General features: G+C 43.6%; 2 protein-coding genes and 1 long non-coding RNA gene across 5 annotated transcripts; 2 read left to right on the top strand and 1 right to left on the bottom strand.

Annotated features, from left to right (window-relative positions):
* Nucleotides 1-104,471: 104,471 nt before the first annotated feature.
* Nucleotides 104,472-203,663, top strand: spred1 (sprouty related EVH1 domain containing 1). 2 transcript variants are annotated; one of them, XM_033026948.1, is made up of 6 exons: nt 104,472-104,808; nt 153,285-153,459; nt 179,437-179,605; nt 181,900-181,949; nt 198,643-198,804; nt 199,266-203,663. In XM_033026948.1, the coding sequence occupies exons 1-6, from the start codon at nt 104,783-104,785 to the stop codon at nt 199,923-199,925; spliced, it is 1,242 nt and encodes a 413-aa protein (XP_032882839.1). In that variant the 5' UTR covers nt 104,472-104,782; the 3' UTR covers nt 199,926-203,663. The 2 variants fall into 2 exon arrangements, with proteins under 2 accessions (XP_032882839.1, XP_032882838.1); XM_033026947.1 differs by having other exon boundaries at nt 104,502-104,808; nt 181,897-181,949.
* A 9,511-nt stretch (nt 203,664-213,174) lies between these two features.
* Nucleotides 213,175-221,667, bottom strand: LOC116976902. 2 transcript variants are annotated; one of them, XR_004413068.1, is made up of 3 exons: nt 221,481-221,667; nt 218,268-218,269; nt 213,175-213,223 (listed from the first exon to the last, which is right to left on the bottom strand). It is a non-coding gene; the product is annotated as an uncharacterized LOC116976902 (long non-coding RNA). The 2 variants fall into 2 exon arrangements; XR_004413069.1 differs by lacking the exon at nt 218,268-218,269 and adding an exon at nt 218,950-218,951 and having other exon boundaries at nt 213,203-213,223.
* Nucleotides 216,152-236,570, top strand: fam98b (family with sequence similarity 98 member B). Its single transcript, XM_033026946.1, has 8 exons — nt 216,152-216,341; nt 222,419-222,567; nt 225,665-225,799; nt 227,649-227,830; nt 227,915-227,995; nt 229,781-229,897; nt 234,644-234,811; nt 235,795-236,570. The coding sequence occupies exons 1-8, from the start codon at nt 216,304-216,306 to the stop codon at nt 236,143-236,145; spliced, it is 1,221 nt and encodes a 406-aa protein (XP_032882837.1). The 5' UTR covers nt 216,152-216,303; the 3' UTR covers nt 236,146-236,570.
* Nucleotides 236,571-240,870: the final 4,300 nt, after the last annotated feature.

Here is a 240,870-nt window from a genome sequence, read left to right as displayed (position 1 = left end):
CCACTTTGTTCTTGAGAGAACGTATGTTTGCCAGGAATATGCTCGGGAGTGGTGTGCGTGATCCTCGTCGCCAGAGTCGGGCGAGTGTTCCAGAGCGCTTCCCATGGGTCCTCCTCCATCTCAAAGCCTTGAACGCAGCCACAGCCCCGCCGACGAGTGTGTCCAAATAATCCAGCGAGTGAGAGAAATCCGGAACGATGTTTGGAGGTACTGTAGGTCCGATGTTAATAAGTACCACTCTCGTGAAAATAATCTTTGTAGGGTTTTCACAGACGACACAAACGAACAAACACATACAAAACAGCAAGGAGCAGTACACCGTGGCCACCATCGTCGGCGCCAGCAGCAGCAAGCAGCAGCAGCAGCTACACTGCAGCAAGTAGCTACACTAAGGGTGTAGGATCGTGCTAGTGTACGGTGTGATCGCTGGTCGGCGCGGTCTTGGGTGGCTAAAGGTCCTGTTTCCATGCTGCATCTCAAAAATCATCATGGAGTACAACCTGTAAGGGAAGAAAAATTGGGATCTTACCCCATTAGAAGTCTTCCATGCGATTACTCACTCCTCTGAATGGATCCATCCAAAATATTACGTTAAAACCATAGCGATTACCCTCTTTAGTACCTTCTAATGTGCACAATAAAGTGAAACAATCTCTGTTCATGACAACCGCCTTTCATGTCAATAAAGAATATGTAGAATGAATAAGGTAAGAGCTCTTTTGCATTAAGTGAGTGTTGCCCTATGGTTATGGTACGATGAGGAATCCAGTGAGAATCCAAATTCAATCCCTAACAGCAAATGATGGAGATAAATGCAAATAATCTGATAAGTGTTCGGCACGAACTAGAAGGGCCGAGATGGCCTGTTTCCGTGCTGTAATTGTTATATGGTTATATGGTTATTATATGGTTATAATATTTGGAATAATCTCAGACGTTATTTGATTGGTGTAAAAATCTGACCAGCTCACAAATAACAGGGAAAGGAACATAGTCAGGCCATTACACAGTTCTAGTGCCACATCATGTTGAAGGATATTATCTGACTGACAAGTGACTTACTAAATCAGTAGGTTATTAAATAATAATAATAATATATTTTATTGTCATTGCACATAGGTGCAACGAGATTTGGTATGCAGCTTCCATCCGATGTCATAACTTAAACAACTAAAATTTAGATACCCAGAGAAACATAATTTATAAAAAAAAGAACAGTAAAACAGTATAAAATGCAAATGGATCTGTGCCGGGTCGATGTGCGACGTGACCATCCGAGGGAAACAGTTCATGGGGTGGGGGCACTCATCAGGGCCGGTTCAGAGCAGCTATAGCTCTAGGGATGAATCTGTTCCTGAGTCTGGAGGTGCGGGCGTAGAAGGCCTTGTAACGTCTGCCGGATGGTAGAAGTTCGAACAGACTATTACAAGGGTGTGAGGAGTCTTTGTGAATGCTGACGGCCTTCCTGAGGCATCATGTGTAGTAGATGCCCTCCAAGGCTGGTAGTTGTGTCCCAATTATCTTCTGCGCTCTGTGGACGACGCGCTGAAGAGCTCTCCTCTCCGCCTCCGTGCAGCTGAAATACCACACAGAGATGCCATATGTTAGTATGCTCTCTGTGTTGCAGCGGTAGGTGGAAATCCAGTCATTGTTGTTCACAAAACAAAAAACAAAAGTAAAAATATACTTGATGAGCAAGGTGCTTTAAGTGTTTGCTATGATATTCGACGATAGGATCAGCTATCTTTCACTGAACACATCAGAACACACTGAAGATGCAACAGAAAATGAACATCTTGGCACCACTATCAACTCAAGGCATAGACATACATATTTCCACTAGTCAGCTGCCAACTGGAAATCTGATTCCTCTTTCAATTCAAATGTAGTCCATTTTCTCCTCCTAAAATAATGCCAACATTAATAATTGAAAACATTTTTCAATAGTTCAATGGTGTTTTATTTTTCCCATGTGTAACTGAAATTCTTTTTCCATATTTCCAAAATCAGCATTTGGCGCCGTTTCCAAAGTTGCCCGTCGCTCGATTTACTGGAGTGGCTCCCAGTAATCTGATGTTGCAACACAAAGCTCCCACTGATGCCAATACTTTGGAGATGGCAATAAGCATTGGAAGAACAATGACAAGAGGTATCAACGTACGATCTACTGCTCAATTGAGATGCCAGTGATTAAATGTTCATAGGCCGGTCCGCCAAAGACTGCAGAAGCAATATTTAATGTAATGAAGACAAGTAATGCTATTTCCAAATTACCAGTTATTCAAATCCCAGTAATGTTGAATTACTTACTGAGACTTTCCTGTTGCTGGCTTCCCCTCTTTCTGTTACTGAATATTATTTAATGTGTTAAGCTGCAGTTATCTGATATCAAATAGAGGGAGAGGCACATTTGATCATATTTTACAGTAATAATCATAGGAATATAACAATAGAGGCCCCACGCCTGCTCTACCATTCATTAAAGCCACAGCTGTCCACCCTCCTGCACCAATGCTATATCCTTTTATATTCAAAAACACGTTGATTACTGTCTTGAATGTTCTTGGTGACTGAGCCTCACAGCCCTCTTGTGTAAAACTTCCAAAGACTCACAACCTTTTGAGTGCAAAAATGGCTTCTTATTTCAGTCCTGAATGGCCAAACCTTAATTTTCAAATCCGATCCCTAGTTCTAGTTAAGGGAAGCAATTATCCCTGCATCCACCCTGTGAAGCCCTGTAATATACGTATATGTAGCTGTGTGATCACCTCTAATTTTTTTAAACTCTAGAGACTATAGGTCCACCTATTTATTCTCTTCTCAAAAGACTGTTCCCTCAATCCAGGGACAAATCAAGTGAACCTTGATAGCATGCATGTTCTTCCTTCAGTGATAAGACCAAACCTGCACTCAGTGCTGCAAGAGTAATTTCAACAAAATCCTATTTAGGTTTACACTCAAATCTTCTTGTGATGAAGGCTGATTTATCATTTGTCTTCCTAATTGCTAGCTGCTAACTTTCAGCCATGTGTGCATAAGGACACCCAAGTGACCTTGAACATCAACATAATCTGCTCACACTATAACAAAATACGAGCTTTTCAGGTTATTGTCTAAACAGGTCAAGTACATTCATAACTTTCCACATTGTGGGTACACTGGTGGTGCTGGGGTTGGTTTGTTCAACGAGTAATCCAGGGGCTTGAACTAACAACTCTGAAGTTCAAGTTGAAATCCCTGCATGGCAACTGCAGAATTTCAATTTGTTAATAATCTAGGATTTAAAAAAAAATCAAAACTGGTCATTAATAATAATGACCACAAAACTACTGGACTTGTATGAACCTATCAGGTTCATTCATGTCCTTGAGGAGAGGAAATCAGCCATTCTGGTCAAGTCCAGAAGAATGAGAGGTCGTCTCAATGTAAATTGCGTAATTCATACTGGGCTTTACGGTGTGTATGCAAAGTGAATGTCTGTACTGCCCGAGAAGCTGGGTACCATATTCTCAGTCTCAGAATAAAGATTAGATTGTTGAGGACAAAAAATGAGGTGAAATATTTCAACTCAGAAGATGATGAGGATGCAGAGGCTCATATACTCCTTGGACAGGGTTGCCTGCCTCTTATTGGAAGGAGATTTGTTTTTGGGGGGCATTTTTCCAGCATTTACACAAATTTCAACTTCCTTTTTGCCTCCTTTCCACTTTGTCCCAGGATAGAATGTGTTTAGTACATGGACACCTCAGTTGCATCACAAAGCACTCTTTATCATCAGTTGATGAGACCCCAATCTGAATTAGATTCAAGCTTCTTGATATCTTGAGAAAATCAGGCCAGCCTAATTAATGTTCAATGTTTCTTTATTATCACATGTACGGAGATACAGTGAAATGCTTGTTCTGTGTGCTATCCAGTCAAATCATACCGTTCATGAGTACAATAAATCCTCTGCTGGAACAGCAAGCTGAGAGTTGCCATGTTCCGGCGCCATCTTGCAACATCCAAGCCTCTGAAAAATCCGATCACGGCCTAAGGAAACAAACAATTCTTGTACTTTTCACTTGAAGGCCTGGTGCTCTAGCAGCGCTGATGAATTAGGGGTCGGCTAGACAACGTGATGCAGTCGGCTCCTTCCACTGATGCCGCAGGCTGCGATTATTCCGCTCACTCACCTAACTCTTTTGACATTACAGTAAAATCAGCCTTAATTGTTTCCTTGCTAATTAAGGTTCTTTTGAACAATTAACCCAGGCCTATTTGGTTTCTTTATATCTATTTTAATATCTATTTTAAATATTACAATTTAGACATTTTTTTTAATTAAATGGAATACCAGAAACTGTATTTAACGGACAAATCCGCTCACAGCCTAATAGCAAATGACTGGAGGATAGAAATATATTCCAGAAACTGTGAATTCACCCAATGACATGTCTGTGCAAGGATCGTGTTCATTGATAGCATTGCCAATAACTGGCTTAAATTCATTAATCTAATTGTAACTATCTCCAGTTAAATGGTTTAAATGACAGGCCATTTATGCCCCTGTCCCACTTAGGAAACCTGAACGGAAACCTCTGGAGACTTTGCGCCCCACCCAAGGTTTCTGTGCGGTTCCCGGAGGTTTTTGTCAGTCTCCCTACCTGCTTCCACTACCTGCAACCTCCGGCAACCACCTGCAACCTCCGGGAACCAGGAGATACCATCATGTCATACTGTATATAGAAACTAGACTTGATGCAAAGCCTGTTAAAACAGCCAAGGTGTCCCTTTGGTCACGACAGATTAAGGCATACTTTAACTTTGAATGTTAGGGAACATTTGGAAATATTAGGGAAATTTATGGATGCAGATACTATAGTATGGATAGAGGTAGGAGATAACAGACTAAGGGGGAGTTATGTTTTACATTTGGGAGACAATTACAGCAATTCTTAGAGAGGAATTTGTCCAGTGAAGCTATGTGAGTGGAACAGGTAAATCGGATTAATCTAGTGTGAACGGGTGATCGATGGTTATTGTTGACTCAGTGGGCTGAACTGCATGTTTCCACAATGTATCTTTAAAACTAAAACCCTAAACTAAAACAATTACAGGCTGGATCTTCTTTCCATGGAGCATAGGAGGCTGAGGAGTGACCTTATAAAGGTTAATAAAATCATGAGGGGCATAGATAAGGTGAATAGCCATAGTCTCCTCCATAGGGTAGGGAAGTCAAAAACTAAAGGCCATAGGTTTAAGCTGAGGTGGGAAAGATTTAAAGGGACTTGATGGGAAACATTTTCACCTAGAGGATGATGCTTATATGGAATGAATCGCCAGAAAAAGTGCTAGAAGTGGGTACAATACGATTTTTAAAACACACTTGGACAGTAACAGAAAGGTTTAGAGGGATATGGGGCATGTGCAGGCCAGGTGCGATGAGTTAGGTTATGAAACTTGGTCAGCATGGACAAATTCGGCTGTAGGGCCTGCATCTGTGCTGTAATCTGTGCTGCATCTATTGCAGATCTAAGACTCTGCAAAATATCACATAGCAAAATTGGAACAAATAGTGGCAAATTTCAAATGCATGAGAGTTAGTGTAAAAATTCTTTAAGCTCAAAATTTTATTTGAATTCTCTGGTGAGCCCTTGAATAATTGCCATTAATGCCACTTGCTACTTTTTGTTGGTCTGACATCGATTTGGGAAGTGGAGCCATGGTTTTCAGAGTGATGTTAGCAAATACTTTTACGTACATAAATTATCCACAAATGCTAAATTGACTGCCTTTCCAAGCCTTTCAATCCAAGATTGCTAGATTTTTATTAATCAAAGCTCTTCAGGGGACCAAGTTGTAGATTAGTTACTACCTCATGAATTTGTGGAATTCACTCAAGGCAATGAATGACCTAATTGTTTCTACGTACCAATATGTCCTACTGACTTTGTATTTAATTATTTCTGATAACCCTCGTCATTGGATGCTTAATTCCAAAAAATGCCCACAAATCCTCTGAACCATATTATTTTGAGGAATAACTTAAACTAATTAGTAAGAACACCCAGTGGCTAATCATTGGGCAGTCCTTGGCGACAGGGAAGAAAGTATACACTGTATGGCTACTCTTTTTCTTCAGGCTAATCTTAAGAATATAGTAATGTACCTTCTTTGTTTCAGTTTTCTCTTTTGCGACATAATTCAATGTAGTGTCTACCACGTTAGAAATTTCATCTGTAGCCCCTCTAGGTCATGGGCAGGGTTGGATGAGATTGTGTCAGAGATGAGACATGTCAGTCAGTCACATAAATCAAAGGTAGGATCTGATGGGAGTATTTAATATAGACTAGTTTTAACATGAAAAGTCAGAGGGAAATTCTTTCTGTTGCTCTGCTGTTGACAACGGAGGAATAGGTTTAAGCTTTTCCTCAAAAGAACAAAAGCGGCAGTTAAGATTTCATGTAATGAACTGTTGAGACATGGAAATAGGGTGAATTTTAATTTTTGAAAGTTACATTTAGCAAAATAACAGACGTAAATTGTTCCTGGTTGCAAAAGGTTGTAAGTTTCTATGCTTTTATGAACACCATATCTGGTTTAGTTTAATTTAGATATACAGCATGGAAACAGGCCCTGCGGCTCACCGAGTCCATGCTGGCCAGCGATCAGCCATACAGTAATTCTATTCGACACATTAGGAACAATTTACAGAGCCAATTCTTCTATAAACCTGTACGCTTTTGGAATGTGGGCAGAAATTTCCTCCTAAATCCAGGTCACAGGGAGAATGTACAAACTCCGTACAGACAGCACCTGTAGTCAGGATCGAACCCGGGTCTCTGGTGCTTCTTCTTGTTGCGTTTGAGGCAGCAGAAGTCTGCAGCAGGGTGATGCCATCCGGTTCGACATCCGTAGGTGCCCGCCCTAGAAAGGGCGCATGCTCCAGGTTGGCGCTAAGCTGCAGCGACTGAGGTTGCATTTCTGCTGCTGTCTCTGTTTGTTGACATTCGCCTGACTGAGGTCAGTTGACAGGGCTCACCACGGAGACATCGACAACATGAGTCCCCTCTGGTGCTGTAAGACAGCAACTCTACTGCTGCACCACCATGTTACGCCTTGTGCATTACATAATACAAAGTTTAGTTTAGTTTAGAGATACAGGGAGGAATCAGGCCCTTCGGCCCACCAGGTCCATGCCAACCAGCGATTACACTGTACACTAGCACTATCCTACACACTATGGTGAATTTACGGAAGACAATTAACCTACCAACCTATACATCTTTGGAGTATAAGAGGAAACCAGAGCACCTGGAGAAAACTCATGCAGTCACAGGAAGAACGTACACATTCAGAAAGACAGCAACCATAGTCAGGATCAAACCATGGGTCTCCGGCGATGTAAGGTACTAACTCCACCACTGCGCCACTGTGCTGCCAAAAATGTCTTCAGAGTTGAATCGCCTGACTTCCCAACCGGGGCTCTTGAATATTCAGGTACTTTGATTACTGTCGGAATGGGCATGGTCTCAGGGTATGACTGACTGGCATCGAGGTAAAATCTGCTTTATTCATTGGCATGGTGAAAAAGTCCACGTGTAGTCAATGATTTGTTTTTTTATATTAATAGTTTTTTATTCGAGGGGAAAATTAAAAAAATTTTAAAATCACAGTACATCTGACGTATGGCATTACATTTTCCTCCATTTTGTTTTTTATAAATAATAATAATAATAATAATATAAACAAAATAACCCTAAACACCCCTAGGCAGCTTATTTTTTCACAATCCAAATATATCACAAAATCAAATGCACTTTTTAACAATAATAAAGTAACAAAACAGAATAAAGGCGGATCCCCACTTACTGTCAAGTGCCCTCAGTCAATAGGTAGTTCCTTTAGACCCTCAAAGTATGATAAAAAGGGTTCCTATTTCAAATAAAACTTTTTCACAGACCCCCTCAATGTGAATTTAATCTTTTCTAGCCTTAAAATGATTTGTTGAATGCTGATTGACGGCATTGCAATAACCCTATAGGTTTCATCCACCAGCACGAGAATGCATTACCACCTATTAAAGCACATTATTTCACACAAAGTTCTCGCTCACATTTAGCAATCAGGTTTCCATCAAAAATCCATTGCATGGAACATAAAAACATGTCATCTTGTAGAATTTCTAGACTGATATTTTAGCAATAATTTCTTGTAAATTCCAAAATTGCAGGTGTCCTTTGGATTCTAAATAGAATCTTGACAAGCCCTGCAGCAAATCTTATGGTGTAAAATGAGAATTGCAACATATCGCATGAGAATACAATTAAATAAAATTGTTCTGTTGCAAAAGCTGGGTCCAATTCTTTTTCTGAATTTCTCCGTGTCTTAAAATGAAAGACATCTCAAGTCATTTAGCATAGTTCTTTCAATATTTCCACTGAATTAGTTGGATGTAATGTGCAAGAAATGCATTAAATATTACAGTTAACAAATTATCTAGATTTATTCCTGCCATAATGGCGGTGAATCTGTGCTACTTGCTTGTCTTCGATGATCAAAGTACTCTGTTATTGGTTAATTGACTGTTTAAAGCTCCAAAGGAGATCAAAAGGCCTCTTTATAGAATGATTATCCTTTCAGTGCTGTTAAGATGATACTTTCATGCGGTTGATAATCCTTCAGGTGTCTGGATGAGAATTATAAATATATAAGATATTTTATATCAAAAAGATTGTATGAATGATGTTAAAGATTAGTGAATAAAGGCTGTGTCGGTTATTGAGAGAGATCATGTTACATTCACTCAAAGGGAAAAGCCTAGGTTTTTGGAACAATCACACACACCTTGCTGTCTTCAGGGTCATTACAGAAGCATTGCGATTAAAATAAGAATATGATCTTGTGGTGCCTATTGAGATCATGAACAATGTTCCCAGTTACATGCTGGAGCGTTTGCCGCTTCTAATACATTAGTTAGTCAAGGGTTGGAATTGACTCCACTCTATTAAACACTCGAGAAAAAGTAGAATAATAGATATTAAAATAGTAAATTATAAGCATAAAGGTTCTTGAGAACATTATGTTTGGTGTGTGTGTGTGTGTCATTGTCAACCAGAGATCAATGGCAGCACTCTCAATACTTACAGAAGGTTTAAAGTGCTTCACTGCCTGACTGAACTAATCACCCTACCCTGATGGGATGTAGGCTTGGTTGCTGTGGTACTGCTTGGGTGGAATTAGCAGCAGCACTGATCACAATCTTTCAACCATCCTTGAATATTGGACTGGGGCTAAATAATTGGATGTTTACAAATATTACTTCACTCTTCAAAAGATAGATACAAAATGGTGGACTAACTCAGCGGGTCAGGCAGCATCTCTGGAGAAAATAGATAAGTGACATTTTTGGTCAGGCCCGTTCTTCAGTGACTACGAGTGATTAAGTAGCTGGATTGATGAAACCTAGTAGAATCGATGTTAGACTTTCAAAAGGTATTTGATAAAGTATCTTATAACAAACATATTCTGAAAATTGAAAGTCATAAATCTGCGGATGCTGAAAATCTGAAATAAAAGCAGAAATGGCTGGAAACAGCAGGTCAGCAGCATACTTGAAAAGAGAAAAGAGTTCATGTTTCAGGTCATAAACCCTGCATCACAATTGAGAAAGAGAGCAAACAACTTCATTTTAGTTGCAGAATGAATGTTAGAGAGGACTATCTCTGAAAGTATGAGGTCAGTGTTGTCATGGGAAAAAAGATAAATTTATGGTGTTAAAGTAGCAATGGTAACTTGGGACCAAAACTCGCCAGATGACAGACGTAGTGACTGGATGCTTACTCCCTGACTGGAGAAAGTAATGCTTTAGAGCTCCCCAGGGATTCCCCAGAAGAATCATTACTTCTCGTGATATAAAGCAAACTGGACTTGGGTATACCACAATTTTGAAGTTTACGAGTGATATAAAACTTGGCAACACAATCTATTGAGCATGATAGCGACAAATATAACGGGGAGACGGATTGATGAACTAAGAGATACTGGGCATATAGCTTTGAAAGGGTGCACTTTGGGATGGAAAAAGATTGTGTGATGGCTTAAATATTGCAGCACCAGCGTGTTTTATTTCACATTTATCGATGAACTGAATGAAATTACAGAAGCAAAGCACAATATACCACAGATGCAAGATAGCACAAGGATAGCACAAGGGGAGGCACAGTGTCGCAACTCCAGAGTTTGATCCTGATTTCAATGCCTGAACTCTTGTGTTTGAACTTCCTTACCCACAAGGTTAGAAACAAACCCAGATACCAAACTGGCAACACGTTCATAAGTCATTTCAGAAGTCTAAGGTGCAGAATTAAGCTTTTTGGCCCATTGAGTCTACTCTGCCATTCATTCAATTCAAAAGTCTGATCTACCTTTCCCTCTCAACCCCATTCTCCTGCCTTCTCCCCGTAACCTCTGTCACCCTTACTGATCAAGTAGCTGTCAATTTCCGCATTAAAAATACCCAAAGACTTGGCCTCCACAGCCGTCTGTGGCAATGAATTCCACAGATTCACCACCCTCTGGCGAAAATGTTGGAGGATTATTTGTTGTATGTGACGGCTGGTAGGGTGGAAGGTGAGGACAAGGGGGACTCTGCCCTTGTTACGAGTGGGGGCATGGGGAGTGAGAGCAGAGTCACGGGGTGTAGAAGAGACCCTGGTGAGAGCCTCATCTATAGTAGAAGAGGGGAACCCCCGTTCCCTGAAGAATGAGGACATCTCCGATGCTCTGGTGTGGAACACCTCATCCTGGGTACAGATGCGGCGTAGACGGAGGAATTAGGAGTAGGGAATGGAGTCCTTACAGGAAGCAGGGTGGGAAGAAGTATAGTCCAGAGAGCCAGAAATTTCTTCATTGGTCCTGGATCATAATAGCAGCAGACATTTGACCTTCTGTCCTAGAAGAGAGGGAAGAGAATGAAGAGACCTATCATATCACAGAATGTACTCCTGTGACTGCCGAGGCACTGAATGTATCAGGCTTGCTCAAACCTACTGTAAATGCAAGTGTCTTTCCTCGTCCAGTTTCCTTGAATATCTTCAGTTACTTTAACTATTGCCTTCCTTCAATCGTAAGGTCACAAGTAAGGATGTTTGCTAATGATTGCACTTCCATTTGTGACTCCTCAGGTCATGAAGCAGTCAGCAACCAAATGCAGCAAGACCTGAACAATATCCAGGCCTGGGCTGATAGGTGGCAAGTAATACAAGTGCCAGGCATGGGCAATATCCAATAAGAGAAAATGACCCACTGTCATTCAATGACATTCCCATCACTGAATCCCCCACTATTTATGTCTTGGGTATTACTATTAGCCAGAAACTGAGCCTGAGTTGTCGTATACTAAGTGGGGCTACCAGAGCAGAGGCTTGGAACCTTGTTGCGAGTAACTCACCTCCTAACTTCCCGATGTCCAGCAAGATTTGGTCTTTTTATTTTCCTTTTTTATCACTTGCCATGAAGGGTGAGAACCCAATGGTGCCTCCACTGATTCTATTAATACTAAAGGGCCTGTCCCACTCAGGCAATTTTTTCGGCGACTGCTGGCGAATGTCACACTCGTAGCAGGTCGCCGAAAAAGCGGCGACTAGACCCCCCCCACCACCCCCCACGACAATGTCTACGACAATCTACCACCTAGTCGACGTCAAATTACGGCAAGCTACCGACAACCGGCGACCCATTAGGATGTTCTCCTACAACCACACCTATGACAACCTACGACCACACAGGTGACAACCTACGACAACCAAAGTCAACCGATGTCCACCCACGACAAGCTACAACAAGCAACGACACTGTCGGCGACAACTGAAGACAATTCAGTCGCCGGTACCTGTCGCTGGTTGACGTAGGTTGACATAGGTAGTCGCCAATGGAATTCACCGAAGTCAGCACCCGGCGACAACCAACGTCACCTGGCGACAAACTGCGTCATCCTGGAGACAACCAACGACAGCACATACGACAGGAGAAGACAAGCCACAGTCGGCGAAACGTTTTGAACATTTCAAAATCCAGCGGCAACCAGAAAAACGTTACGACTCTTTAGGCGACTTGAGGGGACTACTCACGACCATACAGGCATCACCCCGCGACCATGTGGCAACAGCCTAGTCGCCTGTAGTCGGCGAAAAAAATTGCCTAACTGGGACAGGGGCTTAAGTCTTATCCATCTTTCTGAAGTGATATTGGAGGGCTGTAGCAGGAGACTTGCTTCCCTTTTAAGTTTCTTTCCAGGACCAGGGTAAAAGTTTTCTCCAACATGTTGAATGCCATTTGTAACATCAATTCATGTTTGATGTATGACCATGTTTAGAATTAGAGAGTTGAAAGGGTGTTTTTTGGAATACAATTTTTAGCATATTGAGTTCCTGGTGCAGATAAACTCAGAATACAAATGTTGAAATTAGCTTTGTCAAAGAATTGCAGTGTGAACTGTGATTGAATCACAAGTGACACATCTGTTGTCCAGAGCAGTTCTGCTGTGCAATTGTAAGACGTACTCTAATGGAAAATCAGTAAACTGCAATCGTACTGAGTGCAGGTTGAGCAGTGTTTAACAGGCTAATCTCACTTTCCAATCTTTGCAATCCTTGCATGCTTGAATGAGTCCTTTTGGTCACTTAAGTTGAAATGACATGCCTGAATGACAATGTGCAGACTGGTGGAAATGTTATTATTTTCCTTGCTTTCTGACCAGGTCAATGACCTAATGCCAGAGAATGTAGTTAAAAGAGAGTTGGACTTATTGCAATGAGAATAATTTAAAATGCTTAAATTCCAGAGCAGATCAATAAAGCTATTAAAAGACATTAGGATCTTGTTATTATATATAAAAAGAACACAAGAAATTGATGAATTCATACTAAACTTTGTTACACCACAGTAACAGTACTGTCTGCAATTTTGAGTGCCTTATTACAGAAAGGTTGTGAAAGTCTTTGAGAGCATTCATTAGAAATAAACCAGAGATTTAAAAATCTACAGCTAAATTGAGATTATTTTCACACAAAAGGCTACGAGGAAATGTAATAGCTTTTTGATGTTCTAACAGGTTTTGACGAAGAAACTAGGGAACGATTATTTCCATTGATTCAAGAGTCAGCGATCATCTATTTCTCAGTCCTTCAAGGGATCTTGACTTTGCAGGTGAAGCCCGCTTTTAATTGCCCATCTCTAGTTGCACTAGTGAAGGTGGAAGTGAGCTGCTTTTCCGAATCGCTGCAGTCTCTGAGTTGTGGGTATACCCACAATACTGTTTGGGGGGGGGGGGGGGTTCAAGGATTTTGAACCTGGGGTGACTAGCAAGCAAGCTACTATGTCCTGTATGGTGTGGAGCTTCTTGAGTGTTGGTGAAGTTGAACTTATACGGGTGAGTGAAGAGTGTTGCATCACGCTCCTGGCTTAAGACATAGATGATGCACAGGGTTTGGGGTGGGGGGGGGTGGGGGGTGAATTATTCACAATGTTCCCAGCAACTGACTTGCACTTGTAGCCACATTGTGTCTACTCCAGTTCAGTTTCTGATCAATAGTATACCCAGGGTATTGATAGTGGGGGATTCAGTACCCTGTATCATGGTGATCCCATTAAATGTCAGGAATGATAGCTAGGTTTTCTCTTGTTAGACCTCATTGGCATCTATCAGCCCCAGCCTAGATATTGCCCACATCTTGCTGCATTTGGTTGTTGACTGCTTCATTATCTGATCAGTTACGAATAGAGCTGAATATTGTGCAATCATCAAAAAAGATCTCTACTTCTGACATTACTGTTAAAGGAACCTCATCGATGAAGCAACTGCAGATGTTTGGGCTTTGGACACTATTTTTTAGACTTTAGAGATGCAGCATGGAACCCGGCCCTTTGACACACCGAGTCTGTGCTGACCAGCAATCACCCCGTACATTAAGATAGAAACATAGAAAATATGTGCAGGAGTAGGCCATTCAGCCCTTCGAGCCAGCACCACCATTCAATATGATCATGGTTGATAATCCAAAATCAATACCCCATTATCCCTTAATTCCATTCCATTAATATCCCTTGATTCGATTCGCCCATAGAGCTATATCTTACTCTCTCTTGAATACATCCCTATCCTACACACAAGGGACAATTTACAATTTCACCAAAGCTAATTAACCTACACCACTGTATGCCTTGGAGTGTGGGAGGAACTTGTAGCACCTGGAGAAATCCCACACGGTCACAGGGAGAACGTACAAACTCGGTACAGACAGCAGCTTTAGTCAGGATTGAACCCAGGTAGCAAATCTACCACCGCGCCACTGTGCCACTGTGCCACCGCGCCACTGTGCCACTGTGCCACTGCGCCACTGCGCCACTGCGCCACTGCGCCACTGCGCCACTGCGCCACTGCGCCACTGCGCCACTGCGCCACTGTGCCGCCCCATCCTGGGGACTCACCTACAGATGTCCCGTGGCTGAGATGATTGACACCAACCGCCATCTTCCTTCATTCGACGAGGGGAGGGTCATCCCCTGATTTCCAATGTCTCCAGTGTAGCCACGGCTCCTTAAATTAAATTTCTTTATTTATATAGCACATTTTTAGTCAACTTGCATTGACCCCAAAGTGCTTCACATAATTACATCCACACACACAGGCAAAGGTGGGTGAAGTGTCTTGCCCAAGGACACAACGACAGTATACACTCCAAGCGGGATTCGAACCAGCTACCTTCCGGTTGCCAGCCGAACACTTAGCCCATTGTGCCATCTGTTGTCTCCTTGATGCCATACTCAATCAAATGCTATCTTGATGTCAAGGGCAGTTACTCTCACTTCTCCTTTGGACTTCAGCTCTTTTGTCAAAGCTTTGGACCAAGGCTGTAATGAAGTCAGGAGCTTAGTGATTTTGGCAGAACTCAAACTGAGTTTAAAATTATTCCGCAGACTGAGGAGATTGGGAGTAATTTCATTTATGCATCCATTGTAGCACAGCTCCCATCAACCAAAGAAAGTAATTGAGGTGAAGACCTTTTTTTTATTACTGGGGTAAATACAGCCTTTTGAAAAGAACATGATGCAGGTTTCTAGGCAGGAAGTAGAGCAGTGGAATTAATTTTGATTTAATACAATGGTTGAAGAATTCAGTCACATAGTACTGTTTATTACGGTACAGTTCAATTGAAAAGCGATAACAACCATTTCTTTGTGTTACCACCAATATTTGGCTGGTCATTTCTCAGTGTAAGTTATGCTATCTGTTTTCGCGTATTGTGGAAAAAGTTAATCACTGAGGTAAGTACCATTGCTTTCCTTCTCTCCTTCAGTCTCCCACCTATCCTTCCCTGCCACTTTAATAACTCCCCTACTGCTGGCTCCCACCCCTTGGCCATCTTTGGTCTGATGTCCCCAACTTCCAGCCTTTCTTTCCACCTTCCTAAACACTGGCCATTTTGAACTCCCACACATCCCCATCTCTCCAAATTTCAACTAACTGACCTTCCAATTGTCTGACTGCTCAAGCCGTTAAACCTCCCAGTCAGCATCCTGATCCCAACCTTTGCTCCCCACTAACCTCAGGCCAGCTGAACAATCTGCTCTACCCCAGGGCCGTTGATGCCCAAGTTGCACAAGGCTCCAGCATTTGACTGGTTCTATCTTTCCAGTATTCCTCCCCACCCTATCCCTTCTCCTCCACCACAGTCTAGAATAGGCAGCACATTAGTGCAGCGATAGAGTTGGTGCCTTACAGCGCCAAAGACCCAAGTTTGATACTGACCATGGGTGCCATCTGTACAGAGTTTGTGCGTTCTCCCTGTGACCTCATGGATTTTCTCTGGCTGCTCCAGTTCCCTCCCACGTTCCAAAGGCAAAGGTTTACAAGTTAATTGGCTTTTGTAAATTGTCCCTAGTGTGTAGGCTAGTGCTAGTGTACAGTTGATCACTGGTCAGTGTGGACTTGGTGGGCTGAAGGGCTTACTTCCATGTTCCACATTGCCCATAGAGCAACACATATCAATTTTTCAAGAAGCCAAAGGTTATCTTCCCTTCTGCAAGCAACAGTGGTTTTACCTCAAGCAAGACTAGTTGCTATTGTAACTTGTATATCTTCATTTTGATAGAGTATTAAGGTAGGAATCCTATTGTACGCATATCAAAAAAATTATAAATATGTAGTTGCAACCATTTTTTTGAGCTATTACTTGTTTTCATGGCGAGCTGCAATTAGCTAAGCTTTCACAAAACAATTGTCTCTTTTTTCCTTAGAATCAAAGGAACTGCAGATGCTGGTTTATAGTAAAGGCAGACACAAAGTGCTGGGAGTTACATCTGGTCAGGCAGCATCTCTGGAGAAAAGTGATGGGTGACATTTTGGATCGGGACCCTTCCTCGGACTAAATGTAGGGGGAGGAGAGGGTGGAAGTGAAGAGCTGGAGGCTAGAAAAGACCAGGGCCAGCCACAAATGACAGGGCAGCCTGGTGGATCCATTGTCGACTAAAGAAGTTGTGATCTCAAGTGAAACAATGTGGAGAACTGCGGAACTGGTAAAATAACTAGGGTGGAGGAAGAGGGCAAGGAGGGAGGGGGGAGGGGTGTTTAAGATTAAATTACTTAAAATTAGAGAATTTATTGTTCATGCCGCTAGGTTGTAAGCTACCCAAGCAAAATATGAGGTATAGTTCCTTCAATTTACACTTGGCCTCTCTCTGTCAAAGGAGGAGGCCCAGGACAGAAAGTCAATATGGGAATGGGAAGGAGAATTGAAATGGTTGACAAGTGGAAAATCCCGTAGGCCTAGGCAGACGGGTTCATGGTGTCAAGTGAAATGGTTGCCTTTTTTCTCAGGTTTATGAGGCCTGTTCTGCAACCCCCAAAAAGATGACAGTCCAATGTCAGAACTGTTCCTCTTCTATCAGCGATTTGATTCACACTTTCTCTTCAAAGTGGTTGGGAATGCTTAAGGGTCTTCAAATTTTCACCCTTTGTGTGACATGTTTGTGAGACAGAGGAGTGGATTTCATCTCTCAGCCCAACTCCCAAATGCAGTGGCATGGTTTTGGGCATACCTTGCCCTTTTCTCCAAAACTGACCCATATCCACCATTCCCATGATGCAGAGACCACCTTGGTGTGACTATAGAAGTGAAACCATGCACCATAAAAGGTATCACTTCACTTACACAAAATGAAGCCCGCAGACACTGTGTCACTCATAACAAAGCAGCTCTTCACTGAGGATTTGAGAGCTACTTTGACCTGAGCTAAAGGGGCCTAAGTTTATCCCCTCTGCAGCAAAGTGTGGTGGGTTTAGAGTAAGACACCTTTTATTAGTTTTCTTAGTGATCACTCTTACCACACTTGCCACCAATGATTATAGACAATAGACAATAGGTGCAGGAGTAGGTCATTCGGCTCTTCGAGCCAGCACTGTCATTCAATGTGATCATGGCTGATCATCCCCAATCAGTACCCCGTTCCTGCCTTTTCCCCATATCCCCTGACCACTATCTTTAAGAGCCCTATCTAGCTCTCTCTTGAAAGCTTCCAGAGAACCTGCCTCCACCGCCCTCTGAGGCAGAGAATTGCACACACTCACAACTCTCTGTGAGAAAAAATGTTTCCTCGTCTCCGTTCTAAATGGCTTACCCCTTATTCTTAAACTGTGGCCACTGGTTCTGGACTCCCCCAACATCGGGAATATGTTTCCTGCCTCCAGCATGTCCAAACCCTTAACAATCTTATATGTTTCAATAAGATTCCCTCTCATCCTTCTAAACTCCAGAGTGTACAAACCCAGCTGCTTCATTCTATCAGCATATGACAGTCCCGCCATCCTGGGAATTAACCTTGTAAACCTACGCTGCACTCCCTCAATAGCAAAAATGTCCTTCCTCAAATTAGGGGACCAAAACTGCTCTTGTTATAAAGACCAACATGCCATTCACTTTCTTCACTGCCTGCTGTACCTGCATGCTTACTTTCATAGACTGATGAACAAGGACCCCCAGATCCCGCTGTACTTCCCTTTTTCCCAACTTAACGCCATTTAGATAGTAATCTGCCTTCCTGTTTTTGCTACTAAAGTAGATAACCTCACATTTCTCCACATTAAACGTCATCTGCCATGCATCCGCCCACTCCCCCAACCTGTCCAAGTCACCCTGCATTCTCAAAGCATCCTCCTCACAGTTCACACTGCTACCCAGCTTTGTGTCATCTGCAAATTTGCTAATGGTACTTTGAATCCCTTCATCCAAATCATCGATGTATATTGTAAATAGCTGCGGTCCCAGCACCGAGCCTTACGGTACCCCACTAGTCACTGCCTGCCACTGAAAGGGACCCATTAATCCCCACTCTCTGTTTCCTGTCTGCCAACCAATTTTCTATCCATGTCAGCACTCCACCCCCAATACCATGTGCCCTAATTTTGCCCATGTGGGACCTTATCTCCTATGTGGGACCTTATCAAATGCTTTCTGAAAGTCCAGGTGCACTACATCCACTGGCTCTCCCTTGTCCATTTTCCTAGTTACATCTTCAAAAAATTCCAGGAGATTGGTCAAGCATGATTTCCCCTTCATAAATCCATGCTGACTCAGACCGATCCTGTTACTGCTATCCAAATGTTCGGCTATTTCATCTTTTATAATTGACTCCAGCATCTTCCCCACCACCGATGTCAGGCTAACTGGTCTATAATTTCCTGTTTTCTCTCTCCCGCCTTTCTTAAAAAGTGGGATAACATACCCTTCAATCCACAGGAACTGATCCTGAGTCTATAGAACATTGGAAAATTATCACGAATGCATCCACGATTTCTAGAGCCACTTCCTTAAGCACCCTGGGATGCAGACCATCAGACTCTGGGGATTTATCAGCCTTCAGTCCCATCAGTCTACCCAACACCATTTCCTGCCTAATATGGATTTCCTTCAGTTCCTCCGTCACCCCAGATCCTCTGGCCACTACTATATCAGGAAGATTGTTTGTGTCCTCCTTTGTGAAGATGGATTCAAAGTACCTGTTCAACTCATCTGCCATTTCCTTGTTCCCCATAATAAATTCACCTTTTTTGGTCTTCAAGAGTTCAACTTTGGTCTTAACTAATTTTTTTCTGAAAGCATTTTCTGAAAGCATATCCGATCAACTCCCCAACACTCTTGTTTACCAGCCTTCCTTAAAGCCTTGTTCTCTCTGCCCTCATCCTCATATCCCACCCTGCCTGAAGTCCTCATGTACAATAGAACCTCTTTGTTTCAGGCCTTTGGACCAAACTGGCACAGACCCACAGTGCAGCACCACTTTCATACAACTTTTTGAGCCTTGTTGTGTTTGGAGCCCAAGCTTTAGTTCTGCTGAATACAGAATTTCAAATCCAAGAGAAAGAAAAGTGTCGTAAATATAAATTAGTGATTTTTGTTTCTGCAAAATGTTGATCAAATCATGAAACAAATTAATTGTACATATTTTGTACTGCACACTTGTGAAAACTTGGTTAATTACATCTCACAAGTAAACACTCTAGAAATATAATGTTGCAATTGTGGAGTTATATTTTGGTTTTTGACTTACCCACAATAAAGATTCCTACCTGTTAATGTTTCCATCAGATTGAAGATATACAAGTACAACAGAAACATGGAGAGAATTGTAACCTCCCCAAGAGTAGAACAGATGAGGATATCAATTAATCATGGTACATTTATATTCTTGGTGGTCAATAGTCTCCTGTCTTCTCATAATTCAGTCACATTTAAGTCAGTGGTCTCGCAAAGATATTTTAAAAATTATCTCCGGGCATTTGCAAGTTCTCAGTCTTTTATCTCTAGACAATAGACAATATACAATAGACAATGGGTGCAGGAATAGGCCATTCGGCCCTTTGAGCCAGCACCGCCATTCACTGTGATCATGGCTGATCATCCACAATCAGTGCCCCGTTCCTGCCTTCTCCCCATATCCCCTGACTCCGCTATCTTTAAGAGCTCTATCTAACTCTCTCTTGAAAGCATCCAGAGAATTGGCCTCCACTGCCTTCTGAGGCAGAGAATTCCACAGATTCACAACCCTCTGTGTGAAAAAGAGATCCCAGTGGTCTATAAATCTAAATTCTTGCTCCCTGCCCCAGCCCCCCAGCCACACATTCAGATCCCCCATCTCCCTGTTCCTGCCCTCACTAGCACGAGGTACTTGAAACAATCCAGAGATAACCACCCTAGAAGTCCTGTATTTGAGTCTTCTTCCTAACTCTCTAAACTCGCGTTGCAGAACCTCCTTCCTCTTCTTCCCAACGTCGTTTGTGCCCACGTGCACAGCTACTTCCGGCTGCTCACCTTCCCTCTCGAGGATGTTCTGAAGTCGGTTCGCGATATCTTGAACCCTGGCACCAGGGAGGCAACAGATCATCCTCGAGTCTTGCCTGCCACCACAGAATCTCCAGTCTGCACCTCGGACAATGGAGTCACCCACCACTATAGCTCTGCCCGACGTCAGTCTCACCAGTCGAGTCTCATCGCTAGGATTGGAGCCACTGACCTGTCCGCTGCTTGGACAGGAAGTGTTGTCTGCCCCGACACTCCCAGTCCCCTTTCTCCCAGTCACCCACCTTCGCTCTTCCTGTGTCCTTGGCATGACAATCTCACTGTAGGTCCTGTCCACGAAACTCTCGTTTTCCCGGATGTGGCAGGCTCCCTCTTGGTATTGATATTGGTTTATTGTTATCTCATGTACCAAGTTGTAGTAAAATGCTTTGGTTTGCATACAGTCCAATCTAATCAGATTATACTGTACATAAGTACAATCAAGCTATACACAAGTCAACAGGTATTGCAAAGAGAAAAATACCAGATTATTTGAACTCCAAACCAGAGTTTACAGCATTGTCGCATTACATTTCTAGAGGAAAAAGTCCAATGTCCATTGAGGTAGGTTGGAAGATGGGGAAGACACCGTAACTTTGGAAAGACTGTTCTGTAGTTTGATAATAAAATGGAAGAAACTGTTCCTTGGTCTGGTAGTAGAAACTTCCAAGCGTTTGTCTCTGCTGCCCAACGGGAGAGGGGAGAAGAGGGATTGATTGGGGTGAAAAAGGTCTTTGATTATGTTTGCTGCTTTTCAGAATGAATGTGTAGATGGAGCGTGTAAGAAAGAACTGCAGATGCTGGTTTAAATCGCAGATATCGCAGTTGTATTTCCGGTGGCGCTGGTGCTAGCTGCCTCCACCTTCAGTCCAGTATCTTTTATGTTTTTTTTGTTATGTTGAAAAGCGTTTTCTGTGTTTTTTTTAATGTCTTTATGTGGGGGAAGAGGGTACGGTAAGGGGGATACCGTCCTTCAGTCGCTTCCTGGAGATGATACGACTATTATTCGAGTCGCATCCTCACCACCCCCCCCCCCCCCCCCAGCGGCCTACCTACTGGATTGGCGCGGCCTTTCATGCCGGGACTGACCAGAGCTCCAGCAGCAGCGGCGCAGCGTTGGATACATCGCGGAGCGGACAATGCCTTACTGGGGATCACCGTTTCGAGCCCCGGAGTGCTGGGCCTGCTGCACGGACATTGCGGAGCTGTGGTTCGCGGAGCTCCTAACGCGGGCGGTGCTGACCAACATCGCGGAGTCCTGCGACTCTGTCCCGGCTCGGCCTGTGGACTTCGGGAGCCGCGGACTCCGGTGGGAGGTGGCTGATCTGGAGGTCCAGGCCGCTGAGGATGTTCTCCGTCGGGGTTCGGCGTCGGTGTTCCATCATCCCGGTGTGAGGGCCTGAGCATCGGGTCGCCCGTGGCGGCGACTGCGGGTGCTCGGGAGGCCCCGACCACGGGTGAACATCTGGGAAGATCGGCGGAGAGGCTGGCTGGACTATGGTACCTTCCTCAACTTTGGTGCCACTGTGTTGTGTTGTGGTTATGTTGTGTCGTGGACTTCTGTGTTTGTGCTTTTTTTAAATTTTAATATGTTTTATTTATTTATTATTTATTTTTATGTTACTTGACTGTAAGCAAAATTCATTTCGTTGTCTCTAATATGAGATAATGACAATAAATTGAATACAATACAAGATAGACACAAAATGCTGGAGTAACTCAGCAGGACAGGCAGCATCTCTGGAGAGAAGGAATGGATGACGCTTCGGGTCGAGACCCTTCTTCAGATGTAGATGGAGTCACTGGTCGGGAGTCTGTCAGTGATGGACTGAGCTACATCCACAACTCTCAGCAAATCCTTGCAGTCCTGGGCAGAACTGTTTCCCAAACTATGTTGTGATGCATAGTATTCTTTCTGCAGTGTATCGGTCGAGGTTGTGTAGCTTAGTGGCTCATGTTATGAGTCATGCTTTTGTAGTTACGCCCACTAGCTTATTAGCGTCGCGGTCTACTGCACTCCGCAGTCTGAAGTGAACTCTCAAATGAGAGCTTGTAGTTGTTTATTCTAAATAAACATTGTAGAACCTGACATGGTGTGAGTTCTTTATTATTACAAGGACTCCAAACCAACATGGTGTCAGAAGTGGGATGCGAACCCACGCCTCCAGTTGGAGAGTTATGAATAGGTTTATTGAAAATGCTGATAAGAGGTTGGTGGTCAGTTTCAACCGTAACTGTGCGAACAAGGATGAAATTGTTGAACTTTTTGCCGGCGAAAACAACCGCTAATAATTCCTTTTCGATTTGGGCGGATCGTTGTTCTGTGTCAGACATGGTGCATGAGGCATAGGCGACAGGCTTATTGCCATGGCCATCATTCTGAAGGCATGCAGCGCCCAGGAAAAGCATGGTTTACTGGCCTGGCATGGCCGAATACATCAACGACAATGTGGCAGCTTACAACAGAGGCCCTGCATGCGGAATTTTGTTGGAACATTCTCCATATCCAAAGAAAAACACCAACAAACGCATGTAGGGCAGAATTAGGCAGATACCCACTGATAATAAATATCCAGAAACGAGCACTAAATTTTTGGAATCACCTTAAATCTAGCCCCCCAGATACCTCCAGTTTAAAGCCCTTCAAACCTAAGAGGGGAACCCAGAAAAGAGTTCCCTGTGTCAGTTGGTACTGAGACAAACTACCCCTATTCAGTTAAACCCTATCCAGTTAAACCCTGACCAGCCTCAGATCAATACTGATCCCCAATCACCCGTTAGAGTGATCCAAATTATCAAACAATGGAAATAAACTTATTTGGAACATTGGGATAAAGAAACCAAAAGCCAAAGCAGATTAGAATGTTACCATGCCCTAAAAAGAGTTTATAAATTGGCAGACTATCTCTCAACTGTTAGAGACATAAAGCAGAGACAGACCCTCACCAAATACAGGTTAAGTGACCACCATTTGGCAGTTGAAAAAGGAAGACAGAAGAGATTTTGGCAACCAAGAGAAAATAGAATATGTGGCTACTGTTTGACAGATGAAGTTGAAACAGAGGTGCATTTCCTCCTAAAATGCAAAAAAAAAGACAAAACAAGGAAAACATACTTTGACAAACTTAGTCTGGCAACCCCAGATTTTAAAGCACTAGATGATATATCAAAACTAAGAATAATCCTTGGTGAAGGAAATACGGCACATCTTGGTGCACAATACGTAACAGCATGCCATAACCTGAGAGACGGTGAATGACCAACATGCGCACACACACACTAATTGACATTAACCGATACTAAGAAATTTAATGCCTACTATTTTCTGTGTGCTTAAACAAAGCAAGAATTTCATTGTCCTATACAGGGACACATGACAATAAACTAACTTGAACTTGAACTTGAACTTGAACTTGAAATTAATATTGAATTGCTAAACTTGCTATTCTGTTGTACTGCTTACAGCTGCAAGAACGTGTAGCAACCAATAAAGGTGTATTGCGAGTATATATATATATATGTACAGGGGCATATCTATCCATGCACTGTATACTTGTATTTATATTTATGCATTTAAAATATGTATGTTATGTTTTATACTTTGGCAATATAACGATGTATTTTATCATGTCAATAAAGTTTTTTTAATTGAAAATTGAAATTGAATTAGATAGATAGATAGATAGATAGATAGATAGATAGATAGATAGATAGATAGATAGATAGATAGATAGATAGATAGATAGATAGATAGATAGATAGATGTTCCATGTCCTGGTCTTGTCACTAAGACACATTTTATTTGCTGTAAATTGTATTAATAGAATTTGAAAATGTAACAAAGATCTTTATTATCACGTTAAATTTATGAAAATAATCTTGAGCTTTTAATAGGATTAAATTGCTGTACAAGATTTATTATTTGAATTTTCAACCCTGGCCACATGATGGTGCCAGAGACTCACTTTAGAATAGTGTACCTGGGTCAGCTTCCATGTCTCTCCTTGAATATCGAAACTGCAAGTAGAGAGAGAAAAACAATAAAAAGAGGCATTTTAATAAATGTTTTCATTTCAGTTTCTTTAAATGTTTCATTTACTCGTTTTAGAACTCGTGTAGAAAAGAAAGAAGACTGTGTAAATGTAATGTGGTGGGACATGAACAAGCAGAAACAATGGGTCTGCCAGGACCCATAACATCTCTGTTAGAGTTTAACTATTTTCCAGTTAGAGTAGAGGGCTTGAACAAGGTACGGATGTGAGGGTGGACATTCACTGCACAAGGTCAAATATTGAACATTCCTACATTATGTTCAACCAGACTTGCAGGCCTTCATTTTTGTCGAAGCTAAGTGTGCAACATGGTAACAACTTCTGAATGTCTGAAGAAGGCTCCCGACCCAAAATGCCACCGATCCATGTTCTCCAGAGATGCTGCCTGACCCGTGGAGTTACTCCAGCATTTTGTGTCTTTCTTTTGCAAACCAGCATCTGCAGCTCCTTGGTAACAACTTCCTTCTGTTTACAAAACCACATTTTGGAGATGGAGTTCAACATGACTATTTGGCACATATGACTGAGGATGTATTTCTATCCTGTGTCAGGGATCCAAGAAATGATCTGACGTGCAGCTTTCTAAGCCTGGTTGCACTGACTCGCTCTATAATGCTTGGGCTTCTCTTTTCACTCCGGCCCAAATACTATGTGACCCACTGAACTTAATGGGAAATTTCCAAACTTTCGAAATAGCTACGCTCACATTTCTGAACCATTCAAATTGGCCCAGCTATATGCAATGTTTAAGCATCTATACACATGCTTCTTTGTTCTTAGGTGACCTGTGGATGGATCAGCACTCACTGAAACACAGCCCAGTGTGTTTATAATCCACAGGAACATCTTGCTCCCAGTCATTTAACAGCAGTTTAAGTCTGAGTCCAAGAATTATTTGTTGGCTGAGTTTACTCGTCTGCAGCTTTCTTCATGTTCTATTAAATTATTTTTGCTCTGATTCCTATTAATTCATCAAACCCATTTTTGAACCATTCTTTCAAGTTGCCGGACATTGGCATAAGGACAAATATTCTTTGTTATACAAGATTTGTTTGCATTTTCTGTTACCATAAGAACACATTGGTCTTCTCCTCAGACAACATAGAGTCTTGGTAAAGCAATTTTAAAATTGCACATAGAATCAATTCCCACCAAACATCGCTATTCCCTTTCCACTCCCACCACTAATCCCCAAAAGCTACAAATACCACCTTTGTAAAATTGGTGAGAGGGGTGGGTTGGGGTGAATTGAAACTAGTTTATTTTGCAATATTTTGTGCATCATTTATGGATGATGAGCAATGTCTGCGCTTTGACATTACTATTCCTGGTGGCATAATGATTAGGTTTCTGGGTTGGTGTCATAGGCCTGGGCTACTGTCATGATTTCAGATCCCACCATGGCAACTCTGAAATTAAATAATGTGCAAATAAGTGAATGTGGAATTATTAAACTAGTATTAGTAAGAGTGACCCTGAAACTATTAGGTTGTCTTTTTAAAAGCTCTATTTGGACCACTAATTTCCTTTACAGATATAAATCTACCATCCTTGCCCAGTGTAGCCTTTGTATGAATGCAGACCAATGTGGTTACTTTCAACTTCTCCCTGATGACACTTAGTAACAGTTGAAGGGTTAATTTGGGATGGATAGCAAATGTGAGCCATGCCAAAAAATCCATGATGGAATTTAAAAAAATCAAATTGACATGTTGTGATTCACTACAAAGCATTTTATTGATTGTGAAAAACAGTCTAGAAAGGCACATTTTTTCGCAAACAGAAAATATCTTAGAATTCTGAAATAAGTTCAGGAAATGCTTGAAATACTCAGTAGGTAAGTAGCATCTGTGGAGAGTGAAATGGAGATGAAGTTTCTTTCTGAGTTTCTCTTGACATTTTAAACATTTTGAACAAATTCTGTCTTTATTGAATGTTCCCTGTAACTCAGAACTTATAAAAAGTTAATGTTGGAGGGGGTGAAGCTGAAACCTCAAATGGAGGTGAGAAAGAATATAAGAAATAGGCCCCTCAAGCCTGATCTGTCAGTAGGATCATGGCTTATCAATGATGGTCTCAACACCATTTTGTGCTCTCCCCATACCTCAATTCAAATATCTGTCAATCTCCAACTTGAATCTATCCAAATCACTCCCTCAACATAACTCTCTGGCGTAGAGGATGCCAAAGAATCACAAGCCCCTGAGAGACAAAATTCCTGCTAATCTCTATCATAACTGTGCAAATCTTAACCTGAAACTATGACCAATTGTTTTGGAAATGTCCCAATATGGGAGACGGGCTCTCAGAAACATAATTTGTTTCAATAAGATCACCAAAACTCCAATGAGGCTCAACCGTTAGACTTTAGGTATTAGAGATACTTAGATATACAGCAGGGAAATACCCCCTTTGGCCCACCGAGTTCGTGCTGACCAGCGATTACCCCAAACACTAATACCAGCCGACACACTAGGGTCAATTTACTATTTTATCAAAACCTACTAATCTGTAAGTCTTGGAGTGTGGGAGGAAACCGGAGCACCCGGAGAAAACCCACGTGGTCACAGGGAGAACGTACAAACTCCGTACAAACAACACCCATAGTCAGGATCATACCCGGGTCACTGACACTGTGAGGCAGCAACTCTACCGCTGCACCACTGTGCCACACTGGTTCACAAACCTGTTCAATGTTTCTCCATGTGTTAGCCCCTTCATCACAGAATCACTCAATGAACCTTTTGCACTGTCTTCTATTAGAGTAAAGCCTGCCTTAAATTTAGAGAACAAAACTCTATCCAGTATTCCATGTGCTAACTCACCCATGCCATAGAAATTGGGTATCAAAACATCCCTACTATTACACTCCACACAACCGGCAAAGGCCAACATCATTAGCTGCACTGGTATGCTAACCACGTGTAGTTCATGTACTAAGATCAGCAGATCCCACTACATTGCAACATTTTGCACTCTCACTCCATTCAAATAAGCATTTGCTTTTTCATTCTTCCTCCCAAGGAGGACAACCATATTTCTCACATCTGCCAGCTTCATGCTAACAATTATGAAACCAAATCACAACCAGCAAATCTTTATATATCTTTAAGCATACTATGTTGTCCTCTCTGTAACATTTGCAAGCACCTTGTGTTCTTGCAATTGGAGTCATTAATATAAATGAACATTGAAAAGTACAGCACAAGAACAGGCCTTTTGTCTCTGCCAAACATGATGTCAAGACCAATTCTTATCCACCTGCACATGTCCCTCCATTCCCTGCATATGCCTATCCAAAAGTCCCTTCAATGCCACTATCATATATGCCTCAACCATGACATCCAGCAGAGTGTTCCAGGTTCGCATCACCCTCTATGTAAACAAAAAGCGCCTTCTCCTTTAAACTTTGTCCCTCTCACCTTAAAGCTATGTTGTCTAGTACTTGTTATTCTCATCTTGGGAGAAAGGTTCTAACTGGCTACCTTATTTATGCCTCTCATAATTTTATAGTAATTGTAAATAGTTAAGTCTCCGCACTGATCCCAGTGGCACCCCACCATAGTATTTGTTTGGAACAAATTGATGACATCCAGCACATTGACGAAATCATAAAGGAAGGCCATCAAAGCCTCTACTTCCTTAGAAGATCAAGGAGTGTTGGTATGTCAACAAATACTCTCTTGGATTTCTTCTGATGTATGGTGGAGAGCATATTGGCTGGTTGCAATTCAAACTCCCAGGAACAAAGGAGTTTATAAAAAGTAATGAACACTTCTTAGTCTTTCACAGGTGCTGACCTTCCCATTATCAAAGGAATCTATAAAAGGCGCTGTCTCAAAAAGACAGCCAATATCATTAAGGAACCACATCAGCCTTCTTTTTTTATTTGTTTATTATATTATCTATTGAGTACCTGTGTTTCAAACATGTCGTGTTGCTGCTGCAAGTAAAAATTTAATTTCCATTTCGGGACAATAAAACACTTTTAAATCTTGAAATTCTTCTTCATCCAACACTGCATGTTTGGACCAGCAGACAGAGGACTTCAAGGCACAGTGTAGGAAGGAACTACAGATGCTGGTTTAAACCAAAGATAGACACAAGATGCTGGAGTAACAGTGGGATGAGCATCAGAGAAGAACTGGAGAAAGAGGCTATTGAGGCAGTGACTGGGACAGAGGGGAGGCTGATCAGAAGGTGAATGGGCTGGGAAACAGAGAGAGACAATGGATAAGAGAGAATTGATCGGAAAGTGCGAGATAACGATGGGTAGGTGACAACTAATGTGCTGGCATTGGTGTGGGCATGGGAGGGACATATTTGTAATATCTTTGTAAGAAAGATTTTTTAAGGACTGTTGGTTGGGCAGCTTGTGGAGCAGAAATGTGGAATTTTGATTGCACTACACCAGTCGACCCTATGGTTATGTTAGCAGTGGCATCTGGTTAAATATGGATGTAAGGGTAAGTATTTAAAAATTCAGAGGGCTATATTTACTGCCTGCTTTTCAGACTTGTTAATTAAGCTGTTTGTCTCAAGTCAACATTAGCAGGATATAGTTTTAAAGAAGGTGAAACCCAATGTCTGCCCTGCCTATTTTAATGTGCATCATTAAAGCAAATATTTTTAGGAAGCTTAGACTTTTTTTCGTTAATTGAAGGTAACTGTACAATTTCGCACTGAAACTTTACCACAATTGGCAAAGAAAGATGTAAAAGTTGACTGAAGAAAAACCACTAGTGTAGAGTGGTGCAGAAGAAATGGACAGAATGACTAAACTCACATTTGTCTGATGTGATCACAGATATTTTACTCACTTTATAAATAATTTTGTTATTATCTCCTTCACCACTCCGGAGGGTAGGAGACGGAGCAAGCGCCGGGAGCGAAAGCAGAAACGTGGAAGGCGAGCGGGGGTGCAGGACAGGCTACGGAGGGCTCCACAAAGACCATCGCTCCTAAGCGTCTTTCTCGCGAATGTCCGATCACTCACCAACAAGCTGGATGAGGTAAGGCTCTGGATCAACACCCAGCGATCCCTGAAAGACTGCTGTGTGCTGATATTCACAGAGACCTGGCTCAGCGCGCAGGTTCCCGATGGGGCTGTGGACCTAACCAACTGCATCGTGCTGATAGAACAAAGGACTCCGGTAAGAGCAAAGGTGGCGGGCTCTGCATCTACATCAACAATGACTGGTGCACCAACCACACTGCAGTAGAGAGCTACTGTTCCCCAGACCTGGAATACCTACTGCTTAAATGTAGACCGTTTTACCTGCCTCGGGAGTTTACTGTGGTTATCATCATGGCCATATACATCCCACCACAGGCTAATGCTAACCTAGCGCTAGCACAGCTGCACTCGGCCATCAGTAAGCAGCAGGATGCTCACCCCGACGGTGCCTTCATTGTTGCAGGGGACTTTAATCAGGTCGATCTACGAGCCGCACTCCGCAAATTCCACCAGCATGTGCAGTGCCCTACCAGGGGCTCAAACACGCTGGATAAAGTGTACACCAACATCAAGGACGCTTACAGAGCTCTCCCCTGCCCATCCCTGGGACAATCCGATCACCTCTCACTGTTTCTACTGCCTGCATACAAACCCCTCATCCGCAAGACCAAACCTGCAATAAGGACGGTCAAAATATGGCCCGAGGACGCCACCCTACAACTCCAGGACTGCTTTGATCGCACCGACTGGGACCTGTTTGCACAACAGGCAACCAGTGGTACAGAGGTAGACTTGGAGGAGTACACATCCACTGTGCTCTCCTACATCAACTGCTGTGTGGAGACTGTCACAGTGGACAAGCAAATAAAGATGTTCCCAAACCGGAAACCCTGGATGAACAAGGAGGTTCAGGATCTGCTAAGGGCACGCAACAATGCCTTTAAATCCAGGGACACTTCTGCCTACAGTGCGGCCAGGTCGAACCAGAACAAAGGCATAAAAAAGGCCAAAGACATCCACAGGCAAAGGGTGGAAGACCACTTCAATACCGCGGATACCAGAAGCATGTGGCAGGGTGTCAGGGACATCACTGACTACAAGAGCAGCCCCGCCTGCCCCCACGGTGATATCACACTGGCCAACGAACTAAACACCTTCTTTGCCCGCTTCGAAACTGGCAACACCACCAGGAGTGGAATAACCCCGGCCATGGTGGAGGGACAGGCCTTAACACTGAGCACTCAGGTGGTACAGTGCGCTCTGCGTAGGATCAATCCACGCAAGGCTGCAGGCCCAGATGGAGTTCAGGGAAGGGTACTAAAGGACTGTGCTGTACAGCTGGCGGAGGTATTCACGAGAATCTTTAATCTGTCTCTATCTCTGGCAACGGTCCCCAAGTGCCTGAAAACAGCCACCATAGTGCCGGTGCCGAAAAAGTCTAAAGTCACCAACCTGAATGACTACCGCCCGGTTGCCCTAACTCCAATCCCAATGAAGTGCTTCGAAAGGCTGGTCCTCTCCCACATCAAATCCAGCATCCCTGCCTCACTGGACTCTCATCAATTTGCATACAGGGCAAATAGATCAACAGAGGATGTCATCTCTCTGGCTCTTCACACTGTCCTGACTCACCTGGGCAGACAGGGCACGTACGCGAGGATGCTCTTCATTGACTATAGCTCTGCATTCAATGCGGTCATCCCCACCAAGCTCACCACCAAACTCCACCAGCTAGGCCTCAGCTCGCCGATATGCGATTGGATCCTGAACTTTCTGACGGAGCGACCGCAGGCAGTGAGACTGGGCCCGCACCTGTCCTCCACTATCACCCTGAGCACCGGCACACCACAGGGCTGTGTACTAAGCCCTATGCTCTACTCCCTCTTCATTCACGACTGTGTTCCTGCATTCGACACCAACACCATCGTGAAGTTTGCAGACGACACAACAGTGATTGGGCTGATCACCAACGGTGATGAAACAAAATACAGAGTGGAGGTGCAGAACCTGGCGGACTGGTGCGCACGTAACAACTTGTCACTAAACACCTCCAAGACCAAGGAGCTGATTATTGACTTCAGGAGGTCCCATAATGGAGAATACGCCCCAATCTCCATTTATGGGGAAAGTGTGGAGAGAGTGTCCAGCTTTAAGTTTCTGAGCACTCACATTTCAGAGGACCTCACATGGTCCACCAACACCGCTGCGCTGGTCAAGAAGACACAGCAACGACTGTTCTTCCTGAGGACATTAAAAAAGACTGGTCTGCCCCAACAGCTGCTGACAACGTTCTACCGCTGCACCACAGAGAGCATATTAACGTATGGCATCTCTGTGTAGTATCTCAGCTGCACGGAGGCGGAGAGGAGAGCTCTTCAGCGCGTCGTCCACAGAGCGCAGAGGATTATTGGGACACAGCTACCATCCTTGGAGGGCATCTACCACACACGGTGCCTCAGCAAGACCATCAGCATCCATAAAGACTCCTCACACCCTTGTAACGGACTGCTCGAACTACTTCCCTCCGGCAGACGTTACAAGGCCTTCTACGCCCGAACCTCCAGACTCAGAAACAGCTTTATTCCCAGAGCTATAGCGGCTCTGAACCGGCCCTGCTGAGTGCCCCCCATCTCCCCTGGACTGTCTCCCTCGGATGGTCACGTCACACAGCTTATTTATTTATTTTACTTTTCTTTTACATCGGTTGGAAGCTGCATACTAAATCTCGTTGCACTGATGTGCAATGACAATAAAAGATATTATTATTATTATTATTATTATTATTGTACTTCACAGGACATAGGAGCAGAATTAGGCCATTTGTCCCATTGTCTGCTCTGCCTATGCAGAGGTAGATAGATCATAGCAGATCTATTTTACCCTCACAACCCCATTCTCCTGACTTCTCCCTGTAACCTTTGACGTCCATACTAATCAAGAACCTATCATTCTCCACTTTTAAAATATCCAAATATCTCCCACAGCTGTCTGTGGCAATACATTCCATGTATCTCCTCCTCATCTCCTTTCACTTGTTAACATTAAAAAGTAGATAATTTGAACAAATAGTTTAAGAGAGAGGCTTGCACAAATAATGTCAATAAACATCAGCTTTTTTATCGCAAGAAGTTATTTTCATGAAGTGTTTGTTCAATCCTTTTCAGGCAAGCCAACAGATGAATGGTTAATGGAGATGGAAATACATGCTGGGACTTCAAAAGTTCTTTTACCAAAAAGTTATTAAAAAAAAGGTGAGTTGTGGAGGCAGCCTTTATGGATAACCAAGCAGAGCCCACAGATCATGCTGTGCTTGACCCTGCCCATTACAAGATATATTTATAAATGCTTGGCAGTAAAAGAGTTTAGGAAAGGTTTGTGTTTATTTAATTCTTCTCCAACCTTAGGACATCACACGGTACTCTACATTCAAAGAAGTGATCAACATTTAGCTGGGAACAGGGAACTAATTTTCACACTGCTCAAATTCCCCAATAGTTAACAAGTGATCTGGGATCGGTGTACTGTATTTGTGTTTATTATAATATAAAAGTATATATACTTTTATATATAATGAAGTATATAAGTGTATGTAATAAGTATATAATATATACTTATATATCATCATATCTATATTACTAAAAGTCTGATCTTGACCACGTCCTGTTGTTCTGTATATTGATTTTAGAAAATACGCTGCCACTTACAGCTGTGATTCAGACATCTTATTCAGAGTCCCCCTCCGCTGCGCAGGATAAGAGGATTTTTCCCATCAATGAAAAATAAAAGAGTTATTAGTGTTTAAAAAATGTTGAGATTCTCTCTCCTGAAGGCCACGCCCCTTCCGGAGGGACTATAAAACCCAGAAGTGTTGAGTGCCTCAGTCAGTCTCTGCAAGATGGGGGAGCGAGAGGGTCGCGTCTCTCAATCTGAGCTGTGAATAACACTGAACACATGTCTACTAAACTGTGTGGTTTTACTGACCTGTCAGTGCCCTTAATGTGGTTTAAAAATATAGTTTGGAAATGCTAAAGCTGTGTTGCCTTTGGTTTGGAAATGCTAAAGCTGTGTTGCCTTTGGTTTGGAAATGCTAAAGCTGTGTTGCCTTTGGTTTGGAAATGCTAAAGCTGTGTTGCCTTTGGTTTGGAAATGCTAAAGCTGTGTTGCCTAATTAAAATTGCCTTGCCTAATTAAAGTTGCCTTGCCAAATTAAAGTTCCCTTGCCTAATTAAAGTTCCCTTGCCTAAATTAAAGTTGCTTTGCCCAATTAAAGTTGCCTTGCCTAATTAAAGTTACCTTGCCTAATTAAAGTTGCCTTGCCTAATTAAAGTTGCTTTGCCTTCTATATAATTAAAAGTCTAATCTTGACCACTTCCTATTTGTGCTTTATATTGATTTTAGAAAAAATGCTACCACGCTGTGGTTTTTGGTCATCTTACTGAGAGTCCACCTCCGCTCATCAGGTGCCGAGGATTTTTCCCATCGATGAAAAATGAAATGTTGAGATTCGTTCTCCAGTCAATTACGCCATGAAGGCCACACCCCTTCTGGTGGGAGGGGGGGTGGGACTATAAAACCCAGAAGTGTGGGCGTGGCTCAGTCTCTGCAAGATGGAGGGGGGAGAGGTCATGACTCGCTGTCTTTAGTGGCCTTGCACCCTGCTTGAAATGGTATGAAACTGCACTTGAATTTGGTGGCCTTGTGCCCTGCTTGAAATGGAATTTCAAGGAATAGCCGTGAGTCAACTACCAGCCCACCAGCTGTGAGTGAGTGAGCTGCCAGCACAACAGACTTGAGTGACTGAGCCGCCAGCCCAAGAATCCTTTTGGACCACAATGTCCATACTAGCCCTCTGGAAACCAGTCTCTTCAGCCCACACCACCCATACTAGCGCTCCAGAAAGCCTCCCCCCCCACCCCCCACTGGCCACCAATATTGGAATTGGTGGAGAGGTGGAATATTGCGTTGGGGGATCTGCCTCCCATGTGATGCTGGGACCTAACGGGTCCCACTTAGTCTAGTATCTATTAGAAGTCTGATCTTGTGCGTGTGTATATGTGTGTGTGTGTGTATATATATGTGTCTACATCTTCACAAAAAAATACGCGGTAGCGATAGCATGCTTACATATTTTTCATTTTTCATTTTTTGAAAACACGGTTAACATTTTTCCCGTCAAGGCCGGGATCACCTTACCTGAACATTTCATCCTTTATTTGTCGACTTATTACAGATTAAAGTTGAAAATCGTCAAAAGACTTTGAATCTAAAACGATCGGCTTTCGCTGATGATGTCACAAGGGTCTGCTTGGTGCCGTCTCACACACAGACTGTTCCATGCGCTTCGAGTGACGTCAACCCCCGGGTTATTCAAAAGACGCCGCAAATCGGAAACCCCAGCTCCAAAAGGCAGCAAGCTCCCCTCTCCCTGCCTCTGCCCTCTCCCTGTCCTCTCCCTGTCTCTGCCCTCTCCCTGACTCTTCCCGCTCCTGTCTCTGCCCTCTCTCTGTCTCTTCCCTCTCTCTGTCTCTGCCCTCTCTCTGTCTCTGCACTCTCTCTCTCTCTCACTCTGTCCTCTGTCTCTGTCATTTCTCTCTCTTCCCTCTCTCTCTCTTCCCTCTCTCTCTCTTCCCTCTCTCTCTCTGCCCTCTCTCTCTTTGCCCTCTCTCTCTCTCTGCCCTCTCTCTCTCCGCCCTCTCTCTCTCTCTCTCTCTGCCCTCTCCCTCTCTCTCTGCCCTCTCCCTCTCTCTGTCTCTGCCCTCACTCTGTCTCTGCCCTCGCTCTGTCTCTGCCCTTGCTTTATCTGCCCTCGCTCTGTCTCTGTCTGTCTCTGTCCCTCTCTGCCCTCTCTCTGCCCTCTCTCTGCCCTCTCTCTGCCCTCTCTGCCCTCTCTCTGCCCTCTCTCTGACCTCTCTCTGCCCTCTTTGCCTCTCGCTATGCCCTCTCTGCCGTCCTCTCTACCCTCTCTGCCCTCTCTCTCTGCCCTCTCTCTCTGCCCTCTCTCTCTCTGCCCTCTCTCTCTACCTCCCTCCCTCCCTCTCTAGCCGTGCCTGCGCAGTTGGGGGCTATGCGTGAGTGGATAAGGTGGTAAAAGGAGCGAATTAATAATATTAATATAATATACGGGGGGGGGGGGGTTAGTGTGTGTGTGGGGAGGGGTTAGTGTGTTTGTGCGGGGGGTGGTTAGTGTGTGTGTGACGCCGCAGGCCACCCCACCCCCGCAACTGCACGTTGAGGGGACGGGACCCGACGGGTCCCACTTGCTCTAGTATAATATAAAAGTGTATATGGCCAATTAACCTACAAACACGTAGGTCTTTGGAGTGCGGGAGGAAGCTAGAGCACCCGGAGAAAATACATACAGTCACAGGGAGAACATACAAACTCCATACATACAGCACCCATAGTCAGGATCGAATCTGGTTCTCTGGCGCTCTAAGGCAGTGACTCTACCACTGTGCCACCCTGTTCCATGTAGTGAACAGAATAACAGAAGGAGGTAAGAGTATTCTCACTGAGATCCTGGTTATGGAATAATGGGTCAATGTTATCAGTACAACTATTGACTGGGAGCACAATGGCCATATACACTTTTACACCCTTCCTGACGAGCTAAACCATTTCTATGCTCGCTTTGACCGAGATAACAAAACCCCAGCCATCAAAGTTGCTCCACCCCCAAATGAACAACCCCTCAGTCTCTCCACCTCTGCTGTACAAGATGCACTGAGCAAGGTGAATGAGCGCAAAGCTGCCGGCCCCGATGGCATCCCTGGCCGGGTGCTTAGGGCATGTGCTGGACAACTATCCCAAGTCTTTACCGACATTTTCAATCACTCACTGGCCCAGGGTGTTGTCCCCACTTGCCTCAAGACATCAACCATCGTGCCAGTGCCCAATCAGTCAGCCACAGGGAGCCTCAACGATTTCCGCCCAGTGGCACTCACCCCTGTCATTGCCAAGTGCTTTGAGCGGCTGATCTTGGCTCACCTCAAAGCCAGCCTCCCCCCCACACTGGACCCCCATCAGTTTGCCTACCGGGCCAACAGGTCTACAGAGGACGCCATATCGGCGGCCCTACACTCTGCCCTGACCCACCTGGACAACAACAACTCCTACATCAGGTTGCTGTTCATTGATTTCAGCTCCGCTTTCAACACTGTCATCCCCGCCAGCTTGATCACCAAACTCAGCGGGCTTGGCATCTCCACCTCCCTCTGCAACTGGACACTGGATTTCCTCACCAACAGACCACAGTCTGTTAGGGTCAACAACCTCACCTCCACCACTATAACACTGAACACCGGCGTGCCACAGGGCTGTGTGCTCAGCCCTCTCCTCTACTCCCTCTTCACCCACGACTGCATCCCTAAGTACGGATCCAACGCCATCATTAAGTTTGCTGACGACACCACGGTGGTAGGACTGATCAGTGACAACGATGAGTCAGCCTACCGAGAGGAGGTCCAGCACCTGACAACCTGGTGTGCCAATAATAACCTCGTCCTCAACTCCAAGAAGACGAAGGAACTTATTGTCGACTTCAGGAAGGTCAGAGGGGGCAGACATACCCCCATCCACATAAACGGGACTGAGGTGGAGCGCGTCTCCAGCTACAAATTCCTCGGGGTACACATCTCGGAGGATTTGTCCTGGTCCCTCAACACCTCCAAGCTGATCAAAAAGGCACAGCAGCGCCTTTACTTCTTGAGGAGGCTCAAGAAAGCCCACCTGTCCCCCCAGATCCTGACCAACTTCTACAGGTGTACCATCGAGAGCATCCTGACCGCCTGCTTCACGGTATGGTACAGCAGCTGCACTGTTGCGGACAGGAAGGCACTACAACGGGTGGTGAAAACCGCGCAGCACATCATCGGTGCCCCGCTCCCTGCCATGGATGCCCTCCACCGAAAACGGTGTCTGAAACGAGCTGGGAAGATCATTAAAGACCCCTCCCACCCCAACCATGGACTGTTTGCCCTCCTCCCATCAGGGAGGCGGTACAGGAGCCTCAGGTCTCGTACCAGTAGGATGAGGAACAGCTTCTACAATCATACCGTCGCATTGCTGAACTCGGAGTCCCGCCGATAGATTCCTCCGGTCCCTCCGTCCCCATTGTTTAATTATTCTGTATTTTTTATTATTCTGTATCCCCTTTTTTTTATTTTTTTTTTATTTCTATATTGCACTACTACGGACTGACGCAACACTGCATTTCGTTGTACCCATACTCAGTATTTGTGCAATGACATTAAAGTTGAATTGAATTGAATGCTTATTACCCACATATAAATGACATGTTTGAATTTTGGACCTATTATAAAGTGCCGTGACTTTATTAGCCTCCCGAAACTTTAAAAAAGGTTCCTTCATATCATATACACAAAAGTAAGGAAACAATTTTTTTTCTTCATTTCAGAAGATAAAGGATATATATTTTTAATTTTTATTTTATATTTAAAAAAATAATTTTATTCGTAACTACAGAACAAAAACCATACGAAAACTCTTCATACATTTTTCGTGTCTATACATTCAATAGAATCATACTCAGTAATGTTAGCATAATCTTTCAATATGTTTGAGATGCAGGTCCAAATAATGACTTTATTTTAGTGCAATTCTTTGATGAACTAACCACAGCATTTATCCTGAGGGTGATTGTTAGAAGCACAGTTTCCACACCCTGACCTGACATGTCTGCCTAAGGCCTAACCCTGGCATTAAATAAGCTTAGAAGGAACGTGAGAAATACATGACATACTGTCTCCTTGGTTTGCAAGAACTACAGATATGAGTCAGTAATCACTTTAAATGTAAAAGAGGAAGCTTGCTGCTTTTTAATTGATTTACATAAACAGGCTAAAAGCAGAGTTAAAAGAACAGGGCAGTACAGTGACGCAGCAGTAGAGTTCCTGCCTTACATTGTTGGGGACCCAGATTCGATCCTGACCACAGGTGTTGTCTGTACAGTGTTTGTATGTTCACCCTGCGACCTCATGGGTTTTCTACGGATGCTCCGGTTTCCTCCCACATTCCAAAGACACGCAGATTTATAGGTTAATTGGCTTCTGTAAATTGTCCCTAATGTGTAGGATAGAACTAGTGTACTCTCCCACTAGTGGAAACATCCTCACATCCACTCTATTCAGGCCTTTCACTATTCAGTAAATTTCAATGAGGTCCCCTTCATCCTAAACTTCAGCAAGTACAGGCCCAGTGCCATCAAACGTTCATCATATGTTAACCCAATCATTCCTGGATTCATTCTCGTAAACCTCCTCTGGACCCTCTCCAATGCCAGCACATCCATCCTCAGATAATCTCGCCTTCTCTAAACTGGGGTTGGGGTGGACAAATAGCTGGGGAATTCCTCTGGTTCATTAGAAGTTCAGAGAATATCTAGTCAGGATGGGATGAGGCTGGCTCTTAACTCCATTGCTAACGTTTGGTGTCTCACCAGAGGCTTTCTTTGCTCACTGAATCATATCCAAGGAAGCAATGGAGTTGCCAGTAAAAGGAGGGTTATTTAATAGGACCTTGAGGAGCAACTTTTGCACACAGAGGGTGGTGGGTATATGGAAAAAGCTGCCAGAGGAGGTAGTGAAGACAGGTACTATGGCAACATCTAAAATACATTTGGACAGGTACATAGATAGGAAAGGTTTAGAGGGATATGGACCAAATGCAGCCAGGTGGGACTAGTGCAGATGATGCCTCTTGGTCAGCGTGGGCATGTTGGGTCGAAGATCCTGTTTCCGTGCTGTGCGACTCCTTGAGTATCAGTATCTCAATTTGTCTGCCCGATGTTCTGCTTCCAAAACAGCAGCTTGTGACTGAAATCTCATCCACCACAGCCAGACGAGTCATGCTTTGGACAATATCTCTACATCTAAAATGAGACAGAAGGCCAACAATTGAAGTTATCTGTATATCCCTTGTATTCCTAAGACTTAAATGGTGAAATTAGAAATGCCATTAATGTTTTAATCAGGAAGACAGAACCAATACTTAAGAGCAATTATGTTTAAAAATATGCTTTCTTCATTATTAAGGTCTGGAATTTATAGTTTGTTGCTTAGAACCTTTGAAAGTAATCATCTACTGAAGTTTTAAAATTGTACAATCACAAGGGACAGATTCTGTTTTCATGTCACTGTAAATAAGAAACAGTAATTAGAAGTCAGACACAGTCCCATTCTGAATTTATCTGTTTTATTTTCTTCTTATGACTCAAATTCATGAATTGTGCCTTTATATGAGCATTGAGATTAAAAAAAACAGAATCAGTTAACAGAAAGCAACCGAGGAAATGGTTTTCGAAATATGCAAACACATATACAATTTATTTTATTTTCTGGTCTGTTTTTAAGACCATAAGACATGGGATTCAGCCCATCGAGTCTGCTCCGCCATTCAATCGTAGCTGATCTATTTTTCCCTCTCTACCCCATTCTCTAGACTTCTCCCCGTAACCTTATTCTGGGATGTTGAAGAGTGCTGCTACTTTAGGCAACAGTAACAACAATTGTGAAGTAGACATGTTTATACCAACATAAACAAATCTTCATATTGACCACTGTTTCAAATGCTGCCACATATTGATAGTGAATACTTATGTGAGTTGATAAGTTTGTACTATTCTGGAAGTGTATTTTGGGGAAGAGGAGGCAGGTGACTTTCACTTTCTCAACAAGTTGTTAATCATTCCTATACTGTTGTGAACATGTTTTGTAACATCAAACAGGAAGAAACTAGAGGAGAAAGGAACCAGATTTATTTACAGGCCAGGTTTCCTCGCCATTCCCATTACTATGAGATAGGAAAATGTTTGACGAAGCTTAAGAAGGCAATGACACAATATAGTGACACCGCCGCTATATGGCCAACATCATATTCGCTGTGGTTAACACTCAGAAGGTCAGGCAAATCTACAGACTAACAAAGTTTACATTTTAGGCTGATGACCAAGCACCTAATCTGGGAAGTGTTAGATATGCAATAGATTGCAAAACAGTAGAATGTGAAGAAAAAGGAGGGAATAAAAAAGACAGGAGAGATTAAATAACAACGATACAAAGCAACACTGGGTGTTAAACGAAGAAAAGAGAGAAACAATTTCTCCAGAAATGACATTTATTATATGTATGGCTAAGAATACTCTCAAACAAGACTTACCATATTTCCAAATCAAGTTATCATATCATACTTGATCAAGTTGAAATCTATCCTTTAGTATTTCTCTGTTTTTCTCATATCATTTGAAATGTTCCCAATTAGGCAAATATTTAGTTAAGAAATGCAGAATAAGAAATAGAGCAGGAAGTGGCCATTTAGCCCTTACCGCCAGCTCTATTTTCAATAAGATTATGCTTTTATTTCAGCGCCACTTTCCAGCACAATTTCCACCCCCATTCATTATCCATATGGAAGAAAACCTATCATTTTTAGTCTTGAATATACGTAGCAACTGAGCATTCAGGTAGAGAATTCCAACAATTTACTGGCCTCTAGATGAAGTAATTTCTTCTCAATCCTGAAGGACCGATCCCTTATTTTCAACCTTCAGCCAATTGTTCTGGATACTCCTGCTGAGGGAAATATCAACTCAGCATCTATCCCAACAAATCTCTGACAACTTTTACATATTTTAGTGGGATCAAAGAGATCACCTCACATTCTTTTAAATTTGAGGCGACAGGCCCAATCTTCCATAATGTCAAACTAAGGCAAAGTTCTTCTCAATTGAAAGAAACAAAAGAATCTGGTGGAATCTGGTAGAATCTGGTGCAGAAACAAACTACTAGAGGAACTCAGCAGGTCAGACAGCATCTATGGAGGGTAAAGACTTCAACCTGAAACGTTAACTATCCATTTCCCCCCATAGATGTTACCTGCCCCACTGAGTTAAATTTATACCAATTTTAAAAATTAATTCCAACTCAACAATTAACTTCAGCAAGTCAGTCGCAAACTATTTTCTCATTTGTATTACACTGTACCTGTGTAGAAATAGACAACTTCCAGTCAACTTATTATTGGTGTACATTCCCAGTAAGGAATACTACTCCTGCACTGTAAGACACATTCCTGACAAATGTCCTCTGTCCATATCTGTGCCATCAGATTTTCTTCAAAAACAGTTAAGATGAAAAGATGAGAATAATTGGAAAGTGGAAGTCTAGAGTAAGGGCAAGTCAAAATGTTTAAATGAAGCCAGACACAGAATAGTAATTCAAGTGGGTAGAAATCATCACCTGTACATTCAAACAGGAGTTGCAATCATCAATAGAACAAGATATAATGCTGGTCTGTTGTTGTAAGGCTGCGGATGTTGCAATGGCCACAGCTATAGGGATTGGTTGAGCAGGCTAGGACTTTGTTCCTTGGAGCGCTGGAGGATGAGGGGTGATCTTACAGAGGGGTGTGAGATCATGAGAGAAATAGATAGAGTAAATGCATGGTAGATAAAAATGCTGGAGAAACTCAGCGGGTGAGGCAGCATCTATGGAGAGAAGGATTAGGCGATGTTTCGGCTTGAGACCCTTCTTCAGGCTGATCTCGGGGGTTGGGGGGGCGGGGAAAGAAAGGAAGAGGTGGAGACAGTAGGCTTGTGGGAGAGCTGGGAAGGGGAGGGGAAGGAGGGAGAAAGCAAGGACTACCTGAAATTGGAGAAGTCAAATGTTCATACTGCTGGGGTGTAAACTACCCAAGTGAAATATGAGGTGCTGTTCCTCCAAATTGGACAGAAAGGTCGGATTCGGAATGGGAGGGGGAGTTGAAGTGCTGAGCCACCAGGAGATCAGGCTGGTTATTGCGAACTGAGCAAAGGTATTGGGCGAAGCAATCGCCAAGCCTGCGCTTGGCGTCACCGATGTAGAGAAGTTGACACCTGACGCAGCAGATGCAGTAGATGAGGTTGGAGGAAGTGCAGGTGAACCTCTGCCTCACCTGGAAAGACTGCTTAGGTCCTTGGATGGAGTAGATGGGGGAGGTAAAGTGACAAGTGTAGCATTTCATGCGGTTGCAGAGGAAAGTACCGGGGAGGGGGTGGCTTGGGTGGGAAGGGACAAATTGACCAGGGAGTTACGGAGGGAACGGTCTCTGCGGAATGCACAAAGGGGAGGAGATGGGAAGATGTGGCCAGTGATGGGATCCCGTTGGAGGTGGCAAAAATGTTAGAGGATTATATGTTGTGTGCGACGGCTGGTAGGGTGGAAGGTGAGTACAAAGGGAACTCTGTTCTTGTTACGAGTAGGGGGATAGAGAGTGAGAGCGGAGCTGCGGGATGTAGAGGAGTCCCTGGTGAGAGTCTCATCTATAATAGAAGAGTTCCCTAAAGAATGAGGACATTTCTGATGCCCTGGCCTGGAACACCTCATCCTGGGTGCAGATGCGGCATAGACGGAGGAATTGGGAGTAGGGGATATAGTCCTTACAGGAAGCAGGGTGGGAAGAGAGTAGGTGAATCAAGAACCAGATGACATAGGTTTAAGATAAGGGGGGGGAGATTTAATAGGAACCTGAGGGGCAACTTTTTTACGCAAAGGATGTTAGATATACGGAACAAGTTGCCAGAGGAGGTAATTGAGGCAGGTACTACCACAATGTTTAAAAAACATTTGGACAGGTACATGGATAAGATAGATTTAGAGGGATATGGGTCAAAATACAGCCGGATAGGACTAGTGTAGATGGGGCATGTTGGGCGGCGTGGGCAAGTTGGGCTAAAGGGCATATTTCCATGCTGCATGACTCTATGATTCTATCCAAGGAATACAGTAAGGCAGCCTCAATGACTTCTACTGAAGGTGGACCTGAATCTGCCATGTGGTCCATGGTGGACTGTCATGAAATGGAGTGATCAACCACTATTCAAGGTGTGTATGTGATGACCACTCTAGCTGGTAAGCCATCTCTTACACATAGTTTGGCATAATATTTCAATTCTGAAAACCACCTGCAGAATGCCCCAACTAACAGTTTTTGCCACCAAGAGGAATAAGAGCATCAGGAGTATCAAAATGTCACTTGTTGTGCAATTCTTTCCAAATCTTGTAACTCCCTCACATTAAAAATAATTGAAATCTCTTCTGTAGCGCGGGGTTAACATTTTGGAAATCCTTGACCGGTAGCCTTGTAAGAATACCTTCACGACACTGGCTGTAGAATTCCAAGAAGATGGCACAACATCAGACCTTTAGTAGAAACTGGGGATGGTGAATAAATGCACCTTGGGAGCGGATGCCCACATACATTGTTTGCTTCAGTTATGCAATACAATGAGACTTGAGATCGTGATTGAATTCATACGGTTGGATCATTTATTACCTGAACCAGAAAGCCAGTATTACTAGGGGAGCTCAAATACAGGCCTGGCATGTTGCTGCTTAGTAATATGCTCCTAGATTGGGACAAACAGAATGACCCATGCCCCCGAGCCAGAGAATTAATAATTGCAGTTTTAAAAACTCTTCTTCTAAAATTAGTTTCTTTAAGATTTCATTTATTAAAATGTACAGTCAGTAGGCACAGTATCTTGATCCTTAGTCCAGTAACATCATCCTCCTCCTGTGGCAGCACAACTGTTAATGATTTGGACATCATCCATTTTATTTCATTTTGGATCTTCCTGTACGTACATCCAAATTGGATGAGCTCGTCTCCGGCTTTGAGCTTGGAAAGGAAAGAGTGAGTATAAAATGTAAGCAGGACTCATTGTGTGGACCTGAATTATTCTTAAGGATGAGAAGATACTGAGGTGTGAGAATGGTTTGCAAAGGCATGAACGTGTAATTTTCAGTAGCAGGATTACGTCAATGTTTAATTGTGTCATTTGATGATACATACTGCTGTGATTCGGAGGAGAAAAATGATGTTATGAATATAAGCAGCAGAAGCATTTTAGACCATTTGCCTCCTCAGGCTTACCGCATGACTCATTAAGACCATGGATTCTGGGCTTTGAGTAAAAAAACGAAGTACTTTGGCTTGCATTGATTTACCTAGAATAACTGATAATTTTATATATATACTAGACCAAGGGGCACCCGTTGGGTTCCGTCCCCTCCACGCGGGGTTGGTGGAGGGGTGGGGGGGGGGGGGGGCGGCCTTTGGCGTCACACACACACTAACCACCCAGCACCTACACAGGTCATAGAGCAGAAGCCTCCCCACCAGGCGCTGGGCCCGAGCTCGGCTGTGGCCGGCGTGGACCAGAGCGAGGCCTGGAGCGATCTGAGGACGGTCAAAATCAGCGGAGGGCCGGCCGATCGTAGCTTCCACGAGGGGAAGCCCACCCACCAGCGTGACAGATGATCGGGTGGGGAGACGGAGAGGTGGTCATTCCCTGTGACGGCCACCATGGCCACTTTTCCACCGTGCTTGTCCACACCCGCACTGTGATACTGACCGTCGCCGCCATGTTGCAGAACTTCAAGGAGCCCAGCGGAGCGTGCGGCACGACTTGAGCATGCGTTTAGCAGCTTCAATCCAGAGCCATGGTGGGGGGGGGGGGCATGTAACTCGCAACTCATGGAAAACAGTGCCCAGCAGGCTGCGCATTGAAACCTCTGCGCAGCTTGCCGCGAGGAGCAGAGCCATTGTGACGTCATCCAGCTCGCTTCAGCTCGATAGATTTAAAAAAGATCTCAGATTGATGAACAATTTTAATTAAAAATTCGGGAAATAATGAATCAAATTTTCAGATGGCGATTTTCGAGATCATTAGGTAAATCTCTACCGGAATATGTAAATATTTCACCATTAGCACGACGGGTTTTCGAGGAGATGTAAATCACAGACAAACACATAAATCCACACACAAATAAATACATCCACATACAAGATCAGAGTTTTATATTGTAACTAGACCAAGTGCAGTCCCGTTGGGCCTGTTCCCCCAATGTGTGGTTGCGAGTGAGGGGGGGGGGGCTGGGGGGGGCTGCATGTGGCGTTACACACACTAACCCCCCCCCCCGCACACACGCTAACTACCCCCCGATATTATATTAATATTATTAATTTGCTCCTTTTACCCCATAACCTCCCTATCCACTGACGCATAGCCCCCAACTTGTAGGCTCGTCTAGAGAGGGGGAGGGTAGAGAATGAGGGCAGAGAGAGAATGGGGAGGGACAGAAGGGCAAGAGACAGAGGGAGAGGGGGTGTAGGGGAGGAGGTGAGGGAGGGTTGGTGAGGGGCGGAGGGTGGGGGAGGAGGGGTGAGAGAGATGGGAGGAGAGAGAGAGGGGAGGAGAGAGAGGGGGAAGAGAGAGGGAGAGAGGGGGGAAGGGGGGGGATGGGGGAGAGGGGGGGAAGGGAGGAGGAGAGGTTGGGGGGTAGGGAGGGTGGGGAGGGGGTGGGGTGGAGGGAAGGTGTAGTGGAGGGGAGGGAGGAAGGGGGTTTAGGGGAGGGAGGGTGGGGGAGGGCAGGGGGTGGGGGAGAGGAAGTGGGGAGAGAGAGAGGGAGGGGGGAGAGAGATAGGGGGGAGGGAGAGAGAGAGAGAGGGGGGGAGGGAGGGGGGGGGAGAGACAGAGAGAGAGGGAGAGACAGAGAGAGCAAAATGCAACCGTGCAACCCCCCCCACACACACACACACACACACACACACACACACACACACACACACACACACACACACACACACACACACACACACACACACACACACACACACACACACACACACACACAGTGGGTCCGATCTAAGCTGTCAATGAAGAAAGCAAATTGATTTTTTTAAACTGTCTTTGAAATAAAAAGTTAATGGTAAGAATTAGTGATGTTAAGAGAAATAATTTAATTACATTCAATGAAAAACAATGGAATCAACAATAGTTAGTGAAGTTAAATGAGAAACAATAAAATTCAATGCAATGAAAAAAGAAATAAACAATGCTTTAATCCACAGTGGGGGGGGCAGCAGGAAGACTGGGGGGGGGGCAGGGCCAGGAGGCTGGTGGGCCAGGTGCAAAGGCATTGTGAGGTCAGCAACCGGGCAACCGTTATATATTTTTTAAATGTCAGTTTGGTGATAAATTTTACTAAATATTTCGGGAAATAATTGACCACATTCATAGAGGATTGGATTTTTTAAATCTTAAGGAAAATTTCTACCAGAAGATGTAAAAAAATCACTGTTATTGTAATGTCAGCTGCTGGGCAGTGGTCAGATTTTAAAAACAGGTCTGATTGGTCAACAATTTTAATTAAAAAGTCAGGAATAAATGTACGAAATGTACAGAGGAGTGGATTTCTAAAATCACAAGGAAAATCTCTACTGAAATATGTAAAAATTTCCCCGTTTCGGCATCTGGATTTCGAGGAGATACGTTTCAAAGGCAAAATGACACACACACACACACACACAGTTTTAATATATACTAGACCAAGTGCAGACCGGTTGGGTCTGTTTCCCCAACGGCGTTTGCGGGGGGAGGGGGTGAGAAGAGGGGAGGGAGGGGAGAGGAGGAGGAGGAAACGGGATAGATTTGGGAGGGAAAGGAGAGCGGGGTAGGGGGTGAGAGATGGGGAGAGAGATGTGGGGGAGGGGTGATGGGGAAGATGGGGAGGAGGGAGGGAGAGGGAGAGAGGGGAAAGAGTGGGGAGGGAGAGTGGAGGGGAAGGGGGAGAGAAGTGGAAGAGTGGGGAGGGAGGGAGGGGTAGGGGGAGTGATGTACCTGCCTTTTCTCCATACCCCCTGATCCCTTTAGCCAACGCAGCCGTTCCCTACCCGTAGCCCCCACTGGGGGGGGGGGGCGGCATCACACACACTAACCACCCCCACACACAGAGTTGGAAAAGTGTATAAACACCGTTCCCTACCTGTAGCTCCCAGCGGAGACGTGGTCGTCGAAGTTGGGTCCTGGCCATCTTAAAATAGCGTATCTTGAAGTCGTCGAAGTCGGGTCCGTCTCGGCAACGCGGGGGGGGGGCGGTGGCGGGGCGGCATCATACACACGAAGCATCCCCACACACAGAGCCTTAAAAGTGTAATGCCCCAACGCAGCCGTTGCCTACCCGTAGCCCCCACGGGAGACGTGGTCATCGAAGTAGAGCCGTTCCCGAAAGGCCGTTTTTAAATGGCATCGCTTGAGGTTGTGCTGCGGGCGCCAGCAGCCATTATGGTCGCTGGCCAGCAAGAGGCGACAAAATGAGTGAGTGGGGGGGAGAAGGTTGTAATGAAAAAAATGGACATAAACATAACGAAATGTAATGAGGAGTGGATAGCTGGAAGGGAAAGTGAAATGTCTACCGAAATGGCTGCTTGTATGGGTGAGAAGGCAGTTTTTTTTTGAAAAACTGGGGGGGGGGGGGGGAGAGAAGGAATTGATTAAAAACGTGTAGTTAAACACGACGAAATGTATTGAGGAGCGGATACTTTGAAAGAAAAGTGAAATCTCTACCGAAATGGAAAAGATGTCGGCGATTCTGCTTTCCCCCTTATCCTTAAACTTTGACCCCTTGTTCTGGACTTCCCCAACATCCGGAACAATCTTTCTGCATCTAGCCTGTCCAAGCCCTTAAGAATTTTATACGTTTCTATAAGATACCCCCTTAATCTTCTAAAATCTAGCGCGTACAAGGTGAGTCTATCCAGTTTTTCTTCATATGAAAGTTCTGACATCCCAGGAATCAGTCTGGTGAACCTTCTCTGTACTCCCTCTCTATGGCAACGATGTCTTTGAGCATTGGGCATTGTGACATCACACGATGGAACGTTCACCATTGGCTGGGGCTCCTGCATAGGCATATGTAAATGAATCCATTCCGATTTGACATATGTGAACATTGGGCATTGTGACATCACACGATGGAACGTTCAGCAGGGGCTGGGGCTGGTGAAGCTTCTGTGGGTGTGAAGCCAGTTTAGTTTTGAAATATTGGGGGGGGGGGGAGGGGAAGGATTTGATTAAAAACGTGTACTTAAACACGACGGAATGTAATGAGGTGCGGATACTTAGAAAGAAAAGTGAAATCTCTACCGAAATGGAAAAGACGTCGGCGATTCTGCGTCCGGTTTCGGAGTTGCAGGGAATCAATGGAAGAAATGCGGCCGGAAGCCGTACATGTAAATGGATCCATTCCGATTGGACGTCTGCGAGCGTCGGGCATCGCGATTGGACGTCTGCGAGCATCGGGCATTGTGACATCGCACGGCGGGAACGAATCGAAAGGCAGAAAGGCAGCCGGACGGATGTCGGACGGATGGGGCGAGAGTTTTATAGAATAACTAGACCAAGTGCAGACCCGTTGGGTCTGTTTCCCCAACTGCGTTTTTGGGGGGGGGGGGGCTGCAGCATCAAACTCACATTAACCACCCCCCAAACACACAGGTGGGGGGAGGGGGGATGTGAAGAGGGGAGGGAGGGGAGAGGAGGTGGAGGAAACGGGACAGATTTGGGAGGGAAAGGAGAGCGGGTTAGGGGGTGAGAGAGGGGGATGGGGAGAGAGATGTGGGGGAGGAGGAGGATGGGGAGGTAGGGAGGAGGGAGGGAGGGGGAGAGGGGTGGGGGAGAGAGGGGAAAGAGTGGGGAGGGAGAGTGGAGGGGGAAGGGGGAGAGGTGGAAGAGTGGGGAGGGAGGTGGAGAGGGGTAGGGGGAGTGATGGAAGAGGGACAGAGGGGTAGGAGGAAGGGGGCGGGTGGAGAGAGGGAAGGGGGTGGCGTAGAGAGGGAAGGGTGGTGGGGGAGAGAGGGATGGGTGGGAGAGGGAGAGGGGTGAGGAGAGGGGTGAGGAGAGGGAAACATAGAACCATTGAAATTAAGAGCAGGAGTAGGCCATTCGGCCCTTCGAGCCCGCACCACCATTCAATATGATCGTGGCTGATCATCCAACTCAGTATCCTGTACCTGCCTTCTCTCCATACCCCCTGATCCCTTTAGCCACAAGGGCCACATCTAACTCCCTCTTAAATACAGCCAATGAACAGGCCTCAACTACCTTCTGTGCCAGTGAATTCCAGAGATTCACCACTCTCTGTGTGAAAAATGTTTTTCTCATCTCGGTCCTAAAAGATTTACCCCTTATCCTTAAACTGTGACCCCTTGTTCTGGACTTCCCCAACATCTGGAACAATCTTCCTGCATCTAGCCTGTCCAACCCCTTAAGAATTTTGTACGTTTCTATAAGATACCCCCTCAATCTTCTAAATTCTAGCATGTACAAGCCGAGTCTATCCAGTCTTTCGTCATATGAAAGTCCTGACATCCCAGGAATCAGTCTGGTGAACCTTCTCTGTACTCCCTCTATGGCAACAATGTATTTGAACATTGGGCATTGTGACATCACACAATGGAACGTTCACCAAGTGCTTGTGCTCCTGCAAAGGCATATGTAAATGATCCATTCCGATTGGACATCTGTGAGCATTGGGCATTGTGACATCACACGATGGAACGTTCACCAGGGGCTGGGGCTGGTGCTGCTTCTATGGGTGAGAAGCCAGTTTATTTTTGAAATATTGGGGGGGGGGGGGGGGAGAGAGAAGGATTTGATTAAAAACGTGCACTTAAACACGACGACCAATGGCAGATCCGTTGGGTCTGCTCCCCCAACGCAGCCGTACCCTACCCGTAGCCCCCACTGGGGGGGGGGGCGGGGGCATCACACACACTAACCACCCCCACACACAGAGTTGGAAAAGTGTATAAAGACCGTTCCCTACCTGTAGCCCCCAGGGGAGACGTGGTCGTCGAAGTCGGGTACCGGCCGTCTTAAAATAGCGTATCTTGAAGTCGTCGAAGTCGGGACCGTCTCGGCAACGCGGGGGGGGGGGGGGTGGCGGGGCGGCATCACACACACGAAGCATCCCCACACACAGAGCCTTAAAAGTGTAATGCCCCAACGCAGCCGTTGCCTACCCGTAGCCCCCACGGGAGACGTGGTCCTCGAAGTAGAGCCGTTCCCGAAAGGCCGTTTTTAAATGGCGTCGCTTGAGGTTGTGCTGCGGGCGCCAGCAGTTGTTATGGTCGCTGGCCAGCAGGAGGCGACAAAATGAGTGAGTGGGGGGGGGCGGGGGGGGAGAAGGTTTTAATGAAAAAAATGGACATAAACATAACGAAATATAATGAGGAGTGGATAGCTGGAAGGGAAAGTGAAATGTCTACCGAAATGGCTGCTTGTATGGGTGAGAAGCCAGTTTTTTTTTGAAAAACTGGGGGGTGGGGGGGAGAAGGAATTGATTAAAAACGTGTACTTAAACACGACGAAATGTAATGAGGAGCGGATACTTTGAAAGAAAAGTGAAATCTCTACCGAAATGGAAAAGATGTCGGCGATTCTGCTTTCCCCCTTATCCTTAAACTTTGACCCCTTGTTCTGGTCTTCCCCAACATCCGGAACAATCTTTCTGCATCTAGCCTGTCCAACCCCTTAAGAATTTTATACGTTTCTATAAGATACCCCCTTAATCTTCTAAAATCTAGCGAGTACAAGGCGAGTCTATCCAGTTTTTCTTCATATGAAAGTTCTGACATCCCAGGAATCAGTTTGGTGAACCTTCTCTGTACTCCCTCTCTATGGCAACGATGTCTTTGAGCATTGGGCATTGTGACATCACACGATGGAACGTTCACCATTGGCTGGGGCTCCTGCATAGGCATATGTAAATGAATCCATTCCGATTGGACATATGTGAACATTGGGCATTGTGACATCACACGATGGAACGTTCAGCAGGGGCTGGGGCTGGTGAAGCTTCTGTGGGTGTGAAGCCAGTTTAGTTTTGAAATATTGGGGGGTGGGGGGGGGGGGAAGGATTTGTTTAAAAACGTGAACTTAAACACGACGAAATGTAATGAGGAGCGGATACTTAGAAAGAAAAGTGAAATCTCTACCGAAATGGAAAAGACGTCGGCGATTCTGCGTCTGGTTTCGGAGTTGCAGGGAATCAATGGAAGAAATGCGGCCGGAAGCCGTACATGTAAATGGATCCATTCCGATTGGACGTCTGTGAGCGTGGGGCATCGCGATTGGACGTCTGAGAGCATCGGGCATTGTGACATCGCACGGCGGGAACGAATCGAAAGGCAGGAAGGGATCCGGACACCAGCCGGACGGATGGGGCGAGAGTTTTATATAATAGATAGATAGATATGATATGATATATGATATGATAGATGTTGTCATTTTTGCATTTAACTTGCCTGTAAAGCTGCAGCAAGTAAGAATTTCATTGTTCTCATCCCGGTTTAGATGACAATTAAACACTCTTGATTCTTGACAGTATGATACCATGTGACAACTGTTTTTGAACATAGCACCTCCATTGCTAAGTGTGAAGCATGGCACTGTGCTCGCACTCTTGCTCTGAGTCAGAAGGTGTGAAATCAAACCTCATCCTGAGCACATACTCAGCTGACACCTCAAAGCTTTACATCAAGAGGCTGCACCCCATTGTGCTGAGATGCTAAACCAGGTGCAGTTTGTTTGGCAGGGTGTTCTGAAAAATACCACTTTACCAGAGAAGATCTTTCTTCCATAAAAATGTATTATCCCCCAACATTATATATTTTGACTTGATTTCATAGTGTCAGGAAGGACACAAAACGTGGTGACTCTTGACTCATGCTGACTCAGCATGGTCTACCATCTTACACACTTGTACTTTGAATGATTGTGTGTAATGTTTAGTAGGGTTGTCACTGAACAGGATGCAAAAAAAAAAGAATTTCACTGTACTTAGGTATATGTGACAATAAAGTACCATTCATTCATTGAAAGACGGGATTTATGCTGCATCCTTCCCAACCTCAGGATATCTCAAAACCCACTACATTGACCCTTATTTGTTTAATTACTACATCAATTGATCTGGGTCCTATCACATTATTGTTTATAATAATGTAAAATGGTTGCTGAGCTTCCACATTGCAAAAACTGGCTGTACTTCAAAAGTACTTCCTTCACTAAAATGTGTTTTGGGATATCCTGGGTTTGGGGAAATGGCAGCATAAGTCTTTCCTTCCTAACACAATGAAATCTAAGCAAAATAAGAAAACATGCATGAAGGAAGTGGTAGACTAAGATATCTGTACAGGATAAAGTTAAACAAGCTAACTCATGACAAAATGTTATTTCTTAATGTGACTCATTCCTCTATACCCCATCTTAAAGTGAGATTCCAATCTTACTTTTCAGGTGACCTCTGTAGCTGGTCGAAACAAGTTGATTTTTGATTAGAGTCATACAGCGTGAAACCAGGCCCTTCGGCCCAACTTGTCTACACCGACCAAAATGTCCCATCTACACTAATCCCACATATCTGCTTTTGGCACATACCCCTCTAAATCTATCCTATCCACATAACCTGTCTAAATGTATCTTAAACTATGTAACAGTATCTTCCTCAACCACCTCCTCCGGCAGCTCTTTCCAGACACTCACCACCCATTATGTAAAGAAGTTACCCTCAAGGTTCCTATTAAATCTTTCCTCAGTTTAAACATAATTAGTTGTAATTTACTGTTCTTTTTTTTTTACAAACATGTAATTTATTCCCGGCCATATTTCGCTGAAGTGATTCATTTCACCTTTAACACTACTGAAGAACACATGCAAGATACAGAATCATTTATTTATTTGAGTCCTCCTGGTTGTCTGATATCGATAATAGCTACAGGAACCCTTGGATAATTGGAAGCAGCCTCCTGCTTTTCCATATGTTAAGAGAGTACATGGCAATGAGAGAAATTGCTCTCAAAGTCATGTAGGACTGGTGAGAACGTTTTTTCCAAACTAAAAGAATGCTGCAAGAAGGGAAGTTTAAAAACTGTGTGCTTTAAAAAAAAAATAATAAGGAAAATAAAAATGTCCAAGTAATAGACTGATTGTAGCTTTTGTCTCTCAAACCCAAATGTGAAAGAAATATTGCAAGAAACTGATGCATTTCTTTGCTGAAAATGACATAAATGATGAAAATAAACAGGAACTCTTTATAGTTGAATGAGAAATCTGCTGAGCCTGGAGAAACCCAGCTATAACAAAATTAAGGAATTACTTTAACCCAAACCCAAGCAAGATCATGCAAAGATTTTAAGTTTGATTCACGCTTCAGAATACTTGACTGTGGCCGAGTACGTCGCCAACATGAGGAAGTAATTGCAAGACTCAATATGCAACACCCTTGTTTAAATGCTTATGGACAGTTAATATCTGGCATATTTGAGTTTAGAATTTAGTTTAGAGGAACAGCATGGAAACAGACCCTTCAGCCCACTGAGTCCATGCCAACCATCGATCACCTGTACACTAATTCTATGTTATTCCATTTTTGCATCCTACACACTATGGTCATTTACAAAAGTCTACAAACCTGCACGTCTTTGGAATGTGGAAGGAAAACGGAGCACCCGGAGAAAACCCATGCGTACAAACTCCACACACTCAGCATCCATAGTCAGGATCAAACCTGGGTCTCTGACACTGTGAGGCAGCAGTTCTACCATTGCGCCACTGTACCGTCTAATTGATAACTGAATTCAGCGACTTTTTATCGGTGAATCTGATCCTTAAGAATTGACTGAAAATTACCCAGGCAATGGAATTGCCACGTAAATACGTGCAGATCTCACAAGGGAGATCAGCTCATTCATGTAACAGCAAGCATGATGGACGTGGCAAAAGTGACAAGTCTGAAGAAGGGTCTTGATCTGATACATCACCCATTCCTTCTCTCCAGAGATGCTGCCTGTTCTGTTGTTACTCCAGCATTTTGTGTCTATCTTTGGCAAAATATGCAGATCTGAACAAACCAAACATCATTTTAGAAAACAAAGACTGTTCCTATCATGGAGGGAAACATATATCATCTAAATGCTGCTTCATGTAAGAAAAGTGTCAGATGTGTGATTTAAAAGGCTACAAAATCAGACTTGTAGGAAAAGTATAAAGTTGAGCAAACAAAATGCAAGTAAGATATTAAAGAAAAGCACTCAATTTTCTGACGTTTCCACTATTTCCCATAAAGAATCAAGTGAAACCAGTAACATGGTAGGTTTCAGAATATTTCATGAGAAAGGGGTTGACTTAACATGAGCAAGACTACTGAAACCTGAACCGAAAATGATGGAAACATTCAGTAACTCAGGCAACATTTGTAGAAAGAGAAGCAGAGTTAATATCCAGTCCCATTCATGGCATTTTAAACAGCCACCACCATTTTGGGAGCTTCCTATTCCCTGGACCCAACCAGTTCATCTTAACCGTAAATGTACAATCTGACCGAGCGATGTTCTACAACCCTGCTATTAACAATACACTATACAGAGAAAGAAGTGGAATTGTGTTGGTCTTGCTCCTGCATTGATTTATTTGATTTCATCCAATCAGAAATATTCCTTATTCCTACTGAAAGCTAACTTGCTTTCTCTCTTTACCACTTTTGACCAAAGACCTCAGATCCAAAACATTAATTGTATCTCTATTCACAGAGGTGGCTCAACCTGCTGAATGTTTCCAGCATTTTCTGTTTTCAGAGATGAGCTGGGCATGTGGAAGAGCACCCAAGCCAAAACTGACATTGATTCCAACATTCCAGCACAGTTTCTCAAGCCTGAGTCCATGCCTTGTGCCATGGAACCAGAACGGGAGACTTTAGTTCAGTTTAGAGATACAGCAAGGAAACAGGTCATTCAGCCCACTGTGTCTGCGCAGACAAATGATCACCCATACACTAGTTCTATTTAACATGCTAGAGACAATTTACAGAAGCCAATTATCCTACAAATTTGCATGTCTGGAATGTGGGAGAAAAACAGAGAAAACCTATGTGGTCACAGGGAGAATGTACAAACTCTGTACATTCTCTGTACATACTCTGGCGCTGTAAGGCAGCAACTCTACCATTGAGCCACTGTGCTGTCTCAGATAAAAGTTTAACCTTGTAAGCAGTCTAAATGGACACCACCCATTGCGCCAATGTTGAAGTGTAATGGATCCATCAAGAATTGTGGAGATCACATGATGGCTGTCACCTGATAATCGTGAAAATGCTGGAATCTGTAAATCTATATTGAAGGATGGAATAACAGAACACAAAAAGAATATTCAGATTGACCATGTTTGACGATCATCATTTTATACTCATGTTATACCATTCGGTCCATTGACAGGCTGTGCCGATTGAAGCATTAGATAGAAGGGTTACTTGACCCCAACTGTTACACTCAATCAACAATTTGGCTGAGGAGACCAAATGACACACTTCTAAGTTTGCTGACGATGCTGATAATATTAAACTGCATGTGAATGTGAGGATGGAAGATAATATGAAGAGGCTTCAAAGGGATGTGAGCAAGTTAGGTGAGCGGGGATACAAGAGACTGCAAATGTTGGAATCCGGAACAAAGAACAAACTACTTGAGGAACTTGAGCAGGTCAGGCAGCATCTGTAAAAATGGACAGATGAAAAGATAATGTTTTGGGCTGGGACAGGTTAGATGAGTGGTTGAGGACATAGTAGATGGAATATAATACAGAAAAAATTAGAGGTTATTCTTATTTAAAAAATGATTTTTCTGCTGCTGTCAGATAACTAAATGCTTACAAGCTTGCGCCAAAAATGTATACATTTTTAATTGTGTTCAAACCACAATCAGTAACTAGGAGTATTTTTATTTTGTTAGCAGAAACCCAAAGTCCATCGCAAAGAGGGGTACACTATCATATTTCTGTTGCCTAGTGATGGATCTGAAGTATGAAGAAAGACAGTGGTTTGGGAGTTGGCACGAATGTTGTAAGTTATGGAAACTTTAACATATTCAACCTGGAATTTCTATTAAACCTGGAATAAACTGTAGGTAAAAGATAAGGAAAGATGGCTTTGATGAAAGCGAGGTATATTGGTACATCATTGCAATAGTGGAAAAGTGCAAGAGTCTTCTGGATGCTTAAAATAAGGCAAGTTAAATGGCCTAACTCGTTTGTAAATATGCTGGGAACCAGTGGCGGACTGGGTCTAAAAATATTGGTTGCCAGGAGACAAAGGGGGCCCACTTCATCAGGGGCCCAGTTGCCATCGGGCAAGCTGACACCCTGACCAGTCCGCCACTGTTGGGAATATAGAACACAATTACTTAAACTCACTGTGTGTAGGAAGGAACAACAGATGCTGGTTTACCCTGAAGATAGACACAAAAAGCTGGAGTAACTCGGCGGTCAGGCAGCATCTCTGGAGAAAAGGAATAGGTGATGTTTCGGGTCAAGACCCTTCTTCAGACTGAAGAACGGTCACGACCCGGAACATTACCTATCTTCTCCAGAGATGCTGCCTGTCCTGCTGGGTTCCTCCAGCATTTTGGGTCTTACTTACTAATAGCCATCAGGCTATTAAACCTGGCTCGGACAAAACTCTGATTATTAATAACCACTTTCTGCTATTTGCACTTTATCAGTTTATTTATTCATGTGTGTATATATTTATATCATGGTATATGGACACATTTATCTGTTTTGTAGTAAATGCCTACTATTTTCTGTGTGCTTAAGCAAAGCAAGAATTTCATTGTCCTATACAGGGACACATGACAATAAACTCACTTGAACTTGAACTTGTACTTGAAGTTACTGGCTCTCTTTCTATCACTCTGCATTTCCATTATAGTGATGTTGTAATTTGGAGTTGGTTCTGCCATCTCAACACATGATGAGAAAAACAATTTAATGTTGAGTGAAGAAGGATCTCAACCTGAAACATCACCTATTCCTTTTCTCCAGAGATGCTGCCTGACCCACTGAGTTACTCCAGCCTTTTGTGTCTATCTTCAGTCGAAACCAACATCCGCAGTTCCTCCATAAATAATTTAATATGATCCAGGACAGCATTTTATAATACATTAATATAAGTGGGGTTTGAATTCTAGTAACCATTTTATATTTTTATATCAACATTGAAACAGATAACGAAAGCCTGTCAGGTTTATTTTCCCATGTCTTGCTTTAATTGACTTGCACTACACCTGAATATTGAATGTAATGAAGATTATAATTTCTACAGCCATGTTTGGAAGGTGCTTCATAGTAATAAATGGTCTGATTGAAATAGCTGCACACTAATCTTGCAATAATCTTCTTATTTTTGGCTCTTTGGCTTACTGTGAAACGGTGCACAAGACTTTTCATACCCTCGGCACTGAAAATGTTCTAATACTTCTGGTCAGCTCCTTTCAAATGTAATAATTAAAGCTCAGTTGTTCCAGTCTTTCCTTGCATCTCAGGCCTTTGGTCATAGTCATACAGCATAAAAGCAGCCTCTTCAGCCCAACGACCATGCCGACCAAGATGCCCCACCCACACCTGCTTGTGTTTGGCCCTTATACTTTTAAACCTTTCCTATCCATGTACCTGCCCAAATATCTCTTAAATGTTGTGTTCATACTTGCCTCAACTACCTCCTCTGGCAGCTCATTCTATATACTCACCACCCTTGTGTAAAAAAGTTGCCCTTCAGGTTCCTATTCCTATCCCCTCTCACAAACCTATGTCGTCTTGTTCTTGATTATTCTACTCTGGGTAAAAGACTCTGTGCATTTACCCTAAATATTCCCCTCATAACTTTATAAACTTCGATAAGATCTCCCCTCATCCTCCTGCGTACCAAGGAATAAAGTTCTAGTCTGCCTAACCTCTCCCTATAGCTTGAGTCCCTTGAGTCCTGGCAACATCCAGGATGGGGAGAAATCTGCCTACAGACTGAAAGTGACACAGATGCCGTCCTGGTGCCATTGCAACAACCTGGAGCTCAATGCTCTTAATATGGTGGAATTGATTGTAGACTTTGTGAGAGCTCCCCCCCCCCCTCCCCTCCCCCCCCCCCCCCCCCCCCCCCCCCCTCACCATCAACAACACCACAGTCACATCATCGACTCCACAGTCAAAAAGGTCCAACAGAGGATGTACCTCCTGCAGCAGCTGAGAAAACAGAATCTGCCACAGGCAATGATGGTGCAGTTTTATACTGCCATCATAGAGTCTGTCCTCATCCTTTTCCATCATGGTCTGGTTTGGCTCAGTCACCAAGCATGACACCTGGAGGCTGCAGCGCATCATTTGATCAGCCAAGAAGGTTGTTGGCTGCAACCTTCCCCCCATCATCGAACTGTACACTGCAAGGGCCAAGAAGTGAGCAGGTAAGATCATCTCTGACCCCTCTCACCCTGGCCACAAACTCTTGAAAAGCACTTCGCTCTGGAAGGTGACTCCAGACTGTCAAAGCAGCCACAGCCAGACATAAAAACTGTTTTTTTTCCACGAGCATTGGAAAAACAGCCAAAAGTCTGTAGCCTCCTTGCGCTCTGATATTTTATTTAATTCTTCACGTTTAAATTATAATGTTTTATTTTTAATTGTCTACTGTATATCGTGTTGTCACTTGCGAGCAAAGCACCACGGCAAATTCCTTGTATGTATACATATTTGGCTAATAAAATTAATTCAATTAAATCTTCAATCTTCTTCTTCTTTTGCGTATGGCGTGCACAGCCTAAAATTGTTGGACAACTTGTTCTATTTGATCTTATTTGATTGGGCACATCTGGTTGATTGCATTAGTCAAAACATGGCAGACCATGTGAAGGTTGCAATCTCCCATCTGAAATCTTCAATGAACCATCTCCATGCCTTAAGTAAATCAGTTAAAGGTTCCAGTGCAGGACTCTTCAAAGCAAATGGCTTTAAATAAGAAGTGGTTTTCTGCACATGACTTTCTGAATTCTACCGATAATTTGATTTTAGTTTTAGATTTGCCGTCACAGGAGATCTTTATGGATTTTCTATGTATGGAATGTTTGCCTTATTTTTATTGTCAAAAATCAATGCAATACTCTAGTTTGGCATGAGCTCTGCCCTGATCTAATATTGCAACTTGTTTTTTGTTAATTTAATCAGCTACCTTGTTCAGATTTCTATTCTCTTTTTGTCATTTGCTTCTTCATTGTGACTTGTTGAATATATTATCATCACATATCCTTTTAGGGTTCACCTCCACCTGGTGCACATCATCCATGGTGTTTGTGTAAAACCTAGTGTTTCTTTCTGATGTGCATTTGTCTGCAGCAAATGTTGTCACCACTGATTTTGGTTATTTGTAGATTTTAACTGCGATTAGATGAGTTTATTGTCATATACGCCAGGGTGCAATGAAATTCTTTGTTCACATAAAGCTAGCTCACAGAGTAAACAGTATACATATAATAATGGTAAATATATACAATGATGAGTGCAAAACAGCACAATTGTGCAATGATTGTAGGGCAAAATCTGAGTAGTGCAAAAGTTTATTAAAGTACAATAGCAGAATAACTGAAAGATGGAATTAGGCAGCACCTCTGCAAAGTAAATGTGAAAGAGGTGCTTGGTTCAGGAGTCGATCAGCAGTGGGGAAGAAGCTACTTTCATTAACTTTTTCTGCCCTAACCCCCTTCCCTCTCTACTAACCCACGCCCTCTCGCCCCCTCCACCCCTTTCCCCTTTCCTCTTTAGCACAATCTGTCAACTTGTTTGGCTTAACTGGAATTTGCCAATCTCATTTGTTAAATTAAGTTAGGACCAGTAAGCACCACTTTATTCGTCCCTGAGTCACTGCACTTGGTTCTACTTCCAGAATGATTCGCCACTACCGTCTCTCAGCCAAATAGTTTCCTGCATTCCACTTTAACTGAGAATCCCCTCTGTGTTCAATCTCTATAGCAGCCTTTGAATGAGAGTATTTTTGAACTCCAAGAATGCATGTTATATAATTTTCCACTCACTCAACACTACTGTATACTTCCACTTAATGCTTTCCTGCTCTGCTCTGTGTGTGAGTGTGTGTTGGGAGGTTATAAGGGGGTGGGGTTGGGGGGGACGGCTGAACAATTTAAATTATAATTCACTCTCGCATTAAAATAAAACACAAAATCATTAATGAAAGACTTCTTCAATCAGTTTGCAAAAATGTAAGACAAGATATAACAACTTCATTGCACATGGAAGATTTCTTTAACAAAGCTTTTAATTCTAGATTAAGTAGCCAATCATTGGAATTTTGAAAGAAATGTCAGGGAAATAGAACATATCTGTAGTCCTGTTGCATATGTAACTGCATCTTTTCAACCCCTGATTAATGAAGACAGTTTTACAGCTATATATACGTAATAAAGTCATTTTCAGGCTGCCAATATTGTTCCACGTGTCTCCTAAAACATGCTACAAAGCAGCAGTATTCAGACTAAAGATTCATTTTGATTCTGTTCTCATATGCCCATGTTGTATTTGTGAGGCCAGCAAAATGTAATTGCTGCAGCAGAAGGAACAAAGACACCATTCAGTATAGAGAACAGCTTCCCCTCCGCACCACTTCGACCACAGTAGTCTGGTGCTAAATGTTATCTGATCCATATAGATTCACTGTCACAAAGAATCTGGCTTCGTCATTACCTCCAGTCTCTCCTGCTTAAAAGTATTGGGAGAATAAAGAATTCAAAAAGGTCTTTTGACTCTTAGGTATAATGTGTAAAGGAATGACCCTGATATCTGGAAGATTACATTTAGTACACTGCTGTTAAGCACCCTCCCCCAATTTTCTATTAATGGTACATGCCAGAGTTGCAGAAGCTGTATGAACACATTGTCTCTGATCTGGCTGGTTTAAAAATCCCATCGCAAGAGTCATTTCCTGACTTTTGTACAGTGCCTATAAGATTCCTGTAACTTTGAGTGACTTTGCACAGGACACAGCAGCACTTTTATATCTTCCGAACTCAATACAGCCATTATTGAAAATTTGACAGTAGATCTAAGTGCACAAACATAATCTTCATTTCCTTTTCATAAGCATTTTAGGATGTATTGAAACTAGTCTAAGACTTGTAATTTCAGGATTATAACTCAACTTTTGTCGTTTGAACTGTGAAGTTTTGTAAAGCATTTAAAATCTGTTTTGGATCTTTGAAATAGTAAATGCAGAAACATAACACAAAATTTTAAGAATGTGAGAAATAGAAGCAAAGGCAAGCGGTATGGCCCTCTACCATTTAATACGAGCAGGATGAGCAGAACAGGGAATTGAAAACCAGCGGACATAGGTTTAAGGTGAGGGGGAAAAGATTTAACAGGAACCTGAGGGGTAGCTTTTTCACACAAAGGGTGGACGGTGTATAGAACGAGCAGCCAGAGGAGGTAGTTGAAGCGGGTACTATTGCAATGTTTAAGAAACATTTAGACAGCTACTTGGATTGGATAGGTTGAGAGGGATATGGGCCAAACACAGGCAGGTGGGAGTAGTGTAGATGGGACATGTTAGTCGTTGTGGGCAAGTTTGGCTGAATGGCCTGTTTTCACGCTCTATGACTGACTATAACTGATTCGGTACCTTCAGCCTAATTTTCCACCTAATATCCATATTTCCAGATCCTCTTAAAGTCAAGGTGTCTGTACATGTCAGTACACATGGTGCCTCAGCACTTATTGCCCCCTAAGGTAGCAAATTCTGTAGGTTTGCATCCTACTGCATAAATAGATTTCTCCTCGACTTGGTCCTAAATGGACAATTTTTTATTGTAAGACTGCCCTGACCTTGATTCTCCCAAGGGCTGTCCTTCAGAAGCTTGTGTCTAAAATCAGTTGGATACTAGAAATATACTTGTATTATCTAGCTCATGAATTAATAGTATACTTGCCATAATTTGCCTTTAAAATATACCGGAGTGTTTTAATTGATCCAAGATAAACTTATGTTGGGAGAGTAAAGGAGACTTTTAGTGCGGCTGATTAATTATTTATACGGAAAAGATCAAAATTACAATGGGTTTGCTGCATGAAAAAATAAAGCAATGAAAGATTCGTTTTCATACCAGATATAAACTGGTAAAAAGTTTTTTAAATGCTTTTTATTTCTGACTGGTATGCATCTTTGTTTTTCTTTGTATAGGGATGCAGAAATTATGTTCAATCTATTTATTCTATATTCATCTCAAATTTAAAACTAAATTTATGGAAAATGTAATGATATTTTTCATTGTCATATGCTTAACAGTGACTGCGCACTGTTGAAGTTAGAAACTCACACATTATATAACATTGCAACCGACTGTAGAATTGGACAGACAATGGAATAGTTTGTTGTTATTTTGAATTGTGTCAATATTCACAGATGGACCATACAAATTTTAAATTAGTTATGATAAAACATAACATTTGGCCCTTCGAGCCTGCACCGCCATTCAATATGATCATGGCTGATCATCCAACTCAGTATCCCGTACCTGCCTTCTCTCCATACCCTCTGATCCCCTTAGCCACAAGGGCCACATCTAACTCCCTCTTAAATATAGCCAATGAACTGGCCTCGACTACCCTCTGTGGCAGGGAGTTCCAGAGATTCACCACTCTCTGTGTGAAAAAAGTTCTTCTCATCTCGGTTATAAAGGATTTCCCCCTTATCCTTAAGCTGTGACCCCTTGTCCTGGACTTCCCCAACATCGGGAGCAATCTTCCTGCATCTAGCCTGTCCAACCCCTTAAGAATTTTGTAAGTTTCTATAAGATCCCCTCTCAATCTCCTAAATTCTAGAGAGTATAAACTAAGTCTATCCAGTCTTTCTTCATAAGACAGTCCTGACATCCCAGGAATCAGTCTGGTGAACCTTCTCTGCACTCCCTCTATGGCAATAATGTCCTTCCTCAGATTTGGAGACCAAAACTGTACGCAATACTCCAGGTGTGGTCTCACCAAGACCCTGTACAACTGCAGTAGAACCTCCCTGCTCCTATACTCAAATCCTTTTGCTATGAAAGCTAACATACCATTCGCTTTCTTCACTGCCTGCTGCACCTGCATGCCCACTTTCAATGACTGGTGTACCATGACACCCAGGTCTCGCTGCATCTCCCCTTTTCCTAGTCGGCCACCATTTAGATAATAGTCTGCTTTCCTGTTTTTGCCACCAAAATGGATAACCTCACATTTATCCACATTATACTGCATCTGCCAAACATTTGCCCACTCGCCCAGCCTATCCAAGTCACCTTGCAGTCTCCTAGCATCCTCCTCACAGCTAACACTGCCCCCCAGCTTAGTGTCATCCGCAAACTTGGAGATATTGCCTTCAATTCCCTCATCCAGATCATTAATATATATTGTAAATAGCTGGGGTCCCAGCACTGAGCCTTGCGGTACCCCACTAGTCACTGCCTGCCATTGTGAAAAGGACCCGTTTACTCCTACTCTTTGCTTCCTGTTTGCCAGCCAGTTCTCTATCCACATCAATACTTAACCCCCAATGCCATGTGCTTTAAGTTTGTAAACTAATCTCTTATGTGGGACCTTGTCGAAAGCCTTCTGGAAGTCCAGATACACCACATCCACTGGTTCTCCCCTATCCACGCTACTAGTTACATCCTCGAAAAATTCTATAAGATTCGTCAGACATGATTTACCTTTTGTAAATCCATGCTGACTTTGTCCAATGATTTCACCACTTTCCAAATGTGCTACTATCCCATCTCAAACATGGTGACCAAAACTGAACACAATACTCTAAATCTGGTCTAACCAACATCTTACTGTATAAAGTGTTCAAGAAGGAACTGCAGATGCTGGAAGATCGAAGGTACACAAAATTGCTGGAGAAACTCAGCGGGTGCAGCAACATCTATGGAGCGAAGGAAATAGGCGACGTTTCGGGCCGAAACCCTTCTTCAGACTGTATATAACTGTAATGTGACCTCCCAACCTCTGTACTCAAATGGAAATCACAGTCTTCCTCTGCAGAAGAATCAATATGTCTGAAGTGGTCAAACCCTTGTTTAGCCATCATGTCTCCATACTCATTAAAGAACAGGAGTTTAGTTGGGGTTATGATCTTTTGTCATTGCTTTCATTGCATTCACTTTCACAGCTGCTTCAATGGAAACAAATCTACTTTCTTATTGAATGTGCAATATTTTGGTTCAGAACCAATTTAAAAAGGAGAATGTACAACACAAAATTCAGTCTGACTTTTCGGCCACTTACCAGTCCTTCGTGACTGTTAATAAGGGAAGCATCACATTGTAACACCACACAGGAAAAAGGTGGGATTAACTTTAGACAAATGCTTCCCTTTTTTCAGTTCCATTTTGTTTCATTTTAAGTTTTTAAACAGTAGTTTTCATGCTGCAAAAGTACTTAGTAACCAGTCTATTCTTTCAATAATAGTTTTAGGAAGTATCAATTTATCATATTTTTGATTTTTTTTTCTTTTCTCACACAATGAAAACTGAACTATGAAAACTAATGAGCAGAAGGAATGGAAATGTTAAGGGCTGTAAAGAGTAAATAAATATTAACATCAGGTGCAATGCTTGTCTCTGTCAGAGTTATACCCACAGGCTCTGATTTCTGTTCCAGATAATCAGTTGTGAGAATGAATCAGGCAAGATTTTGTGTACAGTTGTACAGTTGTCCAATCCTATGCTTGCATACTGACCGGTAGAACTCAATTCATAATTTTTATACAGGCTCCTGGCAGCATTGCTGAAAACCTAGGGATGCTTCCCACTGCAGAACTTAAAAATATGACTCAAATAGGATTCAAATGGTAGTAAAGTTCTCTGGTCAATCCCAAGGAAAGGATAATGTTGCTCTCTCTACTAAAGCTGTATAGAATAGTAAGATTAAACGAGAACTTACCAGTTTGAAGTTTGATCTGTATTTTATGAGGAGGAACGTTGAGGGAATACGTGAAGAACCCCGCTTACGACGCATGCGTGTCATTCTTCAAAGCAGCGGTGTGAGGTCACAGATATCCTATAATGACCTAACATAGTAAGATTATGAAAGAGATACCAGTTTATGATATGATCATAGGAGGGTGGGAGCGGAGGGCACGTATTCCCTCAACGTTCCTCCTCATAAAATACAGATCAAACTTCAAACTGGTAAGTTCTCGTTTAATCTTACTATTTTACTTCGGAGTCACGTGAGTGACTACGTGAAGATTTTAAAGCTCTGTGACCTCATGCCGTGGAACGAGCCCATGCTTCACGTCTGCCTTGATTATTGGGAGAAGTATTGTTAACAATTTTTAAAACACCTCCATACAAAACTGTATGATGTTACGAAAAAATAAATTTATTAAATTGAAATCATAGCCCATTGGTTTTTTGGGCAAATTATATTATTGAACGTAAGAGTCTTTCTGAAAACGATGATAGATCCAAAACTGGTTTGTTATAAAACCTCTGAAATGTCTTCTCAGATGACCATCCTGCCATCCTGAGGATTTGGTCTGTTGGCACCTCCAGATTTTTTGCTGCGGATGTTGCTGCAGCCCTGGTGGAGTGAGATTTAAAACATTAGTGTCTATCCCCGCCATCTTTAAGACATTTTTCAGCCACCTTGAGATAGTCTGGGTCGTCACCCTTTTGTGTGGTTTCTTGTATGAAATCAGCAGAGCCATTTCCTGCCCTCGAATAATTTTTGTGTATTCCATGTATAGTAGGATATGTGTGACTATACACAGGCGTTCGTCATTCGGGTACGCCATAAATTCTATTACTTGCCCTGATGACCCCGGTCTATTTTGTTTTATGAGATCATTAATGACAAACACCAGTTTTTCAGGGCAGATCATCCAGCAGTCCAGCCTCAGTTTGTGTAATGACTGGACTCGTTGTGCAGTAACCAACGCCATCAGCATAACCATCTTCATAGTGAGTTTTTCAAGTGATAATGCTGTAGTAGGCGACCAGCTTCTCAGCATGGTCAAAACGACACCCACATCCCAGATTCAGGAGTACCTGGTTTTAGGGGGTTTCGCATTAAATATGCCCCTCATGAGTTTAGTTACCAGGGGGTGCATTCCCACTGAGTGCCGCTCCGTTCCTAGCGATAAATAATTGGAAAGAGCACTTCTGGCACTATTGATGGTACTGTAGCCTAATCCTTCATCACAATGCAGGCTTGTCAAAAATTCCAATACAGCCGGAATGTCCTTGGCTCTTTGATCAAGGTTGTTATCAAAGCAGTACTTCCCCCATTTTTTGATGTGTCCTAAGTACTGCTTTTTTGTAGACCGTCTGAGCTGATATGATCATATTCATAGTTCTGTCTGACAGTCCCATGCTAAGTAGTGGGTCTTTCAGACTCTACAAATCAACAAATTCATACTATTATGGCATGGGTGACTACCCTGTGTTACTGGATGAATTAGTAAATTAGGGCTATGCCTCATAATGGTACATGGTTCTAATACCATTCCCTGTATAACCAAGAACCATGGTTGAGTAGGCCAATCGGGTACTATGAGAATCCCAGATGCCGAATCTTAATGAATTTTCCTTAGTACCCGATTGATGAGGCAGAAAAGGAGGAAATGCATAAAGCCCCATTTCCCCCAATGCAGAGAGAATGCATCTGTTGCTTCTGCCCCATGGTCTGGTTCCCATGACACATACCTTGGTAGTTGGTGATTCAACCTGGACGCAAAAAGATCAATATCTGGTGTACCATATTTTGCTGTAATTTCAGCAAATACCTTTTTATTCAACATCCATTCCGTGTTTTCCTTAAATTTACGTGACCTGGTGTCTGCCACTGAATTTAGTTTCCCTGGTAGGTATGTAGCCGATATCCAAATATATCTTTGGATACACCATAGCCAAATTGAATTTGCCAATTCATCACAAGATGTCGATATATTTCCACCCATATAATTTATATATGCCACCACAGTGGTATTATCAATTTGTAACCGAACATGCTGGTGCTCAATGCCTGAGCAATATGACTTAAGGCCATAAAAAGCCCCTAACATCTCTAGGTAATTTATACCACGTGTGTTAAGTAAAACTGCCTCCTGTGTCTTCCATCTCCCTCCACAGCTAGAAACGGAATTAGTGGCTCCCCAACCAATCCGTAAGTTTTGCCAACAATGAAAATGTCGACTAGATATGCCATATCCTATGGTTATGTTGACCCCATGCAGTTAAATTTCAAATACCGTCTGTGTTCACCTCTAATGGGTATTGTATAGTAAGCATCTTTTAAGTGAATGCTTGCCATATAGCACCCTGTTGACACTAATTCTTAGCAGTGATAAAGGTATCCATCTTAAATGAACATGTTGAACAAATGTGTTTAGGGTTGACAGATCAATGATTATCCGGCAACCCCCATCTTTTTTATTTTTAATAAATATGTTAGGTACAAATTCTAATGGCTCATGTATTGTAGGCTCAACTACGCCTATTGTATGCAATCTTTGCAGCTCGATGTGAGCTATAGATTGTTCGGCTTCCGTGAGTACGAAGTGCCTTCTGGTGTATGTTGCACTGGAAGGTTATTTTAATGAATAAATTCTATCAGATAACCCTGAATACTGTTTAGAATATATGAGTCTCTTGTGATCTTATTCCATTCTTTCGTATAATATTGCAGCCTCCCTCCAACTCTCGTGCTCCCCTTTATTATAAGATAACCAGACCCACCTACCTCCATGGTTACTGGTGGTTTTTGAATTATTTCCTTGGTTTCTTTGTAAAGGGGGGCTCTGTTTTTAGAGGTTGTGTTGGAGGTTGAGGCTCCCGCATCTTCCAGGGTGGTCGTCCCTGGCCATACGCTAAAAAAGGCTGCTGCGGGTTGTATCTGGGTTTAGCACTGCCACCGCTAAACACCCCTCTTCTAGGTGGTCCATATGGTTGGTATCTTTGCCCAAAGTAAGACTTTGCACTAGTCTTAATGAGCCCCAATGTCTTTGATTCCTCATCAAGCTCTTTAACCTGTTTAAATAAATCTTTACCAAACAATAGGGTTGGAGGTTTGAGGGCTCTCTGTTTGCAAATCACCGCGAACTTCGGGTCTAATGCTGGCTGAATAGCACTCTTCCTCATGCTATTCAGCTCAAATTGGACATTACAGAACAAAGCTAAAGCGTCCTGGTGATCCTTTGTTAATTCTGTTTTCTCCAGGGTGCGGGCAAAGACTGTGATCCCTGCTGTAAGCCCTTTTAAGGCTTTCTGGATTTTCAAGTCGTGTGTTCGGGTGGCCTTCCCCATATGCTTCCATATACATTGGTTCACGCTGGGTACTTGTAGAGAATTACAATTCCCTGGGGGCAGATGTCTAGCCAGAGTCTCTGTAAAGGTTTGTGTTTGTAACTGATGGTCAGACATATAATTTATACTGGCTGCCATCCTAGAATCCAAATCTGCCCCAGTTTGATTTGGTTGAAAAAACTCGGCCACCATATCAAGCAGTTTTCCTTTCTCCCCTCCTTCAGGGTTATGTAAACCTGTGCCTTGGTCAGGGTCTGACCAAATTTGGTCCTGCCCACTCTCCTCCGAGGAGTAAGAGATATCTTGCGGCCCCACACGGGGTACCGCTGTGGGACTTACCTCTTGCCCACTGTGGCTAGCCTCCATATTTCTGGGACTGCCACCATGGAGGAGCTCCTCCAGCAACTGCACCAAACGGTCTTTGTGCTCACTGGCAATAGACGTTCTCGGCTGCACCCATTCCTGCAGCCGGTCCGCAGTCTGCTGCTCTCTCCCATATGCCCGCTCTTCCCGTCCCCGGTACTCACAGGCACTGGTTTGCGGACTGTCCTCGTCCCGCAGCCGGCTGCACCGGCCCTTATGCGAACGTTTCCTGGCCGCTTCCGGCTGCTCCATGTAGGTCCACCGCTGTTCCCCCGGTAATCTCGGCACTGGCCGCTAGCGACTGCTCCAAGCCAGACTCGCTTGAGACTGGCATATGGGACGTCTTTTGCTTCGCTTCCCGCCCGGCCGAGAAGTGAATTTTGCCGGTGCGGGAGCGAAGTCGGGCACAGCTGTTTCCTCTCCGGAAGTTTCGCGTGCCGCTGCTGCTGCTGCCGGCTGCCCGCACTCCGCGGTTCTCCCCCGCCAGTTTTCCGCAGCCTTCATGGATCCGGTCCATGTCTTACACCTAAAAGGTAAGTGGAAGGAACGCAGAGTCTCTTACCTGCTGCTCCCGACTTTCAAATTCTCCACTAGGGGAACGTTGTTCCCCCTGCTGTGACTCGTTGCAATGCGTGTAGCGATATGACACGCATGCGTCGTAAGCGGGGTTCTTCACGTAGTCACTCACGTGACTCCGAAGTAAAATCATATATTGACAGCCTTGTTACTGCCATGAAGTCCTGATTAAGCTCTGGTTTTCCACACAGAATGTACTACTAATTTTGTATAATTGTTCTTTCCATTTTATGACATTATAATTTGTCTTAGACAATAGGATTGAAGGTCTTGATATAGATGTTATTATGAAGAAATGTTAAATATAACATGTATTGGTGCCTGAGCTTTTCCTTTTTTAGTTTTTCTAGTTTAACTAGTGCTGGCTGACTTCGGAGGCTGTGGTGCCGCTGCGGCTGCGACCCGACTTCGGAGGCTTCGGTTTTGCTGCACCATTTCACAAAACGGGGGGGGGGGGGGATTGCCCCCCGCCTCTCAATACTTGGGGGGGGGGACAGGTCCCCCCCGTCCCCCCCAGGATTTCCCCCCATGCGCTTTGTGCAAGCGGTGGCGGCTGCAGTCCGGAATGTCAATGGATGACCACTGTAAACTAGAAACTGCTGTTCGGCAAGCGATTAGACGGTTGCAGAGGTCAGTATCCAGCGGAACTTTTGTCTGATCAAACCCTCCCTATATTATCACCCAGATACACAAACCCTCCCTCACCCAGATACACATCACTCCGGTCGGCACAAAATGCTGGAGTAACTCAGCGGGACAAGCAGCATCACTGGAGAGAAGCCAGCTGGTGATGTTTCAGGTCGGGACCCTTCCTGTTGGGTGAGTTATTCCAGCATTTTGTGTCTACCTTCAATTTAAACCATAATTTGCAGTTCTTTCCTACACATATCAGTCCAGCCCGCTTTGGTCTTTAGACTACAGTCTTTTAGACTTTAGATGCAGCGCGGCAACAGGCCCTTCGGCCCACCGAGTCTGCGCCGACCAGCGACCACCCCTTACAGTAGCCAAAAAAAGTACGCAGCCCATGTATAGGTTGTCACAGCAACCCAGAAAGCCAAGACTTCTAGAATGGATGAGGCACATGGAAGATGTAGAAGTGGCTCTGTAGAATACAGACCCAATATCCTCTCTCAGGATGACCACATCCCCTCTGGCATACTTGCCAAACCAACAACCTGGAATCCTGCTGCTACTTAAGGAGAAGCGGTCACATTAGGCCCAAGGCTGCTCAGCATAATCCTCCAGTCTCCCTTAGTCAACCCCACAGTTTCCATCATTAATCTACATTGCATAAGAGCACCAAGACAAGTAAAGATGGGGAGAAGCGAGCATTATGCACAATGTGATTGGATGGCAGTCTTAAGGAACATAACATGGGAATTTATTTAGGAAAGACACAAATTCTGGAGTAACTCAGTGGGTAAAGCAGCATCTCCAGAGAACACGGATAGGTGACTTTTTGGGTTGGGACCCTTCTCCAGTCTGAAGAAGGGTCACAACCCGAAATGTCAACTATCCATGTTCTCTCGGGATGCCGCCTGCCCTGCTAGGTTACTCCAGCATTTTGTCCCTTTTCTTAGTAAACCAGCATCAGCAGTTCGTTGTTTCTTCATGATTTTATTTAGTTTGATATAATTTGGTTTATTGTGATGGTCAGTGGAATGAGGAATGTAAACTGTGAGGCAAGTCGTAAAAGGGTGTAAAAGTTGTAATAATGGTAATCGCATCAGATGAGTGATTAAGTCCCCTGGTGTATATGGCAATGACAATAAATTGACCTGAATTTGAATCACATAAGGTCATAAAGAATAGGAGTAGAATTAGGCCATTCGGCCCAGCACGTCTACTCCACCATTCAATCATGGCTGATCTATCTCTCTCTTCTAACCCCATTCTCCTGCCTTCTCCCCATAACCTTTGATGCCTGTACTCATCAAGAATCTATCTATCTCTGCGTTAAAAATATCCACTGACTTGGCCTACACAGCTGTCTGTGGCAAAGAATTCCACTGATTCACCACCCTCTGAAGAAATAAAATTTTCCTCATCTCCTTCCTAAAAGAACGTCCTTTAATTCTGAGGCTATGACCTCTATTCCTACACTCTCACATTAGTAGAAACATCCTCTCCACATCCACTCTATCCAAGCCTTTCAATATTGTGTATGTTTCAATGACGTCCCTCCTCATTCTTCTAAACTCTAGCGAGTACAGGCTCAGTGCCGACAAACGCTCATCATAGGTTAACCTACTCATTCCTGGGATCATTCTTGTAAACCTCCTCTGGACCCTCTTCAGAGCCAGCACATCCTTCCTCAGATATGGTGCCCCAAATTGCTCACAATATTCCAAATGCTGCCTTACCAGCACCTTATAGAACATTACATCCCTGTTTTTGTATACAAGCCCTCTTGGAATAAATGCTAGCATAGAGTTTTCTTTCTTTCCTACTGATTCGACTTGCAGATTAACTTTTTGGGAATCCTACACCAGCACCCCCAAGTCCCTTTACACCTCTGATTTCTGGATTCTCACCCTATTTAGAAAATAGTCTACGCCTTTATTCCTATCTTACATCTCCAGCACAAAGGGACTGTTGACTTGTCTCCTTCCTCTTCCTGTTTCACTTTCCACCAATGTCCTCCTTGGAGCACCAATAAAAGCAGAGCTTTGTCATTTGCTCCTGGCAAGTGTTGACCCTCATGATGGTGAAGTAATGCACGATGTAGCAGAACTCTTGAATTGTTGATGGGTCACGCCATCAGTATTGTTGTGCCCCTCGAGGATTGTTCACATAGCAGAAGTATTATTTCTATGCACGACTACATGTTGTTCCAGCAACTCAAATTAAAAATAAATTTAAAATGAAATCAATTTGAAACAAAAACAGAAGTGGTTGTAAACATGCTGTAGGCCAGTGGAAAAGAGACAGATCGCCAAAAGGTATTCTACTCTTTGCATTGATGCTGCCTGCCCTGCTGAGAGTCTCCACTAATTTCTGTTATATTCTAATTTAAATGACTCCATGTTATCTTTACCTTAATTTATTTGCCTTCACTTGTCGAACTCAGGAATGCACCGTTTTTAGGGAAATGACTGATTCTTGTAGAAGCTTTGAAGATTGCAAAATCCCTCAAAACGGTTCCAGTCTGAAGAAGGGTCTCGACCCGAAACGTCACCCATTCCTTCTCTCCAGAGATGCTTCCTGTCCCACTGAGTTACTCCAGCATTTGTGTCTATCTTCGGTTTAAACCAGCATCTGCAGTTTTCAAGCAAGAGCAAAACAAAATAAACCAGTAAATAACCCCAGGAAGTAGGAACCTTTAAATAGCAAAGGGGAGATTGCACTTCCTGCTGCTGAAAGCTTGTAAAATTAAATGAAAGGCAGGAGCATCTAATAAAATGGTAATGCTTATGTTAAATCAACGCCACATGCTATAGACATTATGATCAGACGAGTCCAAAGACCTCTGATGGAAATTCAATGCACAGGGGCCATTGCCCTCACCAAAACGGTATTCAATGCGATTTGCAGCTTGTCTGAACTACTAACACCACCCTGGGCAGTTATAACATCCAAATTGGGTGCACTGAGTCTGGCGAATCTGTGGAATTCATTGTCACGGATGGCTGTGGAGGCGAAGTCATTGGGTATTTTTAAAGCAGAGATTGACAGATTCTTGATTAGTGAGGGTGTCAATGGTTATGGGGAGAAGGCATGGGAATGGGGTTGAGCGGGAAAGATAGAACAGCCATGGCTGAATGGCCTTGATGGGCTGAATGGCCTAATTCTGCTCCTATGACGTGGACTGATGACCCCAAAATCTTACCCCGTCAAAAGTATGATTTCAAGCAGCAATTGGGGAGGACCAACAAAAGAAGTAGGCTGCGGGCTCCAATCTCTACTCAACACAGGTTTACTCTTCTCATCGATGTGGCACTGTGAAGTTTTAATTCATGTGCTGGGTTGAATGAGTACGAAAAAATGAAACTTCTGCAAAACCTCAAGTGACTACTGCAGACATCATCAGAACCCAGCAAAATGTAAAGTACAAATTACTACTGCTATAAATGTCTGAGGGAGCTATTTAAGGGGAGCCATGGCACTTCCCATATTCTCTGAAATTTTGTAGCAGAAACTTTATCTTTAAAGATCACAACTTGATATGTAATCAGGGATTACAGATTTATACCACCCAGCGTTGCTTTTAATAAATAATAGCTTTAAACTATCTTTGCACTGATATATATTTGTGAGCTCACACATGAAAGCCCAGATAAGAGATTTAAAACAAGTTATTTGTTTGAAATATATTCTGAAAACTTTACAGTTAGTTTAAGATTTGGAATTCAATTGTGAAATGTAACTATAAACTTACTAACCTGGTCGATGCCTTTAAAAATATTGCTTGAACAATTCCAGAAGGAATCGACTCAAATGAACAAATAGGGCACGAATAGATGGTGTCATGTGGGTGCAGCTATTTGTAAATTCCTCTAGTCACTAAAAACTATATAATCATTTGTAAATTTCAGTTTCCGGGCAAGGAATATTTAGGTTTTCTTTTAACATAAAACTGATGCAGCTTAAATAAAATGTACTTATTATAGAATCATAATAGCACAGAAGGCTTCATTTAGCCCTTTGCGTCTTTGCAGGCTCCCTGTAGTACAATTCCATTCCCCTTCCTTGTAGCTCTGCCAATTATTTCCCCTCAATATCTATCCAATATCCTATTGAGGGAAGGACACAACGTGCTGGAGTAACTCAGCGGGTCGGGCAGTTCCCTATTTCAGTGTAAGATCATGATAGTGTGGATAGGCTAAGTTCAAGAGAAAGTTTTTTTAATGCAAGGAGCGGTTATGATGACCTCAGCTGATCATGCAGCATCACTGGAGAAAAAGGATGGGTGTCATTTTGGGTCAGGACCCTCTTTCAGACTGAAGGTAGGAGGTGAGAAAAGACCAGGACCAATCAGGGTCAGCCACAAACTACCTCAGGCAGAGGTCATTTATGCAAAGAGTGGTTATGGTGGAGTAACTCAGCGGGTCAGGCAACATCTCTGGAGAACATGGATAGGTGGCGTTTCTGGTCGAGATCCTTCTTCAGACTGCCTGGAGAACAGATAGATGATGATTTGGATTGAGCCCCGACCCAAAACGTCATCTATTCATATTCTACAAGGATGCTGTCTGACCCGCTGAGTTACTCCAGCACTTTGTGTCCTTCTTTGTAAACCAACGTCTGCAGTTCCTTGTTTCTATCCTATTGAGAGACATCGTTTATTCATGTTTTCACCAACTGTACAGATAATTATTTCCAGACCATAACTAGTCTTTACATAAACAAACCTTCCCTTGAACTTAGCTTATCCAAACCATCATGATCGTATATAGAAACAAGGAACTGCAGATGCTGGTTTATACCAAAGATAGACACAAAGTGCTGGAGTAACTCAGCTGGTCAGGCGGCATCTCTGGAGCAACAGGATGGTTGACGTTTTGGGTTGGGATCCTCCTTCAGACTGAAAATAGGGAATGGGGCTTGGGGGGGGGGGGGGGGGGGGGGGGTGGCTTGAAGAGCTGGAGGTGAGAAAAGTAGGACTAATCAGGGCCAGCCACAAATAACCTCAGGCAGAGCGGTGCCTGGTAAGCCCATTGTTGGTTAGGGAAGGTGTGATCTCAAGAGAGAAACAATGTGGATAATTGGTAATATAACTAGGGTGGAGGAGGGGTGCAAGGGGGGAGGGGAGATGAGTGTCAGTAGAAGTTACTTCAAATTAGAGAGTTTAATGTTAATACCGCTGGGTTGTAAGCTACCCAAGCAAAATATGAGGTGCTGTTTTTCCAATTTGCGTGTGGCCTCACTGTGGCAATGGAGGGGGCCCAGAATAGGAAGGTCAGTGTGGGAATGGGAAGGGGAGTTGAAATGGTTGGCAACTAGGAAATCCCGTAGGCCTGGGCAGACCATACATAAGTGTACAGTGAAATAGTCGCCGTTTTCTATGGGTGTTTGGTTTCCTCCCACACTCCAAAAACCTACAGATTTGTAGGTTAATTGGCTTTATTAAAACTCTAAATTGTCCCTAGGGTGTAGGATAGTGTTGGTGTATACGGGGTGATTGCTGGTCGGACTCGAAGGGCTTGTTTCTGTGCTGTATCTCTTAAGTCTAAAATGTTACATTAATATTACGGTATAAAAGACTTTCTTTTAAAAGTACTAATTCTGTGGGATTGATGAAACCCTAGCCCATCTGCATGTGCTGCCATCAATGGTCCTACATTTTCATGCAATATGTAACATAGAATCAAATTTAGGATTAATATATAAAGGGCTTACTTTTTTGTGTGTCTATAGAGGTGCATTAATCCGTCATGGAGCTGCCGCCAACAGCCAAGACTCAGCCCTTTGCCTCTGTGTTTTCTTTCAGATCCAATGCATGTCATGCGATTCACTAAAATTCCAGTTTGGACATGGTCCTGCATTCCTCTCAACTTTGTGGTCCTGCTGAATTTGTAACCTGGTTTATTAGATTTCTTTGCTTTAACCTCTGAGACATCTGTGACTGGCCGTGCCCCCACTAAGAAGAACTGGTGTAATTTCAAGAAAGGATTGCTGTGTCTCTATGTAGTTGAGTAATGTATCTTGTTTTATTGCACTATATATGTTGTTGGTTTATGTGTTCAGACCTAGGGACCATCTGTGTTTGATCAGTGTGCTTTCCACATGTTTCAGAGGGAAGACCCAAAGCTTGTTTTAAATCTATCAATTTATATACAAAGTACAATTGAAAATGAAAATCTTGTAAGATTGTGGGGGGAGGGAAGGGTTAGCACCAACTGGAGGCTCATTCAAATGGCTTGCAGAGGCATGGAGGGCCAAATGGCCACTTGCTGTTCTCAGTCACGACTTCAGACTTCATCTTGTTTACTACAATAATTATCTGCCCATTCCCATTCTGAACCCCTTTTCCATTATGTGTAGGAAAGAACTGCAGATGCTGGTTTTAATCGAAGGTAGACACAAAATGCTGGAGTAACTCAGTCTGAAGAAGGGTCTCGACCCAAAACGTCACCCATTCCTTCTCTCCAGAGATGCTGCCTGACCCGTTGAGTTACTCCAGCATTTTGTATCTACCCCCTTTTCCATTACTTCCAGGCTGTCCCAATAAAGTCTAATGTACACTTTGGGAACAGCATATCATCTTTCTCCTAAGCACTCTCTGGGGGTAGTTCTGGCAACACTAGTATTTTTTCCTTTGAGGAAGAAATAGTTGACTTGTTTTTATAGCAACCTTTGTCTTGGATCCATACTACGACCCTCAGGTTGACCATTGGATGATCCTGAACAGTTGCAATATGATAGTTGATCGTAAAAATCCCTTCAGAGCTGTAGAAAATAGCACAATCTTAAAAGTATATCAGGCACTATGTATGCTCCAATGTAAGCTATACAGACTACCATTTGATATTAGTTTAAATTCCAATTATTTCAATCATGGTTTCCATGCATGTACAGCACAAATTCTTTTTCAAGATTCAATGAAAACAACTATTTCCATATAAAAAACTCACATTCTCTATGTTTCTGCCTTCCAGGTAAACATCTTTACTTAAAATCTGCCTCCAAATGTTCAAATGACATTATCTGGGCAGGTATAGTAAAATCAAATCTAAAGTTTCCATGCACTCGTTTCCAAGTGAGTCCTAATCCAAACACAGTATCCCTACTTATATATATTAATGTCAAAATTAATTTTAGGCAGTTAGAGGATAGGTTGTATAGCTGCGACAAACAAAAAACATTAATTCTTTCCCCACAAAGCTGAAAAAAAGGTTCAAAGAATTTGTCTTCTGCATCCTCTATATTCCTGTGATGATCATTGCCAGAAAATAGTTCCTTCTAATAAGAAGCTGAAAGAAATCTGATCTTTTAAGTGGGCAATTAAGCATTACTTCTTTAACGCTTAATTATCTGATACATTTCTATTTTGTGAAGTGAATTGATTTTAATCTTGCATGAAGTTATACATTACTTTTAGTGATAAGTGTTAAACTCAGTCTCATTTTAGTTTTGAAAGATAGTTAGCTGATGGCGAGATTTGCATACTACAGGTACTATCAATACTTTCATGGAAAAGGGAAAAACCTCTCTTATGGGCCTGTCCCACTTACGCGACTTTTTTGCCGACTACCGGCACCCGTCATAGGTCGTTGCAGGTCGGCGAAAGTTTTCACCATGTTGAAAATTCAGCGGCCACCAGAAAGACTCTACGACTCTTTGGGCGACCAAGGAGACTATCCACTACCATACAGACAACAACCTGGTGACATGTTGCGGGGCGAAGCCTGTATGGTCGTGAATAGTTGCCCAAAAAGTCGTACCTTGTTCTGGTCGCCGCTGGATTTTCAACATGTTGAAAATTTTCGGCAACCTGTAACGACCTATGATGGGTGCCGTCAGTCGCTGAAAAAGTTGCGTAAGTGGGACAGGCCCATAAGTTATAGTGTGTCATATAATGCAACACCCCGGGAATATGAGCCCAGCCCATTGGTACTATTCTGCAGTTCACTTGGTAAATGCACACAGAAATCATCGCATAATGCTGCCAAGGATAAATTGATCATTTAGGTCAACTGGTCAATAGTTAACCGCTTCAATCAATATGGTACGTGACTAAATTCTATAATTTGTTGAAATTGTTTATAATCCTTCAATGATGTTGCCTGATGCATTTATTGAGAGTGAACGTAAGAGTTTGATGTTGTTGATTTTGCTCTTCCTGGAATTCTTCATTTTCATTTTCTGAAACCTCATTAGCTGATTCATTCACCCCTCCTCTCCCTCAGGGCAATCCTACTTCGGTGGTCCGCATTCCAGTAAACCCACACACATCCCACATTTGTCACAGATGGGTTCGCAGCTGCCAAGAGGTTGTTACTTGGCCTATCTATTAGTAAGGGTGTCCTCGGCAAAGACATGGGAATCCCTCCACGCCGGCAAAAGTTTCATTTTTAAATAATTTCACCTGTACAGCATGAGGATTTATATTAGTATCAACAAGTTGGTAGTAGGCAGTGGGGACAACAGTCATTTCAGCTCTGAAGAGATTAGTTATAGAGTCACAAAATCATACAGTGTGGAAACAGGCCCTTCAGCTCAACTTGCCCATGCTGACCAACATGCCCCATCCACACTGGTCCTATCTGCCTGTGTTTGGCCCATATCCCTCAAAACATAGCCTGTCCAAATGTTTTTTTAAACGTTGTGATAGCACTTGTCTCAACTACCTCCTCCGGCAGTTCGTTACATATACTTAAAATCCTTTGCGCAAGAAAAGTTGCCCCACGAGTTCCTATTAAATCTTTCTCCCCTCACCTTAAACCTATGTCCTCTGGTTCTTGATTACCTTACTCTAGGTAAAATACTCTGTGCATTTACCATATCTATTCCTCTCATACTCTTTGCACCTCTATCCCTCATCCTGCGCATCCCTCATCCTGCGCTCCAAGGAATCAAGTCCTAGCCTGCTCAACATCCCTATAGCTCAGTCCCTCAAGTCCTAGCAACATCCCTGTAAATAATCTCTGTACCATTTCCAGCTTAGCAACATCTTTCCTATAACAAGGTAACAACACAATACTCTAAATGTGGCCTCACCAATGCTTTGCACAACTATAACATGACCTCCCAACTTCTATACTCAATGCTCTGACTGTTCAAGGCCGATGTGCCAAAAGCTTTCTTGACCTGATGGTATTTTTGACCACCCTATCTACCTGACATGTGACATGTGACACCACATTTAAGAAACTATGTACTTGCACTCCTAGCGCTGCTCTACAACACTCCCCCGAACCCTGTTATTCACTGTGTTCAAGAAGGAACTGCAGATGCTGGAAAATCGAAGGTACACAAAAACTCAGCGGGTGCAGCAGCATCTATGGAGCGAAGGAAATAGGCAACGTTTCAGGCCGAAACCCTTCTTCAGACTGGATCCCAAGGAGGAGTATAGTGCATTGTCATAGGGTTTTGTAGAATTGTGATAGGAAAGAGGACAACATTTGGCCCATTGTGTATGCTGGCTGTCTATATGTGTGTGTGTCCATAGAAATTAATATAATTTGCTCAACGGGGAACTTTAAATGTTGAGGCCAGATGTGAGTTCATGGCTTCCTGAATGGGTGAGGTAGGGTGATGGTTGGAATAAAAGTAATTAGGTGGTGCATGCTTGCTCCATCTGCTGATAAATTCATGTAGATAATGGAATAGGGATGTTAGATATAAATGCATCATCATCTTCAATGAGCTATACATCATCTCTAGCTAAGGATCTGTGATGGCATCTCCAGCAATGACCAGCATTTCTGCTGCATATAACTCAAAGTTTCTGGTGCTGGTGTTGTTGGAAAATGGGATTCGTTGAGGTGTTCACTGCCTTGGACTGCATGTGAGTAGTCGTTAAATTTATTTCCTCATTGCACCAATGCCCATGCTATTTCATCTCTGTCATTGATCTACTTTGCCAACCTAAACCATTAGTGCTTCAGAAAGGTACCGGATGACCTTTTGGATATCCAGGCTTTGAGGATTTCTCTTATCATACCCATTCCTCTTCTCCTATCCACCTTGCAAACAAAGGTATTTGAGAGGTACGTCAATAAAATAGGATACCAAAATAACATTAGTGTTCTGCTGGGACTTGTACCAAAATCATTGGAGTGATAGACACAAATTTCTGGAGTAACTCAGCGGGACAGGCAGCATCTCTGGCGAGAAAGAATGGGTGATGTTTCGGGTCGAGTCCCTTCTTCCTACTCATTGGAGTGATGTTCGGCATTGATTAGAGGCACTAAACAACTATTCTTTTGCTTCAAGCCACGATCTGCAAAAGAAGAGTTGTTTAGTGCCTAAAATTCCAATAAGAAGAATGATTGGCATTGACTGGGTGCTACATTCAAATAATAACATGTTTACATTTCAAGTAAGAGCTCCACTGCATCATACTGGTGTGGCTTACTCGTGCATTGCAATTTATACATTTATGTTCAAATTTTTATCCCCATAAGCTCTGGGACAATCCAAGGAGAAGGGGTAGCAACCCAAAATTAAAAAAAGGATATAATTTTGTGAAAATAAAACAAATCTAGTTCAAAGAGAAATGCACATAGAAAAACTCAACAGGTCAGGCAGCATCCCTGGAGAACATGGATAGGTGATGCTTCGGGCCGGGAAGTGTCTTAAGAAGGGTCCCATCCCATCACCTATCAATGTTCTCCAGAGAATCTACCTGACCCTCTGAGTTACTCCAGCACTTTGTGTCTTTTTATTGTAAACCATCGTCTGCAGTTCCTTGTTTCTGCTAGATCAAAGTGAAGAGCCGGAACCAATACAAGCAAAACATGTGTGTTCAGAAGGGGAAATGCAGAGACAGTTCTCTGCACAAATGAGATACAGCTGGAAAAATGTTGAAACAATTTAATGAATGAAAATTAATCGCAGTTTAGACCTAATAATTTGCTTTTTAAAATAATGAGCAGTGTCTAGTTGTGACCCCCTTTGGACAACAAATCCCTTTCATCATTGGAGCTTGCATTACCTATAAGCTTTGTAAAGCTTTGGCTTGCCCAGAGTAGGTGAATTGAGGACCAGAGGGCACAGGTTTAAGGTGAAGGGGAAAAGATTTAATAGGAATCTGAGGGGTAACTTTTTCACACAAAGGGTGGTGGATGTATGGAACAAGCTGCCAGGGGAGATAGTTGAGGCAGGGACTATCGCAGGGAAACACTGTATCACTCTATGATTCTATTATTACCTCCAGTCTTTGTCACTATCTCCACCCATCAGCCAATCACCCTCTCATTTGCATCCACCTGTCACTTGCCAAGCTTTGCGCCACCACGTCTCTAAACTAAACTAAAACTAAACTAAACCTTTCTTTTCCTGCTTTCTCCCCCCCCCCCGCCCCCACTATTCCACCAGTCTAAATATCACCCTGCTCCAAAATGCCATCTGATCATCCACAGATGCTGTCTGATCCGCTGAGCTCCACCAGCACTTTATTTTTGTGCTCATGATTTTAGCATCTGCAGTCGCTTGTGTTAACTTCTAATTCCCCAATGCACTTCAGCCTATTCCCAGAAACCACAAACCCAGTCTCATCCTCATCCTGTTTACAATACCGGTGTGTGTAGAGTCTGAAAATAGGAACACATAAGGGAAAACCGGCAGTAGTTGGAACTGTTTATTTTGGAGAAGCTCGAGCTCAAAGAGGATATGAATGAGGTTTTTACCTAAATGAAGGGATTAGATTCAGCCCTATTAGATAGGTTATTTTATTAGATAGGGGTGACAGAAATTACTCTTACTGAAGAAGTCTGTGGTAAAGAGTAAGATTAGGTGCCAAAGACATATTTCCTTCTGCAAAAAGCCAGTAGCCTCTGGAAAGAAGCTCTGAGACATGTGGGCACCAATATTTACTTGGCTTCATGAAGTGAGTACGGGAGGAGGGAGGGAGGGAAGGAGGGAGAGTGGGGGGGGAGGGAGGGAGGGAAGACTTCAAGACAGGAAACCCGGAAGTAAGGGTCTCCCAGATGTCCAGCAGGATTTAATTGCAGGATGCCTTCTATATTTATTTCTGTAACTTTCCTGCGAAGCAGCCTGCTGGATGGACACCACTTGCCTGCTACAGCAAAGTGTGCACGTGACATTGCAAGGTATCAGAGATCATGGAGGTGAGATTGCAGGGTAAAATGGATTTAAGAGCAGTGAGCTGGATATTGAGGGGCTATTTGAAGTCAGGGATCATGTAGTCAAGGGATAGGTTGGTACATAGATTCAGCTTTTGATCCTGGATAAACATACTGCTCCTTTTGCCTCCTCAATCAGTGTTATTGATGCACCCCATAAAGAGATATAACAAGAAAACTGGCCCTTCAGCCCATCAAGCCTGTATGGCTAACAGGCATCAGATTTATACTAGACTTAACTGAACTCATTTTATTCTTCCCACATCTATCTATCTATACATAACTAAAATTCTGATCTTGTGTTCTTCCGGTTTGAACATTTTTTCTATTTGTGCCAAAACAGTACGTGACAGCGCTAGGATTTTTTGTCAGCACACTTACCATTCTCCTGTGTTGCGAGTGCAACAAGTGTCGTACATTGTAAATGTTAGCGAGGTTGAAAAATCGTAAAAACTGCGCATGCGCAGATCGATCTCCTCTCCTGCCAGTTAGCGCCGCTCGGATTGGTCTCTTCTCCTGTCACTCTCCGGGACGGTCCGCCCCTTCCTGCGCCATCACGTCTTTACTAGAGTTGAGGGACGCTGCGGGTGGCCGGCGAAGGTCTCCAACTGGACACAATTTTCGGAGGGACCGGAAGCAGACTGGCCCGGCGCGGAGTCGGAGATATCGCCAAAGGGAAAGAGGAGAGTCTGATCCCGGTGGAGGAGAGCGTCAAGCATCCAGCACCCGCTGTGAGCCCCAAACGCACCGCCAGCGCAACGCCCCGCAGCTCCAGCCCCTTCCCCTCTGGTCCCCCTCGCTGGCTCCTGTCCCCCTCTTCCATGATACTCCTCTTTCCCCCATAGCTCTTCCCCCATCTTTTCTCCGAGCTCTCCCCCCACCCCCATAAGCCGGTGCAGCTGTAGCTGCTGGTGCTTCCGGGCTGAGGATCCGAGGCCTCACTCTAAGGGCGCCAACGGCTGATGCTCCTCCGGGGTACGCAAGAAAGGAGAGGAGCAGTAACCTCGAGATATTGGGGAGGTGAGGAGGAAGTGTGGGGGAAGAGAGGGGATAGAGGGAGGGGAGGGGAGGAGGGAAGGGAGAGAAGTTATGGAGGGAGTGACAGTGTAGGGAGGGCAGAATTGAGGGAGGGTAAGAGGAGAGGGAATAGAAGAGGGAGGAGATGAGGAGGGAGATGGGGAGGAGGGGGTATAGAGGGAGAGGTGGGGGAGTAGAGGTGGGAGTGGGGTATAGAGGAAGAGGACGGCAGTGAGGGAGGTGAGGAGGGATAGTGGGGGAGATAGGGGGAGATGAGGAGTTGGGGAGATGGGGGTTAGGGGGATGGGGTAGGGAGGGGAGAGGAGCGATGGAGGGATGGAGGGAGTGACTGAGGGTAGGGGAAAGGAGGGAGAGAGAGGTGAGGGAGGGATTGGGTGAGAGGGGAAAGAAGAGGGGGGTGAAGAGGAGGGGGAGAGAGTGCTGGGGATGAGGAGAAATGAGCTGCACCTATGCAGTTGGGGGCTATGGGTGAGTGGTGGAATATTGCGGTGGGAAACCAAGCTTCCTGTGTGACAGGGACCCAATGGGTCCCACTTAGTCTAGTAAACATTAATTTCCCCCCGATTCGAACATTCGTCGACACATTAGGAGCAATTTGCAGTGGCCATTTTGCCTACCAACTTGCAGATTGTTGAGATTGCAGAGGAAACTCACCTGGTCATAGGGAGAACATGCAAACTCCACATCGACTGAGGTCAGACTGAGCTCGGGCTGCTGGACATATGGGTCAGTGGCTCTACCAGCTGCACCACAATGTCGCTTAAGCATAAAAATTATTTATTTAATCATATTCAAGGCCCCTCCTTTCAACATCTCCACTGACCTCCTTACCCCTCCTCCACACTGCTTCCTCTCCCAGTTTGACCTGGTCACCCCTATTGAAATCTCCAAACTCATCAGCTCTTCCAAACCCACTACCTGCTCCCTCGACCCTCTCCCCACTCCCCTGCTGAAGTCCTGCCTCCCCATTCTCTGCCCCTACCTCACTAATCTCTTCAACTCCTCATTGTCCCAAGGAATTGTCCCCTCCGCTTTCAAAACTGCTGCTGTCACACCAATCTTAAAGAAACCTGGTCTTGATCCCTCCTCGCTCATTAATTACTGCCCAATCTCAAACCTCCCCTTTCTTTCAAAAACCCTGGAGCGTATCGTTGCGTCGCAACTTCATTCCCATCTCCTTGCGTATAACCTACTTGAACCCCTCCAATCTGGCTTTCGCCCCCTCCATAGCACAGAAACTGCTCTCCTCAAAGTCCTCAACGACCTCCTCACCTCTGCTGACACTGGTTCCCTCAACATCCTCATCCTTCTCGACCTGAGCACAACCTTCGATACAGTGAACCATAACATCCTGCTCACCAGACTCAAAGACCTCGGCATTGAAGGCTCTGCACTCAGCTGGCTCCGTTCCTACCTTTCCAACAGATCCCACTTCATCTCTCTCCACAACCACACCTCTGCTACAGCCACAGTCACTCAAGGCATTCCCCAAGGCTCCGTACTCGGCCCCCTCCTCTTCATCATCTACATCCTCCCCCTTGGTCAGATACTCCGCCACTTCAACCTGGACTTCCACTGTTACGCCGATGGCACCCAGATCTACCTCGGCACCAAATCCCCCCACAACCCCCCCTCTCCCATATCAACTCCTGTTTGTCAGCTATAAAAACCTGGATGCAACATAACTTCCTCAAACTCAACAGCGATAAGACAGAATTCCTCCTCATAGGCTCCAAAGCCACACTCAGCAAAATCAATAACCCCACTCTCACCATCGACGGCACCACTGTCTCCCCATCTCCCCAGGCCCGCAACCTTGGCGTGATCTTTGATTCCACCCTCTCCCTTGAGCCTCACATCCGCCATGTCATTAAATCCTCCTTCTTTCATCTCCGCAACATCGCCAAACTCAGACCCTCTCTTACACCTCCCGCTGCTGAAAGACTCATCCATGCCTTCATCTCCTCATGACTGGACTATTGCAACTCACTTCTCCTTGGCATCAGCTCCACCTACATCAACCGACTCCAACTGGTCCAGAACGCAGCCGCCTGACTCATCACCCACACCAAATCCTGGCATCACATCACTCCAGTCCTCAAACAACTTCACTGGCTTCCCATCTCCCACCGGATCACCTACAAAATCCTTATCCTCACCTACAAAGCCCTCCACCATCTGGCCCCCCCATATCTCACTGACCTCCTCTCCCCCTACCAACCCTCACGGTCCCTCAGATCCACATCAGCCGGTCTCCTCTCCATCCACAAGTCCAACCTCCGCAGTTTTGGGGACAGAGCCTGCTCCAGGGCAGCTCCCAGGCTCTGGAACTCCCTCCCCCAACTGATCCGCAATTCCATGTCCCTCACCATCTTCCAGTCCCGCCTCAAGACCCATCTCTTCACCTCTGCCTATCCTTAGCCCCACGTCCCCCTCCCTTTTCATCTGTGCATTAATTGCCTCATATTGTGTTTTGAATTGAATTCTGTCTTTACTTTGTGTACTAGTCATGTCTCTACAGTAATTTCATTCCCCTTGCATGTTTTTCCTCTACCTGCTAAATTTTTGTAAGGTGCCCTTGAGACTCTTGAAAGGCGCCCATAAATAAAATGTATTATTATTATTATTATTATTATTATTATTATTATTATTATTATTATATATGAGAAACTTAATTGACTAATTAACTAAAAGTGGATGATGAGATGCTCTATTCTGAGACCTGTCATGAGATGACTGATTCCATTTAGAAATGCAACTCTTCTCCTACCCTTTCCCACAAAATCTTGGGAATTGCTGGTCCATGACTGCTCAAGATGAATACGGACTATTTGGGACGACATTGAGAATGCCATCAGGAGCACATAAAGCCCTACGTAAGCAACAGAGGCACTGCTTTACAAACTACCTACCCACTTGCCCAATCTGTGGACGAGTCTGTAGTACCCACATTGTATTGATAAGCCACATCAACACTGACCAAACCAGTGGAAACAATGTACCCTCGCTCCCAAGGGACTACCTAAGAAAAAGAAGAGAAAATCGGTTCAGATATACCATATTGATCCAAACAATACAAACTCAAATACAACAGGTAGACCAAAGGGGACGATAAAGAGTGCTGAATATAGTGCTCAGTATAACAATAATCAATCATTTATATCATAATATAAATGTAAGGTAAATGTTATCAACACTTTTATATAAACCACCAACTGAGTGACAGCTTGTGCCCCTATTTTAAAGTTCTTAAAAAGATCAATTTCTAAATTCTTCAAGCTTTATCTCTGTTTAAGGCCATTCTGAACTCACTTAATTATGCAACTGTTTTATAATTTCAGAATACTCTCTATGGACAGGAGGCAGCACAGTGGGTCAGCGGTAGAGTTGCTGCCTTACAGCACCAGAGACCCGATATCAATCCTGACTACAGCTGCTGTCTGTAGGGAGTTTGTACATTCTCCCTGTGATCTGGTGGGGATTCTCTGGGTGCTCCGGTTTCTTCCAGTGGTGTATGGGGTGATCGCTAGTCGGTGCGGACTCTGTGGGCCAAAGGGCCTGTTTCTGCACCGGATCTCTAAAGTCTAAAGTAAATATCCCATCACAGTAACAAAGTGGGTGGAAATACTTGCTGGAAAAGTGTGACACATTCCTTGCATTTATAGAAATGAAAATAACACAGACTTAATGAAGAAGAACCTGAGTTATGGAAGCTACTTCTATTTTCTCCTGTCCGTGATTTTCCACGGCGTTCTGCTGATTTGCATTATACGTGGTCTCCTGTGACATATCGTGATAAGGCAGGAATATCCTTCAAGAACTGTAGTCTATGGGCAACTTCCCAAAGTTGCAAATACTCTGGGCAGGGCTGAAGTCCAAAGTTGGCACTTGAGTTGGATTTAATTTTTGTACACCAGCAAAGATTTCCTCTACGCATGCATTAACATTTTCATTGGCTAATCCTTACTGGCAAATAGTTACAGGCGTCTGTGGCTGAAGCCACAGTATCAAAGGCAGGTGCTTACCCTTCCCTCTCTAAACATTTCATTATCATTATTTAGTGTACTTAATGGAAAAAGAATAAGCTGCATTTGTGTTCCACGTTAGTAAGATGTAAATGTTTTTTCCTTGTTGCACTTTTATCTACCCAGACGTTTTCTGTGAATTCAGTAGTAATATATATTTATGCATAGGCAAATATTTTTGCATGTTTCAGGTTTCACAAGATGCAAAATTGCCACTGGCCTCAAAACCATGACTCACATCACAAATTAAAACTCGGCCTTTGGGGATGAAAAGGTAATATTTGAACACAGTGCTTTACTCAAGCTTCCTGAATGGCTAATTTACTCCCTCATTGCTAAGCTTATATTTCATTCATAACATCAACCCTAACAGATGCCACGCATATATGTTTCGTTTGCAAGATTTATCCACTTCCCACAATTTCACAATGTTGTCAAACACTTAATTGTACACACCAAGATAGTGAAGTATGCTGGTACTAATTTGCTTAAACCATTGAGGCAACCTGAGAAAAATACATACCTGATTTAGGGTCTGCCTGATCAAGTTCAATGGAGATTATTGTATTGTATTCAAATTTATTGTCATTGTCTCAGTTAGAGACAACAAAATGAATTTCCCTTACAGGCAGTATCATAAAAATAAATAAATAATAATAAATAATAAAACATATTAAAAATAAAATAGAATTTAAAAAAAAGCACAAACACTGAAAGTCCACGACACAACATAACACAGTGGCACCAAGGTGAGGAAGGCACCATAGTCCAGCCAGCCTCCCCTCCGTTCTTCCCAGATGTTCACTCGTGGTCGAGGCCTTCCTAGCACCCGCAGTCGCCGCCCCGGGTGGCCCGATGTTCAGGCCCTCACGCCGGGCTGGTGGAACGCCGACGCCGATCCCCGACGGTGAACATCCTCCTCCTCAGCGGCCCGGATTAGTGCTCATTACTGTGGAAGATGTCATCAATTAATGTTTACTGTCAATTGGACAACTGATTGGAAATGATGACTTGGTGTTTACTACTTGAATGCAGGCAGGCAGAAAATGTTGTCTTTGTCAGCAACATCAAAATCCTTACAAAAATAAGTAAACAAAAAGCTGAAACACTATTTTCTCCAGCCACAGACAGGGTCCAGAGGGCTGGAGAGTAGCTATTGTTGTTCTGGTGACTGAGAAGGGAAGAAGAGAACATTAGAGGCCAGTGAGCCTCACTCCAGTGGGAAACTGTGAGAGAGGATTCTTCGGGATAGGATTTTCTCTCATTGGGAAGAGAATGGGACCGTCAGCATATTGTTGACGGCAGCAGGTCATGTCTTCTGAACTTGATTGTGTTTTTTACAGAGGTGATGAAGGAGATTGATGATGATAGGACAATGGTTGTTGCCACGTGGATTTTGGTAAGGCATTTGATAAAGTCCCTCATGGTAGGCTGATCCAGTAGATTTAAGATGCATGGGATCCGGGGTAACTTGGTCATTTGGAGTAAGATCTGGCGTACTCATAGAAGACAGAAGCATGTGGCGGAAAGGCGTTATTCTGGCTGGAGATATGTAACTAGTGGAGTTCTGCAGGGATCTGTGCTGGTACCTCTGTTGTTTGTGATATATATATATACACGACTTGTACATGAATGTAGATGGGTTGTTGGTAAGTTTGCAGATGACACCAAAATTGATGAAGTTATGGAAAGTGAGGAAGGTTGTCAAAGTGTATCATGGAATATAGATTAGCCACAGAAACAGGTGGAGATAGGGTAGATGGAGTTTAAATCGGAGCAAGTCTGAGGTGTTGTACTTTGGGAGATTAAACATGTATAGTTAATGCCAAAACCCTTAAAAGCATTAATGTACAGAAAAATCTTGGGGTCTAATCCATAGCTCCTTGAAAGTGGCAACACAAATAGATGGAGTGGTAAAGAAGACATATGGTATGCTTACCTTCATTGCTCAGGGCATTGTTTTATGTATCTTTGAAGTATTGTGTGCAGTTCTGGTCATCCCATTGCAGGAAAGATGTTTTGGAGAGGGTGCAGAAGAAAATTTCCAGACTGCTGCTGGGATTAGGTTATTAGATACATAGAAACATAGAAAATAGGTGCAGGAGTAGGCCATTCGGCCCTTCGAGCCTGCACCGCCATTCAATATGATCATGGCTGATCATCCAACTCAGTATCCCGTACCTGCCTTCTCTCCATACCCTCTGATCCCTTTAGCCACAAGGGCCACATCTAACTCCCTCTTAAATATAGCCAATGAACTGGCCTCAACTACCTTCTGTGGCAGAGAGTTCCAGAGATTCACCACTCTCTGTGTGAAAAATGTTTTTCTCATCTCGGTCTTAAAGGATTTCCCCTCTATCCTTAAGCTGTGACCCCTTGTCCTGGACTTCCCCAATATCGGGAACAATCTTCCTGCATCTAGCCTGTCCAATCCCTTAAGAATTTTGTAAGTTTCTATAAGATCCTCCCTCAATCTCCTAAATTCCAGTGAGTACAAGCCGAGTCTATCCAGTCTTTCTTCATATGAAAGTCCTCACATCCCAGGAATCAGTCTGGTGAACCTTCTCTGCACTCCCTCTATGGCAATAATGTCCTTCCTCAGATTTGGAGACCAAAACTGTACGCAATACTCCAGGTGTGGTCTCACCAAGACCCTGTACAACTGCAGTAGAACCTCCCTGCTCCTATACTCAAATCCTTTTGCTATGAATGCTAACATACCATTCGCTTTCTTCACTGCCTGCTGCACCTGCATGCCTACTTTCAATGACTGGTGTACCATGACACCCAGGTCTCGTTGCATCTCCCCTTTTCCTAATCGGCCACCATTTAGATAATAGTCTGCTTTCCTGTTTTTGCCACCAAGGAGAGGTTAGATAACCATGATTGTTTTCTTTGGAGTGCCAGAGGCTGAGAGCGGACCTGATAGAAGTACATAAAATTAGGAGAGGCATAAATAGGGACATTCAGAACCTTTTTCCCCAAGGTGGAAATGTCAAAGACAAGATGGCATAGTTTTAAGGTGAGTGGAACAAAATTTAAAGGAGATGTATGGGGCAAGTATTTTACATAGGGGGTGCCAAGTGCCTGTATCGCACTTCCAAGGAAGGTAGCAATAGTGGCATTTAAGAGGCATTTGGGTAGGGTCATGGAAATGCAGGGAATGGAGGTATATGGATCACGTGCAAGCAGAGAAGACTAGAGCAACTTCTCCACCTCTTTTACCTCCCTCTCTATCACGTCTGAAACGTTGAAACCTTGGCACATTGAGCTGCCAGTCATGCCCCTGTTGCTACCAAGTCTTTGTAATGGCCACAGCGTCATAGTTTCAAGCACTGGGACTGTGCTATGGAGTGGAGGCTCCAATTCACTCTGATGGTCAGTCACGAGCTGTTGCTGGACACACTTCCCACAGGTGTAGTAGTCTTCAGGGACACTGGGCATCCTGCAGGAGGACCATACCAATGGCTTTATTGCCGTTTTCACTGCACTACCATGAGAGGAATTTGTGAAATGAAAAGGCCTCTTCCTATTTCACCCTCAGCCACCTCGCCGATGCCTCACAACCCAAAGGCTCAGCACTTACTCTCAACAAAGCACTCAACCTCAACACACAGTCTCCTTAACACCACCGTATATTTCCAAATATTTACCTAATGCCCAAAGTTGGGGCTGATGTAACCTTTGCAGCTCTCTGCAAAATTAAATACGCAAGGCACAGAAACCTTTTGTGGCGTGGCAAATAGAAATAGAACAGAAAAGCATAGAAATTAGCCCATCAGCTCACATTGTTTGTGCCGAACGTGACGCCAAGTTAAACTGATCTCATCTGCTTGTACATGATACATAACACTCTTTTCCCTGCACTTTCATATGCCTATCTAAAAGCCTCTTAAACACCACTATCATATCTGCCTACACCACCACTCCTGGCAATGTGTTCCAAGCCCCCACCACTCTTTGTGTAAAAAAACCTGCCCCACACATCTCCATAAAACTTTCCCTCTCTCATCTTATAACTATGCCTTTGAGTGTTGGACATTTCCATCCTGGGAAAAAGGTTCTGATTGCCAAACCTATCTATGCCTCTCATCATTTTATATACTTCTATCAAGTATCCCCTCAACCTCTGATGTTCCAGCGAAAACAAAATTATCTTGGTGTTTGCCCCTTTGAAATAAATATTAATTGGCTTGAAGAATTAAGCTGCTATAAATTTTATCCGTTTATTTCATTCCTTCGTAGTTTGACTAAAGTGGAGTGGATTTCACCGATGATGGGTTATTCATGAATTATTCCCAACATTCCAGTAGATAAGTACAATGGCCAGCCACGTTGCCATTTATATAATTTAAAAAAAAGCTGTATTGACCAAATATTAATTGTGAACCTGTTTTTTCCTGGTATAAATTAATAATCAGTTTCTTATCCAAAATCAAGCAGTAGTGGAGCTGCATAACTGATTAGGGAGAATGTCAAAACTGCACTTAGAAAGGACATCTCTGAGGGCTCATCCAGGGAGTCCATATCACTAGATGCTAGGAACAAGAAAGATCCAATCACTATGCTGGGGTTATATTATGCACTTCCTGCCCAATTGCCAGTGGGAACGAATGGAACAGATATAAGGGCAGAACAAGGAAAGATGGAAAATCAAAAGGGTTGTTGAACTGGGTAATTTTAACATCCATAAAATTGACAGGTTCTCCTTTAGTGCCAGGGGCTTGGATATGGAATAATTTGTTAGGTGCTTCCAGGAAGGTTTCTAGAAATAACATGTAGAAAGTCCCAACTTGGAATGAGGTGTTACTCAACCTTGCATTGGGGAATGAACTAGAAATTAGCAAGGCTAAAAGAGCCCGTGGAATGTCCTTGGCAAGTGGCATTACAGATAACCCCAAGGCATTTTACACATATATCAGGAGCAAGAGAGGATATCAGAAGGAATTTGTGCAAGGAGCCAGAGGAAGTGAGTGCAAGTCCATGGCTCTCTGGCAACACAAGTGTATAGAATGATAACGAAGGTATAGGGCATGTTTGCCTAAATTGATCAGGGCACTGAGTAAAGTGTCAGGAAATCATATGGTAGATGTAAAAAACTTAGGTTTGGCCACTTTTGGAGTATTATGTTCAGCTTTGGTCACTACATTACAGGAAGGTGGAGAAAAGGTTCACCCACATGTTGCCTAAATTGGAGTGTAGTAGCTATAAGGTTGGACAAACTTATATATATATATATATATATATATATATATGACAGAGAGTCAGTCTTTTTCACACGTTTAAAGTGAGTGGGGATAAAGTTTACAGATTTTATACCGAGAGTGATAGGTACCTGGAACACCCTGCCAGGCGAGGTGTTGGAAGCATATATGACAACGACGTTTAAGAGGCATTGAGACAGACATACGAACAGGCAGGAATTAGGGGGATATGATCCATGTGCAGGCAGATGGCATTCGCTTAGGTTGGTATCATGATTGGTGCAGACATGTGGGCTGAGGAGCCTGTGGCTGCACTCTTACCCTAGTGTTCTGGGTTCATAAATTCCTTGAGGGATTTGCTGATTCCGAAAGAATCTGAAAGACATGCTGCAAAACTATATCTTCTTCTATCAACTCCACCCCAAACTAATTTTATGTAATTCTTTAATAATCATATGCCTGGGTTGAAAATAAACAAGAATTGGATTTGCACTAATTGAATTAAGTGGCAGTGATTTATTCTAGAAAACCAAAAGGAAATTAAGGACGGAATACAATGAATTATGTAATTCCTCTCATGTTAATATTATTTATATGAATAATAGCTCTTATAGCTCATATATAAATAGCTCTAATGCAGAAGCTCTGCATCAGCATACATTCTAGCATCAGAAATCATATCTGCACATATGCATTCACTAGCAGCATAAAAAATGCTTAGTCTTCTATAGAACATGAGTCATTCTATCTTGCTTATAACAGGAGATGCTGAGACTTATCTAGTGTGCCTCTTTTTAGACAGCAATGTGCAGTTACAATTTTAGATTACTCTCTGATTTATATAATCCACAATATGTCATCGAGCCATCTTTGAAAATTTGTTTTAAATTATTTTACCTTGTTGCATTCATATTTCCAATGGTTGAAGAACGTGTAAAACGGTTACTTCTTGCACAAGTTTATAGGAATGTTCTAAAAATACATAGTATAGCGATGTTACAAAACTTACCTTCAGCGGGGCTGCAGTTTTGCCACTGACCGTGTGCGCGACTTTGGCGCCTTTGAGGGGGGGGGTTTAAAATGCCGTTTTCTCCTGCCTGTCGGAGGCGAACTTCCTCGGGCTGCCAGCTGCTGCAGAACAATCGACCAGACTTCCGTTCTCGATATGTTTTTTTTTAAAATCGCGGGACAATTTAATCGCTGGATTAAAATAAAAAGCTACTTCTAACGCATTCAATGCCTACAACGTGATGGGTCTCAAGTAGGGGACACAACATGGGATAGGTCGTCTATTTTACATATAAACTTGCTTCTTGGGATGACTTTAATCAAAATTTCCTTGGCGAAAATGTGATTTTGGCCCCATACGAACCGGCAGCATTTTTCCTGCCAATATGGGGTTCAAATTCACCGCAACCGCAACGTTCCAATCGATCGCATTCCACAAAACCCGCAAGATGATTTAAATGCCTATTAATTTACGGGAATTAAACATTAAATTCCTTCCATTTGGCCTATAAATTCATGACAATGAGTTTTAAAAATCATGTTATATTGTGAATTCTTGTGTGAATGTTATTTGGACGCTTAGGCTATTTAAAAATGTTAACCTTTTCTTAAGAAATGGATAGATGTTTAGATCTAGTAATTGAATTTTGTAATTAGCTACAATTAGGTAACTAACTAATTATATGCTTTAATTTCAGGTCATCCAAGTAAGATTGTTTCATATTTGTTTCAGAATGCTTCAATCTATTATAACTGAAAATTTCATTCAGTTCTCTTCGTTTTTAAGAAAGTTATTGGCTTTTGACTGTCCTTGATCACAGCTTTTGAGTTAAGTCAATGGAAAAGCAATAGGGAACAAGATGCTAATTTCAGAGTATGAAAATGGCTATAACCTTTTTAATACTGAAGATATGAAAGTGAATTAGGTGTCAAATTAAACTTCTTTTTATGCTTTATCTGATGGGATAAATTGCAGACTTGATTTTTAAAATCTCAACATTTTGTAACATTGCTACATAGTAGAATTCTCACTGGGAATGAGTGAACAAAAACATTTTATACTTTGGAAGAATAAAACAAAGATTTTGCACGTATACAATGTCATTCATTTTAAATTATGAAATGTAATCAAAATTTGAACATATTTGATGAACATTTTGAGAAATGTCATAATTTCTCTAAACTAAAAATAGACATTCTAGTGCATCATATATTTTCAAATATGTTTTTATAAATAAACATTTACAGAATGAAGCAGCTGCTATGTGAAAAAGATATACTTTGACAAAGGATTGGCCATCTAGGAATTGTATACTGTATCTAGTGTCTCCAGAACTCTAATTTGATTTTGTTATCTTAGTGCAACAATTTCCAGCAAGTTGGACAAATTTTGGACAATTGTGTCATCATATTTGAAAACCTTTAATATAATCATACATATCATTGAACAAACAGAAGCTGTGTATATTTTGAAATGCAAGAAATGCAGATATGCTCAGTTGGAACACAAATGAGAAATGCTCAGCTTTGCTTGGCCTTACTTTTCTGGTGACATTTTTGAATTAATTGATCATTTTTTATAGGCTTGATTGTTATTACAGAGATGCAAAAATAATACCAAAACGACTAATTCTTGTATTTTTTTAATCTCATGCAGAATAACAGAAGAACAAATGTGGCATCATACTGTGTAAATAAAAAGTTTAAAAGAACACGAGGAATTTTTAGATCGTACTGTCACTATGGCAACAGATGTAAGTGCGAAGAAATTGAACATTTTTGTAATGTTGGTTCCCCTTAAGGTAGAAGACGAGGCATTTTGGAATACATCTTTCAATTGAATAATGTAGCAAGGTCCATTCTCAAATATTAAATGTTTAAGAAGGAACTGCAGATGCTGGAAAATCGAAGGTACACAAAAAAGCTGGAGAAACTCAGCGGGTGCAGCAGCATCTATGGAGCGAAGGAAATAGGCAACATTTCGGGCCGAAACCCTTCGTTGCCTATTTCTTTCGCTCCATAGATGCTGCTGCACCCGCTGAGTTTCTCCAGCTTTTTTGTGTACCTCAAATATTAAATGTTGCTCTTCAGCAGTATGCATTTTCACCCTAGCTGGGATTAGTGATTTTGTATCAACTCGTCCAGCCTGATTCTGTCTGAAGATCACTGAACACTGCATCCATACAACTACTAGGGAAGGAACGTTGTATTTCATTGGTTTAAGTTATATTTGTATACATTTGTAAGGAAAGATACATGATTAATATGCGAAACAATCTGTGCTACATAAATAGATTTGGCATTCATTTTTCATCTTTTAATATATTATTTAATTAAAAGTATGCCATTCATATAAAATAGTTATAAAACTTTAAAAAATGAGGAATTTTAACAGCAAATGCATGTAATGATAAGATTTTGTGGCAATATCAATTGTGATGTTAAGTTTGAGCAATTTTGAAATTAAATTACTTGAAGTGCAATGATCTTCATCCCTCATCAGCTATGCAAAAAAAATTTGACCATAGCATGGAAGTCAACAGTATAGTTTCTTAAGAAGCAGTATCTTGACTTGCTTCATCTCCAGTTTTGTGGGTTCTGAGTTGATGGATGAAGCCAATATGGAAACAATAGTGTCTTCCATAGAAGAGACATGACGTGTCCGAGGGTGGGTGGATGTGTAGTTTGATAAGTGGAGCATTCCTCCATTGCTTCCAATGGATGGTCTTGAGGATTTCAATACCATCCCATATGTTATTTCTCCATAATGAATGGTCATTGAGTCTCAAGGAATCAGTGGAGATGTGTGTTGGTATATTTGCTTCTAGTGTTCATAATTCTCTGATACTATAAGGTATTCTTTATTTCCCACCATTTCGATATATGATGCTCAAGCATCTTCACTTGATGGCTGAACAGTTATTTCTATGCTTTTCAAGAACCATTGGGTAGCCATTCATTGGAAAATATATGAGAGGGAAGGTTTCTTGCCTATTTGGTTTATCTGCCTAGGGAAAGGTTTATTTGCTGGTCATCCCTTCCCCATTTGATCACAGGATACCATGAAAACACCATGATAAATAAAAAGCAGAATCTATCTATACTATTACTAAAACTCTCATCTTGACCACATCCGGTTTGCATTGTTTATAAATTTGTGCAAAAACGGTACCGTATATTTTTTCGCTACCTTACTTACCTATCTCCTCTGCTCCAAGCGCACCAAGTTTTGTTCTGATCGGTGGAATATTACAAAAGTTATGAAGGTTAAAATAATCGTGAGATGAGCAGATTGGTCTTCTTGCCTGTCAGTCACCAGGAAGGTAACGCCCCTTCCGGGGGTAAGGAGAATAAAGCCCCGGAAGCCGGGCGTGAGTCAGTAAGCCCGGAAGCCATGAGTGAGAGTTGAATCCAGAACTGTGAGTCCACAAGCCGTTAGTGAGTGAACTGTGAGTCCACAAGCTGTGTGAGTGAACTATGAGTCCACAAGCCGTGAGTAAGTGAACTGTGAGTCCACAAGCCGTGAGTGAGTGAACTGTGAGTCCGCAAGCCGTGGCTGAGTGAACTGTGAGTCCGCAAGCCGTGAGTGAGTGAACTGTGAGCCCACAAGCCGTGAGTGAACTGTGAGTCCGCAAGCCGTGGCTGAGTGAACTGTGAGTCCGCAAGCCGTGGCTGAGTGAACTGTGAGTCCGCAAGCCGTGGCTGAGTGAACTGTGAGTCCGCAAGCCGTGGCTGAGTGAACTGTGAGTCCACAAGCCCCCACCTGAAATCTCCCCATCCCCAGCTGCAGGACTGGCCCAAGAATCCATTCGGCCCATAATGTCCATACTAGCCCTCCAAAATGCCACCCCCCTCCCCCACCGGCCCCCACAGCCCTGTCTGAAGCTGTGCCCCTCCCCAGGCTGCAGGACGCTCCCCCCGCCGGCCCCTGACAACCCCCGCCTGAAGCCGACCCCCTCCCCGGCTGCAGAACGCAACAAGAGACGCAACAAGAAAGAATGGACTGAATAAACCTCTTCTTTAACATTTAAATTGTTGTTATATTTTAAGAATTATTCACATTTTAAGCTTTAATAAATCCCTTTTCAACTTGCCATGCAAGTCAACTGCACCTGCGCAGTAATACCTGCGTGTTCTATGTCACAATGGGAACCCAATGGGAGGGAATAGTTAATTAATAAACTGACGGTAAGGAAACATAACATAAATGACCATAATATGAGTTGAGCACCAAATTTGAGAAAACACTCACACTCAAGTGTAATTTGAGTAATTGGAGCAAGACAATTTTTAAAAGAATAAATTACAAGCCGAGTGCATTAAATTGATGTGAGCTGTTAAGACGTAACCCTTTGTTGAAACTATGGTGCTGTAGATATTCAAACATGTATTTTGTACAATATAATGCAAATACATATCCTAAAGGTCAAAAATTCTATCTACAGTTAAACAACCGTGGTTCATGTGGGAGGTAAGATGAAGTATTAAGCTAAAGGAAGTGACTTACACAAACACCCACAAATGTGGTAATCTAAAGGATTAAGAAATATACAAAAAGGCAAAGTGAGACAAAGAAAACATTCAGAGCTATTATTGAAACATTCTAATAAAAATACAGAATTCTCTTTTTGTATTTTAATTATTTTTTACTGTATCAATGGTCCTGACCCTTCACCCTACTCGCATTCACATCCAACACATTATTCTCTGACATTTCCACCACCTTCAACTCGATCCCACCACCAACCACATCTTCCCATCCACACCCCTTTCTGTTTTTCGCAGAAACCACTCCCTCCGCAACTTGATTCACTCATATCTTCCCACCTAAACAATCCCCTCCCCAGTTACTTTTCCCTGCGACTACAGATCTAACACCTGTTCCTAGACCTCCTCCCTCACTTTCATCCAGGGACCCCAGCAGTCCTTCCGGACGAGACAGAGGTTCATGTGCACCTCTTTTAACTTCATCTACTACATCCGGTGTCTTCGATGTGGCCTCCTTTATATCAGCGAGACCAAGTGTAAACTTGGTGGCCATTTCACCAAGCACTTCCATCCAGTCCGCCAAGGTGTACTGGATCTCCCGGTTGCTAACCATTTTAACTCACCTTCCCATTCCCACACAGAACCTTCTGTCCTAGGCCTTCTCCACAGCCAGAGTGAGGCTACACGCAAACTGGAGGAACAGTACCTCATATTGTTCCTCTTTGGAAGCTTACAACCAAAGGGTTTGAACATTGAATTTTCTCATTTTAGGTAAATAACCTTAACTCTCCCCCCCCCCCCCCCCCCATTTCCACTCCCTCTTCCTTGTACCCCACCTGGACTAGCACCCATTTCTCCCCTCCCCTGCTCCTTTCCATTCCACCGATATTCCATCCTCTAGTTTCACAATTCGCAAGTCTACTATCCTTACTTCACACCTTTTGTCGTTTCATCTCTTGCCTTTGTCCAACCATCTGCTGATGGAATACCCACTCATCTGTATCCACCTATCACTCTCCAGGCTTTGTCCTGCCCCACCTCCTTTCCAGCTTTCTAACTTCCCCCCACCTTCACAATTAGTCTGTAGAAGAGTCCCGATCTGAAACGTCACCTATCCATGTTCTCCAGTGATGCTGAGTTACCCCATTACTCTGTGTTTTGTTTATGAACCAGCATCTGCAATTACTTGTTTCTCCTTTAAATATTTAAAAACATATTACAAATGCTGCCATTTCAGTAGACCATTTAGGGAGGATGGTCCATTCTTATAACTTTTTGGCCATACCATAAGAGTAAGCTTTTTGTAGCCAGATCCTCAGAACTGACCGAGGAACCATGAAAAAGAAAAAGAGGGAAACAGGAATTGGTCAAACACAGAATACTTAAATCGTGCAGGTGATTAACACAAAACATTGCTAGATACTTTAAACACATGTCAAACTCTCAGAGGGGATATGAGAAATAAATAATTGTCAGATAGACATTCTAGAATGTCAAAATTCCAATGCCCCTCCCTCCCTCTGTCTCTGTACTGCAACCTTTCTGATCTATTCTATTGATTCTTTAATCTACACTCCTCTGAACTTTATTCTTAACGTGTTACAGAATACAATCTGCATCATAAATATCTGCTGTGTTTAAATGAAGATTTCACAGGCGTCTTATGTTTTACATGCATTTTGAATTGAAAGCAAGTCTCACTCAATCTTATCTTTTCAACAATGTTCACACTTTTAACAACCAAGCATATCGTTCTCACCTGGCTACAGCTAACAATGACTTGTTTCCCTTAACATTGTTACTTTTTTGCATATCTTTCATTCATTTGTTCTATCTCTCTACATCCTTGTCTATATCTCTCGTTTCCCTTTCCCATGACTTTCAGTCTGAAGAAGGGTCTCGACGCTGAAACATCACCCATTCCTTCTCTCCAGAGACGCTGCCTGTCCCGCTGAGTTACTCCAGCATTTTGTGTCTATCTTCGTTTTAAATCAGCATCTGCAGTTCCTTCCTACACATCTCTCTCTCTCTCTCTCTCACTCTCATCTTTCATTTTTTCAACCACAACAGCACCAGATATCACAGGTTCAAACTTTTAACATTGATCTTTAATATGTTAAAAATAAATTAAATTTGTATTATTCAAATAATAAATGAGGGAACCAAATATAAAATACTAGACTAAGTGGGACCCGTTGGGTCCCTGTCACACAGGAGGCTTGGTCACCCAACGCAATATTCCATCACTCACCCATAGCCCCCAACTGCACAGGCGCAGCTCATTTTCCCTCATCCCTAGCACTCTCCCCCCCCTCCTCTTCACCCTCCCCTCCCCCAATCCCTCCCTCACCTCTCTCCCTCTCCTTTCTCCTACCCTTAGTCACTCCCTCCCTCCCTAACTCCTCTCCCCTCCCTACCACCCTCCTATCCCTCTATCCGCCACCTCCCCATTCCTTACCTCCCCCTATCCCACCCACTATCTCTCCTCACCTTCCCCACTGCCCTCCTCTCCCTCTATGCCCCACTCCTCTCCCTCTATTCTCCCTTCATCCCCACTCTCCTTCCTAACCTCCTCCCTCTTATTTTCCCTCTCCTCCTACGCTCCCCCAATCCCTCCCTCACTTTTCCTTTCCCCTACCCTCAGTCACTTCCTCCATAACTCCTCTCCCCTCCCTACTCTTCTCCTCCCCCACTCTCCCTCCCCAGGATCTCAAGGTTGCCGCTCCTCTCCCTTCTTGCATGCCCCGGAGGAGCATCAGCCATTGGCGTCCTTAGAGCCAGGCCTCGGATCGGCCTGGAATCACCAGCAGCTACGGAGTGTGGGCGGGAGGGGAGACCTCACAGAAAAGATGGGGGAAGAGCAATGGGGCAGAGGGGGGTATCACGGGGGAGGGGGACAGGAGCCAGCGAGGGGGACCAGAGGGGAAGGGGCTGGAGCTGCGGTGCATTTGGGCCTCATAGCGGGCGCTGGATGCTCTCCTCTGCCGGAATCAGATTGTCCGCTTTCCATTTGTCGACATCTCTCGGGCCGGGCCGGGCTGGGACGCTTCCGGTCCCTCTGAAAATTGTGCCCGGTTGGAAACTTTTGCCGGCCACCAACAGCATTACTCAGCTCCAGTAAAGACACGATGGCACAGGAAGGGGCGGACCGTCCCGAGGAGTAACAGAAGAGACTATTCCGAGCGGCGCTGACTGCCAGGAGAGGAGATCGATCTGCGCATCCGCGGTTTTTAAGATTTTTAAACCTCGCTAACTTTTACAATTTACCACCGATCGGAACGAAACTTGGTGCACTTGCAGCACAGGAGAACGGGGAGTAAGCCGGCGAAATATCGTAGCGCTATCGCATACCAATTTTGCGCAAATAGAAAACGTAGAGGAGGCTAGAATGCAGCACCGTGGCACAGTGGTAGAGTCGCTGCCTTACAGCGCCAGTGACCCGGGTTCGATCCTGACTATGGGTGCTGTCTGTACGAAGTTTGAAAATTCTCCGTGTGACTATTTTTCTCCAGGTGCTCCGATTTCCTCCCACATTTCAAAGATGTGCAAGGTTGTAGGTTTATTGGCTTTAGTGAATTGCCCCAAGTGCGTAGAGCTAGTGTACGGTGATCGTGGTCAGTGTGGAATCAGTGGGCAGAAGGGCCTGTTTCTATGCTGTATCACTAAAGCAACATCGAGAGTACCAAATGCTATAGACGGGGCTGGAGGAGATGCACCTGAATCTGTCTCACCTGGAAGGGCTGGATGGTGGTGAGGGTGGAGGTGTAGGGACAGGTTTCAGGGGAAAGTGCTTGTGGAGGGTGTGGAAACCAGGGAGTCATGGAAAGAGTGGCTCCTGTAGAAAGGGATGGAGAGGGGAAGATGTGACAGCCAGTGGGATCACGTGGTCGCTGAAGAATGATATGTTGAATGTGAAGGCCTGTTGGAATGAAAGATGAAGATCAGTGTTTCTCTACCCCCTATTGTCTTGGGGGTTGGTGGGGTGAGTGCAGATGTGCAGGAAACGGAGGAGATGCGGGTGAATGCACCATCAATCACAGTAGGGTGGGGGAAGCCCCAGTCATGAAGAAAGAGGGCATCTCTGATGTCCTGGAATGCGAGACCTCATCTTGAGAACAGATGTGGTGGAGGCGGAGAAACTTAGAGAAAGGAATGGCATTGCTACAAGGGGTGGAATGGCACAGTGTGGATAGCTGTGGAGCAATAGATTAGTAATAAATGTCAATAGATAGTTTTTCTCCTGAGACAGAGAAAGGGGAGAGAGATGTCGGAAATATTCCAAGTAAATTTGAGGGTAAGGTGGAAGTTAAGAAGTTGACATTCGACTTAGTTTCTGTAGTTAAAAAAAATCCTCTGTTAGACAAGGAACTAATCATGCAGGGAACCGAAAGGAAGAACCCACATCCTTTGTAAAAAAAAACCATTGCTTATCAGATTACAGATGTATTTATTGTCGTTGAGAAATGTATTTTCCTATTACCTTCAAAATATGGTAATTTCAGGACTCAATTTGCAAATTAAAACCAAACAAACCATTTCTGATTCAAAATACTTGTGCCGTACTCTTAAAGCTTTTGGGTAGAGTGCTAAGGGGTGGAATTAAACAGAAAATATTAGCCCATGATCGTGTTGAGTCTTTTACAGCGGCTCTCATACAAGTTGATGTCAAATTGGTCCACATAAATAAAATCACCAAGAGTCAAAATAATGTTTATTGTCATATATCCCGTAACAGAACAATGAAATTCTTACTTGCAGCGACGCAACAGATATGTAAATATAGTAATCAGTAGACACCATAATAAACAAAAAGACGTTCAATATATAAAAAACAAACAATACAGTGCAAAGACGAAAACAATATGCCCTCCCCCCCACGTCCCCATGGCAGTCAATGAAGTTTGTAGTTCAGAGTTTAGTTCTTGTATTGGACAATAGACAATAGGTGCAGGAGTAGGCCATTCGGCCCTTCGAGCCAGCATGCTTACATTCACTGTGATCATCCACAATCAGTACCCCGTTCCTGCCTTCTCCCCATATCCCTTGACTCTGCTATCTTTAAGAGCTCTATCTAACTCTCTCTTGAAAGCATCCAGAGAATTGGCCTCCACCGCCTTCTGAGGCAGAGAATTCCACAGATTCACAACTCTCTTGGTGAAAAAGTTTTTCCTCGTCTCCGTTCTAAATGGCCTACCCCTTATTCTTAAATTGTGGTCCCTGGTTCTGGACCCCCCCCAACAACGGGAACATGTTTCCTGCCTCTAGTGTGTCAGATCCTTTAATAATCTTATGTTTCAATAAGGTATCCTCTCATCCTTCTGAATTCCAGTGTATACAAGTCCAGTCGCTCCATTCTTTCAACATATGACAGTCCCGCCATCCCTGGAATTAACCTCCTGAACCTATGCCGCACTCCCTCAATAGCAAGAATGTCCTTCCTCAAATTTGGGGACTAAAACTGCACACAATACTCTAGGTGTAGTCTCACCAAGGCCCTGCACAACTGCAGAAGGACCTCTTTGCTCCTATACTCAACTCTTGTTATGCCATTAGCTTTCTTCAACGCCTGCTGCACCTGCATGCTTACTCTCAGTGACTGATGAACAAGGACACCCAGATCTCGTTGTACTTCCCCTTTTCCTAACTTGACACCATTCAAATAATAATCTGCCTTCCTGTTCTTACCCCCAAAGTGGACAACCTCACATTTATCCACATTAAACTGTAAGAAAAATAGTTGTTTTAAATAGAGAGCATATGCGAAAGGGATAACATTTGCACGGTATTTCTTATTATTGCCACGTGTACCGATGTACAGGGAATAGCTTTAGTTTGAGTGCCATGCAGTCTGAGCAAAAACAATACTTGAATACAGTGCAAGAAGGGTACAACATTCAGTGGAAGATGGTTGTATTTGAGGGCAAATTCACTCAAAATACAGACTTCTTGCACGGAATGTTGTAATTTAAAGAAACAGCGTGTAGATTCTACTTTGTTTTTGAGGCTGTCTGAAGAGCTTTCTGCTAATGCTGCTGCCCACAGGCTCTTGCAGCCAAATATTATAGAGCGCGTCGATAATCTTTGCTTGCAGCAGCCGGGCTTTCCCTGCTCCGCGATGCAACGCTCAGCCGCCTCACCGCCCATGCCTGCCTGTAAAGCACTGCGCGCACTCGGTGGGAAAGAGGGAAAGAACTACTTCCCCGCCGTTGAAGAGAAAGAGCAAGGGAGGGTGTAATTAATCATTGATTAACTGCAAACAAATTGCAAAGAGCGAGGGAGTGGAAAGAGAGTGTAGGAAACATAGGGCAATCAGTTTTTAAGAGTTGTTGTAGGAGAGGTGGAGGGATACGGATCAACCAGGGTGCGTGGGGCGGCCGTTGCTTCCGCCTGACCCCGGACCACAGCGCAGCGGGCCCCCCCTCCAACGCCCCTCCCCCCCCCCGGCGCCCCCTCCAACGCCCCTCCCCCCCGGGCGCCCCTCCCCCCCCCGGGCGCCCCTCCCCCCCCGGGCGCCCCTCCCCCACCCGGGCGCCCCTCCCCCCCGGGCGCCCCTCCCCCCCCGGGCGCCCCTCCCCCCCCGGGCGCTCCTCCCCCTCCCAGAGCGCCCCTCCCCCTCCCAGAGCGCCCCCCCTCCCGGCGCCCCCTCCCCCCTCACCTCTGGACAACTGAGCGGGATGGAGCTACGGAGCGGAGCGGTGGCAGCGGACAGGCCGGGGTTAGGCCGTTGAAGACAGGCCACGAGTGCCGACCGCCCCCCCCTTCCCCTACCCTTCCCTCCCCTCCCGACGGTGCGATGAGGATGCCGGCGGCCGAGGCGCTGCCCGGCCCGCGACGGGAGGCGGGAGCGGCGGCCGCAGTATGAAGAGGTGGCCGTCGTGTGGGGCCGGCAGATGCTGCTGTGGATTAACGTGGCCATGATCGCAAGTCGCTGAAAGATGAGCGAGGAGGCGAACCAGACCGAGTAAGAAAACGAGGCGGTCGGTCGGTCTAGGCAGGAATAGGCGCTAGGGGAGGGGATCGGCTCTCGTCTCCGCCACCGAAGCTCACCCCCCCCCCCCCCCCCATCCTCTCTTTACCCCCGATCCTCTCTCTACCACCCGATTCTTTCTCTATCCCCCCGATCCCCTCCTCGGTCCTCTCACTAACCCCAGATCCCATCTGCACCCCCGATCCTCTCTCTACCCCCCCCCCCCCCCCCCACCAATCCATCTCTTACCCCCCCACCGATCCTTTACTCTCCACTGGACTTCTCTCTACCGCCCCAATCCTCTTTCTGCCCCCCCAATCCTAGTTCTACCCCCTCATTCCCTGCTTCACCCCCTCCCATCATTGTTATACCACCATTCATCACTATCCACATCCTCCCTCCCCCACATCCTACCTCGCTCTCCTCTTTCCTCGCCCTCCCTCTCCCTCCACTCTCGCCTTCCCTCCCTCTCACCACCCATCACTCCTTCTGCCCCTTCCTGTCACCCCGTGCTCACGCCACTCAATCCCGACCCCCCCCCCCAATTGCCTTTTTCCTCTTCTCCCCACCTTGCCCCCCCCCCCCCCCCCCCCCCACCCACCCCCCTGCTCAGCTATGCGTGTCGTCCATGGGAAGGAATGGTTGTGTACAAGTCAGGGATTACGGGAGGCTTGGTTATGTGCGAGTGAGGGATATGTTTGGCCAGAGTGTACTGAAGTATACTTTCAAGAGGTGTATTTTGATCAGTTTTCTGATCTGTGGTGTTTGTGGAATGCCTGAGTTAGTGTGAGGAGTGTGGATAGCGTTCTCATGCTCTTAATTGAGGTCGAAGGTGCTTCCACTCTTTATTGAAATTGGCACATGATGTACCCGGGGGTTGGGCAGCCTTTTGTGTGTTTATTTAAATAGTACCAGGCTGTGCGATTACTGCAGGCATGAAGATGCCTGCTTGGTGAGCTGGAAGCTCTTTCGCGATCCTGCATCATTAGATTATATTTTCATATTAGTTCTCTTCCACTCGCCCCCGGTTGATAAAATTGGCAAGATTTCCGCTGTGCAATGACCCACCAAAGCCCTGTTTTTTTAAAATCATTCTTTTCTGCTTTCCTCCTTTTCATTCACAAAAAAAGTACTGTAATATGTAATATGTAATTTCCCTTCTCTTCTCGAGTTTGTGGTAAAGGGGCCCATTTTAGGCGATACATAAATTACTAACTGGCCTTGTCACATCCGTTACTGGTTGCAGTGGTATCATTTCGCAATCTCGGTTGTGGAGAATCGTGTGAAAGAAGAACAGTTTGCAGGCTACATTCATGAGAAATATTAGCTTGGGAGGTGCCTCTGTCACGTGATCATCCCATTCATAAAATACCTGTTGTCAATGCACTGGCCAGCGTGCACTGGCAGTGTGCAGTAAGATTAGTGACGGTACTGGGACATCTTTGGTCAGCTTGTCTACTATTTTGAACAATTTAAGAATAACTGAGACGTTATATCTGTAACTTTAGATGTATGAATAGCTCTAGAGAGCATAAAAATATAAACCGAACATGAGTTTATAAAATTAAGCTTAAATAATCTACAAAATATGAAACCTACAAAATATGAAACTAAATAATCTACAAAATATGAAAAATATGAAATATGAAAAATCCATTATGTGGCATGTATCCATTTCCTACAAATTTTGAAAAACCTTTATTTGGGGATTTTCTAAAGTGTTTTGTTATTTTCAGTATAGTCTTTTGTGAGCAAAATGACTGCTATCTTGTTTTCTTTCTTGTGTGTTAGCATTTCTTTCTGAAATTTAGCAACATTTCAGACAGTAAATGATCTTTGGGCAATATATCATGATCTGAGACTTCTGTTAGCAGGGCTAAGCAGCACAGAAAAATGAAATGAATTGCGGTTATCCACTTATTTGTACCTGCCATTGTTGGTTGTGGTGGTGTGTTGAGATATTGTTATGATTTCAGTAAACCTGTGCAACGCATTAATTTGGATTTAAACTATAGCTGTGAACAATTTGCTTGTAGATTATGTTGCTCCAATTACACATAGCATTAGGTGCTGGTAAGAAAGTGATCTAATCTGTAGATAATAGTATACATTTATCACATTAAAGGCCAGTGAGAGATAGGTCTGAGCGCATGCATAGTTTCTTTTGTGAAGTAATAAATTTTAAGGAACAGGGTATGCATCTTGGAAGTGGTATGATTTCATTCAATTTCTGCTCCTCTGCTGTTAACTATTCTGTGAATGCATTTTAAAAGTCTATTCATCCAATGCTTGATGACATTCTTAGCATAACAATTTGAATTTAGTTTATTGAAGAAATATTAGGAACAATTTTTTTCAAAATGTTGGCTAACTGCACATTTAAAATGTTATGTATGTACTCACAGACCACAAATGTGTTCATTTTGACTGCTGAAAGTGTATGATTTGTATGTGATTTATATTTGATACAGTGGTTTTTAAGTGTGTTGAAGTTCACAACTTACACATTGTATCTGTAGATTGGTTATTGCATGTGAACCAATCAGAGTAGTGTAGCATCATTAATCCCACCTTACTGTACACTTTATATTAACACCTATTTTCTACATTAAACAGTCTTGGAAGCGGTATTGATGAACTAACAACCTGCAGTACCGCTCTACTATATGTTATGATTAAAGATGATTTAAACTTCAGACCTGTGTTCATTAAGTCATTTACATGGTGTCAGAAAGCGTGAAGTGACCCACTGCGTCCGTATATCGGGTTTTATTTGCGTTTTATCTGTATTGCCATGGCAAACTCGTGCCACAAACCAGCGCAGCTCATCTTTGATTCAGACATCGGAGAACGATGGAGGCTCTTCGAGATCGACCACGAACACTACATCAACATCGTCCATCGAAATGACCCAGATGAGGTCAAAGCTTCGCTCCTACTAAACCTGGCGGGGCCAGAGGCTCTGATGAGAGCGCAGACCTTTGACTTCGCGCAAGCCGTTCTTGACGGTAACGGCCAGGTAGTTGTCCCAGCTGAGACTGTGCGTAACCCCAATGTCCTACTGTGTAAATTCTGTGAACTGTGTGACCTACCCTCTGACCGCATCTTGGAAAGAGCAAAATTCTTCGCGAGACAACAACTTCCTGATGAACCTGTTGAACGATTTATCTGTGATTTGAAATATATGGCTCAGCGATGCCGCTTCGGGGATATGTCTGACGAGTTAATTCGAGACAAACTTGTCAGTGGCATGACTGATCAAAAGCTAAAGACTGAGCTACTACGGAATGCTGACCTAACCCTTGAACAAGCTGTGCATGCCTGCCGCACATCCGAGATCATGGCCCCACTGAGTGATCAGTTTTACACTCAGAAAAAGAGTATAAACTTGATGAGCATCAACAAACGAGCCACACCGACAGCTAACAGAAGATTTATGAATGAACCGCCGCAAACGGCTAATCGAAGTTTTATCAATGAACCGCCGCAAAGGTGTCCGAATTGTAACTATTTCCACAACAAGGGACGGATGTTCTGTCCACCGAACGGCAAGCCATGCAACTACTGCAAGAAGATGAACCATTTCGCCGTTTGCTGCAGGTCCCGTGGGAACAGAAATTCTAGCTCAGCGGCTAATCTGCACCTGCCGCAAAAAGACCAAACATTTTCAGAATCCCTATGAATGTGATGAGCTCAGGGTTCTCAAGGTTGACTACGTTCCCAAGGAACGCCTGCGTCGCCTGGCTGAACACACAGCCGCGGACGGCACTCTACAGCTGCTCTCATCCATTATCAAAAGAGGCTGGCCAGACAAACAATACAGCACACCATTGGAGGTGCAGCCGTTCTTCCTAGTCTGTGATGAGGACGGTGTCATTGTCAAAGGTCACAAAGTCGTGATCCCATCACCCCTGCTGTTTAAACCTTCTGCTGCTCCTGCTACCACTAGTCCCAGCGTGCGCTCTCCGCCTCGGTCGGCTACCCCATCTAACAACGTTACCACTCCCGCATGCTCACCCCACCGGTCGCCTCAAGTGTCCCCAGCTGCTTTCTCCTTTTCGGGTTCACTGCCTCCCTCCCCCACTAACTTTTCTATTACGGAGGGAGAGGGGCTTGTCCGCACGCCTTCGGGTCGTATTAGTAGACCGCCTGACAGATACGGCGAGTACGTATAAATCCGTGTGTTTAACATTTGCCTAACTATCTTTTCTCTTTATGGGGAAGGATGTAGATTGGTTATTGCATGTGAACCAATCATAGTAGTGTAGCATCATTAACCTAACTTACTGTACACTTTATATTAACACCCATTTCCTACATTAAGTAGTCTTGGAAGCGGTAGTGGTGAACTAACAACCTGCTGTTCCGCTCTACTATATGTTATGATTAAAGATGATTTTAACTTCAGACCTGTGTTCATTTACAGTATCTAAAACACCCTGTCAAATTAGTTAATTTCTTGGATTTAAACATGCATTTTAAATAGTACCACTCTCCTCAGGTACCAGCTGTCGTGAAATTGAATCAAATGGTTACTGCAGTTCAAAACCACTTCCCCGATACCAGATGAATTTGCCCAAATGTTACATAGGATATCCGCTTTGTGCTTAACTTTACAGTTAGTTTTTCCATGAACGTACCAACACATGCTGAAGGCTAACTGTTCACAGCTGCCGGAAAAACTGAGCAGACATATTGTCATTAGCTTTTTGTTGTCCGCTAACTTCCATATTTGAGGATAGTCAAAGATGAACATCAGAGAGACAAATAATTGAGATTCCAGTCACATTTAAAAATATTAGTTGCAATACAGCTTTGAAAATGTGCCAAATAGAGGTTTGTTTCTGCTGGTGCAACATAGCAACAAGGCTTCATTTTAATATTATTTTCTTAAAAACTGTAGTATGACTCATGCCCACAAATAACTCTCTTCTCCAATTTATAGTATTAGCAATTTTAGTTTTCTAAGTTAGTTCCCATGGCCTAGCTTTTCAGACTCTTTGTTGTCCTTCCTGCTGACACATAGTTCAGAAACAGCCCATGTTTATCCAAATTATAGGTAGACACGAAATGCTGGAGTAACTCAGCGGGACCAGGAGCATGTCACTTTAATTTACTTTAAATTTCCTTATGCGTGGTTTTAAAATGGTTTAAAACATATTTACACAAAGCCCATTTGTAAATTTCTAAACATTTGGATTTTAAAACTATTACTTGTTTGCTCCTGTAAGCAGTGAAATAATTTTATTCAGAAAATCTTTAAAACATGTCTTTTGGAACATTTTTTTGGATGTTTCAAATAGATTTTTGAAATGGCAGCCATGAGGCTAACTGGAGTTTTAGTTGTGCCTCAGAGGTATCAGAGTTTTTATTGTCCCTATTTTGGAGAGATTCGTTTTTCTCTTCTGTCACTTCCCATCGATTCCATCTCACTTCCACTCTAAATTTGAATCTTCTCCCCATCCATCAATACTAAAGTCAGTGCCACCATGAATTGAAAAATGTATTTATGGAATTTGAATAGTGGAAGGTTTTTTTTGTGATAACAAATAAGTTATTCTGCATGGTTTTCACAAAATGCTGTTCTCTTTGCAAGATATTTGTTGATGCTTTCATCTCCTAATGAAAGTAAATTATATATATTGTTTCTTAATGTTCCATTCTTTTGAAACAAATGGACATATGCTATGTGATCACTTATTTATATAATGTGTGGCTGGCATCTTTCCTGAAACTTCATTTACAAAGATAATGCAAAGCTGCAATATTAGGTTATTTGTCAATGTAAATAGAATTATATATACAGTCGCAAAATGTTGGAAATGCACTAGGCCATCTTATAGGGAACAACTCCAAAAATGTGGGAAGCTGATATTTGCCAATTTAAAAGTTAATCAATATTTACTTGCTATGAATAATGAAGAAACTATTTGGAGAACAAATTTGATATATTTTTATGTTGTTGAAATATTCTAACGCCTGTGGTTGCTCAGTTACTCAATCAGCAATGAAACTATTCTATTTTATTCATGTAATGTGTAAAATAATAAGGTCTTAGGAGCTGTTCTTCAAGGAACCATTATCATGATAATGTTCTAATGAAGGGTCTTTGCTGTGAAATGTTTAAATGATTTCTTTTTTCATAGATGTAGTCTGTTGTGTTTCCGCATTTTCTGGTTTTATTTCAGATTCCCAGCATCTGCAGCTTTTGGTTTTGTGCAATTTTTGTGATACTCTTAACATTTTTAACTTGATAATTGAAGGCGGCATGCTGATAATCCTTTTACATTAAATATCTGTCATGTGTTCTTAAGGATATGCTACCTCTGTAATTTGATTCAAGTTGTGTAAAATGACTTATGGTGTAGTAATATCAAAAGACAATCTTTGGGTTAACTGTTTTAGATGCTTATGGCATTTAGGTTCTAATTTTTATTTTGTACGTAGGAATTGTAGCTGCAGGTTGTGCAGTGTTCGGGGATTGGTTTTGTGCAGTGACTGATATTCTATACTTGGGGGAAGAAAACAATGTGGTTTACTGGTTTAATATTATTTCGGTGGTTTAATATACCAATTACTGCTCACAGATTTTTTTTAAAAATCAGAAAACGATTGCAGATTAGAATTTGTCACATGGTATCCTAATCTCCAAAGTGAGAAAGTCACTTATTTGACCCTGGTGATTTGGCAGCTGTGAATATAAATTAGTTTATGCCTAACCCTTGTTAAGAAACTGTCATGGGGCATAACTTTTCAAAACTATGCTAGTCATTTTAGGGAGTTTGTGATACCTCTAAAAATGTAAAAGGTTTCAAAAAAGTGAAGATTGTACATTAACATGTAGAGCTATGTGTCCAGGTACAAACTGTTTATCTGAAAACAAAATACATTGTCTTGGGAGTGTTACAGCATTTGGAAAGTTTACATTCAAGAACAACGTTTTTATGAATTAAAAATGATGTTCTCAAACAAGGAAATGTTATCAAACAAGGCCTGGACATTTGACCAACGAGACAAGATTTTTGAGAAAAGGCAGATGTGTTCAGATTGCAGTTAAAGCTAATGGGATGTAGACGACCTTGGGCATGGAACCAAAGGAAGAAATGGATGAATATGATACTGGAGTATTAAGAGTTGTGCTGATGTATTTAGGCTAGGGACGTGGAGTGGGATTGTGAAGAATTAAAAGACTAGTGATGGTTAAGAATGGGGAGCACGAGCCTGTGGAATGATTTAACAATGCTCTGGTATTCTCCAAATACATTTTACACATCCAGCGACGCCTCCTTCCTTGAGGAGCTTAATCGCTTCTATGGCCGCTTCGACAGGGACAATCTAGAGACAGCCATCAAGGCTGTGCTCCCTGCCGATCACCAACCCCTCACACTCACCCCCTACGACATATACGTGGCACTGAGTAGGACTAATGCACGTAAGGCTGCTGGCCCTGACGGCATCCCCGGGCGCGTGCTCAGGGCCTGTGCTGCGCAGCTGACAGACGTCTGGACTGACATCTTCAACCTGTCACTTGCCCAAGCAGTTGTCCCCACGTGCCTTAAAACCACCTCCATCGTGCCAGTGCCAAAACACTCCACTGCGGCAAGCCTCAACGACTTCCGTCCAGTTGCACTTACCCCCATCATCACCAAGTGCTTTGAGAGGCTGGTCCTGGCACACCTCAAAAGCTGCCTACCCCCTACACTGGATCCCTATCAGTTTGCCTACCGCAAGAACAGGAGTACGGAGGATGCCATCTCAACGGCACTTCACTCCGTCCTCTCCCACCTCGACAACAGAGACACTTACGTAAGAATGCTGTTCATCGATTACAGCTCAGCATTCAACACCATTATACCATCTAAACTGATCTCCAAACTCGGTAACCTGGGCATCGATCCTTCCCTCTGCAACTGGATACTGGACTTTCTAACCAACAGACCACAGTCTGTTAGGTTAGACAAGCACACCTCTTCAACCCTCACCCTGAACACTGGCGTTCCACAGGGCTGTGTGCTGAGCCCCCTCCTCTACTCCCTCTTTACCTATGACTGCACACCTGTACATGGTACTAACACCATCATCAAGTATGCAGATGATACAACGGTGATTGGCCTCATCAGCAACAACGATGAGTCGGCCTACAGGGAGGTGGTCCAGCACTTAGCAGCATGGTGCGCTGACAACAACCTGGCCCTTAACTCCAAGAAGACCAAGGAGCTCATTGTAGACTTCAGGAAGTCCAGGGGCGGCACGCACACCCCCATCCACATTAACGGGACGGAGGTGGAACGTGTTTCTAGCTTCAGGTTCCTGGGTGTTAACATCTCCGATGACCTCTCTTGGACACACAATACCTCAACTCTGATCAAGGAGGCTCACCAGCGTCTCTTCTTCCTGAGGAGACTGAAGAAGGTCCATCTGTCTCCTCAGATTCTGGTGAACTTCTACCGCTGCACCATCGAGAGCATCCTTACCAACTGTATCACAGTATGGTATGGCAACTGCTCTGTCTCCGACCGGAAGACATTGCAGAGGGTGGTGAAAATTGCCCAACGCATCACCGGTTCCTCGCTTCCCTCCATTGAGTCTGTCCAAAGCAAGCGTTGTCTGCGGAGGGCGCTCAGCATCGCCAAGGACTGCTCTCACCACAACCATGGACTGTTTACCCTCCTACCATCCGGGAGGCGCTACAGGTCTCTCCGTTGCCGGACCAGCAGGTCCAGGAACAGCTTCTTCCCGGCGGCTGTCACTCTACTCAACAACGTACCTCGGTGACTGCCAATCACCCCCCCCGGATACTCCTCCCACAGGAAAAACACTGTCTGTATATATGATAATGTAAATATTTATTCAAATCATATGCTATGTCGCTCTTCCAGGGAGATGCTAAATGCATTTCGTTGTCTCTGTACTGTACACGGACAATGACAATTAAAGTTGAATCTGAATCTGAATCTGGTATTCCCTGGGAAACGTCTTCTCATTTTGCATTGTACAACTGTTGCTTTGCAAGATGACAATAAAGGTTGATTGATTGATTGATTGATTAAAGATTTATTAATTTAAGGCGATGTGGCTAATAGATTACAGGGCACCAGTATGGATCATTCAAAAGGTTTTAGATTAAATTGAGGAAAAAGGAAATCATTGGCATATTTGGACGTTTGAACTTTGGATATGCTGAGGTATGGATATGGTAAGTAAATTAGCTGCAATGGAAAATATTGGGTGTTGGAAAGTCTGCTCATAGTGGATCATTACTAATTTGGTTTGGCTCGTATACGGTTTAGAAATGCAGCATGGATTAAGGCTCTTTGGCCACACTGACCATCGATCGCCCACTCACACTAGTTCTAGGTTATCCACTTTCTCATCCATTCTCGACACAGGAGGTGCAATTTACAGAGGTGTTTGAACTACAACCCCACAAGTCTTTAAGGTATGGGAAGAAACTGGTGAACTTACAAACTCCACATAGTGTTAGCCTTGCATACAGCGGTTGCGAAAAATAATGTACAGGTGGTAAAGAGTGAGTAACACAAAATTAGGACCTTGACGTGCTCCAAAAATAGTGAAACAATGGAAATCAATTGTTGGGCTGTTCTTGGGAAGATAAAAGAATTAAGAATGAAACAAAGACCATGTCATTGTGTAACAGACGGCAGATGGTGTGGTTGAATGTCAAAAGGAATTTGCAAGTTAGAGGAGATAATGCATTGCATTATCTTTGGTTATTTACAAATGTGGGACTATTACAACTTTTGTGGGTTTGATCGAAACTAAAAATGGATTTAAACTGAATGAAAGAGAAAGGTGCTTATGTAACAGCAGGTCATGCTGTATCTCTGCAGAAAATGGATGGTGATCTTATAGGGGTGTATAGAATCATGAGAGGAATAGATCGGGTACATGCACAGAGTCTCTTGCCCAGAATAGGTGAATCGAGGACAGAGGACATAGGTTTAAGGTGAAGGGGAAAAGATTTAATAGGAATCTTAGGGGTAACTTTTTCACACAAATTGTGGTGGGCGTATGGAACAAGCTGCCAGAATATGTAGTTGACGCTAGGTCTATCCCTAGTTTAAGAAATAGTTAGACAGGTACATGGATAGAACCATGTACCTGTCTAAATGTACCATTTGAGGGATATGGACCAAACACAGGCAGGAGGGACAAATGTAGTTGGGACATGTTGGCCAGTGTGGGCAAGTTCGGTCGAAGGGCTTGTTTCCACGCTGTATCAGGGATCTAAAATAATGGTTGCCCGGGTGCCAATGGCAACCTACCGTCCCGCCGGGCAACCTGAAAGCCATGCCATTTTGCCCGGCTTGGCAAGCACCCGGGACACCTCTCGTTTAATCCTGAGCGGCCCCCTCTCTATCTCTCTCTCTGTCACTCTCTATCTCCGCCTGCCATTTGTGTCCGGCTCTTGGCTCGGCACGGCCGGCCGCCTTATATAGGCGCACTGCCACGGCCTGCACATCCTCCCCCTGCACATGCGCACAACCACGGTCTGCACATCATTGGCCGTGGTTGTGCGCATGTGTCGCCCTGCACATGCGCACTGCCACGGCAACTGGTCGGCGTCGGCCACTTTCTCCCTTTGCATTGTGAGAGATCGTGCCGCCATTGCTGTCCGGTCGCCGCCTCACCGCGACCGCTGAAAACCAACGCAGAATTACTCCCTGGAGCTGGAGTAACTCTTGCTTCTTGGTTTCTTGGTCCTCGAAAAATATTCCAAATGGAATTTAAACTGGAGTGGACCCACCACAACCAAACTCCAAGCTCTGAAAAATAACAGCCTATTGCATTTTATCTGTTTATTTATTGTGTATATATATGGTCTATGGTATATAGACACACTGCACTTTTAGCTCCTGTTCTGTATTATGTTTACATATTCTGTTGTGCTGCATCAAGCAAGAATTTCATTGTCCTATCTGGGACACGTGACAATAAAACTCTCTTGACTCTTGACTTGGACTTAAGCAAAAAAGGGTTCTTGGGGAAAAAAGAGCTACCTTAAATTTAGTTGCGTCTGGTTGGGTACCTTTGGTAGGCTGAAGACTATTCCATGCTTTAATTGTGCGGGGGAATCCATGGAGCAGCCAGCATCTCTGGATAGAAGAAATTGGGTGACGTTTCGGGTAGAGACCCTTCTTTAGATTTCCTCTGGTTTTAGTGTTTTTAGTTTAATTTAAAGATACAGCATGGGAACAGGCCCTTCGGCCCACCGCCCTTCGGCCCACCGAGTCCATGCCGATCACCCGTACACTAGTTCTATCCCACACATTAGCGACGTAAATCAAGAGTGTTTTATTCTTTCACGTCCCAGTTAGAACAATGAAATCCTTACTTGCAGCAGCACAACAGAATATGTAAACATAGTACTCTGTAAACAATGTTATAAATGAGAAAACAAACTCCATACAGACAGCACCCATATTCAGGATCAAGGTCTCTGGCAACTTTAGGCAGCAACTTTATGGCCAATGTACTGCCCCATAGTCTTGAACTGAATTAAAACATACAGTAGCTGTAAAGGGGGACATAGCGTCACTTAGAGATTTAAGACTGAAAATGGATAGTTTCTTTTTTTTAGTAACCATCAACGTAAGTTATCAACGTATAGTTTTTGTGTGTTGGAAAATAAAATATAGTGGCACAGCTAGTGGACTTGCAGCCTCACGCCAGAGATCTGTGTTCGATCCTGTTCTCGGGCACTGTCAGTATTGAATTTGCACATTCTCCCTGCAAGCATGTGGGTATCCTCCCATATCCCAAAGACGCATTGGCTTTGTAGGTTAACTTGTCTCTGTAAAATTGCCCCTAATGTGTAGGGAGTGGGTGAGGAAAGTGGGATAACAGAACTGGTGTGAATGGGTAGACAAAAATGCTGGAGAAACTCATCAGGTATGGAGCGAAGGAAATAGGCGACGTTTCGGGTCGAGACCCTTCTTCAGACTGATGTGAGGGTGCGGTGGGGGGGGGGAGAAGAAAGGAAGAGGCGGAGACAGTGGGCTGAGGGAGACCTGGTAAGCGGACGAGAAAGTGGGGACTACCTGAAATTGGAGGTCAAAGTTCATACCGCTTGACCTCATACCGCTGGGGTGTAAATTACCCAAGCTAAATATGAGGTGCTGTTCCTCCAATTGGCGGTGGGCCGCACTCTGGCCATGGAGGAGGCCCAGGACAGAAAGTTCGGATTCGGAATGGGAGGGGGAGTTGAAGTGCTGAGTCACCGGGAGATCAGGTTGGTTATTGCAAACTAAGTGGAGGTGTTGTGTGAAGCGATCGCCAAGCCTGAGCTTGGTCTCACCGAGGTTGATCATGCGCTGAATAATCCAACCAGATTTTTGTTTGGAAGTAGAAAGAGATAATAGAAATTGCATTCATTGCAACGTGTAAAAAGAGATGAGATACTGTATTGTAATTTTGCTGCATGTCATTGTGGTATATATCATGTCTTGATTGGTGAATATGTTTAGTTTGCGACTTTATTTGAAGCAGAAATAATATGTGAATGCTTCATTGACCACAATTCCGACTGGTAACTACGCACTTCGTCCAAGCACATTATCGCACGACGTCATGCAAGCCATCTTAAATGACCACCTAAACTGTAATTTTGCAACTTAAAAAGCTGCAGAGGTTGCTCGGCTGGCAAAAGGGAAAAAAAGTTATGTTAGAGCCCTGTGTATCACTCGATGACTCTATGTTTCGGATTGGAACCCATATTCAGACTGAGAAAGGATGTTGGATACAGCCAGTGATTATTTGCAAGTGCAGAGGTTGATAATAGTGCTGTGCAGAGTGGGTGATTGCTAAGTATGGTCATAGAATTTGCGCAAAACGTTTACAGTTGCATCTTCCTTACCCATTGGATATTTCCCCTGGATCCATGTGTTAGCATGGGCGTTGTGGGCCAAAGGGCCCTTTTCGGCGCTATACACATTTCTGACTATTCCGATTACTTTTAGAATAAATAAATAATTTATAAATGAACTGCGTTGATGTTTGGGAGATAGTCCCATAGTCTGAATTTTAGCGCAATTTAACTATAAGCATGATTGAACAAGCAAGCTATTTGCTATATGGATGCTTCTGTAATAAAGGTTGTTTTTAACTGGTTGCTGTATTTTTAGGGAAACTTTAATTATACGAAGTGTAATTTACCTACGCCCTACAACACGTAAAATTATGTGCTTCAAAAGAAAATTGGCGCCGCGGGCGAGCTGGGCTTTCCAGGCGGATCCTCAGTCCGCGTTGGGCTAGTCCCCTGTCTGCGGTGGGCGAGCCCGGCCTTCCGTGTGGGTTCTGGTCTGTGGCGCGGGTCCGGCCTACCAGGTGTGTCCTCCGGCAGGCGAGCCTGGCTTTCCAGGCAGGTCAATAGACAGTAGACAATAGGTGCAGGAGTACGTCATTCGCCCCTACGAGCCATTCAATGTGATCATTGCTGATCATCACCAATCAATACCCCGTTCCTGCCTTCTCCCCATTTGCCCTGACTCTGCTATCATTAAGAGCCCTATCTTGAAAGTATCCAGGGAACCGGCCTCAACCATCCCCTGAGGCAGAGAATTCCACAGACTCACAACTCTGTGTAGAAAAAGTGTTTCCTCATCTCCCTTCTCAACGGCTTACCCTTTATTCTTAAACTGTGGCCCCTGGTTCCAACATCAGGAATATGTTTCCTTCCTCTAGTGTGTCCAAACCCTTAATAATCTTATATGCTTCAATAAGATGCCCTCTCATCCTTCTAAATTCCAGAGTATACAAGTCCAGCCGCTCCATTCTCTCAGTATATGACAGCCCCGCCATCCTGGGAATTAACCTTGTAAACCTACGCTGCACTCCCTCAATAGCAAGAATGTCCCTCAAATTAGGGGACCAAAACTGCACACAATACTCCAGGTGTGGTCTCACTAGGGCCTTGTACAACTGCAGAAGGACCTCTTTGCTCCTATATTCAACTGCTCTTGTTATGAAGGCCAACATGTCATTCGTTTTCTTTACTGCCTGCTGTACCTGCATGCTTACTTTCATTGTCTGATGAACAAGGACCCCCAGAACCTGTTGTACTTCCCCTTTTCCTAACTTGACAACATTTAGATAATAATCTGCCTTCCTGTTTTTGCTATCAAAGTGGATAACCTCACATTTATCCACATTAAACTGCATCTGCCATGCATCTGCCCACTCACTCGACCTGTCCAAGTCACCCTGCATTCTCATAGCATCCTCACAGTTCACACTGCCACCCAGCTTTGTGTCATCTGCAAATTTGCTAATGTTACTTTGAATCCCTTCATCTAAATCATTGATGTATTTGTAAATACCGAGCCTTACGGTACCCACTAGTCACTGCCTGCCATTCTGAAAGGAAGATCCTCCTTCCTCGGTCCTCAGTGGACGAGCTGGACCTTCTAGGCGGGTTCTCGATCTTCTGTCTTTGGCGGACAGTCCGGGTCTGCTAGTGGATCTGGCCATGTGTTAGGTATGGAGGCATCCATCCTCCTCATACCTACCCATTTATCATGAACACCAGACCATCATCTTCCTGACTGTTACCAGTCTCATCACCTCTGGCGATCTGCTCTCCATTGCCTCCAAATATGTATCCGCTTCTATCTCTTTCGCACAATCCACTGAAAGGACTGCCCTTTGTTGGATGGAACTGCAGATGCTGGTTTAAACGAAAGATAGACATAAAATGCTGGAATAACTCAGAGGGACGGGCAGCATCTCTGGAGAGAAGGAATGGGTGATGTTTCGGGTCAAGACCCTTCTTCAGAACTGCCCTGGCAGACCAATTATTTGTTTTTACTTTTTTGTAAAGGAGCAACTGCAGGTCCTTGTTTATCCATAGATAGGAGGGATGATGTCCCCTGTTCCACAACCTGTTTAGCTTCTCATTCCCTCTTCTGTTTCTCTTAACTTGCGAGTTTGCATGCTTTTTAAGTTGCTTAAATCTTGAACAAAAATATGGATATCTGTATTTAGTTAATGTAATTATATTGGAAAATAGAATGTTTTGAAATTTCCAGCAATTCATTCACGATTTTGGATAGAAATATCACGGCCATGGTCATTTTTATGAGAGAATGTCAGCACTTAAAAATATATATTTTAAGTCATATATTAGAATGCATACTTTTATTCAGCAGATATGTATTCAGCAGATATATTTAGTTGTGAGTTTCATAATTGTTATACAGGTGCACAACCTTTTATCCGAAAGCCTTGGGACCAGACACTTCTCGGATTTCGGAATTTTTCGGATTTCCGAATGGAAGATTTTTAGCGTAGATTAGGTAGGTAGCTTGAAAAGTCTGAAAAGTCTGGAGCGGCTGCCTCCTCCCCGGAGACCGGGGAATCATTGTAAATCATTGCTTAAATGTTAGTCAGTTAGTTTGGAGGGATTTTATGTGATGGGGGGGGGGGGGGTGAAGGGGGAAACTTTAATTCTTAGTCCCCTACCTGGTCGGAGAGGCGGGGAGCGGGCAAATCCAGCGCCGCCAGCGGCCGGACGCCCGCAGCCCCAGCTCCGCGATGTTGGGAGTCGGCGGCGTCGCAGCGCTGGGATACCAGCGGGGAGCGGGCAATGCCTTACCGGGTCGCCGTGCGGTAAGCTCCGGAGCGCTGTGGCCGCCGACACACAACATCGCGGAGCTGGGGCTGCAGGCGTCCGGCCGCGGGCCGCGCTGGATTTGGAGCGCCGCGCAGTCAGGAGTGGAGTTGCTAGGGTCGGAGCTACAACCGGCGCCGCCCGCGGCCAGACGCCCGCAGCCCCAGCTCCGCGATGTTGGGAGTCGGCGGCCACAGCGCTCCGGAGCTTACTGCATGGCGACCCGGTAAGGCATTGCCCGCTCCCCGCCTCTCTGACCAGGTAGGGGACTAAGAATTAAAGTTTCCCCCTTCACCCCCCCCCCCCTTCACATAAAAGCCCTCCAAACTAACTGACTAACATTTAAGCAATGATTTACAGATGTTTAAGTGTCCCCCGGTCTCCGGGGAGGAGGCAGCCGCTACAGTAGTACAGACCTGGGTTGACCGTGGGTCGTTTCGAGTTTGTCGCCAAACGCGAGCTTTGGTGTGCAGACGACATCCTGGGGAAAATGTCCGGTTTTCGGAGCTTTTCGGTTTCCGGAACTCCGGATAAAAGGTTGTGCACCTGTATACATACTTTAGATGTAGAAAATGAATACCAATGGGGGAAAGTAGGTTCAACATGATTTTGGAAAGCATTTTGAATAATTTGATAGGTCCCTGTGGCCATGATTTGCTATTGGAATAAATATCTGTGATTTCTAAACCACTGAAAAAGCATAACATAGAAATTAATAGGTAGGAAAGAACTGCAGATGCTGGTTTAAATCGAAGGTAGATACAAAATGCTGGAGTAACTCAGGACAGGCAGCATCTCTGGAGAGAAGGAATGGGTGACGTTTCGGGTGGAGATCCTTCTTCAGGCTGATGTCAGGGGAGTGGGCGGGACAGAGATAAAATCGGATACAGTAACATTGGTGGGATAACTGGGAACGGGGAGGGGATGGAGAGAGAGGGAAAGCAAGGGCTATTTGAATTTAGAGAAGTCAATGTTCATACCGCTGGGGTGTAAGCTACCCAAGCGAAATATGAGGTGCTGTTCCTCCAATTTGCACTGGGCTTCACTCTGATAATGGAGAAGGCCCAGGACCATAAGATCAGATTGGGAATGGGAGAGGGAGATAAAGTGCTGAGCAACCGGGAGATCAGGTAGGTTAAGGTGGACTGAGCGGAGGTGTTCAGCGAAACAAATGCCGAGCCTGCACTTGGTCTTGCCGATGTACAGAAGTTGACACCTGGAGCAGCGGATACAGTAGATGAGTTTGGAGGAGGTTCAAGTGATCCTCTGCCTCACCTGAAAAGACTGTCGGGGTCCTTGAATGGAGTCGTGGGGGAAGATAAAGGGACAGGTGTTGTATCTCCTGCGGTTGCAGGGGAAAGTACCTGGGGAGGGGGTGGGAAGGGCCAAGTTGACCAGGGAGTTGCGGAGGCAACGGTCTCTCTGGAAAGCAGAAAGGGGTGGAGATGGGAAGATACAATACAATACAATTTATTTGTTATCATTTGAACCTCTTGAGGTTCAAAAAAAATTTCTGCAGTCATACACACAAGAAAAAGAACCAAGACACAACACAATTTACACAAACATCCATCACAGTGAATCTCCTCCTCACTGTGATGGAAGGCTTATCTCTCCCCTGCACTCCTCCCGATGTCAGTCAAAGCCCCCGGCGGGCGATGGTAAGTGTCCCGCGGCCATTGAAGCCGCGCCTGGCGATGCAAGGCCGCGCTCCGGATCTTGGTGTTGGAGCCGCCGGCAGGCACTAGCATGTCCCGCGGCCATTTAAAGTCGCGCCGGGCGATGTAAGGCCCCGCTCCAGGTACTTTTCAACCCCGCAACTCGGGCGGGAAAAGTCGCCGTTGCGGAAGCCCCGAAAAGCGGTCTCCCACCAGGGACCCGCGGGCTCCCGGTGTTACCGTCCACCAGACCTGCGGTTGGAGCCTCCGAATCTCTGGGGTCGGGCTGCAGCAGCTCGCCACCACAGCTCCTCCATCTCCGAACTCGGCCAGCTCCATGATGGTAAGTAGGTCCGCAGCTCCGCGACTGGAGCCCCAGGTCGTTCCGGTTGGAGGCTGCCCACGGTGCTAGGCCCCAACGACAACGGAGACCCGACAAAGAAAAGGTCGGGTTCTCTGTACAGGGAAAAGATTTAAAGGTCCCCCCCCCCCACACACACACTCAGTTAAAAAAACCCCACTATAGTGGGATGTTGGAGGATTATACGCTGTATGCGACAGCTGATGGGGTAGAAGGTGAGGACAAAGGGAGCTCTGTCCTTGGTGCAAATGGGGGAGGGGGAGAAAGAGCGGAACTGCGGGATATCGAGGAGACCCTAGTGAGAGCCTCATCTATAATGGAAGAGGGGAACACCCATTTCCTAAAGAATGAGGACATCTCCGATGATCTAGTATTGGAAAACCTCATCCTGGGCGCAGATGCGGTGTAGACGGAGGAATTGGGATTAGGGGATAGACTCTTTACAGGAAGCAGGGTGGGAAGAAGTGTCCTCTAGATATCTATGGGTGTCAGTAAGTTTGGAGTAGATGTCGGTCAATAGTCTGTATCCTGTGATGGAGACGGAGAGATATAGAAACGGTAGGGAGATGTCGGAGATGGTCCAAGTGAATTTGAGTGCAGGATGGAAATTAGTCGTGAAGTTGATGAAGTCAGTGAGTTCTGCATGGGTGCAGGAGGCAGCACCGATGCAGTCGTCAATGTAGTGGAGGTTGAGTTCGGGGATAGGGCCAGTTACGCCTGGAACAAGGATTGTTCGATGTATCCTACAAAGAGGCAGGCATAGCTGGGGCCTATGCGAGTGTCCATAGTTACGCCTTGGATTTGGAGGAAGTGGGAGGAGTCGAAGGAGAAGTTGTTGAGGACCAGCTCTGCTAGGTGGAGGAGAGTATTGGTAGACAGAAATTGGCTGGTTCTGCGGCCGAGGAAGAAATGGAGGGCTTTAAGACCTTCCTAGTTGGGGATGGAGGTGTAGAGTGACTGGACAGCCATGGTAAAGATGAGGGAGTAGGGGCCCAGAAAAGAAGTCGTTGAAGAGCGTGTGGTAATAGGTAGGGAGGGATTGGACCGGGGGGATAGGATGGAGTCGAGGTATGTGGAAATTAATTTGGTTGGACATGAACAAGCAGAAACAATGGGTCAGCCAGGACAGTTCTGTTTGTGGATTTTGGGGAGACGATAAAATCGGGGCTGGGGAACGATATGGTTGGAGGCTTTAGAGGACAGGGGAACGATATGGTTAGAGACTTTTTGAGCCGGAAGTAATAAAATCAGAAATGGTGTGTGATATTAAAGTCTGGTGCTCGTCTGTGGGGTCATGGTCCAAGGATAAGTAGGAGGAGGTGTCTGAGAGTTGTCACCTGGCCTCAGCCCGGTTGAGGTCAGCAGTTGATGTCCCGCCGGCAGTTTGAAATGAAAAGGTCTAAAGAAGGTAGAGGGTCATCCGGAGCCTCCAAGAGGAGGGGGTCCGGTGGAGACGGGAGAAGGAGTCATCACTGGGTGGTGAGGATTCCTCCCATAGAAAAAAACAAGGAGGCGAAGGCGACGGAAGAAGTGCTGTACATCGAAATGAATAATTGGTAGGGCATGCAGTTGAGTTTTCTGGGAAATCTGTCCGGTGTACAGAATATATTCATAAATAGATATTTATATTCATTTATATCATCATGTGGCAATAAGCGAGTTCGGTATTACAACGGTATTACATGCCCAGGTCATGGGCCATTCGGGATAAACATAGTAGCTGAGCTACTGTGTGTGTATGTATGGACCTGCATATTCATTTCAATGAGATTTATAAATAAATGTATCCGTCAAATATGTCAGCAGTAGGCCACAGTGTACTGCAGGCTGCACAAATCCACAATTCTGTCTATTTAAATTATGGACTCAATACAGCACCAGCCTTGAAAACGCAAGAATGCCTGGAACGAACCTGTCAATTATCAAATCCCTGGCATTAGCCTGAGTCACAGCCATTCAAATTCGATATCGATTTACACGAATTACAAGTTGTGTGGTCAACCAATTTGAGACGGTCCTTAAATTCCTATTTAAACAACCTTCCTGGGTTGAAGGAAACGAGGAGAATGTGCTGTGTAGGGGGTAGGTTGGAAAGTTCAGATTGGATTCGAACAGGCTGGTTAAACTTTTGAGGTGGGTTGGCTTAAATAAAGATGCTGCCGCTTTAACCTCGGGTTGGTTCCTGTCTGTCAGGGCATATAGTTGGGAGCCGGGCGGTGATAATTATGAGAATTTGCAGCCATTTGAACCGCAGCCAAACTAGAGGCTACACTCTGGAGTGGGTTGCAGCTCCCCAGCTGACGGAACTTGTTCTCACTCTCTTTGAAGGAGGCGCACCCGCTCCAGCGAGTGGGCAAACGCGGATGAGTGGGAGCATTTTCTCAGTCTTTGTCGACAGTTGGGGTGGGGAATCTGAGAGAGAGCTGGCGATGCCACACAGACGGAACAGTTTAATAACGGCCCATTAAAATCCGCCCTTCGGCCACTCGGCAACCTGGACTGATCTGATCTGACAGCCCTCTCACGTGCCCGATCCTAACGCAGAACCGCCACAAAACTTGCACAAAGAGCCTCTGCTAACAAGGGCTGGCGAACTGTGCTGGTCAACGTGCACTGGGCAAGATGGCTGGAGGAAACGCACCGCAACCACCGCAAACTTGGAACAGCGCAGACCCTCCACTCAATCTATCCAATACTAAAGGGCAGGCATTTCGCAGTTAAACGTCTTGTATCGGATTGGCAGCTCCTTCACAGGGCCAACCGTGTACTCAGTTTTCCTCGGAGATGAATCTTTGCCTTAACGGTACATTCACACCGCCAGTAGGTAAAGCATCAGCTCACATCACACTGATGCAGTCGCTGCCTGCCTCAGATTAAATATATCTCCGGGGTCGTCCTTGGTTCGAGCAGCGGCTTCTTTCTCAACGCAGCCCCATCCCAAGCCTCGGGCTCGGCCCTCCCTCTGGCTCCAGCCCAGGCCCAGTCCCCGGGCTCGGCCCGCGGCACCACCCTCCCTACCAGGTACCCGGCGGCCGTTGGGCGCCAGCAGCCTCCGTCACTCCTCGTTCACCGCGAGCACTGGTGTGTCCCTCCCTCCCGTTGTGTCCCGTCCTGCCTTGTGAGTGCATTGTGACATCACTCTTTTTTCCAAAATGGATGAGTTTGAAGAAATCGGGCTGTTTTTAAAATTTTAGGGATTAATAACTTTGGAAATATAGATGGAAATGCGACGGGAAGATGTTTATCGCCACCACGAGAAAAATGTGAGTAGGATGTGTGAAAATGGAAAGGCTGTGGCCTAGCATTTGAAAGAAGATAGGAATGAACCAGATTGGCGTGCGTGCACACACACACACACACACACACACACACACACACACACACACACACACACACACACACACACACACACACACACACACGACAAAGACTTTTAGTTATGTAGAGACTAGACCAACTGGGACCCGATGGGTCCCTGTCACATTGGAGGCCTGCTCCCCCAACGCAATATTGCATCATTAAGTGGTCCCCCAACTGAACCCGTTCCCGAACGTAAGATTCCAGTACTCCCCTGCTTCCCTCAGAAGTGGACTTTAAAAAAAAATTACAATTGCACCCTGCCTGCCGCAGCAGTTCCAATTGCAATACCAATTTGCCCAGCCCCTCCTGTTGCTGTGATATCCCATTGAGGTGAAAAGTTCAGAGTGTTCCTGTCTTGCTACTTTGTATCGAAGTGTGTTGGAAGCTGGTAGGACGAATTTTAACAGTAAAATTCATGTTAAATTTTGCTTTTTTAAAGCTATAATCATCAATAACGTGAAATATAACATCAAATGTTAAGTGAACCATATTACGGCGTGGAGGGCAAAAATGTGAGTTAGAATATGTAAACATTTAAGCGCTAACGCGTAGCGTTTTGAGGAAGATACAAAACATACCCGCACACACACAAGATGAGACTTTTATAAGTAGGTAGATAGATAGACAGACAGACAGACACATGGTTATTCTGAAAAAAATCTTTAAAGGTTGGCCTTTTCTAGTGAGGCAATTCAATAAACAGCCTTGTGGCTTCCAAAGAATTGTTATAGTAGTCTATTTTAAGTTAATTCCACTGTTATTATTTTTTTGTGAAAATCTCTAGCACCACATCATATATCATTACCGTTTCCCAACTCTTTTCTAGAACTGCATTTTTTTTTTAGTACCTCCATTTACATTTTGGACTTTTATTTGGCGTATTGTGTGCAGTTCTTGTCACCTCATTACAGGAAGGATGTAGAGGCTTTGGAAAAGTTGCAGAGGAGGTTTATCAAAATAATGCCTGGATTAGGGGGTAATAGCTACAGTGGCATGTTGGACAGACTTGGACTGTTTTCTCTGGAACGCCAGAAGTTACAGGAAGCCTGATAGAAGTATATAAAATTATGACAGTCATAGACGGTCAGAATTCATTTCCCAGGATGGAACAATCAAATACTAGGGGCTTTAAGGTGAGATAGTGGCAAAGCTTAAAGGAGATGTGTGAGGCAAGTATTTTACACAGAGGTGTGTGAGTGTCTGGGGTGCGCTGCCGGGGATGGTGGTTGAAGCACATGCGTTGGTGGTATTTAAAATACCTTTGGATAGGCTGTATATGCTGGGAATGGGGGGGGAGAAGGGGGGACAGGGGGGAAATACAGGTTATGTGCAGGTAGATAAGTGACTGCATCATATTTGGCACAGACAATGTGGGCTATAGTGCCCGTTCTTCTGTACTGTTCTGTGTTCTATTTTATTGTATGTAATAAACAATTGTTGCGGTCCCTGGGGGTTAGGCCACTCCTTGGGTCATCCTCCTCGGCTCTTGAGGGACAGGGACGTGTGTCTGCCACGGGGTTTCCCAGGCCCTGTTCGCTGGTGTGCGTGTTCTCGCTGCTGCATTAAACTACTTCTGAACCTGCCTGACTTCTGGCCTTTTCCTGACTTCGTCCAGGCCGCTACAACTGGTGACTCCGACATTCATCACACATCGTGATGGATAACAACGCCGTTGCAGTTAAACTCCCTACTCTGTGGACCGAAGAGCCTGATATCTGGTTCCAGCAGGCAGAGGCACAGTTTGCTCTGCGAGGGGTAACTGTTGACGAAACAAAATACTTTTACGTGGTCAGCGCGCTTGACCAAGCGACTGTTAGGCGTGTTAAGCCTTACCTCAGCAACCCCCCGGTAATTAACAAATATAGGGGCCTTAAGGACCACCTTATCAGGAGGTTTGGTCTTAGCGAATCTGAGCGGACAGTTCGGATTCTCCGAATGGACAGTCTGGGCAACCGCCGGCTGTCGGCCCTCCTGCAGGACATGCTCGCCCTTATGGGTGACCTCCGGCCTTGTTTTCTATTTAAATTCGCTTACCTGCAACAGCTCCCGCCAACATCCGCCTGCAGCTCGCCACCGATACCTTTGCCGACACACAGGCGCTGGCCGAACGCGCTGACCAGCTGTGGATGCCCCGCCAGCGGGACCTGGAAGCACTGGCCGTCCTTCCCGCGGCGTCGGGAGGCTCGAAGCTGGTATGGGCCGCTATTGCCCACAACTCCGCTGCTCCCAGTCGGCCCCCGCAGCGAAATCCGGCCGAAATCAGGCATTCCAGTGCTGGCACGTCGTTCTAGCACGGCCCGCCTGCAGTTCCACCCAACACCAGCTGAGGTCGCTATGGTTCAACCCAGCCAACTTTGCCTGCAGTTCCAGACGCCAGCAGAGGGTGTTGGTGCTATTATCGTTGCTTGGGAGCTGCAGCCAGGCAATGTCGCCCACCCTGTGCGTTCCTGGGAAACGAAGGGGCCGGTCGTCAGTGATTCCTTCGGCGGCCGGCCATATTCATCGCGTCTTCGCCTGGGATCGCCGCACCGGGAGTCGGTTTCTCGTAGACACCGGGGCCGAGGTGACTGTGCTGCCTCCCTCCATCTATGGCATCCGTGCGGGTAAACGCGGTGAACGGGAGTGTTATTCGCACTTACGGAGTTCGCACCATCTCCCTCAACTTTGACCGCAGCTGCTTTTCGTGGGAGTTCATCATCGCCAACGTTTCCCAGCCGCTGCTGGGTGCCGACTTCCTTCGAGCCCATTCACTGCTCGTGGATGCCAAGCGGCGGCGCTTGGTGCACTCCATCTTCCTCCACGTTGGTGATCCGGTTGCACGGGCATCCTCGAACCCCACTTCCGCTCCTCCACCCCCAAGCACGGGGTGGAGCACCACATTCCTACTACCGGCCCGCCTGTGTACGCCCGGGTGCGTCGTCTCGTGCCGGACAAGCTTCATCTGGCTCGGGAGCAGTTCCGGCTGATGGAGGCGATGGGCATCGTGGACTGTTTGAATTTGTGCGGATGCCGTTTGGTTTGAAGAACGCTGTGCAGGCCTTTCAGCGGTTTATGGACTGTGTTCCGTGGCCTGCACTTTGTATTTGTGTACTTGGACGACATACTCGTGGCTAATCCATCCACGAGAGGATGCCCCGACTGCCCTGATGGTGGATGCTTCTGAGGTTGCAGTTGGGGCAGTGTTGGAGCAGCTCGTTGACGGATGCTGGCGGCCACTCGCCTTCTTCAGCAGGCATCTCAGTGGTGCTCAGCGCCGTTACAGCGCTTTCGACCGTGAGCTCCTTGCCCTGTACCTCGCCATGCGCCACTTTCGCTACTTCCTGGAGGGGAGGCCTTTTACTGCATTTATGGATCACAAGCCGCTAACCTTCACGTTTGCCAAGGTTTCAGACCCGTGGTTTGTCCGGCAGCAGAGGCAGTTGGCGTATGTGTCTGAGTACACCGTTTCGTATAACAGGGTAGCCGGCGCCTTATCGCGACCTGCGGTTCACGCGGTTCTCCAAGTCGGGCACAGGCTGCGCAAGGAGGTTGGACATTGGGCACGCACCTGCATCCCGTGCCAGACAGCCATGGTGCAGCAACACGTGCATGCACAGTTGCAGGAGTTCGCCATCCCTCGGCAGCGGTTCGCCCACATTCATGTGGACATCGTGGGGCCGCTGCCGCCGTCCCGAGGCATGACCTATTTCTTCACCGTGGTGGCCGCTTTACGCGGTGGCCTGAAGCCATTCCGCTACCTGATTCCTCAACGGCCACGTGCTCAGGCATTGGCGGCGCACTGGATTGCCCAGTCCGGTGTGCCACTGGACATAACATCCGACAGGGGGCCTCAGTTCACGTCGGAGCTGTGGTCGGCCATGGCATGCCTCCTGCGGGTTCGCCTACACCACACGACGGCGTATCATCCGCAGGCGAACGGACTGGTGGAGCGGTTTCACCACCAACTCAAGGATGCCTTGAAGGCACGGCTCAATGATCCGGACTGGGTGGACGCTCTGCCGTGGGTTTTGCTCGGGATCCGCACCGCACCCAAGGAGGTCTTGGCCTCTTCCTCTGCCGAGTTGGTGTATGGGTCCCCGTTGACGGTGCCCGGGGAGTTCATCCCGTCGGCACGGGGCCAGGTGGAGCAGCCTTCGGACGCTCTGCAACGTCTTCGGCAGACGGTTGGCGCAGGTCCCCACGTCTCGTCATGGGTCCTTCCGTCCGCATGTTCGCTCTGTTCTGGAGGACTGCCAGTTCGTCTTCCTTCGTAGGGATGCTCATGGGACACCTCTCCAGCGGCCGTACGAAGATCCCTTCTGAGTCCAAGAGTATGGCTCAACTACATTCGTCCTGGACATGGGGGGTCGGCATGAGACTGTTTCGGTTGCGCGGCTGAAGCCGGTGCATATTGACATTGATCGGCCGGTGCTGGTAGCACGGCCCCGTAAGTGAGGGCGCCCTCTGTCTTGGGTACCTCCTCCAGTGGCTACCCCGTCCTCTGCACCTGTTGGTCAGTTGCCCGTTCCTGTTCCGGGCATGGCGCGCACCCGGGCTGGCCGCCGTGTGCGCCCTCCTGTCCGTTTCGTGCCTCGGGTTCTTGGGGGGGGGTGTCCTGTGGTGGTCCCTGGGGGTTAGGCCACTCCTTGGGTCATCCCCCTCGGCTCTTGAGGGACAGGGACGTGGGTCTGCGACGGGGCCTTATCTGAAAATTTTTGTCATTATTTCTTGAGTTATTTACTAAAATTGTTCACAGATCTGAAATCTTTTTTAAAGTTAACGAGCAGATGATTCACAATGGCTCTGCTCCTCGCGCCCCGCTGAGCACTGTTTTCAACACGGCACCTGCTGGGCACTGTTTTCCATGCGCTGCGAGTTACGCCACGCCCCCACCCCCGACTCGTAGTAATTTCTTCGCCGCCCGCTCGCAGCCGACTCGCACTCGCCCGTCTGCCCTGCCCCGCCCCGCCTGCAGCCCAGCCGCCCTCCCACCCCACCCCCCCAGGGCTCTGAATTAAAGCCGCTGAACTCGCAGTAATTTGGTTGGGCTTCATAGGTCCCGAGCACTCCCGAGGCCCGCCGCCCGCTAGCATTTGGCCCCGCCCGCTCAGTGTCCATGCCGCCCGCTTGCCTCCCCCCTCCTCTCCCCCTCCCCTTCTCTCCCCCACTCCCTCATCCCCCTTCTCTCCCTCTCCCCCACTCTCCCCTCCTCTTCCCCCCCCCCTTCTCTCTCCCCCTCCCCCCCCCCCCCCCCCCCGAGAGGACGGGACCCAACGGGTCCCCCTTGGCAGGGCTCTCACTTAACTTTTTTTCCCTGTTGCCAGTCAGGCAACCTTGGCAGCTTTTTAAATGACAGTTTAGGTGGTTATTTAAGACAGCTTGCATGACGCGTGCAATGATGTGCTCGGACGAAGTGCGTAGTTACCAGTCGGAATTATGCTCACATATTATTTCTGCTTCAAATAAAGTCACAAACTAAATCAAGACATGATATATACCACAATGACATGCAGCAAAATTATAATACAGTATGTCAACTCTTTTTACACGTTGCAATGAATGCAATTTCTATTATTTCTTTGCACTTCCAAACAAAAATGTGGTTGGATTATTTAGCGTATGATCAACCTGTGTCAATAAATCCTGGACCATGGTAACATATATGCTTAACCATGCACACTACAGATTGATGCAAGCATGTTTTCTGTGAAGGACCGAAAATTATCATGACATGACCATAACATGGGTCGTTATTGCTATTGGTACAGAAACGCTCTCGCTTCCCACATAATTTATCCACAACAAAATATACAGGTTGCACGGAAATTTCTAAAGCATTTTTGGATAACTACCGTTAAAACCGACTATACCCATCTGACAGGTTGAACGTTACACTAACTGACAAGAGATGGCCAAAGGACATAACTGTAGCAAATGTTCTTTTGTTAATATGTTAAAAGGTGTCAAAACGCCACATTATCGGACATTCAGATTAGATATATATGTTGTGAACAGCAATGAAGATACCCAGTCTGTACGCACCAGATTTAAAAAAATTTATTGATAAATGCTGTTTTCATCATTCCCACCAGAATTAACATTAAAATTTCAGCTGAAATATCTCCTGACCATATTTGTGATGTATATGACTGACTGTAGAAGTAAAACCTGGATAAATCCAATGTATAGTTGTGAATTCTGTAATAATGTGTAAACGGTAGTAGTGACAATCGAACAGAGCGCTTTTAATGTTTCACGTGTTCACAATTTAATTAATCCATCTTTATGGATTAATACAAATAATAACATTGGGAATTAAAACACATTTGATTGCATTCCGTTGTCAAACATAGTCAATGTTCATTCTGAAGACATTTCCAGTCCAATAGGGGCGGGGATCATTGCGGGATGGACGGTTGAGAATTTAATGCTTTTGAAAGGCAGTCACCGCTGGCATTTATTCCCGAGAGAAAGTAGTTCATTTTAATTTGCTGTAGTCATGTGGTGAAGTTACTTTGGCAGCATGGAAAGAAAGGGTAGTCTAGGATATTGCCCCACGTGGCATTGAAATTGTTGTCATTTGGTTGGGATGGTGTGTTTCTTGAATAGGTGCTGACGATTGTCTCGAAGGTTGCTGGAGGAACTGCCATGATATACTGTAGATAGTTCACCAAATTTGGGCAGCTGATTTGACCATACGATTGTCTTTTTGATAACGTATGGTTTAATTTATTTGAATCTGACACAGATGATTTTTCTAATGCTTAATATTTCAGATAGGTAATGGTTAGAAGAAATGTACAAAGACATAGAAAAGTACAACAGTACAACATAATTCACCACCGCCGAATAAAGTATTCAATCAATCAGAAGGCTGAGGACAGATGGACCAGTGTGGAATTGGGAAAGGAAGTTGAAATGCATGCAACAAGGATGGCCTTTGTAGTTCTCATTATCACCTTCCCTATCAGATTCCACCACTGGTAGCACTTGTGTTCCTGTTTATCATTCTCTTAGCTGTCTCCACCTTTGCCTTCCCTTCACCTCATCTGGCTCCATCAGCTTTTTTTCATGCCTGCCCCTACCTCCATCTCTCAACTCCATCTCGCCTCTTCCCCTACCTGATTTCAACTGCCTATCATGCTTCGCCCAATCTCCACGTACCAATCAGCCATTGGCTCAACTCTCCCCCTCTTTATACTGGCTACTGTCCCCCTACACTCTCCATCCGGATACAAGATTTCACACCAGAATGTTGACAATTACTCCCCCCACTCTCTCATCACCACCAATGTTACTTGTTTCACTAGCATAGTTTTTGTTGCTTAAGAAACTTTTCACTTCTATTGGCATTTGGTAGGAACTGTTGGATTATATTGGTATTTTGATTCTGGAGATTTGTTTTGGCAGGAATCTGATATTGCGCCTCAAAATGAATCTCATTTACATTTCTAATTAATTTGAATTGTTATGAAATTAGTTTCACAAAGAAATCTTGGGTATTGTTAAACCATAACTGAACCAGAGTGCTGTGCAATGAGTGCAGATGCCAAAAGGAGAGGAATAAATGTTGCCTGTTTGTGCAAAACAATAACATTGCTCGGGAAGAAAAAAACATTTAAAATCATGATCACAACATCACTGAACATTTGTGAAAATTCAGGTGAAAAGAGAAGGGAATATGTTGAAATGCTGAAGAAATTATAGTGGATGTAAATTGCATACAATAACAGATTATACAAACATTGCCATAGCATTTAAGAGTCATAAAACAAAATCTTAAATCTATTTCATTTGTTAAAATTAAAACTTAGTCTGCTAGAAGAGTGCAAGGAAAAAACTGCCAGTGCTCAGAGGGAATCTAAATCACGGAGGGAAAATTTCTCTCTTCCTTGACTCTCAGTCTGAAGAAGGGTCTCAACCCAAAATGTCACCTGTTCCTTTTCTCCAGAGATGCTGCCTGACCAGCATTTTGTGCCTCGCCTCGGTGTGAACCAGCATCTGCAGTTCCTACCTGCTTCTTTTTGTTTTTCATTAAAAATATTGTTACTGGGAGCAAATTTATTTTTAAACAAAAGCATAGCTTTATTTACCAATAGATTCTTCATAACAGATAATGATCAATGAAAAGTAGTTGAAATGATTTTAAGAGCGGGATAAGTAGGCACCTCATGATTGTAGGTATGTGAAAACTTGAGCCTGATAGTTCTTTTCAATAATTTTATCAAAATGGTCTGATGTTATTTATTGTTAACAATACCTTGATTTTTGTGTTTTTGAGATTCTAGTTCTAATTTACACAGCATTGTAGTATATGTGCAGTCCAGAAATATACCTGGCTTGTTAAAGTGCCAATAACATGTATACTTGTGGTGTGAATTGTGTGATTTTGAACGTACAGCAAACCCTCTTTTTACCAGAGGATTTCAGTTATAGTGGACCGTATCTGGTGTAGACAGAATCTTCAGTCGAAAGAAGGGTCTCGACCCGAAACGTCACCTATTCCTTCGCTCCATAGATGCTGCCCCACCCACTGAGTTTCTCCAGCATTTTTGTCTACCTTCTGTTGTAGACAGAATTCGTTGTTTCATGGAATGACCGTTAATTGGATGGAGCAAATCTTAGTTTAGTTTTAGAAATGGCACTGTACATTGATATCATTCTGTTTCGTTTACTGTCCTTGCTACTGTACTAATAGTGTTTTGAACATTTTGGAGAATTACACATTAGAATAGTGTTTTGGAAACCATTTTAGCTTAGTTTATTTTAGAGATACAGTGTGGATACATCGAGTCCACGCCGACCAACAATCACTCGTACACTAGTTCTAGCCTACACACTACTACAATTCACAGTGCGCAGGATAGAACTACTGTACTAATTCTATCTTTCCTCCCACATTGTCTTTCTAATGTGGGAGGAAAGATCAAACCACTATAGTAGTTCCATCCTACACACTATGAAATGTCCTTATTATGTAGGATAGAATTGGTGAACCAGAGCACCTGGAGGAAACCCACTGTATCACAGAGAGCACCCGAGATTAGGATCGAACTTTGGTCTCTGGCCCGGTAATGCAGCAACACTACCGTGGTGCCACTGTGCCGTCTCAAGATAATATGTATTTTGTGTCCTTTACTGTTTATTGTGTAATGCATGTTGGCTGTTTTTTTCAATCTTACTGTACATATGAACCCCCTTATTCGGTTGTCACAGACAATCAGCAATAATGGACACTATCTCCCATCATGTAGTCCGTTATAGCAAAGATTTATTGTAATTGAGAACTATGTACAATTTATTTTGTTGCCCCTACAAACTCCTTCTCCTACCTCCCATCACCACTTGGTGTAATGGATGAATCTTGCCCAGAACTCAGCCCTGCAGTCTAGGATCTCTCCTTGTATTGGTCATGTTTACATTTCACGTCTTCATCTCCCTATGTGCACTTGTGCTACAGTCATTAGTGCCTTCAAAAGAAACTGAAATAAAAGTTGACTGCAAGAAGAAGTTAGAACTATTGGGATTTTTCATGGCTGAACTTGAGAAATGCAGTGTTCACTTTAGCAGGCTGTGCCAGACTTTTGAATAAGGAACTGTGACTTAAACAGCAGTTTTAGTTTTGTTGAAGACCAGGCATACCATCTGAAGATATATTGTCACTTCCTGTTCATTCAAGTGGATAAAGGAAGATGGGGTGTTATCTTAATACATTGAGTGAAAAATGGGAGGAGTAAATAAGGCAAAAGAGGAAATGTTAAGGGTTTATATAAATGGCCAGACGTGGGTGAAATGTATCCCGGGCTGTTAAAAGAGTAGGGGAAGAAATTGAGTAGGCTTTGACTATAATTCTACAATCCTTCCTAGCTGTGGAATGTTGTCAGAGGATTATTGGACTGCAAATGTTGTACAATCTTTCAAAACAATGTGGCGGGATCAATAATTTGTTTAACTTGAATGATGGGGAAATGGCGGGCTGGCAAGGCTTAATTGAGGTATTTTAAATTGAGTGACAGAATGATCAGAAATGAGGGGAAATTTTGTTGCACCCTTTCCAATTTAATTACATCCTTTCAATAGCAAGGCGGCCAGAACTGTATACAATACTCCAAATGTGGCTTACCGACATCCTAATTCCTGTACTCAATACCCTGACCGATGAAGGCAAGCGTGCAGAATGCCTCCTTCACCACCCTGTTTACTTGTGTTGCCATCTTCATAGAAATAGGTCTATCTAATCCACAATAATCCTCTACGATTTACTGTATAAATTCTTTCCTGGTTTGATCTACCAAGCTGCAACACCTTGCATTTACTTGATTTAATTCCATCTACCAATCCTTGGCCCATAGGCTCTGTTGTTCAAGATCCATTATAATCCTAGATAACCTTCACTGTCTACGACAACATCAATTTTAATGGCATCTGTAAATTTACTGACCATGTCATGGACATTCACATCCAACTTGTTAATATCAAACAACAGTGCAACCAGCACTGCACCTTGGGTACACCAATTGTTACAAGCTTACTGTCTGAAAAAAAAAAAACCTGTCCACCAACGTCCTACCTTTAAGCCATTCAAGTTAATGAGGCATGATTTCCCATGCCCAATATCCTTAATTAATCTTGTCCTTCAAAATGCATGTAGATATTATCTCTCAGAATCCCCGCTAATGACTTATGCTAATGACAATGACGTAAGGCTCATTGGTCTGTAGTTCCCAGGCTTTTCCATGCAGCCTTTCTTAAATAGAGACACAGCATTAACTCTTTTGGCACCTCACCATTGGCTATGGATGGTACAAATATCTCTGCCAGTGGGTCTGCAATTTCTGACCGAGCTTTCTACATTGTCCTAGGATGCACTTGATCAGCTCCAGGGGAGTTGTTGAATTGGCGTTCCCTGTGGATGATGTATTTTAACGTGGGATAGCAAGCAATTGCATAACAATCGCTGTACAGACTTGACAGAGCTGGGTCCTGATCCAATAGCAGGGGAGTACAAGGTTACTGAAGATCAAACTCTGCTACAGGGCTAGATGATGTGTGGGTAGCATTTGATTAATGCATTCTATCTGATAGTTTCCTTCTGCTTGCCCAATTTCCAGTTAGGATTATAAACATTAATGGAATGTATATTCTAGAAAGAAAGGACCTAATTGTTAAATATCATTAACATAAGGGAATGGGGAAAGCACACCAGTGAAAGACTAGAATGTGGAGAGAAATGTACGGCTAGGTATGAATGCATATATTAAATTAAAATGGAGGCTGGGATTCTTTATGAAGTGTTGTGTCAAAAATGAACCTTTCCAGGTTGGTACAGAATGCCATAATAATAGAATGGTATTAGCACAGAAGGAGGTAATTTTGTCCTAGTCTATCCTAGCTGACTCATAAAACAATGTAGTTAGTCTACTCCCCTGCCGTTCCCCATGGCGCTCTATGCATTTCTTTTGCATAGTTCTTTTTCAAAAGCCACAATTTAATCCATCTCTAACCTTGCAGAGCCATTTTATATGTTAGCCACTCACCTCAATTGTTTAGTAAGTAGTTTCCTAGTGCAGCTGTTAGTTATTTACCCAGCCAATTTAAATCTGTGTTTCTCTATCCTTTTACTAATGGGAATTTTTTTTCTATCTACTGTAATTAGAACCCTGATGATTATCAATTGGGAAAAATTCCTGCTCGTGGAGAACAGCCCCTGTTTTCGTCTTCACATCCTTCTAAAAGTACATTGTCCAGAATTAGAAACCGTACTCTAGTTGTGACTGAGCCAGTGCTTTATAAAGATGGCTCATGATTTCTGTTTTTATACACAGAACTTCTGTGAAGCCCAGGATTACATATGTTTTTTTTAACCACTTGTCAAACTACTCAAACACATTTGAAAGATTGTAATATACACAACATCTCTCTGTTCCTGTGGAACAATTCCCTTTCGAGTTGTGTTCTTTATATTATACTGTTCTCTCCCTGTTTGTCCCATTAAATGTCCTCTTTTTGCATTGTTCATTTGCCTTATGTGGTCATTCCACAAGATTATCTGTTGTCTGGAAGTGTATTACAATTTTTACTAAACTGCATTGTTTACTATACTTCCAAGTTTGGTGTTGACTGAATGTTTTGAATTAGTTTCCTGTATATACACATCCATGTCATTAATAAATATCAGCGGAAGCCAAGGTCCCCGCAAAGTCTTCTGGAGAAGCTGCTTTATATGTTCCAAATCGAACATACAACTACTTTTGTAACTTGGACATTTTCTCATCCATGCTGCCACTATGACTATTAATGCATGAACTTTATCCCTATTGAAAAGCCTATTATATGACATTTTATCAAATGTCATCCTGTCAGGTCGGGGGGAGTTCCCCCCGCGACGGGTACCATGTAATCCCGTGCTACCTGCTCCATGGTCGGATAGTCGGCGATTAAACCGTCTCCCCCACCTGGTTTGTCAGGTGAGGAGGGGGCTGTGGACCTCCAGCAGGATCAAAAACAAGACCTGTCAAAGGGCGGATGAACTCCAAGAGAGCCAACAGCTATCCACACTTCAGTAGAAGTTACGATCACTGTCGTACATAGCATTGTAAGGCACTGTGCCCGATGATGTTTTCAACGATGATGATGATGATTGAAGGTCCAAATCCCCTCACCAGCTCTCTGTAACTTCATCAAGATCTTCCATCACATTCAAATTAAACACAATTTCATCTGTAAAGTACTCGGTGGGACAGGCTGAATGAAAGCTTATTTATTTCAGCTGATTAATGTGGAAAAGTAAATAATGTGAGATGTGAGAATGTTCTTGATTTTTTTGTTGCCATCTATCTTCTTTTTATGTCTCCCCAGACAGACCAGTTGCAATTAACAAACTTTTATAATTCTCTCTTAACTGGCACTGCCACAATCTTGTCTTTCTTGGTCTGCAACCTGCCAAAGACACTCAGATGTGGATATACAGGAAACTAACTAGTCTGAATAAGGGTCTCGACCCAAAATGGCACCCATTCCTTCTCCCCAGAGATGCTGCCTGGCCCACTGAGTTACTCCAGCTTTTTGTGTCTATCTTCATCTTAAAGACATTCACTTGTTCTCTCCATTCCTTAAAATATGTTTGTCCTCTAACCTTTCCTGGTTCCAAAGTAAGGTCATCAACCTGAAACATCAATTCTGTTTTTCTCACCAGAGATGCTGCCTGACTTGAGTATTTCCAAAATTGCTTGTTTTAAAAGGAGGCACAGTGCGCAGTTGCAACCTTAGAGAGACCCGGGTTTGATCCTGACTACAGGTGCTGTCTGTATAGAATTTCTTTGTTCTCAATGTGACCAATGTGACCTAGGTTTCCTCTGGATGCTCCGGTTTCTTCCCACATTCCAAACACATGTAGGTTTGTAGGTTAAGTTGCTTCAGTAAATTGTCCCTTGTGTATAGGACGGAACTAGTGTACCAGTAATAGTTGGTTGGCACAGACTGGGTGGACTGAAGGACCTGTTCATGCTGTATTACTAAACAAATTTCAGATTTCCAGCATCAGCAAGTGTTTTTTTGCTAGTTTCCATTAATTCAAAAACATTTCCAAGTGACATTTAAATTGAGATTGGATTATTGATTTTGCTTCACTAACTGACTGATAGTCGCTTGGCATATCGTTTCTTTTTGAGCTCTTTGCTGCATCTCGTGCTCCTCATCCACTGGTACCATCCTTCAGATGGTTCAGTTCCCTGATAACAGCAGGGAACAACCTGTTCCTGAGGTATGTGTTTTCACATTTCTCTACCTCTTACCTGGTGGGAGAGGGGAGAAGAGGGAATGACCGGGGTGAGACTCATCCTTAATTTTGTTGGTGGCTTTGCTGAGGCAGCGTGAAATGTAGATAGAGTCAATGGAAGGAAGGTTGGTTTGTATGATGGTCTGGCTGTGTCCACAACTCTTTGCAATTTCTTGTGGTCTCGAATGGAGCTGTTCCCAAACCATGATGTGATGCATCCTGATAAAATGCTTTCTAGTGGGCTGATAAGTACGTTTGCAGACAACACAACAATTATTGAGTTGTGGATAGAGAGGAAGATTGTCAAAGGCTTTAACAAGATACAGATCAGTTGAAAATATGTGATGTAGACCATGTTCAGGCCAACGCCATTCGTTTAAATTGGCATTGTGGTCAACATAGATATCATGGGCTGAAGGGCCTGTTCCTATGCTGTGCTGTTGTGAAAGGACCAACAATTGTCTGTAATATGAATAATTAAATCTTCCCACAGCTTTTCCAGACATCACTGCAAATGAACAATGTGAATAAGTTTATTGGCCAAGTATTCACATACAAGAAATTTGCCTTGGTGCTCCGCTCACAAGTGACAACATGACATACATTAACAGTTAAGAATGATACATAAAGCATTAAACATTAATAATAAAACATTATTGATTAAGCAGGTGAATTAAATGAAATACCAGAGCAAAAGGAGGCTACAGATTTTTGGTTATTGAGTAGAGCTACTACTTGTGGGGAAAAAAAGCTGTTTTTATGTCTGGCTGTGGCAGCTTTGACAGTCCGGAGTCGCCTTCCAGAGGGAAGTGATTCAAAGAGTTTGTGGCCAGGGTGAGAGGGGTCAGAGATGATCTTACCCATTCGCTTCCTGGCCCTTGCAGTGTACAGTTCGTCAATGGAGGGAAGGTTGCAGCCAATAACCTTCTCAGGTGATCGGACGATTGGCTGCAGCCTCCGGGTGTCGTGCCCGGTGGCTGAGCCAAACCAGACCATGATGGAGAAGGTGAGAACAGACTCTATGATGGCCGTATAGAATTGGACCTTCATTGCCTGTGGTAAATTGTGCTTCCCCGCACCGGGCGATCGAACCTCGCGTCGGGGCTGGTCGAACATTCCGCGACGTTGGAGCTCCCTGCTCTGCCTCACCCGAGACTGTAAGCCCTTGGTGTTGGTGGTCGCTGTGGGAGCGATCCCAGGCAAGGGATCAGCTCCGATGTTAAGTCCACGCCCCCCGGTGTGGGGCTCACAACAGTCCGAGGAGGCTTCCAGCTACATCGATGGTAGGCTGCAGAGCCTGGAGAATGTGATAACTAAAAAATAACAAAGAGTGAACAGATGAACAGACTGCCGGCAGGGCAGCCACTGCCCCGGCGCCCCTGGTGGTCATCATTGGACCATCATTGCCTGTGGCAGATTGTGCTTCCTCAGCTGCTGCAGGAAGTACATCCTCTGTTGTGTCTTTTTGACTGTGAAGTCGATGGTGGCCCCCCCATTTCAGGTCCTTGGAGATGATGGTTCCCCGGAACTTAAAAGACCACATATGTGACTGTGGTGTTGTTTATGGTGAGTGGGGTGAGGGGAGGGGGAGCTCTCCTAAAGTCGTCAATCAATTCCACTGTCTTAAGAGCATTGAGCTCCAGGTTGTTGCGATGGCACCAGGAATCCAGCTGTGTCACTTCCTGTCTGTAGGCAGATTCCTCCCCATCCTGGATCAGTCCAATCGGGGTTGTGTCGTCCGCAAACTTGAGAAGCTTGACAGAGGAGTCAGTGGAGGTGAGGTCATTGGTGTAGAGAGAGGAGAGTACGCAGCCTTGCTCCTATGCTGAGGGTCTGTGGGTCTGAGATGTTCTTCCCAGCCTCACATGCTGCTTTCTGTCTGTCAGGAAGCTGGTGATCCACCGACAGAGGGGTTCAGGCACAGTCAACTCAGAAAGTTTGGAGTGTAGTAGCTCTGGCACAATGGCGTTGAATGCAGAGCTAAAATCAACAAACAAAATCCTTGCATAGGTCCCCTGGCGGTCTGTGTGCTGGAGCATGAAGTGCAGGCCCAGGTTGACTGCGTCATCCACAGATCTATTGGCCCGATATGCAAACCAGCAGGGGATTTGTGATATTTTTCAGCTTGGCCACCTTAAGCCTTTCAAGGATCGTCATGACCACAGAGGTCAGTGGGACAGGCCTGTTGTCATTAAGACCAGTAATCCTTGCCTTTTTGGGTACAGGGACAATAGTGGAGACTTTGAAGCAGAGAGGGACAGTACAGGTTTGCAGGGATTGGTTGAAAATGTCTGTGAAGGCCAGTGCCAGGTGTTCGGCACAGAGCTTGAGAGTTGAGGGGGAAACATTGTCCGGTCCTGGAGATTTCTGGCTTTTCTGTCTTCTGAAAAGCCTCTCCACCTCCTCTATTTTTATTGTTGATGATGGAGAAGTGATGTTGTGCAGCACGGAGGGTGTGGGTAATTGGGTGTGAAGTGGTGATTGGAGAGGGATGGTTGGGAAAGAGTCCAGTCTTTTCAGACTGGAGTCTTGCTTTAAGTGAATTGCATGATTGAATGTTATGGTTTTGTCAATAAACCTTGGTACAACATTGAAATAGCAATGCAATTATTATGCTCTAGTACTTGATTTACTGGAAATGCTAAAAGCACATAAATTCATGATGTGACCTTCACATGCTTGGATTGACTTTTGGCCAGAGAGCTGGTAAGGGAAAATCGGCTTTTAGACAGTGCTTGAAAGATGATTACCCTTACCTTTTGGTGTGATTGATTTGGCATTGGTTTCCTGGTTCTTGCTGTAATTTGAAACAATTCATTTAAATGTACATGGTTTAATTGTGGTATTGCTCACTCTTTGAGCACAGCACAATACATTAGAAGGAAGAAACGAGTTACCTACAAAATAAAAAACCTGGTTATTTATTGGTTAGTGTCATTAGTAGCATCGAGTGCTTGATTTTATCCTTGCTGAACAAATACAGATGGTGGATCACTTGTAAATACCAGTAATATTTAAAGTACACTTTCAGGAAAAGATAAATTAAGATGAAATTAGTTAAAAAAAGAAATATTTATATTTGCAAGATGCCTTCCATTTCATTCCAAAGTATGTTAAGACAAAAAGATACATTTTAATATGTAGTCATTGGGATCATATTTGAACTGAAGAACTAAATTTGTGCAAAGGTCCTAACAGTTGTAAGATGATGACCAAGTCATTTCTTTTGAATGCTGTTGGTTCAGGGACAAATGGCATGCAGAAGTCTTCTCAGTAATATTGGTAGTGCGGCAGGGATTGCGGAAGAAAATCAATGTTCATGAAATGTAATTCTAAACATTTCTGCCTTCCTCGTTCCATGCATTTGAGGGCTTCATTTAATTTTAGCAATTTTATCTCCAGACATTTTACCTTACTGTCGGTTTGCTTTTGTAAATGAAAGTTGAATATTAAGTCACTTGCCAAGTAAAACAGCTTTTCATAATTGAATTGATCACTTCACCTGGTTAGATTTTGTTCTTCAATAAGGAGCAAGGTGCAAGAGTGTCTCATACGCAAGCCAACTTGTTATTAACGATACGATAAAACTTTATTGTCAGAGCAAGTCTGAAATTTGTTTTGCATCACAGAAGCTCCATTTACAGCATCACAAAAAAGACAAGAGGGGTGAAAGAAGACAAGATATCAAGACAAGATCCTAAAATACCTACATTCGACAAGACATTACAGTAACAGAAGACCACATTTATGGCCCGTCAGCGTACGTTTGATCTGGGATTAAGCGCCGTGTTTAGTTCAAGGATTGACTGGCGCACAAAAGAGCCTCACATTCTAACCTTATTAAATTTTGGAACCCTATATCTCCGGTTTGATGGTAACAAATTGTACTCACTATTCAGAATGTGGTTGGTGTCAGAGGAAATGTTATTGGCCATCCTTGTTAAAGGATGTTTATCCTTAGTATGTATGTTTGTTTATCCTTAGTATGTTTTTAAGGTAGGATGATAGATACAATTTTTGTAGTGGTTGACCTACAATCTTTGAGAAATTTTTTATGTTGGAGCAGTTTTGATTTAGAAGTAGCAGACAAACCCTTGTACCCATGCAGTGTTACAATACTGCAAAACACTCATAATCACGGCAGTAAAAAATAGTAAAAGGATTTGTTTATAATCAACTAGCTAATGACCCTCCTATTTTCTATAGAGAAAGTTTGTGTTTTTGAAAGGATGATTTATTCTGTGGCTAGGCAACTGAAAATGTTTCATGGGTTGAGATAATAACATTTAATTTCCAAATCAATAATCCAAATGGCAATTGTTTTGAGTCGATCATGATTTTGCTGTAATAATATTGGATAATGACAAAATGATGCTTCTATCACCTCAATGTGAGCACATTAACATATGAATACTTGTGGAAAAATAATTTTTCCTTCACTTTGTTTTAGATCTGATTGTAATGTTCAGAAAAGTATTTGATAGTGCAATTTTCACTAAACATTCACCTTTGTAAGTGTAAAAATTAAATCTTTGATTGAGAAGACACAGCTTGGATTAAAAATGATTTGGACCAAAACCTGGCAGAAATTAAAAGCCAGGAGGGGGCATACAGAGAAGATACATTGCCATTTCCCCTCCACCTCCAGTTAAGTCAAGAGAGTTTTATTGTCATGTGTCCTAGATAGGACAATGAAATTCTTACTTGCTGCAGCACAACAGAATATGTAAACATAATACAGAATGGGAGATAAAGTTCAGTGTGTCTATAGACCATATATACACAATAAATAAACGGATAAAGTGCAAGAGTAATAAGAGACTGTTATTGTTCAGAGCTTATTTGATATCGTTAATAGCCTGATGGCTGTGGGGAAGTAGCTATTCCTGAACCTGGATGTTACAGATTTCAGGCTCCTGTACCTTCTTCCCGATGGCAACGGAGAGATGAGTGTGTGGCCAGGATGGTGTGGGTCCTTGATGATGTTGGCTGCCTTTTTGAGGCAGCGACTGCAATAGATCCCTTCGATGTTGGGGAAGTCAGAGCTGATGATGGACTGGGCAGTGGTCACAACTTTCTGCATTCTTTTCCGCTCCTGGACGTTCAAATTGCCGTACCAGGCACGATGCAGCCAGTCAGCATGCTCTCTACTGTGCACCAGTAGAAGTTCGAGAGAGTCTTTCCTTGACATACTGACTCTGTAATCTTCTCAGGAAGTAGAGGAGCTGATTTGTCTTCTTTATAATTGCATTAGTGTGCTGGCACCAGGAAAGATCTTTGGAAATATGCACGCCCAGCAATTTGATGTTTTTTACCCTTTCCACCATCGTTCCATTGATATAAACGGAATTATGGGTCCCTATCCTACTCCTTCCAAAGTCCACAATCAGTTCCTTGGTTTTGCTGGTGTTGAGAGCTAAGTTATTGTGCTGGCACCATTTGGTCAATCGGTCGATCTCTACTCTACTTCTATACTCTGACTCATCACCATCTGTGATTCGTCCAACAAAAGTGGTGTCATCGGCGAACTTGATGATGGAGTTCGCACTATGTCCGGCTAAACAATCATGAGTATAGAGTGAGTACAGTAGGGAGGCTGAGCACGCAGCCTTGAGGTGCTCCCTTGCTGATTGTTATCGAGGATGACATACTTCCACCAATACGGACAGACTGTGGTCTGTGGATGAGGAAGCCGAGGATCCAATTGCAGAGGGAAGCTCAGAGACCCAGATCCGTGAGCTTGGTAACCAGCTTGGAGGGGATTGCAAAGAGGATCGAGGAGCACTTCAAGAACAACTCCGACCCCCGAAGCATGTGGCAAGGCATCCAGGCCATCACGGACTATAAACCCACCAACACCACCCCCACATCCAGCAACACCTCCTTCCTTGAGGAGCTTAACCACTTTTATGGCCACTTTGACAGGGACAATCAAGAGATGGCCATCAAGACTGTGCTTCCTGCTGATCACCAGCTCCGCATCGACGTGTATGCGGCACTGAGCAGGATTAATGCATGAAAGGCTGCTGGCCCTGACGGCATCCCCGGGCGCGTCTTCAGAGCCTGTGCTGCGCAGCTGACAGACGTCTGGACTGACATCTTCAACCTGTCACTTGCCCAAGCAGTTGTCCCCACGTGCCTTAAAACCACCTCCATCGTGCCGGTGCCAAAACACTCCAATGCGGCAAGCCTCAACGACTTCCGCCCAGTTGCACTTACTCCCATCATCACTAAGTGATTCGAGAGGCTGGTCCTGGCACACCTCAAAGGCTGCCTACCTCCCACACTAATAATAATAATAATGGATGGGATTTATATAGCGCCTTTCTAATACTCAAGGCGCTTTACATCGCATTATTCATTCACTCCTCAGTCACACTCGGTGGTGGTAAGCTACTTCTGTAGCCACAGCTGCCCTGGGGCAGACTGACGGAAGCGTGGCTGCCATTCTGCGCCTACGGCCCCTCCGACCACCACCAATCACTCACACACATTCACACACAGGCAAAGGTGGGTGAAGCGTCTTGCCCAAGGACACAACGACAGTATGCACTCCAAGCGGTATGCACTCCACACTGGACCCCTATCAGTTCGCCTACCGCAAGAACAGGAGTACGGAGGATGCCATCTCCACGGCACTTCACTCCGCCCTCTCCCACCTCGACAACAGAGACACCTACGTGAGAATGCTGTTCATCGACTTTAGCTCAGCATTTAACTCCATTATCCCCTCCAAACTGATCACAATACTCATCGACCTGGGCATCGACCCCTCCCTCTGCAACTGGATACTGGACTTTCTAACCAACAGACCCCAGTCTGTTAGGTTAGACAACCACACCTCTTCAACCCTCACCCTGAACACCAGCGTTCCACAGGGCTGTGTGCTGAGCCCTCTCCTCTACTCCCTCTTCACCTACGACATGGTACTAACTTCATCATCAAGTATGCAGTTGATACAACAGTGATAGGCCTCATCAGCGACAATTATGAGTCGGCCTATAGGGAGAAGGTCCAGCTCCTAGCAGCATGGTGCGCTGACAACAACCTGGCCCTTAACACCAAGAAGACCAAGGAGGGTGGTGAAAACTGCCCAACGCATCACCGGTTCCTCACTCCCCTCCAATGAGTCAGTCGAGAGCAAGCGATGTCTGTGAAGGGCGCGCAGCATTGTCAAGGACTGCTCTCACCCTAACCACAGACTGTTTACCCTCCTCCCATCAGGGTGGCGCTACAGCTCTCTCCGTTGCCGGACCAGCAGGTTCAGGAACGGCTTCTTCCCTGTGGCTGTTACCCTACTTAACTCTGTACCTTGGTGATTGCCAGTCATCAACCCCCACCCCCCCCCCACCGGACACTCCTTCCCCCAGTGATTGATCTTCCCCCACCCCCCCTATCCCCCGAAAATTGCACTACTACTGTATATACATCTATATTACTAAATCTCTGATCTTGACCGCTTTTGGCTTGAAGTTGAAAGGCACTACTTACTGCAAATCGTGGCTTGGGTGCTTTGGCTTGAAGTTGAAAGGCACTACTTACTGCAAATGGTGGCTTGGGTGCTTTGGCTTGAAGTTGAAAGGCACTACTTACTGCAAATGGTGGCGGGTGAATTGGCTTGGAGTTGAAAGGTACTACTTACTGCAAATGGTGGCGCGTGCTTTGGCTTGAAGTTGAAAGGCACTACTTACTGCAAATGGTGCCATGAAGTTGAAAGGCACTACTTACTGCAAATGGTGGCTTGGGTGCTTTGGCTTGAAGTTGAAAGGCATTACTTACTTTAAATGGTGACTTGGGTGCTTTGGCTTGAAGTTGAAAGGCACTACTTACTGCAAATGGTGGCTTGGGTGTTTTGGCTTGACGTTGAAAGACACTACTTACTGCAAATGGTGGTTTGGGAGCTTCGGCTTGACGTTGAAAGGCACTACTTACTGCACATGGTGGCTTCGGTGCTTTGGCTTGAAGTTGAAAGGCACTAATGGCTGCAAATGGTTGCGGGTGAATTGGCTTGAAGTTGAAAGGCACTTCTTACTGCAAATGGTGGCGGGTGCTTTGGCTTGAAGTTGAAAGGCACTACTTACTGCAAAATGTGGCTTGGGAGCTTTGGCTTGAGGTTGAAAGGCACTACTTACTGCAAATGGTGGCGGGTGATTTGTTTGAAGTTGAAAGGCACTACTTACTGCACATGGTGGCTTGGGTGCTTTGGCTTGAAGTTGAAAGGCACTAATTACTGCAAATGGTGGCGGGTGAATTGGCTTGAAGTTGAAAGGCACTTCTTACTGCAAATGGTGGCGGGTGCTTTGGCTTGAAGTTGAAAGGCACTACTTACTGCAAATGGTGGCATGAAGTTGAAAGGCACTACTTACTGCAAATGGTGGCTTGTGTGCTTTGGCTTGAAGTTGAAAGGCACTACTTACTGCAAATGGTGGCTTGGGTGCTTTGGGGGCTTTGGCTTGAAGTTTAAAAAAATCACCATTCTCTCTGCTGCACTTGCTGGAGGGAGGGGGAGGGACTATAAAACCAGGAAGTGGTGTGCCTCAGTCTCTGCAAGATGGATGAAGCCAAGGGTCATGTCTCTATGAGCTCTGAATAACACTGAACAAATGTCTACACAACTGTGAGTACCCTTAATGTGGTTTGAAAATGAAAATATGGTTTGTTTGAAGTAAAAAGGCACTGCCTGCAAATGGTTGTTTGGATGCTTTGGCTTGAAGTTGAAAGGCACTACTTACTGCAAATGGTGGCTTGGGAGCTTTGTTTTAAAGTTGAAAGGCACTACTTACTGCAAATGGAGGCTTGGATGGTTTGCTTGAAGTTGAAAGGCACTACTTAATGCACATGGTGGCTTGGGTGCTTTGGCTTGAAGTTGAAAGGCACTACTTATTGCAAATGGTGGCATGAGTTGAAAGGCACTACTTACTGCAAATGGTGGCGGGTGCTTTGGCTTGAAGTTGAAAGGCACTACTTACTGCAAATGGTGGCTTGGGTGCTTTGGCTTGATGTTGAAAGGCACTACATACTGCAAATGTTGGCTTGGGTGCTTTGGCTTGAAGTTGAAAGTCACTACTTACTGCAAATGGTGGCTTGGGTGCTTTGGCTTGAAGTTGAAAGGCACTACTTACTGCAAATGGTGGCTTGGGTGGTTTGCTTGAAGTTGAAAGGCACTACTTACTGTATATGGTGGCTTGGGTGCTTTGGCTTGAGGTTGAAAGGCACTACTTACTGCAAATGATGGCTTGTGTGCTTTGGCTTGAAGTTGAAAGGCACTACTTACGGCAAATGGTGGCGGGTGCTTTGGCTTGAAGTTGAAAGGCACTACTTACTGCAAATGGTGGCTTGGGAACTTTGGCTTGAAGTTGAAAGGCACTACTTACTGCAAATGGTGGCGGGTGATTTGTTTGAAGTTGAAAGGCACTACTTACTGCAAATGGTGGCTTGGGGGCTTTGGCTTGAAGTTGAAAGGCACTACTGCAAATGCACTTACTTCCTGTTTGCACTGTATATTGATTTTAGATGAAACGCTACCACTTACGGCTGTGATTTCTGGCCATCTTACTCAGTCCCCCCTCCGCTGAGCAGATGCAGAGAATTCTTCCCACCAATGAAAAATAAAAGTGTTTATAGTGTTTAAAAAAGTTGAGAATCTCTCTCGTGTCAATCACGCCCTGAAAGCCTCACCTTTTCCGGTGGGAGGGGGAGGGGTTATAAAATACGGAAGTGTGGGTGTGGCTGAGTCTCTGCATGATGGGGGAGGGAGAGGTTATGACTGTCTGAGCTGTGAATCAACTGAACACACTGAATGTCTACTGAACTGTGAGTTTGGTGTGGTTTTATAGTGGTTTCACTCTGCATGAAATGGTATGAAGCTGCATTTGCATTTGGTGGCCTTCGACCCTGCTTGAAGTGGAATGAAACTGCACTTGAATTTGGCGGCCTTGCATCCTGCTTGAAGTGGTATGAAACTGCACTGAATTTGGTGGCCTTGCACCCTGCTGAAAGTGGTATGAAACTGCACTTGAATTTGGTGGCCTTGGATCCAGCTTGAAGTGGTATGAAACTGCACTTGAATTCGGTGTCTTGCACCCTGCTTGAAGTGGTTGGAAACTGCACTTGAATTCGGTGGCCTTGCACCCTGCTCATAGTGGTAAGAAACTGCACTTGAATTTGGTGGCCTTGCACCCTGCTTGAAATGGTAGGAACATGGATTTGAATTTGGTGGCCTTGCACCCTGCTTGAAATGGAATTTCAAGGAATAGTAATGAATCAACTGCCAGCCCACCAGCCGTGAGTGAGCTGCCAGCAGATCAGGCTTGAGGGACTGAGCTGCCACCCCAAGAACCCATACCAGCACTCCAGAAAGCCCCCGCACTGGCCACCAATATTGGAATTGGTGGAGAGGTGGAATATTGCGTCGGGGGACCAGCCCTCCCGTGTGAACATGGGACCCAACGGGTCCCACATAGTCTAGTATATATATATTTAACTGTTCCATTATTCTGTGTTCGCACTTCTGGGTGAGATGCTAACTGCATTTCGTTGCCTCTGTACTTGTACACTGCACAATGACAATAAAGTTTGAATCTGAATCTGAAAAACCTAGCCATGAAGACAAAGGAAATGTCCGTAGACCTCCGAAACAGGATTGTGTCGAGACAGATCTTGTGAAGGGTATAAAACAATTTCTGCAGCATTACAGGTCTCGAAGAGCACAGTGGCCTCCGTTGAACTCTTTGGCCTGAATGCCAAGCGTCACGTCTGGAGGAAACCAGGCACCGCTCATCACCTGACCAATACCATACCTACGGTGAAGCATGGTGGTGGCAGCATCATGCTGTAGGGATGTTTTTCAGTGGCAGGAACTGGGAGACTAGTCAGGATCGAGGGAAAGATGAACGGAGCAAAGTACAGAGAGATCCTTGGTGAAAACCTGCTCCAGAGCGTCTGGACCTCAGACTGGGGCGGAGGTTCACCTTCCAACAGGACACTGACCCTAACCACACAGCCAAGACAATGCAAGAGTGGCTTCGTGACAAGTCTGTGAATGTCCTGTAGTGGCCCAGCCAGAGCCCGGACTTGAACCCGATCGAACACCTCTGGAGGGACCTGAAAATAGCTATGCATTGACGCTCCCCATCCAACCTGACAGAGCTTGAGAGGATCTGCAGAGAAGAATGGGAGAAATTACCTAAATACAGATGTGCCAAGCTTGTGGCGTCAAACACAAGAAGACTTGAGGCTGTAATCGCTGCCAAATGTGCCTCAACAAAGTACTGAGTAAATGGTCTGAATACTTATGTAAATGTGATATTTCAGTTATTTCTTCTTAATTACTTTGCAAAAATTCCTAAACACCGGTTTTCACTTTTTTATTATGGGGTATTGTGTGTAGATTGATGAGAAAAAAAATGAATTTAATCCATTTTAGATAAGGCTGTAACGTAACAAAATGTGGAATGTGAAGGAGGCTGAATACTTTCTGAATGCACTATATGAGATTTAGAAATATTATTTCTTATCCTTTTTCAGTTATATATGAATACCACTTATCTAAATTGTACAGATATCAGAGCTAGGTTTACATAACTATCTAACATAAGATAGACACGTAGATAACATCATCAAGTAGATAGGGTGGTGAAGAAGGCTTTTGGCGCAATGGCCTTGATCAGGCAGAGAATTGCACATAAAAGTTGGGATGTTATTTGCAGTTGTAAACGAAGTTTGATGAGACCGCATTTGGAGTACTGTTTTACATTTGGTCACCTTGCTACAGGAAAGATGTCATTAAACTGAAAATAAAATGTAATTCGGTAGGGATAGGTAATGTTTCATTTTCCCGACCCAAACGTCGAGTATCCATGACCTCCAGAGATGCTGCCTGACACGCAGAGTTACTCCAGCACTTTGTGTTTTGCTCAAGAATGCAGAGAAGATTTGCGAGTATGTTGTCATGACACGAAGGCCTGAACTAATGGGGGTGGTTGGGTAGGATAGGACTTTATTCCTTGTAGTGCAGGAGACTGAGACGTGATCTTATAGACACTATTCCCCTGTTCCATTATAAATTAGGCCTTCAGTAGGGTCTTCTTGATATCCCGCAGCTCCGCTCTTGCTTCCCCTCCCCCCATTCGTAACAAGGACATAGTCCCCCTTGTCCTCACCTTCCACCCCATCAGCTGTCGCATACAGCACATAATCCTCCAATATCTTCGCCACCTCCAACGGGATCTTACTACTGGCCACATCCTCTCATCTCCACCCCTTTCCGCAGGGACCGTTTGCTCTGCAACTCCCTGGTCAACTCGTCCCCCAAACCTCCCCCTCCCCAGGTGCTTTCCCCTGCAACTACAGGAGATGCAACACCTGTCCCTATACCTCCCCCCTCCACTCTGTCCAAGGACCTTAGCAGTCTTTTCCGGTGAGGCAGAGGTTCACTTGCACCTCCTCCAACCTTATCCACTGTTCCAGGTGTGGACTCCTGTATATCGACAAAACCAAGCACAGGCTCGGAGATTGTTTCGCTGAACACCTCCGCTCAGTCCGCCTAAATCTATCTGATCTCCCAGTTGCTAAACATTTTAATTCCCCCTCCCATTCTGACCATTTTGTCCTGGGCCTCCTCCATTGTCAGAGTGAAGCCAAGTGCAAATTGGAGGGACAGCACCTCAAATTTCGCTTGGGCAGCTTACACCCCAGTGGTATGAACATTACTTCTCTAATTTCAAGTAACACTTGCTTTCCCTCGCTCTACTCCATCCCCTCCCCCTTCCCAGTTCTCCGACCAGTCTTACTGTCTCTAACTACATTTTATCTCTGTTTGCTTTGCAGTTACCTTCTCCCAACTAACAATCTTTTCTACATTTTCCTTGATCCTCATTCCCTTCGTCCTGTTTTCACACATTACGCTTCCTTATCTATACATGTCCTTATCTATGTACCTACCACTCCCCTGACATCAGTCTGAAGAAGAGTCTCGACCCGAAACATCACCCATTCCTTCTCTCCCGAGATGCTGCCTGCCCCGCTGAGTTACTCCAGCATTTTGTGTCTATCTTTGAATGTACAGTCTTTTCCCCAGAATAGGGGAATCAACAATTTAAGGGCATGGGTTTAAGGTAAAAGAGGAAACATTTAAAAGGGTTTTGAGGAGCAATTTTTTCACACAAGGTGGCGAGTTTATGGAATGAGCTCCCGAGGAACTGGTTGAGGCAGGTACAAAGAACATTTGTTCAGGTGCCTGGACAGGAATGGATTAGAGGGATGTGTCTCAAATGTGGGCAAATGGGACTGTGTATCTTGGTCGCCATGGTGAGTTGGGCTGAAGGGTTTGTTCCCGTGCTGTCTGACTGAGCGCTGACTCTTTGAATCTATTTGGACATCCCAGCATCTCCATCTTAATTTAAATATGTATTTAGTAATTACTGGAAATAGATCTTGGTTTTTCCTTGAGCAACATGGTAATCCCCCATTCTGCCAATATTCTGGTTTCAGTCATGTTTCTCTAAGGAAGTCCTGTTTGGATGCTTAAGAGTAATTGTTCTTCGGGTCCTTCCCTGACACGGTGCAAAACTGTATTCTGTATTTATGGAGATTTTAGTGCAAATAACTTTGATTGTAAAAATTGTACAATCTGGGAAGAAAATGTAGGTGGGGATAGGAAAATGGATTTGCTGAGATTAACCTAATATATGTTCTTTTTCTTTGCAGCGATAGTTACTTTGCACGCGTGCGAGCAGTGGTGATGACCCGTGATGACTCGAGTGGAGGTTGGGTGCCACTGGGAGGGGGCGGCCTCAGCTGTGTCACTGTTTTTAAAGTTCATCTGGATGACTGTGCTTGTGATGATTTTCTTATCCATGGGGAAAGGCTCCGGGACAAAGCGGTAGGAAATATATATTTTTATTTCTATTTGTAGTGATGTGTTGAAGCCATAATTTCCAATGTTTAACTGTTTATTAACAGCATCACATTGCCTAGGGAAGAAATAAAATTGCTGTAATCCAAACTTCATTTTTGTGTGATTGGAGCATTTTTGCCTATATGAATAGAATGTGTGTGTATGTTGTGCTGTCATGTAATTCCATTTACCCCCTGTTCTTTTACAAATAGCCTGTTAAGTTATAGTTCATCATCTTATAAAAATACACAACTTTTGTAGAATTTCAATAAAATAACAAGGTTGTATGTGATATTCAAGTTTGAGTAAAAATGGAAAAAAAAATTCTAGTGTTGTCCTTGCTATCAAATACCTGAATTGTGGTATTTCAATCTACATGATACGGTGGTGCAGTGTACTGTAAACAGCCTCTTCAATTTCTTGCATGATTGTTTTCTCCCTTGATAATTCAGCAAGCCAGGATCATACTTCCCTCCATCTCTGAAAAAATAGGAATGTCATAGCTTCTCAATAAACAGCCAGTCTGCCAACTAAACATCTGTCCAGAAAATGTGGTGACTTTCTGTAAAATAACCACCAGTCTCTAAACCTATTTTCCTCATCATGTGGCCATCATCATTTTTCATTCATTCATTTTTTTGATTTTCTGAGCATTGCCCAATTGCTCTTATGAAGGTGGTGAATTATTGCCGCCTTCCTAATGAAGGAGCGTGCTGTAGTGAGGGAAAGGGAATTTAGCCTTTAGCCGCAGCAACAATGAAAGAACAGTGATGCAGGTCCTCCCCAGGTTACGAACAGCCGACTTATTGTCAGCCTGTACATACCAGCAAGCATTTGGGAGACCAGTGGGACAGATATGCCAGCAGCTGTGATCCTCTCCCATACGCTGTTTGTATTCACTTCTGACTTACGAACAGTTCTGGTTACGAACAGTTTGGCATATGAATATTTCTCGGTGAAGGCGTAACGTGGGAAAGACCTATATGTTTCCAGCTCAACATGGCATACAATTGGGAATCCTCCAGAGATTGCTTTGGAGACTTGTCTTTAGTGTTAGAAGTTCTTGTTGAAATAGTGTAGGCATTGTACAGACTGTGTACACTGCAGTCATTGTGTTTGGTGATGGAGGTAATGAGTATTTAAAGTGGCAAATGGGGTGCCATTCTCATGGGTTGATTTGCCCTTGATTCTGGGAACTTCTCTGGTCGATGGAACTACATGCACTCAGGACAATATTATATCATCTACTTGGTTGTATATTGCAGATTAAGTAAAGGTTTTGTGTTGTAAGGCGAATTACCCACCGCTGATTAAAGCTACCAAACCATTGCAGATACCCAAGCAAATTTGTATGTCTGCAGTCATGTGCATGCATGTACTGTATACTTCCTGCAAGTATTACTTGTTTCTTCTTGCTCTTTCTGCCATTGTAGTTTCTCTTCTTAATGATATCTGTGTGCCTAATGATTCACTAAGTAACTACAGGAGATCTGCTGGTCATTACAGTAATTAAAAATAGTCTGCAAGTACTTCAGGGATCATAATTTAGTCGCTTTGAGGTGTGACTGAAGTGGTTTTTACAATTTTTACTATATCAAGCTCTTCTGAGGTGTATGCTTTGCCATTGTGATTAAATCTCCTTTTGTCACTCCTTGTTTCACGGCAAGCTATTGCAACGTTTAAGAAACATTTAGACAGGTACATTGATGAGAGGTTTAGAGGGATATGGGCCAAACATAGGCAGGTGGGACTACTGCAGATGCAGAGCTGCCAAGTAGTACGGATTTTCCGTATTTTGTACGGAAATGCGTTAAGAATACGGATGTACGGTTTTTACGTTGTTAAATACGGATTTTTTAAAAGTCATATTTAACAACGCAAAATCGACCATAGATAATCGTGGCAGGTGGGAGCGGCTGGGATCGGCCTGACTTCCTGTTTTGTTGCCATGCCGCTCACCAATGGAGGTAGTCTGGTGGGGTTGACTTGGGATCTTGCTGCTTGGAAAATGCAGGGATGTGTGGGATCATGCTGTACCTCTGGAGATCGTAACAGATTAAATCTGTGTTTCGGGTTTCAAGATCTGGGTGATTGTTTTTGTGGGCGTTAGTCTGCTGCGGAGCTTGGGTTGGGGTCTCTTTGTCTCTTGTTCTTTCTCGCTCTCTCCCTCCCTCTCTCCCCTCTCTCTCTCCCTCCATTCCTCGCTCTCTCTCCCTCTCTTGCTGTGTCTCTCTTTCGCTCTCTCCCTCCCTCCCTCTCTCTCTCACGCGCTCTCTCTCCAGCTCCCCATCTCGTCTCTCTCGCTCCCTCTCTCGCCTCGGCATTCCCGGAATCATTTGGTGTTTTGCGGGAATGGCTGCATCTGCGGTTCCTTCCTGTTGGGGGGGGGGGGGAGCCCTGGCCCGGGGCGGCTCCTGGTCCCTTAACCTCCGCGGATGCCGCTTGGCCAGCTGAGTTCCTCCAGCACTCTGTGTTTTTTGTTTGGCTCTGGAGGGGGGGCTGGGGTGGCTCAGCGAGACGGGCGGCGGCTTAGGGGAGGAGGAATGGGTGGAGTTTTGGGTCGAGACCCTTCTTCAGACAATCACAAGTAGTCTCACCGACGAGAGTTCAGTTCAGTCTGAGGAAGAGTCTCGACCCGAAATGTCACCCAATCCTTCTCTCCAGAGTCGCTGCCCGCCTCGCTGAGTTGCTCCAGCTTTAGATCCATCTTCGATTTCAGAGTTAAATAAAAAACACAGAGTGCTGGAGGAACACAGTGGGCTAGGCGTCATCTGTAGAGGGAATGGATTAGGAGTTGTTTCGGACCAGGGTTCTTCTTCAATAGGAAGGAACTGCAGATCAGGCATGATATTCATCCGATTTAAATCGGAATTCAGATTTTTTTGTTTTCCTATTTGTCAATTTTTTGTGCCCGATTATTTGGCGGCCAATCAACCGTTGTCTCTAAGGGGGTTGCATCCAATCACCGACCAGCTTCCCATAAATTTCCCGTCCAATCAACAAATCCTCCAAACCGGTCCAATCAGCCGCTGTCTCCAAGGGCATTATGTCCATTCAAATAATGCGCTGGTCACTCGGCGGCCAATCAGACGCAGTCTCCGAGGGGCGTTGCGACCAATCACCGACCAGCTTCCCTTGCTGAAGCAGACGATGGCTGCAGCCAACACAGAGAGAGAGAGAGAGAGAGAGAGAGAGAGAGAGAGAGAGAGAGAGAGAGATGCAAGAAAGCAGCTATGACATATAATACACAATAAACTGTATTACAAATACACAATAAACAAGTTATGTATTCTTGTACTCTTACATGGGTATGACCGCACATAAAAAATAAAAATAAAAATTCAGCAAAATGGCACAGCGCAAAAATACTGATTTTACTTCGGAGTCACGTGAGTGACTACGTGAAGAACCTCGCCAGGACGCATGCGTGTCATATCGCTTTCACGCTTGCGAAACGACAGGCGGGGGGTGAGCGGTAAGTTTGAAACCGCGACCTGCAGGTAAGTGACTTACTCTGCGGTAGTTTTTTGTCCCCGCGCTGTTTTTACACAGGGGGGGAAGCTGGACAAAATAGTGTCCACAAGTACTGCGAGTGAAGCTGGCTGGGGAGGACCGCGAAGTTGCGGGAGCCAGCAGCAGCTGAAGGCACAAGCCCCGTAAGTGGGATCAGCTGTGCCGACTTTTGGTCCCGCGCCGGCCAGAACACCACGGCCGGGCAGGAGACTATTCAGAATGGGGCCGTCGACTTTGACAAGTCGAAACGGCAGGAGGCGGGGTGGAACGACGTTCCCCCGTAGTGACAGTTTAAACCTGGACCTGCAGGTAAGTGAAACTGCGGTCTTTATTCTCCCCATACTGTTTCACAGGTGGGGAAACATGGAGAGCTGTGCATACAATGGCAGGCGGCACAGGAATCACCCGTAAGGGAACAGCTGTGCCTGACTTCGCTCCCGCACCGGCCAGATTAAACACCATGGCTGGGCGGGAGACTACACAGAACGGAGCCGTTGGCTTTGACAAGTCAAAACGGCAGGAGGAGGGGTGGAAGGACGTTCCCCCATAACGGCAAGTTTTAAGCCTGGACCTGCAGGTAAGTGATACTGCGGTCTTTATTGTTCCCATACTGTTCTACAGGTGGGGGAAACATGCACAAGGCAAAGAAGTCGACCAGAGCTGCGACAAAGCTGGCGGGGGAAGAAAACCAAAAGAGTCGTTGACTGATGAGTCCGACTTTGAGCAGCCGCGAGCGGCCAGCGACTTTGAGCGCTGGAGCCGGTTGGAGCGGATTATGGAGCAGAGCTCCAACATGACAGACTCCAGGAGATGGAGTCTAGTCACCGTGGGGATATAAAAAACGCCCACAGCAGCACCTTACGTAGGGCTGCACAGTGCATCTCCCTCGTCAGAGGGGAGTACTGGGGGGTCAATTCTGGGCTGACCCTGAAGAGGGGTTTTGACGAACAAAACTACAAGTGTGCAGGGGGTGCAGGAAGGCAAAATCTACTGGTCATGGTGTCCAAATACATACAGCCAGACCACGATGGACACCACTGCAAAAATACTTGGGACCAGGAAACTGCGTATCCCTGAATGTTCCAGTCGTGGAAATAGCATCTGGAAACATGTCGGAGCAGGACTTAGGAAAGCCCTGGGGCTCATAAAGGCGACAACATTAAGGATCTCCTACAGCCAAAGACAGCACCCTTATGCACCCACCAGCAGAACAAGAGAAGCTGGTGAAAGCTCAAAGGCCGGGCATACAGGACAGCGGTCTTTTAGACCATAGCCCAGACCGGCCTTCCTGGAAGATGCGCAAACCCCCAACCCAAAAACAAACCCAGACACCGGCGCCTCAACCTCCACGAAGACCACACAGAAGAAGCAAACTTCCACTGGTAACAATGGAGGTAGGTGGGTCTGGTCCCTTACAAATTATAGGAAGAGTGGATAATACACACATTGGTGGGAGATTACACTCTTTTGGATACATGGTGTATATCAACTACAGACACTTATATCCTAAGCAGTATCCAGGGATATACCATTGAATTGTGCAAAAGGGGTAATGGGTAAACCCCACACGATTGGCTGGAATTTGTGTCTTATATCTTTACCAAAAACAAAATAGATGGTGACAGTCGCATCATCATCGAATTGACCAAATTGAATACATTGTACTATATATTCAGTACAAAATGGGAACTGGTAACTGCTAAAGAACTGATTTCCAAAGGCTACTCCATGGCTAGCATCGACCTAAAAGATGCTTACTATTCAGTGCCTACACGGACTGATCACAAACGTTATTTTAAAAAATTCAACTGGATGGGGCAGCTCTGGCAGTATAGAGCTCTACCAAATACATAATCATATGATCATACTAATTGTGGGCATAACTTTGGAGTTGGCCTAACTAGCTGTAATAGCCACCATACAATTGGGTGAAAACTGGGGTTATCATCCATCCAGTTAAATCTAAACTAACGCCTACCAACATAATGGATTATTTGGGGTTCACTATTGACAGCTCACATGTCGGTGACTTTACCAAAGGACAAGGCTACAGTCTTAACTGAGGCCTGCAACAACCCCACTGACATCAGTGAACCGTCTATCAGATTGGTAGCAAGGGTAATTGGCATATAGTGTCTGCCTTTCCAGCCACACAATTTGGACCTTTGTATTACCAAAAATCTACAAAGGGCAAAAATACAAACACTCAAAGTTAATACTGGTCATTTCGACAGACCAATAAGCCACCAATCAAAGCTTATGGAATTAAAATGGTAGAGGGATAACATTCAGCATTGTTCCAACCCTATCGTTATCAACAAACCCTTAGTGGTGCTACAAACTGATGCCAGTGCGCTTGGTTGGGGTACTACCAATTTCCATCTCCATCTGTGGAGGTAGATGAAAGGCACAGGAGGCATCATTATCACAGACACTGGGCATAAACTACCTGGAAATGTGGGGTGTGTTCTATGGCCTAAAGTCGTACTGCTCTGGGATAAATCACCAGCATGTTAGACTACAGAGTGACAATCTGACTAATACAATTTGGTAATGGTGTATCCAGAGAAATATTTGAATATCAGCTACTTACCTACCAGGTAACCCAAAATTCAGTGACAGACATCAGGTCACGCAAATTCAATAAAATAAGACTTAATCACCAGTTACCAAACTGTGTTTCTTGGGAACCAGACCCTGGGACAGCAGGGACAGATGCTTTTCACTGCATTGAGGGGGCAATTGTTTATCTATGCATTCCCTCCTTTTCTGCATCATCAGTCGGGTATTACGAAAAATACAACAAGACTCAGCGTCTGTTAATTGGTAGTGCCGATTGGCCTACTTAACCATGGTTCCCTGTGATACTCGACATGGGTTTTAACCATGTATCACCATCCTGAAACAACCAGATTATTGGTTCATCCCGTAACAGGGGAACCCATCCATGTTAAAAACAACAGACCTATCAATTTGTAGAGTATAAAGAAACCTCTACTGCAACTGGGACTGGCGGACCGAACATTGAACATTATCTCAGCGGGCCACAGACAGTCCACCAAAAAACTATATCTGGTATACATCAGGAAATGGGAGATATATTGTCACAGAAACAACATCACCTACAGTTCGATGAACATAACGTGTGTTCTGGAATTCCTGGCAGGCCTCCATTATGATGAGGGGCTCAGTTACAGTGCCATTAACTGCGCCAGAAGTGCCCTTTCAACATATCTATGGCGAGGATCAGAGCGTCATTATGTTGGGACTCACCCCTGGTAACCAAACTTATGAGGGGAATTTTTAATATCAATCCCCCAAGAACCAGGTACTCTCTAAAATGGGATATGAGTATTGCCCTAACGTTGCTAAGGAATTGGTCTCCAGCAACAGCTCTGTCCCTGCAAAGACTGACGCGCAAAACAGTCATGCTGATGGCTTTGGTCACGGCACTAAGGGTACAGTTGTACATAAGTTAAGGCTGGACTATATGACTTCTTCAACAGGAATATAACGTTTCATATTACGAATTAGTCAAACAGAACAGACCGGGATCATCAGGCCTCAAAATAGAATTTAGGGATTACCCTACAGATATCGTCTCTGTATAATAAGACAATTATTGTTATATATGGAGAACACCAAAAACATCTGAGGCTATGAGATGGCACTACTAATCAGCCACAAACAACCCACAAAAAAGTGTTGGTTCAAACTATTTCCAGATGGCTGAAACAGGTTTTAACAACAGCTGGGGTGGATACTAACATATTCAAATCTTATTCCACCAGGGCTGCAGCTACATCGGCAGCTATGGAGTTGGATGTACCAATGAACCAAATCCTCGAGACAGCAGGATGGATCAGGGGAAAATGTTCCAACTATTCTACCACAAACCAGTAGTTAAACTGGAACTTTGCAGAGCCAATTTTAAGTTCTGTAATATAATTTCACCCCATAAATAGGGGCTATAATTTGTTGTTAACAATTTATCATGGATTTCAATGTTGGATTCATGTCTAAACATGTTAACACAATTCCTCCCACAGTCAATTAAGGCAGATGTGATGCATGGACTCGTTTCCACGGCATGAAATCACAGAGCTTTGAAATCTTCACGTAGTCACTCACGTGACTCCGAAGTAAAATAGTAAGATTAAACGAGAACTTACCAGTTCGAAGTTTGATCGTTATTTTATGAGGAGTACGTTGAGGGAATACGTGCCCTCCGCTCCCACCCTTGATCATATACTCAACTGGTATTTTCTTCTCTAATCTTAATATGTTCAGTCATTACAGTTATCTGTGATTTCACACCGCTGCTTTGAATGACACGCATGCGTCCTGGCGGGGTTCTTCACGTATTCCCTCAACGTACTCCTCATAAAATAACGATCAAACTTCAAACTGGTAAGTTCTCGTTTAATCTTACTATTTTCTCAGCAAAGTACTTATTTTCAGGTACTAGAATACTGAAATGCTCTGGCAGAACCTGGCAGCTCTGCAGATGGGACATGTTGCTCAGTGTGGGCAGGTTGTGATGATGGGCCTGTTTCCATGCTGTATGACTCTAAGCTCCTATTGCAGTCTGCACTAGAATTTTTTCTGGAAATCTATTGTTTGATTTCATTATTGAATTTCTGAACAAGATTTTACTTGATCAAATAATTCACCAACAGCCTGCGGCATAAATCAATATGATTAATCCATTTATACCAAGCTTCTGTGTGTGTTCCATGTGTTTTAAGACATTGTTTATTTTGATCGCAACATTTTACTATATTGTGGGAGGTTGGTTCCCAAAAATCTGGTTTTAATTTATTTAATCCAGCAAGAGTTTTCAATCTGTTGGAAGATAGGGTAAGAGAGACTACTCTCTATTCTGTTTTACATTGCTTGATTGATTTCCGGCTTCAAATCATTGTCCTGCCAATGCTGGTCATGTCTGCTAATTGAGTGGAAAAAATCAGACCATTTTTGTCTAATTTATTTAATTACTTTAGCTATACCATTCTGCTTACATATACAGTCATCCTGCCAATAACTGATCTTTAACTTCCCTAAATCTATTTCAAGGTTGAAGGCCACTTAATTTCCTTTGGAGAGGAACGGCAAATGGAGTTTAATTCAAATAAGTGTGATATGCTGCATTATGGGAAGTCAACCCAGGGCAGGACCTTCACAGGCCCTGGGGTGAGTTGTAGAGCAATTGGATCCAGGAGTACAACTACATAGTTCTCTGAAAGCAGCGTCAAAGGTAGATAGGAAAGTGAAGGCAGCTTTTGGCACATTGGCCATCATCAGTAAGAGAATTGATTGTAGAAGTGAACATCATGTTACAGTTATACAAAATATGGGTGAAGCTGCACATGGAGTATTGTGTTCAGTTTTGGTCACCCGCTGTAAAAAAAGATGGTGTTAAGTTGGAAGGAGTACAGAGGAGATTGATGAAGATGTGGCCAGGACTTGAGGGCCTGAGCTACAGGGTGTGCTTAGGGGTTTATTCCTTAGAGCACAGGAGGATGATGGGTGATCTTATAGATCATAAGGGGAATAGATACGGTGCCACCGAGATGCCCCATCAAATCTAGTTCAATTTACCCATGTTTGGCTCAATAGAGTCAACTCCTTATTTTCCATTGTTCATTTTCCAGTCTTAATTTCTTGAGGGCCAATGCTCATTTTTTGAACTTTTCTGTTGAAAATGTGTGCAAATTTTTCCTTCATTTTTATTTTCCTAACTACCTTTATTTCCTGCAGCAGTTTTTTCCATCCATATTAATCTTGCGGTGCACCGCTTTGTTTTATTCTCTCCAGTCTTCTGGCATATCCTAAGGCTTTGTGTAATTGAATGAATAAGTTTGAATGAATAAGTTTATTGGCCACGTATTCACATACCAGGAATTTGCCTTGGTGCTCCGCCCACAAGTGACAACATGACATACAGTGACAGTTAGGAGAGACACCTTAAAACATCAAATATTAAGAATGAAACATTATCGATTAAACATGTGAATTAAATAAAATACCAGAGCAAAAGGAGGCTACAGATTTTTGGTTATTGAGTAGAGCCACTACTCGTGGGATAAAAGCTGTTTTTATGTCTGGCTGTGGCAGCTTTGACAGTCTGGAGTCACCTTCCAGATGGAAGTGATTCAAAGAGTTTGTGGCCAGGGTGAGTGAGAGGGGTCAGAGATGATCTTACCCGCTCGCTTCCTGGCCCTTGCAGTGTACAGTTCGTCAATGGAGGGAAGGTTGCAGCCAATAAGCTTCTCAACTGATCGGACGATTCACTGCAGCCTCCGGATGTCGTGTTTGGTGGCTGAGCCAAACCAGACCATGATGGAGAAGGTGATGACAGACTCTACGATGGCCGTATAGAATCAGAATCATAATCACGCTTTATTCGCCAAGCATGTTTTGCAACATACAAGGATTTTCATTGGCCAGGTCAGTCATACAATTAAAAGTAACAGATCACTCAAAAACACATTTTAACATGAACATCCACCACAGTGACTCCTACACATTCCTCACTGTGATGGAAGGCGAAATAAAGTTCAAGTCCTTCCCTTAGTTCTTCCTCGGTCGTGGGCCTCGAGCCCCCGTTGACGGGATGATCTTGACTCCCGTAGCCGGCGGCGTTCGGGTCCTCCATGTCAAGGCGATCAAGCTCCAGCATCGGGGGGATGTCAGCTCCCCCGCACCGGGCGATCGAACCTCGCGTCGGGGCTGGTCGAACATTCCGCGACGTTGAAGCTCCCGATTTGGCCTCACCCGAGACTGCGAGCCCTTGGTGTTGGTGGTCGCTGTGGGAGCGATCCCAGGCAAGGGATCAGCTCCGATGTTAAGTCCACGCCCCGTGGGGTGGGGCTCACGACAGTCCGAGGAGGCTTCCAGCTCCATCGATGGTAGGCCGCAGAGCCTGGAGAATGTGATAACTAAAAAATAACAAAAAGAGAGAAAAGATGAACAGACTGCCGGCAGGGCAGCCATCGCCCCGGCACCCCTGGTGGTCATCATTGGACCATCATTGCCTGTGGCAGATTGTGCTTCCTCAGCTGCTGCAGGAAGTACATCCTCTGTTGTGCCTTTTGACTGTGAGTCGATGGTGGCCCCCCCATTTCAGGTCCTTGGAGATGATGGTTCCCAGGAACTTAAAAGACTCCACATATATGTGACTGTGGTGTTGTTTATGGTGAGTGGGGTAAGGGGAGGGGGAGCTCTCCTAAAGTCTACAATCAATTCCACTGTCTTAAGAGCATTGAGCTCCAGGTTGTTGCGATGGCACCAGGAATCCAGCTGTGTCACTTCCTGTCTGTCGGCAGATTCCTCCCCATCCTGGATCAGTCCAATCTGGGTTGTGTCGTCCGCAAACTTGAGAAGCTTGACAGAGGAGTCAGTGGAGGTGAGGTCATTGGTGTAGAGAGAGGAGAGTACGCAGCCTTGCTCCTATGCTGAGGGTCTGCGGGTCCGAGATGTGCTTTCCCAGCCTCACATGCTGCTTTCTGTCTGTCAGGAAGCTGGTGAACCACCGACAGAGGGGTTCAGGCACAGTCAACTTGGAAAGTTTGGAGTGTAGTAGCTCTGGCACAATGGTGTTGAATGCAGAGCTAAAATCAACAAACAAAATCCTCGCATAGGTCCCCTGGCAGTCAAGTTGCTAGAGGATGAAGTGCAGGCTCAGGTTGACTGCGTCATCCGCAGATCTATTGGCCCGTTATGCAAACTGCAAAGGGTCCAGCAGGGGGTTTGTGATATTTTTCAGCTTGGTCAGCACAAGCCTTTAAAGGGTCTTCATGACTACAGAGGTCAGCGCGACAGGCCTGTAGTCAATAAGACCAGTTATCCTTGCCTTTTTTGGTACAGGGACAATAGTTGAAAATATGCTATTTTCATTAAGTTTAATATCTATAACACTTTTCCCTCCAAAAGGCTCTACACCATGTTTTCTGAACTTGGATGATTCCTTTTTATTATTTTGACCATCACTATTTCTTGGTGCTACCCCTACACCTTTCTCCTCGCTTCCACTCCTTTTTTAAATATCACTGAGCCTTTGATATTCAGATTTCAATCTTTGTCATCTCTTTCGCAGCTTTGTAAAGAATATCATATTAAAAGAAAATATTTTTTGTGGGATAGTGATTACAAATCTCTGCTGCCAAGATAAGGGCAACACGTCACTCAAAGACTAAACTGTTTAGTACATATTAACATCTTGTTTCCTTACTTGGCTTAACAAAATTATAGTACTTCTAGAAAACGTGTCTCCATCACACTTTACCTATTTATTCTTCCTTTGTGGTGGCACCCGGTGGTTAGGCCACTTGCTACATGAACCCTCGGCAGTCGGGGGTAGGGTCACGTGACTGGGCAATGGCGGGAAGGAGTTGTCACGGTGTATAGGGGTGTGCCTTAGTATATAACGAACCCCGGGTCAACCTTCCCTCTCTCTCTCTTCCTCTTCTCTCTTCGCGTAAGTGTCCTGCCACCTCAGCAAGAGCTCAGCTCGAGCCCACGAGGCAGCAGATTCGCAGCAGCAACAATGACTTTTGTGTTAGAGGACTAAACGTGCATGTATATCTAACCTATAATGCCTGAATATTTCGCTTGGGCAGTTTACACCCCTCATATTTCACTTGGGCAGTTTATACCCCTCATATTTCGCTTGGACAGTTTATACCCCAGCGGCATGAACATTGATTTCTCCAATTTCTGGTAGCCCTTATTGTCTCCTCCCCTTCTTAGCTCTCCCTCAGCCCTCTGGCTCCTCCTCTTCCTTTCCTCTTCCCGCCCCCCCCCCCCACCCTACATCAGTCTGAAGAAGGGTTTCGGCCCGCAATGTTGCCTATTTCCTTCACTCCATAGATGCTGCCGCACCCAAATAGTTTCTCCAGCATTTTTGTCTACCGTCTATGCCTGAATAAAGAAACTGTTTATTCACAACGTTTGGTGCCTCTACATTTAAAAAAAAATTATCATGCAATGTGGTTGAATCTTGGAATTCAATTGAATGCACTCATGAATATTAGGATGGTGTGGAGGTTAAGTAGCTGAAGGAAGAAGTATTTTCAGGGTACATTTTTGACCAGTTTTCCAAATGCTTTTAAATGTAGTATGATAGAGAATGAATTTGAGTCGTGCATAGGAATTTTCACTTTTGAAGGGATGGGCATGATATAATACCCTATGGTAAGGCAGCACATATTTGGTTAATAATATTGTGAGATGCATCTATATGAGCAACATTGCAGATGCTGGAAATCTGACATAAAACCATAAAAATGCTTTGAATACTTAGCAAGTCAGGCAGCTGAAAAATAAATGGTTAAAATGTTGAAAAATAAATGGTTAATGTTGAAAAATAAATGGTAAATGTTCGAGGTTAATCCCTTTTTCAGAAGGGAAAGTAGAAAAAAACACAGGCTAGATTTAAGTTACATCGAGTGTAGGAAAGGAATGGATAGGACAAAGGGAATATGTCTAGGATGAAGCTAGGGTTGCTGGGATGTTTTTTTTAATGGTTAGCTGGTTGATGGATTAATGAAGACTGAGAGAGAGAGAGAAAATAAAGGGGTATGTAAAAGCTATGAGCTGTGGTTGTGAACCATAACTAAAAACAAGATCCTGATATGCCCAACAGATCAGGAAAATCTGCGAAGAGGGAAAAACTGAGTTAAGATATGCTATCCCCCACACTGTCAATAACTCGACCAATCTTTGTGTCTTCTGCAAAAATGCTGCTCATTCCTCCTACGTCCACATCCAAATCATTTGCAGAAGTTACAAAGAGCAAGGGTCCCAGAGAATTTAAAAAAAAATTGATATGGAGAGGTTTTACTATGCCAGAATGTCTAACAATGGATACAAAACATATTGCTTGGACAATTGGAATCTTATAGAAACATATAAAATTATAAAACGACTGGACAAGCTAGATGCAGGAAAAATGTTCCCAATGTTGGGCAAGTCCAGAACCAGGGGCCACAGTCTTAGAATAAAGGGGAAGCCATTTAAGAGTGAGGTGAGAAAAAACGTTTTCACCCAGAGAGTTGTGAATTTGTGGAATTCCCTGCCACAGAGGGCAGTGGAGGCCAAGTCACTGGATGGATTTAAGAGAGGGTTAGATAGAGCTCTAGGGGCTAGTGGAATCAAGGGATATGAGGAGAAGGCAGGCACGGTTTATTGATTGGGGACAATCAGCCATGATCACAATGAATGGCGGTGCTGGCTCGAAGGACCGAATGGCCTCCTCCTGCACCTATTTTCTATGTTTCTAAGACAAAAGAAAATATGTAGATCAGTTCAATGAATAATTAACTTTTTTTTTGAATTAGTGCATGCTAATAATGATAGTCATACGGCACAGAAACAGGCCTTTCAGCCCAACTCGTCCATGCTGACCAAGATGCCCATCTATGTTAATTCCATTTGCCTACTTTTGACACAAATCCCTCAACCTTTCCTATCCATGTATTCATTCAAATGTCTTTCAAATGTTGTTATGATACCTGCCTCAACTACTTCCTCTGCCAGCTTGTTCTATACACTCACCCACCACTGTGTGAAAAAATTGCCCCCCAAATTCTTGTTAAATCTCTCCCCTTTCACCTTAAACCTATGCCCTCTAGTTCTTGATTCTACTCCTTGCACTTTGGAGCAGAGAAATATCTGGAGAAAAAGTTGATTTTACTTCAAATGATTAATCAAACGGCATTTTGAGTGTCAGTAGGCAATCAAAACAAGGGTTTGGATATTTTTTTGTTTGTGTTATGGGCCTTTGAGGCAAACTAGGGTTAGAAATGAATGGTTTTAATGAACATTTAGAAAAACATTGGGTAAGACGTTTATGGGGGTCAGAGTAGGAAAATTGCAAAATAACCTAATTTGCTCAATCTTTAGCATAAAGAAAGTAAGCTTGAAGTGGTACTTGTTTTTCCTTGTTCCTAAAAACTTGTTGAACTTGTTTTTAGTCTCTTCCTTCGGGGGGTTGCGACCTTTTCTTGTCGTATCCCCCGTCTCCGTCTCTGTCTGCGCTGAGGCCTAATGGCAGAGCTGGCGGCCTCCAACCTCGAGGCTCTGGAGGCAGAGCCAGGACTTAATTACCATCGCGAAGCTGGCCGACTTCGGGGCTGTGGTGGCGTTGCGGCGGCGGCACCCGACTTCGGAGGCTCGGTCGCGGGCCCAGTGGACTCGGCCACGGGCCCAGTGGACGACAACGTCGGGAGCTCACAGGTCCCAGGTTGGTGACCTGTTCTCCGGAGCTCCCGCTACAACAGCTTCGTCCGCTGGATTGGAGGGTGGCAGCTTCCGCAGCTTCGTCCGCCCCGGGCCGCAGAGTTTGAACCGGCCTGTTCGCGGAGCTCGGATTCGCCCGCGGGTCTGACTTACTTACCATCACCCGGCGGGGTCACAACATCGGAAGCCTGGATCGCCTCAACGCAGTGGGAGAACAAGGAGGGAAGAGACAAGGATTTTAATACTTTTGCCTTCCATCACAGTGAGGAGGGCCTGGTGGACTCTCTGTGGTGGATGTTAAATCTGTGTTTATTGTGTGTTTTGTTATTTTATTCCATGTTATGACTGCAAGGCACGAAATTTCGTTCAGACTGAAAAGTCTGAATGACAATAAAGGATACTTGGCTTGACTTGACTTGACTAGACTACAATTACAATGTTTAAAATACATTTGGACAGGTTATTGGATAGGAAATATTTAGAGGGATAAATGTAAAATGCAGGCAATTGGGATTTGTTGGGCCGAAAGGCATGTATCCATGCTATATAACTCTTATCTCTAGTCCCAGAATCTTAATCTCTCTATGTAGTTGTTCATATTTTTAAATTGAGCTTATGTGTTGTCTGTACTTGTGTAAACACGAAATAAATTCAACATCTGCAACATTGATATCTCATTTTCTCCTCACCAATATATGTAATCTGGTTTCTCTATTTTAAAGATCTGGGAATGAAACCAAATAACAATCAAAAGGTCTATGACTTGAAAGTAAGCTGTCAATTGCAGAACAGATGGTTGTGTTGTATCAGACCATGAACTACTTTGGAACATTGTCATTTCCCTGGTAATGTCCTTCTACATCTGTATAAATGAGAACTGGGAAATGTAGATGCAAATTATATGATCTTTTGATTGGGGCAGGGTGAATAAATAATGTGAAAGTTAATAGTGTTTTTAACTTCAGTAAACTAAATCATTTTTACGATTAGATTTTCGGATGACTTTATTTGTTAACTTTTAACGCTCATATTATTTAAAATTTTATTTCTGTTTTTATCCTTGTCTCGCTGGTTCACTCTGGCTGCACCACTTTTGAACCATGCATGTTTTGATTGACCAACAGACTTTTTTTAACGCCTGACCTCCATCCTCTTAAAAACAATCTTCCTTGACTCAAGTCAGCCCCTTCATCCCCATGCATTCTAATTAAAATTTTAATCTGTGTAACCACAAGGGGGAATCCCATGTCGTGGCATTCCATAATGCATCACTGTGCTCTGTACTTTGCCTTCAGTTGTAATTCTTTCAATGTGGCCTAAAATCATTTCCTGGCAGAGACTGGAGGCAGGAAGCTCTTCTTAAAATCAAATGTAGAGAAACATTCATGAGTGCCAGATGACGAATGTGAGATATTGTCGTTCACCATAAAGTTTGAATGTAGTAAATCAAGAACAAACCACATTTTCTTTGACAAGGTGAAGCATACAGCCTGAAAATTAAGTCATTCATTCAATGGCTATTGATGCCAATGGAAGGGTGCAGGTGTTTGAAAGGTGTATTCTAATTTTTTTTAATAGTTCACTGACTTCATCCCTGTTAATCCAATCAAAAATACCGCTATATGTTACTGGTTTTCATGGATCTGTGTTTGAAAATCATTCTCCAATAATATTCTCCAACCTTCATTACAGTGAATGAAACTGTTGTTAAAGGACAAATTAACAAAAGTGCTTTGTTGTAGCAGTGATTCATTGAGTGAATGTCTGCCCACTGAGATATAGCTATTAAGAGAAAAGAAGCGGATGCGAGACCATATTATGTATTTGATGGGTAAAGGAAGATGTGGCGGTCTTCAGTTGTTGGAATCCTCCAGTTAGACACCACAATAGTTAAGATTTTATTATTAAGAATGAAAAATTTAAGCAGTTAGCTACATTTTATATCACATTAAGTTGACAAGAACTTGCTTTGTAATTTCAGACAACTGCATTCTACATTTAACAATGATAAACATTTATAATTGGCTTGCTTTATTTTCAGCAGACAGTCCCAGTTGCTTGGAGATATGCTCTGAAACTTTTACCATTTGGTTACGGGGAATGCTGGAGTAACTGCATTAATGAGGGAATGTACAAGAACCTTCTGAAAACCCACAATTTTTCACTGAAGTGGAATTTAGCTATACCTCAGTGGCCGTCTTTATTATTTACAGTGCCCTTGAAAATGTTTGGGACAAAGACCCATCATTTATTTATTTCCCTCTGTACTCCACAATTTGAGATTTGTAATAGAAAAAAATCACATGTGCTTAAAGTGCAAATTGTCAGATTTTAATGAAGGCCATTTTTTTTCATTTTGGTTTCACCATGTCGAAATTACAGTGGTGTTTATACATAGTCCTCCCATTTCAGGGCACCATGATGTTTCGGACACAGCAATGTCAAGTAAAAGAAAGTAGTCAAGTTTATTATTTTGTTGCATGTCCTTTGCATGCAATGAGTGCATGAAGTCTGCGATTTATGGACATCACCAGTTGCTGGGTCTCTTCTCTGGTGATGCTCTGCCAGGCCTGTATTGCAGCCATCTTTAGCTTACACTTGTTTTGGCGGGCAGTCCCCTTCAGTTTTCTCTTCAGCATGTAAACGGCATGCTCAATTGGGTTCAGATCGGATGATTGACTTGGTCACTCAAGAATTTACCATTTTTTACCTTTCAAAAACTCTTTTGTTGCTTTAGCAGTATGTTTGGGATCATTGGCTTACTGTAGAATGAGCCGCCGGCCAATGAGTTTTGAGGTATTTGTTTGAACTTGAGCAGATAGGATGTGTCTTTACACTTCAGAATTCATTATACTATAACAATCAGCAGTTGTATCATCAATGAAGATAAGTGAGCCAGTACCTTCAGCAGCCATACATGCCCAAGCCATAACACCCCCATCACCGTGTTTCACACATGAGGTGGTATGCTTTGGATCTTTGACAGTTCCCTTTCTCCTCCATACTATGCTCTTCCCATCACTCTGATATGTTAATCTTCGTCTCATCCGTCCCCAAGACCTTTTTCCAGAACTGTGGTTGCTCTTTTAAGTACTTCTTGGCAAACTAGCCTGACCATCCTATTTTTGCGGCTAACCAGTGGTTTGCATCTTGCAGTGTAGCCTGTGTATTTCTGTTCACAGAGTCTTCTGCTGACAGTGGTCATTGACAAACCCACACCTTACTCCTGAAGAGTGTTTCTGATCTGTCGGACAGTTGTTTGGGGATTATTCTTTATTATAGAGAGAATTCTTCTGTCATGAGCTGTGGAGGTCTCCCATGGCCTGCCAGTCCCTTTACGATTAGTAAGCTCACCAGTGCTCTCTTTCTTCTTAATGATGTTCCAAATAATTGATTTTGGAAAGCCTACGGTTTGGGTGATGTCTCTTAACAGTTTTATTCTTGTTTCTCAGTCTCATAATGGCTTATTTGGCTTTCATTGGCACAACTTTGGTCCTCATGTTGATGAACAGCAATAAAAGTTTCCAAAGCCGATGGAAAGACTGGAGGAAACCAAAATGTATAAAAATACCCTTCTGACAATGTGCACTTTAACCACATGTGATTTTTTTTTCTATTACAAATCTCAAATTGTGGAGTACAGAGGCAAATAAATAAATAAATGATGGGTCTTTCTCCCAAACATTATGGAGGGCACTGCAACTGTTCTAATTTTTATGAGTAAACACTACTTTGTTTACTGTGCATTTGCTATAGGATATAGTTATTTAACCTGATCTTATCTCAATAATGAAAAGCTTAGATAGAGTGGATATGGAGAGGATGTTTCCAGTAGTGGGAGAGTATAGGACCAGAGAGTGCACTCAGAATAAAAGGACCTTTCGAATGGAGATGAGGAGGAATTTGGTGAGTCTGTGGGATTAATTCCCACAGAAGGCTGTGGAGGCTAAGTCACTGGGTATTTTTAAAGCGATTAGTAATTAGGAAGGGCGTCGAAGGTTATGGGGAGAAGGCAGGGGGATGTTGTTGAGAAGGAAAAATAGATAATCCATGATCAAATAGCAGAGCAGAATTAATGGACCGAAGAGCCTAATTGTGCTCCTATATCTTATGGTCTGAGGGAAATGTGTGGAGCTAAGATTAGATCTATGACTGAAACATTCTTCCATGACTGGACACTATCAAACCATTTCATAATCAATAAAATATTCAAGAATGCCATTACCGTTGTTATGTTAGACATATTGTTGCTAATTTAGTTGCAGGAAGATTCCACAAGATAAGGGCCTGTCCCACTAGGTGATTTTTTTTCTTTAGGCGACTGCCGGTGACTGTCATAGTCGTAGCAGGTCGCCGAAAAACCGGCGACTGGACTAATGGGCCTGTCCCACAAGCGACTTTTTAGGCGATTGCTGGCGACTACGACAATAGAATTCACCGGTCAGCACCGGCAACCACCCACGTCATCCTAGCGACAACCTATGTCATCCTAGCGACAACCTATGTCATCCTGACGACAACCTACGCCATCTTGGCGTCAACCTACGTCAGGAGAAGACAAGCTACGACAAGCCCATGGTCGCTGACTGTCGCAGAAAAGTTTTGAACATTTCAAAAATCCAGCGGCGACCAGAAAAATGCTACGACTCTTTGGGCAACTGAGGAGACTACTCACGACCATACTGGTGACACCCCGGCAACTGTGTGGTGACAGCCTAGTCGCCTAAGTGGGACAGGCCCTTTAATGACTAGATAATTTTACAGATTACCCTTGCACTATGGTCGTATGGGTTACAGAAATTCATCCTTATAGAATACCCTGAAAATTGATATGGAAAAACATTTACTCTCAAGAAATTTTATTTGGGGAAAAATACGTTTAAAAAAAAAATGTTTTTTCAATTAGCACTTCTTGAGGATAAATGTAAGTTAGTCAGGATTAAAAAAAAGTTTCTCAATTTTTCACTTTGATCAAGTGATTTAATACCCCATTTAACTTTTCATAATAGCACATGTTTAAGATTTGCGTTTTTCAATTTACTTTCCAGCAGTTTAGTGCGCTACTTTTTGTGAATACTTAAAAAAAAAAAAAAAGATTTCTGGTTCATTATGGTGTCCTCCTTTGGAAGATATCCCTTGAGTTTTGATGTTTCCACACATCAGAACAATTATGATTTTCCCATGGCTTTTTATTGACAAATGGTCTTCAAGCACGATGCACATGTTTTTGATCTATGGGCCGGTTAGTCTGACTTCGCTGGTTGGTAAGATTTTAGACTCCATTATATAGGATGAGGTTACGGAGTACTTAGAAGTTCAAGATAAAATAGGCCAAAGCCAGCATGGTGTTGTGAAGGGGAGGTCTTGCCTGACAAATTTGCTAGAATTCTTTGAAAAAGTAAATAGCCGGATAGACAAAGGAGAGTCAGTAGATTTTGTATACCTAGATTTTCAGAAAGCCTTTGATAAGGTGCCGCATGGGAGGCTACTAAAGAAGATGAGAGCCCATGGTATCAAAGGGCAGATACTAGCAATGATATCAGGCTGGCTGGATGGCAGAAGGCAAAGAGTGGCAATAAAGGGGCTTTTTTTGGTTGACCTCCAGTGCCTAGCGGAGTTCCGCAGGGTTCAGTGCTGGGGCCGCTGCTCTTCACGTTGAATATTAACGATTTGGATGAGGGGATTGAAGGCTTGCGTGTGGGCAAGTTTGCGGATGATACGAAAATCTGTGGAGGGGCAGGTAGTGTAGAGAAAGCTGGGACTCTGCAGAAGGACCTGGGTAGGTTGGTAGAGTGAGCAGAGCAGTGGTAGATATTGGTAGGCAGCGCGGCTCTCGCCAGCAGCGGCCTCTGCAGTCCGTCTGCGTTTTTATTATTTTATGTCTATGTTTTAATGTAGTTTTTGTTATTTTTGTTGGGGTATGTGTGTGGGGGGGTGGGGGTGGTGTGGGGGGGAGGGGGAAACTTTTAAATCTCTCCCTGCACGGGAGACCCGACCTTTTCTTTGTCGGGTCTCCGTTGTCGTTGGGGCTGCAACGAGGAGCGGCCTCCAACAGGAAAACCGGGGACTCCAGTGCCGAACTCACCTCACCGTCGCGGAGCTGGCCGAGTCCAGAGCGGGTGGAGCTGTGGTGGACGCTGCTGCGACCCGACCCCCGGAGATCCGGTGGCTGCAACTGCGGGTTTGGCGGGCGGCGGCACCGGGAGCCCGCGGGTCCCTGCTGGGTGACCGCTTTTCGGGGCTTCCGCAACGGCGACTTCTCCCGCCCGAGTTGCGGGGTTGAAGAGCTCCTGGAGCGGGGCCTACAGCACCGCCCCGCGCGGCTTGGAATGGCTGCGGGCTGCGAGCGCGCGCCGGGGGCTCCAACACCAAGACCCGGTGCGCGAACTTGCATCACCCGGCGTGGTTTAATGGCCACGGGACAATTCGCCATCGCCCGCCGGGGGCTTTGACTTTGACTCTGACATGGGGGGGGAGAGTGCAGTGGAGAGAGAAGTTTTTTTGGCCTTCCATCACAGCAATGTGATGGATGTTTATGTAAAATATGTTGTGTCTTGGGTCTATTTGTTGTAATGTATGGCTGCAGAAACGGCATTTCGTTTGGACCTCACGGGGTCCAAATGACAATAAATTGAATTGTATTGTATTGTATTGTATATAATATAGTGTAGCGAAGTGTGGAGTCATGCATTTTGGTAGTAGGAATAAAGGCATAGATTATTTTCTAAATGGGGAGAGAATCCAGAAATCAGAGGTGCTCAGGGACTTGGGAGTGCTCGTGCAGGATTCTCAAAAAGTTAATTTGCAAGTCGAATCGGTAGTAAAGAAAGCAAACCCAATGCTAGCATTTATTTCAAGAGGGTTTGTATATGAAAACCGTGTGCGGACGTGGCGCCGACGGACGAGAGGCCGAAGCAAAGAAGTCGAAGCCAAAGAACCGAATCGAAACGAGGCCGAAACGCCAATAAACCGAAAAAGTCCGAAGACGAAACGCCTACTAACCGAAAGGATGGGACGCCTAAATGCAAACTAACTGAAAGGGCGGGACGCCTAAATGCCAACGAACCGAAAAGCTGCGTCGCCTAATAGCAAACTTACCGAATGGCCGCTCTGTCGAAACGCTACCTACCCGAAAGGCGGCGCCGCCTACAGGCCAAAGGACCGACTGCCGCTCACCAGAAAAGTCCAATAACGGACCTGACGTTGCCGGGGGGGGAGACTTGTCAGCGATTGGTCCAGACCCCCGCGTCCATCACATCACTGAACATTGTACCAAACCTCCGCTCCACCCGACCCGCAGCCCGCGGAAAAAATGTTCCTTTGATCCTTGGTCATACAGACTCTGTTTTAAATTGCTAATGGGTGTGTATTGGTACAGTTCACATAATTATGAACAAGCTAATTGTAATGTTCAGAAGACATGTGATTTAAATAATCCACCAGGCAGAAATTGTTGTCCGGATGTAATGGTGTGAATATTTAGCAAACTTCAAACTTACTGAATTGTTGAAAGAAGCATTTGTTTTATTTTGCTTTCGCAATTTCTGTTTGGTCTAGTCATCAGCTTTCAAAGAGCAGTACAAGGGCAATTTGCAGGCTATGATCTTCTCAACAACCATGTTGAAGAAATGCATAGAGGCTTGCATAAAATGTTTAAACTGATGTTTTGCACAAGGATGTTTAACAACACTGAAAATGTGTGTACCAAAATGTTTTGGTGGTTAACATTTATCAATGTCAATTCGCAGTAAGAATTTTACTGCAAATTGATTATATTGAGAACCTTCTGACATTGCAACAAAGGATTTTATACTTTCCTAATTACTGTTTATCAACTTGAGGGAAAAATTCTGCAAACTCACATTTTGACAAAGATGCTCTGCAGTCCCTCTGAGGTGATGGAGTCAACAGTTTGTGAGAGATCATGTACTGTGGTTGATGCTGTTCCTTGCATTTTGTTTTAGTTGCTTAGCAATGAAAAGTCCATTATCTTCTTGATGGATGGAATTCACATTGCAATTGGAAGAGCAGCCTTTCAGACAATGGGGATCGGGAGAAGTGGTTGAGGAGGAATATGGTGATTAGTTTCACTTTTCTGGAATATGATTGTGCTTACAGAATTTGAGAGGCCCTGCCCTAATCTGCTATGCTCTTGGAGCTAGAAAATGAAGTGGCAAATTTGAGACTCAAGCATCTAACTGAAATTCCGGAAATTCAAAATTTCAGCTCCCTGTTTAGTTGCATGTTGCTTCTTTGATGATTACCAGGCAGTGATGGGAACGAGCCAAGTGGTTTGCGATGTTGAAAGAACCATGAGTGCTGATGTCTGAATCACTGTTGAGTTTTGAGAAGTTCCTTTCAGCAAGCATTAACTACTTGTCAATTATAAGTTCACTCTTTTGGGTGAGCTTTGGATGTTTGAACTGTAGATAGCTTCAACAGCATTGACAAATCCATGTCATGGTGGTCAGTAAATTATTGAATTTATTTTATCCTTTCTAACTATCATCTGCTTTCGTTCAGAGGTTTTTGTTTTTAACAACCTACTGGTGCCTGTAAACATGGTGAAGTTTCTAGTCCAATAGCGCCTTGCATTTGCAATTAATTAATTATTGGATCTCTTGATTATTCTCATCAACCCACTTCTAGTATTTTCATGAGAGAGAACCCAAGAATTTATCCTCAAATGACAGTGATGATGCAGTTGAAGCTAGTCTGGACTACACTTTTTAACTCCTGTGGCTTTGGAGCCATCAATTTGCCAGAAGGTGCTATCTGAGAAGAGCCATCTTTGCAGAGTCCTTTATCTTTAACACTCAGTTTCTTGGTATGCAAACAGGTCTGCAAATTCAATTTCTATGCAAATGTTGTCCAGGAGCATAACCCCCCCCCCCCCCCCTCCTCCCCCCTCCCGTGCCTCCCTCAATCTTTCTTGCACCTCATTATCAATGAACTTCTGGCTGGAGTGGAATTAATCTGCAAGATAAATAGAACACTTCCACCTATGTCACCTCCACTCAGGAAAGAAGTTCACACAGCTCTGGTCATCGATCTGCAGTACACAGATAATACTTGCCTATTCGTTTATTGAGGCTGTGCTTTAGGTCATCGCCACTCTTTCACTGGAACATGGGAGAGAATGGGCATTGCATGTCCACAAAAGTTCTCTCCAACTTGCCCCCACTGGACAATACAGCTCCCCTAGAAATAAAAGGGCACAATAAGAGTGTAGAAAATGTGGACAACTTTCCCATATTTCAGGAGAAATCTTTTGGTAGAGATAGAAATCAATTTTGTAATACTCCATGGACTTCTGTATGCTGACACAGCCTTTGGCTGACTGAGGAGGTCCGTTTAACGATCAAGACCTCAAACCCGACATAAAGCTCGTGACTTGTCAGTCTACAGTGATTCTTGTTTCTGAGATATGATCTACTTCAAGGCACTGGAAAGATGCCTCCAATCATATTCCTGCAAAATTTTGCAAAGTTACAATCAGGATAAATAAATCAACATTAATGTAGTCAATTAACGCCATTGAAAGATGTTCTCAGAGCCTCTTTGAGAAAAATGTAACATTCTTCTCCCACCTCCCAAACGACCCAGATGCAGCAGAATTCATGAGAAGGCGAGGACTAGGCACATCCCTTCCCACCAAACCACCAGCTCCCCAGGTACTTTTCCCTGCAACTGCAGGAGATGTAACACCAGTCCCTATACCCCCTCCCTCTTCTCCATCCAGGAACCCCAGCAGACCTTCCAAGTGAGGCAGAGGTTCATCTCTAACCCCATCTACTGCATTCTGGAAGAACAGCACTTCTTATTTCACTTGGGGAGCTTACAACCCAATGATATGAACATTGAATTCTCCAATTTTAGGTGAACAACAGCCCTTCCCCCTCCCCTGTTTTACCCCCAGTCTTCCCTATGCCCCACTTGGATATGTATCCATTTCTCCCTTCCCCTTTTCGCCTCACCCCCTTCCACCTATATTCCTTCCTCTTGCATAACATTTCACGTCTCTTCTACCCATGCCTCCTTAACTCTCATATTTTGTCTTTTCATCTCTGGCTTTTGTCTAACCATCTGCCAATCAAACCCTCCATCGCCTCCTCACCTGTAGCCATCTATCATTTGCCAGGCTTTGTCTCTTCCCCCTCCCCTCCCCATCCCCACCTCTCTTACAGTTTTCACCCCTCCATTACAATCAGTCTGAAGAAGGGTCCTGACCCAAACGTCACCTATCCATATTCTTCAGAGATGCCGCCTGACCTGCTGAGTTTGCTTATTTTTTGGCAAACCAATATCTGCAGTTCATTGTGTCTATTACCTGCAGTTCTTTTTTTGTTACTCTAATTATTTTACAATCCTTGCTCTCTGAAATGAAATAGCAATATACCCCAAATACTGCAGATGACTGATACCTGAGTAAAGTCATATTGAATGGCGGTGCAGGCTCGAAGGGCCGAATGGCCTACTCCTGCACCTATTTTCTATGTATCTATGTATCTAAGGTAGACTGAAATATTATCAGGCAAAATGAAAAGTGACATTAACTGTTAAGATCAAATTAGTCTGAAGAAGGGTCTCAATCCGAAACGTCACCCATTCCTTCTCTCCAGATATACTGCCTGTCCCACTGAGTTACAACAGCATTTTGCGTCTATCTTCGATTTAAACCAGCATCTGCAGTTCTTTCCTGCACAAGATCAAATCAGAGATTGAACTGCAAGCGTATTGTGTTACTCAAATGATCCCATATGAAACCAGCAGAATAGTGCCTTCAACATAGGCAGTGCCAAACAGCACTAAATAAAAGATCAAATAAAAATCAAGCTTGTGTCAAAGGAGGAAATATTAGGTGTGGTTGGAAGCTTTTCAAAGTGATAGACTTTCAGCAGGTCCATAAAGTAGTGAGGGAGGTGAAAACTTTATGGTAGTGTGAGATGGTCTGAACATAACGAGTAGAACTTGGAATGCAGAGGCAAGACAGTGCATATATATATTACTTGGTTTAAAATAATTTGTTTACTGTATTTTTTACACCTTAAAATTTTACATCTTGAAATTTTAAATGTGTTGTTAAGTATAGGCAAACGGTAAGGTTATCAACTGCGCCTCAGATTGTACAGACTTGAATGACTAAATGAGATGTGTTTAAATGCAAGTGATTAAAGTTCATTTTGATTTTTTTTTTAAACCATGCAGGTGGTTTTGGAATGTGCCTTGAAAAAGGATCTAGTTTACAACAAAGTTAACCCAATATTTCACCACTGGAAGATAAATGAAAAAAAGTTTGGACTTACCTTTCAGAGTCCTGCTGATGCTAGAGCATTTGACCGTGGAATTCGCCGAGCTACTGAAGCCATCTCTGAAGGTAGAGGCTCTTAAATTTTATTCACGGGAATACTTCCAGCATTTACCTTGAATTACATTAAATATCTCAGCAGATAAATGCTGAAAGGCCCAAATCTACTTTGCATCGTTCAAACACTATATAAAGGAGGTGGGGAAGGAGCACGAATGAATGTTTCCTTTTAAACTATTTTCTTCCCATTTTACAGAGCAGCAATGGAATCTGAAATGCAGAAATTATGGATCTTTCATGCCTTTTAATGGTATTGCATTTTCAGCATGAATTGAAGGGAAGAGCAAAAATAGAAGAGATTTGTTTTCTGAAGTATCATGACATTTAGGACACTGCACATCTTGTTCATGAATGCAGTAAGAATGTCTACTTGTAATTTAGTTGATGGATTCCCCCGCAAAATAAATTAATTTAATACAGATGGCCATAGATCTGAATCCACATTAGAAGAAACAATTTTATTGACTTTGTAATTTTTTTGTTACCTGACAAAGCAAATGAAATCTAGAAAATAAAATTGGCATATTGTCCATACTTTGGCAGGTGAAAATGGACAAGTTTGATACATGACAGAGAGTAAAATAAATTATTTTTTTTACAAACACTTATGAAAGCAGTATTAATCCTGAAGACACAAACATTTTGCAGGTAAAGAAACCCAAATTTTCTGAGTATTAAACGTAGGCTGAATGTTTAAAATTGCAGCAGCTCGAGAGGTCTGGTTAGAGAATTAGGGCATAGTATAGGAAAGGAAAACCGCTGAAATCTTGTAGAGAGTGAATAGAAAAATGATGAGAAAGAGTACATTTTATATAAAGAGACTAAGTGTACACCATGAAGTAAAAAGCAAATATTTGGGAAGTATGGGTGCAAACAAGAAATATTGTTAAATTAACATACGATAATTTCTGTATCTTTAGTAAAACCATGTAGTTAAACTATATATTGGGTGCAACCACAAATTTAACACGACAAATATCTCTTACTTCAGATTATGAAATGGAAATGTTGAATTTCCCAACAATTTATTTGAAATAAATTCCAAAAGTAGTGTTATGCATAAATTAGACCATGGCATCTGAAATAAGTTAAATGGGAGATTTTTAAAAAAGATTTGTGTCTGGATAAAATGTCCTACTAATTCACATTATCCTGGTATTTTCTTGCCCTGATTACATGCCTGCATTCACTTTGAATTTGATTTTCGGTTAATAATATCACTGAAAGCCTGAAACCAATACAGTATCCTTGTTAAACTAATTATAGAAAATGTTGTCGCAATGTGAGATGAGCTGAGTAGAACCCAAACCTAGAGTGGATACATTTCCATGCACTGTTCAAGTTACACATGTCCATTGGTATTGAGTGAAAGTGCTAGAGTAACTCAACAGATCAGGCAGAATCTGTGGAGGGACTAGATAGGCGATGTTTTGGGTTGGGAGCCCTCTCTATCATATAGAGAATGTAGATATGACTCGCTTTCACAAAAATATTTTCATATCCTATTTTGCAACCTGCAGAGTTCAATTTTAAAGAATGCATAACTGGTGCCAGTACAAAAACAACAACATTACAAACTCTGGCAAAAATAAACTGTTGGAGCAAGTGTAGAGGCAAAGGCTTGATCAATGTTGACAGTTGAGAGCCTGCATCAGGACAGAGTGTAGAGAGAAGATGGCCAATAAAGGGAGGAGTGAGTCAGAGGCTGGTGGGCGATAATCCTTTCAGGCAGTTTGCAGATTGTGGACAGAAAGGCCTGTTGTATTCCATTAATGCTTTGGATTTTGTGCTCAATCCAAAAGTTCCACAGTCTGGAGTTTGGGGATCCCAGCATTAAAAGCTCAAGGGACCGAAAGCAGCTTGTTATTTTCAGTCTTATCAATACTGAACTCCTCGAATATGACTGCCTGATCTTATACAAATTCTCCCATTTATTTTTAAAGCATTTTTCAGCCTAGCAATAATAGTGATAAAATATTTCATGGTATTCATTAATGATTTGATGCAATATATATATATATAGTTTAATTATGGGTAGTGTTAGGGTGATTATTTAAATAAATGAAAGAATTATAGCAAGCATATGTAGAGCGATACCGTATGGGTTGCTAAAGAAAAATAATGTTAATGACTTGCAGAAAAATCAGCTTATGGACAATTCTCAGGATCCTGGGCACTGCCTGTATCTAGTATTTTTGCTATTTAACTCAACTAGTATTAAACAGTTGAACAAATATGAATGAGACATTTTTATTGCTGATTTCAAACTTTAAAGATGATGACATTGATTTATTTGTCAGCAGGTTGTCAAGAATCTTTCAATGAAGCAACAGTCTCAGATGATAGCTTTCAAGTAAGTAGTACAATAAATGCATATATCAATTTAATTTTGCCATCATGAAAGCTTTCAAAACTTATATTTGTTTGATAATAATTTGTTTAATAATTGATAATCATAGATGCTGCCATACTTTGTGAAATTTTGAAAAAACTTTATTTTCATGGGCTGATAGACATTTCAGTCTTGAGTAATGATCAAGTAGTTCTTTCTACTCCAATGCACTAACGTTTAATACAATTCAAATTTAACTACTTTGCAGCATTTTTTTAAACAATGGTACTTAATGGTAAAAGAATAATAAAAGTGGACATGAGTAATGGACTGTGACAATTAAAAAAATTCAGCAGCAGAGTAGAGACTTTAAAATGGCATTGCTTTATGTAGCAAATCTGGGGTTTTTTGACTTTGAGTTGTGATTGCAAGATGAATGTACTTTACATCCACATATGGCAAAGGATTTGAAGCACTTTTAAAAGCTTTACTTTGCTTAAAAATCTATTTCCACTGTATCAAACCATATTACGCAGGCAGGTGGCACTAGTGTGGATGGGACGATAGTCGGTGTGGGCAAGCTGGGTCGAAGGGCCTGTTTCCACGCTGTATGACTATGAAAATACTTTTTGAGAGTATACTAAATGAGAATATTTTTTAAAAGAACAGTTGACATCAAAATGAAATGTTGCCGTCTTTCGCATGAAGCAGAATGAGTAGGGAAGTACACACATGAATTTGTCAGCAATAAAATGATTAATTGAAAAAAAAAATGGGAACCTAAGAGATTCTGAAATCCGTCAAGAATTTTGGGAAAGCCATAGTGTGCTGATTGTGGCATGGAATTATAGGTGCAAGATGTCTTATACAATGTTCATGGGGAAGAAAAGATGACCAAACAACGAACTCCTAAATGTATGAAAAATAAAATTACCTTGTACTTAAGATGGATTATTGTAGGAAAAGTAACTGCCATTTGCACAGATTTCAGTACACAAGATTTGTTATCTGTTCTGAATATCCATGATTGATTTTTGTGATGCTCATTTATATTTGAAAACATTGGGATATTTATATTTAAATCAAAATCTTTTTTATTTAGTTTTCAGGACATAACAAAGTGCAAAGTTGTCTATTTGTTACAGACAGAGTGTACGAAAAGAATAAATAAAAAACAACTTATGCTAACATATAACAAGACAACAACAATAAAAGAAAAATGAGATACCAAAAATAATATTTATATTTAAAAGATTTGGAAGTTAAGCACATCACCTGGAAGATTTACTGTTGGTTACTTTGTTCTTCTGATGCCAAAGATCTTACAGGCTTCTTAAGACATGCAGACGTTAATTGAGATTTCCAGTTCACAATAGTAATCAAATCTGAGCTTTGTAGACAGGTGTGTTGGCATGACTGAGCATCACTGGTGTTTTGTGGTCATAAAGGAAGTTCTAAGATTTCAGGCTGCAGGCAGTGGAAAGATGAATGATTAGGCTAAATACTACTCCAAAGTTGGCAGCTCTGTTCAATTGCCCCAAGCACCAGTTTGACTACCTCCTTTGTTGGTGTGAGCTAGTCCTGCACTGCACCCAATTTTAAAGGATCTTAAGTCGACAGAATATGTATTTTACCCAACAGATTTCGTAGAGCAAGTTGGCTGCTTTATATTTGTTTGTGAAGGATTATTTAAATTCTCATTGCAGAACATAACTAGTGTAACTTCATGAATATTTAACTAACTTCATTATTTAGCTGATTTTATGTGTCAGAGTTGGTTCTGGAATTTGTTTGTGGTTGTAACTAACAGGAAAGAGAAACGTGAAGATTGTGATGTAATTGGACTTTCAGAGTGGCTTCAGTAAGTTGTCATGTTGGATTGTACACAAAATTATTAAGAGTACATTGTATTAGGGTTAATATACTGATGTTGATTGAGGATTCATTAAAAGGCAGGGAATAGAAATAAACAGGTAATTTTGGTTGGATAGCAGTGACTATGGGCGGTGACCAATTTACCTGGTGATGCAAGCACGAGGACTGAATGACCTACTACCAGGTGTGTTCTTTTATTTAAAAAATTAACAATAACAGAAATGCAGAATAAGTCGTTCAGCTACTGGGCATCATTCCACAAACTCATGGCAAAGTCTTGGCCCAACCATCCTCAGATGTTTGCATGAGTGTTCATTTTTATATGTCCTCATCAAAATCTATACCCCATTCTGACATAGGCTGATAAATGGCAAGTTACATTGATGGCACAAAAGTGTCAGCCAGTATCCTTTAAAGAGTATAGCCAACTAGCCATTACATTTAGTGGCATTATCATCATACTATCAGAAAGTCATGTAGTTTTTCAGCATGACAGCAAGCCCTTTGGCCCAACTTATCCATGCTGACCATATTAATACCCGACCTAGACCCACTTACCTGTGTTTGGCCCTTATGCCTTGAAACCTTTTCTAACCATATACCTATCCAAATATATTTTGAGTTGAAATTGTACAACTTATTCCACTTCCTCTGGCAGTTAGTTCCACATACCCACAACCCTCTGTGTGGAAACATTGCTTCTCGCGTCGCCTTTAAATTTTGCATCTCTCAGCTTAATCCGTGCCTTGTATAATTAGACTCTCCTGCTTTGTGGAAAAGTTGGATCTCTGAAAAAAAACGTATGTATGTCCCTCATGATTATATATATCTCAGTAATATCATCCCTCAGCCTCCTATGCTCAAGGGAAAAATGTCCAGCCTATCCAGTTTCTCAATATCACCCAAACCCTCCAAGCCTGGTGACATCCTTGTGAATAATTTCTGCTCCTTTTCCAACTTAATATCATCCTTTCTATAGCTATGAGACCTGATCTGCACACAATGCTCCAAGTATAATTCACCTATGTCTTATACAGTTTAAACATGATGTCTCAACTACTGTACTTAATATCCTGACCGATGAAGGCAAGCTTGCCAAATGCCGCCTTCACCATTCTGTCTACCTGTGTCGCCACCATCAGGGAACTGAGTACTTTTACCCTAAATCTCTGTTCTACAACATTCTGCCATTTACTTTGTCAGTCCTGCCTTGGTTTAACTTACCAAAATTTAATACCATACATGTCTGAGTCAAATTCCATCTGCAATTCCTTGGCGTACTTCCCCAGTTGATCTAGATCCTGGTGTAATCTTAATTATCTTCACAGTCCATAATGCCATCAATTTTGGTGTCATCTGCAAACTTATGCCCCTGTCCCACTTAGGAAACCTGAAATGAAACCTCTGGAGACTTTGCGCCCCACCCAAGGTTTCCGTGCGGTTCCCGATGGTTGCAGGTGGTTGCCGGAGTTTGCAGGTAGTGGAAGCAGGTAGGGAGACTGACAAAAACCTCCGGGAACCGCACGGAAACCTTGGGTGGGGCACAAAGTCTCCAGAGGTTTCTGTTCAGGTTTCCTAAGTGGGACAGGGGCATTACTAACAACAGTGGACCCAGTGGCAGGCCTTAAGTATGAAAAGCAACACACCACTATTGCCTTCTGACCTACCACCGAATCAATTTTGTACCCAATATCATGTGGCCATCCACACGAAAACTGTAGTTGCGGAATTAGGTCAAAGGCTAGTACCCAAGGATATGCCTCTGTATTTCTACATGTAAAAATATTTAAGGTTTTGGATGCCAAAGTTCAATTTCATTTTTCTCTCACTCTAAGAACATGGATGTGGATTTTGCTAAATAAATTCATATGTTGTTGTTCTGACGCTACAGGATCATAGCCCGGAAATATTAACTCAGTTTCCCTAGTCACAGATCTTCCTGACCAGTATTTTCTATTATTATAGATCCATGGTTTCCTCGTATGTTGCAAAATTCCTCGTATGTTACAAAACATACTTGGTTAATAAAGTATGATTATGATTGTGATGGTTTGGGTTTGAGTTTAATTCCCTCTCAAATTGATCATTTAAGTGTAACAAATTTAGTCTCCTGTTAAGATATAGCCCTGCTGTTTAAAAAAAAAAAACCTGATAGAGCCCCAGATGTAATTGATAACTACTCATGGCCTTAATTTTAAGCTCTTTCAATCCATCGTGCAGAAACTTTTGAATAAAATAAGTAACTATCTGTGCCATTACGCCAAGCAAATGTTTCTGTAAAGTTTTTCCAGTTATTTTTAGTTAGTATCCGGTGATTCACAGCTGGTGCCACAACCAATCTGCTGGAGGAAGTCAGCGGGTCGAGGCATCGGTGAATGGAAAGGAATCATCGACATTTTGGATTGAAACTCTGCATCAGAGTTGCTGCTCGAACCACTGAGTTCTTACAGCAGATTGGTTGTTGCTCCAGATCCCAGCATCAGATGGCCCTTGTGCCTCAAGTTTAATACTAGTAGGTCATGTCTTATTCAAATATTTCTAAGATATACCCTTTTCTAGCTTTGTTAATGAAGCTGCTATATTGTCATAAATCAAGGAATATTTTTAAACCAATTAAAAGCATATGTGCTAAAACGCAGATACATGACAGATTTTATTTGTGATACACAAATGATTTTATGCCAAAACTTCAAAGAACTTGGATCTAGTGCAATTGCTACTAGATCTGCTAATTATGCATGGTAGAAGCTCCAGGCAATAGTAGAACATCTTGCCAAATGTACCACAATTCAAAAATGTCATACACTTTAAATTTGAAAATTAGAAAATGTAAGCATAGGTTTGTGGTTGTTAATTTCTACATTGAACCTTAAATTTAATTTGTGTATTCTGCCATGCTGTTGGAATGAAAGTTACATTTAGAGTCAAATGAATTATTTGTGAAGTTTTTCTGAGCTGGGCATTTTTATCATTTTGATCTTCACTTTAAATTCATAATTCTTAGAGTTTTCATTTAAAATATTAAAACGTAATTGTTTTTAAACACAAACTTAAGTAATTTTTCAGATGATTACATAAGGAAGCAAAACAAAGCATTGGAGGAACTCATCAGATCAGGCAGCATCTGTGAAATTAATGGACAGATGGCGATTTGGGTCAGGACCCTTTTCAAACTCCTTATTTGCATAAGGAATCTGCATTTTTGAAATTTCTCTTTGCAAACAATTTTTCATCTGACGGGGACAAATACCTGATGATTTTTTTAAATGTTAAATTACTTGAATATGGGCCTTCCCACTCTGAAGCTATTTCTTCGCATAGCAAGTGTTAGAATCCAAATTCTAGGATTCAAGGGCAATATACGCCACTAATTTTCCTTGCTAAATAATGCTGAGCCCAAATAAAACAGAACACATTTTGTAAGCTGTTAATAATTTTCTTTTTGAACTTCAGTCTACAGAAAGGGGATATAAAGAAGTTTTCATACTTTGAAGAAGCTGGGTCTGGATCCCATTTTCTGTACAACTGTATTTGTCCAACAGTTTGCAGCTGGAATTGATTTTATTACTTTACCCATCATCCGTCCAAGCCATTTTAGTACTTTGAAGGGAAAAATAATCATAGGAAGCATCTCTTAGCAACCACAGGACAGTAATTACTATAACAGCAGCTGGGAGAAAAACAGATTTCCGTTTTACATAAAAGCTGCGTTGGGTTGCTTTTTACAGTCAGAACTTGCCAAGCCTTGTCAGGGCAGAGTAACATAGTCACAGAATGTGGGTGGTGGTTGCAGTTTTTAATCACTCAGCTGCTTTAAAAAAAAATCCATCTTGCAACATGCTAGTTATAAACTGTGCTGCAGTGTTGTGTAATTCTGTGTTTTTTTTACTGTAAAGATATTGTGAATCTAGAAAAGTGTGCTTCATTTGATAAACACTAGGAAACAATAGAAAATGGGGGTTCTTGCTAAATTAATGACATATTATATAAATGCAACATATTTCATGTAAAAGAATAGGAATGAACGTGTATTTTAAATCAAATACTAGTTAAAAGCTTTTAAACGTGTGTGATTTTTGTTTCCCTTAAAATTACCAAATTAGCCAAAGCAAACATAATTTCTGTGGTGGTGGCTACTTTCTTAAATGAAAAAAAGGTCTTCCTGTTTTACCTTCTCCAATATATTGTTGGGGAGAGTTTCAGGATTCAAAGCAAATGACCGAGAAGGCAATATATTCCCTAGTTAGTTACTGATATTCCCTTATGCCCACTGCCCTATCCTTGGTCGCAGAGCTTGTGAGTTGAGAGGCGTTGACTGAATAGCATAGCAAAATAACTGCAGGGCATCTTGAAGGGGATACACCCTATAACTCAATCATAGCAGTTGTAAAGGTAGTGAGTGTTCATGGTGGCGTGGGATGACATTCAAGCCGACTCTTAGTCCTGGACGGTATTGAATGTTTAATTGTTAAGGCTGCACTTGTCAAGGCTAGTAGCGATATTCCATCATACTACTAAATTGTGCCGTGTATAGGAGTCAGGTGGTGAGTCACTCTAGCCAAGATAATCTGTCACTGACCTGCTCCCACTGCCATCGTATTTATGTAACTGGTCCAGTTGACTAGTCCAGTTCACGGTGACCCCCAAGACGGTGGGGGAAACTCAGTGATGGCTTTGAATAGTCAGAATCTAAATTTGTCCTTAAAACGTTTGTTGACTACGCAGTGGGAGGATTTTTTATGTACAGTTAATTGAAAGCAGATGGCTTTACAATCTGGTGTTATTTCAATCTATTCATATATTTAAGAAGTTAGGTGTAAAAGGTGCAGGCGTATAGAGTTTTCACATTGAAGAAACAAGAAACTGCAGATGCTGGTTTCCAAAAAAAATCAACAAAATCTCTGGGGAACATGAGTAAGTAACATTTTGAGTTGGGACCCTTCTTCAGTCTACTTGTATAGCGGGGAAGAAAACTGGAAAAAGAGGAAGGATAGGATACTGGTGAGATGGGGGGGGGGGGGGGGGGGGGGGGGGGGGGGGGGGGGGGGGGTTCATTGGCAGCTGGTTGGACAAAGACCAGAAATGATAAGACAAAAAGTATGAGATAAGGATACACCATATTGCCTCCTTGAACTTGCTTTGCCATTTAGTAGATCTTGTCTACACCCCCGAGAAGATAAATAGATCATCTCTACTTTCGTTGTGTTCCCTTAGGTGTTAACTGATCACTTGAGGACAAAAATTTATCACAAGATTGTAGAAGAGATAAAAACACCTCATGTTGTTTCACAGCATTATCAGACAATATTTGCCAGAGTCATGTAAAAATCCATTAGGACAAAGAAAAGGAAAGTCTTCTGATAGAAATCTTATGTTGCCCAACAATGAAAACCATGGACATGCAGGAGGATAAGATTGGAGAACAGTAATCTTGAAACGTTGTAGGATTCAAGTTGGTTACAATGGGAAGGGAACCATATCATAGTATAATAGTAAATAATAGGATCAGCATTTTAAAATGTAGGTTTTGCCATATCTGGAGTCACTGTAGATTAGCAAACACACAAAGGTGAATGGGTCTTTGGCTTCATTAGAATATAGGGAAGAAGGGTTTTGAGATGGGAAGAAAGTCAAAGAGGTGTCTGAAAGAGGAGTGAGCGTTCAGCTGCAGCTGAACATGGGAGATAATTGTTCACCAATCTGATATCTAACTAGACCAAGTGCAGACCCGTTGGGTCTGTTTCCCCAACGTGCGGTTGCGGGGGGGCTGGGGCGGGCGGCATGTGGCGTCACACACACTAACGACCTCCCCGCACACGCTAACTACCCCCCTTGATATTATATTAATATTATTAATTTGCTCCTTTTACCCCATAACCGCCCTATCCACCGACGCATAGGCCCCAACTCTAGACGCAGGCGCGTCTAGTGCGGCGGGGGGGGGGGTAGAGAGTGAGGGCAGAGAGAGAATGGGGAGAGACAGAGAGAGAGGGGGGTGGAAGGGAGGAGGAGAGGGTGGGTGGGTGAGGAGGGGAGAGGGAGATGGGGAGAGAGTGGGGAGGGGGAGATGGGGAGAGAGGGGATGGGGAGGAGAGGGGAGGGAAGGGGAAGGGGAAGGGAGAGAGAGGGGGATGAGGATTGGGGAGGAGAGGAGCGGGGGGGGTGAAGGGGGAGACGGGGAGGGGGAAGGGGTTGGTAGAGGGGGGGAGGCTGGGTGAGGGGGGTGGGGGGAGGAGAGGGGGAGATGAGAGGAGAGGGGGAGGGGAGAGGTGCTGAGAGAGTGGAGGGGGAGAGAGAGAGAGAGGGAGGAGAAAGAGAATGGGGGAGTGGGGGAAAGGCACAGGGGTGGGAGGGAGGGAGGGAGGGGGAGAGATCTCCCACCCCTGTCCCATTGTGATCTCATATGTAAATGAGATCCATTGTGATTGTACATCTGTGAGATGGCACTGTGACTCATGCAGAAGTTTGATTTTAGTGGGACCACGTGAAGGTTACAATCTCTCACCCCTGTCCCATTGTGATGTCATATCATATGTAAATGAGATCCATATCATATGTAAATGAGATCTGTGAGTTGGCACTGTGACATGCACCATTTTGATTTTAATTTTATTTGATGTTTTGTGAACAATTTTATTCAAAATCTGGGGAAATAATTGACCAAATCTAGAGTGGATTTCTGAAATCATAAGTTAAATCCCTACCGAAATATGTGAAAATCTCTGCGTTTTTGCGTCTGGTTTTCGAGGAGATACGTTTCAAAGGCAATATGGCATACACCCACACACACACACACACTTTTAAAAGTATACTAGACCAAGTGCAGACCCGTTGGGTCTGTTCCCCCAACGTGCAGTTGAGGGGGGGGGGGGGGCGGCATGCGGCTTCACACACATTCACCACCCCCCCACACACACTAACAACCCCCCCTCCCCCCCCGCACACATGCTAACTACCCCCCTTGTTAATATATTAATATTATTTTGCTCCTTTTACCCCATAATCGCCCTATCTACTGACGCATAGCCCCCAACTCACAGGTGCGTCTAGAGAGGGAGGGGGGCTAGAGAGTGAGGGCAGAGGGAGAGGGAGGGGGGGGGGGGGGGGGGGGGGGGAAGAGAGGGTGTGGGGGGATAGGCATGTGAGGGGGGAAGAGAGGGAGGGTTGAAGAGCGGTGGGTGGAGAGTAGAGTGGAGGGAACTAGGAGAGAGGGGTGGGTCGCAAGGTTTATATCAAAGGACTTGCGAGAGGCGCGACTGGCAGCACGTTGGGAGGGGGGAGAGGGAGGGAGGATGGGGAGAGAGAGGGAGAGGGCGGACCTGAACTCGGTGAGCGGCCGGCTCGGACGGGGCCAACCTTGGGTGGCGTGGAGAGCCTCGGCAGCTCTCGCTTGACAATTCCTCGTGTCCCTGCGATCAACGGAGGAATTTCAGGTTTCCCAGAGGGTGTAATGCCCCGTGCGACAATAACTGGCGGAGTGGTTTCAGAAGCAAGCCGGTAGCCTCCGGTGACCGGTTGTGACCTCTGGTGACCTCCCGATCTGCCGAGCATTTTGAGAACAGGGGGGGGGGTTGGAGTGAGCGGGCGAGCGTGGGTCCAGCTGCGGGAGGCGTGGTGCGCGCGTACTTGTGCTGGGCGCGGGGCTTTAGTCCACAGCGGCGGGGGGGGGGGGGGGCGCCTGGAGGCAGGTGGACCTCGATTGGTGGGAATGTGGGCATTGTGACGTCAGCAGCTCAAGCGCTGATTATATATTTTTTTTAAGTGGTTTTTGTGCAATTATATTCAAAATCTGGGGAAATAATTGACCAAGGAGTGGATTTCTGAACATAAGATAAATCCCTACCGAAATTGTAAAAATCTCTGCGTTTTTGCGTCAGATTTTCGAGGAAATACGTTTCAAAGGCAAAATGCCGTATACACACACACACACACACACACAGATATATATGATAGATGTGCTGAAGCGAGCTGGATGACGTCATAATGCCTCTGTTCCTCGCGGCAAGCTGCGCATAATTTTCAACATGCAGCCCCACTGCTTTCCACGAGCTGCAAGTTACGTGGCCCAGCCTTCCCCCCCCCCCCCCAGGGCTCTGCATGAAGCCGCGAAACACGTCTGCAAAGTCGTGCTGCGCGCTCCGTTGGGCTCCTTGAAGTTCTACACAATGGTGGCGGGCACGGACAAGCGCAGTGGAAAAGTGGCCTTGGCTGACCTCCGCTGCTTTTGACATTCCTCATATTGCTCCAGGCCTCGCTCGGGCCCGGCACCTGGTGGGCATGCTGCCGCCGCCCCGCTCCCCTCCTCTCTCTCTTCCCCCCCTCCTCTCTCTCTCTCTCTTCACCCTCCTCTCTCTCTCTCTCTCTCTCTCTCCCCCCTCTCTCCCCCCTCCTCTCTCTCCCCCTCTTCTCTCTCCCCCTCCTCTCTCTCCTCCTCCTTGCTTTTCTCGCTCTCTCCGCTTCCCGGCATCCTCTCGTCCCCCCTTTCTCTCTGTCTCTCGCCCCCCCCCATCCCTCCCATCCCCTCCTCTCTCCCGCCCCGACTCCTAGGCCCCCCTTCCCTTCTCTCCCCTCCCTCCCCCTCCTCACTCTCCTCCGCACTCTCACCCCTCTTCCTCTCCCTCCCCTAAACCCCCTCCCCTCACCCCTCCACCTCCTCTCCCCATCCGCTCCCCTCCCCCCCTCTCCCCATCCGCTACTTGCCCTCCCCTCCCCCTCCCCCTCCCTCTCTGCCCCACCCTCTCCCCTCCCCCTCCCGCCCCCCCCCCCGTGTGTGTGGGGATGGTTAGTGTGTGTGTGGCGCCGCAGCCCTCCCCCCGCAACCGCGCGTTGAGGGGACGGGATCCAACGGATCCCCCTTGGTCTAGTTTAATAATAAACACTTCAGTCTTTGCAAATTTCTTGTTTCTCTCTCCTCTCCCTCTCTCCCCCTCCTAACTCTTTCTCTCCCCTCATCTCTCTCTCTCCCCCTCCTCCTCTCCCTCCCCTAAATCCCCTCCCCTCACCTCCTCTCCCCCTCCCCTCCCTTCCCCTCCCCTCCCTTCCCCTCCACCTCTCCCCATCCCCTACCCCCCCCCCCTCCCTTCCCTCCTCCCTTCCCCCCTCTGCCCCACCCCCTCCACCTTCTCCCCTCCCCCTCCCTTTATCCCTCCCCCCACTTGTGAAACCTATAGACTCTGGTGGTTTAATATATGAAGGGGGTAACTGGTACTGTAACTCCTTGGATTGTTGACAGTGAGGAAGTAAGTGATGGCAATGTGATTGAATGTCAAGGATAATTGTCTTGTTATGTTGTCCACCAATTGTGTAGCATGTGTGTTCCTTGTCATTTATAAGCCCATGCATGAATATTGTCTGGGGTTGAAGCTTTTTGGCATTGACTGCTTTATTTACCCATTTATAGGGTGGAACATGTGAAATCATTAGTGAATGTTACCACTTCTGACATGCTTGGAAGGAAGACAGAGAAGGCAATTCTTTTAATTGAAACATGCGTTCAAGAACTCTTGCAGCGATGTCCAGGGATGGGATTTTTGACATCCAACAACTGCATCCATTTTCCCCTTTTACGTGACATAGCTCCCGTTCTTTCTCTCCGCCCATAGATTATTTATTCACTAGAGTTCCTTGATGCCATACTTGCTTCGTTGATCAAGGGTCAAGGGTGGTCAATCCTTGCATCTGAAATTCAGCTCTTTGGTTTCTGTGTGGGTCAGGGCTACAATGATAATGGCAACTGAGGGATGCAAGTAAAAAACAATTTGAGCATTATTAAGTTGATTATTAAGTAAGTGCTGCTTGGTAGCAATGTTAATGATACCTGGCATCACTTTGGGAATAGACGAGATGGTAATTAGCTACATTGGATTTACTTTGTATTTTATGGAACAGAGCATCCCTGAGCAATTTCCCAACTTATCATGGTGGTGCCCATGTTGCCGCTACAATGACCTGAAATATGGTGCATTCCGGAGCATATCTTCTCTATTACAGTCAGGATATTGTCTGGTCTTAAGGCTTTGAAATCACTGTAAAAAAGCCAAGATGAAACACCCACTTGGCACTTCTTCTCGTTGATGATTGCAAAATCTTCATTCTTATCTATTATTCTTATGCTGGACCTCATCATTCAAGATGGGGTATTCATGAAAAAACAAGATTCTTCCAATGATTTTTTGAGTTTTATTGCATCGCCACTTGGCATTTGTGCAATTACAGTATTAATAAGATCTTTCATTAACTTTTCTATTCATCAGTGACGCTATATTTTGTATCGATGATATCTAAGTATCATTTAGAATGGTTGCTGTTGACAGCAGATGTATCATTTTCTTTTTTAAATTTACACATATCAATTCCAGTTAGGTAATTCATTCGGCATTCTGTTTCATAATGGGGAAGGACGCATCCATTGTTTGGATTTTCCTCTGGCCAAGATCAGGAACAAGATAACATGCTTCAGTAATTTTTGATGATCCCATTTCAGTTTTAGATGCTGACCATCCTTCATAAATAATATATGGAAGCTAACCGAATTAGCAATGTCAAACTTTGAAATATTGACAATGATCAACATTGTAAACATATAAAATGAATGAAAGGATTTCCCTTACACTGCCTCTGATATCTCAACAGATGATCTTTCGCATCTCTTCACAGTCGGGCTCAGATTAGGTAGACAGACTGCACAACATATGAGAATAACTGCATTGGTCCACATGTCTGAACTGAGAAGAGTTGTATACCTTCAGCTTCTCAATCTGATGTGTGATCCAAATTTATGTATCCAGTATTTTCACATTTCCCTCTTTGGACTGAATTATGCCGGCCACTGACAGAAATCGCAATGGGGATTTCTGGAATACAACTGTGCCCTGGTACATAAATTCTGGACTAATGGGGGCATCTGCACAAATCTGAACTGAACCCTGCCAGATGCTGGTACACCTGCCAATCCATGTGGAATGAATCAGAGCAATCAAAATATGCTGGGATTCCCCAACATTTTGCTAGGAACTTCACCTTTGTCAGGGCTGGCATAAGATTATAATCTTTATTTACTTGAATCAGGAATCCTGATCTGTATGTTCAGAGGAAAAGACAAGTTCAGTAATTCATGTTTTCAATGTTTTTATTTCTTGGAAATTTGCTCTTCTTTAATGTTATTGAATACAACAGAGGCCTGAAAAGCTCCGACTGTAGGCAGGACTTTTAAACTTGCCTTTTGTCAAAGAGTATCAAGACAGTGCGGTACTCTGGGATACATGCTCTTGTCTCTGCATCAGGTCCAGCTGGGAGCACATTGTCTTTAGTTAGTTAACCTATCAAAATCAGATTTCAAACTGACCTTGCTTCAATTGCCCTTTGACAAAGTGTTACGAATGTTTATTCTTTTCTGCATGGAGAAATGTTTACTAATTTCAGCTCTGTAAGAATGTCAACTAATTCTGTAAATGTGCCCGCTAAATCCATATTGAACCGCAGTGGCTATAGTAATAGCGAAGGTAGACACAAAATGCTGGAGTAACTCAGCAAGACAGACAGCATCTCTGGGGAGAAGGAATGGGTGGCGTTTTGAATCGAGACCCTTCTTCAGACTGATGCCAGGGGAGTGGGCGGGACAGAGATAGAATATAGTCGGAGACAGTAAGACTGGTGAGAGAACCGGGAAGGGGAAGGGCTATTTGAAGTTAGAGAAGTCAATGTTCATAACGCTGCGGTGTAAGCTATCCAAGCGAAATATGAGGTGCTGTTCCTCCAATTTGCGCTGGGCTTCACTCTGACAATGGAGGAGGCCCAGGACAGAAAGGTCAGATTGGGAGGGGGAGTTAAAATGCTGAGCAACCGGGAGATCGGGTAGGTTAAGGCGGACTCAGCAGAGGTGTTCAGCGAAACGATTGCCGAGCCTGCGCTTGGTCTCGCCGATGTACAGAAGGTGACACCTGGAACAGCGGAAACAGTAGATGAGGTTGGAGGAGGTGCAAGTGAACCTCTGCCTCAGCTGAAAAGACTTTCAGGGTCCTTGGATGGTGTCGAGGGGGGAGGTAAAGGGACAGGTGTTGCATCTCCTGCGGTTGCAGGGGAAAGTACCTGGGGAGGGGATGGTCTGGGGGGAAGGGACGAGTTGACCAGGGAGTTGCGGAGGGAACGGTCTCTGTGGAAAGCAGAAAGGGGTGGAGAAGGGAAGATGTGGCCAATAATGGGATCACGTTCGAGGTGGTGAAAATGTTGGAGGATTATATGCTGTATGCGACGACTGATGGGGTGGAAGGTGAGGATAAGGGGAACTCTGTCCTTGTTGTGAATGGTGGGAGGGGGAGCAAGAGCGGAGCTGCGGGATATCAAGGAGACCCCAGTGAGAACCTCCTCTATAATGGAAGAGGGGAACCCCCGTTTCCTAAAGAATGAGGACAACTCCGATGGTCTGATATGGAAAACCTCATCCCGGGCGCTGATGCGGTGTAGACGGAGGAATTGGGAGTAGGGGATAAAGCCTTTACAGGAAGCAGGGTGGGAAGAAGTGTAGTCGAGATAGTTATGGGAGATAGCGATCTTTGTTCCAAAGAATATTTTACAGGCTCTCCCCAGTTTCTGAATGTCTGACTGGTGTACAGCCCATGTATGTGAACGAGCAATTAGGAGACGGGCAGTTTGGATTTGTCAGCTGCTGTGGTGCTGCAGGCATATTCTGCTGTGTGGGATCTGAGTTTGCAGCCACATTTCCAATTTGCGAACTATTTGGATTACAAACAGTTCACCGGAGCAGAACCCTGCCGTAACCTGGGAATGGCCTGTATAGTGTTGTTACCATACATAGAACAATAAACATATTGAAACGAGAAGAAAAACTCTGCAAAAATAGTGTATAAATCGTTGAGGTTTGATACTATTTTTAATCTCTAATACATTCAATACGATTACCTTGTAAAATGGCCTAAAAATACATTAGAACCAATAAGATAGTACTTTTTTTCTTATTCAGCATAAGTTTTACTTGGTTTGCAAATAATCATTTAGTTTAATTTCAAATAGATGAAGAATACATGTTGCCTAACTGTGTGCTAACATTTAAGTTGTATGAGATTGTTACAATTACAAATAGACAGTAAACTGGGTGGTCCAGGAACGCTGAGACCCTGTACAAGAAGGGACAGAGCCGGCTGTACTTTTTGAGAAGGCTCTGCTCCTTCAAGGTGCTACAGATTTTCTATCAATCGGTGGTAACCAGTGCCATTTTCTTCACTATCGTGCGCTGGGGCAGCAGGGCGAAGGCCGCAGACGCCAGCAGGATTAATCTTGGACAGTACAGCTCACCCTGTCCATGACACACAAGTCAACCTGAGGAGTACCTTCAGCAACAGACTGGTTCCACCAAGATGCAGTGCAGAACGCCACAGGAGATCCTTTCTCCTTGTGGCTCCCTCCAATGCTTACATTTTCATGCCGATGCTTTATGTAGCAGGTATCATTGTGAATCCACCACTGACAAATTGATTTGGCCTAAATCTGAAACAATGTACTGCTGTACCCAAGGGATTCCTACTAATCCTTTGAACGAAACAGCTGAAAAAATAAGAGCTGATATACAAAGATAAATGAATGAAAGCTGATATGTCGTTGATTTTAACATGGTCTGATATTCTTCATCGTTTTCTCATTAGAAATCAAACCATGAGATAAATTTGAAAAAAACTAAAACATTTTAAAAATAAAAATATTTAACAACTTAATTCAAACAATTTAAATTATGTAAAATCTTACTTTTTCCACTGCTGTTCTATAGTCTTCAAATGCGTGAAGGTGATGTGGATGTGCCAGGACTAAACTGACTTAGAATTGGGTGTCAGATTGCCGGAGTAGGGAAATTCTTGCTATAAAACTTTGTTTAGGCTGCATCTGGAGTATTCCATGCAGTTCTGGCCGCAGAAGGATGTGGTTGCTTTGGAAAGAGTGCAAAAGAGGTCTACCAGAAGCTGGATTAGAGCATATTAGCCACGGAGAGGTTATACAAACTTAGATTATTTTTTATAGAACTCTGGAAGTGAAGTGGAGATCTGATAGTATATAAGATGAAGAGAGGCTTAGAGAGGATAGACAGAACCTTTTTTCCAATGTAGAAATATCAAAGACTAGAGGGCATCACTTTATGGTAAGAGGGCCACAATTTAAAGGAGATCTGCAGGGCAAGTTCTAAATACACAAAGAGTGGTGGAGGCAGATACAATAGTGGTGTTAAAGAGGCTTTTGGATACACATATGGATATGGAGGGATAAGGATCATGTGCAGACAGATACAATTATTTTATTTTGGCATTATGGTCGATACAGACACGGTGGGTCAAAAGGTCAGTTCCTGTGCTGTACCGTAGGAAGGAACTGCAGATGCCGGTTTAAATCGACGATAGATACAAAATGCTGGGGTAACTCAGCGGGACAGGCAGCATCTCTGGAGAGAATTCCTTCACACATTCCTTCTCTCCAGAGTTGCTGCCTGTCTCACTGAGTTACTCCAGCATTTTGTGTCTATCTGTACTTTTCTATGTCCTATGCATTGGACATCTTAAAAGAATTGTGCATAAGAGCACTGATTGGAAATAAGCAGCCAGCCAAGGTCAAGACTTTACAGTTCATGCAGGAAGTCACTTGGTGGCACTTTTGTGGAATTCCAGACATCGATCTGCACAGTCCCATAGGATACAGCATTGTTTTATATAGTGGAATGTTTCCAGGAATTGTGGTAGGTTGACCTCTGGTGGTCAAAATGAAAATATACTATGTTTAGAATTTGAAGTGAATTAACCAAACATTGTAGATAATGAAAGATATTTGTGTTCTGTTTCAGCTTCCTCAAGAAAATGATGCTGATTCTTTGAAAAGAAAAGAGAGAGTTTTACGAAGTGACACTGTGGTGACCAATGAACCTTGCAGAAGCTGCTACGTTAGAACCCCTCCACCTGAGGAATTCAATTCTCGAAGATTATATTTTCCTGCTCAACAGAATCAGGTAACATTTATTGTTTCATTTTAGAAAATGTAAATTGAAATACATGGAACTATTTTACAGTGATGAAAATTGGATGCTTTTGTCATAATTTTCCATAATTTGATTATTGGAATATTTGCAATCAGATATTATCAGAAAGTGGGTATTTGCAGAGCTGATGCATGGGGTCCTGTATCTGTGTATTGAAATTTTCTTAAAGCACGTTTTCAGTTTTATTATTTTGATTCATTATGGTGTTTTTCAGAAGTATATTTTAACTTTGTAGTGTCAGCCTTGGTGGCATAAATTTTGCCTTGACCAGTGACTGAGACCTTACCAGCTTAGTCAAAGGAACTTCCAAATGTGTTTCATGATATCTGTGTAATAAGCTGTTTTACACATCTTATTTTTGTTCTCCAACTGGGATAATTCAATCTCATTGTTAGATTTCTAATGAGAAAACCTTTTAAAATCTCTTGCAGATCACATTAAAATCAACTAGACATGTCAGCTTTCAAGATGAAGATGAGGTGGTGAGGATAAATCCTCTAAAAGATGTTTTGATTAGGGGCTATGAAGACTACAGACATCCCATTGTGCGAAAGAATGATTTGGAAACTGAAGCAGACTCATATGTGTGTTTTAAACCTGAATCTAAGAAACATGATTATGTATATCCTTCAGTGCAAGGGATGGAATCTGACTCTGTTAAAGATTCAAAAGGTTCTATTGTATTCAAAGCACAGCCCTCCACTTCACTAAAATCAAAAAAATCAAAACGAAGGAAAGAGGATGGAGAGCGCTCTCGGTGTATATATTGTCGAGATATGTTTAATCATGAGGAGAACCGAAGAGGACAATGTCAGGATGCTCCAGACCCAATCAAGAAGTGCATTTATCAAGTGAGCTGCATGCTGTGTGCTGAGAGTATGCTCTATCACTGCATGTCGGACTCTGAGGGAGATTTCTCTGACCCATGTTCATGTGACACTGGTGATGACAAATTCTGTTTGCGATGGCTGGCACTTATAGCCTTGTCTGTAATTGCACCGTGTATGTGCTGCTATCTCCCTCTGAGAGCCTGTCACCATTGTGGTGAGATTTGTGGATGTTGCGGAGGGAAGCACAAAGCAGCTGGATGATGTGACCAGTTGGAGCCAAGCTGTGCGAATAGTTTCACTCCAGATGACATCAATCCTGGCTCAGGAGGGTTTTTGCCCCTTTGGTATATAAAGCCAGGATCAGTTGCAGAGTTGTGCAAGTTTCCAAGTTTAGAGGAGAAGTGATGTGTTTTAAATGATAATAACATTTCTCAAGGCCACCACATCTAATACTTCGCATGGCACAGCCTAACTCAAGAGATCTTGTGAAGCAGAGAGATATTTAGCTGTTAATAGTGAACACTGTATGTAATTATGCAGAAGGTATTCATTTTGCAGTTTTGTACATTGAATTGGCTATGGGGCCTGGTGTCTCACATGAAGCTTTTAATGCAGAGACTCGCGTTTCAGATTAAAAACACTAGGAACTGGTTGATTTTTATTCAGAAAGATTATTTTAGATTTTGGTTCTAATAAGTATTACTAAGTGCATTTACGGAATCACTTATCCAGCAGCACAGATGAATTTACTGTCTGAATAATTACAAATTATTTAACACATGTAAAGTGTCAAATAACTAAATTTGAGATATGGCTTGTACTTGAAGAAATGTAATCTTTCCGTCCTACATCAAGATTTTGATATGTAATGGACCATAGGTACATCATTTTAATTCATTGTAATGTGCATGCATGCTTATGATTTTGTGTTATTTTGAATATTATTCCACCTTCCCCACAAAAACATAGAATTCCTGATCTTAAGATGATTATGTGAAATTTATTGAAAGTTACGAACATATTTAGATTTCTAGGTAAATGAAAAACACTTCCAGATTTTTGCACAACCAGCAAGTTTTCTGTCAATGGCCCAAGAAATTAAAAGTCTTAATACATTGATGTAACTGGGAATCGTATATGCTATTCAAAATCTAAAAGATTTTAGTCAATTCACACATTTCAGACCTAGCATTATCTCTGCAGGCTACAAAAACTATACGTGTCATTTTGGAAAAATCTTGTTTTAAGTTGTAAATTATGCGTATGTTAGAACATTTAAAAGTAATGATACTAAACTATGCTAATTTCATTTGTTCTGAGATTATAAAGTCAAATGCTTTTACTTTAAAAAAACAACCACTAGATGTTGATTTCCCTGGATAAATTTTGCACACAGACATATCTGCATCTTTAGTGTAGAGTGGTTCCTGTAAAAGTGAATGTGGTTTTGTGCTAATGTGATGAAAAAAATGAATTGACAATGGAGCCATGCAGACTGCAAGGAACTAGGCCTACACAATGAAGACATATTTTGACAATGAATGGATTAAATTCTTGAGTTTAATATGCACATTCATTTTCTCTGAATTTAAAAAAAATCAATGTGTGCATTCTTCACTTTGTGCAGAGCCTATGGTTGTCAAGTAATATGTAGAATAAACATAAATGCTTTAATTAGGGGACATGGGCACATTTCATTTTATATGTTTTTTCTACATTTTTTCATGTCTGAATTTGAAGGGGAAAATCAAGCTTATGTGGTTGTGGTAGGATCATCTTTGGTCAAAGGTTTAATGCTTCTAAATATTATATTTATTCACAAGAAAATTACATTTAAAATTTAGGACAAGGGTAAAGCTGCTTGGCCAAGTTCTAACTTTTAAATATGTAAATAAATAATCCCATTTGTAAAATATTTCACTTTAGAATGCATTTATTTATCAGCTGTGAGTAGATGGAATGAACTGACAGCATTCTGTACATAAGCCAACTTTGAGTATTATTTCACATTGAAAGTAGAGGCTAAAGATATGAGACTGAATTTTAAACAGCTTGTTTCTAGTTTTGTACCTAATAGAATGGCTTCACAAGGAAAATTGTGGTGAGGGGTAGTAATTTCTATTGCAGTTTTGAGTACGTAATTCTTCATTATAGAATTCCATCCATGCTTTGATTTCATTAGTTCTCTGAGCATTAGGGGATTCAAAACAACAATTGAATTGTGCTTAGAGTACTGCTTATACTGTATTTCTACATGCATTTCCATTGTGCACATTTTGAAAAACAATATGTCCATGCTCCATTGAGTGCCCCTTAATTTACCCTGACTTTTTTGAAACAACTGAAAGCTAGCTGAGGAAAAGGGTCTGATTGACATTTCTTTAACTGCAGTTATAACCATCCACATAGGCTTAACTAAAGCTAAGTCTTATCAATTATTGTATCAGAAACTGAAAATGCTGCATGAATAATGTCGACTAGATAGGATTTCTGTCAGAAGTTGTCCAATAATGCAATAACCTGAGAGGAAATTCTTAATGCATGGATTTCTAAATATTCCACAGGTTTCCATATTTCATCCTTTATGTATTTTCACCTGTACATCTCGGCCAGTCTCATTATACCTGGGAATCCCTTACATAATCAATGTTTTGCATTTACTGCTCATCTGGGGTTTGGTCAGAAACCAGTGCGTTCATCTTCTTTTTCGTATTAAATGGATATTAAGAAGTACTTGTATCTGACTAAATCAATTTCATTTTTCCAAATATTGTTTTAGTCATAATTTAAACTGGTCTTTAAATTGAAGGCAGAGCTTGAAAAGTTTTTTACTAGCTGTCTGGAAAAATATAATTTGCCAATTGTTGCACTGCCTTAAACCTTAAGTTCAGTTTCTCACCCTTTCACCTTTCACTCATGTATTGATGTTGCCTTTCTTGTGATTGTGTAAACATTTTTAAAGTACATTTGTGAAAGTGAACTGGTGCACAAATCAAATAGATTTGCACATGCAGACCATTCTATAACTTTCTGCTCTGATCGTGCTTGCTTTTTAATTTAAAATCGGCATGCTTCATTTCACACCTTTTCCGATGTGCAGATGAAATCTGAGTTTGTGACTTTTTAAACAAAGAACCTTTACCAGAAAAAATATTATCATAGTGCAAATCATTTCCTATTTAATTTGGAGTGGAATTTTACCTGTTAAACATTCAATATAATCTTAAAATGCTTTATATTATTTTCTTTTGGGTCCAGAGAAGAGCTGAGTGTGCTAACACTATGGAATACAAGATATGATTATCCCCATAAGAACAACTTGCTGGCTGTTGCAAAGTGTTATTTGTTGTTATAGGTATAGTCTGGCCTAATAACGAGCAGGCACTACTAACTAATATTGTGCATCTAGCCATGTACTGAATTTATATGCAATGTCTGCTTTATAGTTTTAAAGAAAGCCTAAAAGGCATGCTAACAATGCTAATTGACCCCTCTGAGTATGGATGATATTTATTCCACCCTTATCTTTTCAACGTCATTATGTTCTAATTCCAATTTTTTGTAAATGTTTATGCTTTTAAAATGAGAGAAAATCTTAATCTACAGAATGTCTAGTAATTTTTGATTTTTCCCCCCCAGGTTCTGTCTATTATTTGCTTAGTGCCACTTGCTTGATACCCAGCCAACTTCAAAAAAAAAAGTGCCTCGCTGTACATTTAAAAACTCCTAAATGTAACTGATATTGTACTTGGTACATTTCATTTTTAGGTATTTTTAATTTTTGTGTTGAAAAGATATAAAGTATGTGATGTACAATTTAGTTTAACTCCTGCTATGGTGTAATTTCTTACATGTATGAGGGTGTAGCTTCTTAATTTCTCAAATATATATATAATGTAAATATGCATATAAGTTTAACTGATTTTGTTACATCATACACTTGTAATTTGACATATCAAATAACTATCGTAATAAAACAGTAAGTTTTAATTTCTTTAATTCTGTCTACTGTAATATTCTGTAATCCAGAGTGCTAGTCTAAATACCAAGTAGGTAATACAATTTACTGAATGTAATTACTCCAAAGTATATTTAAATCTTTGAGATTGTTTAGTAATAATTAGAGATTAATGATATAAAGACAATAAATTAATGTTAAAATTAGATTAGTTAACAAAGATTGTCTTGCAGATAAATAATTGTAATTTTGTACAGTTGCAAAATAAAAAGCTGAGGGGAAATAGACAATAGGTGCAGGAGTAGGCCATTCAGCTCTTCGAGGTGATCTTGGCTGATCATCCCCAATCAGTACACCGTTCCTGCCTTCTCCCCATATCCCCTAACTCCGTTATTTTTAAGAGCCCTATCTAGCTCTCTCTTGAAAGCATCCAGAGAACCTGCCTCCACCTCCCTCTGAGGCAGAGAATTCCACAGACTCACCACTCTCTGTGAGAAAAAGTGTTTCCTCATCTACGTTCTAAATGGCTTACTCCTTATTCCTAAACTGTGGCCCTGGTTCTGGACTTCCCCAACATTGGGAACATATTTCCTGCCTCTAGCGTGTCCAAACCCTTAACAATCTTATATGTTTCAATGAGATATCCCCTCATCCTTCTAAACTCCAGAGTGTACAAGCCTAGCTGCTCCCATTCTCTCAGCATATGACAGTCCCACCATCCCGGGAATTAACCTTGTAAACCTACGCTGCACTCCCTCAATAGCAAGAATGTCCTTCCTCAAATTAGGGGACCAAAACTGCACACAATACTCCAGGTGTGGTCTCACTAGGGCTCTGTACAACTGCAGAAGGACCTCTTTGCTCCTATATTCGATTCCTCTTGTTATAAAGGCCAACATACCATTCGCTTTCTTCACTGCAAAAGCAACCTGATGAAGTAAAACACACGGTGAAACACTAAAGATGCTGATGTACAAAAATTGAGATATAGGGTCAAACACCAAATTGAGATATAGAGTCATACAGCAAGTATGCTACTTATGGTAATTCCCCAAAAATAAATTGCCAAATGCTTTTCACTTACTACTTGTTCAAATGTAGTTCTATCATGTGTGGAAAAAAATGTGTATTTTTAGGATGACATTTGATTTAGATGAGTCTATGCTATATATTTTTGGTAAAAAGAGCTCAGTAAGGTAGCATTATCTGTATGGGGAGAGTTTTATTGCATGATCGTAGATCTGAATATGCCACAAAAAATACATCTGTTTTGTGCAAACGGCAAATCAAAATTTAATGTCAGGAATCACATGGTACTATTTTCATCTGACAATATTTTCAGTTGGCTACAACAATGTTTTGTTTGCTATCTTTCCCCATGTATTTTGTGCATTATGTATACAGTGCATTCAGAAAGTAATCAGACCCCCTTCACTTTTTCCACATTTTGTTACGTTACAGCCTTATTTTAAAATGGATTAAATTAATTTTTTTATCATTAATCTACACACAATACCCCAGAATGAAGAAGCGAAAACAGGTGTTTAGAATTTTTGCAAAGTAAAAAGAAATAACTGAAAAATCACATTTACATAAGTATTCAGACCCTTTGCCATGACACTCAAAATTGAACTTGGGTTCATCCTGTTTCCATTGATTATCCTTGAGATGTTTCTACAACTTGATTGGAGTCCACCAGTGGTAAATTCAATTGATTGGACGTGATTTGGAAAGGCACACACATATAAGGTCCCACAGTTGACAGTGCATGTCAGAGCAAAACCTAAGCCATGAAGACAAATACATTGTCTGTCAACCTCCAAGACAGGATTGTGTCAAGACACTGATCTGGGGAAGGGTATAAAACAATTTCTGCAGTATTGCAGGTCCCGAAGAGCACAGTGGCCTCTGTCATTCTTAACTGGAAGAACTTTGGAACCACCAGGACTCTTCATAGAGCTAGTCGCCCGACCAAACTGAGCAATCGGGGGAGAAGGGCCTTGGTCGGCGAGGTGACCAAGAAGCCGATGGTCACTCTGACAGAGTTCCTCTGTGGAGATGGGAGAACCTTCCGGAAGGACAACCAAATCTGCAGCACTCCACCAATCAGGCCTTTACAGTAGTGTGGCCAGACCGAAGCCACTCCTCAGTAAAAGGCACATGACAGCCCGCTTGGAGTTTGTCAAAAGGACTCTCAGACCATGTGAAACAAGATTCTCTGGTCTGATGGAACCAAGATTGAACTCTTTGGCCTGAATGCCAAGCGTTGCGTCTGGAGGAAACCCAGCACAGCTCATTATCTGGCCAATACCATACCTACGGTGAAGCATGGTGGTGGCAGCATCATGCTGTGGGGATGTTTTTCAGTGGCAGGAACTGGGAGACTAGTCAGGATCGAGGGAAAGATGAACGGAGCAAAGGATAGAGAGATCCTTGATGAAGACTTGAACCCAGTCAAACATATCTGGAGGGACCTGAAAATACCTGTGCTCCCCATCCAGCCTGACAGAGCTTGAGAGGATCTGCAGAGAAGAATGGGAGAAATTACCCAAATACAGGTGTACCAAGCTTGTAGCATCATACCCAAGAAGACTTGAGGGTGTAATCGCTGCCAGAGGTGCCTCAACAAAGTACTGAGTAAAGGGTCTGAATACTTATGTAAATGTGATTTTATCAGTTATTTTTAATTACATTGCAAAAAAATCTAAATATTCGCTTTTTTATTATGGGGTATTGTGTGTAGATTGATGATTAAAAAACAAAAAAGAATTTAATCCATTTTAGATAAGGTTGTAACAAAATGTGGAAAAAGTGAAGGGGTCTGAATCCTTTCTGAATGCACTATATTATGCCACTAATCACGGTGTTTAGTTTTATTTAGAGGTGCACCATGGAAACAGGCTCTTCAGCACATTGAGTCCACACTGACGATCGATCACACATTCACTTTAGTTCTATGTTATCCCACTTTGACATCCACTCCCTACAAATACTAGCAGCCCACACACCCACGCGTCTTCGGGTTGTGGGAGGAGGAAACCCACACAGTCACATAGAAAATGGGCAAACTCCACACAGACAGCAGCCAAGGTCATGATCAAACCCAGGTCTCTGGTGCTGTGAGGCAACAGCTCCACCAGCTGGGGGTTGCATTTATTAATGCATGTAGAGTCAAGATCATGGAACATCTATACTCTTGCTGTTATGAATGATGGGTTTTTAATATCTTGGACCAGCTTTAACAGTTTATCTTGCTAGCTCTCCAAATCCTTAAGTCAGATCATGTCATGGCATCAGAACTTACCTGATCTTTGTCGGCAATGCTGTGGGATAGTACATCTTTGCCTACTGTCAAAGTTATCATTGGCTATTTTCTAAACATCTCTGATATTCATAGACATTTTACTTCAGTATTTAAGTAATACTTTTAAGCATTTAAATAAATTAATATTTCAAATTAAAAAAATTCCGAATCAAGATGCTTAAAGACAATTAATTGCATGAAATGATGTCTTCTAACTTGCAGGCGAAGAATCCTAATGAAAATCAGTAGGATTTCAGACTGGCACAGAATATAAGGTGTAAATCATCACAAGATCATGGGATTCCATGTGCAGTCCAGCATTTAAGTACAGGGACTAATTCAAACCCCTGAACTCATCTCCAGGAGATATGGAATGAATGCACAAATCCAGGATTTAGTCAGTTTAAATGGCCAGTCTGCAAGATTCAGCCCATCTGTACCGACATGATTATGGTGGTGTGAACCATTTCGGAGCTGTTTACAACTGTCCCCTTTCCAAACTGGATTCATAATATACCTTATTTTACTAGAGCATGTTTTTTCCACATGCTAGTCATGGATATACATATTATACACAGGTATTTTATTGTGCTTCATTGAGGTTGTCATCTTGTGATAGCTGTCATGGTGTTACTGGGATCTTGCAAAATTGCAGTGATACTTTTGACACTCAGCTTACCCTATTCTAGACAACTAAATGGAGTCCAAATGTGGTTGCCATTAAATTTCACTGATCTTTGCTAGCGCTTTTATATTCAAAGTAATAGGACTAGAAATCGTCTTATTTCCCATGTAACAATGATCAACCAATGCCTCACCCACTTTCGTTACAGGTTGTCATTCAGCTCTCAAATATGAACAAAAGCCAAGTACAATTATAGAAGTTCTTTGGGTAGAGATTTTGTGTCAGGTTTTAGAATGTTACTTACTGTATTTATCCGCTCGCCCGGAAATAGCTATTTTTGAATAAGTGAGTTCGGTATTCCGACTGCGCATGCCCAGGTCATTGGTCATTCACGGTAAACAGCTGAGCTGCTGCGTGTATACAGACCTGCATTTCATCCGTAGTCAGGATCGAACCTGGGTCTCCGACGCTGCAAGCGCTGTTGAATTGCCACTGGAGTTAGATAATGTAGAACAAGTGTGAACGGGTGATCTCACTACCGTCCCCGTCCCCTCCCCAGTGTCCCATCCCTGTCCGGGGGCTGCCGAAGATGTCCGGGGTGACGGAGCACTGGCCCGGAGCAGTGGCGGCCCCAAATTTACACCAAGCACTATCTCCAGCTCAACTCTGCTCCAACTCCCGAGGAACCCATTCCCCGATGGGCCGGGGAATGTCAGATGCACCTCTCACCTTATCCAGTGGTTGTCAGTTAACTTCCCCGGTGCCGGTGAAAGCTGAGCACCAGTCAACAACGGGGATACATACAAAATGCTGCAGTAACTCAGTGGGTCAGGCAACATCTCTGGAGAAGGGTCTCGACCTGAAACGTCACCTATTCCTTTTCTCCAATTATGCTGCCTGTCCTGCTGAGTTACTCCAGCATGTTGTGTCTTCCTTTGGTCTAAACCAGCATCTGCAGTTCCTTCCTACAGAGCGACGCCTGTCCCCAGGTAAAGGCGAGGCTGGGGGCAGCGGGACCCGGGGCAAGGACACGGCCGCAGCCTCACCCTCCCCCTCCCCCAGCTTCAGGCCGCTCAGCCCACCCCCCCCCCCCCCCCCGACAGTCCCTGCCTCAAGTACAACTTCATCGCCGACGTGGTGGAGAAAATGGGGCCGACGGTGGTTTACATCGAGATCCTGGGGAGGTGAGGAGGGAGAGTGGGGGTGGAGGGGGGGGGGGAGTGGGGGAGGTAAGGACTGGGAGATAGAGGGAGAGGGATGGGAAGAGAGATGAGGAGAGAGGAATCTTCACTGCTGGTCCCGGACACCCCGTCTCCCCAAGAACTCCCCGGTGCTAGGACAATCCCTCCACCCCCATCCCCCCCGCCCCAGACTGGAGTGAGGGACTGGGGGACATTGCCCGCCTCTGCAACCAACGTCCAAACCCCGGCACTCCCCGCGGAATGTTAAACTAAACACATCTGTGAGCAAAACACAAACCACCCTTCTCTCTCTACCACCTCTCACCGTCTCCCCACTCGCATCTGCCCCTTCTCTGTCGCTGTTACAGCCCGCTCTCCCGCTACCTGGCACCCTCAGTTTGCTTTTTTTTTCACGAATGACCTTTGACAAATCCCATAATTCCTTGCGTTTTTCGGATTTCTGAACTCGCTTATAGAGATCCTCCCTCCCCAGCTTCTGGTATCTTGATTGAAATCCGTTTGTGCACTGTTTGACAGCCTTGCGTGTTAAAGTCTTTATGCAATATTAACGGCTTGAAAAATAAACTTAAAATTACATTAATTTAAATGTACACCATCATTACCAATTTCAATTGGATTTTAGCCTACAGGAAACAACCAAGGAAACTTAAGTTCAAATCTTGAGAGCTATTTATCTCCTTGCAGACGAAAACAAATGTTTGCACTGGCTTCTAACAATATTGTGCAAAGTTGCAGATTAGATTTTGAAGTCATTCGGTTATAGAGAGTCATAGTCATACAATATACAACATGGAAACAGGTCCTTTGACCCAACTCGTCAATGCCGACGAAGATTCCTCAGCTAAGGTAATCCCATTTACCAGAATTTGGCCCATATTTTCTAAATCCTATCCATGTACTGTACCTGTCCAAGTGCTTTTAAATGTTATCATACCTGCCTCAACTACCTCCTCCGGCAGCTTGTTTCATATGCCCAGCACCCTCTAAATGAAAATGTTGACTCTCTGATTCCTATTCAATCTTTCCTCTCTTATCTTAAACCTATGTCTTCTGTTTTTGATTAAGACTCTGTGCCTTCACCCTATCTATTCCCCTCATGGTATTCAATGGGTATTAATAAGTACTTGCATCTGGCTAAATATGAAGAAGGGTCTCGACCCAAAACGTCACTCATTCCTTCTCTCCAGAGATGCTGCCTGTCCCGTTGAGTTACTCTAGCTTTTTGTAGGTAGACAAAACGCTGGAGAAACTAAGCTGGTGAGGCAGCATCGATGGAGCGAAGGAATGGGTGACGTTTGGGATCAAGACCCTTTTTCAGACTGGTGTGAGGGGGAAGAAGAAAGGAAGAGGTGGAGACAGTAGGCTGGGGGAGAGCTGGGAAGAGATGCAGATGAACCTCTGCCTCACCTGGAAAGACTGCTTGGGTCCTTGGATGGAGTCGAGGGGGTAGGTAAAACGACAAGTGTAGCATTTCCAGCGGTTGCTGGAAAGGGAAAGCACCTGGGGAGGGGTTGGTTTGGGTGGGAAGGGGTGAATTGACCAAGAAGTTACGGAGGGAGCGGTCTCTGCGGAAAGCCGAAATGGGAGGAGATGGGAAGATGTGACCAGTGGTGGGATCCTATTGGAGGTGGCAAAAATGTCGGAGGATTATCTGGTGTATATGGCGACTGGTAGGGTGGAAGATGAGGACAAGGTGGACTCTGTCCTTGTTACGAGTGGGGATGGGGAGTGAGAGCGGATCTATGGGATATAGAGGAGACCCTGGGGAGAGTCTCATCTATAGTCGATAAGGGGAACTCCCATTCCCTAAAAAATGAGGACATCTCCAATGCCCTGGTTTGGAACCTCATCGTGGGTGCAAATGCGGCGTAGACGGAAGAATTGGGAGTAGGGGATAGTCCTTACAGGAAGCAGCATGGGAAGAAGTGTAGTCCAGATAGCCATGGGAGTCAGTGGGTTTGTAGTAGAAAAGCTAGTTTGTACTAGCTTTTTGAATCTATTTTTCCAAATATTGATTGTCATAATTTTCACACTGATTTTTAAATTGCAGCTTGAAAAAGTTTCTTTATTAGTTGTATAGAAAATATGATTTAGCAATTGTTGCACTGCCTTAAACCTTAGTTCAGTCTCTCACTCTTTCACTTTTCACTTTTATATTGATGTTGCTCTTCTTGTGATTGTGTAAACATTTTTAAAGTACATTTGTATCTTCCCTTCATGATTTTATGCATCTCTATAAGATATTCCCTCAGCTTCCAAGAAATAGTCCTAGTCTTTATCAGTAAATACAGGTACAGGCCAATAATGCATCCATATGTTAACAGGTAACACCAGTAGTGTGTCCACAAAATTCTTCAAACCCATTTGTCGAATATGTGAACTAATTGCAATCGCCTCACAGATCAGATGTTTAGGCTCTAATTACATCTGACCAGATAAAATGTATCTGACACGTTGTTTGCACGCCTGACACCACACTTGCAAGACAGGCACACTGATCTCCAAGGTCAAGGAGGGGAGGGGAGGGAGGGGGGGGGGGGGGGGGGGAAGGGGTGAATTGAGGCTTGTATGCATGTACACTTTATTATTATAATTCCTTCGCTCCATAGATGCTACCTCACCCGCTGAGTTTCTCCAGCTTTTTTGTCTACCGAACGTTATTATTAAAGTATTTTGTAAAATATATCCATTATTCTAATGGATTCTGAAAGTATTTGCATCATTCCTTTTCCCTGACCTGAGAAGAGGGACTGCAGAAAAACTGAAAGAACAACATAGAAAAATAGGTGCGGGAGTAGGCCTTCGAGCCAGCACCGCCATTCAACATGATTATGGCTGATCATCTAAAATCAGTACCACGTTCCTGCTTTTTCCCCACATGTCCCTTGAATCCTTTTGCCCCAACAGCTACAGTGCCCTCCATAATGTTTGGGACAAAGACCCATCATTTATTTATTTGCCTCTGTGCTCCACAACTTGACATTTGTAAAATAAAAAAACACATGTGGTTAAAGTGCACATTGTCAGATTTTAACATAGGCCATTTTTATACATTTTGGTTTCAGCATGTAGAAATTACAGCTGTGTTTATACATAGTCCCCCCAGTTCAGGGCACCATAATGTTTGGGACACAATAGACAATAAGTGCAGGAGTAGGCCATTAGGCCCTTTGAGCCAGAACCGCCATTCAATGTGATCATGGCTGATCATCCCCAATCAGTACCCCGTTCCTGCCTTCTCCCCACATCCCCTGACTCCGTTATCTTTAAGAGCTCAATCGAGCTCTCTCTTGAAAGTATCTAGATAACCGGCCTCCACCGCCCGCTGAGGCAGAGAATTCCATAGACTCACAACTCTCTGTGAGAAAAAGTGTTTCCTCGTCTCCGTTCTAAATGGCTTACCACTTATTCTTAAACTGTGGCCCCTGGTTCTGGACTCCCCCAACATCGGGAACATGTTTCCTGCACAGCAGTATCATGTAAATGAAAGTAGTCATGTTTAGTATTTTGTTGCATATCCTTTGCATGCAATGACTGCTTGAAGTCTGCTATTTATGGACATCACCAGTTGCTGGGCGGCTTCTCTGATCATGCTCTGCCAAGCCTGTATTGCAGCCAGCTTTAGCTTATGCTTGTTTTTGGGGGCTAGTCCTCTTCAGGTTTCTCTTCAGCATATAAAAGGCATGCTCAATTGGGTTCAGATCGGGTGATTGACTTGGTCACTCAGGAATTGAGCATTTTTTTAGCTTTGAAAAACTTCTTTGTTGCTTTAGCAGTATGTTTGGGTTCATTGGCTTGCTGTAGAATGAACCGCGGCCAATGAGTTTTGAGGCATTTATTTGAAGTTGAGGAGATAGGATGTGTCTTTATACTTCAGAATTCATTATGCTACTACCATCATCAGCAGTTGTATCATCAATGAAGATAAGTGAGCCAGTTCCTTCAGCAGCCATACATGCCCAAGCCATAACACCCCCACCACCGTGTTTCACAGATGAGGTGATATGCTTTAGATCTTGGGCAGTTCCTTCTCTCCTCCATACTTTGCCCTTGCCATCACTCTGATATAAGTTAATCTTCGTCTCATCTGTCCACAAGACCTTTTTCCAGAACTGTGGTTGCTCTTTTAAGTACTTCTTGGCAAACTATAACCTGGCCATCCTATTTTTGCTGTTAACCTGTGGTTTGCATCTTGCAGTGTAACCTCTGTATTTCTGTTCATGAAGTCTTCTGCAGACAGTGGTCATTGACAAATCCACACAAGACTCCTGAAGAGTGTTTCTGATCTGTCGGACAGGTGTTTGGGGATTTTTCCTTATCACAGAGAGAATTCTTCTGCCATCAGCTGTGGAGGTCTTCCTTGGCCTGCCAGTCCCTTTGCAATTAGTAAGCTCACCAGTGCTCTTTTTCTTCTTAATGATGTTCCAAACAGTTGATTTGGTAAGCCCTAGGTTTGGCTGATGTCTCTAACTGTTTTATTCCTGTTTCGCAGTCTCATATGGCTCATTTGACTCTCATTGGCACAACTTTTGTCCTTATGTTGATAAACAGCAACAAAAGGTTCCAAAGGTGATGGAAAGACTGGAGGAAAGACTAGATGCTGAGAGCTCTCTTCTACCTGCATTAAGGAGGCAATTAAACACACCTGAGCAATTACAAACACCTGTGAAGCCATGTGTCCCAAACATTATGGTGTCCTGAAATGGGAGGACAGTTGTAATTTCTACATGGTGAAACCAAAATGTATAAAAATGGCCTTTATTAAAAACTGACAACGTGCACTTCAACCACATGTGTTTTGTTTTCTTTTACAAATGTCAAATTGTGGAGTACAGATGCAAATGAATAAATGATGGGTCTTTGTCCCAAACATTATGGAGGGCACTGTAAATCTAACTCCCTCTTGAAAACAACCAGTGAATTGGCCTCCACTGTCTTCTGTGGCAGAGAATACCACAACTCTGGGTGAAAACGTTTTTCCTCATCTCAGTCCTAAATGGCCTACCCCTTCTTAAACTGTGATCCCTGGTTCTGGTTTCCCCCAAATTCAGGAATATTTTTCCTGCATCTAGCCTGTCCAATCCTTTAAGAATGTTATGTTTTTATGAGATCTTCTCTCCTCCTTATAAATTCCAGTGAATACAAGTCCAGTCGACCCAGTCAGTCCCGCCATCCCGGGAATTAACCTGGTAAACCTACGCTGCACTCCCTCAATAGCGATAATGTCCTTCCTCAAATTAGGACATCAAAATTGCACACAATACTCCAGGTGCGGTCTCACCAAGGCCTTGTCTGAAGAAGGGTTTCGGCCCGAAACGTCGCCTATTTCCTTCGCTCCATAGATGCTGCTGCACCCGCTGTGTTCCTCCAGCAATTTTGTGTACCCTCACCAAGGCCTTGTACAACTGCAGTAGGACCTCCTATTGGACGCTTGGGTAGCATACAACTCAACGGTATGAACATTGAATTCTCCAATTTTAGGTAATGTGAACAAACCCCCCCCCCCGCACCCCCCATTTTTTTTTCTCCCCTGCATCCTACCTACATGGACACCCATTTCTCCCATCCCCTGCTGCCTCCAACCTCTCTTACATCTTTCTTCCCCATTACAATTAGTCTGAAGCAGGGTCGCAACCCAAAATGTCACCAATCTATGTTATCCAGAGCTGCTTCAACCACTGAGTTACTGTTGCACTTTCATTTTTGCTCAAGATTCCAGCATCTGCAGTTCCTAGTTTGTTTTGGTAACTGCCCAGAATGGTTGATCTAAAATAGGAATTTTGAGATGTAACATGCAAACAGTTTAAGTTCAGTATTCAGCCATGTTATGAAACTATTCTATCTTGATTTCAATTACATCCATCTGTATGCATTAGTATTACATGTGGAAGATAACAGCAGCAATCAATAGGCATTCGGGGTAACATTAAGGGGAATGGCAAGAAAAAAAATTATCTTATTGAAGCGCAGAGCAAGCTCAAGGAACTATGCTTTGCCGTGCAATTATTTATGTTAAAAGAAAAATCTTGAATAGTGGGCAATAAAAATGAGTTTGTTTTTTGGATTTGGTGAATATATCAATAGCCATAGAGCTGTACAGCACGGGACAGGCTCTTCGGCCCACCTTGCCCATACTGGGCTGGTCCCATTTGCCTGCATTTGGCCCATATCTCTATATATCTGTCCAATTGTCTTTTAAAAATCGTATTTGTATCTGTTTCTGTAGTTAATATAATAATGCATTATTTTAGTGAGGTAAAGCTCGTATAGGGGGGTTGCACGGAAGGTCACTGGGTCATAGGGCTCGACGCACGGAGCCGCTAAATCCAACTGGAAGACATCCGTCACTTCCGGTATATGTTATTAATGCTAGAAACGCGTACTTTCCTACCTGTTAAAAACCGCCAAAATGTTGAATTCTTGCGCTGAAAAAAATTGTGGGAGTCGGGGTAAGTGTGAGAGACATGTACCCAACTTCAGAATTCCAAACGTGAAGCGAAATGAAGGTATAGAGAAGCGAGAACTGAAGTGACTACAGCAGCTAAAGTGCTTGGTAAACATTGAAAATATTGGGAATTATCGCGTTTGCTCACTGCATTTCATCAAGTAAGGCATTATTTGTGTTTTTTCTTGATTCCTTTGGTACCTAAAAATTCTCAAGTGATAAATCTGGCTGTAAATTTTTCTTCACATGCGTTTTCATTTTGTATGTAAAAACCCACGAGAACCATGGGCGATAAAAAAAATTACAGCCAGATTTATCACTTCTGAAACTTTTTAGATGCCAAAGGAATCAAGAAAAAACACAAATAATACCTTACTGTTGATGAAATGCAGTGAGCAAACGGCCAATGTTCGCCAAGCACTCTGGCTGTTGTTGTCCCTTCAGCTCTCACTTCTATCTACCGTCATTTCTCCTCACTTTTGGAATTCTGAAGTAGACTAAATGTCTCACACGCTTATCCCGATTTCCATAATTATTTACAGCGCCAAAATTGACAATTTCAGCGGGTTTTAACGGGCCCGTTACGCTGGAAACAATGGTAAGTAAAGATCTATAAGATCTTTGATGGTAAGTGCCTACCTGCAGTTCATCGCGTGTGGCGTAGCGTAGCAACAGTACGGGTCGTGGGTCGTGCCCCGACTGCCGTGAAACCTCCCTATTGCAAAAACAATGCATCTACTAATCACAGTACCAGCTTGAACTGCAGTTTTAACTGGTGTGCTGCTGCAAGTTAGAATTTAATTATTCTATTTGGGACATAATACAATAAAAACACTGTTAACTCTTGAACAAGAAAGTGTAGCGTCCCATTGCTCCATTCATGAAGGTGGAGGCGATGCAGTGCCGTCTCCCGGCCAGCAAGGGGCGCGATAGCGGGAGTGCGAGACCCCTGCCGCTCACTCCTATAGCGGAACTTGGCTCCGCTCACCGCTGCACAAAGGAGCGGGACGACGTTTGAAAGCGGCCGGTCTGGTGAATCGGGCGGCGGCGAGACAGGCAGAGCCCGAGGCCCACTACCCGCTGCTAGAGCCGCGTGTCTGTCGCCATGGAGGCGGACATCCTGGACGCGCTCGATGCCCTGGGGTGAGTGGCTGCCCCGCCGCCGGCTCTCGGCCTCCCGTTACAAGTGGCCGGTTAAACCATCTTTACTACACGGCCAGTGAACGCGGGGGGCCTGAAACTGGCGGCTGCAGAGACGCTGCAATTGGAGCAATCGACCGGCTGCTGGAGGGAGCCGGCGGGCTCGTTGTTTGCTGCGGGGGGGGGGAGGTGTTTGGCCCCGTGTTGTTGCTGCTGCTCCTCACCCTGACCCCCGCCCCCGCCCCCCGCTTCACTGATACAGCTCTCCATTAAACCCAACGTGTCGGAACGAAATGCAGATACTGGTTTTCACCGAAGATAGGCACACAATGTTAAACTCAGCGATCAGACAGCATATTGGGTGTCGTTTCGTTTGGAATGGGCACACTCTATAGTCTGAAGAACTGTCCTAACCCGAAAGGACGCCTAGCATGTTCTGCAGGAATGCTGCCTGCCCCGTTGAGCAACTCCAGTAGTTTGTGTCTTGTTTTGTAAACGAGCATCTGCAGTTCATTGTTTCTACTCTAAATATCCCTGATATTTTCAGAAGACAAATGGCTGTAATGTTTCAACTAGATTTTTGTTTGTTGAAATCCTTGAAAAGGAGTTCTTAAAATAATCTAAGAAACAGCTGGAAGAAATTTACATTTGCCCATCATTACAAGTTGTGATGACAGAATTGAAGGTCTTGGACTTACCAATCATTATGTTTTGTGTTTATATTATCACCTCAGACAATCTGTCAAGATTGATGAAGACTTGTCTGCACTCTTGATTTGTGGCTTTGGAGATTGTTCAACGCAGGAACTACAAACTCTTTCATTGATGGGGCACATGGTGGCTGATGGGGCAGATGGCTTGATTATGAAGTTGTGTTCTGCTTTTGCAGGGGGTCTCTTGTGTGCCCTTGAGATTTTCAATGCTATCCCAAAACCTGCTTCGTCACCTTGAGCAAATGTTGGGAATATTGCATTTCTTCAAGAAGACTTTGAGTTCGTCTATCCAAGGTAGTCAACTCAATATTGCAGACAGACAAAATTGCTGGAGAAACTCAGCGGGTGCGGCAGCATCTATGGAGCGAAGGAAATAGGCAACGTTTTGGGCCAAAACCCTTCTTCAGACTGATTTGTCTGATTTTGCATATTGCAGATATTGGATACAGCTGCTGAAATGGGCAAATAAATTACAGCTGGAGTTTAATTTAAGCAAGTGTTGCATTTTTGAGTTTGACTATAAGGGGAATATATGCACTTAATGGCAATAGTCTTAACAGGCTTGATGGACAGAGTGACCTTGGGTTTCAAGACTGTGGCTTCCTTAAAGTGGGAACACAAGTGGATAGTAGTAAAGAAACCACATGGTATGCTTGCCCTTGTTGGCCAGAGCATTGAGTGTAAGAGTTGGGAAGTCATGTTGGAGCTTTAGTACCTTGGTTAGGCTGTATTTTGAGTATTGTATGTAGTTTTGGTCTTCCCATTACAAGAAGGATGTTTTGGAGAAGGTGCAGAAGCGTTTTACCAGAATGCTGCATGGATTGGAAGGTATTAGATTTAAGGAGAAGTTTGACAAACTTGGATTGATTTCTCTGGAGTATCAGTAGCAGGAGAAACCTGATGAAAATATATACATTTATGAGAGGGTAGACAGTCAGAACATTTTTCATGGGATGGAAATGTCAAAGACTAGAGGACATAGCTTTATGGCGAGATTGGCAGAGGGTGGTGGGTGCTTGGAACGTGCTACCAGCAGTGCTGGTAGAGGCAAATAAATAGTGGCATCTAAGAGGCGTTTGGATAGGCACATGGATATGGAAGGGATAGGAGTAGAATAGGCCATTTGGCACATCAAGTCTACTCTGCCATTCAATCATGGCTGATCTAACTCTCCCTCCTAACCCCATTCTCCTGCCTTCTCCCCATAACCTCTGACAACTGTACTAATCACAAATCTATCCAGATGCCTTAAAAATATCAATTGACTTAGCATCCACAGCCCTCTGTGGCAAAGAATTCCACAGATTCACCACCCTCTGACTAAAGAAATTTCTCCTCATCTCCTTCCTAAAAGAACATCCTTTAATTCTAAGCCTATGCCATTAGTCCTAGATTCTCCCACTAGTAGAAACATCCTCTCCACACCCACACTATCCAAGCCTTTCACTATTCTGTAAGTTTCAATGTCCCCCCCTCATTCTTCTAAACTCCAGTGAGTACGGGCTCAGTGCTGACAAACGTTTGATCATAGGTTAACCTCATTACTGGGATCGTTCTTGTAAACCTCCTCTGGACCCTCTCCAGAACCAGCACATCCTTCCTCAGATATGGTGCCCAAAAGTGCTCACAATATTCCAAATGGGGCCTGACTAGCACCTTATAGAGTCTCAGCAATACATCAGTGTTTTTGCATACAAGCCCTCTTGAAATAAATGCTAGCATTGGGTTTGCTTTCTTTACTACCGATTCGACTTGCAAATTAACTTTTTGGGAATCCTGCGCCAGCACTCCCAAGTCCATTTGCACCTCCGATTTCTCCATTTAGAAAATAATCTATATCTTTATTCCTACTACCAAAATGCATGACTCCACATTTTGCTACACTATATTCCATCTACCACTGCTATGCTCATTCTCCCAACCTATCCAAGTCCTTCTGCAGAGTCCCTGCTTTCTCTACGTCCCCCTCCACCTATTGTCGTATCATCCGCAAACTTGGCCACAAAGCATTCAATCCCCTTATCCAAATTGTTAATATACAACGTGAAGAGCAGCGGCCCAAGCATTGAGGCCTGCAGTACTCCACTAGTCACTGGCAGCCAACCAGAAAAAGCCCCCTTTATTGCCACCCTTTGCCTTCTGCCATCCAGACAACCTGATATCCACGCTGGTATCTGCCCTTTGATACCATGGGCTCTTATTTTCCTTAGCAGCTTCCCGTGTAGCACCATCAAAGGGTTTCTGAAAATGTAGGTATACAACATCTACTGGCTTTGTCCTGTTATTTACTTCAAAGAATTCCAGCAAATTTGACTGGCAAGATCTCCACTTGACAAAGCCATGTTGACTTCAGCCTATTTTATCGTGAACTTCTAAGTACTCCGTAACCTCATCCTTTATTGAGAGAGTGACTCTCAAATCTTACCAACCATATGGATATGGTTCATGTGCCAGCAGAGGGAATTAGTTTAACATGTCATATTAGACACAGACATTGTGGACCAACGAGCCTGTTCCTGTGCTGCATTATTCTACGGCGTACGCGAGGGCACTAATGTTTTGCTTTGCAGTGAATTTGGTGGATTTTTGTTAAGACAATGTTGGTGGTATTTTTAATGACTCTTAAGGTGTCTTCTATAAGCAGTTACATCATAGTGGTTGCATTAGAGATGACAGTACTCTATCCTCTTTTAAGATGTCAAATATTGAGACTTTTTCTACAGCATTAGACTCCCTACCTTCTTAGGAAAATTAAGAATTATAGTATGTTACTAGTATAAATATGAAGATTACTGCAACAATGCTTCAATCCATTTCCTTTGCAGAAGAAGGCTTGTCATGAAAGCTGATTTCCTATGATGTATAATCACAGCCCTTATAAAGGATTTAAAAAATATATATACCACAATTCAGACATTTTCTGGCCTAAACACGTCTATCAATAGCATGTCCCTCTGCTCCTCACTGGTCTGCGTGGTAAATCAGAACTTACCTTAGCAAGATCTGTCCTTGTCAACTTCCTGCAAAGTTCCAGCCTAAAATTCTCAGTGAAGAAGCCATGTATGGTGGCAGGGTCTTGTGTATATGAATGCCATCATATGGGGCTGGAGAGCAAACCAAGCCTCAGCCATGAAACAGGTAGAGGAAACGTTTCTATGCCAGGTGAGCTTAGCCAGAAGCATTAAATTTAATTATTCATAACTATTAAATATACATGTAATTGAGATTCATAACATTTAACTCTGCAGTTCATCCTCTTATTCAGGAAAAATGTGTGTTTCATGATTTTCCGTCATGAAACAGTGGCAAAAATAAATTGGCAATTTTGGTTTTCCTTTGCAAAGTATTGATTTAGTTATTTTTCCTCTTATAACTCTGCAAAGGCAAGTTTTTATTCTGTATCTCAATTTTTTTTGGAAGATAAGGACGAGCTTCCATTGCCCAAACAGCTGTAATGCAGGATTACACAGTTTTATATTTTCAGAGAAAAATGCCAGTTGCCCGATGCTGACCATCGCAGCCTTTTCTCTCCATTTAAATCTTCCTGCTCACATACAGTGCCCTCCATAATGTTTGGGACAAAGACCCATCATTTATTTATTTGCCTCTACTCCACAATTTGAGATATGTAATATTTAAAAAAACACATGTGGTTAAAGTGCACGCTGTCAGATTTTATTAAAGGCCATTTTTATACATTTTGGTTTCACCATGTAGAAATTACAGCAGTCTTTATACATAGTCCCCCCATTTCAGGGCACCATAATGTTTGGGACACAGCAATGTCATCTAAATAAAAGTAGTTATGTTTAGTATTTAGTTGCATATCCTTTGCATGCCGTGAGTGCTTGAAGTCTGCGATTCATGGACATCACCAGTTGCTGGGTGTCTTCTCTGGTGATGTTCTGCCAGGCCTGTATTGCAGCCATCTTTAGCTTATGCTTGTTTTGGGGGCTAGTCCCCTTCAGTTTTCTCTTCAGCATATAAAAGGCACGCTCAATTGGGTTCAGATCAGGTGATTGACTTGGCCACTCACGAATTGAGTATTTTTTAGCTTTGAAAAACTCCTTTGTTGCTTTAGCAGTATGTTTGGTATCATTGGCTTGATGTAGAATAAACCGCTGGCCAATGAGTTTTGAGGCATTTGTTTGAACTGGAGCAGATAGGATGTGTCTTTACTCTTCAGAATTCGTTATGCTACTACCAACAGAAGTTGTATCATCAATGAAGATAAGTGAGCCAGTACCTTCAGCAGCCATGCATGCCCAGGCCATAACACCCTCATCACCGTGTTTTGCAGATGAGGTGAGCTTTGGATCTTGGGCAGTTACTTCTCTCCTCCATACTTTGCCCGTGCCATCACTCTGATATATGTTAACCTTTGTCTCATCTTTCCACAAGACCTTTTTCCAGAACTGATGTCTCTAACAGTTTATTCTTGTTTCTCAATCTCATAATGGCTTCTTTGACTTTCATTGGCACAACTTTGGTCCTCATGTTGAAAAACAGCAATAAGAGTTTCCAAAGCTGATGGAAAGACTGGAGGAAACACCAGGTGCTCAGAGCTCTCTTATACCTGCATTAAGAAGGCAATTAAACACACCTGAGCAATTACAAATGCCTGTGAAGCCATGTGTCCCAAACATTACAGTGCCCTGAAATGGGGGGGACTATGTATAAACACAGTTGTAATTTCTACATGGTGAAACCAAAATGTATAAAATGGCCTTTAATAAAATCTAACAGTGTGCACTTTAAGATTTAACATTTCTATTACAAATGTCAGATTGTGGAGTACAAAGGCAAATAAATAAATGATGGGTCTTTGTCCCAAACAGTATGGAAGGCACTGTATTTCAGGTCGATTCATCAATGTGAGTACAGCATATTCTCGGCTTATGGAGCTACTCAAACATTTGAGATGCGGAATAAATTTCTCTCTCATAAAATTTACATGAAAAAATAAACACCAAATTTATGTAAAATTCATGTGTTTCATAACGTATTCAGAAAATTGCGACATGGACCTTTTTCTAGGAATACAATCCTTCACCCACCCAAAATAATGCAGGAGACGGGGTTCCTTGTACTTAATGAATTGCCAATACTTCGTAGTTTGCCATTTTTAAAATCTGCTGTTCAAATAATTTGGTGAAAGAACCATAATGGATTTGGAAAAAATTGTGAACTTTATTAGAGTGCCTGTTTGCAGTTTCCTTATCTATCTTAAATTTTGGTCAAGTATTACTTAAATATGTGTTTCTTTGAAGTTTCCTCCTTATAGTTTTTATTTGAAAAGTTTAACACGTTTTGATAAATTTTTATATATCAATCATTAAATGGTTCTCTGGTTTCTTTTTAATGTAGGTACGATGGACCCTTGTTGGAAGAAGATGCTCTTTTGAAAGCAGTTGAGACTGGGCCATCTTCCTCAGAATTTACTGAACTGTGTGTGTGGTTATCTTCGCAGATTAAAATGTTATGTAATCTGGAAGAAAGTATAAATAATATTACCTGTAAGTACAGTCTTCCTTCAGTCCACCATCATTCAAGTATCATAGGACAACAGAAGGAAACATAGGACAACAGAAGGAAACATAGGACAACAGAAGGAAACAAAACGGGCAATACGGGCTGAAAAGATGAAGTACGAAGGGAAGCTGGCCAGGAATATAAAGAAGGACAGTAAAAGCTTCTTTAGATATGTTAAGGGAAAAAGAGTAGCAAAGTCAAATGTGGGTCCCTTGAAGGCAGACACGGGTGAAATTATTATAGGCAACAAGGAAATGGCAGAAGATTTGAATAGGTACTTCGGATTTGTCTTCACTAAGGAAGAGACAAATAATCTCCCAGATGTACTGGAGGACAGATGATCTAAGGGGGTAGAGGAACTGAAAGAAATTTTCATTCGGCGAGAAATAGTATTGGGTAGGCTAATGGGACGAAGGATGATAAATCCCCTGGGCCTGATGGTCTGCATCCCAGGGTCCTCAGGGAGGTGGCTCTAGAAATAGTGGATGCATTGGTGATCTTTTTCCAATGTTCAATAGATTCAGGATCAGTTCCTGTGGATTGGAGGATAGCTAATGTTATCCCACTTTACAAGAAAGGAGCGAGAGAGAAAACGGGGAATTACAGACCAGTTAGCCTGACTTTGGTGGTGGGAAAGATGCTGGAGTCGATTATTAAAGAGGTAATAATGGGGCATTTGGATAGCAGTAAAAGGATTAGTCCAAGTCAACATGGATTTATGAAAGGTAAATCATGCTTGACTAATCTTCTGGAATATTTTGAGGATGTGACACGTAAAATGGATGAAGGGGTGCCAGTGGATGTAGTGTATCTAGACTTTCAGAAAGCCTTTGATAAGGTCCCGCACGGGAGACTGGTGACTGAAATTAGAGCACATGGTATTTGGGGGTAGGTGTTGACATGGATAGAAAATTGGTTGGCAGACCAGAAGCAAAGAGTAGGAGTGAACGGGTCCTTTTCAGAATGGTAGGCAGTGGCGAGTGAAGTGCCGCAAGGCTCGGTGTTGGAGCCGCAACGGTTTACCATATATATATTAATGATTTGGACGAGGGAATTAGGAGCAACACTAGCAAGTTTGTGGATGACACAAAGCTGGGTGGCAGTGTGAACTGTGAAGAGGATGTTTGCAGGGTGACCTGGACAGGTTAAGTGAATGGGCAGATGCAGTATAATATAGATAAATGTGAGGTTATCCACTTTGGCGGCAAAAACAAGGGGGCAGATTATTATCTCAATGGGGTTAGGTTAGGTAAGGGGGAGGTGCAGCGAGACCTGGGCGTCCTTGTACACCGGTCACTGAAAGTTGGCTTACAGGTACAGCAGGCAGTGAAGAAAACTAATGGAATGTTGGCCTTCATAACAAGAGGATTTCAGTATAGGAGTAAAGAGGTTCTTCTGCAGTTGTATAGGGCTCTGGTGAGACCACATCTAAAGTATTATGTATAGTTTTGGTCTCCTAATTTGAGGAAGTATATCCTTGTGATTGAGGCAGTGCAGCGTAGGTTCACGAGATTGATCCCTGGGATGGCGGGACTGTCATATGAGGAAAGATTGAAAAGACTAGGCTTGTATTCACTGGAGTTTAGAAGGATGAGGGGGATCTTATCGAAACATATAAAATTATAAAAGGACTGGACAAGCTAGATGCAGGAAAAATGTTCCCAATGTTGGGCGAGTCCAGAACCAGGGGCCACAGTCTCAGAATAAAGGGGAGGTCAGTTAAGACTGAGGTGAGAAAATACTTTTTCACCCAGAGAGTTGTGAATTTATGGAATTCACTGCCACAGAAGGCAGTGGAGGCCAAGTCACTGGATGGATTTAAGAGAGAGTTAGATAGTGCTCTAGGTGCTAGTGGAGTCAAGGGATATGGGGAGAAGGCAGGCACGGGTTATTGATAGGGGACGATCAGCCATGATCACAATGAATGGTGGTGCTGGCTCGAAGGGCCGAATGGCCGCCTCCTGCACCTATTTTCTATGTTTCAATCACTTTCTCTCAATCTCAAGTTACTACGAAATTCAACAGACTTGTTCAATGTCTAGTAATTTTAAAGTAAAAATGATGTGATGTGTAAATTGGAAGTTTGCTCTCCATTTTCAATATATGGTCTTGTAGCTAAAGCCATATGTATCAGCTGCTTATGCCTGAACTTGGCATTAACATTTCAGAAAGTAGCACCAGGTTTGAACAGAAAATGACCCTAAAAATGATATGCTCAGATTTTCAACAATGGAAATTGACATGATGTCTGCAACAATGAAATGTTTGCATCAAATAACATTGATTCGATGATAGCAACTTAAATATGCTTTTGAACTACAAAAACAGAGTTTTTCCATCTATTCATTCACTAGAATCCCTTTTCAAAATCTACATTATCACAGGGGCAAAATCAAATGCACAGGGTCATCTAAACTTGGAAATCGAATTAGTTGCTGAAGGATTGTTATAGTAAAGATGTTTCATTCCATGGGCTTACCTCCATACCAGGCTGGGACCTAGATACAAACTGCAGAAATAATCATGAAGTGTGAAATGGGGAGAGTTCAGGTGGAGATAAAAAGTCAAAATTGCCTATACAGAAAGGAATGAGAATAGAGTTAACTTCTTGGTCTCTAAGTGAAATGTGAGAAAGTATAAACTATGAGAGAACTTTTGTAAATGCAAACAACAAAAGATATCCCATGAAATGCAAGGAGGATCAAGAAGGGTACAAAAATATGGTAGTGATTATGCAAAGAGGTAAAGAGCTTGAGGGAAATTCAAGATTTATAACAAGTATATTAAGAGGAGAAGCAATTTACGGCCATGCAGTTGATACTGCAATTGAAAAGCAGGAAGCAGCAAACGTGTTACATACTTTAGTATCAGTATCAAATATTTCAGTATCAAATATTAGTTTTTAAGAGGTCAGATGCTGAGATCCTTTTTCGCAGGTCATAAGTAATAGGAGTAGAATTAGGCCATTTGGCCCATCATGGCTGATTTATCTCTCCCGCCTAACCCCATTCTCTTGCCTTCTCCCCATAACCTCTGACACATGTAGTACCTTTTTAATTCTACTGGCTCTTTCTATTTAAGGCGCAGAAGATGTTGAAAGCTTTCTGCTGGAGATTAACGGTTTCCTAAAAGAAATGTCGTGCCCCTATTCAACACTTCTAACAGGAGATTTTAAAGAGAGATTAAAAAAGAAGGAAGACTGCTTAAAACTTCTATGTAAGTATTGTTATTATACTCGTTGAATTCTTAAGACACATTTGGTAACAATTTGTTGCAGGGATTGCTACTGTAATCTTTTACAATTTTACTGATAAAATATAACTTTACAGTGAAGAAGTGGATACATGAAGTAAGTTTTAAAGTGTCAAAACTACGCATTACAGTGTGGTAAATTCATTTGAAATATTCATACCACACCACAAGGTGTCCCCATAGTACCATGGTATGGAAGTTCAATGCATTTTTCATTGCGGCTTTTTTTGAAGGAACTTTAGAATGCTAGGTTGTGTAGCTTTTTATTCTTTACCAAAATGCTTATATTCAAACACAGTAATTGGCAGCTAGAAAAGTATTAACTGGGCCATCGGGTTCATTCCAGAGTGAACATTTTATTTTTATTGTGGAGGCATGATGTCTAGAGCTGATTATGATTCCTCTCACTGTCCAATGCAGGCACTCCAATAAATGGTATTGGATAACAAGCAAGCTGGGAAATGCTTACCGAGCCTGTCTTTCTCAGCTGAGCAGCATAGGCCAACTAAACACAGTAAAATCAGTCTGAAGACATTTAGCATATAAAAGCTGTTCCATATAGCTACTACTCTGTGGTAAATCTAGAGAACAATATATTCCCCGGTTTTGATGTTCCCAAATCTGATTAAAACTGCACCCTTGTTTACAATTTAAGCAATGTATGGTTTAAGAGATCAAGAGTGTTTATTTGTCACTCATGAAAGACTCTGCCACAGACATTCAAATTATTCTTCAAGATCTGTCTGCCACTACTTTGCTCAGGATATGTGAATCTGCATTTTTTTGAAGTTTTTCTTTCATATTCTCTTTTAAATTCCTCTTCTTTGAAGAGCTATCCCTGTTGCTATTAACTCCATGACCCCTCAGGTCCCTCTCTATGTTAACCCTTCTTTGCAAAAACAAAGAACTAAAGAGATGCCATGAAATGGAGGAAATGCAATGAGGATCAAGAAGATCGTCTTTGTTACCCTCCTCCCCTACCCTTCCTTTACAAAACTGCTGTCCATGCCTTCTTCTCGATATTATATTTATGATAATTGTTAGGTTTTGAGGGTTACAGAAGCATGATAGTTTGATCAAAATTAGATACAAATAGGTCATGGCCAAAATAAATGACGTCGCAGAAAGGACTTTTGTTGCTAATTTATTTGTGATGTCCTGTGAGATGAAAGGAGAATATAAATACAAGTTGTAGAAGTGGTTCTGAATAAACCTATTTAGATTTTTTTTTTAAGTTAGTTTTAGCATAAAGGTGGTTGCTTTTGTGAATTTTCATGTTCTAGATTTGATCTTTTGAATCTACTTGCCAATATATTGTGTTGGCTATTATAACTGTGACAATGAATAGAACTCAGCTGGCTTTCTTGATATCAAATGTATTTTATTGGGGCTTTTAATCTTGATAGCAAAAATTGGCAAAAGACGTTTTAATAATGAATAATGAAGTAATTTGTGACATTTTACATATATCCATATATTACCTTAATGCAAATTCTTTTGAAAATCAAATGAACCGCAGATGCTGAAAATCTGAAATTAAAAAATACTGGAATAAATCAGTACGCCAGGAAGCATCTTTGGAAAGAGAAACAATTAGTGCTTTAGATCATAGACTCTTCATCAGAACTAAAAGTCTAAAATCTTCAGTCTAAAATGTTGCTGTTTCTCTTTCCAAAGTTGCTGCTTGATCTGCTGCATGTTTTCTATTGATAAAGTGTTACCCTTTTTACTTACCTGTTGCAAATGTTTAACTGTGGATGTGATGAATAGATTGAAATATCAAGATCGCTTAACTTAATATGTTTGCTTACAGTATATTTGTCATCTGAGCTTCAAACTGCAAGGATCCTACAGTATAAATCTCCCCCAGTGTCCAAAGCTGAACGCAATAAAGATATTTCCCGGGAGATTAAATCTATCTTTGCAGCGTTGGGTTTGCCCTGTCCAATAATTGATGTTGCTGATGCACAATTATTTAAGCCTATAGAGGAGAAGGTTAGTGTTGAACTTTATTTTTCTGAAGTCTTGATGTTCATTTACTCCTTTAAAACCACTTTTAAATGTATCTTGTTCTCCCAGGTGAAAAATATAAATTCCAAATCTCCCAAAAGTTATATAAGTCAACCACTGATGAAGCTAACACCAACTTCCGAACAATGGGTAAGAGAATGCTTTTAAGAAAGAGGATACAATTTGTCTTTGAATTACTTACTTTGAATTGTGGATTCAATGTGGATAAATATTAGTCATTTTGTACACGGCAGCAGCTCTTAATTAGCACTGACATAACTAATCATTGGTGTATGTTGGTAATAGTACAGGTGGAATATTGGCTAGGATACTGTGTTAACTGGTGTATCTTAATAAGGTCAAGAGGCCTTTAATTTCTATATCTGTGGTTGAAGTTGCACCTTGGAATTTTTATGTGCTAGGTTATATGGATTGGTTCTGAAATACAGTGTTTTTGTTTGGCAGTGATGCATCCACATAGTTTCAATTCTGAGGTGTCAGTTATAACATTGACATTGATAACTGAAACTATGGTACTGATAAACTCATTTTAGGGGTGAAATTCAGAACAAAATAATTTGCTGTGAAATGCATTCTTACAAAATTTATTTTACTGTAGTCCTAGAGTAAAGAAATAACCCAGGGTTTCAGGACTATCTTGACAAGCACATTGAGCTGGTGACAGTCAGTACCTGTTCCTTGTGTTGATAGTCTGCCAGATCTGCTGAACTCTTTCATTGCCATATTTTGAAAGTGGTAAGAGCTTCTGCCTGTGCCCTTCTGTTTGGCTGCTCCAGTGCTTTCTCCGGCTGAAGTTTTCTTATGATAACCAGTCCAATGGCCAGCTGTGAACCTTAGAGATCCACATTCCGTGGTAATATTTCCCACTCGCTGTGCGAGCCAGTCTGCATTCCTGATTCTTGCCTCTGTGTTGAAGGGCTGTTCGACTCAACCCAGCCTGCCTCACTGGCAGTCTCTCAATTCCGAGCTGTATGGTAATTAATTGCCATGAGGGCTCCAGTCAAGGGTAGGGGTTTGCCCCAAGTCCCTGACTGTACACGAGAAATGTATTTTAAAACGCAGGGGGATGTATACATGTAAGTACTGCGACTAAAGGATCAAGTGTGCTATAATGAATAGAAATAGAAAGGATTAACCAGAGGTCTGATATGTACAATTTCATCTTCATGTGAACTGATCAATGTGTCTAATAAACTTCAGATAATCTTGGAAGTGAAAACCTTCTAATCAATTTTGTGACATGTTATTGGCAATCTGGGGTAAAGGATGGTCTGATGAATTAAGACAATTATTTTATAATACATCTTTCTTTTTGATTAAGTGCATTTATAGTAACATTTGAACCAGATTATGGCTTAATTAATTTAATCAATTTTTAATTAAAGATCAAGAACTGCATCTATTCCATGACTATCTTGACAATCACCTTGTGGGCTAGGAATGGATTGGAAAAAATGTATACAAAATTAGCTCTATCCTGATTAAAACCAATTGATGAGGCAGATTTTTTTTACGAGCATAACTTGGCAGAAATGGTTTTATATCTATCTATACTTTTATGTGTGTGTGTGGATTTTAATAAAATCCTCCACCCACCCCACTCACTCATTTTGTCGCCACCTGCTGGCCACCCACCATAACTCAGCACTAGGCCAGGGGCAACTTCGGATCCAGCAGCAGAGTGGCTCCGTTAATGCATTCATTCCACAGTGAGTTCAGTTCGGTAACAACACCCCCCTCCCTCCCCTCCCCCCCCACCCCCGTACTCGGGGTCTGAAGCACATTCGGGGACCAGACCCAACGGGTCTGCACTTGGTCTAGTATCCTATATTCAGGGGATCTATGGAATATAAAATTTAATTTAACTTGTTCCATGTGGATGATAACCCCATTCTGCAAAATCTTTTTACACAGGAGAATCTTGCGGCAATAAACAAAGCTCTCACCAGTGAGTATGAATGCCGCAGAAGAATGTTGATTAAACGTCTAGATGTAACTATCCAGTCATTTGGCTGGTCTGACAAAGCCAAGGTAAGAATCAAAGTCTGAGGATGCAAGGTAATAAGTAGTTGCTTACTTTTGTAGCGTAACTTTCCAAAGCGCATCCGTTATCCGACTCCATTCCAACTGAACATTGGGAATATTTGTTTATACATTGGTAATGCACCCACGGGCTATAAAATATACATGCTAAGTAAATGTTAATAACAAAGCTATTTTAAAATGGGGGGGAAAAAAAGACAAGGTGTTGGAGTAACTCAGCAGGTCAGGCAGCATCTCTGGAGAACGTGTAGGCAACGTTTTGGGTAGGGACCCTTCAGACTGAAGAAGCGGATCCTGGAATGTTTAAAATGTCATTTGATGCATGTTATTTACATTTTTCGGTGATTTCTGAATAAGCTGGGAAGGTATGAAGGATGCAGCTCACTTTTATTGTTAATTTAGTACAGCTATAATTGACTGCTTAACGAATTTGCTGTTATTTGTAAGCAATACCCATATTGGTTTAAACCCAACAAGAACATACTTTTTCCAGTTATTTGAAACCAAAGTTTCAAATAAAGGCTGTCTTTGGTTAAAAGACGCATTGATGCTAGGACTACAATTACAGAGGTATTCAGGCCATCCATCCCATGGATGGAGCTGCCCATCAGGGTCCTGAGATTCCAGGTCTTCTACATCGATTAAAGAACCTCTTTTAAAATGGGATGTCTTTTGTACAGCTACCTCACAGACTGCAGTGAGAACTTGATCCTGTGGTAAAAACCTTTGATTCTCACTGACTACCGATGAAAATTTGTGCACATGCTATCTCTGCTATATATGACATGCAAACCGTAAACCATTATTTTAACTACTGGGTCCACAATTAATCCAATCTAATTGCAGAATGATATCAAGCAGGAATGTGTCATCGCCCAACATTTGTCACAGTATTTCTCTCCCCCACCCCCACCCCCAGCGCAGTATTTTACCACCAGCAATCTCCCCACCACAATGTAGTCGTGTCTATCTTCGGTTTAAACCAGCATCTGCAGTTCCTTCCTACACAATAGACAATAGGTGCAGGAGTAGGCCATTCGGCACTTCGAGCCAGCACCGCCATTCAATGTGATCATGGCTGATCATCCACAATCAGTAAGTAAGTAAGTTTATTGGCCAAGTATTCACATACAAGGAATTTGTCTTGGTGCTACGCCCACGTAACAACATGACATACAGTGACAGTTACGAATGACTCAGAAAACACTAAACATTAATAATAATAATAAAACATTAATGATAAAACACCATTGATCAAGCATGCGAACCAACAAAATACCAGATCAAAGGGAGGCTACAAATTTTTGGTTATTGAGTAGAGCAACTATTCGTGGATAAAAACTTTTTATGTCTGGCTGTGGCAGCTTTGACAGTCTGGAGTTGCCTTCCAGAGGGAAGTGATTCAAAGAGTTTGTGGCCAGGGTGAGAGGGGTCAGAGATGATCTTGCCCGCTCGCTTCCTGGCCCTTGCAGTGTACATTTCATCAATGGTGGGAAGGTTGCAGCCAATAACCTTCCCTGCTGATCGGACGATTCGCTGCAGCCTCCAGGTGTCGTGCTTGGTGGCTGAGCCAAACCAGACCATGATGGAGAAGGTGAGGACAGACTACGATGGCCGTATAGAATTGGACCATCATTGCATGTGACAGATTGTGCTTCCTCAGCTGCCGCAGGAAGTACATCCTCTGTTGTGCCTTTTTGATTGGGGTCGATGGTAGTCCCCCACTTATGGTCCTTGGAGATGATGGTTCCCAGGAACTTAAAAGACTCCACAGATGTGACTGTGGTGTTGTTGATGGTGAGTGGGGTGAGGGGAAGGGGAGCTCTCCTAAAGTCTACAATCAATTACACTGTCTTAAGAGCATTGAGCTCTAGGTTGTTGCGACGGCACCAGGACGCCAGCTGTGACACTTCCTGTCTGTAGGCAGATTCCTCCCCATCCTGGATCAGTACAATCAGGGTTGTGTCGTCCGCAAGCTTGAGAAGCTTGACAGAGGTATCTGTGGAGGTGCAGTCATTGGTGTAGAGAGAGTAGAGGAGAGAGTACGCAGCCTTGCGGTGCTCCTATGCTGAGCGTTTGCGGGTTTGAGGTGTGCTTTCCCAGCCTCACATGCTGCTTCCTGTCTGTCAGGAAGTTGGTGATCCACCGACAGGGGTTCAGGCACAGTCAACTCGGAAAGTTTGGAGTGTAGTAGCTCTGGCACAATGGTGTTGAATGCAGAGCTAAAATCAACAAACAGGATCCTCGCATAGGTCCCTTGGCGGTCTAGGTGCTGTAGGATGACGTGCAGGCCCAGGTTGACTGTGTCATTCACAGATCTATTGGCCCGATATGCAAACTGCAGAGGGTCCAGCAGGGGGTTTGTGATATTTTTCAGCTTGGCCAGCACAAGCCTTTCGAGTGTCTTCATGACTACAGAGGTCGGTACCCCATTCCTGCCTTCTCACCATATCCCTTGACTCTGCTATCTTTAAAAGCTCTATTTACACAATGGAGTTTAATCTACATAGCAAACAGGAAATTGTTTAACTTGCATCCTCCCTGCTCCAGAACTTCGCACTGAGAATTCACTCATTCAGCTGCGGTTCACAGACAACTTTCACGTTTGCAAGTCCACGTGCCAAGCACCAAGACACCAAGCTCTTTCCTCGCCTGCTCAGCCTAGATGGTGAGGTGCAACAAAAGAAGAGCAGAAGAAGTGGACTTGGGATTGAGGGGGAGAGTCTGTCAGGGCGCAGGGGGGAGGATGGGCAGAGGCCCTTCCATCAAATTTGTTTTTTTTTAAAAAACAGATTTAGCTCAATCGTCCAATTCTGATTGCTTTCCCTCCCCAGGCGACTGGTTTTGTAGGCTGTAGTGCTCTTCTTACTGCTCCACACATCCCTCATGTTGTTCTGTTGAAGTTTCAACTCCAGCTCCTGTAGTTGTCCTCCTGTGACCACCTCACTGACCTTGTGGTCACAGGCAGCCTCTGGACCATTGGCTTATACCTGGGTAGGTGAACCAGGTTGTGAGCAGATCTTGCCAGTGGTGGAAAGGCTCTAAGTATCATTGTCATTGTCATCATTGTCTTATTGTCATCCTCAGTCTAGGTCAGTATTACCTCACCATCCGTAACTGCCCTAAAACTGGCCTCATTTGAACAGCCTGCTAGGACACTGTATGGAGCACATTTCTAGTGGCAATAGAATCCTGTAATCTAAAGCAGCATATTAGACAGAATATGAGCAGTGCTTTAATTACTGCCATTAATCATTGAGCTGGGAGATTCGCCAGTGTCTGGATGTCAGAAGGTCAACAAGCATTTCTGCAGGAATTGCATAATTTACTGAAGGGCAATTGAAAGACCATTGGGGGGGGGGGTTGATGCAGGGGGAAAGGAGCATGAACACGAAGAGGAGTGACCTGATCTGCACATCCTCACATGAATGTCATGCAGACAGACTGGTGTCATGTTTGTGTGCCTGGGAATATACTATGTTATTTTTAAAAGAGAAACATAGACTCGCACACAGAAATAATTATTCAACAAAATAATAATTCCTACATTAAATTATATTATCCACTAGACGTCATGAAGGCTATTCATGGCTCAATTACCTTTAGAAGAAAACTAACAAATATGCGGAGCAGACCCAGGCAAAGCCTCGGGTTCCAATGGTGTCAGCCCTAGGGTACTCAAGGCATGTGCCAGCCAGTTGTGTGGAGTACTCCAGCATATCTTCAACCTGAGCCTGGAGAGGGTTCCTGTGCCAAAGAGGACACATCCCAGCTCCTCCAATGACTAGACTGGTGGCGCTGACTTTGCACATCATGAATTCCCTAGAGAGGCTGATGCTCACTCACCTGCGACTCCTGGTTACACCCTACCTAGACCACCTGCAGTTTACTTAACAAACAAAGATGGGTGTTGAGGACGCCATCATCCACGTGCTCCATCGTTCCTATGCTCACGTGGATAAGCCGAGAAGTACTGTGAGAGTAATGTTTTTTTACTTCAGTGCTTTTAACACCATCCAGCCAGCACTGCTAGGAAGCAAACTGACAAAGATGTGGGTGGATGCTGCATTGGTGCCCTGGATCACCAACTACCTGACTGGACGACCACAATATGTCAGGCAACAGAACTGTGTCTCGGACATTGTAGTGAGCAACACGGACCCCACAGGGGACGGTCCTCTCTCCCTTCCTGCTCACCATCTACACCTTGGACTTCAGATGTAACTCGGACTCCTGCCACCTGAAGAAGTTTTCGGATGACTGCAATTGTGGGCTGCATCAGTGAAAGGAGGGAAGCTGAATACAGAGGTGCGGTCAACAACTTTGTTGAATGGTGCGGGCTGAATCACCTGCAGCTCAACACCGACAAGACTAAGGAGTTAGCGGTGGACTTTAGGAGAGGAACACCCCTGTCCCTTGTCTCCATCAGTGGTGTGGATGTGCTGTTTACCAAGGACTACAAATACCTTGGAGTGTACCTGGACAGTAAACTGGAGCCAGCTGTACTTTTTGAGAAGGCTTCGCTCCTTCAACTTCCCCCCCCCCCATCCCAAATCTTTGTACATCCCCAATCCTTTTCACTCATCACTTTAATTTCATGTTTCATGTAACGTGTGTTTTATGACTCTTGGCAGATAAATTTTCCTCCTGTGAAAAATAAAGTTCTATCGTCTCATAGAAAGTGATAAAGTTGAAAAGATGGGAAAGTAAAAATTAGACTCTTTATTTTATTAGGCAAATACAGACAATATGGCAAAAACCTATCAACCAAAAAGACAGTCTTTATCCTTGGCATCAACGGTAACCCTGGCACACCTTCTGGCTGCCCGTGAAGACTTGTCCAAGATTATGAAGACTAGCAGTGGTTCCTTAAGGAAAGGGACGTCTTGTGCCATCAACAAGGTGGGTTATATGCATTTGAACACATAAACACTATTGAATTATGAAGAGCTAATTATTGAGGTAATGCAACATTTCAGGTGGTGTGGTTTCCACGTATAATTTTTGCAGTGTCAGGAAAAATGCAGAGGTTTTGCAAGTTACTTATTGTGCAGAGAGACACAAACCATACTGTGAGCAATTTGGGGGTAGGTGTGTGATTTGTGACACAATTGTCAAATCGGCGCACACACACAACCATGCTCTTTGGGAATGTGGATAATCATTTTCTACATGTGTCATATACATGTGACAGCATTTTGATGTTGAATCTTGTGTAAGATGAAAAAGATACCATACTGATGTTACAGAACATTTCTAATCATCAAACAAACATGTCAAAGAGTCATGCAGCATGGAACCAGGCCCTTCTGCCCAACTTGGCCATGTTGATCAAGATGACCATCTAAGCTAGACCCATTTGCCAACATTAAACCCACATCCCTCTAAATCTTTAATATCCATGTAAAATTGTTCCTATCTATGTTCTCATTGTACAGTTAATCATAGTAAATTGAGAATGGATGAAATGGATGGTTTAGAGGTTTGTATCAATATCCATGAAAATTTACCATGACTTGACCTTTCAAGGAAAGTCGAGTCACTTCCTTGACTTTTGTATAGGAAGTCAATACAAACTCTCCTTTGTATTTGGCTTTCTGCTGTACACTTGTACCCACAACTGTTATATCCATTTATCTCATTCTTTGCCATTGGTTCTGTAACCATAGAAAAAGGTTCTCACTTTTTGTCATCTCTATTTTTTAATGCAGGACTGAGACTACCATCAATTTGTTTTGCCTCTGATTTATTTTGTTTACTCCAAGTCAGTAATTGACTTTGACCATAATTTTACTGATACAATATTGCTATAATCCTTTAAATTATGGAAGCCTTGCTCCTTGCTGTCTTCCATGCAGAACTAAATTTGTGACTTTCTTTGGCAGGTTCTGATGGGGAGAGTTCCTGACCGAGGAGGTAGACCATCTGAGATAGAGGCGCCACCACCAGAGATGCCACCTTGGCTGAAGAGACAAGATGGCGGGAGAGGCGGACGTGGTGGTGGAGGTGGTCGTGGCGGGGCTGGCTGGGGAGGTGGCCAAGGAGGTGCAGGTGGCAGGGGTGGTGGTGGCAGGGGTGGTGGAGGAAGGGGTGCCCAAGGGGGTGGAGGTGGTTGGGGTGGTGGTCAAGGAAGTGGAGGTGGTTGGGGTGGTCAGGGAGGTGGGAGAGGTGGCGGCAGAGGAGGCTATGGAGACATGGGAAATTATGGTGGACGAGGAGGTTACGGACGATACTGAATGAATAGTGGACATTTTAATATGTTATAAATACCTGCAAAAACTCGACATTTCGAGCCACACTCGTTGCAGCCAGTGCAGCAGTAAAGATTATACCTGCAGTTGAAAATAATTTATCTCCCCATGTTCAGAAGATTGCAGCATACCATTACCCTTTAAGGTACAAGAATGGTAAAGGATTTTTTTTTTTTAAACAGCTTGGAGGTACATAATACTTATTGTTTACTACCAGATACAAGAAAAGTTTTTTAATGTAAATTGAAAATGTGCATTGTAGGAACGTCCTTTTTTACGAAAATGTGATTATTAAAATGACTTTACTGTGCAGTGCTAGTACCTCCTGAAGAGCTGTAACCAGTTGAGATTTTTTTAATTACTATGAAGATTTTTAACATGTAATAATTAAAAATGAACTAAGCAATAAATTGAATTTTGTAGGAGTTTTGTTTTGAGATTTAAATGTGCTTGAATGATTTGGTTGAATTCTAAGTGCTGCAGTGACACAACTATCAGAATGGTTGCCTGTCATTATACCGGTCAAATGTTTGGATTTCAGCTGAATTTATAATTTCAGTCTGACCTGGTTGAAAGCTGGAATGCTCTGGCACAAGAATAAGATATCTTGTTTAAGAAGGAACTACAGATGCTGGAAAATCGAAGGTAGACAAAAATGCTGGAGAAACTCAGCGGGTAAGGCAGCATCTATGGAGCGAAGGAAAGGCAACGTTTCGGGTCAAACCCCTTCTTCAGACTGATGTGGGGGTGGGGAGAGCGGGAGGATGAAAGGAAGAGGTGGAGCCAGAGGGCTGAGAGAGCTGAGAAGGGGAGGAGAAAGTAAGGACTACCTGAAATTAGAGAAGTCAATGTTCATACCGCTAGGGTGCAAACTGCCCAAGTGAAATATGAGGTGCTGCTCCTCCAATGTACGGTGGTCCTCACTCTGGCCATGGAGGAGGCCCAGGACAGAAAGGTCAGATTCAGAATGAGAGGGGGAGTTGAAGTGCTGAGCCACCGGGAGATCAGGTTGCTTATTGCGAACCGAGCGGAGGTGTTCAGCGAAGCGATCGCCAAGCCTACGCTTGGTCTCACAGATGTAGAGCAACTGACATCTAGAGCAGCGGATGCAATAGATGAGGTTGGAGGAGGTGCAAGTGAACCTCTGCCGCTACTGGAAAGACTGCTTGGGTCCTTGAATGGAGTCAAGGGGGGGAGGTAAAGCGACAAGTGTAGCATTTCTTGCGGTTGCAAGGGAAAGTGCCCGGAGAGGGGGTGGTTCGGGTGGGAAGCGACAAATTGACCAGGGAGTTACGGAGGGAGCGGTCTCTGCGGAAAGCAGACGGGGGAGGAGATGGGAAGATGTGGCAAGTGGTGGGATCACGTTGGAGGTGGCGAAAATGTTGGAGGATTATTTGTTGTATGTGACGGCTGGTAGGGTGGAAGGTGAGGACAAGGGGGACTCTTCCCTTGTTACGAGTGGGGGGATGGGGAATGAGAGCAGAGTCACGGGGTATAGAAGAGACGGTGGTGAGAGCCTCATCTATGGTAGAAGAGGGTAACCCCCGTTCACTGAAGAATGAGGACATCTCCGATGCCCTGGTGTGGAACATCTCATCCTGGGTGCAGATGTGGCGTAGACAGGAATTGGGAGTAGGGGATGGAGTCCTTACAGGAAGCAGGGTGGGAAGAAGTGTAGTCCAGATAGACATGGGAGTCAGTGGGTTTATGGTGGATGTCGGTCAGTAGTCTATCACCTGCAATGGAGATAGTGAGGTCTTGAAATGGTAGGGAAATGTCGGAAATGGTCCAGGTGTATTTGAGTGCCGGATGGAAGTTAGTGATGAAATAGATGAAGTCAGTGAGTTGTGTGTGGGTGCAGGAGGTAGCACCAATGCAGTCGTCGATGTAGCGGAGGTAGAGTTCGGGGATAGGGCCACGGTACGTCTCGAACAAGGATTGTTCGATGTACCCTACAAAGAGGCAGGCATAGCTGGGCCCATGCACGTGCCCATAGCTACGCCTTGTATTTGGAGGAAATGGGAGAAGTCAAATTAAAAGTTATTAAGGGTAAGGACCAGCGGAGGAGAGTATCAGTAGACGGGGATTGGTTGGTACTCCGGTCGAGGAAGAAACGGAGGGCTTTGAGACCCTCCTGGTGGGGGATGGAGGTGTAGATTGACTGGACATCCGTGGTGAAGATGAGGGAGTGGGGATCTAGAAAACTGAAGTCCTGGAGTCGACGAAGAGCGTGTGAGGTGCCTTGAACATAGGTAGGGAGGGATTTAACCAGGAGGGATAGGATGGAGTCGAGGTATGTGGAAATAAGTTCGGTAGGACACTAACTGTCAGAAACAATGGGTCTGCCAGGACAGTCAGGTTTGTGGATTTTGGGGAGAAGGTAAAATCTTTTTTATTTTAAGTAGGAACTTTGGTAGTAATGAACAAAAACAAGACCTCTACTTGCTTGCAGATTACTGAATTTCATGTACCCAATATTTCCCGGCAATGAAGACGCACCTGCGTCGAAGACACAACCCCAATTTAAGTTGCTAAATTTTTGAGGAAAGGATGGTGGGACAGGATCAAGGGTTTGGTTTAGTCCAGGGGGCGGCAACATCTCCTGCGTGGCCCGGGACTGGCTGCAGTTCCCAGATCCCTCGCGTCCCCGAGACTGGCTGCAGTTCCCAGATCCCTCGCGTCCCCGAGACTGGCTGCAGTTCCCAGATCCCTCGCATCCCTGAGACTAGATGCAGTTCCCAGGTCGCCTGCGAACCCCGGGACTGGCTGTAGTGCCCAGGTCGCCTGCCCCGGGACTGGCTGTAGTGCCCAGGTCGTCTGAGCCATGGAACTAGCTGCAGTTCCCAGGTCGCCTGCCCCGGGACTGGCTGTAGTGCCCAGGTCGTCTGAGCCATGGAACTAGCTGCAGTTCCCAGGTCGCCTGCCCCGGGACTGGCTGTAGTGCCCAGGCTACCTGCTCCGGGACTAGTAGAGAGCGCGAGAGAGAGAGAGAGAGCCAGCCCGGAACGGAGCAGCCAGCCTTCCGCCCAGTAGCCAACCACCACCTCCACCGGTTGCGCCTGTGCCGAAGGACACCTTGGCTGGCGGGCCGGCCGGCAGAAGGCGCTGAGGTGGCGGCCGGTTCCACTGCCCGGTCCCGGCGGCCACTTGCAGCCACTCGTGCTACTTCCCTCCCCGGCCACAATGCAATGGCTCGGCACCCGGAGTGCCACGGCAGCGGTGAGTGAGTGAGTTGCTGGCATGATGCCCGATTCCCCCCTCAACGCTCCTGCTGCCCCACAACTTTACCCCTGGATGTCCAGCCAATTTGTGCAGCCCAGGCCGTGCTGACCCGGGCCAGATTCTCCACATGCTGTGAAAGGAACTCTCTCTTCCCCCCACCTCCCCAGCGGCTCTGTCCTTTTACAGCCGCTTCCCATCAGCTGCCAGCAATGAGGGATAGACTTGGCTATCCCTTATATCTTTCTTGGCTAACAACCTAACCTTCGGCCTCAAAGACGCAGGTAAATTTTCATGCCTTATTTTTGGGTAAAAAATAGCGTCTTCATTGCCGGGAAATACGGTATTTTGCAGAGTACGTTGATTTTCTCTGCATGTATAATTGAGCTTCATAAAAATGGCCATTAACACCAGAGTGCGTGCATAGTTCCACTTCAGAATTGCATTCAGCTATAGTTTTAACAAAGAAAATAAATCACCTAATTGTTCACTTTTATCTATGATTTAAATTGGTAAATCAATTACAGGCTTGACAGGTGAAAATGCACCTAATTACTGCCGGCTGTTTGATATCATTGTTTTGCTGTTCATATTTCGTGGTTCAATTTGTTATTCCGTGGGCTGTTTAATGGTTTTAAAAGTCCATGGATGACACCCCAGTCATGACATTTATGCCGTTGCAAAATCATCCAAAAGGTGGACTGCTTAGTATTTTCATGAGACGCTGTCAAATCTCATTAAGCTGGTTTAGTTTCCAGACTGAAAATGGATGTTGCTGCTAGAGGAAATCTCGCCTTTATACAAGATAAAAATAATGGAACATTATTCCAATGTTGTTTACGAAATATTTATGTTGGTAGTTCTTATTGCAACTGATAGGTCCAATGAGTTTCAGGATTTAGATGCAAGGATTAGACAGCTCAACTCAATAAAGGCCTTAGAATTTAAAAAAAACTCTTGAAATACCGTAGAATGATATGCATACATGGAACTATGGAGATTGAGCAAGTATCTCCTACTTGCAACCATTTAAACAATCTACGTATCTGTCAGCCTGAGATTCGTGCAAAAAAAGTCTATTCCATTAATCTGCAGCTATTATTCATGTTATCAGTTATTTCACATTCAAAAAGCAAAAATAATCTTGCGTTAAGGACAGCAGCACAGGTTGGTGAGTTCAGCCATGACCTACTCTCTTTAATTGGCAGGACCAAGTTGCTTCTCCCTCAATTCCGGTCAGTAATGCTGCTGTGCAGTGATTTTAATAATGCTTTAAAATCGATTGGCCCCATGCAGAATTTTTCAACCTTGGATTTTTCAGCAACCGTTAGTTACCATGTGCCTCATGGTGCTAATTTGTCAAAAGATGCTGTTGTAGTTAACAAGGCAAGCAACTGGGCTGCAAGTCCATCTTTCTTTGTCCCTCGCTCATTGTTATCTGGGAAAATCCCTTTGGATGAAATACCACAGGAGTGACTGAAATTGATTTTG

The sequence above is a fragment of the Amblyraja radiata genome, chromosome 9 (assembly GCF_010909765.2).
Source record: "Amblyraja radiata isolate CabotCenter1 chromosome 9, sAmbRad1.1.pri, whole genome shotgun sequence".
NCBI classification, from domain to species: Eukaryota; Metazoa; Chordata; class Chondrichthyes; order Rajiformes; family Rajidae; genus Amblyraja; species Amblyraja radiata.
This window is presented reverse-complemented; position numbering and strand designations above follow the sequence as displayed.

What these genes read in the sequence shown, in the direction of transcription:
- spred1 (XM_033026947.1), top strand. Translation starts at nt 104,783, where the DNA reads ATGAGCGAGGAGGCGAACCAGACCGA. An exon ending in TCTCAGATGATAGCTTTCAA is followed by an intron (nt 181,950 to 198,642) that starts GTAAGTAGTACA and finishes GTTCTGTTTCAG; the next exon opens with CTTCCTCAAGAAAATGATGC. An exon ending in TTCCTGCTCAACAGAATCAG is followed by an intron (nt 198,805 to 199,265) that starts GTAACATTTATT and finishes AATCTCTTGCAG; the next exon opens with ATCACATTAAAATCAACTAG.
- fam98b (XM_033026946.1), top strand. Translation starts at nt 216,304, where the DNA reads ATGGAGGCGGACATCCTGGACGCGCTCGATGCCCTGGG. An exon ending in AAGTATAAATAATATTACCT is followed by an intron (nt 222,568 to 225,664) that starts GTAAGTACAGTC and finishes TTTCTATTTAAG; the next exon opens with GCGCAGAAGATGTTGAAAGC. An exon ending in GCTGGTCTGACAAAGCCAAG is followed by an intron (nt 229,898 to 234,643) that starts GTAAGAATCAAA and finishes TTATTTTATTAG; the next exon opens with GCAAATACAGACAATATGGC.